Here is a 204,970-nt window from a genome sequence, read left to right on the forward strand (position 1 = left end):
CCATGACTTTGCTTTGGATATTGATCATCAAGTGAAACAAGAAAAACAGTATGTTCAACTAAATAGATCCATTATACAATTTAAATATTTTGGAAGTGATGGCCTACACAAACTTTGTGAGGTTAAGGCTGATGGGCAAGGCTTAATGGCTCTGCAACACAAAACTGGTGTCTGTTGCGACTGTTGCCATTGTTATTTGACCGTGGGATAAAGAATCCGATGGACAGTGAAGTTTAGCAGCTGTGTCTTCAATTAACCCTCTGGAGTCAATTAATGCATATACGCGTTTTGCGGCTTAAAGGAGATGGTTGAACTCATTTGTGCTCCCAAAATCCACCTCAATCAGTTAGTTCACGTAATGATCACAGAAGACTATGTCAATTTGAGACGCAGCCTCTTCTCTAATCATCCACTGAAGCCAAAACATTTACTCATCCTGTACTTTGGCCTTCTTATTCATTTGTGAACTCTCAGATTTGCGCGTATACATTCATATTTTAAGGAATGTGCCAGAGAACACCACAACTCTGTAAATCATTGTAAAACTCTGGCAGAAAGGTATGAGTTACTTCAAGCTTTCATTTGCAGTGGCTCAGTCTTCCCGCCTACAATCACAGCTGTTGGTGAAGTCAATGAATTTGATGAGCAGTGTTATTGTGGTATTTAAGAGGACGTAAGGGGAGCTGGCTTTTCAAAGGAAATGAATCATGTTTGTAGTGACATGTAGCGTCAGCAGCAGTGTACAAAAGGGACAAAGTACAGCAAAGGGCATGGACTGAATTTTATTTGGAAATATATCAATGATTCTTATCAGTCATTCACAAATGCACTTTGTGGTTAACATGCTTCAGTCAGTGCTTTTGACTGATCTTGGACTTCACTGCCTAGGAAATTCAGAAGAAATATTGCTGTGTTCATGAGGACAGATTGTGCAATTACTACCCTCTTCCAATATATCAAGCATTAGTACTAAATGTTGTCTCCCTGCATCATGCAATATGTTTTCTAAATCTCTAAAGATTAGGGCTGTCAAAATATCATATATATATTTTACTCCACGATTATTGATAACGATATATCTTGATATCTATAGAAGACTATATATGGTTAGACGGAGCCCTTCATAAAGCAAACAAATCAAGGCCTCCTTTCATTTATGCAAGTGTTGGCCTGAGTTTTTGTTGCATTTAAAATGTTATAAGGGAAACATCTCGAAATTGGAGTCACCAGCTTATTCATTTTAAAACCGTCCATAGAGCTTATGCGACGCCATACGATACAGAACGTGATTAACATCTGATCCTAACTGCATTATATTTACTATTTTAGCATCACATTATTACCAATTTGAATAATAATTAAAAGTTAAAAGCTCCTACTTATAGTCAATGCTTGAATAGATTATTTAATGTTTTATATGGTTTCTATTCAATTATTATATTAAATTCAATTTTAACTTCTTAGCAAAAAATTTGTATCAATGTTGAAAGCTGCTTATTATAATTTTTTTTAACTCTTTGAATAGAAAGTTTAAACGAACAGCATTTATCTGACATATAAAGTTCAAAAGTGTTCAAAATGTGTATTTTATTTATTTTATTGTGGGGGGTAATGCTTTAATTCAGCAAGGATGAATTTAATCAAAAGTAACAGTGAAGATGTTTGTAATATTGAAAGCTTTCTTTTTGGCTAAATGCTGTTAGTTTTAATGTTTTATTAATCACAGAATCATGAAAATAAAACATGTTTTCAACATTGATAATAATCAGAAATATTTCTGGATCAGCAAATCGTCGTATTAGAATGATTTCTGAAGGATCATGAGAAGACTAAAGACTGAAGACTGGAGTAATGATGCTGAATATTCAGCTTTGTCTTCACAGGAATAAATTGCATTTTCAAATAAATTCAAGTAGAAAACAGAGAGTCCCCACAAGGTAATCCAGACGTGTGTGTGTGTGTGTGTGTGTGTAGGTGTGTGGGTGTGTGTTTAATAAAGATATTCTATGAATTACATCAATTTAATTTTGGTGGTGTTTAGTAGACAATTAACACAAACATACTAATCATAAGTGTGTGCACTAGTGTACTGGTAGTGTACTGGTGTGTGTAAACACACACACACACACACACACACAAATATAAACAACTTTACAAAACCTGTAAATTTCATATTTTTGAAATGTACAAAATTGTACAAAATGTAATATAATAAATAAAATCCAACCGCTAATAAATCCCTTTCCGATAAATTAGCATTAGCTAAGCTCTGTTTTGGTCCTTTTACATGTATTGACAACTACCATAATAACAAAGGTGGTAAAGAGAAAGATACATGAAGAAATAAACTTCATCTCCAGAAGCTTTTCCACATGCTGAGCTAAACAAATATATAAAAGTTGCATGTTAACAATAATAGTTATTTCAATGAATAAAACATCAGATTTAAAGTGTCACATGAGAATTCTGGGAAAGACAAGTTCTAATTGTAAACTGTAAGATGACTTGTTCTTTTTACTTCCAAAAACTGCATATCTAACAGTGTTTTACTGTAAAATTACTTTAAATGTCTCCGTTGATCTATTGGAGTTTCTCACTGTATTTACAGTACTAGTGTTTCTCTATGGGGCGTTTGGATAGCATCTGGGGGTGCTGAGGTGTTTAAATGGTTTTGAAAGAAATCTCTACTACTGTAAAAACAGTAGAAGTGAAGTGAAAGTGACATTCAGCCAAGTATGGTGACCCATACTCAGAATTTGTGCTCTGCATTTAACCCATCCGAAATGCACACACACAGAGCAGTGAACACACACACACACTGTGAGCACACACCCGGAGCAGTGGGCAGCCATTTATGCTGCGGCGCCCGGGGAGCAGTTGGGGGTTCGATGCCTTGCTCAAGGGCACCTAAGTCGTGATATTGAAGGTGGAGAGAGAACTGTACATGCACTCCCCCCACCCACAATTCCGTCCGGCCCGAGACTAGAACTCACAACCCTTCGATTGGGAGTCCAACCCTCTAACCATTAGGCCACGACTAAATCTACCATTTGAAAGAACCATTTTTTTATTTGAATATATTTAATAATTGCTGCTCAAGAAACATTTCTTCTTATTATTATATGTGTTATGTAATAGCTGAAAATGGATATGCTGCTCAATAACTGTGTGGAGTTTTTTTTTTTTTCATTTTTCAATAAACAGAAAGATGTGAATATGAAATGTGAAAATATAAATGTGAATTATTTGAAATGATTTAAAATAGAAATCTTCATTAACATTAAAGTATATATGTTTTAACTGTCATTTCTTTTATTGCATATGTACAATGCTAGACAAGGACCATAACATCACATGACACACTGTACTTACTGACATGATTTACTGACATGATTTACTGACATGATTTGAAATTCAGAACATCAGGAAATCAGGACAGCATATAATATCTATTTTGATGAGGAGCATATTTTTCTCATCTTTCCTTTAAGTATTTAAAAGCAATCTTTGGAATAGTCTCACAAAATCTAAGAAATATAGTTTACAAGGGAGGATTTACATTTCTTTCATTTACATGTCATTTTTAAATGTGATATTTAACCACCCATATTTAACCAAACAGTGAATTCAACATGTTTTAAAAACAGGGTACTTTCTATTACTAAGGGAGAAATATAACTATTTTTACTGAAGTCTTATTGAAAACATTCACCCAAAATTTAGAGGTAAATCGGAGCAGTAAAAAGGGTGTTCAAAAGCTCCAAGAAAGGAAGAACAAATAGAAATCTCTTCTGTATAAATTCTCCTGTGAATATATATTTTAAACTGGATTTTTTTAGTCTCTTTAACCTTTGGGGCAACAGGGTCAGTGTCAGAAAGAGTGTCAAAGAAAACTCAACATCGCCAAAGCACAGAAAATCAGCAACTTAAAAACTCAGGAAATTAAAGATCTTATTGTTGTCAAATAATTGAATGTTAAAAAAAGTACTTTAGTGTCTTTTTTTGGTCAATTTAAGTTTGAATTCATGTATGTAATTTCTTAAAATCGTAACAAGAACACCCACATAATACTTTCACACCAATTATAAAACAAGTGTCTCATCAAACTGAAGCCCTGTACATCCTCTTATTATCCAGCGGGGCGCTTTTCTCTGTCAACTTAGTGAATACTACACAATTTGCATTTAGCTTTAGGACTTCACAAAAAATGAATAAAATTAGGGCACAAAATAGGTTGTTTTTACTCTGGAACATCTGGGGGGATGGGGGAACTTTATTCTACTTTAAAGTGGCTTAAACTGACTTTTGTCATTCCAAAAAGAAGCGCATTTACTCAGCACAGACTGAGTATAGTTTAGTTAACATGTTTATTATTATTTTTTTTATTATTGTTATTTTTACTTTTAGAATTTTCACATTAGAGGCAGAAAATGGTAATCTATAAAGATTATGCATTAAAAATAATAATAATAATAATGTTAGCCCATAAAAATCCCTGAAGTGTTTGTTATTGAAAATAATCAATTCTGTTGTTAAACACTGAGGACACCCTTTAGTATCCAGTCCCATGCACAAGCTCTCTCACACACAGCGTTGATCATTCAGCGAGCGGTAAAGAGGAAATGTGTCGAAGCAGAGCGATGAAAGCATCAGTGAGACACTGTCTTTCAAACACTGGTGCTTCTTTCAGGCCAAGAAGCTCATTTCCTCTTGCACCTGGACTGCTTTGGACATCTTCCCTCGAATCCTTGACCTTTAATGAACCTCTTTTTAATTAAGGAAAAAAATAAAACAGAATTACCAATGTACTTTTGAAACACTGTTTTTATGTATTTTATTCCTTTATCTTTGGTTTATTTTTTATTATCAATGAAAGCTGTTAATAACTGAGATGGAATAGTGTGCATTTATTTGTTGAATATGTCTACATTGCTGGAAGGAATATTCTTTAATTATAAGTAAAGCATGACTAAAATTAACTGAATAGGAAATTGGTGAGCTTGTGATAATTACTGCTCGTTTTGCCTCTTTCAAAATCATGTAAATGTTTTGTGTCTTTTCCCCCCATAATATTCTTCAGTAAATATTTTAGTGTGACTACTTTGTTTTTTTTTTTGTATGCTTTTATTTACTTTCATGTATTCAGAATAGTGTGTACACGTGTAATAGTGATTGCGTCATATAAAAAAAAAAATATATGTGCAGAGTATTAACAAAGTGAAACTAAAAAGTTTATTTTGTATTCAAAAAATAAAAAATAAACATTGGATGCTATAAGTAATGTGGTTCCAAAATGCTAAATTCTCGGAAATGTAGTGTAAGAACTGAAATTATTTGCTGATAGATGATGAAAGAGTCTGAGTTAAGTAATAGTGCCTCTGTATGCCGATAGCCGACAGGGACTCAATCCAGCTCAATATCCAGAGTCAACTTCCGGGTTTTACCGTCCACCGCTGACGACTCAGAAGACTTTTTACCTTGAGTATGTCCCCATGTATCGCTCCGCAGGGTCAGTGAGACTTTTTAAAAATATCTCCATGCAGTTTTAATCCGAAATAACCTCTATCTTTAACACATCACACGTCATATGTTCGGTTTATAGCTGTTCTGTACGAGTTGTGCGAAATTTAAAACAGAAAGACTGTCATGAATGTTAAATTGGGTCTATTTGTCCGTTACAGTGACAGGCAGTGTTTCGGTCTCTCTTAAACATGGCCACCATGATGGAGTAAACGCTACAACTTTAAAATTGATATAATCGAGGAAAACTATGCTTCTTTCACCCAAATGAGGAATGTTTCGACCTGAAATATCGTACCAAACGCCTTATCCACATGAGAGCTTTGGGAAAAGTTTCTTCTTGGATTACATTCTGAATTAAGTTGGCTGGAAGCTGGAAAGGAAAAAAAGAGAATTGCATCAATTCCGTAAGCAATAGCTACTCTTCATCATTTCACACGCTTTCCAGTGTATCCATATGTTTATAAATTGGTGTTTTAGCTTATGTTTTGGTGAAAGGTGCGTTGTTTTGATGTTTGAAGCGAAACGCAATTGTTGTTTTGGTTTTCATCGGAAAGTGGCGATAGTTGCTGCCTGCGCGAGTGCGAAGAAACATTGTAATGACAGATTGTTATAAAGTCTGAGAGCGCGCATATATCGTTCTGCAGCTTTACGTTTTTAATTTGACCGAGGTATTTAACTAAGGACAGATGAGTCCCCAACCTTTAGAATATACGAAAGTAATCCTATTTCGAATGGGACCTTAAACGACAACGAGGAAGTAACGAGAAAAAATATCATTCTGGGTTATAAAGTTTGTACGCCGTTTCCATAAGAGTAAATGTGACACCGATGTTTTGCTGGCAGAAAGTTGTTTTGTTTTCACATGGGTCCAGCCATCTTACTCGAGTCAAGATAAGAGCTAATAAACCAACTAGTTAATTTCCCTCAACCCAGGGCTAACCTGCTGATTGTATAACTAAGGATTTTAACTTCCTTAGTTGTGAGAGTTATAATCAAGTTAATACGAAGTACAATGCTGTAAAGTTTAGCTGACATGTCAAGCAATGACAGAAGTGACGTCTATAACTACAATTATTCTGCAAACAGGTTGTTTGTGCTCATATTTGTTAAGGGTCTGTATGGAATGTTTTGGTATTTTTTTCTTTAAAAACAGTTTTGTCTCACTCTAGAATCATTTAAAGTGAACTGGAAGATTATAAACTTGTAACGAATTCAAGTTTAAAAACTTTTTTTTTAATATTAGAATTATATTACGAGTGACATCATTTTAAATATACACTTTTATTTAGACATTCATACAGTTCGTGCTTTGTATTTCTATGCATTGTAAATAAGGTTGTATTTGTCATCCGCCCGAAGGCATTTTAAGTCTATGTTTGTTATGGAATACTATTTACTGTGCACAGTATTCATTTTCTCTGTATGAAATGAAAACCTATATAGCTACATTGTATACTGCACTTTTTGGCATAGAATGAATGCACCTTGCATTTCCAGTGTGATTATGTAATCATTTCTTCACTCAATATTTGACCAGACGACCTAGTACCTAGAATTAACACACGTTAAAAAAAGGCGCAATAACAAGGAATACAAAAGCAAACTAGCCTTTATTATTGTTGTTGTTGTTGTTGTTTTATTTTATTTTTTCATGTACAAGATTATAACTGGATCCCACTTGCTGCCATATGAAAACTAACTATTAAAGTAAATAGTACAAAAAATAGTAGGCAGTATGTAGCACCCCATATTTAGAAAGATATTTCCATGTTGAAGATGGCCTTTCAGCTGCTTTTGCAGCTCTGCTGAATGATTCTCATAATAGTAGGAGACCAATTTTCACTTTAAGTGGTTTAATGAGACACAAGGGAATTGTTTGAGTTCAGTTACATCAATGGCAGCCTTTCCAGAGGAGTTCAGATCTTACTTGCTTATCATAATCCACTAGTACGGTTGGGCGATGTGTTCCGTGAAACATCGAGATTGACGTTGACATCTGGGGAGCCATCTGCCAAAACACTGAAAATAATGATATATTTTTTAAATGATATAATAAAACGATATAATTAATTTCGATTTTGGCATGCTCTGCAGCTGACCACTAAAGGCCCGGGTATACTTCACTTCCCATCTTCAGTTCCATCTCATGCACAGCCCAACCATACAATCCACCACAGTGGCCTTACAGAATCTGCTCACATATAAATATACTGGGAAAATGCCATGGACTGGAAAGCTAAAGTTGTAAATAATTTAATATTATTTCTTTTTTTTTGTTTAAAAAGTTACTGCCAAGTAAAAAAAAATAAAAATGACCATCACATTTTCTGCAGTAACATTTGCAGCCAAAGTAGTTATTATGATGTTGTTTTCATAACAAGTCCTGTGTGTTAACTGGTTGTTGTCTGGTGTTACATGCATTCAGTGATCATTGACACCAGAAGCCCTCTGGTTTGGGCTACTTAATGTCCAGTCCCTCACCTGGGCCTGTTGAGTTTCAAGTTGCTATTTCGTCACGTTTGTCTCGAGTGAGAAGTTACAGAGACTAGTATCTGGTGAAGGATTGATTTGCCCTAGCATGCTCAGTTTACTGTAATCTACCAGTGTTACCTGGAACAAAGTCTGAATTCTCTAGAATCTTGTTTGCTGTGGCAAGAGTGCTGTAGCTGTTTCTTATGGCTCTTCATTGTGTAATATGTTTTTTTTTTTTTCAATCTTAAGTAGTCAATGTATTATTGTAATATAAAGGCTTTATTGTTGCTGGGAATATTTTGGAATTTGTACTGACTATTCTCTGCCGCAGTCCTCCATAAGTTCTGATTGAAAGCCCATAATGTGATTGCGAATGTATTAACATAGGTGCGCGTTATAGAAGTCTTGTCCTCCTCTTGTCACCCTGCAACTGTCTAGTAGTTTATGGATCCAATTTATGGACTGAAACAGATGGTTATATCATTATCACTATAATCATGGCAAATTTTCCAGCAAATATATAACAGAGTCCCATGTGGCTCCATTGTGCATTTAATCATTTTTAAAAATTGATGCCACACTGCAGGCCCGATCAAAGCAGGAGATGAAGGAATTTTCTGGGCTCAGTATAAGCGTAGAACACTTGGGGACACTTAATATCCAGCGATATCATCGACTTGATTGCACAGATACTATTTAAACTGAACTGAGCTGGATGATTACATCACTGAATTCAATGATGAACTGTCTTTAACTGAAAATTGAGTGTTTATGATTGTCATTTTGCATTATTGACACACTTTTTTCCTATGTAATACTGGAAAATGCTTTGACAATCTGTATTCTTAAAAGCACTATATAAATGAAGGTGACTTGTCTTGACTAAGCTCAATCAACAATATTCATTTTTTTTTGCCAAGACAATGTGAAAGCTTCTCATTCCTGCCTTTGTACTTTTTGAAATGGTCCCCATTTACTTCCATTGTAACTGCCGGTAACCTAAATGTTTGCTTCTTTTAAGAGAAAAGGAGAGAGAAGATGAAATCAATGCTTGTGGTAATCAATATTATGCATGAACCACAAATGCTGTCATTTGAGATTGACATGTACTGAAGTAGTAATATTCTTTAAAGAAATAATTGAACACTTACCAGTAACCATTCACACCTCCACTTATATTGTCCTTTTTTTATGCTTGATGGTTTTAGACATGTTTTTTTTTTTATATAAGTATCTATAATATATATATAATCAGGGCTTGAATTTCGGTGCGGGAATGCGGGGATTGCGCATAATTTAAACCATTCCCGCAAGGTTAGCTTTTATAGTGCGAGAAATTCCCGCACAAATATATTTGCTTCATCTCAGAGCAAATGATTAAAAAATAAATTCACAGATGCGAGAAAAAATATGTCAAATTGTCTAGTCAAATTGTCTTTTATTTTCAAATTTAACTCCTCAATCAGCGCTGGACCGGCATTTTCTGTCTCAGCGCTGAGCTCATAGACAGTAAACGGCGGAGCCCTGGCTGCTGTAGACAGATCATGTTTCACGCTGTCAATGCAGCGGTCTGCGTTGCGCTGATCTTATTCACACTATCAAGTGTAGGTGCAGCATTCTAACATTTTGAGTCAAAATGAGCTGTTTGTGAAGAAATTATCCGCTTCCAAATTGTCGTTGTAATAACGAAACTGAAACATTAAAAAACATTTTGCTCTTTATGGTGTGCGAGTGATAGAGCGCGGCAGCAACGAACCAACTGATCAGCTTACAGCGTCACAACATTGAATGCTCGGTCGAACAGCTGATCATAGCTGTACAGGGCGCCTTTATTATTTTTCATCTCCATAAATCTATCTATAAATATATCTAGTAATAAAGTTAACGCAAGGGCTAGAAATCAATTAATATTTTGCTGATCCTTCTTGTCATCATGGAGAGCGCAGTTGGTTGCATGGCAACTGACAGACGCCACGAGAGTGCAAGCGCTTGTGGAAATGAGACTGCGGTGCGCGCGCCCGAGCTTTCCACTTTTTTGAGCATGTGACTGCGCGTTTCCCCTTGTTTTCTATTCATTATGCGCAGCATATTTCCCGCGCGCACAAACACGGCCACAGACAATGAATTGTTTGGTTAGCGTAGTAGTTTAAATATGGACCGTTGGCTGAAGCGAAAGACAAGTTCGGATGATGCAGATCACGATCCAAAGAAAAAAGTTTTCACTGAAATGGAGAAACTCATTCAGACAGCCATGGTCATACCAGTAACGAGTGTGTCGTGTGAACGTGGATTCAGCACACAAAACAGGATCAAAACTAAATTCAGAAATTCACTGAATAATACAAGTCTCACAAATCTAATGATCATTTCAGAGCTTGGACCTTCCCTTGAGCAGTTTGACTTCAACAGAGCCATCATCAAATGGAAAGAAATGAAGATGAGGAGACAGATGAGAAACTTAGAATAAGTCACATGAAAAAAAGAAATGGAAAAAAATGACTGAAATAGAACTGAAATGTATGAAAGACATAAATACTTATAGTTTAAACTGAGTTCTTAATATCAATTTACGATATCAATATCAAAAGTAAAAAAAAAAGCAAAGAATTGAACTGAACTGAAATACATGAACTGAAATAGACATTAATATATAGAATAGGCCTAGTTTAAACAGAGGTCTTAATGTCAATTTGAAGAGCATGATGTATTTTGTATAAAGTTTTTTTTTTTTTGTTAACTGATTTGAGAACTGGAAATGCACAATTCATGCATACAAATCTGTAGATATTAATAAATGAACATGATTAAATTAGACCGATGCATCAAAAGTTATTCTCCCCCCCATAATCTTTAGATCCCCCCCATGTGACCCATGTAAGGGGGGAATTCCCCCCCCCAGTTTAAAAAACGAAATTCAGGCCCTGATATATATATATATATATATATATATATATATATATATATATATATATATATATATATATATATATATATATATAATATAACACACACACACACACATACATACATACATATACAGGGCATAAAACTAACTTTTTGCCACACCTGCCAATGGCCGGTGATGTTATTTTACCTGCCATGAAACTCTTTGCAAAAACAGGCCATTATTACTACTACAGTGACTAAAAATATTTACGGTGTTTTTCATATGTCCTTTGCTTACAAAAAGATTTTTATTTTGTCCCAAAACTTTGAGATTCTTGTCCTTTGCATGTTTTTGGCAAACGGAGCAGGCCATCATCGTGTTGAACTTGTTTCACACATATTCTGTTTGCAGTGCATTTGTGGTGCATATTTTTTTCCCCATCCATGTTAACCGATTAGAGCAGGGCTATTCAGTTTATTCAGATAGCAATAATGCTACGGGTGTCTCTATTAAATGCATTTTCCCTCAATTTTCTCTATTAATTATAGCCATTCAGCATTACAGTATAATTGAAAGCCATTATTTTTAACATTTAATAGACTTTGAAATAGGGCTGCTACGATCACGATCGGCCGATCGTCAATGCGCATCTCGTCAGTAAAGCCGGTTCTCTAATCAGAACCACTGATTAGAGAACCGGCTTTACTGACGAAATGCGCATAACGATCGGCCGATCGTGATCGTAGCAGCCCTACTTTGTTTTAAAATCACTTAATATTTCAATCTTCACAAACTATAAATTGTATATGCATGAACTATAAAGATATTCAAGCTATAAAAGTTAACCAATGACTAGAGCAGTCAATTTTTTTTTTCTTTTGTTTTTTGATTCCCATCAATGCCAGCACTTTAAGATTTAAAATTCTTTAAAACCTGATGACATGGATCTGAAACATATCATATTTTCTCCAAACTCTTTGTGGTCATTTAAGACTACGTTTATGAGGGAACTCGCCAGAACTGCATACTTTGTGTGCTTGTTTTCATCTGTTGAACTGCTACTGGTGTGCTGTCTGAAGCGCCTCAGCGTATGTGTACAGTAGGGCTGGGCGATTTTATTGATTCTGCGATATAAATCATTATTTTTTTTCAAGGAAAGTATCGATTCTTTAGCCGTGAGTATCGATACATGTGTCCCATTATAAATCCGCCATGTATACCCCCGTTCACGTTGCAGGAAGAGCGATTTGGTCAGCCAGCCGCTAGTGTTGCTGTAGAGCAAGTTCCCCGTACTTACTTTACACAGACGCAGATGTCTACCTCTTCCTGTTTACCAAGTCAGAGCAAGGATATTCAGAGAATGTTGCCAAGTCTGTGGTTGTTTTTATTTCCGCGGGTCAAAGCGACCCCAATACAAATTATGTGATATATTATTTAGCCCCTAAAATGTGAATTTTACCAAGGCAACCCTGCTAAAAAAAACGTATATTTTAACCCCGGGAAGCAATTTGTTTTATCGGGGAACCTTCTGGAAGCGCGATTGTGCTAGTTTTGGACTAGTTTTGAGAAGCGACTGGGCAGGATTTGTTGTGAGAACCTGGCAACCCTGATCTGAACGCACGTGCTGGGGATATACTTCTAATTACAGGAGCGTCTTTACTGATGAGATGTGCATGAAAATCGCATTCTATTTTTTGCACATCCCTACTTTATTTGTCAGGAATTTTGCATGTATTCAGTGGAAAACCCCAGCTTTAGGCGCATGGTGAACGCTATGGAGCCCCGCTATCCTATTCTAACCCGTGAACACCTCACCAAGGTTTGCATTGGCTACCTCACGTAGGTGTAGGCCTACAGGCCTTAAAATACTCAGGTAAGTTTAAGTTAAATGTTCTTAGAGACTTGAATTATTTGATGTTTTGGAGAAGCCATGGTACTACTGTTTACTTACCTGGCGGCTTGACTGGCTACCTCATGTTCGGTGTCCAGCTAAAAAGCTTTCAAAGAAACTGTTCAGAACAGGCCACTTGCACTTTAACTCTCCATTGTTAATTGCAAATTGCAATGTTGCACTTTATTTAATTCTCAAGGGCATGTAAGGTACAGTTTGCTCTGTTTCGATAAATCTAACAAATTTGCTCAAAACATCTTTGATTAATTTTGTCCAGCATTTATTTTGCAAGCTGTCTGATGTTTTTTGAATTTTTGTTTCAATTAATTCAATCCAAGTAAATGAAACAGTCACAAGATGTCACCAAAATCACTCTGTCTCCTTTAAATCTATCAGAAAATGATGTAAGCATATCGAATTATATCAGATCGTATCGTTGGCGGAATATCGTGATATATATATATATCTCGTATCGGGAGCTGAATATCGTGCATCGTATCATATCGTGAGATTAGTGTATCGCTACAGCCCTAGTGTACAGCCGAACAAGCAACCTTTCAAACCATAGCCTGATTCACTGCACCATGTAGGTGGTGTAACCCCAGGTGTGTGTCTCCACATTCTAGGGTTATAAAGAAGGGAAAAGTTAATCTTCCAAAATGAAGCAGTACCTTCTCAGGTAAAAGTAATTAGAACCGTATGCAGGGACAAGCTGGCCATGAACACTTTGGCTAGAGTAGCAAAAGCATGGCTATTTTTTAAAGAGGATAATACATAGCTACATATCAAACAGTGGACCATTTATCACTGTTATATATTGTCATATTGCCCAGTAAAAGTGCTCAGTGTAAAGAGTTAAGCCATTATTGAGATAACAGAACTTACTAGACGCTGCTTTGAGACTATGTGTATTGTGGATGGTCTATAAATACCTTGACTTGAAGATTGAAGTTGAAGATTCTTACAACAAACCAAACAAAAGTGCAATTGATCAAATAAATGAATGAATGAAACTTAAATCCTGCAAACAAGTGGCTGGGTATCAACGAGCTAAGTCGTGGTATTGAAGGTGGAGAGAGAACTGTACATGCACTCCCCCCACCCACAATTCCTGCCAGCCCGGGACTCGAACTCACAACCTTTTGATTGGGAGTCCGACTCTCTAAACATTAGGCCACGACTTCCCCTTGTAAAGATTGTGCAAATTTAATTTTTCTCTGTGGTGCTATACAGTTCTGTGTAGTTGCACCTCTTGTAGCGATCCCCCTACTACTCTGTTTTGATATTAATTTGCATATAACTTTTGGCGCAAGATTGTTTAAACATTTAAAAAACATTTTAATAACAGATGAATTTATAAAATTTTCAAAACTAAGCAAACTATATTTTTGTAAAATGCTACAGTGATGCCATCTGGTTGGTTTCTTATCCAAAACTTTTAGTGTTTGTTTATATAGGGATCTAACAGGTTTAATAGTCAGTTGAGAAACCTGACTCCAGACAGTCACACAGTAAGATAAGTGTGAAAAAAATCATTGCATGCATGTATAACTTGGCTGCTTTCGAGGAAATATATGGTCTAATCATGTAAAAACAATTCAGATTTGTTTTGATTGTTCTACATAGCTTCTTAACATGCATATCAAATTTCAAATGAGAGTCTAAAATAACACCTAAATAAGTAAAATTATTAACTGTTTCAATTTCCTTTCGATTGATCTTAATTATAAACTACTCATTTCCTTCTTTCTAATTGAAAAACACATTGAGACAGTTTTTGCACAATTCAGGGACAAACAACTGTTCTGTAACCACTGTGACACACCAATCATTTCTGTACCAACATAGCGTTAATCAAAAGCAGAGGTATTTAATGCAGACATTGATAAGGGCTATGGGCTATGCTATGGCATGCAGGAAGTACCTCTGCTTTTTGCAGAATACATTGCCGCTGTGATGACAAAATCTCATTCTCTATATTTCATCAAATTCTTACCTGCCAAGTGGCAACTGCCACTGTTACATGTACTCTCCAATTGCTGATTTATATATGTGTGTGTGTGTGTGTGGAATGTGATCACATTTAGGTACATATTTGATATTCTGTATTCTTCTTTGATTCTCCTTCATTTTCTATGACAATTTTATATATTTTTTTCTCCAGGTATATATTGATGTCTTTAGCCTACATGTTGATTTTCAATGTTTAAGGTTAGGGGTTCAGATCAAATTAAGCGCAAACCCCTCCCTGGTTCCAGTGCTTTTGCCAGGGAAATTTTGTGCTCTTTATGACTTTTTGTCACACTTACCTATTTCCACCAGTAGGGATATGCCGGTATAAAATTTTCCTGTTGCGGTTAATTGCTAATGCTTTTATCACGATATTGCAATTTAGTTTTTTTAGAAAGCAGTCATAATACAGTATAACAGGTTAAATAACTTTTTTCTTATAACAAAAATAACTGAACATTTAAATACAATAAAGTAATACAAAAGAAAATATAAAGTTAAAAGTTTTACACAGATTAAAGTGCAAAAGATCTATAAAGAAATATAGGTATCACTTTACAATAAGACCTCCTTAGTTAACCCTCTGGAGTCGATCCCCGCATATACTCGTGATGAGGCATTTTCTCTTGATAACCCTGAAAAGAACTTAAATTACACTTTCAGTTTTGATCGTACAGATAAGAGCAATACATCAATCGAATCTGTAAAGAGTCTACTTTTATTTGTATACAGACGTAATAACAACAAAACTTTGTGCATTTATAAGGTAAATATAACAAACAATGTGTGCTGTCTGCAGGCTTTGTCTGCACTGATCTTCATTTAGAAACTGTAACTCAGTTAATACTTAATGAAGAGATTTGAGAGATATATCTATAGAAAGCTTGACATGTTGACTTTTAAACTAAACAAGTGCTGCCGAAAACAAACATTCTGTGATAAAGTAATCCATATGAAAACTACGCGATGTTCAGTCTTTCGCGTCTCCCTTCATTATCTTCTAATGTGACCACGCCCCCGCGCTGAACACTCTATTGAGACTGAAGCGCACGGCTTGTAAACGCCCATATAGAAAACAAAGCAGAGAGACTGTTCAGTTTATTTTACTGTTTGCTTCGCGATGAGAGGAATAATTCACCCCAAAAAGATGTGATGTGGATTACCTCAGGATTTGAGATTTGGATTTCCTCAGAAAAAAGGAATGAAGTGCTTTATTCAGCACTTTTTTTTTTATATACTTGTACTAGTTTTCACGTAATGTGTAAACAATTAACTAGTTAGACATTTTCCAAACTATAATTCCTGACATTCAAAAGCTTGACGTAAATAATATAAATGTATCAAATAAATGTAACTGTAACAAATGTAACGAACAATGGCGTCCTTTCAATTTATCAAAAAAAACAACAACCCTGAAAACAATATTCTCAGCTCTTTTCCACATTAATAATAATAATAATAATAACAATCATTTTTATTTTTTTTTTTGTAGAAAATCAGTGTTTGATTGAAGCAATGATGCTAAAAATTAAGCTTTGAAAGTCAGCTTTGATTGTTCCTAATAAACTGTTCTGCGCTCGCAAGTGAATATTAAATTATTTTGTGGGATAATTAAATATATTCTAAATGAACTACAAACATAAAAAATCTGTACATTTATTTTGTCCTCATATTCTTTCTTGTAACTCTTCCCCCTCAGTCACAAACCTGCTCATTATTTTGCTCGTTATATGGGCCTTTGTCTTCTCAGGTGTAAATCACAAAATGCTAATAGTTCACGCCCCCTCAATAAAGAATCAAAACACTTTCAGACAATACATAGGGTAGGTTGTAGTCCAGATTAAAATAAAATAAAAATATAAAAGTTTGAAAATAGCCTATTTAGTCTAAATATTTAAGTATTTGGCACTGTGATGAACACCGTAGCAAATCCTCAAAGTCTGAATGGCTGTTTAAAATTATTTAAATTTGTTTTAGAAAGTGGTGGAGCTGCTTTATTTATAGGGTAAGGGTAAGGGCTGCATTTTCTGCAAGTCTAGCCATCTGCTGCCAGAGAGTGAATGTGGTTTCATTGAGCGCATCTCTCACGTGTTCCTCATGTGCTTCTCATGCATGCTTGTTTACATCAGAGCGAACACGTGTCTTACAAGCAGTTGTGCATTTGATTTGACAAGCAGATGATGGGGAAATCATTTGCAAAATGCAATAAAAAAATTTGTAATATATCATTATTCACGGTATATTAAAGTGCCCAAGATAACAATATTACAGTGATATTGCATTACCAAATACCGATATCGATATTAGAAAGTAAAAAAAAAAAGACATATTAGCTGATATTCTTAATGTGCAGGCTATATTATAGTACAGTATAGTCAAATGTTTGGATACACTTCCCATTCGTGTGCCCAAACTTTTTACTGGTACTGTATATAGAACACAATATGTAGCCTAAACAGAATATATAAACACATTTTTGCAATGATAAATAAAATGTGGTAATCAAACTCTTATGATGTGACAAACATAAGCCTAACTTGATATTAAGAAATTAAACATGGTAACAGTGTAGGTCAAGCAAGCTACTGCCAAAACAACAGGGACATGTTTAAGCTGGAAGCACAGCTTTTTCAAGTGTAAACCACTTAAATACGTAAATGAATAAATAATTATAATTTTCACAAACTCTGTAATGTGCATTTTCTGGGAATCAAATGAACATGTAGAACATTCATATTCAAATCATGTTTTTGCAGTTTAATATTCACAGACACAGTCAATATATATGTACTGACCTGTTTTTTATTTATTTCATCTAAAATAAGACCAATTCCATGAAATTCTACATTATACAGTAAATTCAGTTTTTATGACTGGATTCCATGATTCCGTCTATGTTTTCTGCAACCCAGAGATCATAGCGCCGTCAATTGGACTGCAGAAAGATACTAACTTTTCAATCTGCTATGTTACTGACTGCACTGACAGACTATGCTGACTTATGCCGCGTTTCCACCGAAATTACCCAGAACTTTTTTCCCATGAACTTTTTTCCCCCCAGACCTGTTGCTTTCTGTGTTTCCACCGCTGATCGCGTCTTTGTAAATAAACCAGAGCTTTGAGTTTTAAACAACAACATTCTCGCCTGAAATACTTTTAAAATTACATTTTATGACACAATAACAGTAATATTTTGAAAATGATCAGAATAAATGGTGGTTGAACCCAGCCAATGCTGCGAGAACTCAACCAATCAGGATGTTTAGCGCACAAGTCCCGCCCCCGAAAGTTCCGGAACTTTGAAAAAGTACCACATCACCAGCAGGGACTTTCTGAGGGGCATTTTTTTACCCAGAACTTTATTTAGTTTCTGGTTCTTGTGGTGGAAACCAGTGGTGGACAGTAACGGAGTAGCTTTACTTCGTTACTGTACTTAAGTACATTTTTCAAGTATCTGTACTTTACTTGAGTAATTTTATTTTGAGTAACTTTTACTTTTACTTCACTACATTCCGAAGCATAAAATCGTACTTTTTACTTCACTACATTTCATAAAACATATCGTTACTCCCTATAATATATCACGTGCTCCGAGACGCAGAAGCGGTGTCTGATTCATCATGAATGAACTGAGTCTTTTCAAAATAAACCTTTAAATCGGATCGCGAATCGCACCAAACGATTCGTTTAGGAATTAGAATGATCCGATTGCAGCTGTTCTGGAGTCGACCACTCACTGATTCAAATGAACCGTTTAGTGCGAGTCTCCAGAAGTAAGAACCGGGAGATCTTGTGAGCGCGCGTGCGTCTGATGTTGCTAAAAGTAAGGTCAGAATTTTCAGTTGTTTGGGAACTAAATCCGTTGTAAAGAGTGATCTATTTAAGCCCACTGAAATGCTCGAGTGCAGACACATCAATATTAGGTAAAAAAAAAAAAAAACAACAACAACTTTAAATAACACAGATTAAATACAATAACTCATGCACGTTCAAATTCCCCGCTGCCATAATGTTAACAGTTTTATTAAAATGTCCTAGACGAGTAGACAGACATGAATGTTTATTCATAACCGTACTGAAAATAAGTAAATATTGTTAGCTGATGAAAACTGTCTAGCTAACAAGCTTGTTGGTGCTAAGTTGAGGTAATTTTTTTAAATAATGTCCAAATATTTTTATTCAACCACCTATATATATATATATATATATATATATATATATATAGAGAGAGAGAGAGAGAGAGAGAGAGAGAGAGAGAGATTACATCTGGGTAGAAAAGAAAGGATGTGATGTTCAGAACATGGTAACTACAGTAATTATTAAACTGGGAAGAGATGCACCCCGTTTGGCCAGGGTAGTTTTTAAACCATAGACAAGGTCTGAGAAGGAAAAAATCATTATGAAAATATAATTATATTTTCCATAATGTTCTTCCTAACTTCAGGCCTTATTATCATGTCATATATAAAGTTACAGTACAGACCAAAAGTTTGGACACACCTTCTCATTCAAAGAGTTTTCTTTATTTTTATGACTAAGAAAATTGTAGATTCACACTGAAGGCATCAAAACTATGAATTAACACATGTGGAATTATATATGGAATTATATTAATAACAAAAAAGCTTGAAACAACTGAAAATATGTCATATTCTAGGTTCTTCAAAGTAGCCACCTTTTGCTTTGATTACTGCTTTGTACACTCTTGGCATTCTCTTGATGAGCTTCAAGAGGTAGTCACCTGAAATGGTCTTCCAACAGTCTTGAAGGAGTTCCCCGAGAGATGCTTAGCACTTGTTGGCCCTTAGCTCACCCCTAAACCATCTCGATTGGGTTCAGGTCCGGTGACTGTGGAGGCCAGGTCATCTGGCGCAGCACCCCATCACTCTCCTTCTTGGTCAAATAGCCCTTGATGCCTTCAGTGTGACTCGACAATCTTCATAGTCATGAAAATAAAGAAAACTCTTTCAATGAGAAGGTGTGTCCAAACTTTTGGTCTGTACTGTAACTTTGATGTTCTGTAAAACAAACTTTAAATTACTTTGTTCTTATTGGTGAAAAACAGATGGTCAACTCTGTTTTCTCTCAGGTACATCACAGTGTAAGCTTCACAGTGAACATTACTCTCATCAGCGTAGTCCATATCAACAACAAAAATATATCTTGACTCCATATAGTGGTTATTTTGGAAAAAATCCCAGGTATTTTGAGCAGTAGGATTATAAAAAAATATGTGCTAATATAACATTAAATTAAGTAGCCTATATAAAATTGCAAACATCTATCTTTCAGTACTTTTGTACTTAAGTACATAAAAAATTGAGTACTTTTGTACTTTCACTTGAGTAAGATTGAAAAAGGAGTACTTTTACTTTTACTGGAGTAATATTTTACTATACGTATCTGTACTTTTACTCAAGTACTTGATTTGTGTACTTCGTCCACCACTGGTGGAAACACACAGAGTACCAGGCCAAAGTCCCTAGTTCCTGGGGGAAGTTCCTGCGGTGGAAACGCGGCAATAGTGTCTGCGCTGCAACAGGATGTGACAAAGTGACCGTTGAAAATCATTTGAATTTGGGGTCAGCACGTCATAACTAGAACGAGGCATTTGTTTATTTGCATCCAGGGTTAGCAACATCACTTATTATAATGGGTTCTATTCTACACCGGACGAGAGCAGCGTGACAATACAATAATTGTATTTTTTTTTTGGTCGCACAATGCAATGTGATGTGAACGATGTGATGAGCATAATTTCTGGGCTGTGGTGCAGCTGGTATAAACACCAGCATTGACTGAATGATCCGCACCGGTGGCCGTAACTCAGGCTTCATCGCGTGCCGTGATGCACAGATCAACTCAATTCAAATCTCAAGCAATTCAAAACCATCATGGCCGTATATGTTTGATGCGTCTTAGCAGTAGGGTTGGGTACCGAAACCCGGTACCAATATGTAGGGCTGGGCGATATGGAGCAAAAAATATATCTTGACATATTTTGCTATATTTCGATATACAATATATCTCTCGATATCTTTACAGGAAAAATAACCTCGCAAAAACGACTGCAAAAAAAAAAAATGTTTAGGGCCCTATGAAATGTTTTATTTTTTCTTCACCATATGTTTTATTGTTGCCTAATTCTGTGTTTTAGCATGTGTAATTATTTAAATGCATAAAAACAACTTAATTGGCTGAATCGTTTTCTTAAAATAGAAAACCTTATGAAATGTTTTTTTCCCCCTCTGAAATTCTGTGTATTTATGTTTTTCTGGTTATCAAATGAAGGCATAAAACATTCATTTAATTTATCTTTTAATTATTGAAAATGAATTTTTAATATCGAGATATCGCCCACCCCTACCAATATGGCACCGGTACCTACGGAACCGGTATGCACCGAACCGAAGAACGTAGATTTCAGTGCCTCATTTCAGTGCCTCTTAAATACCTGAACGATCGATTATTTGTCCTGGTCCCCCTGAAATGTACCCAAGAAGCATGGGCGTCGCTAGGCTTTTTTAGTGGGGTTATAGCATTTAGCTCCATAAACTATACACATTCGCGATCGCGTCCCAGTCAGTCCCCTTATATTTTATATGAAAATGACGACAGATCTGTCTCCTCCTCGTCTTTCAACGCACTTTTTAATCTGCAGACCACGGCGGAGCAGCGCGAGCTGACTCAGACACAAACAGAGGACACAAGGTGTGTGTTTATCGATAGATTGTATATGTATCAGTGCAGATCTTTGTCATAAATACAGTTTAAAAAAGGTCACGTGGGAGCAATTGGTTTCCCATTTACTGTAAAGTTTTCGTTGTTCACTGCTCATCACACCACAGCTTTTTCCTCCAGTGACGGTCTAGCCCTTAACACATATGAATGCATTACACTTATTTAATTATACATGATTTACTTACGTACTTTATACATTCACTACTGTGCAAATTAGTCTTAGACTGTTGTCAGACTGCTTGTGCATTCAACAATCTCACTAGATTATTATTAAAATTAATGGCAAAATGAATGTTTGGAAATGTAAACTGATATTTCCTACTGACACACTAAAGCAAAAGATATAAATAACTGGCTTAAAACCCTTTTTTGGGGTGAAAATACTAAATGACCATACAGTGATTTACTGTATCAACTGATTAAAGACAGTGACAGACAGCACTGATTTTAACTAAACATCAGTGATTGACAGAGATGCAGTATTATGTGTGGTTTTCTATCAAAAAATGACCCAGATCATGAAATACATTTATTAGCCTTAGATTAAGGGAAGCACAACTTGGGAAATGAGAGCATCCAAGGAGTGTGTGAATGCTATGGATTTATAAAAAAAAATGTTTTTTAATGTTATCCTTTTTAGTTTTTTTAGTTATTTTTATAGAAGTATCGATTCAGGCACCATTTAGGCACCGGTGCAGTTTTAAAAGTATCGAAATGGCACCTTTATTGTATAAAACCCAATCGATACCCGACCCTACTTAGCAGGGGGCATATTGTCCAAGTTTGTATCACAGTACATTTTGAATATTGCTGTACACACACCACGTTACTTTGGGAGGTGTATTTCGTTTTTTTGGGTTCGATTTGAATATTGTTACACCCCTACTTTCCTGTAAAAAGTCTAGGTAAGTTGGGCTTGGCCGATATCTCCTTTTGGCCTTGTGCATTACAGAAGATAGATTTTGTTTCATGTTGTTTCACAAATTATGTGTGATAACCTGCATGTTTTTAGAAATTCACCCACATAGATGATTTGGTACTTCAAGTGAACCCAAAGTCTAAAGCTGTTAAGTTGCTAATGATAAACTTTAGCATAAGCTTGAAAGCTTTCTAGTTCTCTTTTGTGATCATGCTATATTTGGCAACTTCATCCCTGGTGTTTGCACTTGTTATCTTTTTTTTATTTATCTGTTTTTTTTATTACTTATCTGCATTGCATAATCTACTTAATAAATTTCACATTTGAGGCATTTACGATTTGGACATGTATCCGATGGGTATGTAGCGATAAACGAGAACAACTGGAAAGAGATGCATGTTTTATTTGATATTAACATTTAGTCTAGTATTTTAAATAGTCTAGTATTTTAAATGTAATTTACATTTAATTTGGAAGGGTTGGTATTGTGTATTCTAGAACTGGCAATTGTTTATGTATTGACTTTTATATAAGGCCCTGTGTAAACCTTGAATTGTCATCCGTCTTGTTTGAGGTAATACCAAAGTTCAGTCTAAAAATAAGTATGAAGCAGTCCAATTAACATTTAATCGTTATTATTTTTTATTTTATAATTTTTTTATATATTTAATTTGTTGTGTACTGTTGTTGAATTTGGGAAAACAAATATTTGGAAGAAACTTTGAAGAAAGACTTCCTTGTCCAAAATAATATATAAAATAAATAATTGTCCAACAATAAATATTTGAGCAAAATGAGCATGTCAGTCAGATTTGTTATGCTCCTTTTTTACTGCTCCTGCCTTTGTTTGGCATGAATGTGACCAGTGACGTACATTCACGTCATATTCAATTCAAGCAAACTGTTCTCCAAACTGTTAATCTAATCACTAAACAGGTAAAAGTTTCTCTTTAAGGATGAACAAACTGGCGTCATTTAGTTTGAAGTTTGGTATCTGAAAAAACAAAAAAACAAAAAAAAAACATGGCAAACAGAAAGAGAAAGTGTGTATTATAGCTCTCTATATGAAGCATACAAACTTAAAAGAGCCACAAAACGCCAAAGACATAAAGAATTGTTAATGAATTATTTATCATTCTGACTGAAAAAAAAAAAAAATATATATATATATATATATATATATATATATATATATATATATATATATATATTAGGGGTGTAATGGTACGCAAAAATCACGGTTCGGTACGTACCTCGGTTTTAAAGTCACGGTTCGGTTCATTTTCGGTACAGTAAGGGAAAGAAATGCAAACGTTAAACTGCAGGTTGTTTATTACTATAAACTTTTTTTACAATTTGTTTACACTTTTTTTAAATACTTTTTAATAAAATATATATAAAATAAAAAAGAATAAGAAATAAAATACTGCTGCAAAGTTCTCCAGTAAAAAAAAAAAGACTCTCAGTATCAAACCAATATCATATAATAAAATATAATGAAAAATACAAATAAATAACTATGATTACAGTGCAGAATTACCAATCCCAGTTTGTAAGCCTGCGCATATTTTAAAAATATAACTTTTCCAAAGCGTAAAGTGCAGCATCAACAATTTCAGTTTTTAGACCTGCTCAGATTTCGTTATTGTGTTGGACCGATCGGGATTAAGAGCAAAGGTCTGTTTAAATGCAGACGGGAGATGCGTTTGAATTACAATAGTTTTTTCCTAGTTGTAGTGATGCTCACACTCGCGTGATGCTTTTGAAAACCTTAGGCCGGTGACACACTGGCATATTGCACCTGTCAAACATGGTCAATACTGTTGACGGTGTCCTTTATCAGTAGGTCCTTTATCATTATCGGATAGCGTGTTTCATTTTGTTTCATATTGTCTCGCCACTAGTTGTAGTGATGCTCACACTCGCGTGATGCTTTTGAAAACCTTAGGCCGGTGACACACTGGCATATTGCACCTGTCAAACATGGTCAATACTGTTGACGGTGTCCTTTATCAGTAGGTCCTTTATCATTATCGGATAGCGTGTTTCATTTTGTTTCATATTGTCTCGCCACCGTGCTAGTGGATCTGCCGTAGAGTCAATTGGTTGATCTTGGAGATAGCGGGTTAACTCCGTTTCAGCGCGCGCTCTGATCGGTAAAGGGGCAGAGATTTCAGACCTCCGTTTATTAAGGAGATCTGTCACAAAACTCATCATCCGCGCCAAAGTTTTTTGAGCAAATTTCAAAGCCGCACCCGCCCACCATCCGCTGATTGTTTTGCGGTCTATGCTTTGCTGATGCGAGCCGCAAAAAAAAAAAAAAAAAAAGCCATTGTCTGTTTTGGAAAGGATGCAGCAAAAATATTTAATGCTAGAGTATGAGGCATAGGCCTACGCTGAGTTTCATTTACAATGAGATGCGCTCTAGTTCACAGTGCAATGCAAGTGAACCCGGCGCGCTGGTGCTTCCATGTCACGGTTATCATTGTCTGCTATATTTGCTTTTTATTTATTAAAATACATGCAATTGGTTGATGAAACATCTATTAAAATTAAGATAAAATTTGTTCAAAACGAAATTCGTTTTTTAAGAAAGGTTTTCTACAAAGCAAAATTTAATGAAGTGGTAAATATCATGTCTGACGATTTACAAAACTTCATTAAGTGGTAAAAACCATGTCTCCCGATATATTGCGCATCTGATGATCCTATCTAAAAAATGAAAATAATTTTTGATAAAAAATGTTTGTAAAAAATATTTTAGTGACACGGTTTTGGCTGTTATAAAGTTCTAATGACGGTGTTCAACTATAACCGCCGGTCTCACGGTTATATACTAACCGTCACACCCCTATATAATATAAAATAAATGTGAGGTTGGTTTATAATTTTACACAATTACATTTTTTATCAATACTTTATTTAAACGTAGTACATGTAAGTATATAACGTTTTGTTTTGTGTAACCCAAACTTTTTTTTTTTTTTTGTGTCTAAAATCGGCCGTAATTTTTTAAATGTTATTATTTTAAAGAGATGTTCAGATCAACTTCTCACGTGTTGGATGAGAAACGAAACGGACTAAACTGTGACAAAACTTAAATGTTTTTTTTTTGTTTTTGTTTTTTTATTAGAACTTGCATACATGTTTGAAAAGCCAGAAATAAATGTCAGTTCTGCATTAGGATGATTATTTTTTATTTTACCTTAAAATTACATAGACTTAATTTAATTAAAAAATCACCTGCTGTAGTACACTGAAGAAACATCTTACTGAATATGTGTTGTTTGGACTGTAGAACTATGCAGTTGTTGCCTTTAATTTCACATGGTTAGAGTTAATCTTTATATTTAAGGCCAGTTCTCTGTTTCAACCCAATTCAAAAACAAAAGCTAAATGCTGATGTCTGTACCATCTATGTTTGTATTGAATGTAGCTACTTATTGTGCAGTAACTGCCTTTAATTTCAGATGGTTACGGTTATTGTTTTCAATAGCCAAAAGCAGGTTTGGCCCATTAAATACCAAATATCTTGTTTATGCACACTTTATTTCTTTCTTGTTTGTTGCTTAAAAGATTTTTAAAAAAAATCGGAAATCTGTATCGGGATCGGCCAGTTTGCTTGTAAAAAATCGGTATCTGAATCTGCCAAGAAAAATCATGATCGGTGCATCCCTAGAGCCAAAAGCAGAACGAAATGGCGTGACTCATCTGAATCGCGCCACACTGATCGTTTATCCTCTCAGATCAAAGTTCAAACTGCTGCGCAGTGCGAGCACACTAGAGCAGATGTGTTTACTTGGTCAAACAACCGGATTAAACACCTCTGTGTGATTTCAGTGTGAAGCACGAATTGAGCGATAAACACAAATTAATCAATGATTTAAACTTGTTTAAAGCCAAACAGGAGAAACACTGTGCAACAAAAGTCAGAAGGCTTTTCAATCTACAAGTCAATATCATTTACCATGGATTGTGACAGAAATGTGGGATATTCACGTTGAATTTTATTACAGGAGTAATGGTATATAATTCTAGTATGTGTTTGGGATTAAGCTATAGGCTGTCTGCATTTATACTGCATATTTTTTGACTGCTGTTTTTCATACAAATAGGCTACTTAAAAACCATATAGTTATATTTTTACCACTGTATTTAGGAGCTATATGTGTTGTTTTAACTGTGTTTATCTTGATTTAAATGTATGCTACTATGGGAGACCAATGCTTAATTTAGAAATAAATCAAAAGTAAGAATCAATTTAAGCATATTTAACCAATTTAACTGAGGTTGCTATATTTTTTACAGATGGTACTGATTTTGATAATGAACGGATATTAAAACTCTGCATCCTTACTCAAGCTACTCTCAAATATGCCTTTCTAAGAGATTAAAAAGTGGGGATAATATTATCAGGCAACCCAAACCTGTTTCTTGATTGAAACGCTCTTTAGAACATGCAAAAAATAAGATACATTTTTCTATTTAAATATTTATTTTAAGGAAAATGAATGGTCAGGTTTCTACAACTTTAACTCTAGGTTATTACATGCAGAGTTTTTAGGTCCTATAATTAACACCTCTGTTTTTTTCATAATTTAGCAGTAAGAAATTACTTCTCATCCAGGTTTATTATAGACTTTGCATTCTGTTCATTTTTAGAATTGGTATGGTTCTCCGTGCCTTTAAGAAATCTAGAGCGAAGTATCATAGGCATAACAGTGAAAGCCTACACCGTGCTTCCTGATGATATCTCCCAAGGGTAATATGTAAAGCGTGAAAAGTAACGGTCCTAGTACTGAGCCTTGAGGTACTCCATACTGCACTTGTGATCGATATCATACCTTTTCATTCACTGCAATGAATTGATGGCGTTCAGATAAGGACGATTTGAACAATGCTAATGCTCTTCCATTAACAGGGATGAATCAAATGATTTTCAATGGTCATTTTGTCGTGTCCAGTGTAGACAGACTTTAGCTGTCACGGTGTGGTGCAGCACGAAAACTGTTGCATTCGGTGTAGACACGGTGTGTAAATAAAGGCAAGAATCTGAGTGTGTCTGTCTGTTTGCATTTTTATTATGTTGAGAACCGTTCATCCAATCAAATTCACACTTGGCAGGTGTGTTGAAGTGTCCTATTTTGGTGTAATATGGACACGCAACACGTTCTGAATTAACACATCTTTAGTAAACTACAGAACAGCGCGAGGAGGAAGTGTTGTGCGTCATGCAGGCAGGGCTTATATGTTCCGAGAACAGACACTGCACTAGTGATTAAATAACAAACAGGTCTGTTAAGAGCAATATTTTTAATTTAGACAAATTATTATTAGGCTGGGCTACTGTACGTTTTTTTTCTTTTATGAATGCTGTATTTGAAAGTTTTTTTCCAAACAAGTTAAGCACAAGTTTTTATCATGTGTAAAATTACTGATTAACATCACGGATAAAAGCAGCTAATTTTTTGTACACTAACAATATACTATAGGCATACTACTTACAGAACTACTTACAGTGATTTTTTTTTTAAACTTGATGTGATGATGTGGTAGTCCAGTTTGAAATCGCATATTTGGCAAACTGCCTTTTTTGTCCTCACTCAATTTAAAGTGCTCCCACACAGCTGAGGTCTTCGGCATGTTTGTCTTTTTGTCCAGAGGAATTAAATAATGACGTTCACTCAATGCCAATTCAAGTGAAATATTCGAATCTCAATTGAAAATCGAATGGCTAGCCCTAGACCAAACATCATGGAAAAAGCATTATATACTAGAGAAACATTACAATAGAGCCAGTGTCCACAGCTGAGTCGGCATTTGATGATAAGCAACTAAGCAAAAGCAGCAAATAACTTCAGTGTAAAGTGGCAACATTTAGATCTAGCTGAAGTATATGTAAGTGATAAATCGATTATCAAAATAATCATTAAATGCAGCCCTAAAGTATTTGCTCAAGAGGTTACTCCCTGTTTACAATATGGAGGTCTAGGCCTCCTGAATGCCCCCCATCAGAAAGACTTGAAGTGTTTGTTGTTGTAATTCTGTCTTTCTTGTGTAGATTAACAGCACTGTTTCCGCAAAGCCTGCAGAATACTGAAGTCACCCACTGCAGAATTGGTGTTACTCGCCTAGTGTTGTTTTTCTATAGCCAAGCCAATACTGGCTCACATAAGAGTGCAAGACAAACTGAATCATAGCATGGCATCTCTCATCTGATTGGCTGGAATTCTCCAAACAGCCTCAGTGAGAGGAATCCTGTGCCTGACCGGAGCCTCTCAAATTGCCAAGAGCTCATGAGCGAGGGGTAACAGAGCATAAACAACCCTGTATGCATTTTCATCACATACTTGATAACATTTATATGCTGATACCAAACATATTTGCTGTTATGTTTTAATATAATATTTACAGGAACCAGACTCTATACTATACTATATATATAGCATGTTCGCGGTTTGAAGAAACCCCAATACCAATAACGTGATATTTAGCCCCTAAAATGCTAATTTTACCAAGGCAACCCTTCCAAAAAATTTATATTTTAACCCCGGGAAGCAATTTTCATCGGGGAACCTCCTGGAAGCGCGATTTGACTAGTTTTGGACTAGTTTTGAGAAGCAACTGGGCAGGATTTGTTGTGAAAACCTGGTAACCCTGATCTGAATGCACGTGCTGGAGATATACTTCTAATTACAGGTGCGTCTTTACTGATGTGATATGCATGAAAATCGCATTCGATTTTTTGCTCATCACTATGTAATTTATTTATAAACCTTTGCCAACACAGGAAAATACATCAATCTATGTCTAAATATGCTATGTATTGTACATCATGATATCAAAATAAAAGTTTCTGCATGTGGCCAAATATGGAAAATTGTATGGATTTAAACATCTTTTTATCACGCTGTAAAGTGAAACGTCACCAGACTGTTGCCGCCTTCTGCAGGTATTTGTTTTAATTGATAATGTACTTAAATTTGTTCATATTATGTTCATATTATGTATAGGTTTATTACATTATGTATTTTACATTTACATTACATTTATTCATTTAGCAGACGCTTTTATCCAAAGCAACTTACAGATGAAGACAGTGGAAGCAATCAAAAACAACAAAAAGAGCAATGATATATAAGTGCTATAACAAGTCTCAGTTAGGTTAACACATTTTAACAGTGTTGTTCAATACAGTCATGTAATTTCTTAGTTTTGATATTTTATTTGAGCCTATTATTATTGCCTCATATACCAACATATACCACACATGTTTTTAATGCACCACTTGCTGATTTGAATTCACCACACCCTACTTTTAATGCACCACCTCAGATTAAGCATACATACATAGTAATTTTACAGTGAATGTGGAGAAAAAAAAAATTATGCATTGCTATGAGTTGCATCATGCTCTGGATTTGACTGACAGACTAGCTTTATGGCACCTCAAGCTTCATGCTTTCTTATCTCCACTTTATGTTGCAATTATTCTGCTTATTGTACATATAGAATACAAGAAGTTTATATCAGTAGTCCCATATTCATAATTGTGACCACAAAGTCGGTTTACATTGTATACCACTGTAACTAGGAATGGGTATCGTTAAGGTTTTAATGGTATTACTACTCTTACTGATACTGCTTAACGGTCCGGTACTGTAACGGTAATCTTATCGGTATTTTGTGTTGTGTTACTTTGTGTTGTGTTAGGCAGTCGAAAACTTTGCATTTCTCTGTCTGCACATAAAGCACTTTTGAAAGATTCTTTGACCGATTGCTTGTGTTTCTGCCCTTACATGAAAAATTTTAGTTTTTGCACTTATGACAACCAGCGTTGTCTGCATTAACTCTAGTGAAGTATAACCATACTTTGGAACGTTTTACTGTCTCCACCATTGTCACTCTTTGTATTGAGCAGGAGTTTTCGTACTGTAAGGGGCCGTTCACATATCGAGTCTAAACGCGTGGAAAACGCTAGGCATGCTGCTTCGGATTTTTTTCCCCAAAGCCTTCAGGCAGTTGCGTTCCTGAGGAGTCTGCCATTGCTAAGCAACCATGACCTGCTCTCTCCAAGAAGATGCGAAAATTTCAGCAATGGATAAATGGATTTGCAGCACTAAAAACTGCTTGCAGTAGCACAGCTACTAAATTAATTTAAAAATCCACATACAGCTATCAGCTGTTCCTTCATCTTGGCTGAGCTTTCAAAGTTGTTACGGAAAAGATGAGTAAGCTACATGACCTGCGGTGCGGCATTCTGAAAAGTTGAGATGTTTTTAACTCGATGCGGTCTCGCAGATTTCACAGACAAACGTCTTAATAATATCGCAAATTAGAAATGTTTGGTAAGATAATAATGTGCACGATAACATTATTAAGCAAATCTCTTCGCCATCGTCACTCTTTATTATTAAGCGGGAGTTTTCATACTGTACTGTCTGTGCGTGTGTCACGCTCGTTGTGGTGTGTGTTACTGACAGACAGCCTACGCGGCACGCATGACAGATCTCGCAGACAAACGTCTTAATATGTGTTCACTGCTGTGTGTGTGCACTTTGGATGGATCCCTACCCATCACTCAAGATGAGTGTGAAAATAGATTTTAATTATGAAATATAATGGTTTATTTAAAAAAAATATAGTTGCCGAATGCATAGACTTTCTAGCATTAATATGATGCTACTATAGCAACAATTTAGGACCGTGTTTAACAAAGTCGCATTTTAATTGTTACTCTGACACAAATTCTTCCGCAAGTGGTGCAACTAAGAAAGCAGTACTACTGAGTAAGCTATGATGAAATATTTTTTTTCATGTTTAATGGAGGGCTAGATGATCGTGGTTTAATTATTTTGCTGTATTGTTATTGTTTGTTGCTGTTCAAGTTGTTCTAACTTAAAATGATGCATCTGTTAAATGGGTCGCAACAGACGTATTATGTCAGGTAATTGGTCTCAATGAGCTTGTGTTCCATTTGTAAAGCAGACACAATTAAGTATTTCTGGTGGTTGTGGTGGTATCACATGTCTATATTTGTGATAAAACTACTCACAATTTTATTTCCTGCAGATTTTTGAATTTGGTGGCTATGCAAATTTGTTTTATTCAATACTCTGACATCTGTATTTGCTAAATAACTTTTAATAGACTTATGTCCGTTCTTGAGACGTTACAACTTTTGAAAAAGCTTTAATTGGTTTTCTTTTGATAATGTTTCAAATTCATACTGAATGCATATATGACTATAAAGCATGTCTATGTGTGTTAAAATCGAAATCGCAAAAGTTTTTTTTTTATTTTTTATTTTTCTCCACATCTTACAGCCCTATTCCACACCACGGAAATAATAGGGCCCTACAATTTTTTTTGGTGGAAGTTGAATTACCTTTTGAGTTTTAGTGTCTCTTTTCTGTGACTGGTGTAGTGTAAAAAAAATTAAATAACTTGGATAGACATGTTCGGAATGTTATAATAATGTCAAGCTGGAGTGCTCTGCACAGCAGGTTTAAACTGAACAGCTCTGAAACATCGAAAACATCATGAGCTAAATTTTTATTCAAATTGAATTGAATGGAGACAACACAGTGAATCTCATGCAGACAATGTAAGTATATCGTACAAGGCCATGCATTTTCTGTTATAAATTTCATTAATTTTGTAGCCCTGCAATGTAGCTAAAATTGAAATATTTGTCTTTCAAATGCCGTCATATAAACCGTTGAATGACTTCCGTTTACTTCAGCACAGAGAGAGTGTGTGGGTATGCTGTCAGGCTGTTGCGGTCAGGTAGAGAAGGGGCCCTGTGACATCGACAGTGAAAGCAGCATTCAAATAAGGAGCGTTGCAGGCCTCTCAGCTGGGCGCAGGGGTTTTCCTCCCTCATTTTCCTCCTCTGTCCTCAGCATGACTGTGCTGAATAAAATCTCTAAATTAATTTGAGCAGTGCTCCGTGGAGACCAGCAGCATCACCCTGAGTAGCATCTCTCCCAAGTGTTCATCCTCACACAGCTGTGCTCACGATCATCAGCTATGATTCAACAGCACTGCTCTCCTCTTCCTGAAATTCAACTCTCAGTGCAGGAGAGAGTGGTGCACTAAAGCACAGGGTTGGGCAGAATATAATATGCAGTGGTAGAAATTTTCCCGGTTAATTTTTTTTGGAATGGACATATATATGCTTATGAAATGTAAAAGTGTGCATATCAATACTGTCCATGATAATACCGGTAAACATTTTGACATAATAAAAAAAAAAAGTATCATATCACCATATTGATACAGTGACACAATGACGTATGGTGGATATGTTTTCTAGCGCGCACAACAACAACACCACAAACCCAATCGGTGTGTTTGACTTGAAGCAGTGCTGCGAAGACTGATCGGTGTACGCTAATAAAGTATCGCGAGAAGGGTTCTAGAGCATATATGATTAAACACTTTTACCTTCAAAAATAGGCGAGGCACATATCTTTAGTAAAGTGGCGTTGAGAGAGGGGAGGGGGCCGTTGATATCAACCAACTTCCTGAGGCCAGCGTAAAAAGATGGCCTTTGCGTAGTCATGAAAGCTTATCAATTGCACGTGTTTAAAGCCTTGCCAATTTAAACATTCAAAACTGTTTAAAGTATTCAAACAGAAGATGTGAAAAAACTCGCCAACACCAAACCAAGCTGTTCTTCGCTTCCTACCGTGCCTAAATGAACTTGTACACCTCAGCAGTTTTAACATACAAGCACAAAAAGACATGAAAATCTTAATTCAGCACCCGCATGCTGTTCAGTGCATATACACTGTACATACAGAGAGCCGCGTCTAATTGAGTTTTGTCTATTCTTGCTCTTGAAACGACAAATACATACAAAATTGTCACCTCAAAAGTATCCTTAGTTCATATTGAATGTATTATGTCTTAAAGTGTCCGCGCATATTTAACTAGCTGCTGAACAAATGTTTGAAAGTAGGGATGCTAAATATTGATTAATTCCATAATTGATTGTCGTTTAAACTAACAATCAATTTTTCTATTAATCGTTAACCATAATGCTGCAAAATGGATCTATTGCAGGCAGCAGTCACTGGCATGACAGAATTTGCTAAAGCCACACACACTTTCTCACTTGAATTAAAGGGGGCTTGAATAAAATGCTAGTACAAGGATTATAAAATGAATAGATGTGATGAGAGATGAAGAGAGAGCGCCATACATTTGAGATCAATTTACTTTGTTGACTTTCCTATCCCGCACAGAGACCGCTGAATGTTCCTCTTTAAATGGTTTTGTGGTGCTCGTTGTTGTATTTTAAAACATAATTACAATGTTTTCAACTGACATTATGGCATTTAAAATAAAATGAAACTGTGGCGCGCGTGTGACTGCGCTATGCATTAAGTGAACCGCATCCATCGGCGCTGCTGCAGCAAAACACTGTTGCTCACATTAATTTGATCCTGCTGGATTCTGTTCTAGAAAATGTCAGATTTAGAATTTTTGCGTTCCGGTAGGCCTATGACTATGGCCTATGGCTTTGACTAGATTTATTTGGAGATTACTGCTCATGTCTCATTCGGCACAAATCCAAATGTTTCCATATTCGCAATGTATCTGAATGTTAAACTATTATTTATAATGTAAACTACTTATACATTTGCACATACACAGAAAAGATGATCCTCTTCATATGAGAAAAAACATCCTTGGAACAGCAGAGAGGACGGGTGTACGGTCTATTTAAACTGACCAGTGTAACATTTTAAATGTTTAGTTGACTGTATTTTATTTTGATAATGAACAGACTGCGATGTAAGTTTGAATCGCCTGGATATACGTGTGCTCCAGGCTCCAACGCGATCGAAACAGCTGAGACAGAGAGAGAGAGAGAGAAAACACAGGGTTAGGAAAATGTTAGATGACCATGCCTCTGCCGTTCAAGATATAGCCTTCATTAATGTGGCTTAATTTGTTCTGGTTTACCGGTTTCTTTTCTTAAATCTTCTAATTTCGCAGGTTTATTTTTTTATCTTTCACTTTTAATCGCATCTCTTAGGCTGCTGTGTGTGGTAAACATGGGAAGGGAAATTAAAGATTTCATGAATTAATAATTCGTTCGATTTATTAATTTGTTCCCTTATTTCAGTTAAATCATGGGTTATTTAGGGAACAAAATTAACGAAACATGGACAATTGCCACAAATTAATAAGTAGTAGAAACGAATTAACAAGTTGTAGGAATGAATAGTCTATCTGTCCTATGTCCCGCAGCCCTGCAGAGTGCAGTTATCTGATGAAATGACTAGCCTACATTTCTTTTGCTTTTCATGTTGAATGACTTTTGTGTTCTTTCTATTATAATGTACTTTTAGGTTTAAATCACATTAAAAGCTTAATTAGTACACTGTGAATGAATGATGATACGGTCAATGTAACTCACAGCCGCTCGCACGTGTTCTATGCATGAGCTGCACCCAGCCCAACCTTTTTCAGCCTAATATCTTATCGACAATTATTTGAAAGCATGTTTTTATTCAAATTTCATTCATCAAAAACAAGAAAATTTACCATTGATTATTTATTAGTTTAAAGGTCCCGTTTTACGCGCTTTTTTTGAAGCTTTGATTGTGTTTACAATGAACAATATAACACGTGTTCATGTTTCGCGTGTAAAAAAACAGTATTTTTCACACAATTCACCTATCTGTATACTGCTGTTTTCACTGTCACAAAAACGGGCTGATGTCTTCCTTGTTCTATGAAGCCTCTCCTTCAGAAATACGTAACGGGTTCTGATTGGTCCAGCGGTTCCTGTGTTGTGACGCGACAGCAGCTGAGAGCAGGCTGCCCTCCTGGTAACGCGATTGGGCTAGAACGCACGTGCTGGAGATGTATTTATAGTCACAGGAGGAGCGTTTTTACTGATGAGATGCGCATGAAAACCGCATTCGTTTTTTTGCACAGCCCTAACATCTAGTTAACAAAGCTAAACAGCGTTGCCCTTTGTGTAAGAAGTTACAGAAACTGTTAAATGCACCAACTTAATAAAATACACTTACCGGTTGTGGTCCATAAACAACGCCTTCTCCAGACAAAGAGGGAACTGCTCCATCTTTCAAGAATAATCTTTGTGCAAATCCAGCATTAAACTGATTGAGATGGAGAAAGTTGTCCTCAGCAAGCTGTCTTCACCAAAATGAGCTGCACATAGTTTTACATGTGCATTATAATTTTTGGGAACCAAGTTAAACATAAATTGTAACCATTAATCTCAAAGTACAGCGTTCCTGGGAAGCCCAAACAAAGATGATTGGACTCAGAGATGAAAAAAACAGCGTTTCAACAACATGGCGACAAACACAAACAGCTCTTCCTTCTTCTCCGTCGGAGCGCAACAAGGCCACGCCCCCTGTTTGTGAATTCATGTGAGCGGTGGTTAGTCAAAAAAAAACTGTTTTAGTGACGTTATTACTGCAGGAACTAGAGGGCTGTAGTCCAAACGGGTCGTTTTTTGTAGGCGAATTCTGTTAAATCAAATATCTCGCTTGGCATTGAACTTTGAGCTTTAGAATTTTACAGATATTATTTATACTCTAACAACAACATTACACACTAACTAAAGTTTAAAACATGGAATCACGAAGAAGGGGACCTTTAATAACTTATATTTATCATTAATAAACAAAATAATAATTAGCTAGCTGTAAATTCGTTGTCATGACTGGATTCTGTGCTTCACTCTGCATTACAGAAATCATAATGCATTACGCAGGTCATGTTCCTCACCTTTCCTGTAACAACGTTGAAAGCTCAGCCAAGATGAACGGCAGACGCCTCTAGAGCGCTAGTGCCAGAAGGCTTTGGGAAAAAATCAGAAAGCAGCTTGTCTAACATTTTCCACGTGTTTTAGGCGCGATATATGAACTGCCCCTTAGGTGGAACGTTGTTGCCTAGGTGCAGGTGAGATTCTGTGTTTGTTATTTTCTCTCAATATCGTAGATAAGCAAATGTACACGGTATGATAATCGAACATGTTTATATCGCGGTATATCGTCATACCGGTATATCGTTACAACCCTAGGTCGAACACACAGCTGCTGTTGCCACTTTATAACTATAGATTTACACTTAAAATTAGGTAGTTTGTCATCGATGAAAGTAGCTCATAGAAAAAGGATTGAAAATGCCCTTAATTTTGTTTGCACTTATAAATGCTGCTGCCTGCCAGCTGCAATCACCAATTAAACATTGTTCCATGTTTGTTCCAAGTTTAATTGTTTTATGTTTTTTTCTTAGGAATGTTTATAAAAGATACGTAAATGTCCTAATTGAACTATGGCCTAAACCCTTACTGTGAAACCAGGCCATAATGTTCCCTACTCATTGTTTTGATTAACTGATTGATTGCATGATTCACACCTCTGTACTGATTTGTCAATCAATTGGACTGATTTAATAAAAATAAAAAGTCCTTATGAATATGACACATTTCACTGTACACTTTTTTTTTCATGTATGAAATTATTAATGGCTTTTTACTGGCAATAATGTTTTTGGCATCTCATCACAAATTACAGACTTTGGGAATAGGTTACATCATTGTCTATACAGTGGGTACAGGTTAAGGTACTGTACCGGTGATACAGGTTCTTGGCTTCATTTGCATGTCCATTGAATATTTATGAGGGCTAACGGTTATTGAGCAGGCATATTTGTTTATTTGTATGAATCCCACTTCTGTTTGTCTGTTCCACTGTTGGAATTCAGTAAACTGTGTAGATAAAATGACCCCATCCACCCCTCCCCAAATAAAACAGAAGTCCATAGGGCATGCATGTATTTTTTCATGTTTGTAAGCTTGTATTTTTGTTAGAGAATTATTACTTAATTTATTCATAAAAATTATATTTGCTACTTAAAATATAAAATGTATGTGTAAGTAGGGCTGTCGCGATAACCGCAATAATGTAAAATCGCGCTGTTGATATGCAAACCGCAGAAGAAAGATAGCAACTGCAGAAAACCGCGGCAACCGCAGTGTTCAGGTTTTTTTTATTTATTTTTATTTATTTTTTTATGAGGCTGTGGCCTGCTTGTTTTTTCAATTTGTCACTGTGCATTCAATGTTAAATAAGTTAATGATACAATATGGTTACGACTGTAATTTTCTTGCGAGCCGTGGTAGCTTTATGGTGCTTCGTTTGTTTTGAATAGGCCGGCTGAAATTATGGGAGGCGCTCGATCTCGATCATCTGTCATCATGGGGTCATCTGTTTTTTTTTTGTTGTTTTTTTTTTTTTGGTACATCGTATACTTTATAAGTATAATGTTTAGTGAGTTTGGTTTTTAAAAATCACTGTCTTAGTACATTAAGCCACATTAAATGTTTTCCTATAACGGTTTTCTATGGGAGGAAATGCTTAACGTGTTATTAGAGTTGCATTCATATTCCGAGCTCATCTGATTTTTTTTATAGATAGTTTACTTTATTAGAATAATTTTTAGTGAGTTTGGTCTGTTAATATCACTGTCTTAGTACATTAAGCCATGTTAAGCATTTTTCAGGGTAAGCGTTTTAGAGTGTCCCCTGTCATCCAGTGCAGCTGCCCCCTCAAGAGTCAGGTCGCGGAGCAACATCAGAAAGAACAGCTGAGACCAGTACCGGCCGACAGTTAGGAGTAGCTGAAGCCTTTGCGAAATCTGTAAAATACAGCCGTGAAAGTAACAGGCATACCTGCTGAAGTCACGGACAACCTCCCCGTCAGTGCCCATACACAAGAGAGCGTGAGCAGATAACGAGCTCACATGCATCTGCATGAGGAGTGCATCTCCAACTCCAACGCAAATCCACTGTCCTGGTGGGCCAGTGGTGACGCGATAATCAGTCTAGATTTCCTCTGCTGTCCAAAGTCGCACGCAAATACATGTAATACATGTTAGAACTCTTTGATTTCTTCCAAAACAATTTTTGGGTAAAACGCATGTTCTTGTTGCTGTTTGGCATTTAACAATAAACAAAAATGTTTTAAAACGTGTCTCTCTGTCAGTTAAAAAAGCAACAATATATGCTACATAACTCAACGATAGAGCTTTGTATGCAGCAAAATAAGGATAAATAAGGTATGTAAAAAAACAAAAATAAATGGCGGTAATACCGCATAGCGTGCTATTGAGCCACCTATAATAACCGCAGGGGAAATTTCTTAACTGTGACAGCCCTATGTGTAAGTCATCTGTTTTGGGTCTACTTTGTGGATTAATGTCTGCTTATGCAATAATTATTTACTTAGTTTGCTGAATGTACACTGTGCTTTACCAGTGTTTTCTAAGTAATCAAATATACTTAATTTTTTTATTAATTTATTCATTGTCATGACAAAAGATTTAAGCTTTGTGCAAATATTTTAAGGTGTTTCTGTCAGACCAGTGTGATGTATGAATTTGTGTGTGTCTTTATACAGAATGTCATCAGAGGATAAGAGTCTGGAGCCCTCTGAGCAAGGACCATCTCCTCCCCTGAGCAGTGCTGGGGCCACGCCCTCAGGGAGCCCGGCCCCCTCAGAAAGACGGCCACGGGGCCGGCCACGCAAGGATGCTTCCTCTGTCACAACCAAGTCAAAAACAAAGTAAGTGCATCTCCTGTTCCCATGTGAACGTGTTTGCATATGATGAAACCTGGAGAGGTGACCTTGTGTCTGCTTTGTATTTTACTTTGTGTTGTTTAAAGGAGGATAAATGTTATAACTTTGACAAATTACTGACTAATCAACTGAAAGTTGATTATATTGAAGGGCTTAATGAATGAAACCACTGACACTTATGCATAGACAATTTCAGGTTTATGAGTCGCATGTTATTTAGTACTTCGTGATATGCCACAAATTGGCAGAACTGAAGATTATCATTTGCCCAGAAATCAGACTAAATCAATAAAGCATAACTTAACGATGCAGAATGGATTAATGGATATAGTCTTCGATTTTCAGAATGCATTGTGATTCCTCTGGAATCGATTCTGAGCGTAGATTTTACCAGCAGATTGCGCTAATATACTTAATAAAAGTATAAAGCAATCGTTCGAGCTTAACTGCACAATTGTGATATTTATGGTCATTTAAGAGGCTAGTCAATACTATTATGTGATTATGATAACCTGACTATCTTTTCTTTCCCCCGCCATCCCCACCCCTCCCCCTCTTTTTTAGTATTAAAGTCTTTCAGTCCAGTTTTCTAGCTTTTCTTCTGAATTCTGGCTTAGGCAGTTAGTAACCCACTATGCAAGGCTGCATGCTATTGGGAGGAGGGGTGAAACACACACACACACAGACACACACACACACACATACATATATAAATTTTTTTTTCTGAAAAAAAATAATTAAAAAAATTCAGGTTTGCTGTGTTTGTTTGTAAGGCTGCATGATGTTGTGATTATCAGCATATGGTAATAATAAAATAATTTATTAATTTTATTTTTTACATTACTTTGTAAATGTAAAATTACAGTAGTATTAATGTTTATGTCTCAATTTCTTTTTCATTTTCAAACATAAAACCATTAAACATCTATTTTGGCAAGAAATCGCAGAAAGGTTCATGGCAGAAAGCTTCTCATTAAAAGTATGCTCAGATGGTTATCACGTTGTGTTCCCAAATGCATGTTAAAGGGACCCAAACTCAGAGCTGCAAAAAGAGATGTTCATTTTGAGATGCTGCAAACACTGGCGGATCATAAAGTGCTATGATATAAGAACACAGTGCTGTGCTTCACTGTGAAACATGCAGGGCATATTTTTATTTAATTAAACAGTAGACTTTGCGATTTGACAATTATATGAAGCCATATTGCCTTTTTGGTTTTATTTTGATTAATCATGCCCTACCAGTATGTGTATGTGTTGAGCTGGCTGTATTCTGGTGAAGTATTCTCCTGCACCTGGAAGAGGCTTTCAAGTGTGACGATGTGCATTAGTGTGGAAGAGCTCTGTGAGGCACACAAGGAGATGCTGCTCTAGAAGGATGACATTTTCTTTTGCCAAGTTGATTTTGGCTCCAAAATAAATCTGCTCTGAAACAGCATGGGGTGTAAAAAAGGGAATATTTTAGACTGGCTGTATTTTGAATGACACCGTGTCTGAACCAGAAACGAGCCGCATGACTCAACAAATCTAGATTGATTTCTTTATAGTTAAGGGATGCACCGAAATGAAAATTCTTGGCCAAAGCCGAAACTGAACAATATTAAAAACACTGGGCAGAAGGCCAAATATCCCCCAATATATTTTTCCAATTTTTTTCAAACTTGCAAAAATTCAATAGCCCAAATGTGCTTTTTACTGTTTTGTCTTGCTTTTCAAAGAAAAAATCTATTACAAAACAACTATTTAAAAATATTAAACACTGATCTTTTTTTTATTTTATTCTAGCAGACATTATACAAACAAAGCACAATTTAACTCAAGATTAATATGTTAGTAAAGTAATATTGTTTTTGGCCATCAGACCCACTTCTTGAATCAAGCATGTAATTTTATAACAAATAAAAGCAGCCTTGCTGAGCAGGAAGATCGTTCTTTTAAACCATTAGAAAATCTCACATGAAAAAGTACTGTAGTAATTTATAGTAAATACTATAGTATTTTTTAACCATACTATATAGTAAGGTGTAATATCCTGTATATATTATAGTATTTACAACACTGTGTTAATGAATGCTTCAGCCTACTGTAGTATTAACTATAGTAAACTGATAAACTGTAGCGCTGTCAGAATACATGCAATTTGTGCATGTATTAGAAAACAACGTTCTGCAGTTTATTTACTAATTTTTTAAGGCCCTTTCACAATTCCAATCATCATACAGTAACCAGCAACAATCACCCCATCCTCTTCTCATCGAAGACTTGGGCTGCAGTACTAAAAAGTCTATCGCTGTGGGTATTTGTAATTATTTGTGTGTTTTAAATTCTTCCACACTGCTGACTGTTTGTTGCATTGCGCCTCTCACTCTACGCTGGTTGCTATTTGATCGCTTGATGTCATTGTTCAGTACAGTTTCTTTAGTCTTTTTGCTTATCTTGCCAGACATTTGCTATTTTCAGCCGAATAATTTCTGTTACTGAACATTCGGTGCATCCCTAATTATAGTCAACAGAGCCGGCTACTGAATATGGCTGATGTGGTGCATCATCAGTTTATGGATGCCCTCATCCTTTTTTTTGGGGGGGGGGATATTCTGCACAGCTAATCTGCCACTTTATTCCCCCTTTTTAAAACTTTGCATGTTATAACCCAATAGTTCACTCATAAACATTGCTCCAAATGTCACTCCAAAAGTCTGATTATAAAGGGGAAATTTTGATGGCCGTTTTCCATGCAGTTAAATTGAATTGGAACAGTCTTTCAAGCTTCTAAAAAGGACACAAAAGCTTCACGTCATAAAAGTAGTCCAAATGAGCCCAAGTCTTCTGAAGCTATACAATAGCTTTGTGGAAGAATTAGATGGGGAAAAGTTGATTTATTTATATTTAAATTAGATTTAAAAACCTTTACTTTGCCTTGTTGACAGTTTTCAATAGAGTTCTATAAAGATTGTGCAATACATGTGCAGATGGCTATCATCAAAGTGATTCATTCTTAAATAGCCGCTCATGAAGTAGCCCACATGATCACACTGTATGTTACTGAACTAGGCAAATTATGTGTTTATTACGTTCCACTAATTATGCCATGAGTTCACAAAACTCTAACAATACATAGACCTTTTATTTCTTTAATGGTAGTTTATTCGGGGCATTAGGTGAGTTTCAAGCCTGATGGGAATATGGGGCCTCGTCTATGAGATCAAGTGTTGGCTGTCAAATAAACAGTGCAGATATAGGGCAGATTAGTGATGTACCTGATACTGCAGGTACAGCCCTCTGTGGACCTACACACAATGTTCACACCATGGATGTTGTGTCTCAATGCACAAAACACACTCAGTTGAGATATCAATTTTAAAGTGATTGTACAGTTGTCTGAACTGGCTGAAAAGAAAGCCTTTTGTTTAAAGGGCAAGTGTCTGTTTTCTGCTGCATAGCAAGAAGAAGAAGGTTTTAAAGTTATTGCTGCCTTTATATGTTTCCCTTAAAAACACTTTCCCTTTCTGACAATTATCCCCTTGGAATCATATTAAGGTTCTATCTTGGGGTGTGACGGTTATAGTTGAACACCGTCATTAGAACTTTATAACAGCCAAAACCGTGTCACTAAAATATTTTTTACAAACATTTTTTATCAAAAATTATTTTCATTTTTTAGATAGGATCATCAGATGCGCAATATATCGGGAGACATGGTTTTTACCACTTAATGAAGTTTTGTAAATCGTCAGACATGATATTTACCACTTCATTAAATTTTGCTTTGTAGAAAACCTTTCTTAAAAACGAATTTCGTTTTGAACAAATTTTATCTTAATTTTAATAGATGTTTCATCAACCAATTGCATGTATTTTAATAAATAAAAAGCAAATATAGCAGACAATGATAACCGTGACATGGAAGCACCAGCGCGCCGCGTTCACTTGCATTGCACTGTGAACTAGAGCGCATCTCATTGTAAATGAAACTCAGCGTAGGCCTATGCCTCATACTCTAGCATTAAATATTTTTGCTGCATCCTTTCCAGAACAGACAATGGCTTTTTTTTTTGCGGCTCGCATCAGCAAAGCATAGACCGCAAAACAATCAGCGGATGGTGGGCGGGTGCGGCTTTGAAATTTGCTCAAAAAACTTTGGCGCGGATGATGAGTTTTGTGACAGATCTCCTTAATAAACGGAGGTCTGAAATCTCTGCCCCTTTACCGATCAGAGCGCGCGCTGAAACGGAGTTAACCCGCTATCTCCAAGATCAACCAATTGACTCTACGGCAGATCCACTAGCATGGTGGCGAGACAATATGAAACAAAATGAAACACGCTATCCGCCCCCCCCCCGACGGTTATGTTATGAACCGTCACATTTGACTCACGTCATAACCGTCATCACCAATCCTGAAACCAGCACACCCGTAGTTCTATCAGACATGTTTGTCAAATTTACTTTGTTTTTGACTTGATTTAGAAAACATCAAGGTTATATCTACAAAGTCAAACTCTAACTTGGTTCTATAAGGTTCTATCTGTGAGCAAATCAGCACTTTGAAGATAGATAGGTTAGATATGTAAGCATAAAAGCTCTGTCTTTTATGCTTAATTTGAACAAGAAAAAAAAACTGCAACCAGTCGTCCTGTCCCTGCAGCTGAAAACACCCCCACAGCATGATGCTTCCACCACCACGCTTCACTGTAGGTACTGTATTGGACAGGTGATGAGCAGTGCCTGGTTTTCTCTACACATACCACTTAGAATTAAGGCAAAAAGTTCTAACTTGGTCTCATAAGAGCAGAGAATCCTTCAGGTGTTTTTTAGCAAACTCCATGGGGGCTTTCATGTGTCTTGTACTGAGGAGAGGCTTCCGTCGGGCCACTCTGCCATAAAGCCCCGACTGGTGGAGGGCTGCAGTGATGGTTGACTTTCTACATCTTTCTCCCACCTCCCGACTGCATCTCTGGAGCTCTGCCACAGTGATTTTTGGGTTCTTCTTTACCTCTCTCACCAAGGCTCTTCTCCCCCAATAGCTCAGTTTGGCCGGACGGCCAGCTCTAGGAAGGGTTCAGGTCGTCTCAAATGTCTTCCATTTAAGGATTATGGAGGCCACTGTGGTCTTAGGAACCTTAAGGGCAGCAGAAATCTTTTTGTAACCTTGGCCAGATCTGTGCCTTGCCACAAATCTGTCTCTGAGCTCTTCAGGCAGTTCCTTTGACCTCATGATTCTAATTTGCTCTGACATGCACTGTGAGCTGTAAGGTCTTATATAGACAGGTGTGTGGCTTTTCTAATCAAGTCCAATCAGTATAATCAAACACAGCTGGACTCAAATGAAGGTGTAGAACCATGAGTTAAACATATGAGTGTCACAGCAAAGGGTCTGATTACTTGGGACCATGTGATATTTCAGTTTTTCTTTTTTAACAAATCTGCAAAAATGTCAACAATTCTATTGTGTTTTTTTTTCTCAATATGGGGTGCTGTGTGTACATTGAGAAAAAAAAAAAAAAACGTAAATTATTTTAGCAAATGGCTGCAATATAACAAAGAGTGAAAAATTTAAGGGGGTCTGAATACTTTCCGTACCCACTGTGTGTGTGTGTGTGTGTGTGTGTGTATTTGTAAATAGCACAAATATATAAATAGATGTAAACAATTTTAAACAGGACCTACAGGTACAAACTGCAACGGGGCACTGCAAGCCCTTGCTATATGGTCGTGAGGAACAATATTGTTGCTTTGCTGTTAGAAATAATGACATTTATTTAGAAATAATCAAGTCATATTTTCCACAAAAATCAATACAAGGATCTTGAATGAGTTATCTTACTCAATATTTCTCAATTGACATGCTTTTGCTAAATATATAAATTCTGAAGTTCTACTATCTTGATCTCATAGTCTATTAACTTAAAGTTAGAGTTTACTGTGTACTGTTATGACCTTCAGCTCTTCAGATTGAGATGCATCGCGAACCGAGAAATGATTCAGAATCGATTCCGAGCTTAGTTTTGAACAGCAGGTGGCATGCTTTAGAAACGCCCGTATTCTGCTCGTTTCCAAATCCGTACAGACACTTGAACCTGAAAACAATCATTCATAAAATTTGAAATGGTTTTAGCGAATTACAAAGATGTTCACAGTGGGCTGTGTTTACATTAATCTCGCATCATAAAAGCATTCTAAGATGAAGTGAAATTACATGACTCAGCCGAGTCAAGCACACTTTAGCAATCTTCTTCATGAGCGTTTGAGTGTGCAGATAAAAACTAGATTAGAGCGCAATCTGCTGGTAAAATCTAAGCTCAGAATCGATTCCAGAGGAATCGCAATGCATTCTGAAAATCGAAGACTCGATCCATTAATCGATTCTGCATCGATTTATCATCCAAGTCCTATGTGGAACGTTTAAAAATGTTTAATGGACTAAAATACAAGGGTTGGGGGATTGCAAATGGTGGGTTTTTGAATTCTGTGGGAATCTATTTCTGAAATTTTCTGGATACAAACTATGTGTGGTCCTGCCTGACCAGTCTGTTGTTGACATAATGAATTGTTTTATCCACAAGGTTGTGAAAAAAAAAATTCCACACCTTTTTTGCTCCCCTCTCAGACTCTTCAGGGACTGTTTTTAATGCTGGAAGCTTTACTTCAGTAAGTCAAGTAGTCTGAACCATTTAGGTATAAGCACTAGGTGAGGAAACAGTTAAGGTGTCTGTGGGAGACAGCAGTGCTGTTTTAAAGGGGGTGTGCCGTGTTTCAGCCAGTCAGTCCATCCCGGGTTTTAGGCTCCTCCTTTCTGTGTTGGAACTACTTGCAGTGTAAGCTTTTTTCCCCCTCTCTGCTTCCCATTTGCTCTCTCTTTCTGGCACTCTCTCACTTATCCTTGTACTCTCTCTCGAGCTTTCTCCTGCTGTTCACCAGTGTGCTGTGACTGTGGCCATGAGTTCTTGGGGGAAGGAAATTTTAAATAAATAATCATGCAGTTTTAACTCATTTACAAATGGGAATAATTAAGCATGTTGCATTTGATTATATATATATATATATATATATATATATATATATATATATATATATATATATATATTTATTTATTTGATTTGTAAAGGGGTAAAAGAGTTTCAGAATTGTCATAATTTACTCACCCTCTAATGGTTCCGAATCATCAACAGAAGAAAAAAAAACTCATTTGAGTTTGGAACAAGTGAGCAAATGGTGACAGAATTTACATTCTTAATGTGAGCTGATGTTTTAATATTGATTTTCTTCTTCTTCTTCTCTTTTTTTTAAACAGTGTATTTTGTAGAGTTTGAATTTTACCAATAAAGATAAATTGGATGGATCACACTGGCCAATAACCAGTTATCAACCGATAGTTTTTAAAATGGATATTGAACAAAGATAAATCTAAAAGATTAGTTCTGAACTTTATTGCAAACATAATAAAAAAATACTGAATACTGAACCACTGATCTATAATATAGAACTGGATTGCTCATGACGTCATTAAAGTGAAGCCGCTGCGCCGCCATACTGGTAATCCCTAGTGTGCGAAAACGTTCCATTGAGTTAATAGGAATTTGTATGATTTTAATGAGAAAACATCATCTAACAAGTCAGTGTTTATAAATATGAAGTATCACTGTATGTAGGCATGTAAACGGTTATTTTTTAAATGTCTGGAATTTCCCCTACTTATTAAAAAGCTACGTTCATTACAATGAGCATCATAAACATGATAAACATCAGACGGACACGACCTCAACACACATAACAAACGACGAAGTGTTCGTTCTGAAATCTGAATTTATTCAGAGAAATAACTGACTATATACAGTATGGATTTAAGAAATAAATACAAAGCTTTATTTCCCAAGATAGTAATTTTTTCTAATTATTTCATTATAGAGAAATATTAACAACACAATTGTATAATTCATTGTAATATATTAAAATCCATTTCTGATACTAATATGTTCATGTTTAATAATTCCTGAATAATTTTGTTCATAAATAAATAAGCCATTTTTTTGTGTTTGATCAGTTACCTGTGTCGTCAGTGCGCAGCAGACACACCCACCTACACGATTTAAATATATCGCTTATCCTGTCCCAAAAAGACCGTATATACTGCAGATAACATCTGAAGTGAACATTACTTTATTACACATAACATAAAAACTAGTCCCATTTGACTGATTCGCTTCAAATCGAGTTATTTTAGGACAGCGGTTTCAATGTGACTCAATGGTGCTCTCTGCTGGTAGGGATTAGTAAGATGGCGGATCGAACACTTCCGGTGGCTTCACTGCCTGTTGGCAGTTTAGAGTGCGATGAGCGATCCAGTTATATATATAGATCAGTGTACTGAACCAAGAAAATGCTGTGTACATACTAGGGCTGAACGATATTGACAAAATGTCATATCTCGATTTTCATGCCAGATATCTCGATATCGATACGATATGACTACGTGTTCTTTTGCTAAGCACGACCTGCACAACACGTCACTCTGGTTTACATAGTCTTTTCTGAATCCAAAATACTTCCAAATTATGGAAGATGATTTATGTTTTGGCACCAAGTCATGCAAAAAGGCGCAAAATAAGGCCATTACAAATTTATTGGACAGGAAAACAAGTCGATCAACATTTTCGGTGTCCAGAGCAGAGCGTTTTTTTATTCACTATATGTCCAGCTGTTGAGAAGACACGCTCCGACCGCATTGATGTCCCAGGGACACTCAGGTACAGCTGCGCAAGGTGGGGGTATTACTGCCAATTTCCACCACAAAAGCCGGTCGCTCTCAGCTTGCAATGGTCCTTTTCATAACTCATAACTCGTCTACTGTGCCGCGAGACCTCCAGACCTTACATATTCTATTCCCAGTTCACCAGCCACTTACTTTTAAGTATTTCGGGAGAAGTGGATGAATTCACGTGTTGTAAACATAGAGGTTGTAAATCCAACAGATCCGATTCTCTGAACTGCGTCTGCGGCACACACGGCGTGTGTAAAAAAGGTGTTTAAACAACAATATACCTCCACTTGCATGTATTTGACAATCGGAATATCAGATATTTCATGCCATAACACATTTGTGAATATTCTGAATAAAAAAGGAAAAATGATATAAAAGCAGATCATCATTCATTCATCGCTGTTGCTGCTGCGGTGTGTCACGTGACAAGCAATGACGCGTCACCATGGAAACGCCGCCCCGCCCCCACAATATAGTTCCCACGTCCCTAGTGTGTGCGCGCTGGCTTTAGCGGTGCAGTCAACGGCACTCGTAAAACTGATGTTTGTTGTGACTGCCAGAGTTGTATGCAGGGCGAGTGCGGAGAGGGGAAATCTATATCGTCTATATCTTTGCTTTTTTTCGATATTAATATCTTGAAAGTTCATATCTAGATATAGATACGATAACGATATATCGTTCAGCCCTAGTACATACACACGAACATGTACTGTATTCAGATCAAATCAAATCAAAATGTATTTATAAAGCACAATAAAAACAACAGTAGTTGACCACTGTGCTGTACAAACCCTGCTAAAAAGTTTTGACCACAATGCACTAAAGAGGAGAAAGTCAAAAACAAACACTGATAGGTGACAGATCCTTGTACTCTAAGGAGATTCATAAGCCTGGGAATTTTTTATTCATTTATTTTTTACTTGGATTTAAATTCAGATTCTGAAAAGACTAATCAAAGGGAGACTGGAAGGCTATTTCAAAGCTTAGGCCCAGCAATTGAAAAGGCACGGTCACTCCTCAACTTCAGTCTCGAAGGTTTTTCTACTATACAAACTGTATTTTCAATCGCCCTATCCCAGCCGTACACCTAAACCTTACCCTCACAAGAAACTTTATGCATTTTTAGAATAAATAAAAAAACGTCATTCTGTTCGATTAAGAAGCTTTAAAAACAAATAAATAAATGCATAAAATATCACAGCTATATGTTTCTTGAGCACCAAATCTGCTATTACGCAAAATAAATAAAAACAAAAAAGGATAAATAAGCTGTCACTGGGGCAGTACCCTTTCAAAAGGTACAAATATGTAGCACCTGTACATATTTACTAATGTGCTATGTACTAATATGTAACCTTTAGGTGTAAATAAGGTGCACTTTTGAACTGCAGTTTATTTCATAAACATTTACATTAGTGATAAATGTGTGTATAGGGAATAAGGAAGGATTTATTAGATTTTTTAGTCCATTCCTAGTCTGCACGTTTGGTCCTGTGTTTTACATATTACCAGACCAATGTAGAGCTCTGTAAATGCCATGAGCACAATCCTTCCGTGCATCTCAGCACTGCTGAACAGCTGTTTATTTACCTTCAGGTTACTCATTACCCCAAATCCCATCACTTGTTTACCTTGTTACCTCTGATGATAAAGTACACGTAAAATCCTTTTAGTGTGACCCTGCTAGCAAAACAAGAAACTCCAGAGGCCTTGATTTGATGTATTATGTAGATCTTTCACATATGATAAAACTCATATGTATATGTTAAGGAAAAAGAGATTAGACCCCCTGACATATTTGAAAGTACGTTGTTGGTTCCAAAATCGGTTGACAGCCTTTGGGTGTCCTGCTCTTTAGATATCTAGATATTATGGTAGACCATCACTGCACTGATTTTAGCTTATTCCTTATTTCGCTTAAGTGGAGAAACATATATGTAAATTTAATACATGTAGTCACCCACAACTAAACCATAAGCTCTATTCTTCAGCAGTGGTAAATGATAAAACTTCAACATAACAGAAACTTTTTAAAATATTAAACATAACTGAACATTAAACAAACATATATAAATTATCACTTAATTTCATCATTTATTCACCTGATCTAGCCCTATGCAAAGCATAGTGAGAACTAAAAATCCACTGCTCAGTTTCAGTTAATGATGAAAAATGATTCCGGTAGTTTCAACAAAATTAAGTAGAAACTAAATGTTCAGATATTGTGTTGCTTTAGCTCATTTAAAGTACATTTAAGAAGCAGCAACATTTTTGCAGTGTACATTTTCTTTCAAAATTTGCAAGCTGACACTCACAGGTTATTCAGCATTTCACTCTGGTGTTTAAGGCTAAATAGCATTAGGGAAGTTAGCTAGCCTTCAGCATGCGAATCTTTTGAGAGACACATTATAGAGGAGGGGGTTGTTGATCTGGATTAAACCTGTCTCAAGCACAGCACAATAGTATGCATTTTCAATGATGTAGGTCACTGATCGGAGTGCTGGACGCCAGGCTAGCAGGCAGCGGCAGTAACTGTCTCCATCCAGAAACCTTAGCCTCGAAATGTGATGCCTATTATTGTACCAATGCTGCATTGTGCTTGGGGAGATCAGTAGTTTTCCTAGTCCCACAATTATTTGGGTTCCATCTCAGTATTTTGAGATAATTAAACTGTATTTTGCCGTATTTATCATAAACTAGTTTTGCATGTAATTTGTGTTGCTACAGCCACATTCAGTGTGAGGTTTGTTGACTTGTCTTGTAGGCTATATGTTGAAAGATGAATGTGTAAGAAGCTTAAGGTCTGTAGATCTTAGTTCTCTGAGAACCCCAGGATCCTTCGAAAAAGTGCATGGTAACTAGTGCATAGTTGTCCTTGTGTGGATCCAAAATCTCTAAAAAGGGTTTTATAATGTTGTTCAAGTTGAAAGAAAATGATTGCACACATTATGTGTGCATGATTGATTACATATCAAGATATATGAATGGTAATTATACAAGTCTTTCATACAGTTATGTCAAAATATTGGCAAACTATTAAAGACTTTCCATAAATACTTTGGTTTTCCAAAAACACAATGGACCATCACCAGCAGATGACATTGCACCCCAAATCATCACAGACTGTGGAAACTTAACACTGGACTTCAAGCTTCTCCACCCTTCCTCCAGACTCAAAGGTTTCCAAATGAAATACAAAACTTGCTCTAATCTGAAAAGATGACTTTTGACCACTGGGCAACAGTCCAGTTTTTCTTCTCCTTAGCCCAGGTAACGCTCTGATGTTGTCTGTGGTTCAGCAAATTCCTTGACACGACTGTGTGTGGTGTCTCTCGATGCCTTGACCCCTGCCTCAGTCCATTCCTTGTGAAGTTCACTCAAATTATTTTTTGCTTGACAATCCTCATAAAGCTGCTGTTTTCCTGGTTGGTTGTGCATCTTTTTCTTCCACACTTTTTCCTTACACTCAACTTTCTGTTAACATGCTTGGATACAGCACTCTGTGAACAGCCAGCCTCTTTGGCAATGAATATTTGTGGCTTACCCTCTTTGTGAAGGGTGTCAGTGATTGTCTTCTGGACAACTGTCAGATCAGCAGTCTTCCCATGATTGTGTAGCCTAGTGAACCAAACTGAGAGAACATTTTGAAGGCCCAGGAAACCTTTGCAGGTTTAAATCTCATCCTTTGCATCTCACTAAATTCAAATTTATTGAGATGCACCTGTATCTTCGTTGATAAGCGGTTATGTGAATAAGTTTAACTTCAATGAATCCTCTTATTATAACCAACAAAAGTGTAGATAAGAGATTCATTATACAGTGTAGCTTGCTCACTTTTTATACAATCCTTTATATAAACTATATCTAAATTATAGTTCCATGTGTGAGTCACTGACGAAATTGCATTGATTGACGTAGTGATAGCCATGGCAACATTTTGGCATCTTGTTGCTGTGAACAGTAAAACATGGATGCAACACTTTAACCTGCTTGGCATTCTCTATTTTTGACCAAAGTAATATTAGTGACAAAAACAATGCAATATGTCTGGCAGTTTTGCTGGTTTTAAAAAGTGCACTCTGTGGACCAATTTTATTTATTTATATATATTTTTTGGAAGTGTGCTTTTAGAAATGGGTTCCCGATGTAATCAATTCAAGGAGCTAATTCTGCAGTGTGTTGATTCTCATGCACCGCTATGATGACAGCACCACTAACAATGAACAGTGTCATGATGACAGCAACATGGCTCTGGAGGGTAAACTTCCAAATGCTGTTATTAATATATATATTATTCTGGAAACACAAATCTAGTTTAAATGAAATGTCTCTTATTATACAAGATGTGAACACAGTATGCTGATGTCGTTAAACGGGAAGTTAATTTGACATCTACTGTGAAAAGAAAGCGGCACACATTTTTTTAATACACCTTAAGGTTCACTAACTTCACTTTAAAACAAAATAAATAATGCATGTGCTCAACTTGTCTACAAGGGCTCTCCAAAAAGCGTGTATGTTTAGTGTGCTGTGTGTAGAGTTTTTTTTTTTTCACCTTCTGATCGCGTCTGTTGTAGGGAACTAGATTTTGTAACCATAGTGACGAGCAGCCGAGCACTTGCTGCAGGCCACACTGAGCCTTCATTGGCTTCTGCATGCGTGTTAACATGTTGTGCTGACTGCTGATGGGGGAAGGGTGGAGACTCACACACTGACCCGCTCTGTCACCAAGTTCACTAACCCATATATCAGTACACATCCTGCGAGTAAAAGAGTTTCTACGCCACTGATAACCCAGTGTTGGGCAATTTCTGACTTTGAAGTTGAGGTGCTTGTTTGAGAGTGAATATACAGTTTAAACCCACTGCCAAATGCTGCACATTTGGCAAATACAAAATACAGTAACTAAATATTTAGTAGTTAGATGACCTAGTTTCTACTCTGCACACTCATCTAAAAACAGTTTACTGGTTTGTTTTTGATGGGTATGGTTAAGTACATTACAAGATAATCTGCAGAAAAAAAAAAAAACATTTTATGGAGTGCTGTATGTATGTTTATAGAAACAGTATGGCCCAGCTGTTGTGCAATATTAGTAATATTGTCTTATTTGCATTGCAGGTCTCGTAATCAAGGTCATGCACAGGCCGATGATGAAGACAGCATGGATTCCACTGATGTCACACCAACTCCAGACATTGACATTGCATCAGAGATGGGTGAGATTTTTTCCCCCTGAGTTTACTGTGTCAGTTCTGTGTCTACGACACTATAGCAAATGTTTAAGTTTGCAAATCTCTAAAAATGCATTGTCAGTGCTGAATTCTCCCTGCTAAGCAAATGAAAATTCTGTTAACTGGCCTGAACCTTTCACATTCTTCCTGGAACATCTTTAGCGTTGAGCCCTGCAGGAGATAAAATGACTTGGCACTGAGAAAATAATATAAAGACAGTAAATAACAAACAACACAAACCCTGTTTTAAAGATGCGTTTTTGTCAATACAATCACAAGTGGACTGTTCTAAATACAGGAGTAAACAGGGTCTGAAAATTGATACATTTTCACATTCTATCAGTTTGCTTTTGTAAGGTAGACGCTCCTGTGGACAAAATCTCACTTCCTCTCTACCTACTGACCTATTTCTTGTAACATAATGGGATGTGTTGTGAAGTACACTAGCCAGATGAATTCATACTTTCCCATCTGAAATGGTAAATTTGGTTTGAAGGTGAAAACCCTATAAGATGCACAATGGTCTCTACCCGTCCTGATTCTGACACAAACCCACAGTGTTCAGCATAGTTAGCAGAAACTATATCTGAAGATCTGATCTCTGTATTACATCTTAATACCAAGTGTCAACAGGGAAACATTGTCTTTTTTTTTCCTGCATAACCATTATAGTCCAGTTTGCAAACAAATGGCTTGATCGAACAGACTCACAAATCGGTTGTTGAATTCATGAGTCATATTTGTATATGTCAGTAATAGCATTGTGGCTTAAATCAGTGGAATAACTTAAAGGTTGTTCATATGACAATAAACAAAAATGCATATTCAAAAATGTTTTCTGGCAAGTTTCTGGATAGTTTATTTCTCTTCTTATGACCAGTATATAGCGAGGTATGTCTTTTGTGTGCACTGTATTTCATAAACAGTCTTTTAAGTATTTCCATGTTCATGCGTTTTGGCATAAAGTGTATAGTGTACAACTTGATAGATGTTCTTTGGTGCATTGACTGATGTTCCCTTAATCTGTTTTTGAAAAAAATGATTTCAGACTGTTGCAGTTATGCTGTTTCCAGAGGAATCTTGTGTGAACAGAAATTTCCTTAATTCCCATTGAGTATTTATCACTATAAATATTTTGTAGGTAATTAATAAAAAAAGATCACACCAATCCCCCTCCTGCCCTTTTGCACTTTTCAGTTATATTATGTGTTAGTCTATGTGATGGCAGATGATTAATGCTCACAAAAAGCTTTTTACGTCTTGTTGCTTTTAGTAAGATAGCACTCACACTTTATCCTGGTACACAGCTTGCCTCTCACCTGAAGCTCATGCCGTTTTATCTGTGGTCTGACTCCATTACTGGCTGATAAGTTAGTTTTTCAAAAATGTGTTCTGCTAACCAGTCATAGTGGCTTATATTCTGATCTCAGACACATTTTGAAAAACCTCTGAAGACTACTGTAGTAGTTAACCCACCCTAGGCTAGGCTAAAGGCATTATGGGACATCCCTTTTCTGAGTGTTCATGTGTCTAATGTCTAAATATGCAGTAACTACTTGTTTAAAAACGTTTAACTTTTGACATAAACTCTGGTCCACCGATCGACATGTAAATTTAGTCAATAAAAATATATTTCAACAACCAATTTCTTATTATTTAAATAGATTTTGTTCCACATGATAAATACAGTACTTGTCAAAAGTTTTGGAAACATGATTTGTAAATGGTTTTTAATAAAGCTCCATTTATTTTTGACTTGAGTGACGTGACATACAGCCAAGTATGGTGAGCCATACTCAGAATTCCTGCTCTGCATTTAACCCATCTAAAGTGCACACTTTAAAAAGCGTGCACTTCGAAAAATATCCTTTTTTAAAAAGTGTGCACTTATTTGATTAAAAACAAAAAAACAACGTAACAACAGTGATCTTGTGGGAAATAGTATTACAATTTGAAATAACTATTTGATTACATTTTAAATTTTTGAATACATTTTAAAATGGGATGCAAAGCAAAAATTTCTGTTGTAATTTTTTTCAATGGATTAAGAATTTATACTAGTTTTTACTTCTTTTTTTTATTAAAGTTATGATGAGACCACAAATTATTGAAAGATGATTTAAGAAATAAAAGCATAAAAACACAATTCAGAGCCAAATAAAATGCTTTATTTAATAGGTTATTGGTTCAGATTTGATTGTGCCATTTGGAGAAAGCTCTTGTCAGTTTTAAGTGCAGTATGCATGAAGCAGTCTGTGATTGATCCATATTTGCATTGTCCAAGGCTGAGGCTACTATTTTTGTATTCTCCATCATTTTGACTGTCTCTGTTTTGTGCACTCCATTAATTTGTGACATTGGCACATTAGTGTTTCCTGCTCTTCCTAGTATAAGGGTGGTCTAAGCTGTGACCCTTCTCCAACTCAGACTTTATAACGATCATGGTACATGAAAGCTTTTTTTTTTCTCCATAAAATCTTCTTGAAAGCAGTCATTTCCTGCTAATCATTACACTTAAATTTTCCTCCTCTGGGCTGAAGGGTTTTCAAAGGGAGATGGGGTGAACATGGTTGAACAGAATTGTTACTTGATATATACAGTGGGGAAAATATGTATTTGATTCCCTGCTGATTCTGTTGCCCACTTATAAAGAAATAAAGGGTTTGTAATTTTTTTTTATGTTAGGCTTAGAGACGCAATACCACCCAAAAAAAAAAAAAAAAACACAGAAAAAAATATTAACATTGTATAAAGTTTAGAGATTAATTTGAATTTCATTGAGTGAAATAAGATTTTGATCCCCTACCAACCAGCAAGAACCCTGGCTCCCATAGATTGGTTATGTGCCCATGTGGAACACAGTGTAGTCCTGTCACTATAAGACGTTACTCCTAATTCTTTTCACTTATTTAGTTTTGCTATTTTTGGCCGAATAATTTCAGTTGCCAAACATTCGGTGCATCCCTGTGTGTCAAAGTTTCCAGATCTACTGTGGTGTGTCTTATGTTAACTTAACTGATGCTATATTTAGTCTCACATATCGATTTTAATATTCATTAGGAGCTTTTTGGATTTAACCCACTTTAGTTTCATAATTAGATATTCCCCCCTGGTTTCTTATGTCTACTGGCATGCATTTGTTAAGCAATGGAAAAACAATGAGCGCAATTTTAACAAGTGCTTTGTGGGCAAGTCTGCCATGAGAAGAGCCATTTTCATCTCTTTAAAAGGTTGATCTAAAGGTCACGGCGCCCATTGTAGTGGCTTTTTGTGATGCAGCATTTTTTGCATTGTTGTCCAGGAGAACAGAGTTTCAGTATCCAAAGGGAAAAGAAAAGAAAATGTTGAGGTGCAGTGTTGTAGGGGATGTTGTTGCGGATATACTCTGCCATTCAGAAATTTGGGGTTAGTAAAGTTTTTCTATTTTTGATAGAAATCAATACTTTTATTTAGGAAGTATGAATTGAATTGATTAAAAGTAACAATGGCTGTGAAGTTACAGTAATGTATATATCACATTGATGCATTTCATGCAATTATCAAACACAGTTGAGAACTGCTGTCTTATGTTTCCTCGTCTTCCTCATGGGTCATCGTACTGGCCTTCTGCCAGCTCTTCTTGTACTGCATTAGTGTAGCACCAGCAGATGACATCTTTACAGACATGAACGTCACAGTGCTGCACGACAACACGACAACACATTCTTCACTCCTGCGACGGTTTCCCCCGATCCAGTGGGTGTATAAAAATGTTTCCCAGAAGACCAGCTTGCATTTCTGGTTATGTAGGAACACTTATTGCTGTGTGTGTGTGTGTGTGTGTGTGTGTGTGTGTATGGTGTATTTGTACATTCTGTAATTTATCAAATCAAATTTGTGTCTAAAATTGTGTGTGGCTGGTCTCTGTCCGTCAGTACCAGTTTATTTCAAACATCTTAAGTAAGCCAAGGGAGTGGGTTTTAAACATAGAACATTTTTATTTAACAACAAAAATGTCTGTTTATTAATTCCTGAGTGTGACCTTGGTTAGAAAAAAGGTTTCAGAAGCCATATTTTTCAAATCAATTTTATGACCCCCCCCCCCCCCCCCTAGAATAATCTTATCATTATGATTATATAATTTTATATATAGTCATTAATATATATTTATAATTCAGACAACATTACAATTTTTTTTTACATTTGGTTTTTTATGAATGTTTAGCAAGTTACTGAGTAGTACAGCTCAGGATGGATAGATTATATTATTATTAGGGCTGTCAAAAATAGCGCGTTAACGACGTTAATTAGTTGTTTGTCGTTAATTACGTCAAATTTTTTACGCATTTCACGCATGCGCAGTGTGACAAATTATTTAGGTCAGGAAAGTCTCGTCGATCTCTGAATTCTCAAGATAGTAAAAAACAGCGGCGAGCGCTGCGACGAAAACACAGAAGAAGCTTAAGGTTTTACCCCAGTTACTCTCAAATACATTCATGCCAAGCTCGATAAACAGAGACGACTTTGGTAGTTGATACGCTGGAGTTTCTTCCTGTTATAGTTTCACACTGCGCATGTGCAGAACGCCTACATGCAATGCAGCGAAAATTACAGCTGTTTGGAAAAGCATTTGCATTTTTACTTGGTTTTACTGGCACTTGAAGCCTTCAGAACGTGAAAATATCGATCCTAAAGTATTGTGGCAGAGCAAATGAACACCTCCTAAAAACAAGAGTGCCCAGAGTGCTGCTTATGTGATGGTGGCGCATGTTTGTGTTTCTGAGTTCATTCTTTCGAGTTTCTCTATGCATAATTTCATAGATATGTGGCTATATTTAACCACTGGTTCACCTAAAACTCTTACACTATCTGTAGTTAAATGGCATGGTTTGATATAGTGCTCAGGTAAATTTGATTAAGTAAATGTTAAACTTGAAATTCAGAAAAAAAGAATCACATATTGATGAATCAATACATGCAAATTATGTATCTGTGTCCTGTTATTAATCTTTTGGTACGCATTTCAGAAAAAAAAAAATGGTTAGGATTCAGGTGTAATTGCAAATAGTGATTAATCATGATTAATCCACTGAAAATTCTGATTAATTTGATTAAAAATTTTAATCATTTGACAGCCCTAATTATTATTATTATTATTATTATTATTATTATTATTATTATTATTATTATTATTATGTGTGTTATTTATTTACATTTTTAAATTCCTTTAGTGTTGTTGTTTGTGTTTGAGAAAGATCTTTAAAGTTACAAAGCACAAAGGGCACTCCAATTGGATCTGTTCTTTATATCAGTAAATGCTGTTTCAATTTCCTTGATAACAGTCTTGAGTTTTCTTCTGGGAATGTACACGTCCCAATATTTCACATGTCGATAAATCCGTCCAACATATCAGCCTTTTTCCTACGCTCCATGATGCTTGGTTCAAATTATGGGAGTTTACTATATATCCATTAAACTGTAAGCTATTAGCAAAAGGTTAAGCATTTCCTAAAACTGGGGACAATGAGGTGACATTATTCTACTCACCTTTCAACCATCAAACATTAAAAGGAAATTTAAAGGTGTAAAAGTATTAACAAATGACTTTCAACATACCACATGAATAACCCCTTAAAACATGATTATTATATTACTGTAGTGATATACAGTATGACTTTATAATGTGTAACATATGTTACCATAATCAAAACTCCTTAATATTAACAATCAGTGATAATATTTCAGTGATATTGTGCTTTAGACATTTCAGCAAACACTGATAATAGGAATTAGAAGAGAAAAGGGGAGAAAATAACATTTGAAAACAAGTCTGGAGAGAGATTCCTATGTGCCTTCACATGCTATTATATTGGAATTACCTTGAATATGAGTTTCCTAGTCAATAATTGGACATGAACAGTCTTTTTAAGTTGTATTTTCAAAGGTGATTTTAAACATGGTGGAGGAGACAAATAGCTGTAATACTGTTAAGTTTAATTAGTTATTTCCAGAACATCTACAGTACATTGCTTTCTCCTGCCATCAGTCATATTTATTTGTGTATGTAAATAACAATTTGATGCATATTGTCTGTATTGAACTCAAAGATAGTATTATTTGACTGATATTTAGGAATCATCAGCCAGCTGACTATCTAGATAGCGCAATGAATGTTTCTAAAAACAAACAAAATGTATTTTTGGCATTAATAAGTAGTAGTGTGTATCAACAATACACACATAATAGTGTGTTGTTGGCTTATCCAAGAGACACTGTTTCACAGATCTTATATGCTGATACACTTGTTGTTGATGTTGAAAGATAACTTTGTAAACTTTTTTTTTTTCATAACATAATGTGTATTTGACAGCTGATGCATGAGTTTGCAGCTCAGAAAACCATATATCGGAAGATTAAACTGATAATATTTCAAATGCATGCAGATAATAAACGTTTCATGATGATGAAGAACTGAAACATGTCAGTGAAACAGGAATGATAGGCATAAACAAACCGTTGTTTTGTTTATTGTTGTCATAGTAACCTAGGCATGAGCTGTCAAGGCATAGCCTTTTCTGGAAAAGGGGTGGAGACCAGCAGCTTATTTGCATTTAAAGAAACACAAAGAAATTTTTGTTTCCAGTAAAAAGGGGCATTTGCAGCGAGGTATTATAAATGATCTGTGGGCTATACTGCAATAGAAGTGATGATCAAAAATGATAATACTAATCAGAAAACTGCCATTGAACTGCAACTGATAGAATGCACTTCAACACAATACTAATGATCTCTTCATGAGAGCTGATCATGGACATTTTAATAATTCACAAAAATTATAATAAAATTGTGACTGTCCTGTCTGAATTCATAGATGTGGTGGAGCCAGAAATGGATGATGATTTCCTCGAGCCTCTGGATCTCAGCCCCAGAGACGAGAGGCCTCTGTCCCTGCTCTTCCAGCGCTCCGTGTCAGAAGACTCTGCTGGCTACTCTGCCTCCACCACCAGAAAAGCCAAAACTAGGTTGGTGTCAAACACACACACACAAGCCCCTTTCACAGAGATTTCGGATAATACACGGGTAACGTGTCCCGGCAATTGTTCCCGGATTGTTCGATTATGGTTCATTCACACTGCTAGTGAATTTCCCGAAATCTGTCCATACATTCACACACAATCCGTAAAGGTCCAGTAATGGCATGTGAGATCAGGATGTGACGTGTAATGTATGATTCAAAAACGCCACGCACGTTAACTTTCACGTAAACTGGCGAACAGTTTGCACATATTTTTTTCTGCACGAACATTGATCTGCCTTTGAAAAACCCAGCAAAAGAGTTGCACGCGGAATCAATTCCGGGACATGTTTGTGTTCAGACAGAAGGCAATCGTGCAATTTTCCAGAACCAATGTGCAGTGTTGAATGGGCTACACACACACACACACACACACACACACACTCTCTTTGCTGATTCAAAGCTGCCAGTATGTGGACATTTAAAGGTTGAGCGGCAAGTTAATGTCACCCTTAAGAGAGTGAGAGAGTTCAGACAAACACAGTGTGCTGATGAGCAATATTTGGACAGAAGAAATTGTACAAGGTAGGGTCAATAGGGTTTTAGAAAACAAAGATGAAGTGTATGTCAGGTCAACAAAAGCCTCTAGTTGCCTGTTTGTTTGTTTTAGTGGCGTGCCGTGGTGAAAAAAGTCCTCATTCTTTTCATGTTCTAGTTACACTTAATGTTAGCACATATTTTTCAGTTTAAATATCACTTATGCAATCAGAAATGTAATAACTAATACAGTTTGTTGTTGCTGTTTTATACATTCATAATTTATTTAAATCAAAGTATATGTCTGATCAAGGTATAGATACATTACAGTAACTGTAATAATGTAGTAAAAAAATTATATCGCATGTATATTTTGGTTTTATCTTGGTTTTATTTTTTTTATTAGTCAACTTATTTTAGGATCATCATTCATCAAAGATTGGTAAACACTGCAGGCATCATGAGGGTCATGGAGAAAGTGATTTGTGTATGCAAATGTGTTCCCTGCACCTTTGGTATATATACTACCGGTCAAAAGTTGTTATTTTTAACCAGAATTTGAGCACCAAATAAACATATTACAATGATTTCTGAAGGATCATGTGACACTGAAGAATGAAAAGATTGAATGGCATCTTTGCAATTACAGGAATAAATTAGATTTCACATGATCCAAAAAAAGAAAAAAACACTTAAAGTTGTTATATTGTTTCTAGGGCTGCCCCCTAATAGTTGACTAACCATTAGCCGACGAGAAGAGGGTTAGTCGATATAAATTGTATTAGTCCCAAAAAACATGAAAATTTATGCTCTTTAGAGACTTTAATGCATCTTAATTATTCCAAACTTTTGACTTGTAGTGTACTGTATATATGTTTGTGTTTTATTTTGTGAATTATATGTGACAAGAGAGAGAAATATGTGATTCTTTATCTAATTGATAAAGGATTTGGTTGTTGAGGCTGTTCATTTTATAGAATGCTACCTGATGAAGGTCATGCAACCGAAACTTTGTTATTAAACCTTTTTGATATCTATGCACTAGGGCTGGGCGATATATCTAACGATATGATCATGCACATCTAGTCAGTAAATCTGGCTCTTTGATTACAGCTTAATCGCCATCACCTACTTTTAAATGGAGCAGCATTTAATAGACAGACCCGTTGACAAGCTATGCAATATTGCGTTCATTATCCCAGATGAATCGCCTTCGATAATGAATACGATATTGCATAGCTTGTCAGCGATCTACGGCTCTGTCTTTTAAATGCAACTCCAATTATAAGCAGGTGATATCGATTTAGCGGTAATCATGGAAGCAGCTTAACTGATTAGATGCGCATGATCATATCGTATATATCGCCCAGCCCTAGTATGCACTAATTGACAGTGAGCAGTAATTGTTTTAATTTTCCTTGAGTTTGAGAGAAACTCACCTTGAGTGGTCTCTGTTTCCTGTGCACCTATCAATTGTTAATTGACTTCATTTTGTAGAATTGAATATTCTTTGTTAATCAGTCTGGATAGAACTTGATTGGTCGATTGGTGTGAATCATGGACATAATCGGTCGCACACTTCCTCACTGGATGATTTATTTTTCAGTTGTGTCAAACATAATAACCTACAATTCAGTTTAAAACATACGCATATCATTCTTGAAAATCCCAAAAAGCAGAATCCTGCGCGCGCACACACACACAAACACACACATACACATGGCAACAGCTACCGCTGGGAGGGGGTGAGGGAACTCTCTATTTGGATTCCCAATTAGCACAGATTGTGCACTCGCTAATGTGCTGCACCATTTGCAAAATGTGCAAGAGGAGACACCCCTTCAACCAGTACTGCATGTGCATCACATCTCCCACTGACAGCAGCAGTCAAGGGCCGCACAACGAACAGATAAAGGGTGTTTGAGAAAATAAATGAACTCTAATGAGAATGCACTGACAGTTTTGACATTTCAGTAAGATTTCCCATAATCACAATATTTACGAGCAAAATATTGTCGGCAAATACAAGTAAATAGAAAAACCCAAGCTGAAAAACCCAATAACAAAAAACAAATACACACACACAAACACACACAAATCATGACTGTTCTGACTGGTGATGCAGTTTCAGTGCAGTTTGGATGCTAATTGTTTCTCAGGGTGACATCTGTACAAGAACATGCATGGCTCCACTGTGAGAACTTTTGCAGTCAGACAGTAATTAAAGGTGGGGTAAGTGATTTCTGGTAGCCGATGTTGATATTTCAAATCACCAAAACAAACATGACGCACCCCAAAAGGGTCTCGCCCCTGTTTTGATAGCTCCGCCCCACAGATTCGTATGGAACCCAGGCAACGATTTTGACAAAATCTGGTGTATTAAACTTTTCAGGCACACTTTGGGAGCTGACGCTTGAAACCGACAGTAGAGGAGTTTTGGATGCTCTCTGACGTCGCTCGGCTAATGTCCTTCCTGTGCACCGAACGTTCTCTCCTCTGCATCATGAGTAGACACGTCCCTTCATTTTGATAGGCTACTAGTTTATTTTGGTACTTGGCCTGAGCGTTTTTGAAAAAATACATACCCCACCTTTAATTTACTAGAGAATGAGGCAGTTGTGTAATTTTTCATTGCATAGTTTTGTTAGCAATACAACAAAAGTGAAATTCTGTACTTACTGGGCCAAAATCCAAAAATAGCTTAAAATACTGTTAAATAAATGGACACATTTTATGTAATATTGCTGGGCAACGATTTAATTTTTTAATCTTGATTAATTGCATTATTGTCTGCGATTAATCACATTATGCACTAAACTAATAATGCATTTTAAAGTACTGTATTGTGCACTTTTTTCATTTAAATGTAGGCCTACTGCTATATGAACAAAAGTGTAGTAACATTTGGTTTGTAAACACTTCAAACAAATAAGATGCTTTTTACAGCAGTTTTCCTTTTGCACAATAGCAGTTAAAATATTTATTGTAGCCTAAATCTCAATTTATAACATTAATGTAATTAAATTAAATATAAAACAAGTCAACATGTCACTGCCAGGACATGAACATTTTTATAGAAAATATTTTATAGTTTGTTACAGAAAAACAAGTTATATTCAGAGTCCAGAGCCTTGATCATAACATTATAACAGGCACCTTCTGTAAAGCAATATATTGTGAGATGGACGTGTGTTACTTTCATAATAAAAAAAACCCTGTGTTTATACACGATAAAATAATTGTTGGCATTGTTGGCAACTTGCCCAGCCCTACTTTAAATAAACAATTTTACATAGGGTTTCTAAAAGGGAGGTGCGCGAGTTGGTGAAAAGGTAATACATATATAAATGTGTGTGTGTGTGTGTGTGTATGTATACTAAAAATAAATAAATAGGGCTGCACTATTAAAATATTTAAATCACTGTATGGCTTGAAACCATTATCAGATGACAAAATGCTTTGATTTAGTCTGATATGCTGTGTTTTAGAATGAAGCACAGTACTTGCATGCAGCTCATGATGCGGTTTCAGTATCTCAATGGCTCCATTCACATGAATTGAACCAAGACTCTGAGATATATTTAATATATCATATTTACAAATTGAATCGCAGCCTTTGCCATCACATTATCACGTTAAGCCAAATCGCAATATATATTGTATCATGTTGTTTCATGGAGCCCTATCTTTCAGACAGGGTTTGAACAAAGATGGCAGTTGTAGGTTGATTAGGAGCTCTTGTCACTTGACTGATTTGTAGTGTGATTTTATCGTCGGAGCCATCCAAGGATGTTATATCCTCTTCTGTAATCCTCTTAGAGTTTGGTCTCCCAGTCTGTCACTGGGTATGGACTGAAACCCATTACTAGTCAGATTGTTGCATAAATAGTACATTGAGGATTGGATGCAGAACTGCTTAATGACTTGGAACATAACACTACCAAAGTTCTTGAATGCAGCAGCTTCTGGCAAATGAAAGGTCAAATTCAGTTTTCCTTGCCATACAAAATGTGTCAATGGAGTTGCACATTGCATTCTTATCATTGCACTTTAAGTATGAAAAATGGAGCTTGCACTTGCTCCAATGGATGCTGGCCAGGCATTCACATCTACATTTGTATACTTAAGAATGTTTACTTGGGTTATGTTTCTGATCGAGTAGAAAGTCTGAAAAGTATTTATCTTCTCTTGTCCCTCTTAGAGAAAAGCTATGTGCCTTCTGCTACTGTGGAGAAAAGAGTCTCTTGGGTCAGGGTGAGTTGAAACTGTTTGGACCCACGCCTGGTTATGTCCCCCTGCACATCCAGAACCGCCGAGGCAGCTCTGAGAAGGACGACGATTACCATGACGACGACAATGATTTTGATGACAATGACAACAACCGCAGCCCAGGGCATCATGGGAGTGGCCTGAAAAAGTGAGTTGTTACTGCAGTTGTCTGGTGAATGTTCTCCAAAGATGGCTTAAATAGAGAAAAAAAAGAAGAAAAAAAAAGGATTGCAATAAAGATGCAAATTTATGCACATTCATTGATGTCGTGTCACTACTATTTTTTTTTTTTTTTTTTTTTTTTTTCCAAGCATCCAACGCCATGAGTGATCAATTTATATGTCAGGTTAGGATTCAATTCAACTGTTAAAAATTACTTGCATTTACCAAGGGTGCTTCGATCAGGATTTGATCAGCAACCAATCGTCTATCACAGGATCACCAATACCAATCTTTTTGAAGCCTTATTTTTATTGTGTAGAATTATTTATAGTGATGCTCCATTCAGATATTTTACAGACATTCATTCAGGGCCTGAATTTCATTTTTTTAATATGGGGGGAATTCCCCTCTTAAGTGACTCCTGTCAGGACCATCGCAATGGCTGTGTGAAATGTGTGACCGAACAGGGCTTTGCACCGCTAGAAAGCCTCACTCTTGGCCTGCATTGTATGTGGTTTGTCTATTTATTTATTTTTTTCACAAAGCATTGATTAAAAAAAAAGAAAGAAAACAAAACAAAAAATTCCTGCTTTCTCTCAATTTTGCATTTTGTATTCTTATTTAATCAGCTTTCAGATGATGCATAAGTCTCAATTTCGAAACATTGACCCTTATGACTGTGACTCAAAAAATTAAGTTGCTCCAGCTAATGGATTTGTTGGCCTGGAACCAATTTATATAAAATTTGTATCAGTTCAAATCCATAGCTATCATAGCACATGCTAAATGCAACTAACTCATTGCTAACAGAGTCAGTGTAATGTTTACCTTCATGCAGTCTCCTCTTCAGCACAATGGTAACTATAAAAACTTCAACATAACATAACTATTTTAAAAGTTAAACATACAGGTGCATCTCAATAAATTAGAATGTCATGGAAAAGTTCACTTATTTCAGTAAGTCAACTGAAATTGTGAAACTAGTGTATTAAATCAATTAAATGCACACAGGCTGAAGTGGTTTAAGTCTTTGGTTCTTTTAATTGTGATAATTTGGCTCACATTTAACAAAAACCCACCAGTTCACTCAACAAATTAGAATATTTTGACATGCCAATCAGCTAATCATCACAAAACACCTGCAAAAGGTTTCCTAAGTGTTCAAAATGGTCTTTCAGTTTGGTTCACTAGGCTACACAATCATGGGGAAGACTGCTGATCTGACAGTTGTCCAGAAGACAATCATTGACACCCTTCCCGCAAACATTCATTGCCAAAGAGGCTTCACAGAGTGCTGTATCCACGAATGTTAACAGAAAGTTGAGTGGAAGGAAAAAGTGTGGAAGAAAAAGATGCACAAGCAAGCGAGAGAACCGCAGCATTATGAGGATTATCAAGCAAAATCAATTCAAGAATTTGAATGAACCTTACAAGGAGTGCACTGAGGCTGGGATCAAGGCAATGTGTCAAGGAATTTGGTGACAGTTGTTGTTTTCCTCTTGTTAAGCCACTCCTGAACCACAGACAATGTCAGAGGCGTCTTACCTGGGCTAAGGAGAAGAAGAACTGGACTGTTGCCCAGTGGTCCAAAGTCCTCTTTTCAGATTAGAGCAAGTTTTGTATTTCATTTGGAAACCAAGGTCCTAGAGTCTGGAGGAAGGGTGGAAAAGCTCATAGCCCAAGTTGCTTGAAGTCCAGTGTTAAGTTTCCACAGTCTGTGATGATTTGGGGTGCAATGTCATCTGCTGGTGTTGGTGTCAGGGTTTGGCGAGGAGGAACTCAGGTGCAGACAGGAAGTAACTAAACACAGGATTTATTTAACAAAAAGGGAAAACAAAAACCCACGAGGGGGAAAACAACGGCTAGGCCAGAAACTAAACAACTTAACAGGACAGGATTGACATGATAAACAAACTCTTAAACACTACTACAAACAAACACTCAAGGTTATATAAGGACTTCAGGGATACAGACACATCTAGAGACACTCACAATCTGGTAAATAATCACAAAGGAGGAACAATGAACCGACGAAAGACAGCGCACACTAGGAGATCTAAATAGGGGAACTAATCAAGACACGACAGGTGGCACAGATAGGACAATCCCGACAAGACTAGGATAACAAGGGGGGCGGGGCAAGGGAACGAGACAACACAAGCACATGGCCCAAAGACAAGGCCATGTGCTTGTACACAAAACACGGGTCTGTCATGATCCTGCCTCAAGACTAGGGAAAATCAAGGACACGAGGGTAGAATCATGACAGAACCCCTCCCTTAAGGAGCGGCTTCCAGACGCTCCTCAAGGGAACATCAAACACGGGACATGACTGACATGACAGACTGGGACACAGACACAAACCAACAAGACATGACAAACAACAACAAAGGCAAACATGAGTACACAATGGCAGGGTTAGGGTGACAAATAAAAAAAAAACAAACAGGGAAGGGGAGGAGGCGGGACCACAAAGTTCATGGGGGACAGACCAGGGTGGGTGGGTGGGTTAGGAATCTTAGGAGGACAGGACGAAGGCTGACGACGGGGGGTACGGGCCGGTCTGGGTGGTCTAGGGTGGGGAGTGGTCTCAGGACAACTGACCGAGGACTTGGCAGGAGAGGTCACAGGACACGGGGCAACATCTACAGGACGAGGGGCTACATTGACTGGACGAGGGGCTACATCGACTGGACGAGGGGCGACAACAGCGGGACACGGGGCAACAACAGCGGGACACGGGGCAACAACAGCGGGACACGGGGCAACAACAGCGGGACACGGGGCAACAACAGCGGGACACGGGGCAACAACAGCGGGACACGGGGCGACAACAGCGGGACTCGGGGGGACAACAGGACACGGGACATCTACGGGACACGGGGCAACATTAACGGGACATGGGGCTACATCAACGGGACATGGGGCTACATCAACGGGACACATGACAACATCAGCTGGACACGGGTCAACGCTAACGGGACACGGGGCAACACTCACGGGACACGGGGCAACATCAGGGGAGACAGAAACTGGGTCAGGAACTGCACTAACTACGGCGAGCTCAGGATTTCTGGGGACAGGGTCTGGGGACAGGACAGGACTGGTAGGGACTTGCAGGATCTGGACGAGACGAGAGAAATAATCAGACAAGGCTTTGGCGGCAATAATAACCGGCATCTCCTTACGAGATGAGACAGACTGTATTAAAGTTTCTGCTGCAGAGTCGGCCGCGGCTCTCTCCTCCGCCCTCATGACTGCAGACTTGAAAACTGTTCTCTTATTCACCGGCTCGGGCACGCCAGCGTTCTCCGCTGCTGGCTCGGGCACGCCAGCGCTCATCGCTGCTGGCTCGGGCACGCCAGCGCTCATCGCTGCTGGCTCGGGCACGCCAGCGCTCACCGCTGCTGGCTCGGGCACGCTCACCCCTGCTGGCTCGGGCACGCTCACCGCTGCTGGCTCGCCGCTGCTGGCTCGGGCACGCTCACCGCTGCAGGAGGAGACAGAGTCGCAGGACCGGGAGACCCCTTCTTCCTCCTCTTCCTCCTAGGCCGCGGTGCAGAGGTCACAGCTGGGACAGAGACGGGTTGGGGAAGTTCGGCCTCAGGCAGGGCGGACTCTGACGCCGACGATTCAGAGGCTGACTCCCATGAAAACCGTCTCCCTCGCTTGTTGGGGAGACTGAAGGTAGTGGGAGGTGCCTCAGGATTCTGGGAGGGACTTGCCTGATCCCCCAGGGTTGCCACGGCCAGGACACGACCCTCTGGGATATAAGGACTTCAGGGATACAGACACATCTAGAGACACTCACAATCTGGTAAATAATCACAAAGGAGGAACAATGAACCGACGAAAGACAGCGCACACTAGGAGATCTAAATAGGGGAACTAATCAAGACACGACAGGTGGCACAGATAGGACAATCACGACAAGACTAGGATAACAAGGGGGGCGGGGCAAGGGAACGAGACAACACAAGCACATGGCCCAAAGACAAGGCCATGTGCTTGTACACAAAACACGGGTCTGTCATGATCCTGCCTCAAGACTAGGGAAAATCAAGGACACGAGGGTAGAATCATGACAGTTGGTCTATTGCGTTTTTGGAAAACCAAAATCACTGCACCCGTTTACCAAGAAATATTGGAGCACTTCATGCTTCCTTCCTTCCTTCCTTCTTTTTGAAGATGCTGATTAAATTTTCCAGCAGGATTTGACACCTGCCCACACTACCAAAAGCACCAAAAGTTGGTTAAATGACCATGGTGTTAGTGTGCTTGACTGGCCAGTAGAGGTGTAACGGTACGCAAAAATCACGGTTCGGCATGTACCTCGGTTTTAAGGTCACGGTTCGGTTAATTTTTGGTAAAGTAAGGGAAAGAAATGCAAACATTAAACTGCAGGTTGTTTATTATTATAAACTTTTTTTTTACAATTTGTTTTAAAATATAATAAAATATATATAAAATAAAAAAGAAACCGAAGTGTTCCCAAACAGGAGACCTTAATGATATGGGTGGCTCTTCAAGCTCCGGCTTGTCCATAGTGTCTATGGGCTTGTCTGCATTGGCCAAGACGCTAGCTAGGGAGAGGCTGGGCTAAAGCATGCCGCGTATGTTGTTCACAGCACACGGTGTGTGATTTTATTTTATTTTATTTTATTTTTATTCTTCAGCGGAAATCCCGCCCTGCAGTCGATTTCATTGGTTTAGGTTACAGTGTCGACGGGTAGGTTTAGAGATCAATGTTGGTGTAGGGCAGTCTGTACATGTTCATGTTCATGTACATGTACATGTGGAAACACAAAAATGTACCTATGTTCCGCACACAAAATATTGCATTCGGTCATTTGGTGCACACGTGCACCGTACCGAAAGCCCTGTACCGAAATGGTCCGGTACGAATACATGTACCGTTACACCCTTACTGGCCAGTAAACTCACCAGACCTGAACCGCATAGAGAATCTATGGGGTATTGTCAAGAGGAAGATGATAAACAAGAGACCATAAATGCAGATGAGCTTAAGGCCACTTTCAAAGAAACCTGGGCTTCCGTACCACCTCAGCAGTGCCACAAATATCATCTCCAAACCACGCCAAATTGAAACAGTAAAAAAAGCAAAAGGAGCCCCTACCAAGTATTGAGTACATGTATAGTAAATTAACATACTTTCCAGATGGCCAACAATTCACTAAAAATGTTTATATATATATATATTGGTCTTATGAAGTATTCTAATTGGTTGAGAATTGGTGGGTTTTTGTTAAAAGTGAGCCAAAATCAACACACTTAAAAGAACCAAGGACTTAAACTACTTCAGTCTGTGTGCATTGAAATTCTGCATACACAAGTTTCACAATTTGAGTTGAATTACTGAAATAAATGAACTTTTCCACAACATTCTAATTTATTTATATGCAATAGGTCTTTCCCTTCACAATAAAAACTAACATACATAAAATAACAATTAATTTCTCCATTTACTCTCCTTATCTAGTACTATGCAAAGCATGCTGGGAACTAGAAATCCACTATCCAATTTCCAAAGTTAAAAAGACAATTTTATTAAGTTAATACAACTTAATTTATGTATTTTGAAAGGTAAATAGAAACAGTGACTCGCTGTTTGTGAAATTATGAAATTACGCGGTTTGTGAAATTACGTCTCACAGAAAGTTTTCAAATTACCATGTAATTTATTTAATAAAGAAATATGAATTATACCTCACCTTCAGCATTATAATTATTTTACCTGCAGTGCTGCTGCATGTCTGACAAACCTCTCACGGCATCCTGGTGTCTTCAGCTTGAGATCAGTTTATGAGATCGGTCTTTATAGAGATCACCAATCAAACTTCCCAAAGTGATTATTGGCCCCTAGCGATTGGTAGCCGATTATTCGGATCGCCCCTAGCATTTAGTACCATTGTGTTGATGAAATTGTTAAAAAGAAAAAAAAAATAATTACAGTTTGTTTTGGCTTATTGCATTGTTTGTATTTAAGTGGCATGCGGAATGATAAAGTACAGGATGTGGTATTCATTGTGGAAGTGGCTTGGTACAGTTCTGAAGTGTCTGTTTGACATAGCTTTAAGCTGTGATGGTTAATGAGGTTGTGCAAAGGTGAGAGTTGAGGAGGGTTTGCAGGTTTTGTTTTTATGTGGGGTCTAAAAGCCCCTTGTTTAAAAAGAAGTGACCCCGCAGGGCTGAAATAATCCTGAGTGCAATGCTAGTGTTGCTTCAAAATGAAAGTTCAGAATGTTTATTTTTTATGCACAATAATTAAAAAAACAAACTTGAGGAAAAACATCAAACACACACACACCCTGATGGAGAGGAATGGAGTGCTTTGACCCAAATACACTGGGAGTTGCTAATGAATCTGAACCCACAATTCAATTTGGGTCAGTTAATTTGGTGCCAGAATTGCCTGATGATTAGTTAATAGATGGAGGGTTAAAGGAGAGATCTATAAGGGAGAAGTCCACCGACAGTCTTTTACAGTGCTCCTCGTGACCTGTTGTTGTCAAAAGTTCCTGTCTGCAGCCACCCTCAGGCTCATTGGATGAGTGCCTAATTTGCTCAGCTCTTCTCAACCAATAAGATAGCTCCCCAAGGAATAGTGACGTAATGCTCTCTGTGCAGTCTTTGGCAGCCTGCCAACAGGCAGTGGATTGTTGTGTTGGAGACATCTGATTGGTCGATCTGAGCTGGAACTGTGCCAGTTATTGACAGGCGAGTGAAAACAATAACAGCTTAAAAGAATGAAAGAGGACCACTGCATATAATTTAAGGTGGAGACTGTTAAGGAGGAGCACACATTTAAAGCATTGCTGATAGTTTGCTTTGTACCATGAGGAATTGCAGACATAAAAAAAATGACTGACACAGACTCAAAAGTTTCAAAATTTGTAAGGCTAACACCAATGATTTGTTTATTTACAATTGAGCTTGTCGCAGTGCATTCTAAGACTGTCTGATCCACAGACGATACATGTGTTACTGCCTCATTCGTTGAAGAATATGTCCAGATAGCACTGTGAAATTATTTTCATAAGTGTATCTGTTCTTAAACCTAGTGAGCTGCCTTGATGTGTTGTGTCTCCAAAGACAGACACCAACCAATAAGGATGGTCACCAGATTATAGTAATCAATTCTCAGACATGTCAGTTATCAGACTGGATGATGGTGTGAGATCAGATCTCTGTGTGGAGCACTGGTTGTTGTCAGACTTCTTGTGCAAACATATGTATAAACCTAGTAGTACTCTTCAAAATTTACCTGGAGTGATTTCTCAACTTTTCCTCTCATCAAAAAATCAGAGCCCCGCACACGTGACACATTCACATTTAAAGCGCTAGGGTTCATTATTTAAAATGTAGATGAGTGGGAAGCACACATTTTGCACACTTCTGCGATGCATTACAGCTCTGACAAGGTTTTGGTTTGTCATCCATGCCATAGGTGCAGATTTATGTTTCTACCAAACATATACACATAAAGTGCACTTTTAATGTCTAAAGAGAGTTTTGTCGACATAAAACTGGTTGCACCAGAGCCGCTCTTTCTCTCACTCATATGGTGAGGGAAATCCACCTGTGATCTGAGCGTAAAGGTTAGGCCCCCGACTCAATATGCGTTCTGCAATGATAACGTGATCGATGACTACATTCCATGCTGACAGCTGTTTCCAGGCAAATCTCTGATTTGTTGTTGGTCTACCATTATGCTTGTATTTCTTCTTTGCTGTTAATTACAAAGTAATGGAGCCAAAGTGGGAAACAGCCACAGTGTAGGTTTGAATTTAGATCTTTTGTATTTTTGTATTTTAAAAAAAATATATACTTAGTGCCAAAGTCTCAATAACGTCTTGTTGCCGGAAATATCAATATATTTGATAAAATTACTTTGATTTTTGACAGTGAATGCATAGCCTACAATCGCTCACTTCAGTTGCAAATATTAAACATGTTAAAAAAAAAATCTTTGTGAAAACAACTAGTTTTTGAATTCTAAGATTATAATCTTTTGGCACCACGCACTATGCAATTTTTCTGCCGACATCTAAAAGTGACTGAGCCCAAAGGGACCAGACCTGGTCCAACTGGGCACGAGCCATCATCAAGACCAAATTAAATTCAAAATCGGCATGGCAGTCATGTAGTGTGTTCTTGGCTTAAATGAAACTAAAAAAAGCTCCAACCATTGTCAACAGGGCTACTTTTACATTTATGTATTTAGCAGACACTTTTATTAAAAGTGACTTACAATACAAAAGAGGAACAAAAGAAGTTTGTCACAGTGCCAGCAATAAATTTGAAATATACAATGTCAGGTTTATTAGACAGCTAGGCTACAAAGCAAGCTTGCTTGCTTGTGTGTGTGCGTATGTGCGCACGTGTGAGTGCAAGTGCCTTAGTTTAAGGGTGTGGGGTGGTTTGTGGTTGCAAAGTTGTGATGGTGACAGCAGTTTGGATGGAGGAGAGGAGCAAAGAGGGTGAAGGTTTTTGAGAGTGACTTTGTGTCTCATTTTGAAGGAACAACATAGTGTCACTTGTTCAGAGACCTTAGCTGGCAGAATGGAGCATACACTTGTAGGAGTCAAATGTGATAGGGAGGTGCATTTCTAGTGGCAGCCCTGAAAGCGAATGTCAAAATCTAGAATTTGAAAACTGATTAAACATAACTCTTTTGAGAGTTTTGGACAGAAAAGGAAGAGAGACTGGTCTGTTGGACTTAGTTTTTTTTTTTTTTTTTTGAGCAGTGGGGTTACCAGAGCATGTTTAAATATGGTGGGAAATTTTCCAGTAGTGAGGGATACATTGATGATCGGTCAGTCAGTACGGATAGCAGTGTTGGTAAGATCTGCTGTAGTGGGTAGGAGTGAATCAGGTCAAGTCACCTTTATTTATATAGCGCTTTAAACAAAATACATTGCGTCAAAGCAACTGAACAACATTCATAAGGAAAACATTTGTGTGTCAATAATGCAAAATGACAGTTAAAGGCAGTTCATCATTGAATTCAGTGATGTCATCTCTGTTCAGTTTAAATAGAATAAAATAATTTAATCAGTGTTTCTTTCTGGCCATCCTGTATCAATTTCTAAATGCATTCTTGGACTGGCCTATCAGTTAAGGATGCATATGATGCTGCCTTGAAACTTCCAATTAAATTAATTCAGATCCTCAATAGGAAAATGACTCTTGTAAGCGTATTCCTTTCTTATGAAATGTTGAGAAAATACAAAATCCAAAACTCACAAATCCTAAATCAACAATATGAACCAAAGACATTAATGGAATTGTTTCAGAATCGAAACAATCTCTACAATAATCCTCATGTACCTAATGTCACTCCTCCTTTGTTGCTAGTTTTTTTTAAAGAGGAAGTTGCACACCAAACGGTATATTTATATATATATGCAGATGTTCCGGACAGAAGAGGGATCGCATACAGTAGTCTTTCATCCTGGCCGTTCTGCAACCCACTTCTGGCTGGCCCTCTTCAAACCGGCTTCCTTTTTAAATGTTAATTCCTTTTTTTCCGCTTCTCTGAGTCTCTGTAGCTCACTCTCTCAGCGCCACATCCAAGAAGCGAGTCATTCCAGCCCCCCACCCCCTTTCCGGCTCTCTTTCTTTGTCTCTTTCTTACTTTGCTTCTAAACAGCTAGTCCTTGTGTTGCAGCCAAGTATGATAACCCCCTACCTCGCCGTTGCAGACGGGGCTTCATGGGTGTTGTAGTTGCACCGTAGGCTTTTTTGAAACATGACTCAGATGCTGACATCCAGAAATATAGCCGTGTGATTTTTTTTAATCTCACAGAGGAGAGGGCAACTTTGCTGTCACCTTCAGATATTCTTTTGTGACTCTTTCAGTGTCTTTACAGATTAAACCTTATGTGTCCATTTGCTTCTTTCCTTAGGGTCAGCTCTCCAGACAGCGGCCTGCACTCAACCTCTGCTCCTGGTAGTACAGACCCCACTGCTGAGGAGCCTGGCCAGAAGTTCTGGGATGAACTGGGCCAAATTGGCCTTCCCCATGATATTAACGTTGCGTCTTTATTTGACCCCACTGGTAGGTAACCCTACTCTAGCAACACTTTTTGCATCTTTCGATGACTAATGGTGTTTATTATTCTGTTGAACCTGCAGGTCAGTGTTGTGCTCACCTGCGCTGTGCAGCCTGGTCTGAGGGTGTATGCCGTGGGGAGGGACAGTCTCTGCTGTATGTGGACAAGGCAATTGACTCAGGGAGCACAGAGGTGAGTGACACCCACACTACTGTGTTTGAATGTCTTGTTGGTGGATTTCTCCGTGCTTTCAACTTTGAAATGGCTGTTCCATCAACTTTTTCGACCGACATGCCAGCACTCAATCTGGCCCTTTTTCCATGAGCTTTCACCAGTGAAAGTTATTCTCTTTTGTAAACCTGCTGACCTCCAACCAGTTACGTTGGAAGCAGAGGAGCGGCATAATGTCCTCAACAAATACACTTTTCAAAAAACTGAAACACAAAACAAAACTAGAGCTCTTTTATTACAATTAAACCATTTTATAATGAGATTTAAAGATAACATTTATCAGTATCAATTTATTCATGTTTAAAGACTAACTTTAAGTGAATATATTAGATGACTGCTGCTGCACATGAAAGTGATTACTGTAAAGTAAAAATTACTTATGAGATGAGTACAAATAAATAAAAACTCTTATTGACTTATCAACATTTCAAGTAAATAAAAGATTGCAGTTTACTTGTTTATGGGCGGGTTATATAGTAACAGTCATTTATGCAATTATTTCTCTCTGTGGACGTGTGGGCTGAATTGGCAGAGCTTCACTTAGCCCTCAATCTAACATAATTTTAGTGGCAAATGATTATTAGTGGGCCCGTGTTTTCGCCAATTTGTATTTTTAAAAGGCAGTCACAAACTTGAGACATAACTTTCTCTGAGAGTAGTTTTGTGGAGGAATGAAAAATGCACTCACTGTTGATTAAGTATTCAGAGTTAATCATGAATGGGGTTATTATTGGCAGTGGAAGAGACTGGAGAGGTTGCATCGCTCCCCTGGTCTTAAAAATATTTTCTAATTAGGAGCAGATTAGTTCACTGCCATAGCCATCTCTTGTGCAACTCCACTAATTAACACAATGCAATGTGGCAGACACAAGGGCACAAGGAACCCGGGCAGGGAAAGCACATTAGGAGTAATTAATTTTTCATATTCTCTTCACCTGGGATCTGATTATTGAGGAAAAACACACAGCATCCATCCAAATGTGTGGTTATACTACTGTGCATGAAATACAGTTTTTGCAAAACGTAAGTTTTAAATGTGATTGTCCATGTTTTCTGTGAGATGAGTTATATTAAGCAGAGTGTCCTTTTGTTTTGGATTTTCTGCCTCTGGCACTCACTAATCTGGTATGTCTTGAACACTTTTCTCTGCTTTTCTGCAACAGAAACTGATAATGTTGTTCAAAAAATGAATTATCCAATTGATGAATTTGATCTACATCTCACTCGATTTTCCCTATATGCGAGTGCCATAAGCCCCTTTCACACTGCACGTCGGACCCGGCAAAATGCCAGAACATTGCCAGGTCGCCTTCTGTGTGAAAACAAAGACATCCCGGGATTGATTCCGGCATTGAACCCGGGTCGGGGACCTAGTAACATTGCTGGGTTCAATCCCGGGACGAGCGTTGTGTGAACAAAAGCCAGATCTAATCCCATGTTGTAGTGATTACGCGCATTATCGCGCAACTCTTTCACAGGCTGTTTTGAAAGATCAACGGCACAAAAAAAAATATGTGCAAACTGTAATGAAGCAGAGATCAGTTAGTTCCTCACTTTCCGCGCTGACGCCGAGATCGTTCGCTTGCTTCAGTGAAAGTATAACGTGCCTAACTTTTTCGACGCATACATTACACGTCACGCCCTGATGTCACGTGTCGTTACGGGATCTTCAAGTGTGTGATATGTGCATGCTTGTGTGTGAAAGCACGCACATATCCCGGGTAATCACTGGCAGTGTGAAAGTACAAAATCTAGCGACCCGGGAACACTTGCCCGAATACTTTCACAGTGTGAAAGGGGATATAGTGACCCTTTTGTGAGCAGTGTACACGTTTAGCAGCTTTATCGCCTGCACGTAGAAGCTGTTCAGTAATCCAGCAGACTTAATGTTCTGTTACTGTTTATTACTGGGGTGACCGGGGTCTCTCAGGGTAGACCTGTTCTTCTTAACACCAAGCCCAGTTGATCTGCTGTATGTAGAGTAGCTCACAGCCAGCCAGTGTGCTCTTAGCACTACGGCTGCAATTTAGTTGAAATATGCCTGCTGGTTTGTAGATGTTATGTTTTGCATTTCATATTTTTTCTTAAAATAACTTTGGCGACAGGTTGAATGGTTGATCTTGACAAATGTAGTCAATAATGCTACCTAGAAATTGAGAAAGGGTCCAAATGGTGTTGTTTCCTTAGCGTCACAATAGTGTAACATTACTTTTTTTTTTTTTTTTTAACTGTTGAAAATTGTGGAAAATACAGCAATATTTTTTTTGTCATTTTAAAGTTGGGTTATTTTTTTTGTTATAAAATTGCATATATAATAGCTCTCAAAACAAACGGCATGATATTTATTGTTAGAATTCCTATGGGTCACCAATTTGTACCCCATTTGAGGAAAGACCCAACTGCCTAAAGTCATTGCCAAGATGGCTGAGTTGCTCCAGTAAGGACTTTGTTGTGATGTAGGTTTGTCCTGGCAGTGAGACTTGCTGAGCTGTGAAATAGTAAAGGTCAGAGGGCTGAGGATGGCCTGAACTGCACACAGTCCTTTCCACCAGATCACCTTCCTCTGACTTTATTTGCACGTATAATCTGCTGTTGCTACATCATTAATTTAGCTTACAACCCATAATATTATTTTGTCTGCACTTCAAAGCAAATGTAATAGGTTACAAAGAAATGTTTTAATAAATCATGCACAATAAAACCAAAAACATGCTTTTGCATAGTAAATCAGGTCAATTTTGTAATGTGTTGTTGACTTCACAGTCGAGAAATGAGATGCAAATGTGTATAAACAACTTCCAGGATTAAGTTCTATTTAGGGTAATAGCTGTAAATCGTTTCAGATTCTATAAACAGAAACACTGTATAAATGCAGTCCACACACTGACTGACCGAGACACAAACCAGCTGACATGGTGCACAGTACAGTACACTCATCCAACACTTTAGTGCATCTTTCATCACTGGCCTGCTCCGTTTGGAATGCTGCCATTATGCCTCTTTGCATATAGGATTTCAAGGAGGGAATGCTGTTCTACTTTATAATAGTGTCCTTGGAGTCTTGGCAGCAATAACGTATCAGCTGTAGCTTTTTCCACCCATGAAGGAGATGTCTGAGGGGATGGTTTCTCTTTGATACATTATTTGAGGCATGAAATAGAGCACCCACCTAGACCTGAGAGTGGACAGCATGGTCATAGAGCTCTATATGGCTGTCCTTTAGAGTGATTCAGAAAAGAGCATTGTGGGTAGAGGCTGCTGTCAGCCCCAGTGGGCTCACCGCCTGGGTGATAATTGCTTAAAGCTTAGTGTTAAAAGGTATTTGCATATTGTTGCATTTTGGCTTTAGACCAAATGTTTTTAAAGAATGAGAGCGCTAGAGCTAGAGACTGCTGACTAGAGACATTTTTAGTTTAAGGCCATTTTCTCAGGCCCTGGTATCCTCTATTACTCAAAGTGTGAGTGCTTTTTCCATGGTGGTGATTCAAATGTCTGGCCAGTTTTCAAGTCCTTATTTTGAATGACATTCACCTTGATGTTGAATGCTTTATTGGATGTATCATAAAGGTTGAGAAAAATAAAAAAAACCTGCCAAAAGAGAGGGAAGTATGTAATGAGCAAATGGACCAGTGAGAGGAACAGCGTGTTATGATGACCTTTCTGTTCAGGGTCTATAGTTTTGTCCCACTCTTGCTTCAAAAGGCTATTATAAGAGCGATTAACAGATTGAACATTTTCACCATTTATGTACCACAGCATTTTTGATATTACATCAAAAACAAATGTACATTTTTTTTGCATATATTATTTTAAAAGCCTGATGTTAATATAAAAATATTAAATTAAAAGATAACTTGTTTTCAAAGTAAATTTCCTTTATTGCTTATTACTCAAGCGGGTCTAAAGAAGTTAAAAAAAAATGTATAATAATAAAAAAATATATACATATGTATGTGTGTGTGTGTAAATTGAATTGATTTTTGTTTTAAAAGTAAAACAAATTGCTTACCACAGCATTTTCTTATGTTGTTTGTTTGTGGTCATTGTGCCTTTTTATGTTCTTAGTACTTTGAGGTCAACAGCTTATGTCTTATTGGTCATTGACCTATGCTGGGATTTATAAAATAAAAAGCAAAGAAGTGTTTCATCACAGTTTAAATTTTCACATATACTGTGTTAAGGTGTTCAGAGGCATGTGTTGTTTTGTTTTAAAATCTTAAAGGTCACACCAAGTATGTGTGAATACACCTTAATGGTGACTTGATTTCTCACGGAAAATAAGCTGTTTGCTGTGCATGGTTCAGTACGTGTTTGTGCCACACTTCATCCTGTGTTTCTGAATGTATAAATATTATATTGTTACAAATTGTGAGTTGGCCATTTTAACAGAAAATAACATGCAAACGAAAGCATTATATTAATCATTCAGGGTCAGCCATTAACAGTGTTTTTTTTTTTTTTTTGATTGACAGAACTATTAAACAGAGAGTAAAGCTCCTGCTAATCTGGGAACTGTTAAACAAAACAATCAGATGGTATATGAAAAGCTATTATAGCATTTACCTGGTTTATTTTTAATAGTAGAAAGGAATGGCTAATACATACTTAATGTAATTCGACAAATCTGGCAACAGTGCTGAATCCAGCTGTTAGGTTTTATAAAGTGGGCATTTGTAGCATAGAAACGTGTGTACTATTTGTGTAACAGTTTGTGGATATTCACTTTATTAAAATTAGCAATATCTTGTCTGTATTTGAGAAAAAAGATTCCCGGTGTACACAGACTTATCAGTGAATTGTTGGTTACAGTGTTAACTTTATTATTATTATTATTTTTTGTTATTCATGTTTTAACAATCTGTAAAAATAGGATTTCAGAATTCATAAATTTATATTTAAATGTAAATATGTATTTAGTTTATCCAGTTGTGATTTATTATTTCTCATTTTATAAATAAATACATTTAATTGCAGTAATTGTCATGTATGTGTTGTGTACTGTCTTTGAATAGTGATATCATATCTAACAGTTGTATATCGACCTTCGGCAAACCTAAGATACTGGCATCAGCCATTAAAAAAATCCATATTGGTCGACCACTACCCCTGCTCACCAGAGATATGTTATTAACAGTAACGGTGATAACAGAAAAACACTCTCGCAAATGTTTAGTTAATAGCGATCTGTACATAATCTAAAGAAAACCCTGATGAGGGCAAACTAATTATTAATGTAAAAGATTATTCACACTTGAGCAGTTTTGGAGACGAGTAAAAACACCACTTGTCTATACTGACCCGAGATTAATCCAATCTAAATGAATCTAATCTAATAGTGAGGTATGGAGTATTTACTGAACTGAAGCTTCACCTCTGACATATAAATGTATATGTTTCTGTATTAACTTAGTGCTGTGCATACTGTAAGCGCCTTGGAGCATCCATAAAGTGCTGTGAGGAGAGCTGTGGGCGCTCCTTTCATTACCCCTGTGCAGCTGCTGCCGGAACCTTCCAGGACGTAAAGGCATACACCCTTCTGTGCCCGGATCACATCCAACAAGCCCTTGTCCGATGTGAGTTTCTCTGTTCCACACATTCCCTGCTGCTAATTCTTTCATAGAATGTTGAAGCGTTTATATATATTTATATATGTTTTTATATATATAAATGATAAATCGGTTTTAATCTGATGGAGCCATTTGTATCATATCTGTTCATATCATAAATTACTATACATGAGATATACCTTGTGTAGATGGAGACACATTATATATGAACTCTTCCTTTCAGCAAAAGATACGGTGAACTGTCTGGTGTGTGATCATTCTGGGGACTTGCTCGATCAGCTCTTCTGCTGCTCTTGTGGCCAGCATTACCATGGGACATGTCTGGACATCACTGTCACCCCACTGAAGAGGGCCGGCTGGCAGTGTCCTGAGTGCAAAGTCTGCCTCACATGCAAGTGAGTATCCAGCTCACCTGGACATTAATTACCTAACACAGTTGAGTAATTAAGTTCAGACCTCTTTCCCTCTGGCTTTCTTTTTCCTGTTTCTGTTTTACTGTATTTAAATCCACAAATGTTCAAATCCGTGCAGAAAATATGAAAGTGTATTCTATTTGAGCCTTTATTCAATAATTCAATGATCTCATTAGACATTATACTCAATGGGTTTTTACTTTCAGATTCATGTTTCCTTTGACAAACTAAGTTTAATAAACCCAAAGTTATTTTGCATTTGCCAGCCTCATATTGTTGTTTTAATAGAATGACAATTGAGTTTCTATGTCAGTATCTATGCCATGGATGAAAACGAGACTATCCTTAGGGAATTTAGTTTTGAGCTGCTTTTTCATCCCAGCCACACGCTAACTGTGACTGCTGGGAGATTCATTTCATCTGACATTAGACACCTGTAATGTGTGTTCAAGCCTTTCTATATCTGTATATTGTTCTGAGGAGACAGAATACGGTAGATCGCAGAACCTGGACCTCTTGAGGACAGTGGAGTAAAAATGCAGTGTAGTCAAAATGGATTGTGTTTTTTTAACTCTGAATTCTCCCATGTGATGTGCTGCTTAGCTGAGAGAGTGATGCTGGGTATCAGATACAGTTGGGCTGGGAGAGGCAAAACATACATCCATCTCGATCAAGGAGTGTGAAAATGGCTGTAATGGCTGGGCAAAGTTGTAAATATCAGATGACGTTCCCATTTCATTTGGATTTGCATTGGCTGAAAATATAGTCCTGGAAATTGGTAAATCTTCTGAACGTCACCCTCACCTCCTCTCAACTCTATAAATCTCACTTTCTTCCCTCTGATTTACCACTTCGACACGTTTGGGCTCTGAAAAGCCAGAGTGAAAGTGTTATTGCTCATGGAGAGAATGTAATGGGGTGTATGTTTGCCTGAGTAAGTGTTGAATTAGGTTGTAATAAGGGGTGGTTGCGGTTAACAGTGTCTTTTTCAATGGCTGACACTGGTATCTTGACAGGAGATCAGTCGATATGTCATTAAACTAGTGTTCGACCAATATTGATTTTTTAATTTTCAACAAAAATGTGGACATTTAATCAACACTTCAGGAAAACTCGCTAAATTTACATTGTTTGGGCCAAACATTCTTTTAGATTTTGAAAAAACAATCTGACACAATGGGGAGATAACACCTCTGTTAATAAGCTTGATTAATTATCTATCCTAAGATGGTCTCTGAATGGATCAAGTTCATTTGATTAAGCACACTTATAAACTTGAATACCTTAATAACGATAGGAGATAAAAATGGAAGAGAGCTCATTAGTTAAACGACTGCTTTTGATGTTAATAGTGATTTATTGTTGCACATTTTGGCAGCCAATAAGCATGAAGCTTTTAATTTAAAGACACAAGTACCACACAGTAAAGACAACACGTATTCGACATTGACGAAGTTTGCAGGGCGCTTTTTTTTTCACATTTTTAAATGACAAATCTAGGTGCCGACATGTGGCAGTATAGAACTGAAAACTGATGGGGTGTAATATACTGTTTATTGTACTTTCACTGTATACATTTGGGACAGAGTAAGGACCATCTCCGCGATTGCTATAATTTGTGCAGTATTATTCCTTACTGATATTTAATTCAATTATAAATGTTAAATGCTTGAATCAGTATGATTATTAGGGGTGCACGATAAATATCGGCCGATAATTAATGCGCATCTCATCAGTAAAGCCGGTTCTCTAATCAGCGGTAAATTCCATCAGGTGCGTGATTTCACATAGAGCAGCTGTTACTACACAGAGCCTTTGTTAACTGACAAACTGCGCAAATCAATGCTGATATTTATAGTGCACCCCTAATGATTATTGTGGCGAGTGGGGCGGGGCCGAGAGGCGTGGGAACGAGGAGTGAGGCCAGGTGTAGTGATTGAAGATGAGCTGCACCTGCGCCCCACCGCCAGTATCGAGTCCCACGTAGGAGATGGAAGGATATAAAACTGGAGCGACGACCGTGAAGGACGAGAGAGGACCAGGCCTGGGATATTATTTTATGTTTGCTTTTTATTTGTGCGCGTCAGTCGCCGTGAGGGGCTGACGTGCTGTTTTGTGTTTAATTTTGATTATTAAAATGTTTTTGATTGTGCGCCGGTTCCCGCCTCCTTCTTCCCAATGAATAGGGAGTTCATATCGTTAAAGTGGTGCCGAAGCCCGGGAGAAGGAGGGACGCGCTGCTGAAGATCCCTCGCCGCTGTGGTGAATCCGCGGTGCCCTCGAGCAAGCGAAGTATGTGCCGCCATGGACGCTCGAGGCGGTGGGCTGGAGCAAGTTGCCGGGGACGGGCGAGCTCGCTGCCGACCGCCCACGATATGGAGGGGCGGCTGCCGTCCGTGAGGGAGCGGCGGAGTCGGCGCCGTTCGCCAGGGGGCCGGAGCCTGCCGCCTCCGTGATGGAATCCGGAGGGGCAGGGAACGGGGGACTCCTGCCGCTGCCCAAAATCGGAGGAGCCGTCGCTGTCCATTGGGCGGCGGAGGAGTGTCGTGCCGTCCGCCGAGGGCCGTCCAGTGCCACCGCCAGGCACCGCGGAGGAGATCACCCAGCTGGTGGAGGGCCGAGCAGCAGTGCGTCTGGGAACCGGAATTTTTTTTTTTTTTTTTTTTTTTCTTCTCTCTCTCCCCTCTCTCGTCCTTGTTGCTCCTCCTTCCATCTCCTTTTCTCTCGGCTCGTCTGTCCTACCCCCAGGTTCCCGCAGGTCCCCGTGAGCGGCCCCCCCCCCGGAGGGGTGCGGGGGGGTGGGGGGAGTAGAGCGCAGTCTCGGGACTACCCCCCGGCCTGCGAGGGGCGATGGGGGTATGTGGCGAGTGGGGCGGGGCCGAGAGGCGTGGGAACGAGGAGTGAGGCCAGGTGTAGTGATTGAAGATGAGCTGCACCTGCGCCCCACCGCCAGTATCGAGTCCCACGTAGGAGATGGAAGGATATAAAACTGGAGCGACGACCGTGAAGGACGAGAGAGGACCAGGCCTGGGATATTATTTTATGTTTGCTTTTTATTTGTGCGCGTCAGTCGCCGTGAGGGGGTGACGCGCTGTTTTGTGTTTAATTTTGATTATTAAAATGTTTTTGATTGTGCGCCGGTTCCCGCCTCCTTCTTCCCAATGAATAGGGAGTTCATATCGTTACAATTATTTTGCTTGAAAGTGTATTTTTTATCATTATATTCTTTACTGCTGGATGCATGACTCATCACAATTTCACTAACGCTTGGTGTGATACTAAAGTTACTGCTTATTAAAACTAATGATGACGTCATTGTTTAGTATTCTGATGCAGCTATATCTTTATTTGTGCATCTTTGAAGTACATGATTGTAAGTGAATAAGCAGGGATTATTACATTTATCTAGGACATGCTTTGATGACATATTTTTAATGTGCATCTTATTTTGAATCTTTATCGTTAATCATTAAATGTACTGTATATTGATAAGAAAAGTGATTTATATATGTAAAAATGTGTAAAATGTAATTCAGTGATTAACAGTGACTCATACAAAATCTACAGTGAATGAGTATCTTACATATATTTATTATAGACGTTATTACTAAGTAAAGCTAAATTTTCTGAAATAGCTTGTCCACAGCATACAGTAGCACATGGTTTATCTGTCAGTCAGATGCAAGTCAAAGTTGTGTTCGTTACAGCAACAGTAGACTCTAAATCAAACAACGATTGTACAAAACAACTTTCGTTATGTCGAGATCACAAGATAATGAAGTCTTGATCCCTAGAAAACAAGACAGAAAAATCATAATCGATGGCCTCTTAGGACTTCTGTAGTATCTGGAATCCATCTTTATCTTTTTTCTTTTCTTTTCTTTTTTCGTCTGGTTTGTAGGAACCCAGGGGATGACAGCAAGATGCTGGTGTGTGACATGTGTGATAAAGGCTATCATACCTTCTGCCTGCAGCCCACTGTGGACACAATACCCACCAATGGCTGGAGGTGCAAGGTAAGCTTGAATTTGTGTATGGACTACAAACAGCATTGTGACAGGGATGCTGGCCTGCTGTGAGTACAGTGACACAGTGCTTTCATTTCCACTTTGAGCCTGTAATGCACAACACACACACTTCTTTCTTTTTGGTGTGTTTCTGAAGAATGTGTTGGTTTTCTTCTCACCAGCATACTGTATATTCCCTCTGGAATAATGCTTGAGCTTGAATTAATAACCATGATGGATTCATTACTAGAGCCCGACCGATATGGTTTTTTGGGGGCCGATGCCGATGCCGATATTAACTCGAAAAGAGCCGATTTATAAGCCGATATTTTGATTTTGAAAATAAACTGGATATTAGACCCATTTCCTATATACTGCACTTACACAACATTCAATAGCAAAATATCTGCCTGTTCTATGTATGTGGGCTGTATAAACCATTTTCCAGAAGAGATTATGTAAAAAAAAAAAAAAGCCTTAGATTATAGTCTCAATGACTAAACAATTGCACATCAAAAGTATATATTTTTTAATGATAAAAAAAACAGCCTGATTTTAAACATTTAACACTTTTACTTTCTTCCAGTTGAAGCTGGTTTTAACAGTCTGTGTGTGTTCTGTAAATAAATTATAATACTAAAGTTAAAGTATTTGCAGAAGTAGTCCCACACTTTGCTGCTACAGCATGCCCTTTTTCAGCCATCTGTAGGGCAGAAAGAGACAGAGAAAGAATAAGCATGTGTATTAATAATATCACCATGTATCATTACTCGTGTCATCATTAGAATTAGAATTATAATAAACAGGGATCTCCTACATAGGCAAAAATGAGAAATATATATATATTTTATTTGTCAACCAATAGGTATTACCTATTACCTACTTCTATTTAACAATATTACAACATTTTCCTGTTATGTCTTTAAAGCTGCTTTGAAACAATCTGTAAAAAATAAAAATAAATAAAATAAAAAAAGCGCTTGTTCAGCTCACATTTATTTACATGTCCTATCTGGTTAATCATTTCTGACGCATCTAGTCTAAGTTGAATGGTTAACGTTAGTGTCATGAACACACCGCTGTCAATTTTGAGAAGAACCACCTTCAATCAAGTTAATAGCAAGCATTTAAGGGGCCTGCTAAAAAGGAAGCTATATTAGCGTTAGAATAACATAAGGCTGTAGCTATCGAATATTTTAGTAATCGAGTCTATGATAGGCTTTTGTACATTCTGCTGAACAACAGTCTTTAACTGGACTTTTATTTTGACGGGTTGGCGTACATTTACAGTTCTGTGTATGTGATGTGATGCTGCTTTTACTTAAATCAAACGGTCAAATGCTCATGAAGTGACTGTCAGAGCAGTTCTGGAGATGTTGTTCATGTGTTCACGTGATTATTTAGTGAGACAGCAGACGCTGAATTCACCGCGAGCTTAATGCGCTTACGTGTGTTTAATGAATGAAGAGGCGCTTCTGCGCCATTCATTAACAGAGACACGCAGAACATGCAGGATTCATATTTAAAAAGACTATTCCGGCTTAATACTTACAGATATTCGTCCATATCGTGATTTGATGTAAGTGCAATGACCTATTTTTAATGAATTCATTCAATAACATAACAGCTGTTGTTTTTTCGAGGCACGCTGAACATAACTTCTAGTCATTGCCCCCCTGCCACAGTTACCCGGTCATTATGTGGGAAACACTGCAGATATATTTAGAATAAGTTAAACGATAACGTTATAGTTTGACCTCTTATTAACGTTCGCACTCTTCCACTGATAAACATGGTATTAGCTCTGTGGCTAATCTAATATAGCAATGCATTAGCGGCTGTAAGTGATGTTACAGAATATTTATAAGTGATAATGATAGGACCGTTAGCTAGAACTACCACATCATTGTATATACAGTGTATGAACTAAATCATTTCACATGAAGAACGACAGACTCACCGTCAAAACAGAAAAAAAAATCTCCGTGGCTGGCTTGGCTGATCGCTTTCTTCGCTAGTGGATTTCTGGCGCTGTTGTCAACTCTGGAGCTGCAGAGCTCCCTCTGGTGGGTAAACTATGCAACACTCATAACATGAGTAAAGCATGAGACTGTTTCTCATCATTCATCGGCCGTTATAAACGCCGATGCCGATTTAAATGCAATAAGCTCATATCGGCCGATAATATCGGCCGGCCGATATATCGGTCGGGCTCTATTCATTACCTCCAAAACACTTTAGTTGAATCATTGAATCAACATGTGCATGCTGTGCTAGGTTTTGATTAGAGCTGTAGTCAAGTCCAGCTTTGTCGAGTCCAAGTCAAGTCCAAGTCCAGGACTAGTCGAGACCGAATCAAGACCGAGTCCAAAGAGGTTCGAGTCCAAGTCAAGTCCAAGTCCAAAAGTTTTGAGTCCAAGTCCAAGACCGAGTCCAAATTAAAGAGAAAAGGGTCCTCTTCAAGACCACATACTTAACTACTGATAATGTTTGTGATGCGAGAGACAGCATATCTCCTATTCTAAGAAAATTAATTGACATTATTATTTGTTATGATCAAAAAGCATGTGCAAAGTAACAACTCTGTAGGACAGGGGTCTCCAAACTACATCCTGGATGGCCAATGTCCTGAAAAGTTTAGCTCCAACTGGCCTTAAAACACCTGGAAGATTAGTGTGTCTAGTAAGAGCTTGATTAGGTTCAAGTGTATATAATTAGGGTTAAAGCTAACAGGGGCGTTAAACAAGATCCCGGGCCCTATGCATAGGCAGTCCTGATTGGCCCCCATGCCCCCCACCCATGAAAATATCCAGTTAAAAAATATATATTTCAGATTCATACTTTTCAAGGGCCCTCTCTTCCTTTGGGGCCCTGGTAATGAGTACTGGTTTTACCCCCAGTCCGACCCTGGGAGCTAAACTTGGATAAACAAACAAAGTTTGGAACTGTAAGGTCAAATAATTTTTATGTACTTTATTTTTTGTTGACATTATATCTGTGGTCAAAAATGTATATGACTATGCCTAATTGGCACAGTGCACAGACACACGCAAAGCTCGGGATATGACAAATGCGCGCAGCAAGGCTAGAATGGATACGTTTGGCTCTACTGGACATGCGCACATAAATACAGCGAAATTTTTGTCATACTGTGCTAGTGCTTGCATAGACTAGTCGAGCTCTGTCGGAAACAATCGACTACTCCAGCATGCATTAACCATAATGCATACTAAGTGTTTGCAAGTACGACGTGAATTTTAGAATTACAATATTGCGTGGAGCTGTTACTATATGACCTTATCTATGTTGCATGTAAAAATAAAATATGTAATGTAATAATTAGGGTTGTGCCTGAAGCCGAATACCTTATTCGGAATGGCACGGATAATGGCTTAAAAAACGAATAACGGACAAGGAATAATTCTGCCTGAATACTCGACTGAAGCTGACACAGTCTGGTGTTTGCTAGATAACAGGTGAGCCAGGGAGTCAGCGCCAGAAGTGAATGAATGTAAACTTTATGAGTGAAAAGAGTGCAAATCAAACACTGCATTGTTGTCGCCTCTCTGTGCATCTCTCAGAAATCAGAGCGTTGCAAGAGTAATTTTACCTATAATAATACATCATAGCTACACGTTATATTATTTGTATATATTTAAAAGGCAAATATTGAAAGCTTAGGCTACCATATGATACGAATGAATGGAATAAGCACAGCGCGCTCACCAATCGAACAGACGCGCTGCGCGTCTCATTCTCTCAAAAACCAAATCAGTTATCTCTCAAGAGTAGGCTAATAATCAGCTTAGATACGGATACATTGTCTACTTGTCCTACATGTTTGCATATTTACCTTTTGCTGGTTTGCGCGGAACACACACATCTGTTTAGTGAAGTTCATTAACATTAAGACTCGCTCAAAGTGTTCTGCGTACTGAAAATGTGTGCATTGAATGGATTCAGTCGTGTTCAAATGATCACTCAACGTTTGTCATGACATATCTCTGCTTGCATGATAAATATTATTTTAGAAATTAATAATTATTTCAGTTTAACACGACATACTTGTTCAGTGATAACTACGAAAAAATATATAAAAAGTCATAACGGTCTTATCAAGTAACTGTACGATGTTGTATCCGAATGCAGATAGGAAAAATTTTGTGATTGTTACAGATACAAATACTGGCTGTTACATGAAAATGTAAATATGTAATGTCATAATTATAAAGTTTTTAAAATGTACATATGTAATTGTTGCATAAAGCTATACATTAATACGCGTTTATTGATAAAAAAAAAACTATTTAATGTGTTTTCATTTACAATAGCATGAACCACGAGTATAGCCGAGTAACTCAAGCATTTTTTATTTAAAAAATCGACTAGTAGAAATCAGTAGTCTTGCAACCCCTATACTGTACAACAATAATTAGTTTTTCGTTATTGTAAAGGATACGTTTAAGGCTATCTAGGTGTAGACGTAAATAAAACACAATCTAACAGGTAGAAAAACATCTAAACTTTTCAGGTCGCAGTAAGTGCACTGCTGGTCATGCACATCCTTTCCCGGAACAATACTGAAAGCTAAGGCAAGATGGAGAAACAGATGATCATAGTTGTACAAGGATAGACATTTTTTAAATGAATCTATTATCAGAGCTACTGCAAGGGATTTTTAGTGCTGGAAATCCATTTATTCTTTGCTGAAACTTCTGCATCATCATGGAGAGCGGGTCATGGTTGCCCAGCAACAGCAGACGCCACTGGAGCGCGAGCGCAGGCTACAGAGTGCTTTGGAAATAAAGAGAGCGGCGCGCCTAGCGTTTTCCACATGTTTTCAGTCGCGACATCATGCAAATTTGGTTTTGTTTTGAAGGAGAAATTTTTTATTTTATTTTTTTGCTTGACTCGGTCGAGACCAACTAGAAGACTTGGCGAGTCCAATGGCCAAGTCCGAGACAAGTCCGAGTGCAAATTCAACGAGTCCGAGACAAGTCCGAGACGACAGAAAAAGACCGGACTCGAGTACTACAGCCCTAGTTTTGATGCCCTTCTCCTTGAAGACTGAGCTATGTGAGTGAGTTGTGGAGTTGATGTTCATCTTGACTATAGAAGTTTTGTATTTTTCCACATGCATTTTCTCCATAGGGATTTTAAGCTGTAAACCAAACCAGTTCATCCCCAGATAAATCAGAATATAACAAACTTTGATTTGAATCAAAAATATTTGACTTCAATTGAATCAGAGGGTGTAGTACAAATCTCTTTGTCAAAGGCCCTATGAAGTGTCCTTTGAAGCAGCAAATGGTCCATAAACAATCTTTGGGCATGCCATCGAAGAGTGAGACCACGCCATACTTTTCTAAAATGTGTTTGTAGTCATATTGTTAGTAGACCCCTAAATATCCTGCTTATGTGAAAGAATAGAAAAGCTGAACCAAATTACACACAGATCCCTCTCAGACTGTTCCCATCCCTTTGTGGAGGTGGCCAAGAAGCCCCACCTGTCATCCAGGATTCAGACAAGGAGTTTGTCCATCATCAGAGGCTTGGAAAGCCTTGGATTTCTTGCTAAGGGTCTGTGGGTGGTTATTAGAGCTGATACTTGCCTCTCTTAAGCAGGCTGAAATGCTGCTCTTGATGAGCTTGAAGTGCCTTTTATTAATGTATTTTGTTTAATTGACATGGAATTTTCCGGTGCTCTGCTCCCATTGAGTGTTGATGCAGACTGATGAACATGATTTTGAGGATTTATAGAGGCGTAATTATGTTGGAGCTCAATTCAAATTGATTTAAGATTATGAAGTTTGTAGTGCGTAATTGTTGTTAGGTTCAAGTGTCATTGTTCGGATGTGAATTGTTGTCAAATATGAATTGAATTGTTGTTCTAAACAAGTTTTACATATTCGTTGAGAAACAATTCTTGCCTATATGAACAATGCAGTAGTATATTTTCAATACTGTTTACACCATTGTACAGATTATACAGTATATTTGTGTATTTGCTATCTTTTGGCATGACTGCTTTACTTTATATGGATTAATGCGAAAATACAGTGTGAGACGTCAAAAACGAATCAAGATGAGGAAGAAATGTTAGGCACAATGTGAGTTTTCTTTCTTTTTTTCTTTTTTTTTTTTTCAAGTTCTAAAGGAAATTAGAAAATAATCCAGTGAAATTAGTAAATGATACTGATGCAAAACTTTGGAACGGTAGTATATTTATTTTAACCAGTCTATCTGTTTGAAAACCATAGGTTGATATTTCGCTGATATTTGGTATTTTTATATTATAATTAAGCTATTTATTTGTTAGGCACTTTTTTGCCAGCTTTTACGGTCAAGTTGCAAAATGTGTTTACATGACAAATAATATATATAAACGACCAGTTTTTGGAATAACGGCGTTTAAAAGAACGGTGTTAGGTAACGACGTTATTTTTTCAGTAATGGGGTAATCTAACTAATTACTTTTCTCGTCGTTACAATGCCGTTACCACGCACACACACACACACAACACACACGCAAAAGCTACACAGAGATTCACAGCAGCAGCAGAAATGGCGAGTCAGGAGCAATCCGATGAAAAGTTGGCATTTTCAAGGTGGGGATATAAGCACTACTTCAAATTCATTGTGGTCAAAGGCAAGAACGTGCATGTAATGTGTACATGCAATGTGTGACATATGCATCTACAAAGCTAGTGGCCAAAAACACTTTTCTTACAAAGATAATACTTGAAGTGTAGGATAAAACTGTCTGTTGACATGCAATAAATATCAAAAGTTATGTACGAACACCTGTCTGTTCTACTCATTTTAACTGACTTGTGAAAACGTAAAAAAAAAAAAATCTTTGACATATAGCAACTTTTTTTTTTTTTTTACAGTAACGCAAATAGTTACTTTCCCTGGTAACGAGTTACTTTTATTATAGAGTAATTCAGTTACTAACTCAAGTTACATTTTGGAACAAGTAGTGAGTAACTATAACTAATTACTTTTTTTAAAGTTACGTTCCCAACAACACATACGACACATAATCCGTTTACATACAGTAATACATAATATGATATTAATACAAACAAATACAAAGTGAGTTTTGAACAGAAGCATTGTATTAATCTCACACTGTCATGTGTAGTTTTCACTCTGAAAAGCCCTGCATGGATCAGTTCACCTGAACCAGTATTACACATCCCAGATGGTGTCTCTTTTGTCACACAAGTGGGAGCGCTGTCCATTTATGATTTGATTGTTGTCATGTTACAGCATGTCACTTGACAGTGTTCTAAATATAGTGAATTTACTGTCATCATTTAGTGTAACCGTGCATTAGATGATGTCATAGTGAGTTGTGTGTTGTGTTTTGCAGAACTGCCGAACGTGTGCTCAGTGTGGCGTGAAGCCTAACGGCCAGTGGTCAACTAATGGTGTAATGTGTGAAGGATGTCAACAGCAGCATGATTCAGCGCTGGTCTGCCTCATCTGTGGGCAGAATCAGGCCTCTGGCCACCCTCTGGACAAACACTCTTGCTGCACTTGTAAGAGGTAGGAAATGACCCCTTCAGCTATGACAATATCACACAGTCCCAAGTGTAAACGCTGCTATATGGGGAAGGGATGTTTCACAATATAGCTGTTACTATATTGTGTATTTTAGCATGTCTGTGTTGACCAACTAAAGCTATCTGTTTTATAACATTATTCGTACACTTGAAAACTGACAGTATAGTCTGAGGTGTTGTTATCCAGTATTAGTGTGAAGTAACAGCGGATTGTTCTCTGCATGCTTCAAAGACTACGAATAACCAATAGACAAATTCAGAGAGGTCTGCATTAGGAAGTTAATTTCAGTTAATTTTCCCGACCGACAACCGTCGCTTGTTATCCGAACACTAACGTTAACTGAGAAGATCTGAATATTAAATTAGTATTAAATAAATAACAGAGTGGACGAGTGTCTGTGAACCGCTAAAAGTTTCTGAGTGAGAACAAAGAAAAACTGAATACAATATTATCAATAGAATGAATAGGGCTACGCTAAATATTTTTCACTTAAATAATTAATAAATTAATGAAGCCACGCGCCGAGTCCTTTTATACTTTAAAGAACCGCATGTTTTGTCTTCAGACAAAAATAAATAGCAGGCCTTTTTTCGTCCTGTGGGGGCATCCTGTTCTGTGCAGTGCAGCCTGTTCTGTGAGAGAAAACACCGGTTTCTACAGCGTTGAGCTTTGTAGCCAATCACAGACATTTCTGACGATTTCATAAACGCAATGACAAATCAGAGGTGTATTTCCTCACTGCTCATAAAGAGTTTTGTTCAGTGTTTCTGAGTTGTGCATGCTTGCGAATCCTCTCATTAGAACAAACAAAATGTACACACAATGTAAATAAGAGGTTAATTGAACAGTAGTTTAGGTCAGGGATCCTCAAATCTGGCCCACAAGATCCACTTTCCTGTAAAGTTTAGCTCTGATCCTAATCAAACCCACCTGAGCATGCTAATCAATGTCTTCAGGATCGTAAGAAAATCACAGGGAGGTGAGTTTGATCAGGGTTGGAGCCAAACTCTGCAGCGCATTGGCCCGCCAGGGTAAGATTTGAGGAACCCTGGTTTAGACCTTAATTGAATATAACAGAACTTGGTGAGATAGCGAAGAACAGAGTTGAGTGACAGCTTTTTAATGATTAAAAGGATGAGCGCTCTGTGTGCGCTTTCTATGATATAACCCATTCAGAATTTAAATACATTCACTCACGGATTCACTCTATGATAACCATTTATCCAATATTGCCTTTATTAATGGCTTACAGATAATGACAGTTTCCTGTCAGATTTCCCAAATACTTCCTCCATCTGCCATTGGCTGGCCAAATAGACAGTCCAGCCTCAATGTCACAGCATTGGTCAAACCAGAAGTTTAGGCTGTGGTGGGACAGATTAGACTATGTCCGGAGTCTAGGTTATTAATGGAAAACACTGCAGCGCTCATGGCGTAAGGCGCTTAAAAAACAAAAACTGATTTCTGAAGTGAACGTTATCTGTGTACAAAATGTACATATCTGGATGCAAGAACTATAGCTCAAATAGTACCTTGTGCTACATGTTTCTACTTTAGGTGCTGTACATACAATAGAGCTTTAATTTGTGTTAACACTAGAAATTCAATTATTGTTCAGGTTAACAATTAGTATTAGCGTAAATAAAACAATGTTAGGTTCAGGCAAATGCTGTTACTTTGATTAGTGCATTGATGGTTGTTTATTGTGTGTTTCTCTCTCAGATGGGTTCATGTGGACTGTGACAGGCAGGAGGGTGCTGACCCTGACACCCAGATGCAGGATGGGTACACCTGTAGAGTGTGTAAGCATGTGGAGGAGGAGAGCAGGCACAATCAGCAGGCTTCGTTCACTGACCCAGAGCCAGCCGAGGGTGAGTACACATCTCTCAGCACATGATACGCTTCTGATGGGTTTGTTATCCATGCGGTTGGCAGTACTTTAGAGTTCTGGAGGCTGGACATACTGTGCCACACGAAGACCCTGTTTACACCTGCATCTGTGTCCGGTGGTCAGCTGGGACAGATTGCTTTAACCTGAATATTAAATTCATCTACTGTCACCACCTGTTATCAGATTTCAAAGAGACGATCTTAATTACAGTATTGATATAGATAATTGATGTAGATAATAAATGTTTAAAAATCTACTCTCCATGTAAGAAGTTTTTAGCTTTTCCTGCTATGTCGAGGTTTATTTTTGCTGTTTACTTTGACTGCTGTTGTTATTGTTCAGTTTTAAGATGCTGTTTGCCAGTTCTTGTGACGTTAAGCACTCTTCATGACTGTTACAGAGAGTGTTGCATTGAGTGTGACAGAGATGTAATGCTCAAGCCTCTCTGCTGTCACAGATTGTAATTACAGTGTGTTTGTCAGTTCAGCCAGAGACCTGAGCGTGTGAGCAGGTTGTGAAACGCCACCCCCACACCTTAATACATCTTTCATAATTTGCCCTAAATGAGCGTTTGCATTTTTTAGTGTCATGTAGGGACCACATTCTCCCTCCCTAGAACAATGTGAAGTCAGCATGAATGGACAATAACCTTGTTTACAGTTTATATTTTATTCAAAGGGGAAAAAGTGCTTGTCATTGTGATTTTGACGGTCCACCTATCCACTTATTTTGTCAATTCACTTTTTCTTATTCTTTTTCACCTGGCAATAAATCAAATTACAGAAGTAAAATTGTTTGCAGATGCCATTTCATGTAGACTTTATGGCCAGTTTTTGAGTCCCTCATGGACAATTTAGTAAGGGATATTTGTTTTACTTTTTGTTGCACACTAGAAATCTCTCTAAAAACTGAAAGCGAAGAAATAAATGAATCACCTATGAATTTCCTGTGCTCGGAATCCCAGCTGGTGACTTATCATCAAGACCCTGGAAGCTAAAAGCAAATCTTATTTTCTTTGGGCCCTTTATTAGGAATTGTAATGAGAATGGCCTCTTCCTGTACCTGATGGCTAAGAACTGAATTTCCTGTGTGCCTTTGCAGTGGTTACAACTGCAGCTTATTACCAATTTTTTTGTTTTCTTCATGTGGGCCTGTGGTGGGGAGTTGATATATGTTGGCATGTGGTTGGCAGAAAAGGATACAATCAGTCCCGGCTGTAAGGGCTCTTTGTAAAGCCAGTCATGCCATCAGCAATGCACTGGGCCACTGCCAGCAGCTAGAGGAAGCAATCATCCCATTGTTGGGACCCCCAGAGAGACAGCTCTAATCAAGTCAGAGACGCCCACCTGTTAACCAACCCTACCACACCCCCACTTCCTGAGAAACACACTGAGTGCACACATGCACACGTACATACTAGGGTTGTCACAACAACAGAATTTTCACAGCTTAGCATTTCTAGTGAAATTAAACAACTTCTTTTTACTGTTAGTGGAGACTATAATTATTGTAGTTTACTTAACAGGTATATACTAGGGCTGGGCAATATATATCTCAATATTGTCACAATTTTTATGACATTCTATAAATATCTCGATATGTTTGCATTTGCATTAAAAAAAAATAATAATAATCATTTCTGCCCCTTAAAAAAAAAAAAAAAAAAAAAAAATTAGATTATACAGCTGATTTAAGCAGTTCTTCAGTCTAGACCAAGTGATCACTTACTGCTTTTTATTAAATGAACTCATGTAGGCCTATATTTAACTGAAGTAGTGCAAAACAAGTACAGAAAGTGCATTCTGTCAACTTTTTTTAGCGCATGCAATTCACAATTTATACTATGCAACTGGGGTATTTTACAAGTCTGTCAACTGTCTGCGGTTTCAAGAGAAGCTCTGTGGCATGAAACTGTTCCCACTGACACTATAAACCCTCTTAGATGGGGAGCTAGTTGCTGAAGCACATAGCTATGTCTTTATATATATATATATATATATATATATATATATATATATATATATATATATATATATATATATATATATATATATATATATATATATATACAATTTTACTTTGCATTTACAGTCACAAACAATACAGTTGATATCTCATGAAGGAACACAGACAGGCTAAACGATGCTTTCATTTAGATCGCTAAACTCCAGCTTGTTAGTATTTTCAGATCATCGTCGGCGGCGCTTCCGCTATGAGGAGTAAGCACGTGCGCATGGTTGCCAGTTTGCTAAAAAAAAACAAGCAAACACTGGGCAGAAAATGTATCTTTGTAACAGCGAAGCTCTGATTCGGGGATTTAAATTCTTGTTATCTGGTAACCGCTCTCATGAACGCTCTCCTAGTAGAGGCACATAAATCAGTGCGCAGTTACATGTTTCTTTTTTGGGCGTTCTTTTTGGCAAGTATGCTTGAATTTTTTTAATATTCGCTATTCCCTTTCTTTGTCAAAATTATTCCGATATTATCAATAATATTCGATATATCGCCCAGCCATAGTACATACTAGTATTTTTTTTGTCTCTGCTGGCTTGAATATATTGTCTGGACTTAAATACTTTACAAAAACGAAACTTATATACCTTATATAAGTTAATGTGGAGTTAAAATAGTAGTGTTCTTTTTTTCTTTTTCAACTAGTTAATCAATTCTGTGTTAACTACAGTTGTGGATCATAGTTTACTCTAGTAAAAAAAAAAAAACTTGTTAAAAAACGCAATTAAAAAAACATTGGTTTCTAAGACATAAGGTGTTTTTCGACCTGTGCAAAATAACACAAGTTCAATAAATAAAAACGTAATATTGTGTTATATTTTAGATTAAAAAAATCCATATTAATAATAGTAATAATAAAAACGAATTAAAAGGATGGTTCACCAAAAATTAAAAAGAAAAAAATAAATCTTTCTAAAGCTAAGTTTTTTAATTTCTGTTTGATGATTTTTTCCATTTAACACAATAATGACAAAAGTGAAAGTGAAAGTGACGTGACATTCAGCCAAGTATGGTGACCCATACTCAGAATTTGTGCTCTGCATTTAACCCATCCGAAGTGCACACACACAGAGCAGTGAACACACACACACACACACTGTGAACACACACCCGGTGCAGTGGGCAGCCATTTATGCTGCAGCGCCCGGGGAGCAGTTGCAGGTTCGATGCCTTGCTCAAGGGCACCTAAGTCGTGGTATTGAAGGTGGAGAGAGAACTGTACATGCACTCCCCCCACCCCCAATTCCTGCCAGTCCGGGACTCGAACTCACAACCATTCGATTGGCCATTAGGCCACAACTTCCCTAACTTCCCTGACTTTGAGTTATCGATCAGTGATCAGTGCATAAAATCATTCTGTCAGTGTGAAAAAGCTATACCTGTATATACTATACAGTGTGAGGGGCTTAATAAGGATGCAAATTCACTTATTGAAAAGCTGAAAAACAGCGGTTACAATGGTAAACAAAACAGTGCTGCGCAACTTTCTTGTCACAGAGAAGTCAAACAGTATTTCCATGTTTTCAAACAAATTTACATTTATGTTCTCTGTAGGGTATATTATCAAACACCACCAGGTTTCTTCGCAGTGCAGTGGAGTTTTGGTTTGTAAACCTCTCTGTGCTATTGGCGACATGCAAATGTTTGTGTCAGTCTGAACAGATGCATTAATAGCTGTTCATTCAAATTTTATCACACACAATTTTTGCACTTTTCTCTGTGTGAATGGGACATATGTCAGATTTTGTTGCTGTTAATGTTATTTAAATGTGAGCTTGGCAGCCGTTTTTGAAATTTTTCCCCATTAAATTATATAGTCTTGCATTCTTAATGCTTGCCATTCACATAGCCCTGCATGTGCTGTGGGTGTCTGAAAAGAGTTCATTTGGAGTGTTCATATACAATAAATAATAATGTAGTGTTGCCCAATTTGCCCAGAAGCGATTGGGTCATTCATGACAATTTAAAATCCATGAATGTGGCAATGAGAATATGCATACTTTTACTTCTGAGATTCTCAACTCTGGACTTGCCAGAAACTGCAAGTCCAACAATTAATGAGGCTTCACTTCATGTCTTAATCCATTTACGTCTGGTAAATATCGACCCATCGACTAATTGGGTACTTTTGTGGATGACTGGTTGACTATTAAAAAGGGGTAATCTTGTAGAGCCTAGTGTTGTTTTGACATTAATAGTGTAAAAGTAATTTTGACATCTTTATTACATTTATAGATAGGTAATTATAGAAGCTCTTTGGGCTTATGGCCAAATGTTAGAGGAAGGGGGTATTTTCCCAACGGTGCAGTAAAATGACTCCTCCACCAATCTAAAGGTTTTTTGTTGCCATGGATGCGTGATGCCATCAGTGATTCATCCTGACATGGCTGAAAAGAGCCACAGTCACGCTTACTCACATGACCCAGTGCACAAACAACACAATCACCTGAGCTGGTGCACAGATGGCTGATTGTAGCTGCTGCATAGCTGCTTTGAGATCTGCTTCTATCATGATGTTATGAAGTGTTAATCTGTTAGGCTGGAGACTAGAGCCTGTCTGATGTCATACCCACACTGGGGATGGTAAATCCTTTAAGTTTATCTGCTTTGCTCCCAGGCTGTGTGCAGCGCTGCCAGTTGACACTGTCAGGTGAGTATTGATGAGTGAAGTCAGTGTCGAGAGCTTATGGGAGTTTGCAAACCCTGAGGCACACCCGATCAGCAATAATAGATGTTTGAAACCCAGCATCAGTGTGCAGAGTTAGTCAGAGAGCATACTTGCTCTGCTCTCTGGAGTAGGAATGTGTCAGTATCTTGTTTTGAACCCCTCTTCTTCCTTGTCTGTCTATTCGGACTGCAGTCATTGCACATCAATGCTTCGTGACCTCAGTGGCCTTTCCTCTTGTTCGAACTCTAGATGTCCACCGAGGTACCCTGAAGCCTGTTTACATGCTGCCTTTACTGGGCAGCCCAACAAGTCTAAACTTTTTTGAGGGCCACAATATAGAACAGCGTTGTGTTGTGTTGTTTTAAGTCTGTCACCATATAAAAAAAAAAATGAAATATCGATAGCATGTTATTACAACATATATAATAATATTGTAAATAATCCAACTCCTGTAACTGTGTCTTGATGACAGTCCAGTGTAGTAAGTGACAGTTGTGCACCTCAACGCTGGTTGTCATCGGTCATAAAATGGGGAAAAAGAAGATAATGACGATGCAGTATGCAGCTATGGGTTTGACACCCCAATCTGCAGGAAGGGATTCAATGCTCTTTCCTCCACTCTCTGTATTTTAAGTGTAAAAATATATATATATATATATACCACATTCAAAATACCAAAATATTAAATTCAGAATCAGAATGAGCTTTATTGCCAGGTATGTTTACACATACGAGGAATTTGTTTTCGTGACAGAAGCTCCGCAGTACAACAGAATGACAGCGACAGAACATAAAACACATAATAAAAAAATAAAATAAAAAATAAGTAGATAGTGAATGACAATATACAAATGACAATTGTAGGCAGGTATATTACAAAATGAAGTTATGCATGTACATATATATTGTGTGCAAAATTTAAGTGTATACTAAGTATGTGTGTTAGATAAATAAAGTGTGTGTGTATATAAATATAAAGTGTAGTGTGTTCCACAGTTATTATCAGCTGTTCATAAGATGGATTGCCTGAGGGAAGAAACTGGTCCTGTGTCTGGTCGTTCTAGTGCTCAGTGCTCTGTAGCGTCGACCAGATGGCAACAGTTCAAAGAGGGAGTGTGCTGGATGTGAGGGGTCCAAAGTGATTTTGACAGCCCTTTTTCTCACTCTGGATAAGTACAGTTCTTGAATAGATGGGAGAGTTGAACCGATGATTCGCTCTGCAGTCCGGACTACTCTCTGTAGTCTTCTGAGGTCAGATTTAGAAGCTGAGCTGAACCAGACAGTTACTGAAGTGCAGAGGATGGATTCAATGATGGTGGAGTAGAACTGTTTCAGCAGCTCCTGTGGCAGGTTAAACTTCCTCAGCTGGCGAAGGAAGTACAACCTCTGCTGGGCCTTTTTCACAGTGGAGTCAATGTGAATGTCCCACTTCAGGTCCTGAGAGATGGTGGTTCCCAGGAACCTGAATGACTCCACTGCAGTCACTGGGCTGTTCATGATGGTGAGTGGGGTGAGTGCAGAGGGGTCTCTCCTGAAGTCCACGATCATCTCCACTGTTTTGAGCGTGTTAAGCTCCAGGTTGTTGAGACTGCACCAGACAGCCAGCTCTTTTACCTCCTGTCTGTAAGCAGACTCGTCACCGTCCTGGATGAGGCCGATGAGTGTGGTGTCATCTGCAAACTTCAGGAGCTTGACAGAGGGGTCCTTAGATGTGCAATCGTTGGTGTACAGGAAGAAGAGCAGTGGGGAGAGAACACAGCCCTGGGGAGCTCCGGTGCTGATTGTACGGGTGCTGGATGTGTATTTTCCCAGCCTCACTAGCTGCTGCCTGTCTGTCAGGAAGCTGTTGATCCACTGACAGACGGAGGTGGGCACAGAGAGCTGATTTAGTTTGGGCAGGAGGAGGTTTGGGATGATCGTGTTGAAGGCCGAGCTGAAGTCCACAAACAGGATCCTCACATAAGTCCCCGGTCTGTCTAGGTGTTGCAGAACATAATGCAGTCCAATGTTTACTGCATCGTCCACAGACCTGTTTGCTCTGTAGGCAAACTGAAGAGGATCCAGCAAGGGCCCAGTGATGTCCTTCAGGTGGGCCAGCACCAGTTTTTCAAATGACTTCATGACTACAGACGTTAGAGCCACAGGCCTGTAGTCATTTAGTCCTGTAATTTTGGGTTTCTTAGGGATGGGGATGATGGTGGAACGTTTGAGGCATGAAGGGACTTCGCACAGCTCCAGCGATCTGTTGAAGATCTGTGTGAAGATGGGGGCCAGCTGGTCAGCACAGGATTTCAGACAGGCTGGTGTAACACAATCTGGGCCTGGTGCTTTTTTCCTTTTCTGCTTCCGGAAGACCTGGCGCACCGCATCCTCGCTGATCTGAATTGCAGGTGCCCCACCTGAGAGGGGGGATGCAGGAGGTGTGAATGGTGAGAGTGCTTGATTGGAGAGGTGTTCAGGATGGGTTGCAGGAGCTGTTAATGGTGTGAACGGTAGTTTGGAGAGGCATTCAGGGCTGGTTGCAGGAGTTGTGAAGGGTGTGAATGGTTTTGTGGGGAGGCGTTCAGGGCAGGTGGTGGGTGTTCTTTCAAACCTGCAGTAAAACTCGTTCAGATCGTCTGCCAGTCGTTGATTCTCTACAGTGCTGGGGGGTGGTGTCTTGTAATTGGTGATCTTCTTTAGACTTTTCCACACTGATGCGGAGTCATTGGAAGTGAACTGAGTCCTTATTTTTTCAGAATAATTCCTCTTTGCCACTTTGATCTCCTTTTCCAATGTGTATTTAGCCTGTTTATACAAGACATTGTCCCCCTTCACGTAAGCATCTTCTTTGGCCTGACGGAGCTGTCTGAGTTTTGCAGTGAACCACGGTTTGTCATTATTGTAAATTAGTTGAGTCTTTGTAGGAATACACATATCCTCACAGAAACTGATATATGAGGTTACAGTCTCTGTGAGTTCATCCAGATCGGTGGCAGCAGCTTCAAAAACACTCCAATCAGTGAGGTCAAAACAAGATTGTAAATCCTGCTCTGCTTCATTAGTCCATCTTTTTACAGTCCTTGATACAGGTTTAGCTGATTTTAGTTTCTGCCTGTAGGACAGTATAAGATGAACCAGAAGGTGATCAGAATGTCCCAAAGCTGCTCGTGGAACAGAGTGAAATGCATCCTTTATTGTGGTGTAACAGTGATCCAATATATTACTGTCTCTTGTGGGACATGTAACATGCTGTCTGTATTTTGGCAGTTCACGGGACAGATTGGCTTTATTAAAGTCCCCGAGAATGATTAAAACAGAGTCCGGGTGTTGTTGTTCTGTCTCTGTGATCTGATCAGCGAGTTTCTGTAAAGCTGAGCTCACATGCGCTTGAGGATGGATGTAAACACTGACCAGAATGAACGAGTGAAACTCCCGTGGCGAATAGAATGGCTTGCAGTTAATGAAGAGTGTTTCGAGATTTGAGCAGCACGTCTTCTTTAACACCGTTACATCTGTACACCACCGTTCATTGATGTAAAAGCATGTCCCGCCGCCGCGCGATTTCCCAGTCGATTCTGATTCGCGATCCGCTCTAAACAGCTGAAAGTCCGGCAGATGGAGCGCGCTGTCCGGTATGGTGTCATTCAGCCAGGTTTCCGTGAAACACAGAGCAGCAGAGTGTGTGAAATCCTTATTTGTCCGAGAAAGCAGAAGGAGTTCGTCCGTTTTGTTGGGTAGAGAGCGGAGATTTGCCAGATGGATGCTAGGCAACGGCGTTCGAAATCCGCGCTTCCTGAGTCTGACGAGCGCTCCCGCTCGCTTCCCCCGTCTGCGCGTCCTGAAGCGCTTGATCAGCGCTGCCGCTCCTCCGATAACAACGTTCAGTAAAACATCTGAATAATTGAAATCCGGAAAAACATCTTGTGGTGCGTTCTGCCGAATGTTCAGCAGTTCTTCCCTGGTGAAACTGATGGCAGGAATATAACTAAAGGCAGGACAAACTAACAAAAACACAAAAACATATGCGGAGCTCGTCACGGAGGCAGCCATCCTGTATCGGCGCCAGCGATTCTTTGATTATTGTAATAATATTATCATCTCACCTGCAATAATCATAGTGAAAATCGTGGAATGAAATGATCACAATTAATGCATGCATATAATTCAACAGTGCAACTGTTTGATTTAAGGGCCCCTTTCCTTGAGGTTAGCTCCAACATTGATCAAAATCACCTTCCATGTAACTTTCTAGAGATGCTTAGCTTGTCCTAGGGTTGGAACTAAACTCTTCAGGAATGTTGATAAGTCCAGGTATAGTATGACTCGTCAAATCATGTGGCTTGTTGAGGAAAAGTCATTTTAGGTGTGCAATAAGCGATTGGACTTGTCACAGAAACACCTTATCACAATTATCAATTTTCACACTCAACATATCCGATGTCTTTCAATTTTTTAATTATTTTAACTGCAGGAGACACAAGGGGATATCATTCTGCATCTATGTAGGTATGTAGATTGTTAGGTCTAGGTTGTGCAGTCTGGGGGAGGAGAAGATTACTCTCTAGACTGTGACTTGTCCGCCTGGGTTAAAAATAGCTAGGAGCTCTAAACCAATGAGGTTTTCATCTTCCCTGCGCTGCTGGTGGATTGTAAGTGTAGAGACGTTATCAGGACACCGCAACCAACCTCACTACTCTTTAGCACTCTGAATGATGTCCTGAGTCTTTGACGGCTCTACACGGTTTCTTACACCTCAGGTTAGATTCAGATGAAGGGTTTGCATTGTCAACGCAAGGTGGTCATATAAAACAGGATTTTCTTGCTGTTTTAAAATAAAGTAGTTTGATATGCTATGTAATAAAATACTATATCATTCATTTTAAGCTCCTCCCCAGGCAATTAATATTCAGAAATTGTCATGTCTGTGACATCACAGCCATGAGCACATTTCAACATTTATTCATATTTCTTCAAATCGGCTAAGCAATAGTGTGCCATGGTCCGTTTTTTTTCTTTTTTCTGTTGTTGGAATCCAGTAAATAAATACGTAAAACAACTAATTAAAAAAAACATAATTATGGTTTTGTTTTAGCTGGTTCTCATTCAGTCAATCTAGAGCTTATCCATTTTGTTCATTGTTTTGGAAATGTATATTTTGACGTTTGAATTCCTGCATTATGTAGGCGTCAGAACACTGTTTGTTTTTGCTCTAACAGTTATTCTGGGGTGATTAATGAAGAGTGCAGAGCATGGCTCGTGTTTGTTTATTCATTTCTGTGTGCCCTGTAAGAGACAATCTCAGCAGTGTCTTACAAGAGCAGGGCTTGTAAATATGTTGTCATGGGGATGACTGGCACAATGGACTGAAGTATTCCTGTTCCCTGTTCAGAGTGAGGGAAGCGTAAATGTATGGTGGAGGAGGGGGCAAACACAGCACTGTTGAATTCGATATGTAAGATAGATATAGAAAATCCAGATTATTAATAGTAGAACATAAGATGTCAATTTTATAATTGCTCTTTTAATTCTCTGAGGAATCATGCTATTTATGCGATTTAGGATTGAAAAATGGTTGGTTCAAATAATCTGACTAATGGAGCGAGTGGTCACTTTGAATATACTATAACTGTAATTTTCATCTTCTGTTTGAACATCTGTCCAGATGTCTGATTTTGGTTGGGATGAAGTTGTTGAAGGACTCTCCGAATATAAGTGGTGGTCAAGTGTTCTGTCAGATTCTCTGGTGCATGTTGTGATGCAGTTTGAGCAAAGATAATTGGAGTTCTGACAACCAGACACAAGCAATTTATTTTAATTCAGGAAAACAGAGTCAATGACAATAGTGTCCAAGATAAATACAATTTTCAACAAAAAATGTAATTGGTGTGACGTCTTGAATACATGTGAATGTACACATTTTTCATTTTTTCAAAGAAAATATCATATATATATATATATATATATCATGTCACTTTAAGTATGAATTGAAGTATTTTTGAATAAATAGAAAAAAAAATAAATAATGTCATTTCATTGGTCCTTGTGGATGTTCAGAATAGTAAATAGTTAGACAGTTGTTTCCTTGTGCAACTCAACATTTCTCTTTCCTATCCAGATATCTTCATGGCGGTTGAGGAAGTAAATGAGGCTGAGGAGGAAGTGCCGTTGGAGCCAGAGGCCAGTACTAGTCCACTTCCTTCAGTGCCAGAAGAGTTCCTGTCATGTAAGTTTTTCTTTACTCAGATAATCTTGTACATAACATGTGCGTAATGATTTGTAGTAAGGGTTTTTTTTTAGTCACAAACCCCTCGGAAGTGTTGTTATTTTTTTTTTTTTTTTATGCAGCTGCTGAACCTGCCCAAGAGATCCAGGTGACTGTCACTCTGACAGAGGGTTCCGAGCCTCCTCCGTGCGCCTCCACTTTAGTGGGTGTACCCTCCCTCTCCTTTCAGGCCTCTTCCACAAATGAAGACCATAACCAAGAGCACAGTTTCATTGGTGCTTTGGAAATGGGGAAGGAAACGGAGGATAAACTGCCTGATACTACAGAGGATGAACCTGAAGCAGATGTTTCAAAAGCTCTTCCTGCTTTGCCTACCAAAGAAACTTCCCCCAAACACTCTCGAGCACAAGAGGAAGAACCCATGGATGTCTGTCCCTCAGACCCCTCCAGTATGAAGGATAAAAGAATGACGAATGTCCCTGAAGCCCAGAGTGTTGTTGAAGAAGTTGGGCAGGAACAGCAGCAAGACAACCAACAGAACGAAGAGGAGAAGGTGGCAGATCCTGAGGTCACCTGTATTTTACCTGAGCCGGATAGTGTCCCACTGGTTGCTGAGTGCAGTCCTACCGTGGAGATGGACACTACACCAGCCAGCGACCACAGTTTCTCCAGTTTCAGCTCTCCCATTGAGGATAAGGGCCTCATCTTGAAGCATTCCCCGGGACTGTCCTCAGAGGGCTCAACCAAGTTGACCCAGTCCCCATTTTCCACTGGAGCCTCACCGAGGGAGACATCCCAAAGCCAGACACCTACCCATGGCCTGAATCCGTCTGGATACAGCCCCAGTTTTTCCAACACCACCTTCTTCCCCCTTACACCCAAGATAGGTATGGGAAAGCCAGCCATCTCAAAGAGGAAGTTCTCTCCAGGAAGGCCAAGGGTAAAGCAGGTAAAACTCTTGGTTTTTGGGCTTCCTTTCTCGCTGCTTGGCTCCTGGTTTCCCCTCGATCTCTTTTGGACACTGATTCTGTCTATGATCCACAGTTTTTAGCCACACAGTAATTACTCCTTTGCTCTCCATGTTCCTTCATCACATTGATTAGTGCCAGAGCGTAGCGTGTATTAATTAACATGGAAAGGCTCTTACTGTGCTGTCTCTGGCTCCGTCTCTGCTTCGCTCACTCATTCTTTTTCCTACTCTCTCTCCTGCCTCCCCCCCACCCCACCCCTGCCTTTCTCAAATACATCACTCACAGTATCCCAGGAGAGAGGGGGCTGGGAGTTGGCTCCAGAGCCAGGGGTTTATGCTAGTGGAACATAAAGGAGTCTTTTTGGAGGTGTGTAATTCGGATAACAGCTCACTGAGCTGGAAAGCACAGCACAAACCCATTTCCTCTTTGAGCTCTGGAGCAGGGGGGATACTGAAAACTCCTTTCTAGTGCCTTCTAACTTGTCATAAGTTTAAATTGATACTGGCATTGCGTTGTCTTTGTGCCCAGTAGAGTAAACTTCAAAGTACAATTAATCTAAGCATTCTTCTAGACAAAGATTAGTGTGCTCTTCTGGTGGTCACCTTGGCATCTCACTTTGGGAATACTTTCATCATCATTGATCTGATTGGCAGATCATACCGCAGCTCCCAGCAGGGCTTATGCACGATTATAAAGTTTATGTGAATATGCTAATGCTGGTGTGTACATAAGAGCCAAGTTACTGTACATAAGAGTTAGTCCACCCAGAAATGAGAATTCTGTCATCGGTTGCTTAACCTCATATCGTTCCAAACCCTTAAAACTTTAATTCATCTTCTAAACACAAATAAAGGTACTTTTAATTATAGATTTATTTTTTGAATGAAGAAAGATTTCTCTTCTTCTATTCCATGCAACCACAACTTTGATGTCTGAAAGTGTTCTTAAAGACATAGAATTTAAGCAGTTTCCTCTGTCTCTTGTGAGGAGCAGATTCAGTTTAGGCATTTTGACGCAAATACATAGACCATGACAAATATGGTAAACGGAATATCATTCGTTCTTGCAAGTTTGAGTTTTCATGTTTACCATTTTTGAGCTCTATGTATTTGTTGTTCTGTGTGTATAGTGTTAATGAAAACCTAAATTAAATCTGTTTTTCATATAAATAGATTGGTCTTTACTAGGTATAGACTGGGGCATTCAAGACTTACCCAAGGGTTTTTATTAACAGGCGAAGTTCCTCTTTTATGTCTTTCATGTAAAGTTCTTTTGACTATCAAGCATATTTTGCTGAATTGTAATTTTTATGATGCTGCTAGAAAACGCTTTTATTCAGAAACATGCTTGCATGGAATATTTGAAAATGTACCACCTAAATGTATTTTAGATTTTCTATCTTATGTTAAGTTGAAATGTTTTATATAATGTAAATCTTATGGATGATACTGAACATTTTTGCCATGTAAATAGCCATGATGCTAACATAAAAAAAACTTAATAAACAAACAAACATATAAATAGATTGTGTGTCTTCCAAAAAAAAAAAAAAAAGTGGATTAAACCACTTGATTCATATGGATATTAAAAATATCATATGTTTTTAGTTTCTATGGCTCTGGTTGTTTTTCTCTCTGGAGTGTGAACCATCTGGATACCTCAGTGTAATTTGATTTGGCTCCAACTGACATTTCTGGTTTGATGTGTATAAGTGCGTTCATGAGTAGGTACACACCCCCAGTGTTATTGTGTGTGTGTGTATATTAGAGAGATTTAGTTTTATTTGGTTTTGTTGTGCAAATGAAGTAACTCCTGCTAACTCTCTTCAGAGATGATCAGGCTTGCTTTAGGCTCTAAATTTAGTAGATATTACAGGGATTTGCTTGAGTTTTTATTTGAAGATATGTATCTCTTGTTAAAGTATCTCTTGGATGCCTACCTAATAAGCTAAAAGGGCTTGCCTCTCCATGTATTTTATATTTGTACCATATTTGTACATTTTGAAAAGCCTCAGGGGCTGGAAATTCAATACAAAGACATGCTTCTTCCTCAAAATGCTCTTACTGAACTAACATTGCATGGCTGTCAATAAGCAATCACCAATATAAACACATTGATTTGTTTTGTCAGATTTTATCATTTTATTTGTTTTTATTTGATGTCTTTATTTACTGTCATGTTGGCATGATGATATTTGTTTCTTTCTAAGTTGCCTCCCTCGACTCACTCTTTAACTCATGTTTCAGGAGAGCTTTTCTTTTCTTTTCCTTTCTTTCTTTTTAATCCTTGAGAACAGTTCATGGGTCTTGTGTCTAAGGAATGGTCATTTGTTTTGTTTTATTAGGAAGCAATGTTCTGAGCTCAATACAAGTTGTGCCCAATTCACATCAAGAATTTGTTGATTACCACAGAAAATAATGTTAGATAAAAATGATGATGGAAATGGTATACAATGTCTGCGTTGCCCAGCTAAAAAAGTTCATATTTTAAATTTAGCAATATTGTGGGTCAGTATTATTGTGCCTGGTAATCATCAGTGTATCACACTGCTGTCCGCTGACATTACGTTGTATTGGAGCTCAGACATTCATGTAAAGTAGTAGTTTGGGACAAAATGATACATGACAGGGAAAACAACACAAGCAAAAAAACAACCGGCCCGTGGCTGTTATTTATAATTTAGAAATAATTTTTTTATTTTGTAAAACTAAAATAAAGGCCTTGCGGTGATTGTTATGCATTGTAATTATACTGACTAACACTCATTAGCTCGTCAAACAGGCTAAATGCTCCCCATGACGCTCTATGTTTGATCAAATTCTCTGTTTATCTCAAAGAACTGCTTGTTATCATGCTGTCACGATCACACTTGTTTTGTACAAACAAATAAGCATGGATGTTTTCATGGAGGCGTAATGACGCTTTAAAATGAGGATCCTCGTGTGTTTTCTTTGTAAGCTAATTTAGCAGACTTCCCATCAAATTGAAACTCACTCAAAGCAAATACTAACTATTGGTTTTCTTAAGACACGCAAAATAATTATGCAATGTCACTGTCATGTTTCAGGGTTTTGTCCCAAACTTCATATTTCATTGTATTGGCTTGATATGATGCATTTGTGTAGACGTTTTGCATTCATTTGACATGCTGTGTTCTTGTTGCTGGCTTTCACATTTATTTTGCTGCATTTTGTCACCCCTTATCATCAATATACCCTCCCCCCTCCGTCTCTTCTCCGCCGCTTTACCTCAGGGTGCATGGAGTAATCGTAGCGCAATGAGCTCGCCCTCCTGGTCTCCAGAGCGCTCGGATGCCTGGGACAGCCCTAAGACCAGGCCGATGCATGGGCTGCCCATCTGGACCATGAGATTGGTAAATGAGGGGAGGGTGTTGAAGGGTTTGAGCCCTGAAGGGGACTGAGCTTTTAAGATGAAGATCCATTGCATATTTCCATGTTCACATTGTGCATTAATATAATAAATGTTTGAGATGATAGCATGTTCATATAACAAACCCTGCACATCTCTACAAAACCATGTGCATGAGTTGCATCCTTTCCACTGCAGCAGTATCTCAACAGAATTACTGTTCTTCTCTGTGGCCGCACTTGAGCAGATTTAGAGGAGTGCCTGCCTTAACCCTCGTCTATTTTTTCCCTCTCCATAATTCATTTTTGCACAAATTAGACTCAGACTGTAAGGGCGACGGAGTACGCCAAGCTTCCTTAGGCAATCTCTCTAAATGAAGTTGACATCTCCTGTCTGAGTAGTGCTGCTTGGCTACAGTGAGGTAATTACCTGGGAGGAAGTGGGAATTGGGCCAGAGCTTCAGCCTCGATGCAAACGCAATGTGACACCTTCAGAAGAAGGGCGAGTTGGCAGAAGCCTGGCCTGAAATGTGATCTGTAAGTCAGTGTAGTGTTCAGGGAATTTGGCTGAACCTCAGAGGGTCAGATCTTGGGATGGACGGATGAGTTTTTATCACAAACACAGATGCAACGGGTTTGGTGCCTTCCAGAAAGTTTTCCACCATGTCAAGCTAGGGTATAGTTGGGTTCAGGAAATTATTTCTCCTAAACAGCAAAAGCATTTTCAGTGAAATCATTCAAGCAATAGTACCATGTGCTATTAGAGAATAATATGTGTGGATTTGAGCTAGGCGATATAGCGAATTTCAGTGCAATGAATGAAAACTATTTTTTTTTATTTTCTTTTTTTTTCCTTTGCAGAATGTAATAGTCAAAAAAATATATATATGTTCAAGGTTAACTGTTATTTTTTATTTAAATGCTGGTGTGTTGTTAATAATTTTATTATAATTTAGAAAATAAAAAAATCTATCTGAAAATAATCCACTGATGACTCTAGTAATTGAACATTAAAATTAAATACTTTAACAACTTTGTTTTTTATCTCCAGAGAACATTTCTGAGTGATAATATAAAACGTAAATCAGTGTTTGAAACATAAAAAAATAAATAATAATTTGTCCATATAGATCAAACTTAGCAGCTCTTTTACCATTTTAAGTGAGTTTTAAATCAGTGATGCCATTATAATACAATGAGTCTGTAAAATCTTAATGGCCAGATATAAAGCACATTAAAGTCATCATGATATCCCCATGTTGGTTTGTGGAGTGCATGTAGTACTCACCCTTTAATGCTATATATCAAACTCAATTTTCCCAAAGTGTGCCTTCATAGAAATGCAATAATATCCTTTCTCCCGGTCTCTGTCTGCTAGGGTCGTGGATCTGGCTTTCCTGGAAGGCGGCGACCCAGGGGAGCTAACCTCTCGGGGCGAGGTGGCAGGGGACGCTCCAGGCTAAAGATGGAGAGCAGCCCCGTGGTGACCCCCGGGGTATGAAGCCCCCACCTCTACAAGCATAAATAAAACAGCACTCAGATGTGCCTAATGCTCACATTAAAGTCTGGGAAATGCACTCACGCTCAGCAGAGCTTCAGCAGCAGTTCCCGGCCCAAATGGCCTTTTCAAAATAGCAAATGCTGACATTTTCCCCAACACAAGCGACTTGTGATGAAGAAGATTGAGGTTGTATGTACTTGGCTGCCAATATGATAAAACAGGCAATTGTGTACTCCGCAGCCATGCTGTGGTTTACACACAATGAACATCTTAACTCTGTCAGCCAGTCTCATTACAAACCAGTGGCACACTAAATTGTGACGTGTAGGCCTATTCACACTGAGTGTGAATTTTCACCATGACAAGCCTCTTCATTTAAACTGTCCATTCCTATGAAGCCCATTACACCAGCTAAACAAAGCTGCATTATTTTTTTCTCATCTAGAAGTTGAATACATTTTGCATATATATATATATATATATATATATATATATATATATATATATATATATATATATATATATATATATACAGTACAGACCAAAAGTTTGGACACACCTTCTCATTCAAAGAGTTTTCTTTATTTTCATGACTATGAAAATTGTAGATTCACACTGAAGGCATCAAAACTATGAATTAACACATGTGGAATTATATATGGAATTGTATACAAAACAAAAAAGTGTGAAACAACTGAAAATATGTCATATTCTAGGTTCTTCAAAGTAGCCACCTTTTGCTTTGATTACTGCTTTGCACACTCTTGGCAACAGTCTTGAAGGAGTTCCCCGAGAGATGCTTAGCACTTGTTGGCCCTTTTGCCTTCAGTCTGCGGTCCAGCTCACCCCTAAACCATCTCGATTGGGTTCAGGTCCGGTGACTGTGGAGGCCAGGTCATCTGGCGCAGCACCCCATCACTCTCCTTCTTGGTCAAATAGCCCTTGATGCCTTCAGTGTGACATAGTTATGAAAATAAAGAAAACTCTTTGAATGAGAAGGTGTGTCCAAACATTTGGTCTGTACTGTATGTATACATATATATATATATACATATAATTATAATTATTTTAATTTTTTTTAATCTAGCTGATATTAACAGATAATGAATAATAATATAATATAAATACTAGGGCCGGGACTCGATTAAAAAAACTAATCTAATTAATTAGAGGCTTTGTAATTAATTAATCGAAATTAATCGCATTTTAATCGCATATAAATATTTGACCTGAGAACAGTGAGAAGTAATTTTTTTTTCACATGGATTTATAGTATACCATTGAATAATGACTGAATACATAAGCTTAAGCAACAAAATAGTGTTTATTTTTGTTCAACCAAGTCTAGCAGACCAGTGCAATTTTTGCCATGAAGTGTAGCAATAGCATATTTAGAAACAATTTAGAAATAGTACATTTCAGAAATTCAGGAAGCTTATAGGTGCTGGAACCTTCTGTAAAGAGTTTTTTAAGTAAAACACAATACTGTCAATTACATTCAGAACATTGGAAACACTGACTATTAGAAAACATCTCTCTGTTGCTTCAGAGGCCATAACATACTAAGTCCAACTCTCAATAACCTTGGCCAAAACAATAAAGAGTTCAACATAAACTGTTGCACCAACAAAATAATACATAGTTCAACATAAAGTGTAAAGTCCACGCTAGCTGCTATATGTTTTGCGTTGAGGTGATACTTGAGGCTCGATGTGCTGCAGTGATATGCGAACATAGACAGTAAAAGAAGCGAACGCCAGTTGGTGCTCCAGTATAATCGGTCCGCCGAAACAAATCCAGTGAGAAACGTTCCGCGGTGCAAAAATAATGCGGGAATTTTTTTTTTCTGTAATTAATTAATCTTAGTTAACGCGTTATTTTTTGTGTAATTAATTAATCTCAATTAACGCGTTAAAGTCCCGGCCCAATAAATACACATGTAAGAAACATGACCCTGCATTGTGGAACCAGCACAGCAAGCTATTTTTTTTATTTTTATTAACAGCCCTGCTGTTTTTATGGTGCATTGCAAACTTAAAGTGATAGATACCGTAACCAAAAAATGTAAATTGTCATCAATCACTCACCCTCATGTTGTTCCAAACCCATAATATTTTTATTCATCTTTAAAACACAAAGATATTTCTGTATAAACCTGAGAAATGTCTGTCCATTTTCATCAAAGCTTCAAATTGTAAGTAAAGACATTGTAAAAGTAATCCAAATGAATCTAAAAATTAATCAACATACATACATTGAACACGTCAAACATGGTCAATTGCAGCTCAACCATACTTGCTTGATGAACAAGGACCAGGGAGGTTTGTACTCGCACTTCAAGCAAGTACGTTTTAACTCCCATTTACTATATTTGATGTGTATACTGTTAACATTTTTTTACGTGTGTAAATAAATCTCAAGTTTTGTATAATGTGTTTGGACATGATAATAATTAATTGATGATAATAAATAACTGATGACAGAATTTTCCCCTTAAGACAAGCTTGTCCCAATATAAGCATTAGTTGAGAAAAAATAAAGTAAAATTCTGGTGGAGTAATAAAAACTGTACTACTGTAATAGCCTAGCTAAATCCAGATAATTTAAGCAAGTTAACAGTTTAAATTGGGATTTGGGTTCCATGTGAATTAATGACCAATTATATCAAATTATATAAATTAATTGAGTATATATTGTCCATAGCTGTTTTTAATGCTAACCTTTTCAGTGGCATTAATTTTTATTTTATTTTGTTCCAGGTGAGCTTAATGGATTCTCCATATGTGGTAAAAGAAGAGGAGGAAAACTCCATGCACAACACTGTAGTCCTGTTCTCTGCCTCTGACTCCTTCACACTTAAACAAGTAAGTCTACCAGTGAACTTAAGGCAAAATAAAACAGTTTTGCGTTTTCGCTTAGTGGTTTCGTGTTTTTTTGCTACAGATAATCACAATTGCCTCAAAAAGAATTTGTGCACTTATCAACATTAAGGCACTATAAATAATAATTAAGGCACAACGTTTTTGAACATTAAGGCTGAATATCTGTAATTCAGTTAACACTGTGAAAACTCTTGACACATGATCATGCTCTAAAAAAATATGTGCCTTGGATGATCTTTATGTAAGCATGGGTGTGAGAAATAACTTCACCGGTGGACATCTGATCTCTCTTGTGTCTCCAGGACATGTGTGTGGTGTGTGGGAGCTTTGGGCAGGGTGCTGAGGGCAGACTGCTAGCTTGCTCCCAGTGTGGCCAGTGCTACCACCCCTTCTGCGTCAATATTAAGGTAAGACCCCCACCATAGCATTCATAGCTGAACCTGTTTATGGGCTGCTCTTATCTGGAGTGAAGGTTAATGGTGTGTGAGATAAGTGTGACAGGTCAGTGTAAGAGGAGCTGGATAAAAGCAGCCCGAGGGTAATGAGTAAAATGTTAAGAGGATTATGAAGCAGACTATAAAGTCTGTGTCTTATGTAGATAGACTAAAGCAGAGATCTTTATCCTGTAAAGACAGCAGGGACAGAAGAATACATCAGAGTGCTTTCGGTATCTCTCAGCGCTTTGAGATATGCCAGAAACTTCCTGATCTTCATTTAATATAAAAGGCCCAGATGGATTCTACATTTTTTTCCTCATATTCCCAGATCAGATTCTGAAATCTGCTGAGATTGATGTGGAGTTTTGTGCACAGAGATTCAGTGTGAGCCTGATTAGGAACAATTAAAGTAATAAACCTCAAGTGGCGGTGGTGCATTAAAGTGATTGTTGGTTGTGGAGAGTGGCTTATTAAGTGTTTAATGGCAGCCCTAGCAATATGATAAAAACACTAGCATTTTATAAATGTATTATTAATAATAACCCCAGTGATATAGTTTTGTGTAGCCGGACATTTATTGTCTTATAAACACCTGCAATCTCCATCATTAAAGGTGCCATATGCAAAAATTGAGGTAAAAATATCCATAACATGACCTACACGCATCAAAAGAATGAGAAGAAATAAGGGCGATGATGTCATAAAAAAATGTCAAGTTATAGGGCTGCAGAGATATCTACCTTAATTAGCATTAGCATTACTAGCCCCGGCCTGACAGGTGTCTTAATACCAGTTTCGGCCATGGGAGGCGGTATGCGGGCAACATAACCACCAGCCAACCTGCAATACACGAATAACTCGCAAGGCTTGTGGGCGTGTACTTGAACCTGATGTAAATCATGTGGAAAGTACAGCCCCCTACTTCATTTCAGTTCAGGGAAGAGAGAGAAATGATGTCTCAAGCCCTTGGCAAGAGACCCCTACCACCACCACCCGCTACAGGGAAACAACCGTGCTCGGAATCACAAATCAAATCCGATAAGAAAAGGAGCCGACCCAGAGTAAACATCGGCACTGTTTTCAATCACTGGAGACAACTGATGGACCATAAAGAATTGAGGCTCGTTTCCGAACTTGCAACATTTCTAACAGTAAGTTAGATGCTGTTAGTATTTCGCTAGAAGTTTGTTTTATATGTTTGTGTATTTGTTTTCTTGAAGTTATAACATAGCAATGTATCGAAGGCTGTTCGATAAACGTGCTAATGTTAGCGATGGCTAACCGTTACCCATTTTATTATATCATAACTAACCTGCTCTGTCTAGTATGTTGGTCTCCGTGTCCTCTTTGCTTCGTGGTTTTTCTGTGCGTGAAAAAATTGATGTGTGGCGTGAAAGCGTGTGAAAAGAGTCAATTGTGTGTGTCTCACGCTGAATGCTTGAGAGTTGGCACATTATTTCCCAAGCAGAATAAAGGTTGATTATTGCTGTTTAGTGTTTGTATTAATCTATGATGTGTCCCTGTTTGCGTACAGGGACATAAAAAATAAATTAAAAGTGATACGTGGACCAAGGTGTCTGAGATTGTTCATTTTAAGTAAAGGATCATAATATTTCGTCCACATCAATATTTAATGAGGTTAACTTCTTACTCCTTGTGGTTAGTCTGCACGAGATCAACAAGCTTGTTTGCTTTGCGGTCGCTTTAAATACAAAATAAGCATTCGATCTACGTTAGAGCCGTCTGAGCGTTCACAAATCTTTCTGCAGCGTCGTGAGCAGAGCGGTAAGAGCGATTTTTGACACTCTAGACGCCGGCGGTGTGAACGCACAGTTAGGCTTTGGCTATGGCTGTAGTGTTGTTGTGAAAGTAGGGGCGGAGCACAGAGACTATGCCGTTTCTCGTTTGTTACTCTAGAGTAGACCAATTCACTTTATTGAGGCATACTGCCCCCATCTGTTATGGAATGTGGAGTATGACTTGATTTTTTTTGCCAAACATTACAGATGGCACCTTTAAGGTTCAAGTACCCCTTCATCAAGGTTGTGTTAAAAGTTTCCCTACCAAAAACATAATGAGATAAAATGATTATTTATTAATTTTGAGAGCCCTGATATTTTATTTTAAATAGCAAATAGTTTATTTATTTTTTATAAACCCCCTGGAAGTACCACCTGAGGGAACATGTACCCCTTGTTGGGAATCCATAATGTAGCTCATTAGCTTATCTGCTGGCGGTTTGAGTTCTTCCTTGTTTTATTTAAGCTTAGTACATTAGAATAGAATTTAGTTCAGGTGTAGGTGCACATTTATCATCTATTATAAAACAGCTTGTCCCATCAGAATGTAGAGCTTGGAAATATCTACCTAAACGTATCTACGTATGTTTTTTTTTTTTTAGCATCCAACAGGCAAATGTCATGTCCAGGTGTCATGCATTCTGATGTCTAAACCAAGCACCTGTGAAAGAGCTGTCTTCCTCTCATTCAGTCGTGCAGTTGGTCTGTGCAAGCAGCTGCAGTTAACAATCACAGCTGCTGAAGAAATCCCAGATAACAGAACAAGGGCATTTATTTAAAGATAATAGATATCAATTCTGCTATTTAGTCACCCTCATATTGTTCTAAACCCATTTGACTTTGGGAAAAATGCTACTATTTCATACGGTGAAAGTGGATGACGATGTATACTGTCAAGCTTCAAAAATGCTATAAAAGTAGTCCATGCAAATAGGGTGCTACATTTCTAGGGTTTCAGGACTGTTCATTTTTTTATGTTAAAACTGGTGCAAAACGTACTGTATTAAGGAACCATTTTGGAATGTGGGGAAGTCTAAATGAGATTTGAGAGCTGCAGCAGAGAAGAACTTTTTATTTGATTTGATTTGATTTATAAAATTATACATATATATATTAATGACTTAACAAGCTTCAAAAGTTTGTAAAGATATTGTAAAAGCAATCCAGTTGAATTTAGTTTTTTATTCAAAGTTTTCTAAACAGACGTGATTATATGAAAATGATTTTTAATTTGTCAACACCAGCTCAACCATACAAAACCTCATTGGTTCTCATCATGCATCAAGCAAGTACAGTTGGGCTTGTGTTTACCATATTTTAATATGATCTATCCATGTGTGTTGATCAGTGTGAATAAAAGCCTGTAATAAATGTGTTTGTCACGTAAAGCCGAGAACACAACTACATGACTGTCAGGCCAATTATGAATGGAATTTGGTCTTGAGGACAGATCGTGTGCCCAGTCGGACAGGGTTTGTTCCAGTTAGGCTCAGTCACTATTTGCAGTCGGCAGGAAAAAGTTGCATAGTGTGAAGTATCTAAAGATTATAATCTTAGAATTTAAGAACCTGTCATTCCTCAAAGATTTTTGTAAACATGGTTAATATTTGTGGCTGACACCAGCGAGATGTGTTCACTGTCAAATATCATTTAGCATTCGTTTTGTAATTTTGTCTTTTTTCTTGATTAAGAGAAAAACCTTGATAGTCATTCTTGTTATTTTTTCTTGGCTTTCTTTTAATTGGTTAACACTGCAAATGAAATTCTTTCAGTGCTTGTCTCTTCTTCAACACTTGACACTTGACAGAACACTGCTCGATTCATATGGATTTTTTTTTTTAAGTTCCAAGGTTTGTTTTTGTGGACTTTCAACAGACGCAGAGAAATCTCTCCAATCTTTCATTTTTGGGTGAACTATCCCAATGAAGACGACTGGGAATTCACCTGATGAGATATGGATTGCTTGCATGCTTCTCTTTTGGGGTTTGACAGCTCCTGGTCACTATGTATTAAAAAAGCACTAAAAGTGTCATATCGTATTTTATTTCATTTTCATTTTTTTATTTTATATGAACTAGTCTTTTAACTCAGACTTTGCGTGTTTAAATAGGTTATCAACTTGTCATGTCAAGCATATATGAAGTTTTTCTTTATTAATATGCATCAAATGGTCCCGTTCCCCAGCGGAGTACAAACCAAGTGGTGCTAGTGAACAGCAGGTGGACTGGACATGTCTGTTAGTACAGGATGATGTGGTTGGATTGATTTATCACCACCCACCTAAATTGATCTGTAAATGCCAGTAAATCCTTTTGACAAATACCTCTGACTCCAGAGACATCTTACGGCTGTGTTCTTTGTGGGTTATTTTATCCATCCAGATTATAGCCTGCTAAATATATAACCGTCCATTGCCCTTTAGTGCTTGACCTGTGACCTCTGACCTCGTGTGTGTGTGTGTGTGTGTTTTAGATCACGAAGGTGGTGTTGAGTAAAGGCTGGCGCTGTCTGGAGTGCACAGTGTGTGAGGCATGTGGGCAGGCCAGTGACCCCGGGCGCTTGCTGCTCTGTGATGACTGTGACATTAGCTACCACACATACTGTCTGGACCCACCACTGCAGAATGTACCCAAAGGCAGCTGGAAGTGCAAGTGGTATGTACACACACACAAACAGAAGTCTTTGCTAAAATTAGATGCAGCTTTGGACCGCAGCCCAGTTTGGTGCTTTCATAGCTCTGTCTTCATCTGTCATTTTTTTGAACCATCAAGATTACTTGCAAGCCCCTATTAATTGCATAAATGAACATATAGTTTTTTTTTTATGTTTGTATTGTCACTAAATGTGACCTGTCAGTTTAAAATGATATAATGAGCTATAATAGATTCAAAATTAATATATACAACATATGATTCACAAATGTTTAATAATAAAAAAAATGAATACAATAAAAAAAAAAAAAAAAACACAAATTTGTTTATCAATGACTAGTAGACGATCTTAAAATAGCCACATGAAAATCCATAGCAATTCATGTGTGTATCCAATGTGTGTGTTCTGTGTATATTTATATCACATATATATATATATATATATATATATATATATATATATATATATATATATATATATACACACGTGCATATGTATATGATATATTTCTTAAACATATACATGTTTGTGTGTATTTATATAAATGTATTTTTTTATGAATGCAAATTAGCTTTCGCATTTGTGAATCCTGTTTAGTAAATATATTCATTTTAAGACTATTTAAGCTCTATATTTGAGGGCTGAATTTGACTGTTTCTCAGAGAAAGCTATAATAGAGCTTCAGAACACTTGTAATATGGTGCATGAGTCGTGAAGATTTATTTGTGAAGAAAGTGTACTTAATTGTCCAAAAAAAGAATTCAGAATGTCAGTATGCAGGATCTTAATTATCTACGGAGCCCAGCACATGACATGCAAGAAAAATAAAATAAATGGTGCTCACTATTTACTTATCCATTCCCTCGATGTACTAAAACGTGCACATGATTACTATTTCATTCTCTCCATTTGCTTAATCGTGCACACGATTTACTAATTAGATCTCTCAATTTATAAACTGTGTGAATGATTGAGCAAATTTAGGGAACAAATTAGTAAATTGTGCGCACAATTTATAAATTGAGGGAATAACAGTAAATCGTGCACATAATTTAGCCTACAATTTTTTTTTTCCTGCATCCCATGTGCGGGGCTCCGTTTTTTTTTTAGTATTATTATTTCTTTCTCTTGTTTTTGGAGTTAAATATAACCTTGACATTTTCTGTCTGTGACCATTCTCTCTGAATTTCATCAATTTAAATTGCAATGCTTTAACATTATCTCTTTGTTAGCTTCATGTCTCTCTTTGCATGCCTTTCTCTCATTTTTTTCTCTCCCTCTACCCATCTAACACTCTTGATCCTCAGCAGCTGCTTTCAAACGAGATCTAAAGGGATTTCCTACATATTTGCTGTAATGTCACATGTAATCCTCATTCAAACACAGCTTGGTTTGCAATGCATTGTGGTGCTTTCAGTCAGAGCTTTACCTGGATTGGAGCCATTGAAATATTTATTTTTAAGGCAGCACAGTTTATGCTAAGCCATGTGCAAACAAAAGGTGTGTCCATTCACAGAAAGGCCACAAAAATGAGTGTAAAATAATGGATTTAGTTGTTTATGATTAAAAGTGTGTATGTTTCTGGGATAAGGTGATTTACGCATGTATTTTTTTATCGGTAACTGCATTGTTCTCCATCAGGTGTGTGCTGTGTACTCATTGTGGAGCTACGTCGCCTGGCCAGGGCTGTGAGTGGCAGAATAACTACACACAATGCGGTCCGTGTGCGAGTCTCACAGTGTGTCCCGCGTGTGCGCGCAGCTACAGAGAGGAAGAGCTCATCCTACAGTGCAGGCAGTGTGACAGGTGGGTGGCACTCCATCATGCCAAATGCCATAATGGCAAAATAAAAGAGTATCTTGGGAAATGGCTCAGCGGTAGATTAATACATGAATTAAACGTAAGTGTTGATGGGGGAAAATATTCAGCACATTGAGCATGTGATATTTAATGGCTTATTTTTAATGGCTAACTGGTTGCAAATGTGGCCTAATCATGGTGTTTGGTCTACAGGTGGGTTCATGCCTCATGTCAGGGGCTGAACTCTGATGAAGAGGTGGAGAGCGCATCAGATGAGGGCTTCGACTGCTCTCTATGTAGAACACATACCACATCCACGCCTGGTAAGAGCCTCAAACTTCTGGAATGCTCACATATTCAGAAACCGGCTTTAATCAGCTTTTGTTTGTAGTTTGATTTGAGTTTGTTAATTGATTTTATGCCTCGTTCCGTTTGTTCAAACTACAAAGAACTAAACCGATTTGATTTGCATATGCTAAAAAAAAAATTGCCTGGCTGCACAAAAATTCCCTAATCGTGAGCTCAGGTGAATACGCTTGATGAATTATCTTTTGTTGACTTGTGTATGATGTGCATGTTGATGCCCAATTTTTCAGGACCAGATGGACACTAGAGTGTTTTGGTCAATGAAACTTTGTTCCAGCAAAATTGTGATTCATTAAAAAAAAAGCAGATGGGCTGAATTTTAAAACAAGCTGCAACTTGTTCATGTGAATGAAACCGCGATTAATGTAATCTGCCTTTAATGGCTCCAGACTGGCCTCCTATCAATAAATGACTAAATAAATGACTGTGAATATGCAGTGTTAACTTGAAATAAGTCAAACTTCCATCTTGCTTATGTGTTGTTACAGGTGGCACAGTGGAAAAGCTCATTGACATCAACGAGCCTCCTGCAGTGGCACAGATTCTTACAAAAGTCAAGGAAAATGGTATTTATAAATATGGGTCTTCACTTTGCTCTAACAGTTTGCTATGTATTTTGCTTATGTTTCGATGGACTCTTACGGTCATCATCGCTGTGTTCTGTTCTTGTTCTGTGCCAGAGTTCCAGCGGACCTACACTCAGGATGGTGTGTGTCTGACCGAGTCGGGCTTGTTTCAGCTCCAGAGTTTATGTGTCCAGACGGCACGCCGCAGACGACCCAAACCTAAACTTAAGCTGAAAATCATCAATCAGAATAGTGTGGCCGTGCTGCAAACGCCCCCTGACCCCCAGCCTGAGCTCTTCAGAGATGGAGACTTGGACGACAGTAGAGGTAAAGAATGTGTTTGCGCTTAAAGGTGACGTTTCCACACCACTGGTCAAGTCTCAAAGAAACTCAAATTCATGTCTCTACATATAAAAATGGGATAAGAGGAGGTTTTTTAATGTGAAAACATTGCACGCATAACATTTAAATTAAAATTTTGTGCATATTGGCCACCCTGCTCTGTAAAACAAGAAGGTGAGCCTTGTAATGAATTCGACTTGGAGAGAAAAGACAGCCTTTGAAAACAGCAGTCAGCAAATTATACCTGCCTTGGCATTTCAGTGATCAGAGGCTAGGCGGCCCGAACTGAATTAATGGCCTACCCTTCCATCGTAGTGCCAGTCTGAGAGAGCAGGCGGGGGTTAATGAGGAGGAATGGGGCCAACAATTTAACCTCCTCACTGCCAGATACCATGTATAAAATGGCAATTTACAACTTTAAACTAAAGGCTTGAATAACTCCAGCTCCTGGGTTAACATTAAAAGTTGAATTCTAAGACTTAAATGTATGATTCATATAATCTACACCCCATTAATTACAGGGCTTTAAAAAATCTGAACTTTATACAAAAGAAATAGAAAAACAGTACAAAAATTGTGTTTAGATTAAATTTCTCTTTTCATCCTTTGTTAAAACTAAGTTTTTTGTTGTTGTTTTTGTGGATTGCGCCAATAATTTTTTCGAAACAATCCTCTGTTTTATTTTACTTCACCTGCCTTTACACCTTTCTTTGTTTTTGTCGTCTTTATAGAAGTCAGATGGCATTGAACGCAAATGTGTGTGTTTCGTTTTTATTATGTGAGTGAATTCTGCAGTTAAAGCTGCGGTAGGTAACTTTTGACGCTCTAGCGGTTAATAAACAGAACATTTGCGTCTTGCAGAAGAACATCGTAGCCGGAACTACTTCTCTCTGTTTATGTCTATGAAGAATCACAACGGTACTGGGTTACTCCACCGCGGTACCCCCGAATCAATCTAAAATAGTCTGAATATAAACACTTATTATAGGTGCAACCTAGTGATTCAGGACAAGCCAAACACACGGTTTGGAAAATGGATTCATGGTGTACTCCCTTATTATATAAATTTTTCTACATTTTGAACACAAACAAAGTTACAGACCGCAGATCTGATTGGTTGTTTCTTACCGGGAGCGCATGACTTTCTGCCAATGGCAATAGGACCACTCACATTTTCTAGTGAGTGGTGCACACTGTTTTTTGTGTATGTATCTTTGTGTGGTTTTGAGAATATTCTGTCATCTAGAGTGCTCTGTGTTGTTTGGCTGCATTGCAGAGGGCAACCTGATGGACTGTGATGGGAAATCTGACTCTAGCCCCGAGCATGAGCACTGTGATGACCACCTGAAAGGGGCCAACGGCAGCGACAGCAGCAAGAAGAGGAAGAGGAAGCCGTACAGACCTGGTGAGAGAGCGAGAGGGAGAAAGGTGCACTTATCTGAAAGGACAGCTCCACTGGACTGTGAAATAGTGCGGCTGCGAATTCTGGACCTTAAATAGCATCCCACAGTGCTCTTTGCTCTTTAAAGCTCCTTGTTGGGGAGTACTCCAGAAAGAACATTCTCTCAGAGCGTTTTTCTAACTAAAGAAGTAATCTCTTTAAAGTCATGTCCTTTTTAAGCACTACCTTCCATTTCATTTCTTTTTTTATGTATATATAAACACATACAGTATAGACTTATGTGCATTCATTTTGTTTTTTAAAGTACCCCCCCCACACATTTTTGAATAGGGATGAACACATGCAAATTACAAAAATGTAAGTTTAAGTGCTCTTTATTTGGTTAGTTGTGCATTTCATTGGTTTTTTTCCTCTTAGCCTTGTACCTTCCCATTGAAGTATTTACACTATTTAGAGTACAATAAACCGACCTCATTCTGTGTCCATGCTGTGAACCGTGGTGGGTCAGACTGAGCCAGTGTGGTACAACCAGAAATAGACTTACCTGAAATGCTTGCTCCAGAAGCGTTGCCAAGATGAATCACCCTCTCCTGGCCTAAAGTTAATAAGTCATCTTGAATTATGGAGATGAATATCAAGACGTCACTGTAAGGATCCCACATTAGGGTTATTTCTCCCAAAAATGAAAATTTAGCCATTAACATACCCACCGTCAAGTCATCCTTGGTGTATATGATTTTCGTCTTTCAGATGAATCCAGTCAGAGTTATATTAAAAATGGTCTTTGATCTTTCAAGCGGTTTAATGGCACTCAGTAGGTTTTGCAGTGCATCAGTCCAAAAGAATTTAAATAAAAAGTGCCCATCCTTAATAAAACGTGTCTCCTGTAGCGAATCGAGGTATTTTTGTAAGACAAATAACCATATTTAATACGTAATTATCAATTGAATCTAGCTTGCGTTCACTGTTCACTTGAAAGAAGAAAGTCATATACACCTAGGATGACTTGAGGGTCAGTAATTTATGGAAATTTACATTTTTGGGTGAACTAACCCTTTAATTCCTAAATCCATTCATCACCAATTTTAGGGGTCAAGCAGCTGTTTATTTATTTTTTTTAAGTGACACAATTTTAAGTTAAATTATATTTATGTTCTCTATCTTCCCTCTTTAGGTATCGGTGGGTTTATGGTGCGTCAGAGGAGTAAAGCAGGGCAGGGGAAAGGCAAGCATTCTCTCGGTCGGAAAGACTCCACAAGCTCACTCATAGAGAACTACACAGGAAAGGAAGAAGGTATGGTCTGGACCTCTCAGGTTTGGATGGATGTATTTTTTTGGTGAATACTAATCAAGTTTATCTTCTCTCCAGGTTGGAATGAACCAGACACTCCTGTGAATGGGACTCCCATCGTTAGTGAGCCACTGGAGAAAGTCAAGAAGAGATACAGAAAGAAGAAAACCAAACTAGAGGAGGCCTTCCCCTCCTACCTACAGGTCAATCCAACAAATATGCAGTAAAAGTGTTGGAATGTAATGATCTGGGGTTTTGGGAGAATGTGCATGGATGACACATGCTCTTAAAAAAAATCCATCATGCTCAGCGTGGAGATGCAGTGATGCATTAACTGCAACAGCTGTCACTTTAGGCGTTCCTGTATGTCCAACCTGAATTTAGACATAAAGGTCATCACCAGAGGAATGTCTTGAATCAATGATTTAAACTGCAGCACATTAGGCCTTTAATGTTTTAAGACAGCAGGGAATGATCACATTGATAGTTTGATACTGTTACTATATTCTCAAGTGCTACAAACCTGCTTTACCATGTAGCACTGTGGCAACCTTTTGACATTTAGAGCAGGAGATGTTCAGAAAGTACTGCAAAAAAAAAAACAAATCAGCCAAAATGGGCTGAAAAACAACTTAGATTTACATTGTGGACCTGAGTCATATCTAGATCGCAAATTATAATAGAGACTTGAATTAACCACTCAGATCACCATGTTAAACCACCAATTTTTTGTCAAATTTTGGTACAAGCAAACACAACTGGAAATCTAGTATTTACATGGTTTGCATGTGCATTATTAACTTATATGTTACAGGAGGCGTTTTTTGGGAAAGTACTTCTGGATAAAAGCAAACAGACCACGTCAGCTCTGGAAACGGGGATTGTGAAGGAAGAAGCCAGTCACGCAGACAGCAAATCACAGAGCAGCAGCTTCCTGGACCCTTTATCTGACCCGCTCCTGAGTACCACGTCCACTCCCGTCTCGTCTAAAGCAGGGCCACTGTGTATGTTCAGCCTCACTTTCATATTTAGAAATATATGTAGATTAATAGAGTTGAAAAATATATGTATATATATTGATGTCTACACACATATTTTCCAAACAGACACAGTGCTGTCCAGATATATCTCCTACCTACCCACTGTGAATTCCCTTTGTTTAAAGAAGAGTTAGTTTCTTCTGCTGTGATCAGTCAGGTCACAGTTTTCTGCTCTAGATTGCAGTGAATTCTGCAGAGAGCTATAATGCCGTTGTCACAGTTCCTCCCGCTTTCCCATCTGCACACACCGAATGCATCCCACAACCCAAAAGCACTGCAGAATCCTACAGTGTAACTCCAGTGGTTTGCATTAGAGACTGTCAAGGTTCATGGTTCGCCACAGGGACTAAAGAAGACGAACCATATAAATTAACTTTTTTTGCCCCACATTTTGTGTCCTCTTCAGCCCTGATTTGCATACTCTTATAGGCTGAAGAGCTTGTTCAGACGCCTCATTCTTCACCATTTCTCCTTATCCTCAGTTCTGTCAACCCTCATTTACACCCAGCCCAGCAGACCCCTGCTCATGGCCAACCGAACATGTTTTTAAAACCCAATTTGCCAGCACTTTTCTGAATTCCCTGCCGGAGCTCTCTGGGAGGATAGGAAGCTGGCAGTCACAGTGCAGTGTTTAGAAGGCCTGTGCGTATTAGTTTGGAGAGCAATCACAAAGCTATTTGAAGGCTTTCAGGGCCGCTTGTTTGTCCTTAGAGATTTTCATCTCTCATAGAGTGAAGCTTCTCTTTCTGCTCTGCAGATTCTTGCGTTTAACCCTCTCGTGGCATTTTAGTCTTGAAACAAGCTTTTGATTTGGGAATCTTATTATGCATACAGTTTTATGCATTTAATGCATATAAAATTATAAAGAATATTTCAGCTGACATTAGGGGGTGGGTGCTATGACTTAAACCTTATACCACTTGACCGAGAACATCATTTAAAAAAATCTTTTTATTTAGGAGGACGTCACCCCCAATGTTTAAGGTGCATACAGCTATATAAGAAATATATATTACCCTAAACAGTGTGGCTCTGTTCCAAAATCTAGTGAGCTGCCTTGTGGTTTACATAACTGAAATAAAGTGATGATGCATGATTTACAAAAACTGCACTGGAACACACAAGAGGATCAAGATGCTTTCAGTTGCACAGCAGACACAAGTACTTGGTCATTCTTATTTATTTGTATTTTGTGTGTGTGTGTGTGTGTGTGTCTTTTATATCATAGATATTCAGTATTAAAGGAAATAATTGTTTTTATAGCTATTTTATTTTCTCTCAGCTAATAATTTGTCATCTTGGATGGATATTTGTTCACGAATCTTGTCACTGTTCCTTTAACAACGACACATTCAGTGCTGCCTTAGAATTTGACTTGGTCTACATTAAAACACATGTTACAATTGTTTCATCTCACATTGTGGTGTAGATCTAAGTGAAATGACTTCTTGATCGATGTTTTTATTGACTTAAATGATTCTGCAATCCCAGTTGCTGGTCATAAGAGATGTTGCAAGGAGAAGGGGAAGTTAATGTTTTTGATAGCATGATTGAAATGAATTATTTATACTGCAATATAAAAAAAAACAATTCAGATTTCACAGTGACTATAAAAAGCATCTTAAAAGGCAGCTTACTGGGTTTTTGGTCAGAGCTTCTCATGACAAATTAGTTTTGTTATGGACAAACCATGTCCAAATGACAGAAGTTGCACCCCTGTTATCAAGAAGATCATCCAGTTGACACATTTCCACCATCACACAGTATATGTCTTACTGCCCGGCCCTTGGTAACATTTAGTTGGTGATTAGTGTGGATACTCGTGCTCAGAAACGCTTGTCTTCTTGATCTCTAGCCAATGTGGAGGATCCCTTAGCCGAGCTGGTTCTACATTCAGATGATGATCTCCTGGGAATGCTGTCCGATGACCTGGTCAAGCCAGGCTCTGAATCAGGTAGACTCAGTCTGAAGATCTGTCCATAGGATAGTCTCCCCTCTCTCTTCACTCTGCAGATGCTCTAACAATCTCAGAAAGGACACTGAAGAACTGCATCTCCTCTTTCCTTTCACATTTCCACACTTGCATTTTGCATTTTTTACCTGGTTTGCTATGTTTCTTTTTAATTATTGTCTAAGCATCCTCTTCCTTTTTCTTATTACTTTTTTTTTCTGCATTTCTGTTTTATAATTATTTGGTTTTATCTGGTTTGGGTTCTTGTAGGTCTTGATTTATGCCCTTTCCAGGTGGACAGTTCCCCCTCTCCATTCGGTAAGAGCCCTGTTGGCACAGCCTCTCTGGCTGTAGAAGTAAAGCTGCCCCCCGCTCCTGGCCTCTCGGCCCCCCAAACAGTCCCTCAGACTTTTTGTAGTGCCAGTTTCTGCATGATCCCTTTTCTGACAAACGCACACACTCATCCTTGGCTTTCTGCATCTTTTTACTAACTACGAACAACACAAACTGCATGTTTTCTTGCACATGAACCTGAGGTGAGAACTTAACTGTCCTTCGATGGATTTTGGGTTTGGCTGCTACTGTACCTTAGTTGGCAACGGTGATTGTTTGCAATCTGTGACATTTTACTGAAATGTGCTTGAGATGTGTTGTGTGCTGTCCTTTTTCTTTTCTCAAGGGTCTAATTTTTTATTGAATAGTTTTATTTCTTTCGAATCGCAAGCTTTTTAGTTGGCAAGGACACATTCCCTCCTCTTTGTGGAATGGCCTTGCAGTGGAAAAACTAATGGTTTGAGAGTGATGTAACTGCTTCAGTGTGAAAGCCAGTTCCACAGGGTTACAAAAAAGGTTGCCCTTTAACGTATGGCATATAAACATGCAAAAAGTCCATTATAACAGGTCTTCAGTTTATTTTTACGGCCGCAATACAAAGTTTAAGGATACAGTCGGAGGAAAGCTCATCCTATTTTTTTGTTTTTGTTTGTTTGTTTTTTACAAAAGGCATAGCTTTGTTCTTATTATGAGTATACATAATCAAAAGTGAGGAAAGTTTCAAATGATGGCTTTCTCCTATCTTTACGACAAAAGATGACAGAATATTAAAAAAAAAAATGTCAGCTGGGATAAGGATAATATCCATGAACATGTCAGAGCCTCTTCTACACTCAACATATAATTTATAGCCTTGCTAGTTGTTTATAGGCCTACCTAATTTATAATGAATACCATTATATTTTGTTTTATTGCATAATTGTATTTAAAATTAAGTACTATAATTTTATGGCTACTTCATTCTGAATTCTGGTCAAATTTAAATTTAAATAAAGGAGTTATGAGAGCAGAATAAAAAGAAATAAAAACAGGAACTGATAACACTACCATTGTCAAACGTTTAATGGTCTCTTATTTTAAAATACAGATTGTTAAAATATTTTACAGATGGATAAATATAGAACATGACAGAAAATTTTAAACCCAATTTATCAACATGACCGATGATTTGTAGCATTACCTATGTGTGCAATATATATGTGAATATATAAGGGTTTGTTTTTAAGTGCATGCCAAGGTGCTTGGTTTAAAGAAATGTTTCAAGTGGAATACAACTTCAGCTGTATTGACAACATGTTATGTCATGTTTTATGGTTATGAATTTACTATGAAATAAATGTTAAAACCTCCACTGTTTCATATTTATAGCTGCAAGATTTATACACTTAAAACATTACACATTAACATTTGTGTGATTGCATTTGTTTACTAACTTTATAAGTATAAAGTTATAGTTAAATTTTTTGTAAGAAAAAAGAATGATACAAGTGTAAAAAAAAACAAGGAACACATCTCATCTTTTAAACTTTGTAATAGATTGCATTACCCCTATGAACTTAATAAGTGCCTGACTGTAGTGTAAACACAACTGATGGCACATATTCTGTTGATAGAGCTTAACCTGTTTTGAACCTGGAACAAGAACTTTACATGAAACCAGAGTAACTGTCATTGGCAAGCTTACCGCTGCGTTTAAACCGAAGCACAATGACTGACTCTTTGATTTTGATAACAATATTTATTATTAGTAATCAGTTGCTTGCTTTCTCAATGATCAAGCTCTCATCTATTCTAATGGGAAATTATATGCAATCATGAAAGAACATCCATTTTTTAAAGATACTTTTCCACACTCAGTTGAGCAGACAACACTAATTAGGTTCCTGAAAATTGAGTTGGTATAGAGGGAATGAAATAGAGAGCAAGGGAGAGAGAGCAAGAAACTTTTCTTCCCCTTATTTTGACATAAAATAACTATCCTCACTCTCCCATTTTTTATTTTCCTTCTCTTAACAAATATTCAGGCACAGTAGAAAATAAATTGCTCATCAACTCTGATTTTAGGCATTTACAGAATGACACCTCTGTTTTTCTGCAGATTTTTCTTGATTTTTTTATCCAGTAGGGATAATAAACTAAGTCTGAGAGTAGCTGTTTAACTTTCTCTCTCCCCCAGCTGGTTTGGACATTGGCACTCTGCCGGATGATCAGTCAGCTCCTCCTCAACCTGGCCCTGCTCGTGGGTCTCGGCCACTACAGGAAGAACCTCTGGATGTAATATTAAGTCCTGAGCTGGACAAGATGGTTTCTGATGGTAAGATTCATGGTTTACTTGCAGTCTTTCCAAATCTTACTTTTATTATTTTGTCTAAAAAAATCCTTTTATATCATTTTTATCCTTTTATTTATTTATTTTTTATTATATATATATATATATATATATATATATATATATATATATATATATATATATATATATATATTTTTTTTTTTTTTTTTTTTTTTTTTTTTTTTACAATACTCACAACACAACATATAATAAATGCATTCACTATATGGACAAAAGTATTGGGACACACCTCTTGATTATTGATTTTAGGTGTTAATCAAACCCATTGCCACTGATTGATTATAAAATCAAACCCCTAGCCATGCGGTCTGCATTTACAAACATTTCTGAAAGAATTTGCGATTTGCTCTGGACACCTGGAAGCCCTGGAAGATCCAGGGCATTGTCTGGAATGCCTTCACTCAGCCAGGTTTCACTGAAGCACAGTACAGCCAAGTTTGAAAAGTCCTTGTTTATGCAAGTGAGAAGTTATTGTAAATTCGTTTTAATTCACAGGATGAATGCCTGGGATTTCAGTTTGAAAGCTGTGCTCACTGAACTTAACCAGCACACTTCCCTCTGCTGTGTCTGTACGGGCATTTGAACAGCACAGCTGCACCTCTGACTAGAATATCCAACAAAACGTCTGAATAATCAAAGACCTGAAAAATATTTTCTTGGTTGTGTTGCTTAATGTTAAGGAGTTTGTCTCTGGTAAAGCTTACATAGCTTACATCTGGTACATACATTCTATGTACTTAAAATGCAATGTCAGTAAAGTTCATATTGGTGTAATGGTCCTAATACTTTTGTCCATTTAGTGTGTGTTATCCTTGCTTATATTGTATGTTACATTTGCGTAAATTTTTTTAGCAATGGTATCTGGTCATTTTGATATCTGGCCTAATCTGTATTAAATGATAAATATTTCTTGTTTCACCCTTAGCAAACAAGTGATTTTACCTTAGCAGTTTTCCACCTTGTCAGTGATTATTGTTTGCTTTAATATTTGTATTTCTGAATGTTTGTTTAATGGCAAAGTTATATTTCCTTTTTTACAGGGGATATTCTTAGCAAATTCTACAAAATTCCAGGTTTGTTGCTTTATAAAATATTTTGAAAATCTACAACAGAGCAGTTGTTATAAATATTTTAATTTCCCAGTTTTCCCAAGTGGGTAATATGTCTTGTTAGATATCTCAGAATCAGTTTATATTTATGCAGTGTTGTTTAACAACGTTTTAACAATATCCAATGTATGCATTGTGTTATGCGTTAATTTCCTAGTTGGGAGTTGGTAAAAAGTCTTTATATATGAAAATCCTTCATTCTATTCATTCATTTAGAGCTGGAGAGTAAAGATGTGGAAGACTTATTCACTGCAGTGCTTAGTCCAAACGCCAGCCAGCCTCCTCAACTTCCTCATCCCCCCAACACTGCCCCCAATGCCTCAGCTACAGCAATGTCTCTCCAGAACCCAGGTATCGAGTTGTCTGCAGTCTCTGCATATCAAGTTGTCTGCAGTCTGTATATCTTCTCATATTAACTATCAAGTAAACCACACGGATGTGTTTTTTGTGAATGTAACTTTAGTGTCACATGTAAATGTACTGCTAATTTTAAAATGCATGTTTCTCCATGGTCTCATTTGCAGGAGATGTTGGTGGAATGTTCCCTCGCATTCCTATGATGAATGGCATGATGGGGCCAAACACACACTTTTCTCCAAACCCTGGGAATCCTGGAGCTGGAGTGTCTGGCACATTCTCTTCCATTCACCACATGCCTTTTCCAGAAAATGTGAGGTGAGTATATTCAGATTCTGTGTAACACCGATAAGAACTGGCATTTTTGTTTTAAAAGTCTATATAGTTTCAGTGAAACTTAATGGCTTGACGTGTTCACTACAGGGAGAAGAAATTTAGCCAGATAGGGGGTGATGTGATTGGTCCCTGGGCTTCCCCTGTTCCCGTGCCTGGATCTGGCCCTCCAACAGTGGTGGAGACTGACACTATGTCCAATGCTCAGAGGAGCACGTTAAAGTGGGAAAAGGAAGAAACTCTTGGTGAAATGGCCACTGTGGCTCCTGTTCTTTACACCAATATGAACTTCCCAAACCTTCAAGATGATTTTCCAGGTGAATAGATTGTCCTAAATCACGACAAAAAGAATTGTGTACTTGAAATGGAGGCAAGTTATAGGACCAACCATCTGACTTTTTTAACAGATTGGGCGACTAGAGTGAAGCAAATTGCTAAGTTATGGAGGAAAGCTAGTTCTCAGGAAAGGGCACCTTATGTGGTAAGAGATTCTATTAAGCCTCATATATGCTAAAATTGGATGTGTTTATATACATATATGAAGATTTTTACTTCTTGCTTGGCTCTGATCCACTAGCAAAAGGCGAGAGACAACAGAGCAGCCCTTCGTATAAATAAAGTTCAATTGTCTAATGACACAATGAAAATACAGCAACAGCAACAGCCAGCTGATCCCTTTGATCCCAGCATTCCCATGGACACAGAGCTGCTCTTCAAGGACCCACTCAAGCACAAGGAGTCTGAGCATGAACAAGAGTGGAAGTTCAGACAGGTGATTGGCAGCCCAAGGGATATTTCATTGCATATACTAGACTGTGAGATTGTGTTATTTGATGTTTAAAAAATAGGTTGATCAGCACAATATAATATTTAAACAGAATTAGTTTAATTTGTTAGCTATTTGAATTCAGTTGAAACTAGGCCTTTGTTAGAGGATGTGAATTCAAATGGATGTGATCAGTAATTGCTCTAGTTTTGTTAATTTGTCAGAATGAAATGCAATATGCCTGATTAGACGCATCCTCGCGCGGGTCTAGAGAAGCGATGCCCCGTGTTTGGCGTGTATACCCCATAATAATAATCTTGTTGATCGTTATAATAGCATACATTTTCTGTAAAGATACGAATCAATACAACTCACCTGTCAAGTAAAACACAAGCGAGATCAGTATCTCTTTCTAGTTTAAGTTTGTCGCGAAGCTACTTCCACATTTGTCCACGACACTGTTGTCATGTGGTTTCTACGTCAGTAAAGGCGGTAACAAAGGGTAACTAACCACGTTGACAGCCGACTGTACTGCCCCGTGTCACTGTTTAGAATGGGAATTTTCTCATTATTTACAAGTAGCTGAAAACAGTACAAATAATGTTAGTAATCAGCTGGACAAATATTTAACACTAGCCTTGTGGTTTTTGGATATTTTACTGCAAATATCTTACAAATTGTAATTTCAAGTGATGTAATTAACTATTATCTTTTTTTTGTTGTTGTTGTTGGTCATGCAGCAAATGAGACAAAAGAGCAAACAACAGGCAAAAATTGAGGCCACACAAAAGTTAGAACAGGTGAAAAATGAGCAGCAGCAACTTCAGAAACAGCAGCAACAGCAGTTTAGTGGAGATAACTCTAAAAGTGGTAATCAGAGTCCAGTGACAACTCAGCCTACCAGTGGAGGTAATGCTTCTCCTTTGCAAACGTTAACCCCCAAGGATTGCTATACAATGACTCAGATGCCTGAAACTGCAACATCAGTTGCATCAGCAGATGATGTATTTGTGCGTCCTCAACTGCCACCCCCTTCATCCACAGTAAAGACCCCTACCCAGGACACTCAGTGCCCACAGGGTCCCTCATCTCAACCTCAGTCTCCTCAAATGTTTTCACCTGAATCATCTGGATCCCGTCCTTCTTCTCCATGGGATCCGTATGGCAAAATGGTGGGAACCCCCAGGCCACCCCCATCTGGGTCAAGCACACCTCGCAGAGCTTCTGTGTCTGACATGCAAGAAAGGAGTCGGCCCTCACCAGCCCATGAATCCTTTGGGTCTCCAACATCTGTAAGCACTGACCCATATGCAAAGCCTCCAGACACACCTCGACCATCTGACCTGTTTGTGAAACCTATGTGTCCACCTAGACCAGGACCACTGTCTGAGCAACAAGGACGACATTTTATCAGTAATATCACACCTGGAGACAGTTTTTCCAGACCAGGCCTAAGTTCGGAAGCATACCAGCGCATGGCCCATAGTCGCATGGTTCTTTCTGACCCATACTCTAGGCCACTGTTAACTCCTATTCCAGGGAGTAATGAGTCAGGATCTGTAACAGTATTCAAAATGCCTATGCCACCTTCCCAGTTACAGCTAGACTCATTCAGCACAGGGCAGCAAGGCATGAGAAGGGGGTCTTCTGACACTTTATCCCAAGTTCAACACTCTGACCCCTATTCACATCAGCCTCTTACACCTCATCCATCAATGGGAGATGGATTCAGTAATGAGGGCAGAATGATGCGTCCAGGACAAGGGAGTCCTTTTGCCCAACCCTTGCCCATGAGCAGACACCCTCAACGAGATCTTTATGCACAGGCATCATCTAAACCTAGACCAGACTACCTTCAGCAAATGCCTGATCCATATGCTCAGGCTCCTGGTACTCCAAGACCACATGATCCATATGCCAGGATGCCTGGTACCCCAAGACCACACTCTGATCCATATACATTGCAATCATCCACACTTAGAACTGCAACAATTGATCAGTTTTCTCAGTCTCAACCTAATAGTTGCAGACAATCTCCGTCTCATGCCATCGATCCATATGCTCAGATGCCAGGAACTCCAAGACCTTCTGGAGAAAGATACCCTATATCTCCTAGTAGTCAGAGAACCACAGATAATTTCTCACAGCCTTCTGGAACTCCTAGGCCAGTCAAAAATGAGGCTTATGATCAACGGCCAGTAACTGACCTATTTTCTCAACCCCCTGGAACGCCACATCCAGTAGCTGAACCAGAAGCCTTCCCCAAACTAAATCCCAGAGTAAACTTCATGTCCCATCAAACAGATCCACTTGGACCTCAAGCACAAAGAATGCAGGACCCATTTGCTCGTCCTTGTGCTCCTGATTCTCAAACCCCAAAACATCCTGGGATTTCAGATGAAAGTCTCTCTCTACAACAGACAAACCCTAACCAGACACCTACTCATGATCCATTTGACCAAGCTCCTCTAACCCCATGTTCACAAACAGGGGAAAGACTCTCACATGATGTTCCAGTAAACACAGGCAACCCATCAGATACACAGAACACAATGCAACCACTGCTTGGAGAGAGTGAAGAGAAAATTAAACAGGTTTGAAAACAGTGTTTTTCAATTAGAGAACATTACCCTTCTCCTTTAATCTCTGCTCTATTTTTAGTTGCATGTTATTGATTGTATATTGTTATTGCACTTTTTTTAGCGCCAGAGACTACGGCAGTTAATTCTCAAACAGCAGCAGCAGAAAAGTGCAATCAGACAGGAAAAGGGACTCCAGGAGGCAACTCCTGCTGCTGCACCTGGGACTCCAAGGCATTGGTCACAGGACGATTCTGGAACTCAGAATGATATTTTTGGTAGACCTCCACCTCCGTATCCAGGTACTATGAGACCTGCACCAATTCATGCAGGACAAAGATTTCCTGGAACTTTCCTTGCTGATCAACGTGGGCCCATGCTTGATGAACCCCAGTGCTCCCGACTACCACTCCCAAGAGATCTAAACAACACTGGCATGAGTCAGCAAGGACAAAGGTAAGTGTTTTTCCTTCATCAACTTTACTGTCAAACTAGTAATTATTTTTGTGTTTAAGTTATAATAAAACCTAATTCCTTCCAGATTTGGATTTCCTCTTGGAGCTCCAAGCCAAGAACATTTCCTCAGGCCCCCTTACCAGATACAAGGTGGACCAATAGTTGACAATATTCCACCACATATGAGACGACCAGTTGAAGTTATTAGGTCAATAGGCAGTAATCATCAATTGGGCCCACCCCAACATTTTCCACCACGTGGCCTTCCAATGCAACAGCATAATATAATGGGTCAACCATTTATTGAACTTTGTCACAGGGCTCCAGAGAACAGGGTCAGAATACCCTTTGGTCCACAAAATGCTTTGGACCATTCTAATCATTCCCAGAGACCCACTCATGGCTTCATGGTAGGCCAAAATGTGGCATTTACAGGAATTCAAGGTCCCAGAGTTATGGACCCAGTGCTGGGCCAGTCACAGCAAGGATCAGTCAGTCAGTTGCAGACCTCAGCTACTATGGATAATCTGCATCACCATACAAATGCAGAAAAACAGCAAACCCCCTTGGCAGCACCACTTAACCATTCAATCAGTAGTGATTCAGTTACTCTTGCCAAATCTGCAATACTTCCTGTCACAACCCCTGGTTCAACAGAGGAAATCCCATTGCCTTGTAGTGGTGTTGAGAAGCTAGAAACAGATGACTCTACTGTGAAGGACCTTGATGATGTGGAGGTCAAAGACTTGGTTGATGAAGACCTGGACAACCTGAACCTTGATGCAGATGATGGCAAAGATTTAGACTTAGAAACAAATGATCTTCATCTTGATGATTTTCTGAAATCTGGAAAAATCTTTGATCTTATAGCTTATGCGGATCCTGAGCTGAACCTTGAGGACAAAAAAGATATGTTTAATGAAGAACTCGATCTGAGTGATCACATAGAAGATGACCATGGGGATACCTCAGACCTTCAGAAAGCCTTGTCTGAAAAAAGAAATAACAGGTGTGGAGGTATGTCCTCAGTTCAACCTAAATTAGAGGGCATAAAGGGTCCTATTGATGTCAAGCATGAAAAGAGTATGTCAAAAGAGGTCCAGGATCATTCTCAGTCTGAAACCATAGAAACTGAGGGCCAAGGTCTTAGAAACTCAGATGATGAGCATCGTCCTAAAAGTGGTCAAGATGATGTCTCTAGACTTTTTGAGGAATCTTGTGCAGATGTGCATGCTGGATCTGCTCCAGTACTGTCAAGTATGTTGATCAAGGAAAATCTAGAGGACACTAGGAGTGAATCCATAATTTCTCCTATCCGGGGTGACCCCAATACCCAGACTAATCTAGGCTCAAACATGAGTATGGTTATGCTGCCCGGGCAACCCCAGGAACACAGGATAAACCCTGGAGTAACAATCAGACACAGTATAGATCCAGCTCTAACCCAAGGGGCATTTTTAGGTGATGCAAATGTAATGCAGTCTGGGAACCAGCAGGTACCACTTCAAGGGTTTGGACCTTCACAAGGACAACAAGTGGATCTAAACCTGCCTATGGTTGGTGGTCAGCATCCTGCAAACCCCCAAACTCAACAGGGCATGTTCAATTCTGGGGCTACAGGGCAACAAGGGTCTCAAGCACAACAGAGTCAACAGAACAGGCCTCTTCTGTTAGATGAACAGCCCCTTCTTCTGCAAGAGTTGCTGGATCAAGAAAGGCAGGAGCAACAACAGCAAAGGCAGATGCAGGCCATGATTCGGCAACGGTCTAGTGACCCTTGTTTCCCTAACATTGGTAAGCCTAAGCTCCACTTTGACTAATTGATAATTGAGGTTGTTCTACCTGTATATTGTCAATCAAATAGTTTAAACCTGACTTGATTCTATTGTCAACAGCTCTGATTTTACAATTCTGTATATAATATACTTTCTTATATATTATATTATGAATATAATTGTTGTGCTATTTAATGTAGGCTTTTTGCCTAAATTTAAATACTAAGAATATATATTTTGTTTTCTGTAAGCTTCATAAACTCAAGTACTTAAAAAATACTTGAAATATGAATATAACTGTGATCACAAATCACAATCCTGTAATTTCTGTGGTGATTTATATCACTTTGTAGACTTTGATGCCATTACTGACCCAATAATGAAGGCAAAGATGGTGGCTCTGAAGGGGATCAACAAAGTGATGGTACAGAACAGTATGGGTATGACACCCGTGGGTATGAACAGGTAAACACTCTAGTATGTAAACTGGCTCCTCTAAGCAGCAACTGCAGTAGTACAAGAAGCTGTTTATTACCCCGACTGGCCTAATTCTTTACTTGCATCTAAATATGACCACATGCGGTTTTCAGTGGTTTATGTCTTTGAATTGAATTCTCTCCATGTTTTCTTTTGTGGCAGAGTGCAGCAAATTCCAGGATCACATGGCCCAGATAATGCTGGTTTTTCGCAACATTTTTTCGGACCAGTATGTCCACAGGTTTATTTAGTCTTAAGACATTTTCTCACCAGCATTAAACCTGTTCTAATGCCATATGTAATCATTTCCTTTTAGGATGGAAAGTTGCCACCACAGATTGCGAGACCCAGTCCCCCTAATTTTGGACCAGGATTTGTCAGTAAGTTGTTTATTATTATTATTATTATTATTATTATTATTATTGCTACTCAGTATTTACCGAGGAATTTTTTTTTTTTAATCTGTAAATTATATTTTGTCATTGTAATCAGGGCTCTGAAACGGTTCAAGGAACTAAAACGAAATCCGGAAACGAACGATATTTTGACAGGAACAGAACCAGAAACAGAAACTAAATCATTTTTTTTTAGTTCCGAACAGAATCGAAAATTTTAAATGGCCATTAACCGGTTAATATCGTTATTTTATCGTTACATTTAATATTGGAAATTTGCTATCAACCAATCACGAATTCTACCAGTATGGCATATGCAAATGTGAAATGCAGCGAGTGAAATGTCCGCTCATCTGTGAACTCATCATGGGCAAGTCTCAATGGCAATGCACCGCCTTCAGGGCCAGATTAAGACCAAATTGCCTTGACCAAATTTTTTTCTCTGCGTTGGTGCATGTGCATTCGACACTCAAGCGCCAGCATGCCTTTCCTACCCAACTCAGGACTGCAACTCTCCTTGCTATAGCTTCTTATATTTTTAAATCTTGTTCTTTTCTAAATAGTGTTAACTGAAATTATTTTGTTGTGGAGTGAGGGAAACTAAAATAGCCTAGCGGAGATTCTCAAATTTCCCGGAAGCTGAACAGTTTTCATTTGCTATTAACCACAAAATAATTATTAGAATGAATTTGGAGTCCAACTTTCGGACGCATATACAGCGTTACTTATTATACATTTACTGTTATTCTATTTTCTTTATATTAAAAACATTTAAGCATCCAGATATGTCGGGAACATGAAAACATTTGGATTCGTGCCGAATGAGAGAGATAGGCATCAGCTTCACCTTTGATTAATATGGTTTTGAACTGATGTTTTTGTAACCTTAACAATAACTGTTTTTATAATGTTTTTAAACATTTTGCTTTAGACTACAGGGCCCGTATTCATAAAGATTCTAAGAATCCTCTTAGAAAACTCTTAATTTAGCTTAAAAACTTTTACGTAGGAGTCTTAGCTTAAGAGCGATTCGGGATCGATCTGAGAGCAACTCTGAGTAAGGAAAAGACAAAAACTTTTATCTTAGTGAGGAGGCGGGGTTGACCCTGTTGCTATGTATGACACAATCTTTTGAAGACTGTGATTGGCTGGTTGTCCAAAAAGGGAAAAAAAAAAAGAGTGATTTTAAGTATAGGGTCTATTCTAATTCTCACTTTGAATTTACATACATACTTTTTCCTATTTGACCGTTCTCTCTCTCACACACACACACATTATATGTGTGTATATAAATATTTTTTTTTTATTTACCATGCTTTTAATTTCCTATAAGGTATTTGATTGGCTTAGAATGATAAAAATTGTTCCACTCTTTCCAATTACAGTGATTGCTGTCCTATTTAAGGGGCGGTTTGAATGTTGGTTTTAATGTATCAAACATGGAATCAAAACCAAGAAGGGTAAGAAAGCCAAACTGGACAGAGGAACAGTGTTTACTGTTAGCCCAGTTAGTGGATGAACACAAAGCCATTCTTAAAGGAAAATTTGGGTCCGGTGTCACAGCAAGGGACAAGAAGCAGACATGGGAGCGTATAGCACAGACTATTAACGGTTCATTCCCCCTGCTTGTTGTCACCTATAAGCCTGCTATATTCATAAATGCAGTTTTTTGAGCCTGCAAGGTGGGAATGTCCAGTGGAAACGAAATTAACTGCGACACAATAAGATGTTCTGAAAGTGCTGTAATTGTTTGTGTGATCACGTAATGTAGTGATTACTTTAATTCATATATTAAATTATAAATTATTAAATAATCTATACCGTCTTATTAACTCACTGTCATCCATTGTCTGCAACACATTTCTTCTGCCTCTTCGTCTCTCTGCAATTTTCTCTTCTGCTAAAGAAACTCTTAAGCCTCTTAAAAGTCCTTGTCTGTGCTCCTAACAAATTTGACCTTAAGACCTCTTTTAAGGGTTAAGATGCTTTCTGAATTACTTTTTTCTTTACTAGGATTTTTTCTTTAATTTCTAAGAAAAAAGAATTTTCTTAGAATTTTGTCACTAGGAGCTTCTTTTTGCATTAAGATTCTTTATGAATACGGGCCCAGGCATTTTAGTTTTCATTATTTCGGAAAGTAATAGGGCTAATAAAATGCGAAGTGAGCAGCGACTTTATCTTATACAAGTGTTTTTTTTTTTGTGTGTGTGTTTTTTTTTAATATAATGCAGCAAACATTTTTTAATAATTTGTCTTTAAAGTGTTGATAGATTTTTTTTTTTTTTTTTTTTTTTTTAAGTAGGCCTATCTTAAATTTGGACAAAATCTGGTGCAAAATAGAGATCTAACACTGTAACTAAGCGTTAGATCTCTATTTTTTTCCTTATCTTTTTGAGTTGAGAAAACGCTATACTTTATTATTATTAACGTATTATTATTAGGCAAATTATAGGCAAATAATATTGTTTTAAAAAAATAAAGTTATTAACCAGTATTTCCTCCACCGGAACCGGTTTCAGAATGGTAATAATATCAGAGGAACGCAGAACAGAAACGTTAAAATATCGATTCTGCTCGGAGTGAAACGATTTAATTATTTTTCTTTTTTTTCAAGCCCTTATTTTAATCATTGTAAAAGTAAATCAATTGAGGCTAGACATCACATAAATCTTTTTATTTATTTTTTTCATTTTCCAGATGATTCTCAGAGAAAACAATATGAGGAGTGGCTTCAAGAAACTCAACAGCTTCTTCAAATGCAACAGAAATTTTTGGAGGAGCAGATTGGGGCCCACAGAAAATCTAAAAAGGCCCTTTCTGCAAAACAGCGCACTGCGAAAAAAGCTGGACGGGAGTTCCCAGAGGAGGACGCAGAACAGCTGAAGCATGTGACTGAACAGCAAAGTGTGGTTCAAAAGCAATTGGAACAGGTAATATAGTTGTTTAAAGTAGTATAGCTATTAAAATCATCCACCAAAATAGTTTAATCTATGTTTTTTTTTGTTGTTGTTGTTAATTGAGTCAGGAGCAGTTCACTTTGTGAGAAACCAAACTAATATTTATTATATTTTTAGAGCCACCTCTTGCAAAAATGCCACTCAAAGTAGACGAACTGTCAGTAAGACAAACTGTCATTGCACAGTAAAAAGGCGGTGTATTTATTAAAGCAGGAACTTGTCTTGATTTCTCTTACACATTTAATCAGAGAAGGTGAGGCACAACTTTTAGCAGGTTGTAGCAAGTCAGCCTCTCCAACAGAAAGGCCAGATCTGACTATTGAGAGCAAATGATGCATACATTTAGAGAGTATGCTGTCAATATTCCTACCAGCAAAAGCTTTTTTCAAACTTATTTTGAAATATTCCTTCACAATGTTGTATTAATTGTAATTTATTTTATATGAATTAAAAAAAAACGTTTATAATAATTTGTCCATTTACAAGTTGATAAATTATAACATATTCCTTTATTTTATTTTCACTGTCACTCCTAGTGTTTCATATAAAATATTGCAGGACTAATCGCTTGTTTTTTGTTTGTTCATATCACATCTATGAACCATGATTTGCTATTTGCTGTTGTTTATTGATAGCAGATGATGAAAGGGGAATGAATATACTCATTCAATGTATCATTTTTTTGTAACAAATTAGTGCGTGTAATCTCTGTGTACCTATCTATTTGGTCAGCCTTTTTCAGAATAATTTAAACAGTATTTTATCTCTAGTTCACACTTATTTCTCTCTCAATTTCTCATTCAGATACGGAAGCAACAAAAAGAACATGCTGAGCTCATTGAGGAATATCGTGTTAAGCAGCAACAACAGCAACAGTGCCTCCAACCTGGTGTGATGGGTCCAATGAAGGCCATGCCAGGAATCCAAGCACAGGGCCCTGGAATGATGCCTGTTGGACCCCCAATGGGCCAGCCTATGATGGGTTCTATGTTGCCCATGCAACAACCTCACTTTGGCAAGCCTACTAACATGCCCAATGTGCCAGGTTGGCATTCAGGTGCCACTGGACCAATGGGTGGACCCAGGATGCCGCCTCAACTGCTCCCTCAAATGCCACTTCCTAACCCCACCCAGCCTCTCCAGGCACAGCCACCTTCCCCTATGGTTCCAGGGGGTAAACCTGGGCAGCCTGGCACTGGAGCTGGAGGTAATAGTGGAGGATCCAGCAGTAGTGCACCTCATGTGAAGTTTGATGATAATAATCCATTTAGTGAAGGCTTCCAGGAGCGGGAGCGTCGAGAGCGCCTTCGAGAGCAGCAGGAAAAACAGCGGGTGCAGCTTATGCAGGAAGTGGAGAGACAAAGGGCATTGCAGAGGCTAGAGATGGAGCAGCAGGGATTGGGTCATTGCCCCGACAATAATGGGGGGAGTCTTGCCCAGATGCCCTTCCATAATTCTGACCTATCACAGGAGTTCATGCAGACACCCAGGCCTCAACAGCAATTGGGCCCAGTGTTCTCTCAACAAGGAAATATGCCATTAGACTTTGTGAGTCCAAATAGTCAAACCTATTTGCAAGGTGGCGAGCGCAGACCTAGGCCAGGGAATGGCTCCTTTGGCCCAGATATGGGTCCTAATTTTCAACCTAAGAACCTCATGATGCATGGTTTCTCACTGGGTCAGCCACGTGCACCTGGGTTTGGAGGGCATGGAATGCCACCCCACAGCAGAGGTGAAGCTTCATCATTTAGTATGGATTCCACAAACCCTTTACCTCCTGATTTAACTGGGTCAGGACAGTCTCTCATCCAGCTCTACTCCAACATCATCCCTGAGGAGAAGGGAAAAAAGAAAAGGAGTCGAAAGAAGAAGCTGGATGATGATGCAGATTCAGTCAAAACTCCTTCTACACCTCATTCTGACATAACTGCCCCACTTACACCGTGTGTATCAGACACCTCATCCACCCCAACTCGTAGTGTTGCCATCATGGGAGACCAGGACACTTCAGAGTTTTCCAACACTGTATGTTCTATGACTGGCCTGGCACCATCCTCAGAGCTGGAGAACCCACTCTCTGGAGGTACTCCACTAGGGCGGCAGTCCAGCATGGGCTTGGATGCAGAGCGAGGCCTCCTCTATGAAATAAAGCTGGAAAAGTTCGAAGCCAGTGTGTGCCAGAAGGCTGAGGTAGAGGCAGTGACTGGCCGTAATTCAGGAGGAACCAGCATAGTAAAGACAGAAGAGAGCAATGAGATAATCTCCAACACCCCACCATCCCAGAGTCCTTCTCAGACCACCAAAGTGGACACTGGGAATGAGTTACTCAAACACCTTCTAAAGAACAAAAGCACCCCTCCTCTTTCCTCAACACCTCTCTTACATCAGATGTCCAAGGACAGTATACGGTCAGAGGATGAAGGGCTGACAGAGAGCAAAGGCTCTTTAAGACTGGACAGCGCAGATTTTTTGGTAAGAGCTTTATGGTTACCTCCCTACACTACCGGCTAAATACATGAAGCTAAAAATCATATCTTGAAAATGTAAACACTTGTGATTGTGGAGAAAAAATGGTATGGAACAAACCTGTAAAATGCAAATAAATTACTTGCATATGCGACTAAATTTTCGTGCTGGGCAACTAAGTTATGTATAATATTAGCCATTGGCTAATAAATTGTCAGTTTCACTCATCAGTGTGTGAGTTAGAGGCTAAGATATATATCATAGATATATTTTCATTCACTGAACACTGACTGATTTCTGTCAAGCGATCCATAAAGCACACTTTTTCAGTTCATCTGAATGCAGCATATTGATGCACTTGTAGAATCTAAGGTGAAGGTGCCTGTCTTGCCATCGCTTAGCTGTGAGTGCACATTGTTTCTCTGACACGTGAGACAAAGCGAGAGAGTCATACTTACCATACACTTAACATACAGAACCGTCGCGCTGCATTAAATAATATTCTCCGTTTTATTTTTGTCAAAATAATGGAGTTAATTTAGAATTATTCATAATTTGGTATTAAGAACAAACAGAAGCAACTCTTGGTTCCTCTGGTTATGGCCTGAATATGCAAACGTCAATCTCATTGGCTGGCACTTATATATTACTATTCCTGTTTTGATTTCAGCAAATCAGAGCAAATGCAGACAACTTGATTAATAATCATCAATTATTAATCAATACTAATTGATCATCAATATTTACTGCTCATCAAGAACCACTCAATGACCCAAAATGTCTTAATCGCCACTGAAATCTGTAAAATATTACAAATATGCATGTTAGTTCTAATTACTTAAGTTTTATTATTTAATAAAATGATTTATTGGCTGATGTAAAAGTGTACTTTTAGATATAGCACATATTAGTGAGCTAATACTCTATCTACACTACCTATGTACCCACCCACACATGCACACACACACACACACTATATATATATATATATATATATATATGTATGTATGTATGTATGTATGTATGTATGTATGTGTGTATGTGTGTATGTATGTGTGTCTGTATGTAAGTTGTCAAAAAAATTTGCATTTAGCAAAGAACAGAATTGTGATTGTAAAGATAGATTTGATTGATTGCATGTTAGCTTGTCCTGGTCTGTCTTTTCTTGGAGCTGAAACAGTTGTTTATTGTCTATAGAGTGGCTTAAACAGCCATTTGACAGGCAATCCAGATTTGGAGCCTTCTGTGCCAGAGCAATGCAAAAGAAAACAGCGCAACAAGCGGACACCAAAGAATGGACTTGAGAAACCGCTGTCCCGCTGGAAGAAGAGGAAGAAGGATGATGAAGAGAGACAGGCAGTGTACACCAACACAGACACACTGATGACTCAACTCAAGCAGGTAAACACCCACTCTCAAGATCAACTTATGTTAAGGATCTTCTATGTCAGAAATAACCGAAAATAAACAGTGCATGATTATGATCATTATGTAGTGCTATACAATCTAGGCATTTGATGTGTGAACTTATTTATTATTATGGTTATCTGTGGATAGTAGTTTAATAAGAGCTTATGCACTGTAGAACACTTATGTTAATTCCCTTCTTGGCTTACGGCTGAACCCGGCAAATTAGCTAGTGAGATGTTGGCATTGGTCACATTCATGTTTGTACAATACTGTTGTTTTTTTACTCAAATCATGTGTCCTCCATTCTCATCCTTACAGCATCTGTCTATGCTTCCCCTGATGGAGCCTTTGATTGGTGTCAACTTTGCACATTTCCCCCCATATGGCAGTGGGCAGCTGAATGGAGAGAACAGGCTCTCTGGATCTTTTGGAAGTGCATCACTGAATGGAGTGTCTGATTACTACTCGCAACTCATCTATAAGGTTTGGCTCTTATGTCCTCCACTTACTACTGTACTGTGGCTATGTTGTGTAGACATGGTGAATTTGCAGATTTATTGGCTTTACCAAAATGTTTTTTGTTTTTTAACTTGTTTGGTCGTGTAGCAGAACAATCTTAGCAATCCTCCAACACCTCCTGCCTCACTCCCCCCCACACCTCCACCTGTAGCCAAGCAGAAGTTGTTGAATGGTTTTGCCACGGCAGAAGAACTGACCAGGAAGGCAGAATTTATGGGTAAGCATAAGTGTATAAACTGCCTGAAATAATTTATGCATATTATTATTTTTTTTTAACATTGGTAAGTTTAGTAAGTAGAATATGCGGTAGTTTGGTATGTTTTTAATGGAAGTTTCAATCATATTGTTTTAAAACTGATTTAGACAGAATAGATAGTAAAATAGCTGTCATTATAGTAGTTATGGGTAGCAATTTCTGAAGGTAAAGCATCCCCTTTCTCTGGATAAAATTCAAGAACTTCTTCTTAAAGTTCATCATAGATAAGAAAATATGAAAATGTTTAAAATACAGATTTAATTTGTTATATTATAGTGTAGGTATCTTCTTATATATTGCAGATAATACATTAGCTTTTTAAAAAAAAAAACATTTGTTTGTGATTATGTCTCAGTTTCTAAAAGCTTGGGTCAGAAGCACCTCACTACACCATTCAAAGCTGAAGATGACCTGTTGGGTAACACCATCACTCAGGGCCCAAAGACTGTTGATGTTCCTGCGTCACTTCCCACTCCACCCCACAACAATCAGGAGGAACTTCGGTCAGTTTTCGGGACTTTTTACACATTGTTTAATCTGTAGCCAGATGTTTGGCCATATAGTTTATTCTGGCCAAGTACCCCACCTACCTTTTAAATAAGCATTTGTGCTCAAGCACATCTTGTTGCAATATGCATCAGATAACTGGTTTATAGGTGAGCTGTCTGACCCTGAGACTATCCATTGTTGACCATAAAGTCTTTGTTTAGGTTAGTATGTATTTAATGGTTCTGTTTGTCTTTAATAGAGGTCAGGAGCATTGTGTTGACAGGGACACTCCAGACAGTTACGTCCCATCATCCTCTCCTGAGAGTGTTGTTGGCATGGATATCAGCCGTTATCCAGATCTATCTAGAGTTAAAGAGGAGCCGCCATCCCCTGCTGTCTCTCCAGTCATCCCCATAATTTGCAGCGCCAGTGGTAAAGGTAATCTGAAGAGACTAATACGAAAGACTATTAAAACCTAGTAAGCTACTTGCTGAGATAGCATTTTAAGACATTGCATGTGCACAACTATTGTGAAAGGTATTTTAAAGCAATGACGGAGTAAGCTAAAAGTAAAAGATAATGGGGTGACACTTGTCTGTCTTCTGCATCTATCCATAGAAGGTAAACATAACTGAGTGGAACTGTGCCCGCCTCCTTTTTTTGCAATGCTGGTTTTGGAAGGGTTTTTTTCCCTTTCATTTTTCCTGTAGGGATTCTTAAAGAAGCCTTTGTTAAAGCATTATAAGCCATGAACCAATCCAACCAGCTACAAAGAGTATTATAACATTGTAGGAAAATCTGACAAAAAGGCAAAGGTACAAGACTGTGTACTTAACTGCTTTACTAAAGGAAAGAAGTACAATTCTTTGATGCTTTGGGAATGGCAATACTTTGAATTTAAAATTATGGATAAATATAATGATCTTCATTTAAAGTTGTTGGTCATATCTAAAGAAACAATGGTAGCACTTTATTTTACAGTCCTGTTCCTCATATACATACTATGTACTTATTATAGTAATTACAATAACTATGTAATAACTAGGTACTAACCCTGAACCTACCCCTAAACCTAACCCTACCCCATGTAGTTACCTTGTATTACCAGAACTTTCTTAGATACACTGTAAGTACACTATAAGCACATGGAAGTACATTTACTGTAAAATAAAGTGCAACAGAAACAATATATATATTAGGTTAATTGAAAAACATGTCTATACAGATCATTTGAATATTTTGAGAGCTTAGGAAGACAGGCTTGATTAGCTTATTCATGGTGCTTCTGGAGGTGGGTGGAGCTAAACATTTATTTTGGTAAGCCTAATTAATGAAAAACAGATTGGCTCAACTTAGGGCTGCACGTTTAATCACATGTGATTGTTATGCTTGTCTTATCGGTAAAGCCGGTTCTGTGATTAGTCATAGTTCGCTGACAAGCTACCCAATATCACGTTCATAACCGCAAGCGATTCATCTGCGATTATGACGCGGTATTGCGTAGCTTGTCAGCGAACTACGGCTCTGTGTAGTGAGTGCCGCTCCATTTGAAAGCAGGTGATGGATATTTAGTACTAATCACAGAAGCAGCTTTACTGACGAGACACGCATGACAGTCAATTGCGATTAATCGTGCAGCCCTAGTTCAACTAAAGTATATACAATCGATTGATAACCTCAAAGCTTTCAGAACCTGATTGTTGTAATCTATCATCTTAAGATAGCTGGATCACAAACATACTAATGTTTTGTACAACAGCATAATTGCTTGTGCAATATTGCATGAATATTCAGTGCAGTAACATATTGTTTTAAAAAGTTGAGTCTAATTTAATATTGGTGTGTTCTGTGTGTTGGTATGAGCAACCTTGTTGTTTTGCCTCTAGGTTCTGAAGCCAGGCAGTGGGAAGTCAAGACCGAGCCACCAAGCAGTTTCTTTGCGTCGCAGTTTGAACAGCTCTCTGCATGCTCACAAACAGACCTGCTATCTGTATCTGTTACCCTGAACCCAGTGGCAGCACAAGTGAGTGTCTGCAATTATATTATCCATTCTGTAGCAGTAATGACTTGTTTAAAGCAAGACTGATTACATCTCGTCTCTGTCCATATGTCTGCTTGTGTCCCAGAACATTCAAGGAGTTGTGTCAAGACTTGCGAACATGCTTTGTGTGTCCATACCTGGGAACTTTGAGGTGATACGCTGTCCAGGCCAAGAGCACCGCAGCTCAATAGACATGTTGAGTGGACTTAAAGTCCCCTCTCAAACTGCCCTGTTCCACCAACAACCTGGTATGAGGTTCCACAGACCACCAGGTGCCCCGCTATCACACCAGACATTCATCGAGGGTGAGTATATATAAAACAAGACAGGCACTTATTTTAACCACATCAGCAGACAGACATCTAGATGCATTGATTTTGACTGTTAGTATCTCAGGGCTGCATTTTGCAGAAACATCTTGAAGTACTTAAATGTTACAAATGGTTTAAAGACCCCTTTTGAGGTGCTATATGTTGGGTTTATTAGCTGTTTTTAATGTTAATGTGTTATTTTAAATCAGAGCACAAAGCCAAAAAGTACTTTTTGGTTGCTTGAAATTCTCAAGGTCTCGGTTTTGAGTTTCAAATACATTTTCAAATACGTTTTAAAGACAGAAGTGAACTATAAATGCAATTATAGTTCACATTAACTGGTGTATGACACACGCTTGCAGTCCCCGCAGTTACTTTCTAAAAGGCATTCTTAAATCACAAAGTATGTTTTTTTGCTTTCAAAAAACAAGATACGGATGTGGAATTTGGAAAAACAATAAATGGTCTCTCTCTTTTTTATTTATTTATTTTTTTACTACTTTTGACTTGAGGGCCACATTTTTAGGATGCCGTGTCATGCTCAAAGACACTGCAAAAGACGTGAGATGTAAGTACATAGGTAGTGCAGTTAAGTAGAAGTGCATGAAAAACTCTTGACATGGCTTAATGTTCTAAACAACAAGCAGGGAAATCTATTTTCTCTCACATTTCACTTAATATAAACAGTGTACTTCTATGGCATGGTAATTGTGGTGGATATTTTTACACGTAACGTGACTTATATGCATTAAGGCTGTGATATTAAAAGATCAAACTCTGCAGAAGGGCCTAGAATATGAATGCAACACAGAGTTTTACATTAAACATTTACCTCCCTCTGTAAAAAATGATGTGCAGTTATGTTAAAGAGCCATTTCTACCTGAGCTTATCCCAAAATTTAGTTTTGTTGGTGTAACCTCATATATTTATAATGACATAAGTTTAAATAAAATGTATTTAAAGTTACCACATGAAGCATTTTTAGATTATCATTATGCTTTATGTGGCTTACTGCATTAACACATTAAAATATGAAATTCAGTATAGCTAAACCTTGAACATCCAAACATCCCTTGTCCACTGCTGAGCTTCTCTGACAATGACTCATTTCAAATGGTAAATGATTAAGCGGTTCAGTGAATGGCGACTTGTCATCAGACTTTCCCATGCAGTTGCTATTGTTCAGAAGTGCCCTGAAGTTTGAAATAAAGGAGATTGAGTGTGGCTCCATTGCAGATCTTGCGCAGCTGTTATCAAACACCGCTCTATCCTGCCCAGTGTCCCCGATGCTGCAACAGCTCTCAGTTGTTCCCAACTTCACCTTTAACAGTTGCAACTGATAAATGATCGTTCTCGAAATTGAAAGTCATCAAGATATATTTATCCAGAGCACAATATCACAAGAAAGACTGTCAAGATTAGCTCTAATGAGTACTGACAATGCCTGAGGATTCGGTAGTTAATAGCCAAAAGTTGATATGTTAAGATGTATGGAAAGTTTCTTCTCAAAATTCTGCATTTATAAGTGTAGAGTTATTCATTTAATTGTATGTTTAGTTCTAGTCCTAGTTCTAAGACATGAATTTGGCTGTGTGTCTAGTATACATATACTGCTTAAAACACCATGTTCATAGATTCAAATTTAAGTACATCTGAAAGTAACAGCACATTAGGGTTAATAGGCAGTAAATATTGTCAAAACATACAAGCCTGATGGATGTAATCTGTCAGAAATCTCTTCAGTTAAGTTCTCTGACAACTGCATTATTAGTAGGTTTGATATTTTTCTTATATTCCAGGTTCAGTTATGGTCAGACCAGACTATCAGATGGGTGGAAGCGGTCCAGGGCCTAGACCACAGTGGTGCTCCCATTGCAGTGTGGTGGTTCTTGGAAATGGCGTTCGAAAGTCCACTAAAGACCTGCCAATAAATAACCAGGTATTAATTTGACATTTTAATTACATCAACTCGCAGTACCCACTTGAGCGCTCCAGTATCAGTAAACTGATGCCCAGTTCTATTTCTGACAAATCATATTTAAAAAAAAAAAAAAAAAATTCTGTATTAAAATAATGGAGTAGCAAATCAGCATATTTAAAAATTTTCTGAAGGATCATGTGACACTGGGGTGCACAGAAACAGTTATTTCAAAGAAAAAACATCAAATTGACAAAATTTGAAGATGCAACGCAGAGAATTCTGGGAACGTTAACGTTTTTTCCCTGTACATTTTACAGGAAATTACCGTTAACCATTTAAAAGGCTTGTACCGTAGCATTTTCCCCATTTTTTACTTTAAAATCACAGTCATTTTTTACAGTTTAGCCTATAATTGATGCTTAAAATTCAGCTTTGATCCCAGGAATGCAGTACATGTTAAAACATTCAAACAGATATTTTCAATTGACACATTTCACAATATTACAGTGTTTACTGAAGAAAATATTTTTCTCTACAAAAGGGGGGCTCGGCAGAAAAGGTTTGGGAACCAGTGACCTAACCCATACGACTGTCATTTACAGCATATGTATTCTAGTTTCTCATGGATACCTTGTTAAGTCATTAGGTCTAATATTACTACCTAAGGGCTTCGTGTTGCTCAGTTGGTGTGGGTCTAGACTATGTCCTCTGAACAAATCACTGAAGAAGGCTGAAGCCGAGGGCCACAGAGCACTTAAAAATGTGCAAACCCCTCAAAGTCCCTAAAGGAGGCACAGAATAGTGCTCCAATTATGCTAATCCAGTCCCTGATGGGAAATGAAAATCCACCCTGCTGCAGTCACTGGGTTAACTGACATTACCCAAGGGATTGTGTGTACCAAAGCATGTTTGGTTAAAGGCCGTGAGATACCCAAGTTCAAAAACAGTTAAGCCCATTTCAGGTTGTTTAAATCATGGGACACCTTTGATGTCTCCCACCCTTAGCCCCTCCCTTTCCTTTTAATAGTATGCAAATCGAATTCCTTATGGCATCAACAGAGGTTTGCAACATATGCGAGCTTTGATCTCTTGCCAGTAAGGCACAACGATCTAATGATGATTTGCGACAGTAGATGGGAAATGCCATGTCCTGCCCCCTACCCCCCCCCCCCTTTTTTTGTATAGCTTCTGGCTAGGGTGAGCCTGCTCTTACAGATGTTCTTTCTACAGGGCCACAGAAGAGCTGAGGGGACCCTTGTCTTCTGCAGCCATAACTGCTTTGTTCTCTATTCAGCGGCCATACAGACTAAATTGGTAGATAGCAAGGTAAGTAAAAACCACAACAAATCAACACAAAGTTATCAACGGTTATCAAACAGTCATCAACTGCCTGAAACTAAAACGGCAAGCTTGTGTTGTGCTTTCACACTGACAATGTGAAATCTGCAACTGTAATTAGAAAGCCAAGTAATGTTATTTGCTGAAGGCGGGTGTCCGTTTTTAATGTCCATAAATTCATAAATGGTTATCGGGAGTCCAATAAGAAAAATTACAAACTTCATTACTTGAACCTGCTCAAAGTTTTTTATCATTGTTATTTTTAAAACAACGTCAAAAAGTTCATGAGAGTTTGAGATTAGGAAATTGTCTCATCAATATTTTTTTATGTAACTGAAGTGCCACTGGTGCAATTTTCAATCTTTTTGTCCATAGAATGCAAACTCAAAATTATTTTTTGTTCTCACAGTCAAACTTGCCTCCACCATCTGACTCCGAGGACAAGCAGAATCCTACTAAGGTGCTTCATCAGTACAGCAACAATATATCAGATCTTGATGTGCACTGTTTGGCCCAGCTGCAGTATAAGCAGTCTCCACCCCCAACTCCGATAATATCCTTCCCATCCATTGCGTCTGAGACACTCAGAGGAGATAGCAAGTCTGAAACTCTAAAGGTCACAGTCAAACTTAAGCCTCGGCCCCGAGCAGTACACAACGGTTGGGACGACCCTCGGTATTCATTAGGAAAGCAATTTAAGGCTCTACGTTGGAGAAAGTGGAGCATTCAAATTATGGTTCCTAAGGGTAACCACCACCTGCCGGAGGAGGAAGAGGTTGATGAACTACTGAAAAAACTGGGAACGTCTCTTAGGCCTGAGCCCATGCCCAGAGACTTGCGCCGCTGCTGCTTTTGCCACGAAGAAGGTGACGGGCGCACTGATGGGCCGGCCCGTCTGCTAAACCTTGATCTGGACTTATGGGTTCACCTTAACTGTGCCCTGTGGTCTACTGAAGTGTATGAGACCCAGGCTGGAGCTCTCATTAACGTAGAGCTGGCCCTGAGGAGAGGCCTATCGGTGCAATGTGCATACTGTCAGCAAACCGGCGCCACGAGTGGCTGCCACCGCTTGCGTTGCACTAATGCGTACCATTTTACTTGTGCCCTTAAAGCTCAGTGCATGTTCTTCAAAGACAAGACTATGCTGTGCCACCTCCACAGACCCCGAGGAACTGGCTCAATAGGAGTCGGGCTGGCAGGGACAGAGCATGAACTCCGCTGCTTTGCAGTGTTCCGTAGGGTCTACGTACAGAGGGACGAAGCACGTCAGATTGCCAGCATCATCCAGAGGGGTGAGCGAGAACACACCTTCCGTGTAGGCAGCTTGGTATTCCATGCAGTCGGTCAGCTGCTCCCTCAGCAAATGCAGGCCTTCCACTCAATGTCTGCCATTTTTCCTGTGGGCTACGAAGCCAGTCGGATCTACTGGAGCATGCGTCATGGCAACCGTCGTTGCCACTACGTGTGTTCCATCGATGAGAAAGATGGCGAACCTGAGTTTATCATCCGGGTGGTGGAGCAGGGTTATGATGACTTGGTTCTTACTGGATCCTCACCAAAAGGTAATCAGTAGCACATAATGACATTTACACTGGTAACCAGTTCTGGTTTTTTTCTTTCCCTAGCGATATCTGGTACCGATCTAGCTACAAGTGTGTAAACAACAATGAAAGTGTGTAAACAACCATGCCTGAGAATATAAATACTATTTTTCCACATTTCTATTTTGGGGTGTAGATAAGATGACCAGATATTTGAATCGCATCTAAAAAAAAATATATATATATATATATATCTGATTCTCCTTACAAAAAGTATTTGCACATTAAGCCTTGTAGTGTAAAATAATTCATTGTCTGAGAAATGTCTATTGTGTTGAATTCTCCAGTTGTTTTGTGAGGTGGGGAAACTAATAAGAATTTCCTAATGTTGTGGTGCAGGTGTGTGGGATAAAGTTCTGGAGCCCGTGGCGGAGAGAAGGAATGAGACAGGATCTCTGAAGCTCTTCCCAGTTTACCTGAAGGGAGAGGACCTGTTTGGACTGACTGTATCTGCTGTTACCAGGATTGTAGAATCTGTAAGTGAAAGTAAAATCATGCTTTTAAGATGCATGCAAGGTAAAAAAAAAAGAAAACTCAAAATTTTCCAACATTTCATTCAAAGAAGTTCTAAGATTTATAAGCAATTCTCTCTAGACACCTCCTTTCTGTAAGCCTACTCTGCTCTGATTGGTCAGATGACCAAGTCTGTTGTGATTGGTTTACCACATTGTGTGTGTGTGTGTGTGTGTGTGTGTGTGTGTGTGTGTGTGTTTGTCAGAAATGGTACCCCCATTGCAAAAGTTCCTTATTTTGAACGCTCGATAGAAAATATAAACATCTGTTATTTATCATGCGTACAGGTTGTGATTCCATCAAGCCAGCTGGTCCAAATGACCTGATTACTGTTTTATCTTTCAGGAGCAAGTGTTTAGTGAATCCTGCATTGAACTCCATGAGATTAGAGATGCAGTCACTCTTAAAATTACAGGAAAACAAAACAAGATTGGGGTGTATTGCTGTGAATTTTAACCACTGATTCTTTGTAGCCTCATCTTTCGGTAGTGAAAATAAATTTAAATTCACAGTGTAGGACACAGCGTCTTCTCGGCGTAATGTTGACCACATAAAGCTACAGTGTTTGTGGGCATGTCAAGTTGTTCACAACCTAGAACATAAGCAGGGCATTATGCAAATGTGTTACCCTGTATATTGTTGATTTCACAGAAGTGGAATTGTAATCACTGCAACTCGTTTAGGTTGTTCAGACTTGATTCTTTCTTTTGGAAAACAATAACTTTATTTATTGTGCACTTTTGGCAACTTTGCAGATTGTTTACATTCACATACAGCTACATTACACACGGAATAAAAGCCATATATACGAAATGGCATAATGGGATGCTTTAAGATGTATTTTGTGGGTTTTGAAAGAGACGTGGTAGATTTTATTTTGAGTGGAAAAATACAATTTGTTTTCTAAAAGGACAAATGGGCCACCTTCCTTTAAAATCTCATTGTTGAATGGATGTCTACAACTTTAGGGTCTTTTCCAGTACCCAGTGGTCTTTGCACATTTCACTTTTCTACTTGCATGACATAACTCTGGTATTATGTTTCAAGTGTGCATGAAGACTGCAAATGTACATATGACTTCTGATTACCCAAAGTTTTTACATAGCTTTATTTACCCATTTTGATTTTCAATACTTTTAAATTTTCATTTTTAAAAGTAGTACCTAAGTAACAGACAAAATGTATTGATAAAAATCATTTGAGAAAGTCTTATAAAATATAAGCATTACATTTTGTAAAATGTATTTAGTGTGCATTAAGGTCACTGAGCTTTGGCATTTCTCAGAACTAGGACAGTCTTCAGTACTTCCTGTCTTTTGCATGTGCTATAAAAGTGGCCTCTTGTTGGTGTGACAGGCCAGGAGTCTCTGTATCACAATTGCTCTAGAATAAACTTTAGTTACTAGGACCCTTATGAAAACCATATATGAGAATTACCATTGCACAAAAAAACTGTTCACAAAATCTAATTAAGGTTGGTTTGTGTGCGTGCGTGTGTGCATAGTTTTTTTTGTAATCGTTCCTTTCTTAGTAATGGTATTGTAACATTACTCCTTGCTTTTTAGCTTCCTGGAGTTGAAGCATGTGAGAAGTACACGTTTCGTTATGGCCGTAACCCGCTGATGCAGCTGCCCTTGGCCATCAACCCTTCTGGATGTGCCCGCTCTGAACCAAAAGCCTGCACACATGTCAAGAGGTTTGTGTTAAGGTATTCTGTATAATTTCAACCTATTTTGTCCCTGTTTGTATTGGATTTCCTGCTTTCCCTGTGGTCTGTGAGTGAACATCCATTCATATTCTGGTTTAGCCTGTGAGCTTGGTTTGCTGCGAGTTAACATTACCCTCAATTAATCATTGAAAAATAAAATTTTATATGAAAAGAGAGAGACTAAGTGATGAGAAGTTTATTTTGAGTTGTATCTGGACAAAAAGTCATCCATTTCAGTGAAGTCAAGAACAGTTCAAGCTGATTCAGTGATTCAAACCACTAATTCTGACTGATCTTTCAGTTTTTTGAACTGATTTATAAAAGAAAAAAAGAATTCATATATCCTGAGTAATTTGTTCGTGAATCAGACTATATTGTGCATGTTGTGTGTTTGCAGACATGTGTTGTCTGTTTATTGTATTACTTCATGAGAATCTTTCTCATCACATTCAAATCAAACTGATGAATAAATCAGTACATTTTTCTGTGGCACTGTACATTCACTATAGTAGCAGAAAAACATGTTAATGAGTATAATAACTTTAGTATACTATTTTAAATATTTCTAATATAATGTTTGGCCCACTTCAGCAGAAAATTGCAATGCCGGTATTGAAATAATCATTAGCAGAAGCATACAGCATAAATATCTTTACAATGTTGGAAAAGAACTACTTAAAAATGGTTTCGAATATGAGTCAGTCCAGTTTGATTGAAATGAAGAACATATGCTAATGTTTCTGATGCAGGCCTCATACCCTCACCAGCGGTAGTTTCTCTAAGACCCTGCAGAATTCTGGGAACCTGGCTGAGAGTGGTGTTGCCCCATACAGCAAGCAGTTTTTCTACTCCAAGTCCTTTCAGTACCGTCGTATGAAGGCTGAGTGGAAGTCTAACGTCTACCTGGCTCGTTCACGCATACAGGTAGAAAGATCATTATGCCTGAGAGTTTAGAGAAAACGATGATCTCATGGGATTTAGTAGCTAAAAAGAGATTATGTGTGGAATAAACATAACTGCTCATACGGTTTCTGCAGTCTATAGTAGGGGTGTCCCAATCAGGTTTATTGTGCCCCCGATCCAATCCAAGTCATTTAATATTGAGTATCTGCTGAGACCGAGTCCCGATTGAACACTTAGTACATTCCAAGTGTTTAATTCAAGTTAAAGTTAAGTCAATCTAATATATACAGAGTTGTACAGAGAGTAAAAGCAGTGTGTGTGTGTGAATATATATGATACACTCTCTCTGTGTATATATTTGCACATACTGTGAAAAAAAAACATTGGTAGAATATGGGACTATTGATGTAGTACATATATAGATATATAATAAGCAGAACAATGGAAACATAAAGGTTAAAAAGTGTAGATATGGTTAAAAAAACATGAAGCTTGCGGTGTCAAAATGCTAGTCTTTCAGTCAAATCCGAAGCAAGACGCAGCTCATTGCAATGTACAGTATTATGGCAACATAGTTTGATAGTTTCAGAAGTGAGCATCAAATTTCACTGGATCTTCTCGTGCATCACGTGCACACATTACTTCTTCTTTTCCTTTTAATGGCTTTTGGTGAATCTACTGAAGGCAGATACTTCCACCTATTGCACAACACCGGCATTACAGCTGATATAAATAATGATCGGGCTGAGGAGAGCAGATACGATCAGTAAAAAAAAAAAAAAACCTTGATCGGCCAGATCTTTGAGATCTGTTTGGGACATCCCTAGTGTGTGTGTGTGTGTGTGTGTATACATATAGATACACACACACTCTATATATATATGTGTGTGTGGTTCCACCTCGACAAAAACGTGTAATAATTTGAGTTTTTGTATTATTTTAATTCAGGGTTTAGGGCTGTATGCTGCAAGGGAAATTGAGAAAGACACCATGGTTATCGAATACATTGGCACCATCATTCGCAGTGAAGTGGCAAACAGAAAAGAGAAGATGTACGAGGCACAGGTATACATAATGAGCAGACTGAATCTAAAATAAGAAGTCATGCTGAACAAGTGCGTGTCGAGTCCATGTGTTGTTAACTGAGTTTTGGTTTTGGTTTTCAGAATCGTGGAGTCTACATGTTTCGCATCGATAGTGAGCATGTAATCGATGCCACTATTTCAGGAGGACCTGCAAGGTGGAACATTACCTTGAATTTTTTCTGTAGACCCCAAATTAGAAACATACACAAGTACACAAACACTCAAGGCTTTCCATGTCTGTAAGTGTTCATATAGCTAGCTTTTAGTGTCAACTTTGTCCAGCATGAAAGCTGTTGACCTGTAAGAAAAAACTCTTTGCTGAGAAAGCAGTGCATATGTAGATTATGCTACGAAGTGCTTTTTAACGCACAGCAGACTGCAACAGCACACAAAACCAGTCTTGCATAGCTAACAACATTTGCATTCACATGCTTTGGCCTCACTTGCTTCATCTGTTCCACTTCTTTTATCCACCAGGTACATTAACCACTCCTGTGCACCCAACTGCATTACTGAGGTTGTGACCTTTGAGAGAGATCACAAAATCATCATCAGCTCCAACCGCAGAATCCAGCGAGGCGAAGAGGTGAGACTAATCTATTCCACCAGTCTTACAGGAATTTGTTCCCCCATATCTATAAAATGCTGCCCAATGGCATGGACATTTAACATTCTTCTCACTTTTTTTTTTTCTTTTCCAGTTATGTTATGACTACAAGTTTGATCTGGAAGATGACCAGCATAAAATCCCTTGTCACTGTGGTGCAGTCAACTGCCGGAAATGGATGAACTGAAAGATATCAGTGAAACGATTGACAATTCAACACATGCATTCCTTTTTATTATTGTTTAGACCCAGGAAACTAAGTCAATTCTAATTATATATATCTATATAATGACAGACAAGAAAAAAACATTGTTAGGCCTTGATGTGGAGCTCAGAGTTTTAGGGGCTATTAAAGGCATAATAGCCTGGTATTCATAAAGTTAAAATGACTCCAGGGGTCTGCTTTGGTTCAGTGGTGGAAGAGTTGATATAGTTTATAATTGAGCACCTTCACCTAAAATAAAACAAGCTGCACACTGGTAAATCTTAATTGCAAAGACAATGTAAATGAAAATGTATTTTTTTCTGCATGAGAGACGAGACGATGCGCTCTGGCAGTTGGCGATTAAGTGGTAAACACGATTTTCATGTGGGCTTCGGCTTAAAAGTGCTGGCCACAGCCTTATTTAGATCTAAAGAGGCAGGTCCTCTGGGTATAATATATATACACACACAAATATATACACTTATAATTACAGAAATGTAGACACCACTGAACAAGGAATGTACTGAGAAGACTTCCTTAGGGATGAAGCTAAGGGAATTATTAACTTGCACTAAAACAGAAAGATACCGTTTAAATACTTGATTCCATGAGTCAGTTTATTTTTTCCTTCGTTTTGATTTCTGTAAAATAAGAGACCGCTTTTGTATTTATTATTGACTGAAGCTATTTTTTAAAGATATGGAAAAGCAGAGAGTCAAGCTGCTGGGAAAGCCTGCCGATTGGTCAGAACACGTTACTTTATATGATGTGTAAATATCCGTCTATAAATGAAAGATTTTTAAATACTCGACCAAATGTTACCTTAACTTTATCACAGCTGTCTGGGTGAGCATTTGCTTGTTTGCAACAAAATGACATTTTGATTTAAAAAAAAAAAAAAAAGATTTAAAAAAAAGTATTTAAGAAGGATGTCAAGATATCATTTTGAGAGTGTATGTATTGTATATAATTGTACAGATTCTGTAAAAAAAAAAGAAAGAAAAAAAAGACAAAAAGATGAATTCAGAGTATTTTTGTTGTATTTAGAATGTAGAATCAATATTGTAAAAATGATCTGACCACTTGAACTTTTTTCCTTACTTTTGCTTTTTTGCCATTTTTATATATTTTCACAAAACGAGCACCAATGGTTCTGATTGTGAAATCTTAACTCTGTTCATCAGATTAATGTGCGCTGTGAATTCCCTTTTGAAGCCACCCATAGATCTCAATAGTGATCACGAGCTGTTCTGAACGCTACACAGCATAGACTCACGTTTAGAACTGCAGAGATGAAGTTCAATGCCTTTCACATTCACACAACTTAATGTGTAGACATTTCATGAAATGCTAAGTATGCTTCTTTCTTGTTTACATAAAAAAATAACTTATTTTTGGTGTTGGTAAAAGTAAAAATCATGGTATGATGTCATAAACTCAATTAAATTATGAAATAATTCAAACCTGGTAGTAGCACTTTGCAGACCAGTTTGAAATGAAGGTTTTTCATGTGCACAACTAATGTGGACTGCAATTATTGATATTCTTGAACAGTCCTGAGCTTGTAATATATGTGGCATGATGTATTTTTTCAATTTTCAGATAAATCAATTGTACATAATTTCTAAATGACTGGCTGTAATAAAATTTGTTTCTTGGATCCCCCCTTGTACAATAATCAGACATTTAACAGTATTTTTCTTTTCTTTCTTTCTTTCTTTTTTTTTTTTTTTTATTGTCAGGTATAGTAGTATCCAATGTTAAAATGAAGCTTTTCTTTTGAAGTGTACAATGTGTGGGTTTTGGAGTTTGTGGAATCAGATTTAGAATCATTTACAAAAACAAAATAAAATATTTTATGTCATATTCCTTTTCTTGTGTTCATTGTGTAGTTTAATCAAAAAGATAGTTATGCTCTAGATTAGATTTTATTCAGCACTTTTGAATGGACAATTTTTATTTATTTATATTTTTTTTCTTTATTTTTTTATTAAACCTTTTCTTAGTGAATACAAAATTGAAAAAAAGAAAAACACGTGTCAAAACAAAAGAGCCAGGCTTTCACGGATGGCCAAACGATACATTGCAATTACAATTCAGAAGAGAGAGAAAGAATAATAATAAAATAACAAAACAAAACAAAAACCTGTTACATTACAAATAAATAAATGGGAAAAAAAATACTGATCACAACAATAAACACAATATTTCCTACAAAACACAAAAATTATACAAAAAGTGAGCATTCATCGTTTTAGTTGAGCTAGAACTGGGGTTTAATATAGAACGTGATATTGTCTTGAAAGTAAAATAAAAATTGGTTGATAACTTTCAGAATCTTGCATTTGTGATTAAAATATTTGGCAAGCAAAATTATTTGTTTGCAAAGAAAGTAAACATTTTCATATTGCTTCTCAAAAGCGAAAAATCTAAACAAAAATATTTAAATAATATCAGATTCAAGTTAACAGTGAAGTTTATTGTATTTTATCTATTTATTTATCAACCTTTAAACATTAATTGATTCAAGAACCTAAGCTAATGTGATGGGACAATCACAAAAATCTTTATCTGGAGTACTATAATCTATAATCTTTTATACTGGACTCCATAAAGGATAAAGTGCTGTCATAACAGAATTCACTCTGTATAAGGAAGTTTACCAGCAAATAAGGTTTTGAGTCTACAAACACCCACCGAGTGCCGAGAAGCATGAGAACAAAAAAAGTAAAAAAAAATATATAAAACATAAATCCCCACTGGAATATCCAAAAAGGCATTATCAGAGTTTCTTGAAAAAAAAAAAAGGCTTTCTGTTTTAAAGTGTTCCCTAGCCCCCTGGCATTGAGTGAAGAAATAGATAACGTTAAATGACGTGTGGCCAAGTATGGTGACCCACACTCAAAATTTGCGCTTTGCATTTATCCAATCAAAGTACACACACAGTAGTAAACATACATACACACACCCGGAGTAGTGGGCAGCCGTACTGCTGCGGCACCCGGAGAGCAGTTGGGTCTCACCTCAGTCGTGGTACTGAGGGTGTAAAGTGACCTAGTGACCTTTTGACTAATAACATGAATATATGGTTCTGGGGCCTGTACCATGAAGCTGGATTAGGTGGCTAGCCAGCTATGTTTCAGCTTAGTTTCCGCCAACTCTGGGTTTTAGGTACTATGAAAGTAGCTCGGCTTTAATCAGTGTTCGATGCCATGGTATCTTACGCTGCACGGCTAACCTGCTCCGGGGCAGGTTACGTTCTGGATTCAAGATCTCAAACTGAAGGTGAACCAATCAGATGTGAGAGAAGTGACACATGTCTGACACAAAGTCACTCCAGTTTATCTTGCTCCAAATTAAAGGTCACTTATGCTTAAAAAAAATATATAGAAGTCTGCTTTAATGATAATAACTGAGTCATTTTATGGTTTATATAATTATTGTGATTCATATTATTATTTATCTCTTACACACAAGCAATTTTAGATTAACAGTTATTATAAATTATTTTAAATAAATATTAATGTATACAGATCATGTAATATAAATAAAATAAAATATTTCAAATAAAAATTACAAATCTGACCTTACATGTTCGAGTCTCTATCACTATATAATTTCAAATGTATAAACTAAGTTAACAAGTTCCACTTGTGACTACACTGATGGAGCAAGATCATTTATTTTATTTGTCCTCCTTCATTTTTCACATGACGTTTAAATTTGTCATATTCTTCAATCTCTTAACCTTTAGCAAAACCTTTAACCTTTAGTTTCGAATCTCGCTGGGTCTCTCACGAGAAGTAAATCAAACTTGCTTTGTATTGCAAGGCTCGTGATTGGCTGTTCGTCAGTGATGTCACGCATTCATATGCACGTGCTCCACAAACTCAGGATCAAAGCCTGAATTGACAAAGAAAGTTGATGAACAGAATCATGGTACCAACAAAGCCGGATTGGAGAGGTTTGGTTTTGTCAACTCAAAACTAATCCTGTAACTCTGAATTTGTTCAGCTACCATCATGGTACAGGCCCCTGGTCAAAAGGAGGCGAAGAAACAAACAACATGCATGTATTAAAAAAAAAAAAAAAACCTAATGTCAAAGTTGAGGTCATTCAGCCTGATTAAAGATCTCCTTTTTCTCCACTAAGGCACTACCAGCTATGAAGTAGGCAATCTTTCCTACCATCCGTACCTCATCTACTAGTGACCACATCTTCCTCCTTTTTTTCTGTTAACCATGAAACTTAGAGAGGACCGTTTTCCCATTGATTTGCTGAATTTTTGGCTCTTGCCCATACTGCTGCTCTGTGTGTATTCAAGGAGAACTGGATGATTATACCATGGGTAGAATTCACTTTCTTCACGATGCACTGTCAGTCATATCCAGAAGATGCTCTGTTCTGGCAGTCATTTCTGACAAATGTAAATCATTTCTTTCCTCACATTTTTCTCATTGATGTTGCTGGCACGCCATGTAATTTCAAATTCCAGTGCCTGGAGTACCATTCCAATTCAGTGATGCGTGACTCCAATAGGCCGATTACACTCATCCTATTGCAGTCATTATATTGGATTACTCTCTTATTGGATTACTCTTCTTCTTCTTCTTCTTTTTTTTTATTTAATTTTAGTTTTTTCAGAGGTTAAATACATACAGATGTCAATCAGGATATACATAATAAATGAAAAAATACATACATACATACACACACCATCACATAATCTCCAGCAGCTAGTGCCCTTCCATTGGTGTTTGTTTCTGTGATGGTGTAATAAAAAAAAACCTTGTAAACCTTAACATTATTCCAACAAAATTCTCTCCACATGGCAGAGACATTAAAATTCCCTTCCATTTTCCATTTTATCTCTAACATAAAACATGTTTTCAGTTGCAGTTTGGGGAAATCCATTATAGTTTTAAGATAATCTCATTACATGATTGAGCCTTACCTACTGATAAGAACAATTTTATTATCCGTGTCTCAGTGAATTTCCATATTTCTGGTTTGATATTACATTCAATATAGTGCCTTACTTGGAGGTATCTATAGAAGTCACCATGATTAAGCCCGAATTTTCCCTTTAGTGATTCAAAGCTTTGGATTTTGTCCTTGTTAAATAATGTGCAATAATTCCTAGATTAGTCTAAATTCAAAACCATCATCTATTCTATTTGGGACAAAGTTTAGTTTGTCATCAGCAATAAGGGCAGATAAAGCAGAATCTCCCATCATCCCTCTTTCTATTTCAATCCATCTTGCAGAATATACTGGACTTAATTGGGCCGCATAATAATATTGTTGTTAGCATGGGAGGACTAACCCATCTTTTTCTTTACTTAATAGTAATGTATTAATCTTATTGTGTTTTTTTTTTTTATATATAAAAATCTAGATATTAATTTATTCCATTCTGTAATTTGTTGATCCAAAATTTCTACTGGAAGTGTCAAATATAGATATAGCAATTTTGGTAGAATGATCATCCTTACTGAATCAACTTCAGAACTTAGACTATACAAAGGATTAAGGTTCCAATGTAATACATCAGATTTTATTTTATTTTTTATTCAAGGGACCGTAATTTAAAACAAAAATGATTTTGTATGGTCTCCAGACAAATTTAATCCTAAATAAGTGATTTTGTATCCCATTTTAAAGTATATTTATCTTTAAATTGTCCAGGTTGATCATAATTAAATGTTAGTACATGAGTTTTTGAGAAGATAAATTTGTAACCAGATATGGCCTTATACCCCTCAAGGAAGTTATATAGCATAGGAAGTGACTTTGGTGGTTGGCACATTTATCAATATATAATTGGCAAAGAGTGCTAATTTATGCTCTCTGGACCCCATATCCATTCCTTTAGTTGAATGGTTTTGCCTAATCCATTGGCTCAATGGTTCAATAAATATGGGAAAAAGAGTGGTGAAATGGGGCATTTCCTCAAATAAAGTTTGGATGCGTGTCTCTAATTCTGAAATCTTTCCCTGCATTCATCACATGTAAATCCCTTATCGCCGACAGAAAGAGATACAACTATACATGTGACAAGTGGTGCAAATAATAATAGCAGGAGAAGCCATTTATCAACGTGATTGATGAAAGATTCTTACCAAAGTTGTTTGATGAACTTGTGTAAAAACGGATCGAGAGAGAAAATAAACGTAGCGAGAGAGAGTTGAGGAGAAAATAAAAGAGCGATAGGCACGATTGGAAACACTAATGACAAGCTAACATGCTGCAGGTGGTTTTCCCTGTTGGGAAGGGATAAAATGTCTTTATTTTTACAGTTGATCTCTAGGTGAGACCATTAACCCTTTAGATAGGCCTGTGTGTGTGTGTGTGTGTGTGTGCGTGTGAGAGAGAGAGAGTGTGTGACAGAGACCTTTATGCACCTGCTGCCTTTTGATGGTGAGAAGTACAGACCAAACAAAAACAAGTGGATTTAAACATTTGCATGCAATCTGGCAGTTCATTTGATGTTGAGAAGAACAGCAAGCAACATGAGCAAGGGCTTGACATTTAGAAGTTTTAGAAATGATTATGCAGCCTGACCCCTCCAGCGAGCTGCAGGAATTGTCTTCTGCCTCTGATACAACAGACTCAGGAGAGTCAGATCCTGATTTTGTTGTGGCACCCTCATCATCCATGTGTGTGTGAGAGTGAATAAGAGGCCTTTGTGCACTTACCTTGATTCGTCTGAGAAAATCGAAATATGCACCTCAGCTCTCAGAACTACATGAGTAAACAAAAACAAAGTAAGTGTATTTATGCACCCACTGCCTTTTGATGGTGAGAAGTATGGACGTCCTATGTGTGAAATGCTTGTCTTTTCTTGATGGTAAAGCCAGTTTAAAACCTTAAAATCTTTCAGTGATACACTTTTCGATTTTTCTGTAAAAAAAAATCTACTTCACATCAGGTTTACGAACATAATTTTTATGAACCAAAATGCAACAACTACTTCGAATAAACTGCAGTTCGCTGGAGGGGTCAGGCTGCATAATCATTTCTAAAACTTTGGTACAAGTCAAACCTCGTGTTGCTTGCTATTCTTCTTCTCACCATCAAATGACCAGCAAGATGGCATGCACGTACCTTGTTTTGTTTAGTCTGTACTTCTCATCACCATTAAAAGGCAGCAGGTGCATAAATACACTTATTTTGTTTTTGTTTACTCCATGTAGTTCTGAGAACTGAGGTGTATATTTTGATTTTCTTAAATACATCAAGGTAAGTGCGCAAAGGTCTCTCTCACACTCTCTCTCTCTCTCACACACACACACACACACACACACTATAATATGCTTTTATACTCCATATAGCTTCATATACAAGCCAGAAACTAAGCTTTTCGTTGCACAGGCCTATCTAGGTTTAATGGTTCCACCTAGTGATCAACCATAAAAATGACGATTTTTCACATATATTAATTTTCATATATTCACCAACCATCAATGCATTATTTTACTAGAATGCATGATTTTATGGTGCATGGCTGTGCAATCAAAATATTTTGTTATAATGGAAGTCAATGGGGCAAAAACGGCCACGAACATTAAATGAGGGAGAAAAAAATTAAAATCAATGCTGCACAAAAACTAACAATGCATCAAAGCCAACATTGTTAATAATCTTTGACATGCCCAAGACTGTGATAAAAGGTAAAAGAAATGTCCAGCCACAATCACTATTTATTATGAAAATTAGTCATTTTGTGTGTTTTTCCCCCCAAATCAGTGACATAATTTATGAACTTAGTAATTAAAGAGTGAAAAAAAAAAATAAATAAAAAAAAATAATAAATAAAAATAAAAAAAAATATATATATATATATATATATATATATATACATTTGAATAAACATTTAGTAGTTTTGACCAGGACTGATTAATAGATTTATGCAAAAAAAAAAAATTAAATTAAAAATTTAATTTAGTGGATGTTTTCATCTCGAACATAACTTAAGGGTAGTGAATTTGAACAACGCAAAAGGGTTAAACAAAGTTGCTCTTTTACGCTTAAGGAAGATAGTAAAACAGTCTGACACTGTGGTATAATGAGCACACTCGCACCCTAAAGAGAGCAGCCCGTTAAATGGAACGCAGCAGGAGGAAAACAAAACTAGAGGTATTTCGTATTGCTTGGCGGGAAAGTAACATATCGTACAGAAAAGCATTAAAAACTGCTAGTATAATCACGGCTTTCACATCGCTACTCTTCAAGCTTTATATGTTACCCTTGGGAGATCTCATCAGGAAACATGGTGTTAGCTTTAACTGTTATGCTGATAATACTCAGCTCTATATTTCTTCGCGGCCTGGTGAAACACACCAATTTGAAAAACTAACGGAATGCATAGTCGGTATAAAAAACTGGATGACGAGTAAATTCTTACTGCTAAATTCTGAAAAAACAGAGGTGTTAATTATGGGACCTAAAAACTCTGCTTGTAATAACCTAGAACACTGTCTAAGACTTGATGGTTGCTCTGTCAATTCTTCGTCATCAGTTAGGAACCTAGGTGTGCTATTTGATCGCAATCTTTCCTGAGAAAGCCACGTTTCTAGCATTTGTAAAACTGCATTTTTCCATCTCAAAAATATATCTAAATTACGGCCTATGCTCTCAATGTCAAATGCAGAAATGTTAATCCATGCATTTATGACTTCAAGGTTATATTATTGTAATGCTTTATTGGGTGGTTGTTCTGCACGCTTAGTAAACAAACTACATCTAGTCCTTTAACCTGGCATACACATAACATACTAATATGCTTTTAATATCCAAATCCGTTAAAGGATTTTTAGGCTGCATTAATTAGGTAAACCGGAACTGGAAACACTTCCCATAACACCCTATGTACTTCTACATCATTAGAAGAATGGCATCTATGCATATATTTGTCTGTTTCTCTCTTGTTCCGAGGTCACCGTGGCCACCAGATCCAGTCTGTGTCCAGATCAGAGGGTCACTGCAGTCACCCGGATCCAGTACGTATCCAAACATGATGGTGGATGAGCACCTAGAAAGGACCTCTACTGCCCTGAAAGACAGCAGAGACCAGGACAACTAGAGCCCCGATACAGATCCCCTGTAAAGACCCTGTCTCAGAGGACCACCAGGACAAGACCACAGGAAACAGATGATTCTTCTGCACAATCTGACTTTGCTGCAGCCTGGAATTGAACTACTGGTTTCGTCTGGTCAGAGGAGAACTGGCCCCCCAACTGAGCCTGGTTTCTCCCAAGGTTTTTTTCTCCATTCTGTCACCGATGGAGTTTTCGTTCCTTGCGGCTGTCGCCTCTTAAACTGAACAGAGATGACATCACTGAATTCAATGATGAACTGCCTTTAACTATCATTTTGCATATTAACACACTGTTTTCCTAATGAATGTTGTTCAGTTGCTTTGACGCAATGTATTTTGTTTAAAGCGCTATATAAATAAAGGTGACTTGACTTGACTATAGATGAACAGCATCTATATGAATAGAGTGGTTTATTGACTTTATGGTGCATCATTATGATTACCATCTATATAAATGGCCATCAGCACATCAGCAAGTATTTTCATTGTAATTCATTGTAAATGCTACATTTCTAGCAATCTCGGGATGTTCTGTAATAGACATAGAAAGTTTTATTTATTTATTTATTTTATTTAATTTTTTCTTACTCAAATTATTCTTATTGTATTTTTCTAGTGATCAAATAAATCATTTATATGATGTCTAAGTTTCTGTCTAGTGTTTTTTAATTGAAAAAAATATGCAGCTGTATGTAAATGACTGAAATAGTTTGTAGAAGCCTTCGATACAGTTGGTAAATATTTTTATATGGGGGGGGGACTAGATATAGCCTCAGAAAAATATTTGCAGGAATCTCATTTTTCATGATCACTTCTTCAGATTTGACATAGAAACTCATGAGACGTGACTTTCCACCCATTATTTTTCTAGATTGCTCCAGGACTGATTATATGACTATATATATACTGATACATTGTTGTTGATACACATTTAGGAGGCAGTACTTAGAAATAGAGACAAAGTACCTGGTTGACGACCTTAAACAAAGCGTGGAAATTAAGAATTCAGGTATAGCAAACCTGCCCCATTTCACTACTCCTAATCCAATCAACATAACTACTCAAAGACTGGGGCAGAGGCACCAAGAGCCATTACAAACAAAAGGTGATAGTCTCAGTAATCTGGGTCATTTGCCTAGCAATAAGAACAGGAAGCGACAGGAACCTCTTGCTACAAACTTTGCTTAAGAGAATCATTTGTCTGATGTCATACTTACCTCAAACGCTCAATACAATTTACTTCACCTTAGTTCTTCATGTGATGCTTTGTCAGAAAATAGGATCAGCATATTTTAAACAGATTCTTAAATTTGTAATCTCACAAATGCCACAAAACTGGTTCGTGATCGAATTTGGAGGACACCAATTTTCATGTTCCAGTTGTTCCAGAACACAGGGGATTCCTTCGTTTAGGCATTCAAATTTTTTCGTGAGGCTGAGACAACAATTATTTATTGTTATTTTTTGTTGTTGTTGCTGTTGTTGTTTTTCAGCCCTTTTTAATTGAAGATGCTGGACAACCACCTAGAAGTGCATTACAATAGTCCAGTCTAGAGGTCATAAATGCATGAACTAGCTTTTCTGCATCAGAAACAGGTAACTCGTTTTGTAGCTTGGCAGTGTTTCTAAGAAGTTTCTAAGAATGCTGTTTTTGTAACATGGGAAATATGATTTTCAAAAGACAAGTTGCTGTCTAAAACAACAGCCTGATTTTTGACTGTAGAGGAAGTAACAGTACATCTGTCTAGTTGCAAACTGTATCTACGAGATTCTGTGTACTGTTTTTTGGTCCAATAAGTAATATCTCTGTCTTATCTGAATTTAATAGGAGAAAATTATTGGTCATCCAATCTTTTACATTTTTAACACACTCTTTTAGCTTAGATAATTTAGAAGTTTAATCTGGTCTTGTTGAGATATATAGTTGAGTATCATCAGTATAACAGTGGAAACTAATCCCGTATTTTCTAATAATATTACCAAGGGGCAACATGTACAGTATATTGAAAATAGCAGAGGACCTAGGACAGATCCTTGTGGCACTCCATATTTTATTGATGATAAAGAAGATGACTCCCATTTAAATAAACAAAGTGGCAGCGATCGGACAAATAGGATTTAAACCATCTTAGAGCCTGCCCTTGAATATCTGTATAGGTTTGTAATTGATCTATGAAATTCTTCATACAGATAATTTTTTGCAGGAAGGAGCACAATTGAGCAGAAAACCTTTTCAAAATTTTAGACATAAATGGAAGATTTGAAATAGGCCTATAATTTGCCATTTCACTAGGATCTAGTTTTGGTTTCTTAATAAGAAGCTTAATAACCGCCAACTTCAATGGTTTTGGGACGTGACCTAAAGATAACGATAAGTTAATAATATTGAGAAGCGGTTCTTCGGCTACAGGTAACAACTCTTTCGGTAATTTAGTAGGTACAGGATCTAATAAACATGTTGTTGGTTTAGATACAGTGATAAGTTTATTTAGCTCTTCTTGTCCTATATTTGTAAAGCACTGCAGTTTATCTTTGGGTGCGATGGATGAAACAGAAGTGTTAGACGCTGTAGAATCTACATTCACTACTGTATTTCTAATGTTATCTATTTTATCAGTGAAGAAATTCATAAAGTCATTGCTATTAAACGTTGATTGAATATTTGAATCAGGTGGCGTCTGGTAATTTGTTAATCTAGCCACTGAGCTAAATAAAAACCTTGGATTGTTTTGGTTATTTTCAATGAGTTTGTGAATATGCTCTGCCCTAGCAGTTGTTAGAGCCTGCCTATATCTGGACATACTGTTTTTCCATGCAATTCTAAAAACTTCCAAGTTAGTTTTTCTCCATTTGCGCTAAAGACTACGAGTGTCTTTCTAGCGAGAGTATTACTGTTACACCATAGCACAGTATGTATGATGGGGGCAACAGCTTCTAATGTATTAGACAAAATAGTTCCCATGTTGTCAGTCATTTCGTCTAGTTAATGTGTATTTTTGAGTACACATAGCAGTTGAGATAAATCACACAGCATGCATGATACAAGGAAATGGTCAGTAACATCATCACTTTGAGGTACGATATCTAATATCAGTAAGATCGATTCCATGAGATATAATTAAATCTATTGTATGATTTAAACGATGAGTGGGCCCAGTGACATTTTTCTTGACTCCAAAAGAGTTTATTAGGTCAGTAAATGCAATTCCTAATGCATCATTTGTATTATCAATGTGAATATTAAAATCTCTCACAATTTGCGCGTAATCAACTGTAACCAAAAGGTCCGAGATGAAATCTGCAAATTCTTTTAGGAATTCTGTATATGGCCCTGGTGGTCTATACACAGTAGCAGAGCAAGAGATACAATAGATTTCTTTTGCATATCATAGAGTGTAACATTAAGCAGAAGTATTTCGAATGAGTTGTAACCTGTATCCTGTTTTCTGGGTAACATTGAGAATATCACTATATATTGTTTCAACACCTGCCAATTTGTATGTACAAATGTTAAAACAAATCCAAATGGCAGGTATGTCATTGCCTTAGGGGAGAATTGGTAATACCACACTTCTCTTAGTTAATATTTATGCCCCTAATTGGGACAATGGCAAGTTCTTTAAATATGTATTTTCTTCACTGCCAGATAAAAGTATACATCCATTTTTTTCCGCAGTCTCATGTTTAACTGATTAAAATAATTTTTCCCCACATCAATCTACGTGCCATACACCATAATGACAAAGGAACGACAGATTTGTGACATCTTTGCAAATGTATTAAAATGTAAAAACTGAAATAAATACATTGCATAAGTATTCATACCCTTAACTTAGCTGAAGCAGCTTTTCAGTTTTATACATTTGGTAAGATGCAACAAGATTTGCACATCTGAATTTGACAATTATCTGCAAGGTTTTTTTTTTCTTTCTGCCAATGCAACATAGCATTCTCAACCACAGGTCTAGAAGTTTATTTTGAAAAATTGTCATATATGTGGTATTAATAAAATATTTGAAATTATGGCCTGTCTCTGGAAAAATCCAGTATTTATTTATCTAGTTAGCATTACTGTTGTGTACTTTACCTCAAAGTACTTATTGGTATGGACATGGTTCGGCATGATTAATAATAGTTTTATGTAAATTACACTGATACCACTGCTGCCATATCGATACCACTGAATGCCATATCGATGTTTGTGCTCGTGTTTTGTCTGTCGTCCGTCTAAAATGCTTTTCTGCTCCTTCAACTGTACAGGTAATGGTAAAGCAAGATTGGTTGCACTTTATTTTACAGTACGTGTACTAACATGTACTTATAGTGTATTTATCTAAGAAAGTTCTGGTAATACAAGGTAACTACATGGGGTAGGGTTAGGTTTGGGGTAGGTTCAGGGTTAGTACCTAGTTATTACAAAGTTATTGTAATTACTATAATAAGTACATAGTATGTACATGAGGAACAGGACTGTAAAATAAAGTGCTACCGCAAGATTATAGTGCTTATCGCATCAACAACCCTACACTACTAGCGTACAGTATCTACAGAGGTCACAAGCAAGGAGCATGATGATATAATGTTAATGTTACCAAAAACACTGTGAACATCATCTTATGTGAGTGTACACCATTGAGATGATTCTTGACAAAACTAATTATTGCTGTAAAATAAATAAATAAATAATAATTATATAAAAATGAACCAGTGAATGTTAATTTATATTGTACTATATTTGCAATTCCATGTACAAAATAGCAATAAGTGCAGTTTACATTCACACTGGACTTTCAAATATGTGGACCTTTATTCATGAAAAGACAGTTCAGTGGAAAAAATGCATTTGAAGTTGTCAGAGTCAGTCTTTTAATACAAACTGTAGTAAAGTAGCTTGATACTGATTGGTTTTATTAATTAAGCTGTTACACTGAACCGTCTTGTCTATATTGGCATACCAGCAATAATGAGAAATACTAATCCATTACGGAACAGAAATATATTTGCAGTTTATTAAGGTCAAGATAAATCCAGTGATCATGAAATCAAATAAAATCAGAAGGAATTCTTAATTTCAGGCTTACGTTAACTTGATTGGAAAAAAGACGAACAAAATTAAATAATGCTGCATTCATAATTAAAAATGATGAACTTAAAATCTAGCAGATTAAATTATATTCATTAACATCTAACATCTGGAATATGTTGAAAATAGGTTTTCTGTGCAAATCGTTTACATTTCAAATGAAAATTAAAATGATTTAAACTTACAAATACTTGAATAAACACAATTTTAAAAATACACTTTAAAAATAGTTTTCTGAGTAAAGAATATGGATCAAGAAAGCTTCAGACCAAGGTTCCTTCTGCAGGACCTCACAAAATACTGTCACAGCGGTCTGGACTGACAAGGGTCTGTTATCCATTTCTGAGCTGGCAGTGCAGTTCAATACCCAGCCAGAGGGGCGCTATAGCTGTTCCTCACATTTCCAGCATCCTCAACTCTCTAACTGCCACTGCTGGGACCTGGAATCATCACAGATCGCCATAGTAACATATCCTTTGATGCTGTGAGGGTCGGCAACAGCCAAACACTGGCCAACTGACACCTGGTATAGCCATTTATTTTTCTGAGGGAACAAAAAATACATTATTTGCATTTTAAGCAGAGCACCTAATGGGGCAGCAAGGCAGATCTAAACAACAGAGGCATATACAATAAGCATAAAGTATGTAAGACCACATATTGTATAATGTTTAAGAATACCATGTACCGTATTTTTCCAACTATAAGTCGCACTGGACTAAGTCGCATTTATTTTGAACCAAGAGAAAACATTAACGTCTACAGCCGCGAGAGAGCGCTCTATGTTTTCAGTGTAGACTACAGGAGCACTGAGCAGCATAGAGCGCCCTCTCGCGGCTGTAGATGGTAATGTTTTCTATTGGTTCATTTGTCTTAGTTCACGTCAAATTAATTTTGATAAATTAGTCGCACCTGACTAAAAGTCGCAGGACCAGCCAAACTATGCAAAAAAGTGCGACTTATAGTCCGGAAAATACGGTATGTATTTACATTTTTATGACCTTCAATTTGTTATATTAATAACAAAATTGGCTTTATTAATAAAAACAAAATTGGATTTAAAAAAGAAAATCTGTAGTTGCAGCCCTTCCATGAGGTTGAAGACATTAATGGTCAGATTTCTCACCCCCAGTGTCCACTGCTGGGATCCACCTGAGCCGTGACACTTCATGAGGCGCGGGGGGTCAGAAGAACGAATCTCAGACATGTCCAAACACAGCAGCCCGGCGAGAATCAACTCGTGATCCTCATCATATGCCCATTCCTCCAAAACAACACAACAACACATAGATCAAAATTACAAAACATCTACATATTACCAATCAGAAAACTTTACAAACAGGCTTTTCAGATATCTTTAGATATAATGATTAATTTCAGCCTGTTTCTTTTCAGACTCATCAAAAATTAAAATGACCTACGTCTTACTATGGCATATAACAAGAGACAGCAGTTTGTTAGCTGAGAAAAATAGCTTTTAAACTACAGCAACAAAAATGTAATTAAGTGTGGGGTCGATAAGTTTTTACAACTTAATATTTTTAAGGTTCACACCAGTTCACACCTCTCATTGACACCAAGTTTGTGTTTATTTAATCTAAAAGCAGTAAAAAAGTAATATTGAAAAACTAAGAATTTTTAAAATAAATATTCATTAAAATATTAACTTTATACATTTAAAAAAGTGATTTATTCCTGTCTTCCTTCAGAAATCATTTGAATATGCTGTACTGGTATTACTATCAAAACATTTCCTATTATTATTAATGTTGAAAACAGTTGTGCTGCTTCATATTTTTGTGGAAACTGATTTTTGATGAATAGAAAAACACCTAGCATTTATTTAAATATATATAAATATTTTTATTTATTTTTTAATTTTTAAATATAAATGCCTTTACTGTTACTTTTGATCAACTTAATGTCCTTGCTGAATAAAATTACTAATGACCCTAAACTTTAGAATGATAGTACATGAGTAACAAATGAATACTGATAGATAAACTCCCCCAGTTTGCACCAGAGCTGCAAAAATAGCAAATCATCTGCAAATCTCACATAGCTGTGTATAATTTTCATAGAATGACAGAAGTTTGATAAACTGACCTGCTCAGGGTCCTGTGGGTCACAGTCTCTCACCACCACAGCACCCCCTTTCTGACTGGGACGCCCCTGTGCCACCAGACACTTGTCAACCAGCAGATTACGCAGCTGAAAGAGAACACACACACAAAATATTATTTTTGGAAAACCTACTTAAGGAACCTACAATACATTATACTGTATGGTCTTGGCGAAAGCAATCCATTCATTAATATTTAATGACAGGTGTGCAAAAAATTTTTATGTTTTCTTTTGGATTTGAAATGATTAATGACTAACTTAAACCAACACTTACGAGTCCATTCATTACAGTACAAGGTAATAACTAACAAACTTTAGGCTTAGAAAAATACAGAAAATCTGATGATATTCTAAACATTCTTATTTGCATGACACAAACATAATGCAAAAATAATGCAAACCGTCAGTGGACTTCAAGAGCTGCTCTACTGCCCTCTGTTGTTTATACAGACAGCTGTCTGTTCAATTCATACGACTATATTCACTTCTTCCACTTCCAATACAGTAGGAAAAGGCGATATTAAAATGCCACTCAAAAGAAAAATAGTGTGTTTATGTTGTGAGAGTCAAACCTAGGAAACAACAATATTCATGCACTTCTTTATTGACCAACAGAGCTACAGGATAAGGTAAACACAAGGGTGGATGTGAGGTCTTACCCGACCCCGCTGCAGGACTTTGGGCCTCTTCAAACCCTTGTTGATAAGGACAGGATGCTGGGGCTTGTGTGGGGAGGAGACCTGCATTTCGGGGTAGATATTGTCCAGGTACCATTTGAAGGAGTGACACTGTAGACGCTTCCGAATAGCAACCCGCTCACTGATGTCACCATAGTTACGGTTCCTCAGCTCCGGGCGCAAGACAAAGTACTGCTCCTGATGTACGCACACATATGCATTAGATTAATATTTAATTATTACATTTACTGAAAACGCATTTGCCAGACAAAACATTCCCACGAGTGAAAAGGATGTTTACACTGACTGTTGCAGTCACACTCAAGCAAGAATTATAGGAACAGTTCACCCATAAATAAAAATTTGCTTTAAATTTACTAATCCTCAGGTCATCCTAGAGCCAGAGGAGTTTGTTTCAACATGGGAACAGATTTGGAGAAATTTCGCATTACATCACTTGGGTGATGTCAGAGTTCAAACAGCCAATAAAAACATTACAATGATCCACAAGTTATCCACACACACTTAGACGAACAATTAATGTCCCGTCAAGTAAAAAGATGTGTGTTTATAATGAACAAATCCATCATTAAAGTATTTTAACTTGAAAATGCCACTTCTGGCCAAAATACAAGTCCATAATTATTATTATTATTATAATAATACTCCCTGCAGTGAAAAAGTCCTCTCATAAATCAAAATCCATCAACATGTTTAGAACTGTTTTGGATTATTTTCACTGTAAAATGTGTGCATATTTATCTCTTGCTATGTTTTAAAGTTAAAAACGTATTAATTGTGTAGATTTGTTCATTAAAAACACGTTTTTAGCTTCACAAGATGTTAGTTGATAGACTGAAGTCTAGTGGATTACTTGTGGATTATTGTGATGTTTTTAATCATTCTGATGGCACCCACTGATTTTTGATCTGCTTCAGAGGATTCTTTGTTAAACATGTGATGTAATAGTGAATTTCTCCAAATCTGTTCCAGCAAAGAAACAAACTCATCTACATTTTGGATGGCCTGAGTAAATGTGTGGGTATAATCCTTTAAAGCCCCTGCTTACATACAGAGCTAAGCACAATTTAATAGTAACAACTACTTTTAAATACAAGGAAGCAATAAACCCTCATTCAAGTTAAGGTCTATCCTGTGGGTTCCTCGATCAAGTTTTGCTAATATATATATATTTTTTCTAAAGAAAGATAAGCCTGTATCGTTATGAAAGGCAAAATATTAAATGTCATGGATACATTTTTATTGAGCAATCCACTATTTTGTAGATGGGGGTCAAGATGGCAAATTGGAGCCAAATTATAGGGTTGTAAAAAAGACTTCAGTGAGATAGTAGCATCGTAATTTTATTTTTACACATTTGTTTATTGACCACTGAAAATGTGAACAATTTAACGATTTGCTCATGGAGCAACACTGAAATTCTTTTACCTCTGGAACTGAACTATGTAGAGCCTTAAAAATGTAGATGACAAAAGGAAAAGACCAAAAATCTTAAAGGGCATTAAGAAAACTTTGATACTTCTTGAGTTACATGCATTCAAACTCTGGAGGAAAAACTTTTCCCCCCATTTTCCCCCATGGTCACCATTGGCACATAATGTCAATAAAGTAAACAATTTAGTAACAGACCTACCAATTTTTATAGCCCTATAATTTAGCTCCGAATCTCAGAAAAGTGCCAATTTAATATACAAACAAACCTGTTGATAATTAAGTGCAGCTCTGAACCACTAAATCAGAGATTCCTAAATATTGTCAGGTCCCTATGTCCTTAATTATTTACTAAATTAAGTACTTTCTAAAATTAAGTTTATATTTTAGTAATGTAATAATTTGTTGCAAGTCTAATGATATATATATATATACACACACACACACACACACACACGGTATATATATATATTATAGCTAATATTTTAAAATTATTTCTTACTTTTTGTATTTTTACAATTTGATATTCATTTTTCATCACCTGCACACCTTCAGTTTCCTGATGTGCCATCAGGGCTTCGGAAATACCATACTGTGTCCCCATGTGCCTACTTGTACTACGTCGTTAAAGTAGGTACTCTTTTGTTGAAGAAAAAGTAAACACTTTTGAGCGTGTAGTAGAAAAGTTTTGGGACATAATATCACATCATACAATTGTGTTTTTATTGGACCGCCCAACCATACTGGAAAGAAATGAAGTAGCACGTGATCGTGGGTCTTTATGTGGAGATCTTTGCTCATTTTTTTTTTTTTTGCATGATGCATTTAAAAGATAACTGACAGATGGATGTTTATAAAAGTTCACGTTTTTGTAGATGACATTACATTATTATTTTTACCAGATTAAATGTTAATTACTGATAACTCAAACCCCTTTATCTAAACCTCTCTACTTAACCGTCGGTTATGCACATCCGCCATCACCTCATTTCCGTTTGTAGTTCTTCTAGTTGTTCTGTTCAAGTTGTAGTCCTTCGCCAAAGTGCAATGTATTGTGGGTAATATTAGCCATTAGAGCATGCACGGATCCACTTAAAAAAACCTAGTATCTTTTCTACATACTATGCTTTGGGACATACATATTCTAATCTCACATACTATTAAGGATGGATAGTATGAGCACTGGGACGCAGAGCCAGTAGTTTTATTTATCACTTGCAAAAGCACACAGGAATAAAGAGGCAACATATTTTGCCTCTGCGGACTGAAGCTTTTAAACCACCAGGAGAAATAGTTAGCAAATACATTTGGAGCAGACACTTTCACTCAGGTGAATTATGGGTTTTGCAGAGAAATTGATTATGCACTACTGACTACTGATGCAGGACACTGTAGATTAATTCCAAAAGCTAGTGAGCCAACCACCTAGACAGCATTTTTATGCATCATAGGTATGATGATCCCAATGTCAAGTCTGCACCAACAACTAGAAGGCACAATTTTGCTTAAAGGGTAAGTTCACCCAAAAATGAAAATTTGTCATTAATGACTCACCCTTATGTCGTTACTTGTCTAAAGTTTAAAATCATTGGTTACCCGTAAGCCAATCACATAACATTTGGTTATGAAGTGATATTCGCCGGCTTAGCCGCCTTCAACTTCTTCTGTAAACACAGGTATGCTGCGAAAACAAAACCTTCGAGCAAAATACCGAAAGGGACATGGGAGTTCACAATCACTATTATCGCCTTGTCGGACTTTGGCCTCCCCAGTTTCTCACTAACGATCGGTAACAGTTGATAAATTTAACTTTTCCCAAAACCTGTCGGGACTCGTGAGTAGGGCCACAACTTCACCTCCATTCAAAATGTGAAACAAATGCTCTTCTTGTTCGTGCTTCAGTTGGCAAATGCCGGGAATATTCTCCACAACAGACCGAATAGCATCCCGTGTCTGTTTTCGATTTCCCTAACTTTCCCTTCGCTCTCTCAGACTGAGTACAGAACCGAACTGAAATTGACGAAACAGTGACGCTGCTGACATACGACGCTGCTGACATACGACGCTGCTGACGTTTTTTTCTGGTGCGTCCAATAACAAAGATAACACGTCAACAGCGTCATACGTCAGCAGCGTTACTGCAGTCTTGTGAACGCACTCACAACAGACCCGGAAGAGAAGACAATGCTGAATAAAGTCAAAGTTTTGTTATTTTTGGACCAAAATATATTTTCAATGCTTAAACAAATTCTAACTGACCCTCTGATGTCACATGTACTACTTTGATGATGTTTTTTATACCTTTCTGGACATGGACAGTATACCGTACACACAGCTTCAATGGAGGGACTGAGAGCTCTCGGACTAAATCAAAAATATCTTAAACTGTGTTCTGAAGATGAATGGATGTCTTACAGGGTTTGAAACGACATGAGGGTGAGATATTAATGACATAATTTTGAACTAATCCTGTAAAATACTAATCTAGGCATCATGTATCCTTAGTAAATACAACAAATGCAGAATACACTGCAATGAGAGTAGTGAAAAACTGACATGGTGTTACTGTTGAGAACTTATAATGTATGAGTTATTCACAATGAAGTACCCTTAAAGTACCTACAAAAAGGACATGCAAACAGCACAATGAGGAACAATCCCACATTAGCTGGAAAACTATTTCAAACTATTTACACATCACTGAAGCAAAAAAGAGCAACAGAAAAAAGACTTAACAAATATTGCTGAGAAGAGGCTGACACTGTTAAGCAGGATCTTGAGAATAACTAGATGAAGCAGAGCATTAATGTGTCTGGAACAGGTAATTACATTCTCCTCTAACTGGGTCAATTATCTCTTAGACAAGGAGCCAATTATGATGAGCCTTTGAAGTTCTGCAGGATCGCTGTTAAAGCTGTAAAATTCAAACACGCATGAAGAATTTCACACATCTCCATCATTTAATGAACCACACTGCACGTGTTGCCAACAGCAGCACCACAGCTGTCAATGTCCAACCAGACAAGAACAATCAATTTATTGAGTGCCCTTACAGAATCGGGTTCAGGGTGACCGTGGCGGCTCCTTGGGGGAGGCACAGCTTCCCCAAAATTTTGAGGTGAAAATGGGAGGAGGACGATTTAATGTTAATAAAAATTAACAAATTAATTTCACTTCATGTCTCAGAATTATTATATATATATATATATATATATATTTTTTTTTTTTCACAGCTGTAATACCATAACATGTTACTGAAGTTGGAAAGCTCTGCTTTTCTATCACGAATGTGACAAATCTGCTGATGTGATTACAACTGCTAGGCGATAGGGAAGGGGAGGAGCAAAGACAAAATTAGCCAATCAGCATCGAGTGTTCACTTTCAGCGCTGAGGAGTGTTGAGAAGAAACACCTCGCAATGGAGACTAGCCTCCCTTCGGGTTTGTCAACCAATCATCATAGAGATGTAAATTACATGATATTAGTTTGAACATCTCATGCTGTGCTGATAATGTACGAAGTACTTATGAGTATCGATATTGAATATTTGATCACCAACAGATTTACCAAGCTTTCATTCAAACAGAATATTTACAAATTAAAAATAAAGGGAGAACACACCTAAGCTGCAAATAGGCTACAGCAGTGGGCTTAATTAAATCACACAATAGGCATCTCTCTTTTACAGACTTTTAGGGGAAGTTATAAGTATATGAAGTTATATTATCTTGCTGTATGTGTTGTTTTCTTCGTGTGTTCTGACTAAAAGCAACCAAAAAGCAATTTTAAAGTGGTTAAGCAAAAAAAAAAAAAAAAAAAAAAAAAGATACCTGTCTTTACAATGAAACTTTGTACTTTGTACTTTAAAAGAGATTTAGTAAAATCCAAACATTTAAAGCTGGAATACAATTCAATATTTAATTATAAAGCACATTTAAAACACAACCAAAGTGCTGAACAGATTAGAATAAAAACTAATTTAAAAAAATAAATAAATAAAAATCACAATAAAGTAAATAAGAAAAATTTAACCAATGATCAATCAAAAGCTAGAAAGAATAAATATGTCCGTAGAACGGACTTTTCTGTGACTTTGGTTAGACACAAAAACATAATCAGGACATGTCGAGCGATTTTGAAAAAACTATATTGAAATAGTACAAAATATTTTTTACTCACATAAGTGTGCTGTGCCATTTAATACAGACGGCACAGCATTGTTTAATCTCATTCTTTCTGCAAATCCAGTGTCGACCCTTGTCTTGTTTACAAAGGAATCCACGGTGAAATTAAGCGAACAAACGTTCAATGTTTTACTCACGTGAGCTGAAACTTCATTAAAAATAAAGTTCAACCATGCATTTCTAATATTTGAATCCAAAGGAAGGTTATGCAGTGACTGTGTTCTTCCATGACTGATTTTCAACGTCATGTTTATTGTTTGGTTGCTTGATCCGGTTAAGCGCCACTTATGTTATTTCTTTATTATGTCATGCACGAATCAGTTGGCAGGGCTGAAGAATTAGCAATTGATATGTTTCTCTGGAGGTGGTGTTTAGGCACATTCCAGGGACTGGTGTTCACTGGACCTGGTATCAATAAAAGCTTTTATTACAGTAACAAGGATGCTTTCAGTTCTGAAACATACAGGACATTCTTTAAGTACAATGACCACATATATCAAAAGCTCAGGTAAAAGTTGATTTCTCAATTCATGACCCCTTTAAAAGCAGAAATAGAGGGAGCTATTCTAATGTGAAGAGGAAGACGGTTCCAGAAAAAATGCAATAACCTTGTTTTTTAAGTTTAGATCTAGGCACGATGAGCAGACAAAGATCACTGGACCTCAACATTCTAGAAGGGGTGTATGGACGGAGCAGTTTTGTCAAGTACTGGTGGGCCAAATTATTGAGGGCTTTAAAAACAAATAATAGAATTTTTAAATCGGTTCTATATTTGGTAACCAGTGCATTGCAGATAAAATAGGAGTTACTGGCTCATACTTTCGGGACCCAGAGAGTAGTTTAGCAGCTGCGATGACGCTAGGGTGACGCGGAGGAGACGAACTGTTGAATAAAGGGTTTTTTTTGCGCACAAAAAGTATTCTAATGGCTTTATAAAATTACGGTTGAACCCCTGATGTCACATGGATTATTTTACAGATATCCTTGCTAAGTTTCTGGAAGTTAAGTTATTTCTGATGTGTTCTGACAGCTCTCTGACCCTCCCATAGACAGCAAGGGTCCTTATATGATCAACGATATAAGGACCCTTGCTGTCTATGGGAGGGTCAGAGAGCTGTCAGAACACATCAGAAATAACTTACTTTGCGTTCCGATATGAACGGAGATATGATCGGAGATCTTACGGGTTTGGAACGACATGAGGGTGAATAATTAATGACAGAATCTTCTTGTTGGGTGAACTATCCCTTTAAATCACCTCAAAATATCAAACATGTTCGATATCCCCCATCGGCTTGGAATCATGGAGTAGAAAATAAAAAAGCTAGAAGCTAACAGTTTCTACTACATACCGTATTTTCCCGACTATAAGTCACACTTTTTTTCTTGGTTTGGTTGGTCCTGCGATTTATAGTCAGGTGCGACTTATTTATCAAAATTAATCTGACATGAACGGAGAGAAATAAACCAAGAGAAAACATTACCGTCTCCAGCCGCGAGAGGGAGCTCTATGCTGCTCATTGTTCTGTAGTCTACCACTGAGCCGCCCTCTCGCGGCTGGAGACGGTAATGTTTTCTCTTGGTTCTTGGTTCTAAATAAATGCGACTTATATATGTTTTTTACCCCGTCTTGATGTATTTTTGGACTGATGCGACTTACTCAGGTGCGACTTATAGTCCGAAAAATACGGTACTGGTGCTACAATCATGTTTCTCACATTACAGCGCAATCTGTCTCTGATAAAAGATAGAACAGTTAATAAGTATTATTTCCATCACACTTGGTATTTTATTATTATTATAGTATTAAGATATTGATCTCCACCTTATAGTCATCCATCCAGACATGGGCCAAACGCAGGGAATTGTGGGCCATTGTATCCTGACCTCCGGGCGACCCATAGGGCCGGCGTTTGCGGAAGATGTGCCCAACCCTGGAGCAGGGAACGATCAGTAACTGCCCTCCACACATCCAAATCTGATGGAAAAAATATTTACAGACAACTGAGAGGCCACAATGATTTACAAAAATCATTTTGATTTTAAGAAGTGTTTTCTCAACTTTTCAACATGGTATCAACTACTGATGAATACATTAATTTGTATTTGAGTTAAGCTATCACTCAGTACACATTTAACCATGTATTACTGTCTTTGGAAGATTCAAGATTTTTATTCGTCACATAAATGGTTATATAGAGAATATATAAACAGCAGTGAAATGTAAGTCAGGTCCACTACATGGACAGTGCAATTATTATAGAATACAAACACAGAGAATTATCCATAAATATAGGTATGGAAAAAGTATGATAAAAAAAAAAAAGGTAAAATGCACAGGATAGTATACTGTAGACTTAATAAATATTGAGAAGATGTACAAGACAAAAACTCAATGCAGGGATTCCCAAACTTTATTTTTTGTCAGCCGAATATCTTTCACCTAATAAATATTTTTGAATTCCCCCCTGAGATTTTAAGGTAATAGAGTAATAATTAAATCACATTTGCATGTTCATGGTTCTCTGATGTTGGTTAGGGGTCACATGATATTCATATATATATATATATATATATATATATATATATATATATATATATATATATATATATATATATATATATATATATGAAAAAAATATATATATATTATATATATATATATAATAAATTCAACCGAATTAAGTATTAACTTTTCATCAACACCAACAGCTCCCTCATGATCCCCAGTCAGAAAAACCCTGGATTAAAATAAAAATAAATAAAATAAAAATGATCGAACAATGTGTCTTAAAGTATACACAGTTTTACCCGAAAAGATATTTCCAAGTTCTCGCCGCCCCAGATGTCCATGCCGCGGTCATACTGACCAAGCTCATAAAAATAATTCCGGTCCATGGCGAAAAGCCCACCTGCCATCGTGGGAGACCTGCAGAAAAACAAATCTGGAGTCATATCTCAGTTCACCACAGTGGGCTTGTGTGCACTACCTGCAAAAGTATGAACAAACTGAACTGAATTTCTTTCACATGAGTCTAAAACCCATTTTGATCTTAAGGTATATGCTAGACAAATATAAATTACACTTACATAATAATACCTTTCTAAAATAGTTTTCTTTATAAAATGAAAATTTTGCTTAATATTCACTAAATAAGTCCCATAGTTTCATTTGACTTCTCCATTACTCTAAAATCTGACATATAGTGATGAACAAAAGAACGAGCAGATGGGTCCAAACATTTACCAGGTCATGTAAATGTAAGGGGCAAAAGGGCAGACAACTCTGTGGTTCAAATTCTGTGCCAAGAATCCATCTGGGAGGATTGATTCCAAACAGGACAGTCTATGACTCCAGGGTTAAAGTGTTGGCCCTCATCCCCATCCATATATGCAGCTTCAGGGACAGGATATAGTGTACTGTATTACATAGTGGTGTGCAGTGTGATCAAAATATTACATCCCATTTTGAGTTAATTTGTTAATAATTATATATATATATAAAATAAAAGTTAAAGAGCAGGACATATGGGTTTTCGAGAAATATTAGAAAGATATTGTCGCTCAAAAAAAAAAAAAAGTAGACTCTGAACCATCTTGATGAGTCATCATATTTTCAAATCTTTTGCCTGTTACCTATATCCATCACAAGGTAACACATTTGCATAATCCCCACCTGCCCATGAAATACGAACACTCTGACATGCCCATAAACACTTCTGCTAGCTATTGTGTTTAAATCAATTCACATCTGAGAATGAAACGCTTTGTTCTGTGGGTGACAACTGTTTCCACGAGAGCCGTGTTTTCAGCCTCACTGGGAATTCTAACAGTTCCCACACGTGCACCTCAAATAAGTAAATAATAATAATAGTATTTAAAACTGCGGTCACATCACATTAAGTACCACATACAAGGAAGAGACCTGCGCGGGATGGATTCTGTGCACAATGCGAGCAGCACTTCCTTTACTATCACTAAAAGCTGACATCTCAGTTAATCGCGATCTTATAAAGCTCAGTTATAACACAATAAATATACGAATCTTCCACAATGTCTACTCTTTGTGTGTTAAAATCGATGGTTAAAATGAGACGATTCTTGATAATTTAATTAATTATAATTAATTAAATTTTTCGATTAATTTAGAATAATTTACGATTCTTGAGCACGCGCTGAGAGGATTCTGACTTCATCACCTATGATTGGCCATTGCGTTCCAGAAATCAACAGCTGAGTCTGTGATTGGCTACACAGGCTTGTTATGTTTCTAATTGAATCAGCGGTTTTGAGTCATTTGATTTAATAAATCATTTATCAAATCAAGCGCTTGCTGCCACCTACTGGTCATCATTACTTATCCATGACAGGTTTAAACCACCCAAGAACTGTGTCCGAAACTGCTCCTTATCCACTATATAGTGCACTATATCGGGTGTCAGACATTTTGTAGTTCTGTCATTCCATTACCTGTTCACCCTGTGGTCTGTGTGGGTCCTAGCACCCCAGTGTAGTGATGGGGACACTATACTGTCAACAAGCACCGTCCTTCGGATGAGATGTTAAACCGAGGTCCTGACTCTCTGTGGTCATTAAAAATCCCAGGATGACTTTCGAAAAGAGTAGAGGTGTGACCTCGGCATCCTGGCTAAATGACCTCTGACCATCATGGCCTCCTAACAATCCCCATATCCGCTGATTGGCTTCAGTGTACATTGCTGAAGCACTATCTCCCACAATCCAACGTGGAGAACCGTCGAGCTGGAAGCGAGAGCGGGACTGAGCAAGTTTGAATGAGAAATGTCTTTTACATCTTTATTTCTGCTGTAACATTTTTTTTCATACATTATTTATATTAAAATATGTAATGTAGGCAATAACTCAGCTCTAAAACCATCTTATCCAAGCTCAAAACACTGCTTGATCGAGTGTCGATATAGTCCACTCAACTGCTATACACTATATAGGGATTAGAGATTGAGTAAACGAGTGAGAGATTTCAGACACAGCCTCGGCACAAAAGCACATTTAGTAAAATATTGTTTAATTATCAATATTAACCAAAATGCCTATATTTCAGGCCCATGAAGGGAAAAAAAAGCTTATAAATAAACATTTAAATTACGTTTTCTTGACCTTGGGTGCATTTAAACCTGTCATAGGGAACTGCAAAACACAACATTAGGACACATTAAAATACCATATGACTTGCTCTTTAAAAAAAAAAAAAAAAAAGAAAAGCTTTCAAAATGGCTAATTTCATAGAAAGCCCAGAAGTCTGCATCCTAGAATAATGTAACACTCTTGTAATACCTGATGGCTCCATCAGGGCTGTTGAGTTCAGACACGGGCACTGGATCCCATTTAAAGTGCAATCCCCAGTTGAATCCACCACGCACAATAGGAGAAGGGCTGTATACTAGTGTGTCTGCGCTGATGATGTCAATGACTGGACAAACCACGTTTTTTCTGTTTTCTTTAATGGGTGTGAGCAGAGGCTGGAGCCATGCCTCATTCACTTCACAGTGACTGTCCAGAAACACCAACACCTCACCTGAAAAAAAGGAAGACAGTCTTACTAAAGGATATATACAGGTGCTTGTCATATAATTAGAATATCATCAAAAAGTGTATTTCACTAATTCCATTCAAAAAGTGAAACTCGTATATTATATTCATTCATTACACACAGACTGATTTATTTCAAATGTTTGTTTCTTTTAATTTTTTATTATAACTGACAACCAGGGTTCTAAATTAACTTTTTTGATCACCAGCCAATGTGGCTGGTAACGTTCTAAAGTTACCAGCCAATCAGAATTTCCACTAGCCATTTTTTTTTTCGGTAAAAATAACAAATGATGAGTGCCACTGAATGAATTTGAACATTTTATTAACATTGTTGGCATGAAAAACACATATAAAGTACAATGCATACAACAAAATATACACTGACTCAAATTTAAAATGATTAGTTCCCACCACGAAATTGCTTGTTTTTTTTTTTTTTTTATTTCGCGTAACTTACATGCGGCAATCCTGACAAAGCATTACGACATTCTTGTGATCAAACACAAGCCATTCATGACCCGTCAGCCATTTTGCATTACATTTTATTTTCTTTGTTTCTCTGTCGATATCATACGGAGCCCCGCATGTCACCTGTAGGAAAAAAAATAATCAATCCGTGGCGACGGTTTTGCAATCCATCCCCTTTATAAACCGTACTCACGAATTTATAAACTGTTCCCTCGGTTTAACAAATCGTGCCGTGCGCACAGATTTTGTAAACCATACCCTCGGTTTTTGAATCCTTACCCACAAATTCATAATCCATGCGCACGCTTTCACAATCCGTTTCCACGGATCTGTAAACTGTACTCACGGATTCATGCAGCAAGCTCCTGTTAACACACAGTTTAATGAATATTATTATGTGGAATAGGTTTAATAATAATAAAAGAATAATCTTATAATAGCACTTGATTATTATTGTACAATTAACCTGGCATGGTGACTAACTCTGGAGTAATTTTTTCCTCGGTTGTAAATTGTTTTGGATAAAGGATTCTTATGCATAACCTGTATAATAATATATATATTATTGATAAAAATAAAGTTATTTTTTATAATTTTAATTTGTAGGCTAAATAAATGAGTACAAGAAAATAATTCATGAATTGCTTTATTTTTAAATAAACTTTGACAGTTTTGTAAATGCTTGTGTACAATTCTTTCTTAATATGCATGAAGACTTTTTGTGATTTTATTATACTAAGCTCCATCTACCCCACCTGCCTGAGTTAGATGCAAGTTTCACTGTTAATGTTATTATTAAATAATGAGGTCAAAATTGCATAACATTGCATTCAGTTAGAGAGAAAAGGAATGAAAACATAACCGGCATATTATTTGTTTTGTTTTGCTTTTTACCCTTATTTTCTTCTTTTTAGCGTTTATTTTTTTGGCCATAAAACACAGGTGGCTGTGTCTTATCCTATTGGTGATTAATGTAAAATAAACGCTCAAAGACTCATACTATGAAAAATAATGTTTAATAAACAGAAATGAATCTGCCGGTGGGGGCGGAGCTACAAATGTGCGTCAGTTTACAAATCCGAGGGAACGGTTTGCGAAAGCGTGCGCACGGATTAATATGAATTCGTGGGTACGGATTCAAAAACCGAGGGTACGGTTTACAAAATCTGAGCGCACGGATTGGGAATTCGTCGGCACGGTTTGTTAATCCGTGGGTACAATTTGTTAAACCGAGGGAACAGTTTATGAATTCGTGAGTACTGTTTATAAACTGAGGGGACGGATTGCAAAACCGTCGTCACGGATTGATTTTTTTTCTCCTACAGGTGACGTGAGGGGCTCCGTAATATCCTCATCCCCTGCCTTGTTCCTCTTTTCGCCCCCAGAAATCTGTCCCAATCACCGCCGCATTTAGTTTAATCCCGCATTTGGCAGGTTGGCGGGTGTTAATTTAGAACCCTGCTGACAACTAAGAAAAATCCCAAATTCAGTATCTCAGAAAATTTGAATATTGTGAAAAGGTTCAATATTGAAGACACCTGGTGCCACACTCTAATCAGCTAATTAACTCAAAACACCTGCAAATGCCTTCAAATGGTCTCTCAGTCTAGTTCTGTAGGCTACACAATCATGGGGAAAACTGCTGACTTGACAGTTGTCCAAAAGACAACCAATGACACCTTGCACAAGGAGGGCAAGACACCAAAGGTCATTGAAAAAGAGGCTGGTTGTTCACAGAGCTCTGTGTCCAAGCACATTAATAGAGAGGCGAAAAAAAGGAAAAGATGTGGTATAAAAAAAAGTCTATAAGCAATTGGGATAACCGTACCCTGGAGAGGATTGTAAAACAAAACCCTTAAAAATGTGGGGGAGATTCACAAAGAGTGGACTGCAGCTGGAGTAAGTGCTTCAAGAACTGTGCTACACACAGACGTATGCAAGACATGGGTTTTAGCTGTCGCATTCCTTGTGTCAAGCCACTCTTGAACTACAGACAGCATCAGAAGCATCTCGCCTGGGCTGAAGACAAAAAGGACTGGAATGCAGCTGAGTGGTCCAAAGTTATGTTCTCTGATGAATGTAAATTTTGCATTTCCTTTGGAAATCAAGGTCCCAGTGTCTGGAGGAAGAGTGGAAATGCACACAATCCACGTTGCTTGAGGTCCAGTTTAAAGTTTCCACAGTCAGTGATGGTTTGCGGTGCCATGTCATCTGCTGATGTTGGTCCACTGTGTTTTCGGAGGTCCAAGGTCAACACAGCCGTATACCAGGAAGTTTTAGAGCACGTCATGCTTCCTGCTGCTGACCAACTTTATGGAGATGCAGATTTCATACAAAATCAATGGGGTATTGTGAAGGAAGATGTGATATGCTAGACCCAAGAATGCAGAAGAGCTAAAAGCCACTATCAGAGCAACCTGGGCTCTCATAACACCTGAGCAGTGCCAAAGACTGATTGACTCCATGCCACACCGCATTGCTGAAGTCATTCAGGCAAAAGGAGCCCCAACTAAGTATTGAGGTCTGTACATGCTTATACTTTTCATGATCATACTTTTCAGTGACAAAGTCTTGGATTAAACAATTAAATTCATATAAATGACTTCTATTATGTATTTTATGAATTGTTTGAAGTGTTAAAATTGAGGTTGCAAGGCCTTTTAATACAGACCGAAACAGAAATCTCATAGGTTTCATTAAAATATCTTTCTTTGTTTCTTAAGACAGTTTTTTTTTTTCTTCATACCTGTAGCGTGAGATGCCCCGATCATCCTTCCACGGATCAGGCCCTCCCTCTTCTCATTACGAACTAGCTTCACTTTCTTCTGCAGGTGCTGCTTTATGTAAGAATCCAAGTCTTCCTTCAAATCATCTGTCAGACATGCAAAGTAACATCTGATGAGTCAGACATTTGGCTTACTTAATTTCTTACCCTCATTTCACACACTCATCCTTCTAGCTAACATTTTACAAGCAATAGTTAATTCCAAAGGATCTGAAAGCTTAAAGTCACACTAGAATTTTGACAGGTGCTTTAAACACAGTTAAACGTGTTTAAAAGATGATTTATTGAGCAAATGATTTGGTACACATACACACTGATCTAATTTCTGGGTCGTGAATTCAGATGGTGATGTATTAAACTCTTTTACACAGTATTTTCTCTTCGGTGCTTTCCACAGTTAATAGAGCGTTGACCTATTTCTACAGTACATTTACCCCCCAAAACAAAAAAACACAAAAATGCAACTGGAATATTATTTATCTATCATACATTTTCCCCACTTCTAGTGTAATATGCTTTTATGATTATTTGCAAATCAAGTGTGTTAGTTGAGTCTCTTGTGTGACTAATTGGTATGTTTAGAGAAGTAAAGTGGCTTGCCCAATTCGCTGTGGTCGTCCACCAGAATGATCTCATGGAGCAGATAGTTTGGTGTGCGATCTAGTACACTGTGAACCGTCCTAAGGAGAGCAGAGAATGCCTCATTGTAGAAGCAGATCACTATGCTGGCTGTGGGTAAGGCCACGGGATAGATCCGATCTCTGCACCTGTTGGGAACAGTGTTCATGTGATGATTTACAGAAGTATCACAAAAACACATGTCCCATCCCCTCCATTTACACAACACAGCATGTTTTACACAATACCATGACCTCATAAAATGCTAATTTCTCTATATTGTAAAAAATGGACTACAAACCCGATTCCAAAAAAATTGGGACACTTTACAGATTGTGAGTAAAAAAGGAATGGAATAATTTACAAATATAATAAACTTATATTCTATTCACAACAGAATATAGATAACATCAAATGTTGAAAGTGAGACATTTTGAAATGTAATGCCAAATATTGGCTCATTTTGTATTTCATGAGAGCTACACATTCCAAAAACATTGGAACAGGTAGCAATAAGAGGCTGGAAAAGTTAAAAGTACATACTGTATAAGGAACAGCTGGAGGACGATTTTGTAACTTATTAGGTCAATTGGCAACATGATTGGATATAAAAAGAGCCTTTCAAAAGTGGCACTGTATCTCAGAAGTCAAGATGGCCAGAGGATCACCAATTCCCCCAATGCTGTGGCGAAAAATAGTGGAGCAATATCAGAAAAGAGTTTCTCAGAGAAAATTGCAAAGAGTTTGAAGTTATCATCATCTACAGTTCATAATATCATCCAAACATTGTCGGTGAACACAATCCACCGTGCCATTCGCCGTTGCCGGCTAAAACTCAATAGGTCTAAAAAGAAGCCATATCTAAACACGATCCAGAAGCGCAGGCATTTTCTCTTTGCCAAGGCTCATTTAAAATGGACTGTGGCAAAGTAGAAAACTGTTCTGTGGTCAGACGAATCAAAATTTGAAGTTCTTTTTGGAAAAATGGAATGCCAAGTCATCCAGACTAAAGAGCACAAGGACAACCCGAGTTGTTATCAGCACTCAGTTCAGAAGCCTGCATCTCTGATGGTATGGGGTTGCATGAGTGCGTGTGGCATTTGCAGCTTACACATCTGGAAAGGCACCATCAATGCTGAAAGGTATATTCAAGTTCTAGAACAACATATGGTCCCATCCAGACATCGTCTCTTTCAGAGAAGACCTTGCATTTTCCAACATGACAATGCCAGACAACATACTGCATCAATTACAACATCATGGCTGCGTAGAAGAAGGATCTGCAGTCCAGATCCTTCACCCATAGAAAACATTTGGGAAAGAAGACCTAAGACAGTTGAGCAACTAGAAGCCTGTATTAGACAAGAATGGGACAACATTCCTATTCCTAAACTTGAGCAACTTGTCTCCTCAGTCCAGAGACGTTTGCAGACTGTTATAAAAAGAAGAGGGGATGCCACACAGTGGTAAACATGGCCTTGTCCTAACTTTTTTTGAGATGTGTTGATGCCATGAAATTTTAAATCAACTTATTTTTTCCCTTAAAATGATACATTTTCTCAGTTTAAATATTTGATATGTAATCTATGTTGTATTCTGAATAAAATATAGAAATGTGAAACTTCCACATCATTGCATTCCGTTTTTTATTCACATTTTGTACAATGTCTCAACTTTTTTGGAATCGGGTTTTTACCTGAAACCAAAAATTCTGTAATTATTTACTCACCATCATTACAAACCTATATGCTTTTGAGAAATACAAAGGGATGATTTCTGAACAATCTTTGCTTGGCTCTTTTTCGCACAATCACAGTTCAAAGTGATCACATCTGACAATATCCATATGAAATATTGTTCTCTCATTTATAGCTCTCAAAATCTCATTCTCCATTACACATATTCAAACAGCAGCAGTTAAAAATGCCTAATGACATTACAGAGCTCCAGAGAAAAGCAATACTGTTTCTCTCACAAAACATCATATGAGTTGATATATACATGTTTTTTTTTTATATGGTCACTAATGGTATTCACAGATAAATCATTTATAATAAACTGTAATATTACATAAAATGTCAATACTGATTTCATGACTTTTATCAAATGATTCCAACTGAGTTAATCATCTGAGCAAGTGGTTAGCACACAGACAGATGTTCGTACTTGTCATTCCTGGTGTCGGGGACATCTCTGTGGTAGCCAAGTCGGTTACTGATGAGAACGTTGAAGGCGTGCTTATGATAGCCCATATCTCGTACCTCTTGGTCCTGCTTGTTAAAAATCATTCCTAAAATCCGAAATCAGAACAATCATACTCAAACAATGACATTTTACTCTTGGCTGCTCGTTAAAAGAAAGCTGCTTTTTCAGAGAATTTAGTGGAGCCCACAGTGTTGGACAGATTAGGGCTGCTCGATTATGGCAAAATCATAATCACAATTATTTTTGTCAATATTGTAATCACGATCATTTTACACCATTATAAGTGGACCACATGACCAAAACTTCATATGAGTGATTTAAATCTATCATTCTATAAATAAGGCTGCTATGACATCTGCATTTTAAAGACCAGCAAAAAGACTAAAAGCTAAATTCCACAACTATCAGTACAGTGGCATTCGAAAGTTTGGGAACCCCTTGCAGAATCTGTGAAAATGTTAATAATTTTAACAAAATATGAGAGATCACAGAAAATGCATGTTACTTTTTATTTAGTACTGTCCTGAGTAAGATATTTTACACAAAAGATGTTTGCATATAGTACACAAGACAAAAAAAAAAAATAAAATGCTGAAATTATTAAAATAACCCCATTCAAAAGTTTGGGAACCCTTGGTTCTTAATACTGTGTGTTGTAACAGACTGTCTTTCTGTTTTGTGATGGTTGTGCATGAGTCCCTTGTTTGTTCCGAACAGTTAAACTGAGAACTGTTTTTCAGAAAAATCCTGCAAAAAGGTCCTGCAGATTCTTCAGTTTTCCAGCATTTTTGCATATTTGAACCCTTTCCAGCAGGATTTTTTTTTTAGATCCATTTTTTACACTGAGGACAATTGAGGGCCTCAAACACAACTATTAAAAAAGTATCAAACATTCACTGATGCTCCAGAAGGAAACAAGATGCATTGAAAGCTTTTGGAATTTGAAGATCAAGGTAAATTGTACTTAATTTGTGTACCGGGAAACATACAAGTATCTTCTGTTGCTTATGAAGGGCAGAACTAAATGGACAAAAACATTATATTTCAACAAAATAAGAATAATTTGGACATCTTTGGACATTTGGCCTCAATTGTCCTCAGTGTGAAAAGATGTATATCAAAATCATACAGTCACTGCTGCAAAGGGTTCAAATATACAAAAGAATCTGGAAAACTGAAGAACCTGCAGCACCTGAAGGATTTTTCTGAAAAACAGTGCTCCGTTTAACTGTTCAGAACAAACATGGGACTCATGCACAACCATCACAAAACAGAGAAAGTCGTGGATCATCAGTTAACAGAACACAGTATTAAGAACCAAGGGTTCACAAACTTTTAAATGGGGTTATTTTAATAATTTCAGCATTTTTTGTGTGTGTTGTGGACAAAATGTAAACATCTTTCATGTAAAATACCTTACTCAGGACAGTACTAAATAAAAAATAACATGCATTTAGTATGATCTCTCTTATTTTGTTAAAATTATTCAAATTTTCACAGATTCTGCAAGGGGTTCCCAAACTTACAAATAAAAAATACATTTATTTACAAATAAGACAAATAAAGTTCTTATTAAAAATAAAGAATTATTGAAAATAATTAACCTGTCAGTTATAAAACAAAAACAAAGGACAAATACAGTACAAAAAAAAAGATACAAATAGTGCAAGTCAGCTAACTGTTATATTCAGCTAACAGCCTACTACCGACATTGAATGATTGAACGTAAAATAAAACAGCAGACTGCTCTCCTTAGAGTTACAAATGACATTGCGATATTTTATTTTACTGCGATATATATTGCGATATGAAATCTAATCACATTTTTTCTTACAAACAAAAATGGGGTGAGCACACTTACATTCTCATTTTAAATTATTTCAACATCGACACCATCGTGTCAATTGATTAATATGCGCGAGGGAGAGAGAGCAAGACAGCGCTCGTGTTGTTTGAAGACGGTGAGTGTGCGGCCAGGGCTCGCTTGCTCTCTCTTGCGTGCGCCTCTCTCTCTCTCTCTGCCCTGTTAAACTGACAGGACTTAAAAAACACATGCAAATTATAAACTTTCACTCTATGATGGTTAAGCTGTGCAATTAATCCGCGAATCACATTCGTCAAGGGCCGGGGAGCAGCTGGCCCATACAGTTAATGAATAACGGATCAACTACGACAGCCTACATCGCATATCCTGTGACTATCGTGGACTCGTACATCGCGATATCGATGCTTAAATTACACATCGTGCAGCCCTACTAATAATATAAAAGCAATCGTTATAACACTTTTGTATACATTTTAATTCCTTTGTTTAACCATCCTATCTAATTATTAGACAGACTTATATCTGTATTAGACAGAACTGTTAATGACGATGGCCAACAAGAGGGAAAATGTGAGCACTGTGTGTTCACAGGCGCTTTCGCTCTCAGCGCCGTCAAAATAAAAGTCCAGCCTTGAACGCATCGGCCAAACAAAAAAACTAATCGGCTGATATTGGTATTTTTTCAAATATCGGCTGATAAATATCGGCCTTAGTGATAAATCGGTTGACCACTGATGTTAACGGATTAGAGAGTTTACACTGCACGCAGTTGTGGTCCAAGCATGGCTGCATGGACAGGCGTGTGGAGTGTTGCCCAGAACATAACCATACCGCCAACACTAACTGTATGCAATTATAATTGTCATAAATATACTTGACGGAAGTGGTCCTGATTGAAGTTGTGTTTGTGGTAAGCAGCCGCGGATCAGTAGCGGACTGCAAACATGGCCTGTGTGAAAGTAAAACGAGTCTGTGCTGCTTTCTCATCTTACTTTCACACAGGACTGCATATGCACTGCAGACGGAGTATGTGTGAGAAAAGCGTTACGCTGGAAGATTTAGATCAGTGCTTCATAACTGGTGGGTTGCAACCCAACAAAATTGCAACCAAATAACCATTTGCACTGCAGTTAGGACAGCTGACAAACAGTTAATCAAGCAGAAGTAAACACTTCCCACATCTTCTGTTGTTGACATCAAAGGCTAGGCTAAGTTGCCAATTACACTCTTCAATACTTTGGTGCAAATTTATATTGTGGTAGAAGCTAACCAAAATTAGGCAGATACCAACATGGACAGGACACAAGACACACCCTCATTCTTGGAAACCAGTAACAAATGTAAACTATAATCCAGATTTCATGCTTGTTGCTTTTATGGCACCCTGGGCAAACCCCGCTGCAGCACCCCATCCCTCAATTCCTCTTTTGTTTTCTTGATTTTATGTTTATTTCATTGGTTTTAATGAAATGAATGAAATTTTTAATGAAATTCTTTTTTTTTGTTTGTTTGTAAAATCATAAAACCATCATAAACAACAATACTACTGTGTTGAGTTGCTGCTTGATGTCAAACATAAAATCTAGATCAGATCAACAAGCAGCCCTCTTCTCCTCACAATATGTCTATAAAGAGCACAAATTTCAATTGGAAAGATACAAATTGATTGATAGTTGAAGTGTCTACTAACCCAGCTCTGGAGAAAGGTCCAGCTTGAGAGTCTCCACTGCACGTCCTTTGTGGACTTGACTGCCATCTCTGCGCAGGACTGCTGGGCCACGGGTGAAACGAGGCTGAAAACGGTGCTGCCCCTGGACGGGCACATTTTTAAAGGACAAACGGCTTTCCTGGCTGAGGTTGAAATACAGGAAGAGTAGAATCGACCAGGTCACGGAGGTGAAGAGGCAACCATAGCAAAAGTAGCGCAGAGTGATGCTGCCCATGGTAACACTAGCATCCTCGGTAGGCCATTAGCAGGCCCCTGAAAAACAGCAATGACAGTTAAGAAATTAAGAAAAAGTTAAAAATAATTTGAAATCATTTGTAGTTATTAGGGGGGGGGGGGGGGCAATACACCAATGCCACAGTTCGCTTCATATCACCACATATGGAGCAACAGTTTGGTTTGGTTCGGCTCAGTTCTGTTTGCTGTGGTGGTACCGTGGTAGGGTTCATGCCATGGCATGAAGCAATGCTAAAGAACACTAGATTTACTTTTTAACCTAATAGTAAATAATAACAACAACAATTGCCCTCTGTTAGTTCATGTTAATTCATGCATTAACAAATTGAACTTTAAAGGGGGGTGAAATGCTATTTCATGCATACTGAGTTTTTTACACTGTTAAAGAGTTGGATTCCCATGCTAAACATGGACAAAGTTTCAAAAATTAAGTTGTACGTTTGAAGGAGTATTTTTGTTCCAAAAATAAATACTCCAGTCGGTCATTTGTTCCAAAAATACTCCTTCCGGTTTGTCACAAGTTTGGGAAAGTTTTTTTTCGAGTATGGGTCTGTGTGACGTGAGGTGGAGCGGAATTTCCTTATATGGGTCCTAAGGGCACTTCTGCCGGAAGAGCGGGTGCTCCCGTATAGCAGAGCACTGAGAGCACAACAGACTTCACTGATCAGAGCGAGAGCGAAATGTCACAAAATGAGTGTGTTTTTGGTTGCGAGGGCAAGACAACCCTGCACAGATTACCAAAAAAAAAAACCATCAAGGGACCAGTGGACAGAGTTTATTTTTAAAGAGCATTGACGGAGTTGTGCAAGTGTTTTTGTTTGTTCCCTGCATTTCGAAGATGCTTGTTTTACAAACAAGGCCCAGTTTGACGCCGGATTTACATATCGTTTATTTCTTAAGGATGATGCAATCCCAACGAAAAAGGGTCACGATCGTGTGTTGGAACCGCAGGCGGTGAGTAAAACTGCTTCAAATATCTCTGCCTCCTTGTTAGTGCGTCCGCTTCCCATGCCGGAGACCCGGGTTCGAGCCCCGCTCGGAGCGAGTCGTTGCTGCGGCTGCTCTCGTTCAGTTTCAGCCTCGGGATCTGATTCTGGATCATAAATAAACGGCTGAATCTGACTGTTAGCCATGGTTTGTTTTGGATGATGGTTTTGTCCTCACGGTAATGTCACAAATTCCACATGCTCTCAACGCAAAAGCTTACTGGCGCTCGTGATTCTTTAGCTCCGCCCACACGTCACGCCTCCAACCGGTCGTGTTTTTCCGGGAAAAATCGGTACAGACTATCTTTCTCTTATGAATATAATAAAACTAAAGACTTTTTGGAGTTATGAAGGATGCAGTACTACTCTATAGGTACTCAAGATGAAAGTGAAAGTGAAGTGACATTCAGCCAAGTATGGTGTCCCATACTCAGAATTTGTGCTCTGCATTTAACCCATCCGAAATGCACACACACAGAGCAGTGAACACACACACACACACTGTGAGCACACACCCGGAGCAGTGGGCAGCCATTTATGCTGCGGCGCCCGGGGAGCAGTTGGGGGTTCGATGCCTTGCTCAAAGGCACCTAAGTCATGGTATTGAAGGTGGAGAGAGAGCTGTTCATGCACTACCCCCACCCACAATTCCGTCCGGCCCGAGACTAGAACTCATAACCCTTTGATTGGGAGTCCAACCCTCTAACCATTAGGCCACGACTTCCCTGCATCACGTCAAAGATTAACAGGATATTGAGTGAAAACGAGCATTTCACCTCCCCTTTAAGTTGCCAGTTGTCTCCATATAGACAGACTTCCACTGTCTACTCAGTCGTATGTAAGGGGATGCTAAGATGTGTTACAACTTGCTGTTTTGCATCGGAGGTATGCCAAAACCGGTGTCATTCTTCAAACCCATCCAGACATCCAGGATCCTCAGTAACAGAAGAACCCATTCGAAATCTGAACCCGGTGAATGCAATCGTATGGAATTACAGTGAATGTCTCATTTATGCTCGGGTCCTGACACAACATATTCAATAATAAATGATCTTGCTGTGTCATCACATAAAAAGGATTGCAGTATTTGTAATAATTCTCTTTTTCTAGTCTAATTTAACTAATGATAGACCAATATGTTGGAGAGGATAATTTATCAGCAGATGTTTAGACCAGTGATGGGAATAACGGCGTTATAAATAACGGCGTTACTAACGGCATTACTTTTTCCAGTAACGAGTAATCTAATTGATTACTCTTCTCATCTTAATAACGCCGTTACCGTTACTGCCAAAAAATGCGGCGCGTTACTATAACTGATGATGAAGCTGCTTTTTTTTTTTTCATCAGACCAACTAGATCTCTGAGCGAGAGGCAAATACTTTTTTTTACTGTTCTTCCTTGGTTAGTGGGCAGAGCACGAGACAAGCGCATAAATGCTGACGATTGGCTGAGGTAGAGTAAAATTTCATTGTAAGCCAATCAGAGGTAGAGTTGGGCGGGTTTTCGAAAGCACGCATAGTAGTGATGGGAATTCGGCTCTTTTGACTCAGCTCACTGAAAAGAGCCGGCTCTTTGGCTCACAAACGGCTCTTTAAATGACTTTGACTATAATATTTCAATTTTTATTACATAATTATTTAATTTCTATAGGCTAAATTTGAAAAAATAGAGTTGGCTCTTCAGATATGCGAGCCAGCTCCCGAAGTTCAACTAAAAAAGCCGGCTCTTAGAGTCGGCTCATTCGCGAATCGCGAACGACTCATCAAAAGCTCATTCGCGAACGAGTCGATCCATCATCACTAACGCTCATTCGCGAACGACCCATCATCGGACAGGACAGGACACACAACGAACAACACAAGCCAGTCAGTCAACGAGAGACGGGTATGGCGACGAGCCCAAATAATCCAAAAGTAGCCTTCTCTAAATGGAAGTATATACATTACTTTTTCCTTCAAGAAATTAAAGAAACAATAAAAGGAAATATCAAAAGTTCCCAAAAATCTATCGTGTTATTTGCATTGATCCACTATATAAACATAATATCTACATACATGCCATTTGATTGGAGGCTAGTCTCACTTTGTCCCACAGCAACTTTTTTTTTTAGATGTGTGTACAATGTTTCATGTTTCTGTTAATAATGTATTGTATTAAGTGTCCATTTCATTATAATATTCAGATTTATCATAAATAATTGAACATGCACATGTATTTTAAGTTCCTTTAAAGAGGGGTAGAGGTGGGGTCACGTTTGAGCATTTAAAATTTAATTTTACTTGAAAGTAACGCAATAGTTACTTTCTTAAGTAACTAGTTACTTTAAAAATTTGTAACTGAGTTACTAATTTAGTTACTTTTTGGAAGAAGTAACTAGTAACTGTAACTAATTACTTTTTAAAAGTAACTTGCCCAACACTGGTTTAGACATTCTCAGATCATCATCATCACATGCACACTTAAGTGGACGTGAAATTAATTGGGAACGAGAAATTACGAGGAGCGAGTCAGGTCTAAAAACTAGTCAGATCAGAAGTTATTAATCTAGATCAAGTCGAGTGAAGTTTTAAGAGCATTTCATTGGTAAAGGTATGCGTTTGCTTGAATATGGACTTTATGACAGACAGAACTCAAATAATCACCCACACGTTCTTTAAACATCAGACACGCAAAGCGAATAGTGGCCTTTGTCTCAAACAAAAGCTGTCTACAATAACGTTAAGTTACACAGACAACATCACAGATGTCTCAAACTAGACAGCATTCCTGGATCCGATATCATCAGGCGACCTTTATCACACATCACGTCAAAGAATCACAGATCGTTTCTAAAGAAGAAGAAGAAGAAAATAACTAAAGCGGTTTCTAAATAGTGCCAATTGTGTCCCAACATACTGCTGACTCGAAACGCACCAAAACCCCTCTTATTTGTAAAGCTCCTCTGACGCCCAAACATGATGTCTATGTAGTCGGCTCACTAGGACGCAGGCACTATGAGCTTCGAGCTAACCCGAACTGAACAATATTTGCTATATTGTAACCTGCCACTGATCCGAACCTCTCTAAAGCGTTTACTCTGTGGTAATATTGTCAGTGCTGTGCAGTAACTCACTCGCCGATGAAGAGGTCTTTCACTGCTCCATTCCTCTCCAGCGCTCCGGGCTGCTGACCGTTACTCGCTGGTGACGAGGAGCGGTGCGCGCTGCGCGTGACTGACTCTGTTGCCGCCTGCTGGCCGAGATTCAAAATGACACTATCTGCACAACGATGACTGCTGTGCGCTTTCTTTTTTATTGAAAAAATAAATAATAAAATAAAATAAAAATAGATAAATAAAACCCAATGAGAAATGTTATAACAAGTACACAAGCATACAAAAACCACATAAAAAAAATAGAGAACAAGACATAAATAAATAAATAAAAATAAGTGGGGGAAAATAAATAAATAAAGGGAAAAAAATAACATAGCCAAGAGGGGGAAATTATACAAGGTTTAGACATTGGAAGCAATGGTTAAAAAAAATAAATAAAATAAAATAAAAAAAAACTAACACATACACATTCGTGAAAAAAAGAAGTACAATTTTCTCTGCTATTACAGAAAGTATACCCTTTTTCAGTATTTTGGATATACATATTAAGTACTGTACTGTATATCTGCACTGTGTGTATACTTTCTTTTGCACTGGAAGCTCCTTTCACCCAGTCAAATGTATTGTGTGTGTAAATATACTTGGTAATAAAGCTCCTGATTCAGATTTTTCTTTCTTTCTTTCTTTCTTTCTTTCTTTCTTTTGTTGGATTGTTATTTCTGCCTGGCCTAGACACTATCCAGACCATCTTTTTACATTCACCTTTTGGCATTCAAGTTCACTACTAGAAATGTTGCATCTTCTTAGGCCTTAGCTACAGCTGCAACTTTGGTTGTCATTTGTATCTTCCTTTCATCAAAAGCCCACCCTAACTGTCCCAGTATTTTGTGGTGAAAAAAAAAAAAAAAACTATTGAGCTATTGTAAGCCATGCGTATACTGATTTACTTATAATGGGTACTGTAAGTACTAAATGATGTTGAGCTAAATGATTATTGGTTAACTTTTAGGATCAAATACCAACTTGGTACAGACATATTAACACTCAACACACAACAACTTCTATTAGCTTCTCTTAGCACTTTCATTATTAGTGAACAACTGCATTAGATTTAAAAAATAGTAATACAAATAAATAAAAGGCAAGAATAGAATGTTATTTGTTTTCTCGGAGCAGCCAAAACCATGTTTTATCTTTAAATGAAGTAAAGGAAAACACCCAATGACTCGCTACCCTGACTATCCAGCAGGGAGCACACCATGAATATCACATTACCTGGCCTTCATGGTTATCTGTTAGTGGGTGAAAATAACAATGAAAAGAACAATGAAAATGTGGTTGTGTGTGTGACAGAGGTTCAGGTATACCTTGCCTTTTTATATATAAAAAAGTCCCTTTATTATATATATATATATATATATATATATATATATATATATATATATATATATATATATATGTTTATATATATATATATATATATATATATATATATATATATATATATATATATATATGTATATATATATATATATGTATGTATAGAAATTATACTGTAGCTACAATTGGTGGTTAGATGCATCTCTGTTCTGACACTGAAAATAAAAACTGTTTATTAAAAAAATAAACCAGCCATATTGGCTGATGAGTAAAAAGTATTTATTGAGTACTAAACAAATGGCTATAATGGAATAAAGGAGAAACAATACTATATTGGAAATATTTACAAGCTAATTTGCATATTTTGACACCAAATACATAATAAAATCAGACAATATATTAAGTTTAATATCGGCAAAAATATGTGTAATGCCACACCAGCAGAGGGAGCCATCGCCCGAATACTGACTGTGTGCTCACTCTACAGTCATGGCCAAAAGTCTCGGCAGTGACATACAACATTTTGTGTTTTGCAAAGCTTGCTGCTTCAGCTGTTGTGGTTGTTTCTAGATTATTGCGTAGAGTGATCATTTTAAATAATTGCTAAAATCTTAATTTGAAGCTTTCAAAAATTAACTTTTCACACACACACACACACACACACACACAAAACTGTTTTTTTTTATCCTGACACAAAATGACCAGCTAAGTAACTGACTAATTATATCAGCAGCACGTGAAAGTGTGAATGAATAGCCTACTAATTAGGTGAAATCGCTATCATACTAAATATTTTGTAAGAGAAGACTGATTGCTGTAAAAGGAGGAAAGTGCTTCCAATCATTGTGTTCTTGTTAGCAGTGGTTACCTCCAAAGAAACACGTGCAGCCATCACCTCTTTGTATCAAAATGGCTTCACATGCAAGGAAATTGCTTTACAGAATATTGCACCTTAAAAATATCCATTTACCAGATCATCAAGAACTTCAAGGAGAGAGGTTCGGCTGCAGTTAAGAAGTCTTCAGGACATCCAAGATTGTCCAGCAAGCACCAGGACCATCTCCTCCTGAGAAGTCAGCTATGGACTCGTGTCACCACCAGTGTAGAACTTGCTCAGGAATGACAGCAGGATGGTGTGAGAGCATCTGCACACACAATGAGGCCAAGACCTTTGGACAACAGCCTGGTGTCAAGACCTTCTCTCCAAGAAAAACATTAATGACAAACTGAAATTCTGCAGGAAGTACAAGGACTTGACAGCAGAAGACTGGTGCAAAGTTATTTTCTCTGATGAAGCTCCCTTCTGACTGTTTGGGACATCTGGAAAATCGATTGTTTGGAGAAGAAGAGGTGAACGTTACCTGTTCTGTGTTGTGCTAACAGTGAAGCATCCTGAGATCATTCATGAGTGGGGTTGCTTTTCAACCAAGGGAGTGAACTCTCTCATGATTCTGCCCAAAACACTGCCAGGAATAAAGAATGGCATCAAAATATCCTGTAAGAGCGACTTCTTCCTACAATCCATAAGCAATTTGGTGATGATCAATGGATTTTGCAGCATGATGGAGCACCAGGTCACAAAGCAAGAGTGATAAAGAAGTGGCGCGAAGATCATTGTATTGAAATGTTGGTTCTGTGGCCAGGCAACTCCTCAGATTTCAATCACATTGAGAACCTGTGGTCAGTCCTCAAAAGGCGAGTGGACAAGCAGGAACCCACAAATTGTGATCAACTCCAAGAACTAATAAGGCAAGAATGGATCACCATCAGCCAGGATTTGGCCCAGAAGCTAATATCCAGCATACCAGAGCGAATTGCAGAAGTTATGAAGAACAAGGGTCAACACTGTAAAAACTGACTCATATTTTTTGCCAATAAAAGACTTTAAAACCTATGATATGTGTATCATTGCTTTCAGTATACCATAAAAACATGGGGGAAAATAATCTACAGATAATGAAGCAGCAAACTTTGCAAAACACAAAATGTATGTCACTGCCAAAACCTTTGGCCATGACTGTACAGTCACTTACTGTTTGGCAGCCTTTTAGCTTTACCCTATTGACTTGGCTGCTGGTTTGGATCATTTCTTGTGTTTGAGCACCTTGCCTGCCCTCACTACTCTTCCTTTGGATTATCCCCTTGTCTGC

General features: G+C 37.7%; 2 protein-coding genes and 1 long non-coding RNA gene across 11 annotated transcripts; 1 reads left to right on the forward strand and 2 right to left on the reverse strand.

The window, feature by feature from the left end:
• The first annotated feature begins 5,608 nt into the window (after positions 1-5,608).
• On the forward strand, positions 5,609-161,168 carry LOC127946125 (histone-lysine N-methyltransferase 2C). Of its 8 annotated transcripts, none has more exons than XM_052542427.1 (61): positions 5,609-5,927; positions 38,898-39,062; positions 52,956-53,053; positions 59,919-60,069; positions 64,801-65,016; positions 74,960-75,111; positions 75,189-75,298; positions 80,748-80,910; positions 81,128-81,299; positions 85,219-85,333; positions 92,703-92,878; positions 94,619-94,767; positions 105,566-105,673; positions 105,796-106,622; positions 109,898-110,017; positions 111,391-111,507; positions 114,273-114,377; positions 114,698-114,802; positions 119,104-119,285; positions 120,925-121,089; positions 121,297-121,408; positions 121,937-122,015; positions 122,130-122,342; positions 123,634-123,762; positions 124,934-125,053; positions 125,129-125,253; positions 125,865-126,054; positions 127,946-128,044; positions 128,312-128,359; positions 130,551-130,688; positions 131,765-131,797; positions 132,050-132,184; positions 132,358-132,508; positions 132,614-132,840; positions 132,931-133,004; positions 133,101-133,295; positions 134,030-135,883; positions 135,993-136,324; positions 136,410-138,118; positions 138,453-138,564; positions 138,739-138,805; positions 138,893-138,956; positions 141,669-141,901; positions 142,733-144,400; positions 145,592-145,795; positions 146,123-146,287; positions 146,414-146,540; positions 146,935-147,082; positions 147,328-147,506; positions 148,955-149,091; positions 149,195-149,414; positions 151,221-151,360; positions 152,573-152,668; positions 153,090-154,242; positions 154,621-154,757; positions 156,360-156,502; positions 157,252-157,426; positions 158,354-158,470; positions 158,572-158,645; positions 158,968-159,076; positions 159,192-161,168. In XM_052542427.1, the coding sequence occupies exons 2-61, from the start codon at positions 38,899-38,901 to the stop codon at positions 159,282-159,284; spliced, it is 14,919 nt and encodes a 4,972-aa protein (XP_052398387.1). In that variant the 5' UTR covers positions 5,609-5,927; position 38,898; the 3' UTR covers positions 159,285-161,168. The 8 variants fall into 8 exon arrangements, with proteins under 8 accessions (XP_052398387.1, XP_052398386.1, XP_052398391.1 ...); XM_052542426.1 differs by having other exon boundaries at positions 5,612-5,927; positions 121,297-121,406; positions 121,938-122,015; positions 146,411-146,540; XM_052542429.1 differs by having other exon boundaries at positions 5,620-5,927; positions 156,360-156,490.
• Positions 85,834-87,542, reverse strand: LOC127946134 (uncharacterized). Its single transcript, XR_008151017.1, has 2 exons — positions 87,285-87,542; positions 85,834-86,027 (listed from the first exon to the last, which is right to left on the reverse strand). It is a non-coding gene; the product is annotated as an uncharacterized LOC127946134 (long non-coding RNA).
• A 12,017-nt stretch (positions 161,169-173,185) lies between the features above and the next one.
• Positions 173,186-201,598, reverse strand: LOC127946129 (polypeptide N-acetylgalactosaminyltransferase 11). Of its 2 annotated transcripts, none has more exons than XM_052542442.1 (12): positions 201,459-201,598; positions 197,085-197,375; positions 193,531-193,654; positions 191,347-191,513; positions 190,708-190,833; positions 187,236-187,476; positions 184,734-184,851; positions 183,748-183,900; positions 176,269-176,484; positions 175,592-175,696; positions 174,612-174,749; positions 173,186-174,029 (listed from the first exon to the last, which is right to left on the reverse strand). In XM_052542442.1, the coding sequence occupies exons 2-12, from the start codon at positions 197,335-197,337 to the stop codon at positions 173,898-173,900; spliced, it is 1,773 nt and encodes a 590-aa protein (XP_052398402.1). In that variant the 5' UTR covers positions 197,338-197,375; positions 201,459-201,598; the 3' UTR covers positions 173,186-173,897. The 2 variants fall into 2 exon arrangements, with proteins under 2 accessions (XP_052398402.1, XP_052398403.1); XM_052542443.1 differs by lacking the exon at positions 201,459-201,598 and adding an exon at positions 199,214-199,321.
• Positions 201,599-204,970: the final 3,372 nt, after the last annotated feature.

This window comes from Carassius gibelio, chromosome A24 (assembly GCF_023724105.1).
Source record: "Carassius gibelio isolate Cgi1373 ecotype wild population from Czech Republic chromosome A24, carGib1.2-hapl.c, whole genome shotgun sequence".
NCBI classification, from domain to species: domain Eukaryota; kingdom Metazoa; phylum Chordata; class Actinopteri; order Cypriniformes; family Cyprinidae; genus Carassius; species Carassius gibelio.

Coding starts and splice junctions, on each gene's coding strand:
- LOC127946125 (XM_052542427.1), top strand. CDS start 38,899: ATGTCATCAGAGGATAAGAGTCTGGAGCCCTCTGAGCAAGGACCATCT. Junction 151,361..152,572: donor ACCTGCCAATAAATAACCAG/GTATTAATTTGA, acceptor TTCTTTCTACAG/GGCCACAGAAGAGCTGAGGG. Junction 158,646..158,967: donor ATTTCAGGAGGACCTGCAAG/GTGGAACATTAC, acceptor TTTATCCACCAG/GTACATTAACCACTCCTGTG.
- LOC127946129 (XM_052542442.1), bottom strand. CDS start 197,337: ATGGGCAGCATCACTCTGCGCTACTTTTGCTATGGTTGCCTCTTCACC. Junction 190,834..191,346: donor GGACGACCACAGCGAATTGG/GCAAGCCACTTT, acceptor CATGTCTGACAG/ATGATTTGAAGGAAGACTTG. Junction 176,485..183,747: donor TCTGGATGGATGACTATAAG/GTGGAGATCAAT, acceptor TGCGTACATCAG/GAGCAGTACTTTGTCTTGCG.